Source organism: Oryctolagus cuniculus, chromosome 1 (assembly GCF_964237555.1).
Source record: "Oryctolagus cuniculus chromosome 1, mOryCun1.1, whole genome shotgun sequence".
NCBI classification, from domain to species: Eukaryota; Metazoa; Chordata; class Mammalia; order Lagomorpha; family Leporidae; genus Oryctolagus; species Oryctolagus cuniculus.
This window is the reverse complement of record NC_091432.1, coordinates 97,562,930-97,811,032: the sequence shown is the minus strand read 5'-3', so window position 1 is coordinate 97,811,032 and position 248,103 is coordinate 97,562,930. Positions and strand designations below refer to the sequence as shown.

At 38.3% G+C, this 248,103-nt stretch overlaps 5 protein-coding genes and 1 long non-coding RNA gene across 30 annotated transcripts in view; 3 read left to right on the top strand and 3 right to left on the bottom strand.

The window, feature by feature from the left end:
• Positions 1 to 4,826: 4,826 nt before the first annotated feature.
• On the bottom strand, positions 4,827 to 137,918 carry AASDHPPT (aminoadipate-semialdehyde dehydrogenase-phosphopantetheinyl transferase). 13 transcript variants are annotated; one of them, XR_011390389.1, is made up of 9 exons: positions 137,654 to 137,836; positions 135,793 to 136,018; positions 125,587 to 125,708; positions 124,823 to 124,984; positions 118,151 to 118,222; positions 115,728 to 115,878; positions 19,139 to 19,286; positions 12,834 to 12,971; positions 4,827 to 10,505 (listed from the first exon to the last, which is right to left on the bottom strand). XR_011390389.1 is itself a non-coding variant. In XM_070077628.1 (8 exons), the coding sequence occupies exons 1-7, from the start codon at positions 136,207 to 136,209 to the stop codon at positions 25,850 to 25,852; spliced, it is 840 nt and encodes a 279-aa protein (XP_069933729.1). In that variant the 5' UTR covers positions 136,210 to 136,924; the 3' UTR covers positions 19,144 to 19,286; positions 25,829 to 25,849. The 13 variants fall into 13 exon arrangements, 4 of the variants coding, with proteins under 4 accessions (XP_069933729.1, XP_069933703.1, XP_069933713.1 ...); XR_007909439.2 differs by lacking the exon at positions 19,139 to 19,286 and adding an exon at positions 109,744 to 110,611 and having other exon boundaries at positions 10,213 to 10,665; XR_011390388.1 differs by having other exon boundaries at positions 10,213 to 10,665.
• Positions 83,460 to 84,367, top strand: LOC100356339 (akirin-1). Its single transcript, XM_051820173.2, is given in 2 exon segments — positions 83,460 to 83,660; positions 83,663 to 84,367. Coding segments are annotated over 2 exon segments (573 nt in total). The 5' UTR covers positions 83,460 to 83,566; the 3' UTR covers positions 84,142 to 84,367.
• On the bottom strand, positions 127,928 to 133,974 carry LOC138850537 (uncharacterized). Its single transcript, XR_011390399.1, has 2 exons — positions 132,840 to 133,974; positions 127,928 to 131,944 (listed from the first exon to the last, which is right to left on the bottom strand). It is a non-coding gene; the product is annotated as an uncharacterized lncRNA (long non-coding RNA).
• A 185-nt stretch (positions 137,919 to 138,103) lies between the features above and the next one.
• Positions 138,104 to 162,694, top strand: KBTBD3 (kelch repeat and BTB domain containing 3). 3 transcript variants are annotated; one of them, XM_008261949.4, is made up of 4 exons: positions 138,104 to 138,242; positions 152,547 to 152,791; positions 153,591 to 153,701; positions 157,142 to 162,694. In XM_008261949.4, the coding sequence occupies exons 2-4, from the start codon at positions 152,559 to 152,561 to the stop codon at positions 158,742 to 158,744; spliced, it is 1,947 nt and encodes a 648-aa protein (XP_008260171.2). In that variant the 5' UTR covers positions 138,104 to 138,242; positions 152,547 to 152,558; the 3' UTR covers positions 158,745 to 162,694. The 3 variants fall into 3 exon arrangements, with proteins under 3 accessions (XP_008260171.2, XP_002708561.2, XP_069933699.1); XM_070077598.1 differs by having other exon boundaries at positions 138,200 to 138,242; positions 153,591 to 153,673; XM_002708515.5 differs by lacking the exon at positions 153,591 to 153,701.
• Positions 162,695 to 193,774: 31,080 nt separating this feature from the next.
• On the top strand, positions 193,775 to 206,679 carry MSANTD4 (Myb/SANT DNA binding domain containing 4 with coiled-coils). Of its 3 annotated transcripts, none has more exons than XM_008261977.4 (3): positions 193,775 to 194,004; positions 203,708 to 204,330; positions 204,515 to 206,679. In XM_008261977.4, exons 2-3 carry the CDS (start codon positions 203,869 to 203,871, stop codon positions 205,088 to 205,090), a joined length of 1,038 nt encoding a protein of 345 aa, XP_008260199.1. In that variant the 5' UTR covers positions 193,775 to 194,004; positions 203,708 to 203,868; the 3' UTR covers positions 205,091 to 206,679. The 3 variants fall into 3 exon arrangements, with proteins under 3 accessions (XP_008260199.1, XP_017199104.1, XP_017199105.1); XM_017343615.3 differs by having other exon boundaries at positions 193,775 to 194,056; XM_017343616.3 differs by having other exon boundaries at positions 193,983 to 194,347.
• A 13,848-nt stretch (positions 206,680 to 220,527) lies between these two features.
• Positions 220,528 to 248,103, bottom strand: part of GRIA4 (glutamate ionotropic receptor AMPA type subunit 4) — a 387,746-nt gene continuing 360,170 nt past the window's right edge. For 2 of the 9 annotated variants that reach the window (XM_017343621.3, XM_070077577.1), the window contains 3 exons: positions 237,446 to 237,560; positions 229,212 to 229,346; positions 220,528 to 223,215 (listed from right to left, as the gene is read on the bottom strand). In XM_017343621.3, coding sequence (XP_017199110.1) covers positions 223,051 to 223,215; positions 229,212 to 229,346; positions 237,446 to 237,560 — 415 coding nt within the window. In that variant the 3' untranslated portion in view covers positions 220,528 to 223,050. Of the gene's footprint in view, positions 223,216 to 229,098; positions 229,347 to 231,538; positions 231,654 to 237,444; positions 237,561 to 246,040 lie in introns of those variants that run through there. The other 7 variants (XM_070077585.1, XM_051819991.2, XM_070077581.1 and 4 more) reach the window with 7 other exon arrangements.

Sequence of the window (248,103 nt, the reverse complement as noted above, 5' to 3'; positions counted from 1 at the left end):
TGTATCTCTCTCTCACACACACACACACACACACGCACACACACTCTTTTGTAAATCCCAAAATCATTATAATCAGACTAGAGTTTATCTACTGATCTCTATGTTCCATTGCTTTTTTCCCAAGTCATGCAAAACATTTCCATTCTAGAGGATATTAAATTTACTTCTATATCCCCTTACCTCTATATCCCCCTAGTCCAAGATAGATCATTGGATCCAGAGTTTATCACACATCCTACTGTGTTGTTTTGCTTCCCTCAATTTGATGGCAGACGTTCAGAGTCCAGGGTCAATTACAGTTTCCTCTATGTTCTTCTCCTTGTTTCAAATCCATAGCAGAACATCAGAATCAAGAATTAAGCCATTTACTTCCATGTTCTTTTGGAAATCTTAAGTTCATTTTAGGTAAACAGACTCTGGAGTTTATAACACATCTATGTTTCTTTGTTTCTGCAGTGCCCATGCTAGATAATCAGAGTGCAGAATTTATTCCACTCACCTCTATATCTTTTGCTTCTCCAGAGTCATACTAGATCACTGAAAACTGTATTTGATCCCAATACCTCTATGATGCTTTGTGTCTCCCAAATTGATGATGGAATATATGAATCCAGAGTCAACCCCCTTATCACTATGTTCCTTTGCTTCATTTAATTGTAATGCAGATATTTGGATTCCAGAATGATTTAACATATTTATATGTTCTTTTCTAAATAAAAAATTCATTCTAGTTCATCAGACTCCAGTGCTTGTCCAATTATGTCAGTGTTGCCTTGTTTGTTTTTAATTTCTACAGTAGATCTGTGGACTCCTGAATTATACTACTTCTTTGTTTTCTTGTATATCTGAAGTACATTCTAGAATCTGGGCTCCAATATTTATCCCATCTATTATTATTTGTGTTTGATTTAAGGTCATGTAGATCTTCAGATTTCAGAATTAACTAACATATTTTAGTTCACCTGTAAATCACAAATTCATTATTGTAGGTAACTGATTTTCAATGTGTATTCCATTCTACTTTCCTTTGCTTATCACAAATTTATGCTAGATATATGTACTACAGATTTCATTCCACCTACCCTTATAGCCCTTTAAATTTCAATAGTCCAAGATAAACCATTGCTATCCAAAGTTTATTACAGATACCTGTTTGTTGTTTTGCTTCTCCAAATTCCATGGTAAATTATTGGACTATAGTATCAACTCCACTAACTTCAACATTTTTGTACTTTTTTCAGCACATGCTAGAAGGTCATATTCTAAAATTATCACACTTACATATGTGTTCTTATGTGAATTCCAAGTTAATTCTAGAAAATCAGACTCCAGAGGTTGTTCCATTAATCTCTGTTTCTTTGCTTCTCAGAAATATATTTCAGTTCCAGAGTGTATTAAACTTTCCTCCATATCCTTTTGCTTCTTCCTAGTTCAAGATAGATCATCCCATCCAGAGTTGATCACACATCCTTCTATGATACTCTGCTTCTCCCAATTTGACAATAGATTTTTTTTTATTTTTGACTCCAGGGTTGATCCCTCTAGCCACTATGTTCCTTTGTTCTTTTAAATTCACACTCTCGAATTATTGCATTTACCTCTATATTTCTCTTGTAAAATCCCAAGTTTGTTATAGGTAAATGGGCTCCAGAATTTATCATGTTTGCCTCTATTATTATTTTTCAAAATTCCATGCTAGATAATAAGAGACCAGAGTTTATTGTATACACTTACCTCTATGTCCTTTTTCCTACTACCTACTCCATGAAAGATCATCAGAATCCATACTTGATTCCAATTACCTCTATGTTGCTTTGCATCTCTCAAATTGGTTATAGAATGTAAGACTCCTGTGTTAATCCCACTTACCACAAGGTTCTTTTGCTTAAGTCCAGTGTTGACCTTTGGAATTCAGGATGATCCAACTTCTTACGTTCTTTCATAATTATTAGGTTCATACTAGGTCATACTGTAGTTCTCTTTCCACTTACATCAATATTTGTTTCACTTGGTTGGAGTCTAAGTTACAATGTCAGACACAAGAATTATCCAGATTATTTCTGTATTTTTGTAAACTCTAGTTTCATTTATGTAATTGGATTCCAGTGCTTTTCCCACTTTTGACTATTTGCTTGATTTAAGGCCATTCTACATCTCAGACTCCAAAATAATCATACCTACATTTGTGTTCCTCTGTAAATCATAATTTCATTCTAGGAAATCAAACATCTGTATATACTCCACTACCTCTGTTTCTTTGCTTCCCACAAGTTTATGCTACACACTTGGATTCCAGAGTTTATTCCATTTACCCCTATATCATAAAGTTATAACATAAAGTTATCACAGTCATCAAAATGGATTTGACAAAGGCATAAAAGTTTCACAAAACTATATTTGCATCAGTACTGATAAAAACAGGCATCTTTCTTTTTAAAATTTTAGCTTCTACATATAGTTACATTTATTTAGTTTTACTTTTGATACTTGTTCTTTGGGAATCTTGTCCAAGAAGTCATCGCCTACACCACTGTCTTGGAGTATTTCCCCTATGTTTTATTCTACCAACTTCATAGACTCAGGTCTTAAATTTAGGTCATTGATCTTTATTGAGTTGGTTTTTGTAGATGGTGAAAAGTATGGATCTACCATTCAACATGGATTAAAGATCTAAATCTATGCCACAACACCATCAAATTAATCAAGAACATTGGGGAAACCCTTTAAGACACTGGCACAGGCAAAAAATTCCTGGAAAAGACACCAAAGGCACAGGTAGTGAAAGCCAAAATGAACAAATGGAATTACCTCGAATCGAGAAGCCTCTGTACAGCAAAAGAAACAGCAGAGTGAAGAGGTAACCGACAGAATAGGAGAAATTATTTGCAAACTGCACAACCGATAAAGGATTAATAACCAGAATCTACAAAGAGATCAAGAGACTCCACAGTAACAAAACAACCCAGTTAAGAGTTGGGCCAAGGACTTTAACAGGCATTTTTCAAAAGAGGAAATCCAAATGGCCAACAGACACATGAAAAAATGTTCAGGATCACTAGCAATCAGGGAAATGCAAATCAAAACCACAATGAGTTAGAGTGGCCCTCATACAGAAGTCAACAAACAACAAATGCTGGAGAGGATGTTGTGAAAAGGACACCCTAACCACTGTTGGTGGAAGTGTGAAGTGGTAAAGCCACTATGAAAAACAGTATGGAGATACCTTAAAAAATCTGAATATAGGCCTACCATATGACCCAGCCATCCTACTCCTGGGAATTTACCCAAGGGAAATGAAATCAGTAAACAAAAGAGCTATCTGCACCTCTATGTTTATTGCAGCTCAATTCACAATAGCTAAGACATGGAAGCAACCTAAATGCCCATCAACCAAAGAATGGATTAAGAAATTGTGGAATATGTACACTATGGAATCCTACACGGCAATAAAAAAAAGAATGAAATCCAGTCATTTGCAACAAAATGGAGCAAGCTGGAAAACCCCATACTTAGTGAAATAACCCAGTCCCAAAGAGACAAATACCAAATGTTCTCCCGGATTTGGGAGAATTAATAGCACTCCTAAAATGAAAATTATAGAAGTGTAGGCTGGCGCCACAGCTCAATAGGCTAATCCTATGCCTGCGGCACCGGCACACCGGGTTCTAGTCCTAGTCGGGGCACTGGATTCTGTCCCAGTCGCTCCTGTTCCTGTCCAGCTCTCTGCTCTGGCCCGGAAGTGCAGTGGAGGATGGCCCAAGACCTTGGGCTCTACACCCACATGGGAGACCAGGAGAAGCACCTGGCTCCTGCCTTCAGATCAGCATGGTGTGCCAGTCGCAGCGCGCTGGCCACAGCAGCCATTGTGGGTGAACCAACGGAAAAGGAAGACCTTCCTCTCTGTCTCACTCTCTCTCTCACTGTCCACTCTGCCTGTCAAAAAAAAAAAAAGAAAGTTATACAAGTGCAATAGACACTTTTAGAATCAATGACTTGAATAGTCCTTGACCTGACTATTGAGGAACAGTTTATCATTGCTATGTTTTATTTTGTATATCTTTTTGTTTTATTTTGTTTTGTTTTCTGTTTTCTTTTTTCTTTTCTCTTCTTCATACTATACACTGAACTCTTTATGTAACATAGTTAATCATATGTATTTTATGTATTTGAAGTCAACTGGGAAAAGATCCCAGTCAAAAATAAGAGGGGGAATAAGAGAGGGAGGAGGTAGTCTATAACTGTAAAGCAGTATAGTTCTGCATACATTCCTATAGACTTACTTCTAAGAATACAGCCTAAAATCATGTCCTGGGACTCCAAACCCATAAAATTCAGTGGTATAAATGCCATCTTAACTGTTAAAATAATCATATTAAAAGTTCAAGTCAACATATAGATAGCTTTAAGTATAAAAGTGATCATATAAATAACATCAAGTGTCTGGTAGAATAATAGAATTAAAAAGGAAGGAAAAGGACCACTGCTGTGGTGTAGTGGGTAAAGCTGCTGCCTGCAGTGCCAGCATCCCATATGGGCGCTGGTTCAAGTCCCAGCTGCTCCACTTCTGATCCAGCGCTCTGCTATGGCCTGGAAAAGCTGTAGAAGATGGCCCAGTCTTTGGGCCCCTGCACCCGCATGGGAGACCCAGAAGAGGTTCCTGGCTACTGGCTTCAGATTGGCACATCTCCAGCTGCTGTGGCCAAATGGGGAGTGAAGCAACAGATGGAAGACCTCCCTCTCTCTCTCTCTCTCTCTCTCTCTCTCTGCTTCTCCTTCTCTCTGTGTAACTCTGACTTTCAAATAAATAAATAAATATTTAAAAAAAAAAAAAAAAGAAGGAAACTCCCATATGGGAAGCAGTCCACACAGCAGACTCCTAAAATGACATTTGCTATAAATAATACTCTGACCTCAGAATCAACCCTTAAGGCTTCCTGGTCTAGCTGAAATGACTGTGAGAGCATTTCAGGCAAGGAAACTCAAGAGTCTATGCAAAAAAAGTATCCTACACAGAGAATCTCTGTGAGACCTCAGTGGAAAGAAAGTGTCATCAAAGAAGGATATACTCTTCTCTGAAAGGAGGAGCGAACATCCACTTTTATGGCTGGGTCCAAATGCCAATGGAGTCTATGGTCACAAAAGGCTTCCATAGACTTGGCAGCCCATGGCAAGAGCCTTGGGTGATCACTGACATCATAAATAAGACTGTTAATTGTTAAAGGAACAGCAGAAGTCACCTTAGTCCCCATGTAGGACCTCCATCCCTAATGAGTTGTACTATGAGAATCAACTGCAAATTTTGTTCCCAAACTGTACTCTATATGTTTTGTGTGTGCGTTGAGTGCAAACTGTTGAAATCTATGCTCAACATGGAGTTGGTCCTCTGTATATAAAATCAAATTAAAAATGAACCATAATGAAGAAGGAGATAGGAGAGGGAGAGGGAGGTGAGATGGGAGTTGGTGGGGGAGGGTGGGTATGGGGGAAAGAACCACTATATCCCTAAAGTTGTATCTATGAAAAAAATGCATTCATTAAATAAAAACTTTAAAAAAGTATGGATCCAATTTCATTCTTCTCCATATATATGTATATGTATATGTATATGTATATGTGTGTGTGTGTGTATATATATATATATATCCAGTTTTTCCAGCACCATTTATTTAAGAGATTGTCCTTACTCTGCTGTATTGTCTTTGCACTTTTGTCAAAAATCATTTGGCTGAATGTATATTGATTAATTTCTGGGCTCTCTATTCTGTTCCATTGATTTATGTCTCAGTTTTTTGTCAGCATCACACTGTTTTTTATTTTTTTATTTTATTTTATTTAAGTTACAGAAGGCTTGAGTATTTCATATATACAGATTTAGGAACATAGTGATACATCCCATACTACCCTCTCTCCCATCCACACTCCAACCCTTACAATAGCTTTCAATTATGCTTTGAAGTCAGGTATTGTGATGCCTCAGGTTTTTCTTGTTCAGGATTACCTTGGCTATTCTGGATCTTTTCTGATTCAGTATGAATTTTAGCATTCTTTTTTTCTAATTCTATAAAGAATATCATTGGTATTTTGATAGGGATTGCTTTGAACCTGTATATTGCTTTATGTTCTACAGACGTTTTAATGATATTGATTCTTTAAATCCATGAGCAAGGAATATTCATTTTTTGTTTGATAATTGAGTTTCCTTACACTCATTATTTCAAATTCTGTCACTTCATAGATTTACTTCAGTTCAGGATCTAATTCTGGAGGATTGTGTTCTTTTGCAGGAATCAAGCTACCTTGCTTCTTCATGTCTCCTGTGTCTGAACACCAATGTAATGGTCCCTTCTTTTTTATGGAATAGATTTTATTGGAAAAAAGTTTATGGTTTAGCTGGAATGCAGGATATCACTTAATAGGTAGATATATCTCAGCCTCCAGAATTATTCTAACTTATTTTTATGTTATTTTATTAATCCTAGGTGATCATATTCCCTTGTTTAACTCACTAATGATTATTTTTTACTATGATTGATTGATGGCTAGGCTTGATCATTAAACTCCAGATTTGTCCCACTTATATTCTGGTTCTTCTGTAAACCCCATCTTCATTCTAGGTAATCAAACTATACTGTGTTTTCCAATGTCTCTATGTTCCTTTATTTTTCACAAGTTTATTCTAGATAGTAATACTCCAGAATTTATTGCAGTTACCAATATAACCTCTTGCTTCTCCCTAGTCCAAGAAAGATCATCAGCATCCTGATTTTACCACACATACCTCCATGTTGCTTTATTTCCCCAATTCAGTGATAGATTATTGGACTCTGGAGTCAAATCCAATTATCTCTATGTCCCTGTGCTTGTTTTAAGTCCAAGCTATAATTTCATACTCCAGAATTCTCACATGTGTATATGCTTTTTGTAAATCCCAAGTTCATTCTAGAAAATTGGATTCCAGAGTTTGTCCCACTATCTTTGTTCCTTTCCTTCTCACAAGTCCATGTTAAATATTTTGATTCAGGGTTTATTAAAATTACCTCCAAATACCCTTGCTTCTCCACAGTCCAAAAAAGATCACTGGCATCCAGAGTTTATCATGAATCTTTCTATATTGCTTTGTCTCTTCAAGTATGCTTATAGATTACTATTGGGGTCAATCCAAATTTCCTCTATGTTCTTTTTCTTGTTTCAATTCTTTAGTAAAATGTTGTAATTCAGAATTGTCCTACTTACCCTTATATTCTCTTGTAAATCTCATGTTTCTTTTAGGTAATAGGACTCCAGAGTTCATCCTACTTATATGGTGGGATTTATTGCTTTGTTTCTCAAAAGTCCATGATGGGTGATCAAAGTCCAATTTATTCTACTTACTTCTATATTATTTTGCTTGCCCCTGTTCTATGCTACATCATTGGAATCCATAGTTAATCCCATTTACCTCTATGTTGCTTTGCTTCTCTCACATTAATGATAGATTATAAGTTTCCAGAATCAATCTCACTTAACACTGTATTCTTGTTTTAAGACCTATGTAGATCTTTGGATTCCAGAATGATTGTGCGTATTTCTATATTCTTTTGTAAATTCAAGTTTCATTCAAGGTGACTGGATTCCAGTTATTAACCCACTCATGAATACTTTTTCTTTCATTCATTTAATGCCATGTTTGATCTTTGGACTTCAGAATTGAGCAACTTACATTTTTATTTTTCTGTAAATCCTAAGTTCATTCTAAGTAATCAAATATGTGTGTATTGCATTGTCTCTATGTTCCCTTGCTTCTCACAAGTTAATGCTAGATCATTGCACTCCATAGTTAATTCCACTTACCTCTGTAGCACCTTGCTTCTTGACAGTCCAAGATACATAATTGGAATCCAGAGTTTCTGACACTTAATTAATGCTGCTTTGCTTTTCTCTATTTGATGATAGATTATTGGATGTCAGAGTCAATTCCACTTACCTCCATATTATTGTGCTTTTTTCAGTCCAGATAGAACTTCAAAGTCCAGAATTTTCACAATTACATATATATTATTTTGTAAATCCCATGCTCTCTGGACTCTCGCATTTGTCCCACTCATCTCTGTGTTCCTTCACTTCTCATAATACCATGCTATATATTTTGACTTGAGTTTATATTAAACTTACCTCTACATTCATTTGCTTTCCTTAGTCCAAGATAAATATTCAGTATTCAGTTTATCACACATCCTTCTATGGAGCTTTGATTTTCCCAATTTGATGAGGGGTTACCAGACTCAAGGGATGAACTCACTATGTTCCTTTGGTTGCTTCAACTCCATAGAACATCAGAATCCAGAATTATACCATTTATCCTTATGATTTTTGTAAATCTCAAGATAGTTTCAGATAATCAGATTCCAATTTTGGAGTTTACTCCAGTTACCTCCTTGTTTCTTTGTTTCTCAAATATCCATAATAGATAATCAGAGGTTGAAGTGCATTTCCTTTATCTATATATCCATTTGCTTCTCCCTAGTCAATACTGGATCATCAGAATCCATAGCTGATCCCATTTACTTCTATGTTGCCTTAATAAAATGTAAATGGATTAAATTCACCAGTCAAAAGACTTACATTGAAAGAATCATTGATTTAAAAAAAATACCCAACTATACACTGCTTACAAGAAATTCACTGCACAAATAAAGATACACATAGACTAAAGTTGAAGGGCTGAAAATATATACCAGGAAAATGGAAACCAAAAATAAATAAGAATAGCTATACTCATATAAAATATTTTAAATCAAAAATTGTAAAAAAAAAAGACAAAGGACATTATATTTTGATAAAAGGATCAATTCAGCAAGAAAACATACAATTCCAAATATATTTGCACCCAATACAAGACCACCAAGATATATTCAGCAAATATTATTATATTTAAAAAGAGAGAGAGACTCCAGTACAATTATAGTCAGGGACTTCAACACTCCATTGTTATCAATGGACAGGTCATCCAGACAGAAAATCTACAAAGATAAATTACAGTTGAACCATACTATTAAGAAAATGGACCTAATGAAGATTTATTATTAATTTATTTAATAAGGATACGAGAAGTTGATTTAGCACATGAAGGATCTTCAGTCTCCAGAATTATCTCACTACATTTCTATCCTTCTTTAAATCCCACGTTGACTCTAGGTTATTGAACTTCAGTGTGTATTCCATCATCTCTATGTTCCTTTCCTTCTTGCAAGTTTATGCTAACATACTTCAACTCCAGAGTTTGTTCCCCTTATCTCTACATCCCCTTCTTCCTAGCCTAAGGAGGATCATTGACATGGGGATTTTATCACACATACCTCTACATTGCTTTGTTTCCCCCAATTCAATGATAGATTATTGGACTCCCAAGTCAATTCCACATACTCTATGTCCATGTGCCTAAATCCATTCTAGAACTTTATATTTCAGAATAAACATATATACATATATGTTCTTTTGTAAATCTCAAGTCCATTCTAGTTCATCAGATTCTAGTTTGTCCTTTGCTACTCACAGGCCCAACCTACATATTTTGACTCCACAGCATTTTAAACTTACCTCTAAATTCCACGGCTTCTCAAGATAAGTACAACCTCCAGAATTTATCACACAAGCTTCTTTGGTGCTTTGCTTCTCTCAATTTGATTATAGACTATCAGATTCAGGGTCGAACTCACTTTCCAACACATTCCTCTACTTATTTTAAATCCATAGTAGAAGCTCAGACTCCAGAATTATCATACTTATCTCTATGTACTTTGTAAATCCAGTTCATTTCAGGTAAGTGGACTCCAGAGTTTATTCCACTTACCTTTGTGTTTGTTTCTCAAATGCCCATGCCAGACAACTGGAGTCCAGAGTTTATTTTACTTAAACTCTATATCCCTTTTCTTCCCCCTAGACTGTGAAAGATCATCAGTTCCATACTTGATCCCATTTACCTCTACATTGCTTTCCTTCTCCCAAACTGATAATAGACTGTAAGACTCCAGAGTCAATTACACTTACCACTATGTTCCTTTGCTTAAGTTCAGTCATGATTTTTGAACTCCAGAATATTTTGACTTAATTCTATGTTCTTTTGTAAGCTTCTTGTTCATGTAGCTTATCATACTCCATTGCTTATCACACTTGTTTCTTTGCTTGTTTTGAATACTTTAGAACTTCAGCCTTCAGAATTGTCCCACTTATTCCTTTGTTCTTTTTCTATCTCAATTTCATTTTAGGTGATCAGACTCCAATGTTTACCTTGCTTATGACTACTTTTCTTTGCTTGTTTTAAGGCCATCCTGCATCTTAAGACCCCAGAATTATATCGCTTACATCTTTGTTTTTCTGTAAATTCCAAGTTCACTCTAGGTAGTTGAACATCAATGTGTGCTGCATTGTCTCCATGTTCCTTTACACTTCACAAGTCCACCCGAGATAACTGTGCAACCTCCAGAGTTTATTCTACTTACTTCTGTATCACTTTGCTTCTTTCTAGTCTGAAATAACGAATCACAATTCAGACTTTATCGTACATACCATATGTTGCTTTGCTTCTCCATATTCTGTGAGAGATTATCAGACTCCACTGTGTTCCAGCATGGGTACACTCAGATTCCTGCCCTTACTTCCAGTATTCTAGTTCTTTCAACTTCAGCCCTTAGCAACAAGTAAAGCTTTGATGATAGATAGATAGACAGACAGACAGACAGCAAGCAATAGGCTCTATTTTGTGCTCTAATTTTAAATGTCCCTTGTATTTTTGTCCATAAATACTGTCTGATCATTGTTTCCTGGGGAGCACTTTGGACTAACCAGTGATCTCACAAAAAAAGATTGATTGCTTTTTTGAGTGATGGTGACTAAATCTTGTCAGAAATAAATTATACCCAGACAAGTTGGATAAACACTAAGGAAACTGGCAAGTTTAGACTAGGAAAAGGAATCAATAACTTCTGGCCCTTTGGTCAAAATGGGAGTTTAAGGATATCAAAATACATTTCTAGCATCTGGAATATGCTCATATTCCAAAACATGCCTTTTCCTTTTCCCAATAATCAAAAGGATACCAAAAATAGTTCACTTTCATGTGTGAGGAAAACAAATACAACTCCCATCAATACATAAGATACAAGAATAGTCCATTATATTGTTGTCACAGTGCAGAAAGGACCTGGTAAACCTGAAGTATCAACTCCCCTAGGCATCTTAGCTATTATGTATGCATTTCAGAGAATAAAGAAGTGTCCTATTAAAATGCATAGCATAGTTTCTAGATATGTTACAATATCCATTTTATGTCACTAATAAACAGATACGGCCGGCGCCGTGGCTCACTAGGCTAATCCTCCGTCTGCGGCGCCGGCACACCAGGTTCTAGTCCCGGTCGGGGCACCGGATTCTGTCCCAGTTGCCCCTCTTGCAGGCCAGCTCTCTGCTGTGGCCAGGGAGTGCAGTGGAGGATGGCCCAAGTACTTGGGCCCTGCACCCCATGGGAGACCAGGATAAGTACCTGGCTCCTGCCATCGGATCAGCGCGGTGCGCAGGCCACAGCGTGCCGGCCACGGCGGCCATTGGAGGGTGAACCAACGGCAAAGGAAGACCTTTCTCTCTGTCTCTCTCTCTCTCACTGTCCACTCTGCCTGTCAAAAAAATAAAAAAAAATAAAAAAAAAAAAAAAAAAAAAAAAAAAAAAAAAACAGATACAACCTTTGTTTCCAGACATTCAGGCTCTAGAGTGTCACATACGACATCCCTGTAAAGAAGTCAGTGTCACTAGCAAAATGACATAGCACCTTCAGCCCCTGAATTTTGAAGACAAAATATACCTCAGTAGATTTACTGCTCAAAAATTAAGAAGCAATCCAGACTAATGCTAGCTTGGAGGAGGGCCCAGAGCAAGAGATGATGTAGACTGCTGTACAAGCTTCTCTCCCACTTATCTCTAACAACCCAGAGACATTAAAGACTGCTGACATGTCAGCAGCCCGCACCAGGAGACACTCTGTTGCCAGTGATGAGACCCATTGGTAGAATCTCAGTGAAAGCTCCCAGGGTTCTGAAATAAACATGGCCTAGAATTGGAGTCAGATCCAGTTAGAGACAAAGGATCTCACCATAGGACGACAGCAGAGAATACTCCAAGATGCTTCATGAAATGGGCATTGGATTATATTCCGCCCAGGAAGGAAGCTGTTCTGTGTCAGTCAAGTTTCAATGTAAGTAACAGATCCCTCTAGGTATTTTATTCAGGATAGAATTTACAAGAAATTAATCGTTCTAAAATCATTAAAAAATACTGGAATAATGAATTCCAGCTTATGCTTCCAAAAATAACTATTAGAACACTAAATAACTGATCGCTAAAGTAACAGCTTGCAAAGCTGCCATTTCTGCAGTTAAAATCAGGAATACCCAGTAGGAAGGAAGCTATGTATGTCTGAAGCAGACAGTATTCAGGAAATCTGTAACTTCCTTTCAATTTTGCTGTGAATATAAAACGTCTCTTTTTAAAAGTCTTAAAATACACTCAGTAGTAAAGGGCAATGCGCATCAGGGAGCCAAAATCAGAAAGCCCCCACTGCAGCAAGCACCACCACAAGTGCTTTATAACACCCAGATTCTAACGATCCAACATCATAATGCTCCTCATAGAGGAATTTATGTTGCCACCAAGTGGATATCTAGCACAAAACAGCAAAAAAAAGAGGGGGGGGGGGGGACAAAAGTTGGCCTTTGTCTAACTTCTTTCCAACCCTTAGGTTGCTGCATTTTGAAGTTAGTTGTAAAGGACGCTCAGATGAGTGGGGGATTTTTTTTTTTTTTACCTTTAGTGCTTCTGCAGGTCATGGAGTCACTCTCAAAGGAATGTGGAATACTCATAGTGTCTGAGTGAACAAATTGGCCAGAGCAACACTGCATAATCCAGGAAAACTGCTACATAGCAGATAAAATTTGAGCAGATCCTGAAGGTAAAATTAAAATGCATAAACAGATGGTTAGTACTTGGAGTAACCTATTCTTGCACTCTACCAACCCAAAACTGTGGCTTCAGGAAGAGTTCCCTCAGGTGTGGACTCCTCATCTGTAAAGCTCAGGATGCACCTAAATGGATTAAAGTAGCAGCCATTTAAGAATACACTACATTTCAGATGGAAATTGCACAGACTTATGCTAAGTATGTATGAACCTTTAGCCTCATTGACAAATGCGAATATTTTGTTTCATTGATAATCAGTATAATCCTTTTACTTTTATTATATATGCCTGCTTTTAAGGGTTTCATCCCCAGCCTGATTTTGTTATGTTTACCATTTCCCTGGGGGATATATTACTGATACACTTTCACGTGTCCTAAGAATTAAGTTATTATAATTGTAGTATGGCTCCTTCCCCCTTGGTGCACCTCAACACTTTGATATAATCACAGTTCCATTAACTCTCAAAAAGAGGCTATCTCCAGTGAAGTCAACAAGGAGGTCAAGACCTAGTGGGAAGTAAGGACACCACTAGCCCCTAATCTCAGAATAAAAAAGTAATCCAAATCTTCCTTTCCTGTTCCAAAAATTTAAGTTCACACATGCACACTTCAGCACATGCATCTACCTTTTAGTTTTGGGTCAGAAGTATTTCCTATCTCTGTCAGAATTGTCACATGCAGGAATCAAAGATCCACACTTGTCTGACTCCAGAAAAAAACTCTTTATTGCTAGTCTAGACTCCTACACTATTTGCTTTTTAGCATCAGCTTCTGCATGCTACCTCAAATTCTCTTCAAAATAGGTAAGATATTTGGAATGTGCTTCTCTCTCTCTCTCTTTCTCTATTTCTTTCTCTCTCTGTCTCTGCCTCTCTGTAACTCTGCCTTTCAAGTAAATAAATAAATCTTAAAAAAAAAAAAAACAGTTCTATGGCCTTGCTACAGTTAGAATAGGATTTGGCCTTCAAACAAGTGAATATATTTAAACCCCTAAGATATACATTAAAGTACTAGGAGGGTGGAAATTTAATCCTATGTAGTGTTTTTGTTTGGCAGATCCTCCTTCTAGTGGGAGGTCCTTAGGTCAGTGGGGATGTGCCCTTGGAAGGTGATCTCCAGGAGAAGCTTGGATATAGAAGCTGAGTTGGAACCAGCTGCTTGTTCTTCCTGCTCATAGTGTGCTCCTTCCTCTACTCAGGCTCCACCACTGCCAACCTCCAGCCTCATCAGAGACCATGCCAATGGGATTGCCCAGCCTTAGCCTTGAACCTCCAAACAATAAACTAAATAAACTTGTATAAAGTTAGTGGCCTTAGATATTTCATTGCTGTAATAATGAGAAACCGCTAATACAGGCCTTCAAAGTGCATGGTTGGGGCCGGCTCTGTGGCTTAGCAGGTAAAGCTACCACCTGCAGTGCCAGCATCCCATATGGGCACCAGTTCAAGACCTGGCTGCTCCACTTCCCATCCAGCTCTCTGCTATGGCCTGGGAAAGCAGTAGAAGATGGCCCAAGTCCTTGGACCCCTACACCCACATGGGAGACCCAGAACAAGCTCCTGGCTCCTTGGCTTTGGATCAGCAGAATTCTGAGCCGTTGTGGCCAACTGGGGAGTGATCCAGTTGATGGAAGATCTCTCTCTCTCTCTCTCTCTCTCTCTCTCTCTTTAACTCTGACTTTCAAATAAATAAATAAATCTTAAAAAAAAAAAAGTGTGTGGTCTTTCTTAAACACCACTTTGCACTTTCTCTCAGCCACAATCACTTTTTATTTCCTATTTGAGGAGCACATCAATGTGCTTAACATTAGTAGTTGGTCTCCATCAGTGCCCCCACAGGGTTCAAACAATATTATGCAGAGGTTTAATAAGGTAGTTATGCAACATTGTTCTTTCTGTGAGCTTCCTTTCTGACAATACATAAGCCATGCAGAAAGTAGATATGAAAATAACAATAAAAATAATACAATACAATGTAAAACTTAGGGATGAGGAACCAGAAATCAGAAGTAAAGGAATTATGTTAAAATATTGTATTTTTAAAGTACAGAAATCTGTACATAATATAGAAACCTTTTCCTCACCACTTTATTTATTTATTTGATAGGCAGAGTAGACAGTGAGAGAGAGAGACAGAGAGAAAGGTCTTCCTTTTGCCGTTGGTTCACCCTCCAATGGCTGCCATGGCCAGCGTGCTGCACCGGCGCACCGCGCTGATCCAATGGCAGGAGCCAGGTACTTCTCCTGGTCTCCCATGGGGTGCAGGGCCCAAGCACTTGGGACATCCTCCACTGCACCTCCTGGCCACAGCAGAGCGCTGGCCTGGAAGAGGGGCAACCGGGACAGAATCCGGCGCCCCAACCGGGACTAGAACCCAGTGTGCCATGTGCCGGCGCCGCAAGGCGGAGGATTAGCCTAGTGAGCCGCGACGCCGGCCAACCACTTTAAATATGTAAGTATCCTGGTTCTAAGACAATCAACATGTAAATAATAATGCTTCAGCAAAAATCAATGTAGCAACCACTTACAGAACAGAATTGCTTTTTTGGCAGTGAAATTCCTATTGAAATAATGTCGTTTTAACACAATGTGTTTCCTACCACTTCTATTTCTAAAAATATCTTATGGAATACAAGTGTCCTCAGAACTATTCATCCCCAGTGATGCCAATATTTAATGATAGGGCATAGCTACCCTAGATGTCAGTGCTTAAAAAGCACTGGGCTGATGATCAAGCTTTACCCAATACGAGCATACATCAAACGGTTAGTGAGAAACGGAATTAAAAGATAAGGTTTTTGATGCAAAATAGTTTTGAATATCATGAATACTTTTTTCATTATGAACATTTTTCATGAACCTCATATGCATCGATATTGATTTTTTGCACCAAAATAAGAATTTCGTTTTCCACAAATTGAGATACTGTTGTATGAGCTTTCAATCACTGAACTGAAATGTAAATATTTGTGTTTTCAAAATTTCAACTATATTAAGTTAAATGAATTTTTTTTATCTTTCATCTATATCTCTAAAACATGTAGAGAATGTTCACTTTTTGAAGCAAACTGTATTAAAGGGGCTCTTTATGTCATTTATGGCTCTCAACACAACTGATGGAGTAGGTACTATAATTTCCCCTTGCCCATTGCAATGCAATTTCCAGTGACAGGGTCCAGATTTTAATCAAATCTCTAAATTCCTAATTATCACAGTCCAAAACCCCAAAAATTTACTTAATATCAAAATATTGTCTATGAGAAATTTTAAACCTAGAAACAGGAAACTAAAATCAATATTACATAAATGAATGACGAGTCAAAAAAAACTTAAAGTATGCAGACAAGGCCCAGGAAAAATTATTTCTTTAAATTTCTGGACGATGATCTCATATTTTTTGATTCTATTTTTATGAAAATTATCTACATTATAAGTAGAGTGACTATGAACAGGTAATATGCTAGAGAAAGCAGCATTATTCTTTAAGCAAATTCAGGAAAGCAGATTTTTTTTAACTTTTATTTAATAAATATAAATTTCAAAAGTACAACTTTTGGATTATAGCAGCTTTTTTCCCCCATAACCTCCCTCCCACCCGCAACCATCCCACCTCCCACTCCCTCTCCCATCCCATTCATATCAAGATTCATTTTCAATTATCTTTATATACAGAAGATCTACTTAGTATTTACTAAGTAAAGATTTCAACAGTTTGCAACCACACAGACACACAAAGTATAGAGTACTGTTTTAGTAGTAGTTTTACCATTAATTTTCATACTACAACACATGAAGGACAGAGATCCTACATGGGGAGTAAGTGGGCAGTGACTCCTGTTGTGGATTTAACAATTGACACTCTTATTTACGGCATCAGTAATCACACGAGGCTCTTGTCAAGAGTTGCAAAGGCTATGGAAGACTCTTGAGTTCATCAACTCCGATCTTATTTAGACAAGGACATAATCAAAGTGGAAGTTCTCTCCTCCCTTCAGAGAAAGGTACCTTCTTCTTTGATGGCCTGTTCTTTCCGCTGGGATCTCTCTCACAGAGATATTTCATTTAGGTTTTGTTTTGTTTTGTTTTGTTTTGTTTTGTTTTGTTTTTGCCAGAGTGTCTTGGATTTCCATGCCCAAAACACTCTCATGGGCTTTTTAGCCAGATCTAAATGCCTTAAGGGCTGATTCTGAGGCCAGAGTGCTGTTTAGGAAATCTGCCATTTTATGAGTCTGCTGTGTATCCTGCTTCCCATGTTGGATCATTCTCTCCTTTTTAATTCTATCAGTTAGTATTAACAGACACTAGTCTTGCTTACGTGATCCCTTTGACAATCCTGTCATTATGATCAATTATGACTGAAATTAATCACTTTGACTAGTGAAATGGCATTGGGACATGCCACTTTGATAAGATTGAATTGGAATCCCCTGGCACGTTTCTAACTCTACCATTAGGGGTAAGTCTGAGTGAGCATGTGCCGCACTATACCTCTCCTCCCTCTCTTATTCCCATTCTTATATTTAACAGGGATTACTTTTCAGTTAAATTTAAATGCCTAAGAATAATTGTGTGTTAAAGAGTTCAACCAATGGTATAAAGTAGAACAAAAAATACTAAAAGGAATAAAATAGTAAGTTGAGGAAAGCAGATTTTTAGCACACATGCAAAAATATTTTTTCCTCAGTGATGATTAAATCACAGCACCACTTTTATCTTCCCACCAATATCCAAGAGAAGTAAAGTTCTTCAATTCCTCTTATCCACCTATACACAAACTTGGCCTTAGCTGTCAGTTTTCAAAGAATAGCAGACACCAAATGGAAGGGTTAAAAGATGAAAGATGCCTCATATACCAAGCTATGTCTATGAAACTGGCTTTATCTTCAAAGTCAATTGAAGGTGGTTGCCCAGAATGCTGTCCTGAACAGAAATCTGGGCTTACTTAGAGCTGAGTGAAGAATTATCAATGTCTGCCATGGGCCCATATAGGAAAGTAACTGCAGTCACATGTAGTGGGTGAATAGCAGCCCCTAAGAAGTTACATCAACATCCTAACCCCCAGAACCTATAAATAAATACTACTTTATTCAGTGAAAGTGCACAAAATATTTTACATGGAAAAAAAACTGATTAAATTAACAATTTTGAGGAGGAGATTATCTTCATGAATCCTAAACCTAATAACAAGTGTCTTGGGTCTGGCACTGCGGCGCAGTGGGTTAAAGTCCTGGCTTGTAACGCCAGTATCCCACATGGTCACTGGTTTGAGTCCCAGCTGCTCCATTTCCAATGCAGCTCTCTGCTATGGCCTGGGAAAGCAGTAGAGGATGGCACAAGTCCTTGGGCCCCTGAACGCACATGGGAGACCCAGAAAAAGCTCCTGGCTCCTGGCTTCGGATCGGTGCAGCTCCAGTTGTAGTGGCCATCTGGGGAGTGAACCAGTGAATTGAAGACCTCTCTCGCTCTCTGTCTCTACCTTCTCTGTAACTCTGACTTTCAAGTAAACAAATAAAATCTTTAGAATAAAAACAAAACAAAAGAAAAAAAAGTGTCTTTATAAGACAGGGGTGTTGTGGGTTTCTCTATGCACAAACCTTAAGTACAAAATGGCTGCTAATTTTTAACTGAGATTAGAGTAGACAAGAAAGAGAGGGAGGCTCAGGTCCAGGACTGGGCACATGCCTGAATATTCATTATAGAGTCAAATCTAAGCACAGAAACCAAAACATTAAATGTTCCCAAGCCAAAAGCCTAGAATAATTCTAGGGGACAGGATATCACAGTGATGGTGTGAACAGGCTCTGGATGTAGATGACTTAGATTTATATCCTACTTACCACAAACTTGACCTTGAGGAAATTGCTCAATCTCTTCATCTATCAGCTTCCTCATCTCTAAAATAAGACAAATACCTATTTCATAGGACTTTGTGAGAATTTACGGAGCTAATTCATATGAACCATTCAGAATGAATGACCCTTGGTTCTTAGCCCATAAATCTTAATCATCATTAGTATTATCACCAGGAGTGTTTAAAGAAGCATGAGACAGGAAACCAGTCAGGAGCTCAAATAATAAACACAAACCATTGATATAAATATGTTGTATGTGACTCCAGATTTCCTTTATTCCTATTTCCTTTATTTTTACCCACCTTGGCCTTAATGGGGAAATAACTTCTGAAAAGTTTGGCCAGCCATTGGAAAAGAATCTTGCACAGACTTTCCAAAAGAAACCGGTGGTTGCCTTCTCTCAACCTGAAGGTTGACTGTTTCTCTCTGAAGCTAACTCCATTTCCAGTCCTGTGGACAGAGAAGAGGAATGGGAGACACCTGTATGGATTCTCTGCCTCTTGGTACCAGACAGCCCTCAATGTTGCCAAGTCCTTGCAGAACTCAGCTATGTCTGTTATCTCAAAGTCCATAATGTGTTAAAATTTAAGAGCTATCAGTTTTGGGAAAGGCATTGTGCCACAGTGGGCTAAGGTGACATTTGGGACACCTGCATCTCATATTAGAGTTCCAGTTTGATTCCCAGCTACTCCACTTCCAATACAATTCTGTGCTAACAAACTTGAGAAGCAGTATATGACAGCTCAAATACTTGAGTTCCTTCCAGTCACAAAGAAGACAAGGAATGGAGTTCTTGGCTACTGGCCCCAACTTGGCCCAGCGCCAGCTGTTATGGTCACTTGGGGCAAAAAGCAATAGTGGAAAATTCTCTTTCTGTCTGTCTGTCTCTCTCTCTCTCCCATTCACATAAATAGATGAAATAAATACATCTTTTTAAAAAAATTCATATCTCCCTTTGAAAAAAAAAAAGAATTTTCAATTTCATTCCCCTGAAGGCAAAGATAAGGACATCCAGCCCAGGCAAGAATGAGATTTGCCCAAATTCCAAACCTAGTGGCAGCTACACATTCCCTAAAATACATAAAATTCCAAAGGGTTTCAGAAATGAGTGGGAGAATATTCTTCTCAAGGAGTCTGTCAACTTCCTTTCTCACTTTCATACATAACGGAAGGAAGGAAGTAGCCTCATCTCTATGCTCTGGTATTCACTAGCTAATAGCAAAGTTGCAGAAGAAATCAACCTTAGTGAAAATTGTTGCTAGGGTAAAAAATTCAGCAATTCTTATTTCTTTAAAGATTTATTTATTTATTTGAAAGGCATAGTTACAGAGGCAGAGGCAGAGGCAGAGAGAGAGAAAGAGAGATCTTCCATCTGCTGGTGCACTCCCCAGGTGGCCATAACAGCTGGAGCTGCACTGATCCGAAGCCAGGAGCCAGGATCTTCTTCCAGGTCTCCCATGTGGGTACAGGAGCCCAAGGACTTGTGCCATCCTCTACTGCTTTCCCAGGCCATAGCAGAGACCTTGATCAGAGGTAGAACAGCTGGGACTCAAACTGGCGCCCATATGGGATGCCGCCACTGCAGCAGCGGCTTTACCCACTATGCCACAACACCGGCCCCCTCTTTTTTTATATTTATTTATTTACTTGAGAGGTAGAGTTACAGACAGAGAGAGGGAGAGACAGAGAGAGAGATCTTCCATCTACTGGATCACTCCCTAGATGGTCACAATGGCTGGAGCTTTGACAATTCAAAGTCAAGAGCCAGGAGCTTCTTCTGGGTCTCCCACATGGGTGCAGTCTACTGCTTTCCCAGGCCATAGCAGGGAGCTGGATCAGAACAGGAGCAGCTGGGACTAGAAACAGCGCCCACATGGGATGCTGGCGCCACAAGTGGAGGTTTAGCCCACTACATCACAGCACTTGCCTCACCAAGTTCTTTTAAGTTACCCTGGTCTCACACTCACCAGATACTCAGACATGAATTATACTACTTCTGTATGATGCAGAATCAATGAATATAAATAGAAAAAAATCCTAGTATTATATTTTTGTGAAGAATTTCTAAGGAAGCATACATTTCTCAGTCACTTGGTTGAGTTGGTCTTCACAATAACTGTGAAGTGTATTACTGAGATCTATATGTAGAAGGAATAGAGGAGTCACAAAAAATTACTTAAAGTAGCACTGCAGTTATCACAGAAAAGGATTAAAATTAAAGATTTCCTCATTTTAGTCACTAAATCATTTTACTTTTCATGTTATTGTACTATCAGCTCTTCTTTCATATGTTGAACTTACTTCATGGTGTGCAAAAATTTCCAAGTCTAAAAGCCTCCCTGACTTATAGGCACCCTACTAAAAATGGTACTAAACTGACTACATGAATTACTATCCAGAGTTAAAATAAGATGCACAAGCTGGTCAGAATTCCTAAGAAGCTAGATTGAAAAATGCGGGTCTCTGAAATATTAGGGGCATAAATATGAAAAATCAAGGGAGCCGAGTTCTAGTCCACATTTATTGTACATGCATTATGGATCAGGCACATTGCTAGAAGTAGGATACAAGATGAAGGAGGCATGATTCCTGTCCTCAAGAAGTTGGAGGGAGACAGCACCATAGAAGATGAGCTCACTACATGCAGGAAATCAGAAATATGAAGAGGTGACCATGAGAACACAGAGGTAGAGTTCCTAAAAAAATGAGGAAATCATGGATGTCTACAGGAAAGAGGAAAAGATTGAACTATGGTTTTAAACTGATGGAGTTAGTCAGCTGACAAAAACAGAAAAAGATGGGTAAGAGAGTAGGGAATGGCCAAGAAAGTATACTCTTATTAACAAATATACAAAATAGCAAAATGGATGTGAGAAAGCATGAACAATTCTGTCATCAAATCATAAAATGCTCAGCAAGAATTGCTGCAAGACCTAAGAAGTAGATAGAGGTCATTGTCTTGGACAGCCATGTAGGCCATTAAAGATACAGAGTTTTATCCAAGGGGTAGTAGGCAATACAATTCAGGAAGTTCAAGAAGTCAAAGATATTGAGAATCAAAACAAGAAAATATTTAATATCCTATAGAATCATACAAGTGAGACTAGAAATATTTAGAAGTTAGTGAAATAATTTTAAATAATTAAGATCAATAACACAAAGTGTCATAGGAAAAGGACTCCAAATGATAGATAAATGAGACGGAATTATAGTATTTATCTTCATAGTAGGAAAATGTGTGCTAAAGTGCTAGTATAATTTGTCCCAATAAGAGCCATTTGAAGATTCTTCACGGCAAATACTTTTATAGTCACTTTTATATTTTATGATTAAGGATTCAAATTAGCAAGACCCTTTTAGCCCACCCCTTATGTTCATTAAGTCAAATATTCCCAATTAACTTAATAAGTCAATTCTGAGTAGTAAAATAGAAAAACATTAGTGTGAAAACATATTCGAAAGAGATTTTATCTGTTTTTTGCCATTACCAAATTGTGGTATTTTGTGAATGGCTAGGTGGAAAAAGACAAACTGTATAATCTAAATCATTGAGACAGTTATTAGTAGGGGTAACTAAGAAAAAACAACATTGTAAATAAAAAATTGGGGTTGGTGTGGTGGGGCAGCAGATAAAGCCACTGCATTTGAAGCCAGAATCCCATATAGGCACTGGTTCAAGTCTTTGCTGCTTCTGATCCAGCTTCCTGCTAATGGCCTGGGCAAAGGAACAGAAGATGGCCCAGGTGTTTGGGCCTCTGACACCCATGTGGGAGAATGGATGAAGCGCCTTCCTTTGGCCTGGCCCAGCCCTTACAATTGCAGTTATCTGGGGAGTGAATCAGCAGATGGAAACACTCTTTCTCTCTCTCTCTCTCTCTCTCTCACACACACACACACACACACACGTGTGCGGACTCTGCTTTTGAACTAAAAAATGAAAAACTTTTTAAAAATTTAGATGATCTTTCCAAAACCACAGATTCAAATCTCAAGAGTTCTACAATGAGAAACATTCACATACATAAGCCCCTTTGTTGTCCTAACTTTCCAATAGGTTCAGGGTAACTAACTGAAGGCTGAAAAAGAAGTCCTCAAAAGTTAAAGATGCTTTATCTCTCTAATAGCAGAGGGGAGTGCGCCCTCTGCTCTCCATTCTTTCTCTTGATTGTAGAGCTGCATCACTTATCTCTTGTTTTCATGATCTCTCTCCCTCTCACACACACACACACACAAACACAAATGCACACATATGCACACATAACACGTATCCTGTCATCTTTACAGAAGTTTCAGAATTTAAGTCTCCTGTGCCCTGTAAAATTCTGACTAAATTAATTTGTTATGCTCTTCTCTTATTAATCTGTATTTTGTTATAGGAATGGTGACAATGATTCATAGGATGAGTGAAGAAAGGTATCAGACCCTTCTCTTTCTCTCTCTCTGTAACTCTGACTTTCAAATAAGTAAGTAAATCTGTTTTGTTTTTTTTTTTTTTTTTTTTACAGGCAGAGTGGACAGTGAGAGAGAGAGAGAGACAGAGAGAAAGGTCTTCCTTTGCCGTTGGTTCACCCTCCAATGGCCACCACAGCCGGCGCGCTGCAGTCAGCGCACCGCGCTGATCTGAAGGCAGGAGCCAGGTGCTTCTCCTGGTCTCCCATGGGGTGCAGGGCCCAAGCACTTGGGCCATCCTCCACTGCACTCCCGGGCCACAGCAGAGAGCTGGCCTGGAAGAGGGGCAACCGGGACAGAATCCGGCGCCCCGACCGGGACTAGAACCCAGTGTGCCAGCGCCACTAGTCAGAGGTTTAGTCTATTGAGCCACGGTGCCAGCCATAAATCTGTTTTTAAAGAAAGAAAGAAAATAAAAACTCATTCCAATTCTAAGTGGGTAAACTTGGTCTTCCTCCTTTCTTAGCAGTTTAGTCCAATTCTGGCCTATTTCTCTTCCATGTCATTCAAGTCCACAGAGTTGGCATCTTGTTTTCCGCTTACTGAACACGTTAACAAAGTTAATTCTATGATTCGTCCATGAAATTCATTGTGAGGCATGCAGAGAGGCAGAAAGGATGAGCTTTAAAGTGAAATGGATCCTGTGCTCACTGTCCTCCTCCCTAAAATTCCCAATAGAAATGCAGAGAATGAAAAAGGCTTTGAGGCTACCTTCTGAGAAACCTATTTTTGGTGACAGCAGTGTAGTAATTCCTGCCACTGCAGGAGGCACTATTCCTGAGGCAATAATATTTTTTAAATAGTTTCAGTTTCTATTATTTTATACTTTAAAACAGGCGAAAAGAGAGAATGTCTTTAAAAATGATGAATATCCTTCCTATGAGAAGATTTCAAAAAATTCATGGAAAATGTATGCTAAGATAAAAAGATACAGGATTTCAAAAAACATTTCACCAAAATGAATTATATTTTAATTCCATTTTTCCATGTACTTTTGAAGCACTCTTGCATTTTATTTTTTAAAGATTTTATTTATTTATTTGAGAGGAAGAGATACAGACAGTGAGAGAGACAGAGAGAAAGTCTTCGTTCCGTTGGTTCACTCCCCAAATGGCCACAATGGCCAGAACCACTCCGATCCGAAGCCAGGAGCCAGGTGCTTCCTCCTGGTCTCCCTTGCGGGTCAGGGGCCCAAGCACTTGGGTCCTCTTCTACTGCTTTCCCAGGCCACAGCAGAGATCTGGATTGGAAGAGGAGCAGCTGGGACTCGACTGGCACCCAAATGGGATGCCGGTGCCACAGGCGGAGGATCAACCTACTGCGCCATGGCACCAGCCCCACTCTTGCATTTTAAAAGCTTCAGGTGGGTGTTTGGCACAGCAGTTAAGATGCCCACAACCATATTGGAGTGACAGGGTTCAAGTTCCTTATACACTTCTGTTTCCTGCTTTATGCTAATAATCCCTTAGGCAGAAGGTGATGACTCAAGGATCTGCCACATATGAGGGAGACCCAGATTAATTTTCCAACTCCTGGTTTCAACCTGGACCAGCTCTGGGAGTTATAGGCATTTGGGGAGTGAATCAACAGATGAAGGCTCTCCCTCTCTTCCTCTCTCTCTCTCTCTCTCATTCATGTGGCATGCTCTCTCCTGCTTTTGAAATTAAAAAAAAGAAACTGAAAACTTTTTAAAAATTTCCCAAACTACAGATTCTAATCTCAAGAGTTCTACAATGAGAAACATTCACATATGTAAGCCCCTTTATTGTACCAACTTCCAAATTATTCAGGGCAACTGATTGATGCAGAAAAAGAAGTCCTTGCAAGTTAAAGATGCCTTATCTCTCTAACAGCAGAGGGGAATGTGCACTCTGCTCTCTATCCTTTCTCTTGACTATAGAGCTGGGCCTCTAAACTGTGACACTGATCTCTTGTTTCCATGATATTTATGATGAGTGAAGAAAAGTACCACGCACTCTGCCCCTAAAGGAGGCAGCCTAGAATACTCTGTCAGTGCTACAGATAAGGCTGCTTGCCTCAGAAGAGGAAAATATAGTGCTTCTTTTTAAATAAGGACAGAAACAAAATTAAGCTAATAGCACAGGATTTAGTACATTCTAGAGATCTTTTCCACTTTTGAGTGGATTATTGGGAATGTTTGGAATGTCCTGCTAAGACTGATGAATGTAAAAAGTTAATTTCAGGGTACAGTTTTGTCTTAATAGTTTTAAAAAATAAACTATTTTTAGAAATTGAAAAAATACAATTAAATTATTAGAATTATCAAACTATAAATTTTATGCTTCAATGTATTAGTTATCTCTTGCTGTATAACAATATTACTAGAAATTTAGCATCTTAAAACAATACACATTTATTATATCAGTTTCTATGGGACAAGAGTCCAGGCATTGCTTAGTTGGGTCATCTACAGAGAGTGGTGGCCAGGACTTCTTTCTCATTTAGGTTATACAGGAGAAACATCCACTTCTGATTATACATGATTATTGGTAGTACTGCACAGTTCCTTGCAAGGTACCAACCTGAAGATTTCAGTTTCTTGTTCACCAGAGGCTGCTCTCATTTCCTTGCCACTTGGCTCTCTCCATAAGGAAGTAAACAAGAAACCTTGCTTCTTCAAAGTTGGCAAAGAGGAAAGGGTCTCCTGACAAGATGGAAGTTATAATCATTACTTAATTTTGTGCACGTAATCTCATACATTCCTTGCCCTTTGTTATACTAGTTAGAAGCAAGGTACAGACTTCTCCCACATTTGGGAGGTAAAGGGGGTAGGACTACATAAAGGTGTGAATACCTGAGGTGGGAATCACAGAATCTGTCCACCATTCAGCACTACAAAAAAAGAATATTGTCTAATACCAAATGTTAACATTGATCTTCAGGTAGTTGTTTGACTTCTGTACCTAAACACTCATCTCCTGCTAACAGGTGCTATACAGCTGCATTATAAGTGCTCCATTGGCAGGCAAGATTTCATTGCCTGTTGGTTCATTGACTGAAACTTTTGTTTGTAACCCACAACCCATTCCCATTCCATCTCCTATTTGTTCAATAAAGTGTCTGAAAACTCTTAGCTAAATGCATTTCTTCATTATCCTTATCTCCATTTAAGAATTGTGTCAAGTATTAAGGCACCTTGGAAATAAGTGGAAGAAAGTTGGTCTTTTATTTCAAATCAGAGAGTCTATATTTAGAGGGGCCAATAGCACTACTTCCATCACACGGCTAATTCCAACAATTCCTTAATCATATCTCCAGAGTCATTTCCAGGAGTAGAAAGTGGAAAAGCATTTGAATTTATTGCTTCAACTGGCCAGTGTAGAGACCTCCTTTAAGAATCATTTTAACAATATCTAGGTTCTTAGACCTGTTAGAGACTCTAAACTCAATTTCTTTTATTTTAAATTTATTTTTTATTTAGTAAATATAAATTTTCAAAGTACAGTTAATGGAATACAATGGCTCCCCCCCATAATTTCCCTCCCACTCACACCCCTCCCATCTCCAGCTCCCTCTCCCATTCCATTCACATCAAGATTCATTTTCAATTATATGTATATACAGAAGATCAATTCAGTATATATTAAATAAAGATTTCATCAGTTTGCACCCACAAAGAAACACAAAGTGTAAAATACCGTTTCAGTACTAGTTATAGCATTACTTCACATTGGACAACACATTAAGGACAGAGATCCTACATGGGGAGTAAGTACACAGTGACTCCTGTTGTTGACTTAACAATTTGACACTCTTTTTTATGGCATCAGTAATCTCCCTAGGCTCTTGTCATGAGTTGCCAAGGCTATGGAAGCCTTTTGAGTTCACCGGCTTGGATCTTATTCCAACAGGGTCATAGTCAAAGTGGAAGTTCTCTCCTCCCTTCAGAGAAAGGTACCTCCTTCTTTGATGGCCCCGTTCTTTCCACTGGGATCTCATTCGCAGATATCTTCCATTTAGGTCTTTTTTTTCCACAGGGTGTCTTGGCTTTCCATGCCTAAAATACTCTCATGGGCTCTCCAGCCATATCCGAATGTCTTAAGGGCTGATTCTGAGGCCAGAGTGCTATTTAGGACATCTGCCGTTCTATGAGTCTGCTGTGTATCCTGCTTCCCATGATGGATCGTTCTCTCCCTTTTTGATTCTATCAGCTAATATTAGCAGACACTAGACTTGAAACAGGGACTTGATCAGCTCTTGTCCTGACTGTTGATGTACAATGTAATACTTTATCCATTTTAGTATTTTCTCTTTCTTTTGTTAGAGTACTATTGGTTGAACTCTGTGATCAACACACAATTATTCTTAGGTGTTTAAATTTAACTGAAAAGTTATCCCTGTTAAATATAAGAGTGGGAATAAGAGAGGGAGGAGATGTACAATTTGGGACATGCTCAATCGGACTTGCCCCAAATGGTGGAGTTAGAATCATGCCAGGGGATCCCAATACAATCCCATCAAGGTGGCATGTACCAATGCCATCTTACTAGTCCAAGTGATCAATTTCAGTTCACAATTGATCACACTGATAAGTCTAAGAGTCTAAACTCAATTTCATAAAAAAAAATCTCTGGAATTACAGTGGTCACTCTAAGTAAAATATTATTTCAAGGGTTTTTTCTTTTTGCGAAAACACTGTATGTCAAATATTTTTCAACAGCATTGCTTGTTTTTAAGTGGCAAAAGTCACAGTATGCTTCTCCATTCAATTGTAAGCAAAACAATAGAAATAACATGAATAAATCCCATTTCCAAAGTGATATCTATATAGATTGGTTGATTCTAGCAAGAGGCTATATACAGCAAAAGAAATAGCTGGGTTTTCGTTTCCTGCATGCTCATTGTACGTGTTCTCTAGTCCATTTACATAAAAATTACTAGCAAGACATTTAAAGGATATTCGAAACAAACATTTGTCCTTGAAGTACTTCACATTATAAAGAAAAAACGATCTCAGCATAAAGAAGCAGAGAGGGAGAGATGAAGAGATAGAAATAATTGTTCAAATCATTCTGTTTACTAGCTTCCATTTCTTCCACTCATTTTCTTTCCTTTTTTCATTTCCTCAACTACTGTCAAGTATTACTTTGTATTCTCCATGTCACTATTTCTAAATTAGCTTTTAAAATTGCTTTTACCATGAGATAGAGCAGAATACACTTCCATCAAAAAATACTCACAATAAAGTAAAAGGAAGAATGAGAACACAGTTAAATTATGAGTTCCTTTTTGTTTATATATACAAATATATAATAAAGTATAATACATAAACATACAAATATATAACACATATAAATAAATGTGTTTATTTGGAGAGAAAGAGAGCTAGTACATATGCTTGAAGAGAGTTAAAATAGATCAAAATGCTGAAAAACACATAGCAAACCTTTAACATAGGGGTTATAGGGAAGCATGGAAATTGGGAAATAAGACATTCATTTGATGTAAGTTTTCTTGCTTTTTAAAAAATGTGTAGCCCTTTTACAAAGAAAAGATTAATAATTTGTTATTTAAAGTTATTACAAACTAATAATTTCAATTTTTTCTATTTGTACAATATCCAGTTTTCCCCAATGCTATCCAAATTTCGTTCTATTATTGATACACTAAAGGATTTTGATAAAGATTGAGTTTGGTAGTGATTGCTTTCCATTTATTACTATATAATATCTTTACTTCATAAAATGCTGTTGAAAATTTCAGAAAATGCACATGCCTTTCACTCAAAACTTGTCTCATTTTCTCTATCTTTCCAGGTGCTGCCTCCATAGACCCTCCTGGAGATCCAGCTCTCCTTTTAAGTACAAGGCCAATGCTTCTGCTGGGCATCGCACCAGCCTGCAACTCTCAGGTTATGACATTAGCTAGTAAATGTTTCCTCAGGGAAAACCAACATGTTGTTTAAAAAAAAAAAAAAAACAATTACAAAAAAAAAAAATCATGGCACAAATAGGAGCCCACAAAATAATTTCAAAAACAATGATAACCAGAATCACAAAACCTTGTGCTTGTATACTTTATACTTGTGATTTTTGTGCCCAATTTCCCTTTTGATTCTCACATTAACTCCATAACTTAAGAGAGGCAAGTACAGAGAGTCCCTGATTTTTGCTGGTTTGCATTTCACTGATCCATTCATACAACTCCAGTAAAATCCTTACACTTCATTTTTTTTCCTAATTTGCTTAATCATCAGTTTACCTGCAACCTCACAGTAAGCTCAGTGCTTTGCTGTCTAGAGAACAGAGCTGAAATAAGCATTTTTCATCTACTGGTAGGAAACACAGAAAAGATCAGGAGACTTGGAGCCAGGCAGGCTACTGATCTAATCTTGGCTCCTCCCTTCACCAACTCATGCAGCCTTGGTCAAATTACCTAACTAACCAAGCTTCATTTTTTCCCACAAATAGGCATCATAATTTCTGCTAAATTGGGCTGTTATGAGGTTCTTGTAAGAACGTAAAGCAGCACCCTTAAAGAAATCTCACTCAGCATTTAGAATGTGGCAAAACATCTTTCTGTTGGCCCCATCTGCTGGAGATAAAGAGTAAAGTTCTGTTTATAACTAGGAAAAGTACAGCACTTTGAAAATATAACTGTTCTGTGGTCTATCATCATTTACAGACATTCATAGCATCGAAAAGCAGGAACTATTAAACTCCCTGTGTTATGATGAGGGAAACAGAAAGACACAACTGAAAGTTGCACAATAAATGGCAACAGCACACAAAACCAAAACAGAAGATTGGTCAAATGAATGAATGTGTGGGTCAGAGAATCAGAGACCAAGAGATACACAGGAGGCAATGGCAGTCAGCTGGGTGTGAATTTCCAGGGTAGGCAGCATTGGGAAGAGAGAGATTCTAAGGTCCTCTTCAAAGAATATAATCCAGGCCAGTGCCACAGCTCACTTGACTAATCCTCCACCTGTGGTGCTGGCACCCCAGGTTCAAGACCTGGTCGGGGTGCCAGATTCTGTCCCGGCTGCTCCTCTTCCAGTCCAGCTTTCTGCTGTGGCCCTGGGAAGGCAATGGAGGATGGCCCAAGTGCTTGGGTCCCTGCACCCACATGGGACACCAGGAGGAGGCTCCTGGCTCCTGGCTTCAGATCAGCGTAGCTCCGGCCATGGCAGCCATTTGGGGGGTGAACCAACAGAAGGAAGACCTTTCTCTCTGTCTCTCTCTCTATCATTGTCTAACTCTATCTGTCAAATAAATCTATCTATCTATATATCTATATCTATATATCTATAGATAGATTTATTTGAAAGGTAGGGTTACACAGAGAGAGATTGGGAGAGACAGAGAGAGAGGTATTCCATTCTCGGGTTCACTCTCGAAATGGACACAATGGCTGGACTGGGCTAGTCTGAAGCCAGGAGCCAGGATCTTCTTCTGGATCTCCTATGTGGGTGCAGGGCCCCAAGGACTTGAGACATCTTCCACTGCCTTCCCAGGCACCTCAGAAGGGAGCTGGATTGGAACTGGATCAGCTGGGACTCAAACCAGCACCCATATTGGATGCTTACACTGCAGGAGGCGGCTTCACAAACTGCATCACAGCATCGGCCCCAGAACCCATAATTTCTGTATCTGCTCCATACCTACCCAAATGTTGACTCAGCTCAACACAAAACATAGTTGTGTATGGAAAACTATGCCATGCTAAAGGTTTGAAGTAATAATGTTAGTGCTTCTAGGTAAGCCACTTACACTGAATATTAGACATCTATGCCATTCAACAGCCTGACACCAGCAATTTCTCATTACAAGCTTTTCTCTAAAGACCTCCCCACCTTCCCAGCTCATTCCTTGGACCCTTTTCTCCCTTTAGTGACTATTACCTCTCAATTTCCTCAATTTATTTTATTAAAAATAGTCAGTTTTCCACCTCTTCAGCCCTAGACTTGCATTGACATAACTAAGCATTAATTATTAAGACCTTCTGAAGTAAAACTCCATCCATTCTGGGTAATACCATAAGAGCATAGGTAAACTGTCCATTATTTCTTTCTCCCCATACCCAAAAAGCCTCTATAAATAAAAGGCAGCAGTATAGATATATTTACATTCACTTGGAAACAGAACTGACTATTCCCCACAGTTCCTCCCCAAACTCAAATACAAACATAGAAGGCAGAAGTAGTTAGTTTATTTTGACTGTAAGTTGCATTTTTTTAATTCAATGGCTCAAAGAAACAATATACATTGAGGCTGACTACCTATGAACATTAAAGAAAGAGGTAAAAAATATTATCACAAAACTGAGGAAGTTTGAAGAAATGACAGTTGGGAAGCATGGTGAAGTGTTTAGGTTTGCATACATTGGATCTGAAGGCCTTTGTACTGAGTACACACACATTTTCAGTAGAAAGCTAGACATACAGGCTCAGAGCAGAGGGAAGAGGTCAGAATTGGAGCTTAGATGGCATAGAGATCAACATAAAAGGAATGACTTAAAGCCATGAGAAAAGCTGTGTTCTTCAAAGAGAAAGAAATGAAAAGAAATAAGTCAAGAACAAAGATTAAGCCTTAGGGCCATGCCTACAGTGAGCAGTTGGTAGGGGAGAGAAAAAACAATGACACAGAAGGAACATAAGCATAGTAGAGATTGGAAGAGAATCAAAAGAAAATCAGAACTATGTGCTACCACAGAAGGCACAGCAAGAAAGAACATCAAGTAAGAATGGTCAATAATATCAGAGGCTCTAGGTAGGTCAAGGATAATTATATCAAAAGGTCTGCAAAAAGCATGACTTTCTTACCACTGTAACTTGGCACTGTGTTGAAAGTAAATTTGGTTGCAAGACAGTAGTAGCAGCAATAGGAGCACTTAACATGTGACCAGAATTCTCATATATGAGATATTGTAGGCTCATTTAAAAAAATATTCTATTTATTTAAAAGGCAGAGAGGTAGCTATTTATTGAAGCATGTTGGTGTTGGGAACACAATAAATACTATAGTTTCTCTGTGGAGCTTTTGATAGTGTTCCTCTCCTCCTCATAAAGAGGAAACCAATATCACAAAATCTGTGCATATATATATATATGTGCACGCTTATGAGTGCACATGTGTGTGCATGGTGTTGATGCAATGTTTGATATGTTTTCTCTAAAGGAATTCAAAAGTCACTGAAATCTAGAGTGAAATCTGTCTTACACCATATTGTATACAAGATCAGCATTAGCAAGGTTATCAAGAACATTCAAACCACCTTTTACTCCATATGAGAGTAGCTCTTTAGAACAGTATGAAGGTTCCTCAGAAATCTGAAAATAGATCTACCTCATGACTCAGCCATCCCACTCCTGGGAATTTACCCAAATGAAATAAAATCAGCATATGAAAGAGGTATCTGCCCCTCTATGCTTATTGCAGCTCAACTCATAATAGTTAAGATATACGGAATCAACTCAGATACCCATCAACCAATGACTGGATACAGAAAACGTGGTATATACACACTACGGAATACTACTCAGATGTTAAAAAAGAATGAAGTCCTGTCTTTTGAAAAAAAAAAAAAAAAGATGCTATTGAAAACCTTTATACTTAGAGAAATAAGTCAGTTCCAAAAAGCCAAATACCATATGTTTCCCTGATCTCTGGTAAATAATGGATTACAACAAATGTAATGTAGATAAGCAAAATTGACAATTTGAGATTTTATTATTGTTTACAGCCCTTGTCTCTACTGTTGAGGAACAATTTTCTTTTCTCTTGCTCTTTGTTGAATTTTTTACTTAATGGAAGGTTAAGCTTATGATTATAAAATAAACTGAAGCTCTTTGACCTTCTTTCCTCACAGAATGCCACCCACATTGGAAACCTGGAAATAGATTCCAAGATGTCTTAGTAGGGAAAACATGTACGAATTTTGACCAGGGGAAGATAGCAGAAGAAAAGTAGAGGAAGTGTATTCCCAGTGGAGAGCTGGAGAGAAGTTTGTAATGAAAATTGTACAGAAGGAAGATGAACACCGTGGAGCAGCGTGGAAAGAGGAGACATGCAGCAGCAAGCTGGGACACCACACACAACTCTGGCAGCTGGGGGCTGGAGGAGACGCCAGCTTCTGAGACTGAGGAGGAAGGCCGCAGCAGCCCCTGCCACTGGAGATACTGCATGAGGGAGAAACTTGCGGACCACACTGACTATGAATCCAACACAAAGCCCTAGTGGAAGGCAGGGTAACCATTTAATGCAGCGAAGGAAAAGCACTTTTCTTTCCCCTCATCCTCCCAACAAGGGCACCAGGCTACCAGTGGGGAGAAGGAGCCATGTCAACACCAGTAGAGGCTGTAGCAGCTCTTGTGTGTGTGACAAGAGGATTCTACCAGAGAGGGAAATCTGTGTTTAAAACTGACTTTAAATCTGGCTGGAAGTGTTGAAAGGGGCTGGGCACCTACTTAGGACTGTGAAGTGCCCCCATCCTCTCAACCTATCACACGCTCTGGGGTTCAAATTGCCAAGGCAGAGTACTCACAGGCAGCTGGCTCTGGAAATGACTCTGCTCTCTCCATGGATGGTGCAGGCTTGAAGGGCTGAAAAGGAATGTTTTGAACCCTGTGACTGTGGGAGTCTTGCCCACTATGACTGTGGGAATTCTGTGATAGTGTGGGGTATAGCTGGATCTGCGTGCAATCACTGTGTCTGGCAGAGGCTCAGAGCTCCCTGATTGCCTTGGGTGAGTCATTGCAGAGGGTTCTGTGCTCACACAGAGGACTATGCAGAGCCTTTCCGTGGTTCACTCACCAGCATGGGTGACGGGTGTACCCATTGTGGGCTAACTGATCACCTTGGAAGAGAGGAGGCGAAGCTGTGATTACCCCAAGAGGGGAGATCACACCATCCCCACTGCTGACAATAGAGGAGATCTACCATGCCCAACTGTGTGTCCCCCTGGATTTTTGCTCCACAATGAGCACTGACCAGAGCTGCCTGGCTCCACCTATCACATGCCTCTGGGTATTCATTGAAGGAGTGTATACTCCACAAAGCCACAGAGGCACAGTTCAAAGACAAAACCCATCAATAAGGAAAACCAGTAAGTGTTTCCACAAATGCCTAAAAATAAGTGCAGAAATTCAGTAAGAACAAGGAAGACAACATGACGCCCCCAAAGGAACACAGCAATGCTTCAATATCAGAATATGAAAGTGAAGAGATTGATGAAATGCCTGAAAAGGAATTCAAAAGAACAATTATAGGATTACTCTGAAGCAATAAGAAGCAAATTCATAAGGTAAAGAAACCTATACATGACATGGATGAAAAATTTTCCCATGAGATAGAGATTTTGAAGAGAAATAAAACTAAAATATTAGAAGTAACGAGTACAATAAGTCAAATAAAAAAATAGAGAGGAAAGCCATAACAGACTTGGTAAGGCAGAAGAAAGAGTCTCTAGGTTCCAAGACAGTGGAATAGAGAGACAGTTTACTACTCTAGGCTAGTGGAAGACAGAAAAAAAAAAAGTGGAGAGAGTGCAATCTCAGCAAAGAGTTAGGGAGAAAACTGCAGTGGAAATTACACAGAAGGAAGATGGAAGCTATGGATCTATGTAGAGGGTGTGGGTGGGAAGCACATTCACAAACACAATACAGGACCCTAGCAGCTGAGAGCCTGAGTGCCAGCTTTGGAGAGTGAGGTGATATCAGAATGCAGCAGCCCATGCCACTGGATATACAGCTGTGGGAAGAGTGTGGCATGAGTCAGGCCTGGAGCCCTGTGGGTGACAGGGTACCTGCCAAACCTAGAGGGGAAAAAAAGGGCACATTCTCTCTCACCATCCCCCCAACCACCAGCTGAGAGAGGGCAGGTACCATTTGGATATACCTAACAGCTGCACCAGGTCTTATCCACACACCCAGCAATCTGCCAAAAGGAGATGCCTGAATCTGACTGGGAGGATTGACAAGGGGCTTGGCACCTACGTAGGAGGTGAAGGTGTGGTTACTCCCTTCTAATAAAAACCAAAAGGAGATCTACCACGCTCAACTTGGGTGTCACCCTGGATATTCACCCAACCCTAGAGCAGTGACAAGAGCTCCTTGACCATACCCAGCACACGCTTCTGAGTATTCACTGTAAGAGCAGCCACTCCACTAAGCCATAGAGGCATAGTCCAAAGATAAAAGCCATCAGAGGAACAAAAGAAACAAGTATCTCCACAAATGCCTAAAAATAAACACAGAAACTCAAGAAACAAGAATAAGGAAGACAACATGACACTCTCAAAGGAACACAACACTTCAATATTAGAATGAGAACATGTAGAGATTGATGAAATTCCTGAAACAGAATTCGAAGGATTAATCATTGTATTACTCAGAAGCAATCAAAAGTAAATCCACAGGTAAAGAAATCCATAGATGACATGAATGAAAATTTTTCCATGATTGAGATTTTAGAGAATTCAAACTGAAATACTAGAAATGAAGAATTCAATATGTCAAATAGAAATGCAGTTGGAAGCCTTAATAACAGAACTGGTGAGGCAATAAAAAAGAACATCTGTGCCAGAAGATGAATCTTTTTACACTCAGACCAAAAACAAAAAAAAAAAAAGAAAAATTTAAAAACAGTGCTGTAGATTTATGGGGTACTATCAAATCACCAAACACATGAGTCTTAGGAGTTCCTGAAGACATGGAAAGAGAGAATGGATTAGAAGGCCTATTTAGTGAAATAAGCACAGAAAAACTTCCCCAATGTGGAGAAAGAACGAGATGTTCAAGTCAAAGAAGTACACAGAACTCCTAATAAACATGGCTAGAAAAAAATCTACACCACAACACATTGTAATAAAACTCTACACAGTAAAACACAAGAAAAGATTCTAAAATGTGCATGAGAAAATGCCAGATTACTTACAGAGGATCTCCAATTAGACTCACAACTCTCATTTATGAATGAAGCTGAAATAAAGACCTTCCACAACAAACATAAATTCAAAGAATTTGTCACCACTCATTCAGCTTTACAAAAAATGTTTAAGAATGTGCTGCACACAGAAACACAAACACAAAAAACGATCATGATGAAGAATGTGAAGGCAGAAAATCCCCAAGTAAAAATACCAAAGAAATACATAGTAAACAACAGGAATATTTATAGAAAAATGGCAAGGCCGAGTCGTTACTTATCAATAGTCACCTTGAATGTAAACGGCAACTCTCTAGTTAAAAGACACAGACTGGGGGCTGGCACTGTGATGCACCAGGTTAAAGCCCTGGCCTGAAGTGCTGGCATCCCATATGGGTGCCACTTCTAGTCCCAGCTGCTCCTCTTCTGATCCAGCTCTCTTCTGTGGCCTGGGAAAGCAGTAGAAGATGATCCAAGTCCTTGGGCCCCTGCACCCATGTGAGAGACCTGGAAGAAGCTCCCGGCTCCTGGTTTCAGATCGGCACAGATCTGGCCATTGTGGCCATCTAGGGAGTGAACCAGAGGATGGAAGACCTCTCTCTCTCTCTGTCTCTACCTCTCTCTGTAACTCTTCCAAATAAATAAAAAATAAAAAAAGTCACAGACTGGCCTGAATGGATTAGAAAACAAAGACTCAGCTATTTGCTGCCTACAAGAAACATATATCACCAACAAAGACACATGCAGATTGAAAGTGAAAGGAAGGAAAAAGATATTCCATGCTAACAGAAACCAAAAGAGAGTTTATGTAGCCATCCTAATATCAGACAAAATAGACTTTAAACCAAACACTGTAAAGGAAACAAAGAAGGACACTATGTAATGATTAAGGGATCATTTCAACATGAAATGTGACTGACTATAATAAATGTATATGCACCCAATTACAGGGCAGCTGGCTATTTAAAAGAAATGTTAATTGGTCTAAGGGGAGTCATAGATACCAATACAATAGTAATAGGGGACTTCAACACCACAGGTTCCACAATGGACAGATCAACAAGACAGAAAAACCACAGAGAAACAACAGAGTTAATCAACAACTATGGACCAAAAGGACCTAACTGATATCTACAGAATTTTTAATCCCACAATTGCAAAATACACATTCTTGTCAACAGCACCTGGAACTTTCTATAGGTTAGACCACATGCTAGGTCATAAAGCAAGTCTCAGCAAATTCAAAAAAGTCTAAATCATCCCATGCATCTTCTCTGATCACAATGGAATGAAACTGGAAATCAGCAGCTCAAGAATCTCTAGAACATAAGCAAACACATGGAGACTGAACATGCTTGTGAATGAACAATGGGTCATATGATTACCTCAATAGATGCAGAGAAAGCGTTTGACAAAATACAGCATCTTTTTCATGAAGAAAACTTTAAGCAAATTGGGGAAAGAAGGAACATTTCTCAATAGAATCAAGGCAATTTATGACAAAGTCACAACTAACATCTTATTGAATGAGGAATTGATGGAAGCTTTCCAAGTAAGATCTGGAACCAGACAAGGATGTCCACTTTCACCACTGCTAGTAAATATAGTCCTGGAAGTTTCAACCAGAGCCATTAGGCAAGAAAATGAAATCAAAAGGATACAAATTGGAAAGGAGGAGTTAAAATTATCCCTGCTTGCAGATGACATTATTCTATATCTGGGGGAACCAAAACACTCCATTGCTACACTATTAGAACTCATAAAAGAGTTTGATTGAGTGGCAGGTTATAAAATTAACAAACAAAAATCAACAGCCTTTGTATACACAATGCCATGGCTGGGGAAGATCCAATATGGGTGCCAGTTCCAGATATGGCTGCTCCACTTCTGATCCAGCTCTCTGCTATGGCCTGGGAAAACAGAAGAAGATGGCCCAAATCCATGGGCCTCTGCACCCGTGTGGGAGACCTGGAAGAATCTCCTGGCTCCTGGCTTCAAATCAGGGCAGCTCTGGCTGTTGCAGCCAATTGGGGAGTGAACCAAAGGATGGAAGACCTCTCTCTCTCTCTCTCTCTCTCTCTCTCTCTCTTCCTCTACTTCTCTCTCTATGTAATGCTGACTTTCAAATAAATAAATAAACCTTAAAAAAAAAAGCCTGTCAATTCTATACAAGTGTAAGGAGATCTAATTATTATTAATTATCCATAGGCCGGCGCCACGGCTCACTAGGCTAATCCTTTGCCTGCGTAGCCGGCACTCTGGGTTCTAGTCCCGGTTGGGGCACTGGTTCTGCCCCGGTTGCTCCTCTTCCAGTCCAGCTCTCTGCTGTGGCCCGGGAAGGCAGCGGAGGATGGCCCAAGTGCTTGAGCCCTGCACTCACAAGGGAGACCAGGAGGAAGCACCTGGTTCCTGGCTTCGGATTGACGCAGCACCCCCACGGTAGCGGCCATCTGGGGGGTGAACCAACAGAAGGAAGACCCTTTCTCTCGGTCTCTCTCTCTCTCACTGTCTAACTCTGCCTGTCAAAAAAAATTAATTATCCACAAAAGCAAAAAAAAAATATGATTGATATAACCTAAACTTGATTAGCCTATGATTTTGCAATTCACTACATAAAAACTAATTTTGCTTTGGTGAAGTGATATTTCAAAGACATCAAATACAGCAACAGGTTTTTGTCTCATTTTGGCTGTTACCTGGTTGTTTTAGCAGTTACCTAATCTGAAAATAGGAATATTATATTCAGTGCTCCCTCCTCAGTCTCTGTCACTGGTATGGTACTTTAATGCACAGTGCCAGTGGGAGATAGTAACTAAGCACACTAGATGATGGTATAAAGTTAGCCTAGATTTAAACGTTTGGTGTAAAGAATTCATAATAATGGATAATGAAATTAAAATTCTAATATATCAGAAGAAGGCAAAGGTTTACCAGCTCAAACATATCTTTCTATAGTATAATACTACCTGAGAACTTGGTTTTCTATAATTTTTTGAAAGATGGAGAGAGAATGTTCCATCCACTGGTTCACTCCCAAAATGCCCCCAATAGCCAAGGCTGGGACAAGCTAAAGCCAAGAGTCAGAAATTCCATCCAAATCTCCTGCATGAGTGGTCAGAGGCCCAAGCATTTGAGCCATCATCTGCTGCCTCCCAGGAAGCACTAACAGGAAGCTAGATTGGAAGTGAAGGAGCCAGGACTTGAACCAACACTCCAGTATGGGATGCAGACTTCCCATGCATCAGTTTAACCTTCTGGAGCACAATGCCTACCCCTCATCCTACAAATATTTACAAAACCAAATCAATACTAAATGTTAGCAAATAAAATTACAACTGAAATCCTTGAGATTAAAGATTTTATATTCAAGAATAAAGACATAAAACTCAAAATTACAGTACATTTATTATGAATATCCCAAGGGATTGAAACAGAGGGACACTTCTACATCAGAGGAGAAAAACCATGCTTAATAGATCAAGGATGGTGTATCATAAAAGGTGATACTGGTACTAAAACCAATTCACAGAGCAACAGAACAGAAGAGAGCCCAGAAATTATTCAACATACATGTAGCCAACTGATTTTTGACAAAAGTGTTCACACCATACAGTGTAGTAAGAATAATCCTTCAACAAATGGTGCTGGAAAAACTGGATGTATATATGTAGAACAATGAAATTAGATCCATACCTCTCACACATACAAAAACCAACTCAAGATGTCTCCAAGACCTAAATTTAAGACTTGAGATTATGAAGTTTCTGGAATAAAACATAGGAGAAACACTCTAAGACATTGGTGTAGGGGGAAACTTCTTGGACAAGACCCTCAAAGCACAGGCTACAAAAGCAAAACTAAACAAATGGTACTATATTAAACTCAGAAGCTTTTGCACAGCAAAGGATCAATAGAATAAAGAGACATCCAATAGAATGTGAAAAATATTCACAAGCTACCTATCCAACAAAGAGGTTAATAATCCCAAATTTATGAGCAACTTAAAAAACTCAACAGCAAAAAATATAACCAATCCAATTGAGAAATGTGCAAAGGACTTCAATATATAGTTCTGAAAAGAATATATATAAATGGCCAGCAAATTTATGGGAAAAAGATGCTCAATATCACTAGCCATCAGGGAAATGCAAATCATAACCACAATGATATACCACGTCAATCCAGTTAAAATGCTTAAAATCCAAAACACAGAGAGTAACAAATGCTAGTGAGGATGAAGAGAAAAGGGAACACTTATGCACTGCTGGTGCAAATGTAAATTAGTGCAGCCATTGTAGAAAATAATATGGAGATTCCTTTCCACACCAGACTGCATATGCCATGTGATTGATCCATCAATCCCACTATTCTACTGGGTATATACACAAAAGGCTTGAAAACATTGTATCAGATACCTGTACCACCATGTTGCTTGTACTGCTCACAATACCCAAAATATGGAATCAACCAAGGTGTCCATCATCAGATGAATGGATAAAGAAAATAAGGTATGTACACACAATGGAATATTATTCCACCATTAAAAATGAAATTCTAATATTTACAGCAAAATGGATGCAACTGGAGGACATCATGTTGAGTGACATAAGCCAGACCCTGAAAGACAAATACTCCATATTCTCCCTTATATGTGAAAGCCAAAATTTAAAAAAAAACAAACAAAAGATAAAAAAATGTCTTTGTGTACCATTATTGCTGCAAATACAGTTTCGTCAAACTTTGTTTGATACCTTTGTGAAATTGATGGTTAAGAATATTATACTAATATTAGGGACCCAGCACTGTGGTGTAGAAGATAAATCCTCCAACTGCAATGCCAGAATCACATATGGGTGCTGGTTCCAGTCCCAGGTGTTCCACTCCCATCCAGTTCCCTGCTTATGTACCTGGGAAAGCACAAGAAGATAACCTAAGTGCTTGGACCCCTGTACTCACGTGGGAGACCCAGATGAAGCTCCTGGCTCCTACAGGCATTTGAGGAGTGAACCAGAAGATGGTTATACTACTATATATATATATTTAATATATATAATACTTAATATATATACTTAATGATCTGTGATTACTTTGAAATTTACTGTATATGGAGTTACTGTAGCCTCAGGAAAGGATCAGGGAAAAAATGCAGAGGAAACTCTTCCAGATCTAGTGGATGTGACTCGGAGGACCTAAGGGGAGAGCAAGGTCACCCACCATGTGGAAGCCAAGCCGCAGGAGCCACCGGACCCGCCGGACCCGCCGGACCCGCCGGACCCGCCGGAGCTGCAGAGTCTGCGCGCCAGCGCTGGAAGGGAAGGTAAGACAAAAACCTCTCGGTAACCTGAGACATTGGCGGGGAAAGGCAGAAAGAGCCTGCAGAGAACGAGGCCTGAAACCCCATTGGGGAAAGTTCACCAGGCTGGCTGGAGGAGAGAAAAAAATCGAATAAATAGGGGGAACCGGCATGGACATTTAGCCTCTCTCTCCACTCACCTTACAAAGCCGAACAAGACAAAGGGCAGGCGCCATTTTACAAGTAAAGTGGTGTGCGACATTTTGCATATGTAAAGCAGGTGCCCCTCATTAGCCAAGCAGAAAAACCTGACTCTGGTAAGAAAACGAATACCCACAGGGGCCAAATTTCATACATCAACTACTCTCAATTCCACTCAGCTGTGTGGAATTACGTACCAACTGAGTCAAAAAAAAAAAAAAAAGAGAGAGAGAGAGAGAGAGAGAGAGCGCAAGAGAACAATCAGGGTGAATCACCTTTGCCACACCTTTAACCCTGAAGAACCAGAGCTCTCTGGCCACACCCATCACAGCCTCTAAGGATCCATCAAAAGCAGACAATCCTCTTAATCTAGAGTCACATTACGACGAGAAAAAAAAAAAAAAAAAAAAAAACAAAGAATATCTCCAATATGCCAAATAAACGCAAAAGCTGACGTAACTAGAACAAGAAAGACACTATGACACCCCCAAATGAAATAGACACTCCAATTCAAGATTATGAAGATGATGAGATAGAAGAAATGCAAGAAGTGGATCTCAAAAAATTGATAAGAACATTAAGATCTTAAAAACAAATTCTCGAACTACAGAAATCCTTAATGGACAAGATAGAAAATCTCTCTCGTGAAAATGAAAAATTTTTTTTTTGAAAGGCAGAGTGGACAGTGAGAGAGAGAGACAGAGAGAAAGGTCTTCCTTTGCCGTTGGTTCACCCTCCAGTGGTCACCGCAGCCAGCCCCCTGCGGCAGACGCACTGGGCTGATCCGATGGCAGGAGCCAGGTGCTTATCCTGGTCTCCCATGGGGTGCAGGGCCCAAGTACTTGGGCCATCCTCCACTGCACTCCCGGGCCACAGCAGAGAGCTGGCCTGGAAGAGGGGCAACCGGGACAGAATCCAGTGCCCCGACCGGGACTAGAACCCGGTGTGCCAGCGCTGCAAGGTGGAGGATTAGCCTAGTAAGCCACGGAGCCAGCCAAAATGAAATATTAAGGAGGAATCAAAATGAAATGAAACAACTAGTAGAAAATGAAACTGTTATAGTGACGAGAAATCATAATGAAGTTAAGAATTCAATAGATCAAATGACAAACACATTAGAGAGCCTTAAAAACAGAATGGGTGAAGCAGAAGAGAGCATATCAGACTTAGAAGACAGAGCACAGGAAAATATACAATCAAACCAAAGAAAAGAAGAGGAAATTAGAAATCTAAAAAATATTGTTGGGAATCTTCAGGATACTATTAAAAAACCCAACATTCGAGTTCTAGGAGTTCCTGAAGGCATGGAGAGGGAGAAAGGATTAGAAGGCCTTTTTAGTGAGATATTAGCAGAAAATTTCCCAGGTTTGGAGAAAAACAGAGACATCCTAGTACAGGAAGCTCACAGAACCCCTAGTAAACATGACCAAAAGAGATCCTCACCACAACATGTTGTAATTAAACTCACCACAGTGAAACAGAAAGAAAAGATCCTAAAATGTGCAAGAGAGAAACGTCAGATTACTCTCAGAGGATCTGCAATTAGAATCACAGCTGACTTCTCATCAGAAACTCTACAAGCTAGGAGGGAATGGCGAGATATAGCCCAGGTACTAAGAGAGAAAAACTACCAGCCCAGAATATTATATCCTGCTAAGCTCTCATTTGTGAATGAAGGTGAAATAAAGACCTTTCACAACAAACAGAAATGGAAAGAATTTGTCGCCCCTCATCCAGCCCTGCAAAAGATGCTTAAAGATGTGTTACACATAGAAACACAGAAACACAGAAACACGGTCAACAATATGAAAGAAGGTAAATGAAGGAAATCTCACACCAAAAGACCACAGGAAGTTCAAAACATATATCAGAAAATATCTTTGGCAAATGGCAGGGCAAAGCTACTACATATCAATAGTCAGATTGAACATTAATGGCCTGAACTGTCCAGTTAAAAGACACTGATTGGATGATTCGGCAAAGGAACAAAACTCATTTATTTGCTGCTGACAAGAAACACATCTTTCCAATAAAGATGCATACAGACTGAAAGGGAAAGGCTGGAAAAAGATATACCATGCCAACAGAAAAGAAAAAAGAGCAAGTGTAGCCATCTTAATATCGGACAACATAAACTTTACCACAAAAACTGTTAGGAGAGACAAAGAGGGACACTATATAATGATTAAGGGATTAATTCAACAGAAAGATATGATTACCAATGTATATGCACCTATTACAGGGCACTGGTTTATTTAAAAGATTTGTTAAGGCACTTAAAGGGAGACTTAGACCCCAATACAATAGTACTGGGGGACTTCAATACCCCACTCTCAGAAATAGACAGATCAACAGGACAGAAGATCAACAAGGAGACAGTAGATTTAAATGACACTATAGCCCAAATGGATCTAACAGATATCTACAGAACTTTTCGTCCTACACAGAAAGCATTTACATTCTTCTCAGCAATGCATGGAACCTTCTCTAGGATTGACCACATACTAGGCCATAAAGCAGTCTCAGCAAATTCAAAAGAAATAGAATCATACCATGCAGCGTCTCAGACCATAAAGGAATGAAGTTGGAAATTAACAACTCAGGAATCCCTAGAGAGTATGCAAACATATGGAGACTAAACAACATGCTCCTGAATGAACACTGGGTCACAGAAGAAATTAAAAGAGAAATCAAAAATTTTCTAGAAGTAAATGAGGATAACAGCACAACATACCAAAACTTATGGGAATCAGCCAAAGTAATGTTAAGAGGAAAGTTTATATCAATAGGTGCCTACATCAAGAAATTGGAAAGGCACCAAATAGATGAGCTTTCACTGCATCTCAAGGATCTAGAAAATCTGCAGCAAACCAGACCCAAATCTAGTAGGAGAAGAGAAATAATTAAAATCAGTTAAGAAATCAACACGATTGAATCCAAAAAAACATTACAAAAAATCAGCCAAATGAGGAGCTGGTTTTTTTGAAAAAATAAACAAAAATAACACCCCATGGCCCAACTAACTAAAAAAAGAAGAGAAAAGACCCAAATCAATAAAATCAGAGATGAAAAAGGAAACCTAACAACAGACACCACAGAAATAAAAAGAATCATCAGAAATTACTACAAGGACCTGTATGCCAGCAAACAGGGAAACCTATCAGAAATGGATAGGTTCCTGGACACATGCAATCTACCAAAATTGAACCATGAAGATATAGAAAACCTCTATAGACCCATAACTGAAACAGAAATTAAAACAGTAATAAAGGCCCTCCCAACAAAGAAAAGCCCAGGACCAGATGGATTCACTGCTGAATTCTACCAGACATTTAAAGAAGAACTAACTCCAATTCTTCTCAAACTATTCAGAACAATTGAGGAAGAGGGAATCCTCCCAAATTCTTTCTATGAAGCCAGCATCACCTTAATTCCTAAGCCGGAAAAAGATGCAGCACTGAAAGAGAATTACAGACCAATATCCCTGATGAACATAGATGCAAAAATCCTCGATAAAATTCTGGCCAATAGAATGCAACAACACATGAGAAAGATCATCCACCCAGACCAAGTGGGATTTATCCCTGGTATGCAGGGATGGTTTAATGTGCGCAAGACAATCAATGTGATACACCACATTAACAGACTGCAGAAGAAAAACCATATGATTATCTCAATAGACGCAGAGAAAGCATTTGATAAAATACAACACCCTTTCATGATGAAAACTCTAAGCAAACTGCTTATAGAAGAAACATTCCTCAATACAATCAAAGCAATCTATGAAAAACCCACAGCCAACATCCTATTGAATGGGGAAAAGTTGGAAGCATTTCCACTGAGATCTGGCACCAGACAGGGATGCCCACTCTCACCACGGCTATTCAATATAGTTCTGGAGGTGCTAGCCAGAGCCATCAGGCAAGAAAAAGAAATTAAAGGGATACAAATTGGGAAGGAAGAACTCAAACTATCCCTCTTTGCAGATGATATGATTCTTTACTTAGAGGATCCAAAGAACTCTACTAAGAGACTATTGGAACTCATAGAAGAGTTTGGCAAAGTAGCAGGGTATAAAATCAATACACAAAAATCAACAGCCTTTGTATACACAAGCAAAGCAATGGATGAGGAAGAAATGCTAAGATCAATCGCATTCACAATAGCTACAAAAACAATATAATACCTTGGAATAAAATTAACCAAGGACATTAAAGATCTCTACGATGAAAATTACAAAACCTTAAAGAAAGAAATAGAAGAGGATACAAAAAATGGAAAAATCTTCCATGCTCATGGATTGGAAGAATCAATATCATCAAAATGTCCATTTCCCAAAAGGAATTGATAGATTCAATGCAATCCCAATCAAGATACCGAAGACCTTCTTCTCAGATCTGGAAACAATGATACTGAAATTCATATGGAGACACAAGAGACCTCGAATAGCTAAAGCAATCTTGGACAACAAAAACAAAGCCAGAGGCATCACAATACCAGATTTCAGGACATACTACAGGGCAGTTGTAATCAAAACAGCATGGTACTGGTACAGAAACAGATGGATAGACCAATGGAACAGAATTGAAACACCAGAAATCAACCCAAACATCTACAGCCAACTTATATTTGATCAAGGAGCTAAAACCAATCCCTGGAGCAAGGACAGTCTATTCAACAAATGGTGCTGGGAAAATTGGATTTCCACGTGCAGAATCATGAAGCAAGACCCCTACCTTTCACCTTACACAAAAATTCACTCAACATGGATTAGAGACTTAAATCTACGACCCAACACCATCAAATTACTAGAGAGCATTGGAAAAACCCTGCAAGATATAGGTACCAGCAAAGACTTCTTGGAAAATACCCCAGAAGCTCAGGCAGTCAAAGCCAAAATTAACTATTGGGAGTGCATCAAATTGAGAAGTTTCTGTACTGCAAAAGAAACAGTCAGGAAAGTGAAGAGGCAACTGACAGAATGGGAAAAATATTTGCAAACTATGCTACAGATAAAGGGTTAATAACCAGAATCTACAAAGAAATCAAGAAACTCCACTAAAACAAAACCAACAACCCAATTAAGAGATGGGCCAAGGACCTCAATAGACATTTTTCAAAAGAGGAAATCCAAATGGCCAACAGGCACATGAAAAAATGTTCAAGATCACTGGCAGTTAGGGAAATGCAAATCAAAACCACAATGAGGTTTCACCACCCTAGTTAGAATGGCTCACATTCAGAAATCTACCAACAACAGATGCTGGCGAGGATGTGGGGAAAAAGGGACACTAACCCACTGTTGGTGGGAATGCAAATTGGTTCAGCCACTATGGAAGTCAGTCTGAAGATTCCTCAGAAACCTGAATATAACCCTACCACTCAACCCAGCCATCCCACTCCTTGGAATTTACCCAAAGGAAATTAAATTGGCAAACAAAAAAGCTGGCTACACGTTAATGTTTATTGCAGCTCAATTCACAATAGCTAAGACCTGGAACCAACCTAAATGCCCATCAACAGTAGACTGGGTAAAGAAATTATGGGACATGTACTCTATAGAATACTATACAGCAGTCAAAAGCAATGAAACCCGGTCATTTGCAACAAGATGGAGGAATTTGGAAAACATCATGCTGAGTGAATTTAGCCAGTCCCAAAGGGACAAATATCATGTGTTCTCCCTTATCGGCGACATGTAACTGAGCAGCAAAGGGGAAACTTGTTGAAGTGAAATGGACACTATGAGTAACAGTGACTTGATCAGCTCTTGTCCTGTCGGTTGATGTACAATGTAATACTTTATCCATTTTAGTATTTTTTTGTTCTAGTACTATTGGTTGAACTCGGTAATTAACACACAATTATTCTTAGATATTTAAATTTTAACTGAAAAGTGATCCCTGTTAGGAATTTAGAAAGCATTATGCTGAGTGAAATAAGCTAGTCCCAAAAGGACAAATACCATATGTTCTCCCTGATCGGTGACAACTGAGCACCAAAAAAGAAACCTGTTAAAGTGAAATGAACACTATGAGAAATGGTGACTTGATCAGCCCTTGCCCTGACTGTTGATGAACAACTTAATATGTTATTCATCTTAGTATTTTTTTTTGTTTGTTCTACTTAATACTTTTGGTTGAATACTGTAATCAATACACAGTTATTCTCAAGTGTTGAAACTTAACTGAAAAGTGATCCCTGTTAAATCTAACAGTGGGAATAAGAGAGGGAAGAGATGTGCAATTCGGGACATGCTCAAGCTGACTTACCTCAAACGGTAGAGTTAGAAACATACCAGGGGATTCCAATTCAATCCCATCCAGGTGGCATGTACCAATGCCATCTCACTAGTCAAAGTGATCAGTTTCTGTTCACAATTGATCATAATGATAGGACTAAGAGCCAAAGGGAGCACACAAACAAAACTAGTGTCTGCAAATACTAGCTGATAGAATAAAAAAAGGAGAGAACGATCCAACATGGGAAGCGAGATACACAGCAGACCCATAGAATGGCAGATGTCCTAAACAGCACTCTGGCCTCAGAATTAGCCCTTAAGGCATTCGGATCTGGCTGAAAAGCCCATGAGAGTATTACAGGCGTGGAAAGCCAAAACACTCTGAGGAAAAAAAAAAAAAAAAAAAAAACACCTAAATGAAAGATCTCCGCGAGTGAGATCCCAGTGAAAAGAACAGGTCATCAAAGAAGGAGGTACCTTTCTCTGAAGGGAGGAGAGAACTTCCACTTTGACTATGACCTTGTCTAAATATGGTCAGAGTTGGTGCACTCAAAAGGCTTCTATAGCCTTGGCAACTCATGACAAGAGCCTAGGATGATTACTGATGCCATAAACAAGAGTGTCAATTTGTTAAGTCAACAACAGGAGTCACTGTGCACTTACTCCTCATGTAGGATCTCTGTCCTTAATGTGCTGTACATTGTGATTAAATGCTATAACTAGTACTCAAACAGTATTTTTCACTTTGTGTTTCTGTGTGGGTGCAAACTGTTGAAATCTTTACTTAATATATGCTAAACTGATCTTCTGTATATAAAGAGAATTGAGAATGAATCTTGATGTGAATGGAATGGGGGAGGGAGAGGGAAAGGGGAGGGTTGTTGGTGGGAGGGAAGTTATGGGGGGGAGCTGTACTTTGGAAATTTATATTCATTAAATAAAAGTTAAAAAAAAGAAATTTACTGTATATGGTTGAAATGGTACTTTTCAATTATTGTTCATAGCCATTGTCTATATTCCCATTAACTATGGTTTTCTTGCTTTTTACTTGTTAATCTTCTTATTCAGTTAAAATTAAGCCTTTTAACTGTAATGTAAATTAGAGATACGTTATCCCAAAAACAGAAAGAAAGAAAGAAAGAAAGAAAGAAAGAAAGAAAGAAAGAAAGAAAGAAGAAAGAAAGAAAGAAAGAAAGAAAGAAAGAAAGAAAGAAAGAAAGAAAGAAAGAAAGAAAGAAAGAAAGAAAGAAAGAAAAGGAGAAGGAAAGTGGTTGGGAGGGAGAAAAAGGGAGGGAAGGACAGAGGACTTAGAATTGTATCTACAAGTTGCATTGAAACTATTAAAAATAAAATAAAATAGGCCCTATAGCAGGAGTAGGTGAGTTAATCCTAGGTAAGTGAAATGGAGTGATACAGAAAAATGGTGGAGAAGTTGTTCAAAGCTGAGGACACAGAATAAATAAAAGATTTTTGTATTTAATAACAAATGGTGGAAATTACAATACAAAAGAAAAAGAAAATGGAAATAGCTTAGATGTTAGCTATAGGTTTCTGTTAGATGCTCTCTCCCAGGCTGTGGAAATTCCCTTATATTTCTATTCTAATTAGCATTATTATTATGAAGGAATATTGAATATTTTCAAAACAGATACCTTCATTACTTGATATAGTTGATCATATTATCTTTCTTGTTTAGATGGTTAATATGTTGGATTATATTAAATTATTTCCCTAATCCCCTATGATGAAAGTTAAACCATGAACTTCAGCCCCTTCTTTACTAATATAAGCATTTAAAGATAAGAATTTTTATAAAAACAATTTTAACTTCATCGCAGAAATTCTGATACATTTTCTTTTAATGATAAATAGAATTTTATTTATTTTTACTCTAATATATTCAAGTAATTTAAGCCTTTTATGTCTTTTCCATATACAACTAAAATCCATAGCTTTTTTTTTATTTGACTCAAGTTTTTTCTTTCTCTCTTTGTAGTTCATAGCCTGTGATAAGTAACAGTTTCTCAACAGTTTGTGCCTGTACTGCCCCATTTACCATGACAGGTTTCATTATAAAATATAAATGAGGATATAAAGTCTCTAGAAAGGATCATTGCATAATAGAATCAGATAAATTGCTAAGGGATCAGCTGTGCTGGTCTTTATACTAAAAAACTGAAGATCATCGAACACATTTCTTAGCACGGCAGGAGCCTTAAGTAAACATCGTTTTCTCTTTCAACTTGACCTCTCCTGATCAAGGAAGTGTCACATGCCTGTGATAGCAAAATTACTAACACCAGGATTTTGATATCTGTATTCCTCTTTTCTAACACTAACCCTGTAAAGTGCCAAGACATGATTTTAAATTAAAAAATGGAGCAGGTGATTTGTACAATGGTTAAGTCATCACTTAGTTCATTCCATATAGGAAAGACTTTGCTTGAGTCCCAGCCCTACTTCTGATCCACTTTCCTGGTAAAGCACACCCTGAGAGGCAGCAGGGGATGGCTAAGAACTTGGGTCCTTGCCACTCAAGGTGGGGATTGGTATTGATCGCCAGGCTTCTGGCTTCAGCCTGGCCTAATTCCAGCTGTTACAAGCATTTAGGGAGTCAACCAGCAGATGGAAGATTCTCTCTCTCTCTGCCTTTAAAATAATTTTTAAAAAACTTTAAAAAAACTTACTAGGATTTACCAATTCCAGCACTGATTCCAGCAGCACATTTGGATTTACAGTTATGTGCTACAGACTTCATGATACACTGAGCACTGACTGCATTTTACAGTTAACTATCCCAACTATGCAAATGAAGCTGTAACTAACATCTATAATTAGAAGGGATCTTGCTGTAAATCATTTGACATGAATAAGCATCCTCATTGCACTTCAGGAATGGCTTTTTAATTAACAAGGTCTAATAATTTTAAAGGCTTAATGGCCAATTATACTAAAATCAATGATAACACCAAGATGATTCATCATAATTTATTGTTTATTCTGAGATGTGATTTCTAATTATAATGAAGGCAGAATCATGATTGAGGTTCTACCCTTATCAATACACCATTTTCATTACAAAGTGAATCAACTCACTGCCTAATGCTATGCAATTTAACTGGTGTAGCAGAAAGTGGGAAAGAATTTACATTCATTAAATATCATTAATATCAGAATTTTTATATGTTACTAATCTAATATATATTTAAATAGCATTATTGAGACAGATATTATAATCCACATTTTAAAACTATGAGGATATGTTTAGTAGCTTCTCCAAAGTTACAAAGGTAAATGGAAAAAGTAGATTAAACTCAGATTTAAAAACCTTTAATATTTTTTTTATTTTTTATTTTTTTGACAGGCAGAGTGGACAGTGAGAGAGAGAGAGAGAAAGACAGAGAGAAAGGTCTTCCTTTGCCGTTGGTTCACCCTCCAATGGCCGCCATAGCCGGCGCGCTGTGGCCGGCGCACCGCACTGATCCAAAGCCAGGAGCCAGGTGCTTCTCCTGGTCTCCCAAGCAGGTGCAGGGCCCAAGGACCTGGGCCATCCTCCACTGCACTCCCGGGCCATAGCAGAGAGCTGGCCTGGAAGAGGGGCAACCGGGACAGAATCCGGCACCCCGACCAGGACTAGAACCCGGTGTCCCAGCGTCACAAGGCAGAGGATTAGCCTATTGAGCCATGGCGCTGGCCAAAATTTTTAATATATTTTACACGGTATCATTTTCTCTTTTTTGATAACATCATAAGTATATATTACTATTAATTCAGTGCCAAAAATGAGTATTTAAACTTCTATATCCATTCTTGAACCTTGATGACTAATTAATAAACACATATTTCCTATTTTTATTTGTATTAGAGGTGAGTTTATCTGTGAAAGACATTTATTTTGTTTTAAAAATTATGTTGTGGGCCTGCACTGTGGCAAAGCGGATAAAGCTTCCACCTGCAGTACTGGCATCCCACATGGGCACCAGTTCGAGTCCCCACTGCTTCACTTCCAATCCAGCTCTCTGCTATGGCTTGGGAAAGCAGTAGAAGATGGCCCAGGTCCTTGAGCCCCTGCACCTGCATGGGAGTCCTGGCTCCTGACTTTGGATTAGCCCGGCTCCAGCCACTGTGGCCATCTGGGGAGTGAACCAGCAGATGGAAGACCTCTCTCTCTCTGCCTCTGCCTCTCTGTAACTCTGCCTGTCAAATAAATAAATAAAAATATTTTTAAAAAGTAATTTCAAGTATTTCTGATATGCAAATAATTTATAAAGGAAAATATTTGTTAACATCTACCCATCTGCTTATATTACAATTACTACCTGTCTTCAGTGCACCCAGGAAACCTCTTCTGATCATTGTCTGAACAAGGGGCTCAATATGGCTTCCTTGAGGCCCACAGCACTCTTGCGATCCCCTGAAATCTCTGCATTCTTTTTACTCTTCCATTCACTACCAAGCCAGTTAGTTCATTAGCTTGCTCTATAGGCAAACAAAGATTTCGCAAACATAGAGATATGGTCCACAATGAACAACAGCATACCCTTTTGTTCTGCTTGAAACTCAAGAACAGAATTTACTTGCAGTTCTTAGCTTAGAATAGCCAATGCCTTTGTTGTTTCCTTTCCTTAAACACTCTCTTATCTCTTTCTTCACAATATTAGTTGAATGAACCAAATTATGAACAAGGGCCCACATTTCTTCTAGACATTTCACTTGGAAGGTTTGTATTATAAAACCAAACTTCCAGGTGGGGTGGTTTTGTGGCACACAGATAAAGCTGCTGCCTGCGTCAATATCCCCTACAGGTGCCAGTTTGAGTACTGGCTGCTCCACTTCTGATCCAGCTCCCTGATAGTACACCTGGGAAATGCACCTGGCCCACCCTGCCATCCATGTGGGAGACCTAGATGAAATTCCAGGCTCATGGACCAGCCCTAGTTGTTGCAGGCACTTGGGGAGTGAACTCTGCCTTTCAAATAAATAAATATTCAAAAGAAGAAAGCCAAATCCTTAGAATTCTCAATTGTTAGTAGTAATGACATAGCAGAATAAATATTCTATCTTCTGACATCTATCCCTCATCGTAATTTATCTTGCACAACATGATTGTCTTAGTAATAAACAAGTAAATAAAATCAGGCCGGCGCCGCAGCTCACTAGGCTAATCCTCCGCCTAGCGGCGCCGGCACACCGGGTTCTAGTCCCGGTTGGGGCGCCGGATTCTGTCCCGGCTGCCCCTCTTCCAGGCCAGCTCTCTGCTGTGGCCAGGGAGTGCAGTGGAGGATGGCCCAGGTGCTTGGGCCCTGCACCCCATGGGAGACCAGGAAAAGCACCTGGCTCCTGGCTCCTGCCATCGGATCAGCGCGGTGCGCCGGCCGCAGCGCGCCGGCCGCGGCGGCCATTGGAGGGTGAACCAACGGCAAAGGAAGACCTTTCTCTGTCTCTCTCTCTCTCGCTATCCACTCTGCCTGTCAAAAAAAAAAAAAAAGATAAAAAAAACAAGTAAATAAAATCTTCGTAGTTTATTTTGCCCCTCAGAGGAACTAAGATAATGTCAATAAAATCAGACCTGAGCCAGTGAGGCAATAAAGAAATGGCTGAGCAATAAACATTATAAGAAAACATTCACTTCCAAACACATTCACTTCCAAAATACAAACACAAAGTATCAATTGGGGAAATCTAATCTCTCTAGAGGACTAAAGGTCACCTAATGTGGGCTCTGTGAAAAGCCTCACATTTTATTTTAAGCTGACTTATCATCCTATCAAGTTAAAACTCCACAGTCCATGTACAAATGCAATCAGCTCACTTAAATTGTCTCAAAATATTTTAAAATGAAAATAATCATTCAGAAAGAAATTATAAAATGTGCTCTAGAAACGAAAATAGCAAGGCAAACTAAAAACACTAGTTCTAATATTTTCAACAAGTCTGAGTAGATCTAAAAAGAAAGCTGCCAAAGTCTCAAGAGAAAACAGCAACATTAACCATTTTGCCTAATAACTCCGGGGATAGTGGGGACTAATTACAAACTAGCCACTCCATATTTGTAGGAAATGAATACATGGTTGGTGTAATTAGAGGGCAGATAATTTAGGCATCCTCATTTAGAAGCTATTGCCTTCACTATTTAAAAATGTGCCAAAAAGCCATTTTAACCAAGTCACATATGTTGAAGGGTGGTAACTACCAGAAAATTTAGATCTTGGACCCTTTGTTCATAACAAGAAAGAGAAAAGATATGGGGATCCTGCCTCTCTCTCGACTTCACTCTTCAGAATTCCTTATCTAATTTCAACATACTATTGGTATAAATTAACAGACAAGCACTATGCTAGGCACTACAACAGATATAAAAGGAAAGACACTGGTTCTGTAATTTGCTTGCATGGATTTCATGGTTTCTAAGTGTGGGGGAGGGGAGTGAGAAGAAAAGGAAACCAACATTTATCTCTAGTAAGAAGCAGTACTGAATAGTAGTTAAAAATATTAGACCTTAATTCAGAACTCTTTGGGATCAAACCACAGGGCTGCCACTTACTAGCTCTGTGGTCTCAAGTAAATTAATTGTGCCACAGTTTCCTTGCCTATATGTTGCATGTAATAATAGCACTACTCAACTACCCAAGGTTTAATAAAAGCAATAAACACTGGAATCCCTCAATAATCAATTTTAACTGTTAGCATTAGATACTACATGCCTTATAACATATTAAGTTCTTTTCCATATATTCAATTTGACTTTCATGTCACTCATTATGTTACCTTACCATATAGACAGAAAAATTAACATGCAAAAAATTCAAATCATTACTGATTACTAAATAGTAAATGGTTATGTTCAGTTGGAATTCAGGTAATTGTAAAACTCATTCTCTCCTTCACATGTGCCTGCTGACTTATCAATACCTATAAAGCATTTTACTAGATACCATGTTTAATAAATTTTAAAAAGGCTACAGGAATACAATCACTAGTTCTATACTATACTAGTATGTGTGAGTGTGTGACTGGGTGTGCATGTGTATAGAAAGCCCAAGCAAGGCCCGGGAAAGCTGATGTTTCTGATCAAGTCTGAAGACCCAAGAATCAGAAACAGTGATGCAGGCTCAAGACCCAAGAAGAACCAATGTTCAGTGTTCAAGTCCAAAGATAGGAAAAGAACAATGCTGTTTGAGCTGTCAGGTGGCAGTTCCCTCTTAACTTTTTGTTCTATCTGGATTTTCAATTGACTGAATGAGGTCCATCCATGCCACTGAGGACAATCTGTTGTACTTCGTATACCAATTCAGATGTTTACCACATCCAGAAATACCATCCAACTCAAACCCAGAATAATGTTTGACCAAATATCTGGGCAATTTGTGGCGCAGCCAAGCTGACATGTAAAATTACCCATTACTTTCAAAAAAAATCCAATCGTGTGCTTTTACAACATGATTTAATAAATACTTCACCTTCTACTTAACACAGACCTAGTTAACTCATGTCCTAATTAACTATCCTGAAAGACTACAAATTGATTTGATCTTCTTTTGTCTACATTGATCTTGTTCCCCTCTTGTAATCAAAAATGCCATTTTAGGGTAATTATAACTTGCCATGCAAATACATTCAGAAAACTGAGTTTTCAAAGTTTTGTTACAGCAAGAAAAAATGTACAACACATCTTGCCATATAAGATCACTGATACAGCAGAACATTCTAGGTTCATTACAGGACAGGACTGATGCCCACACTCAGATTTACTCCTATATCTGGCAATTGATTCAGATTTTGTACCACTTGTCTACTCCTCCATTCCACAATCGTCCCACCTGTAGACCCTAAAGACCACAAAGTCTGACATGCCCTGCTCCAGAATTCATTCACTTATTTGTTCAATATATATTTGTGTCTTCAGTGTGTATGACACTGTTCCAGTCTGTGGGGAGGCAGCAGTGAATAAAACAAAGTCCATGTTTGTGTGGAGATTTACTTTCTAGTGGGAAAAGAGATGCAATAAAACAATAAGATATATAATGATAGGAAATGCTATGGAGGAAAAACAATAGAGTAAAAAGTATAATGCATGTCATTTAGAAAAAGCTGCAATTTTAAACAGGATGATAAGGAAAATACTACCAAAAAGATACTATTTGAGCAATGATTTAAAAGAGATAAAGGGGTATGTTATGTGATACCCAAGGGAGGAATGTTCTAAGCAAACCTAACAAAAACCCTGAGGCTAGAAGATACATAATTGTATATGAGGAATAGCAATTAAGGCAGGAGTCCGATACATAAAAAGAAAGGTGTAGGAGATGAGGTCACTGCAGAAATAAGTAACCTTATTAGTAGGACCAGACTGTGTACTAAGTGGTAAAGCAAATTAATAACTCTGGTTTTTACCTGAATGAATCTGAAGACATTTGATGGTTCAGAGAAGAAACTACTATAATCTTACTTAAGTTTTGAAAGAACAAGAAGAAAGTACAGAAAATGTAAAATAAGATGGAAGAAAGTGTGTCCTACTGTGTCCGCAATAACAATAATTTAAACGGATCAAATTCATCAATTCACAGAGTCTCAGATTATAAAAAAATAGAAAATAGCTAATAGTACATTACAAGAAACTCTGTTGAGACAAAATGGCTTAGACATTTTAAAGACTGGGTATAAAACAATTTTCTTTGACAGGCAGAGTTAGACAGTGAGAGAGAGAGAGAGACAGAGAGATAGGTCTTCCTTTTTCTGTTGGTTCACCCCGAAAATGGTTGCCACAGCCCGCATGCTGTGCCGCTCCGAAGCCAGGAGCCAGGTGCCAGGTGCTTATCCTGGTCTCCCATGCGGGTGCAGGGCCCAAGCACTTGGGCCATCCTCCACTGCCCTCCCGGGCCACAGCAGAGAGCTGGACTGGAAGAGGAGCAACTTGGACAGAATCTGGCTCCCCAACGGGGACTAGAACCCCGGGGTGCCGGCGCCACAGGCGGAGGATTAGCCAAGTGAGCCGCGGCACTAGCCTAAAACAATTTCTTCAAACTATCAGGGAAATATTCCTTAAGAATCAGAACAAAGCAATATTAATATCTCACAAAATGTAAGGAAGGCCAAAAAATGGGACAAAGGAATATTGTATACTGATAAAAATGAATAGAGCAAGATGATAGATCCCTATTGACATCACTGCACGGAAGAAGGGAGCATCAAAATATTTTAGGCAGTAACTGACACAGCTACCAAAGAAATAAAAATTAATAAAAGTAATTAGAGATTTTAATACAGCAACCCTAGAAACTGATAGAAGAGACAAAAACAGATAGCAAGAATTTTAACATTATTATAAATACACTAATGTAAATACGCACACAGAAGGGAAAAATATCTATATTTAACAAAACAAAGCACTCAGAACATTTGTAAGAGTAGACCATATGCCAAAATAGAAAAGAACCAACAATAAAGTAAAAAATGTGAATATTATGTAGGCTATCTACATTAGCCATAATACAATAAAATTTGAAAACAAACAAGAGTTAAAAATGTATATTTAGAAAAGATAAATGCATATTTCTAAAAAAGATGGCATATAATAATGTTTTATTTTAGTGATTATGAAAATAATATTTAGAGGATATAGCTAAAAAGAGTAAGACTGTGTTATCCCAAAGAATCAATTTTCACCCTTTTGGAGGTGATATCACCCCTGTCGAGAATGCATGCCCTAGACCTATTTTCTAATTTGCAGGAATTGCGGGATACACAGGGACAAATTAAGGTAAACCACAGGGATGTAATCAGGAAAGCCAGAAAAAAAAATTTTTTTAATGGAAGTACAATAAGAACACATTTTAAAATATTTACCTAAAGGGAAGAAAACATAACAAGGTGGATAGGACAGGGATAGGAGCCAAATTGATCTTAAAACATCTTGTTATGTAGAATGTTTTTGCAAGTTTTAGTTCTTGTAATTAGAAAAAATAAATTTTAAAAAACTAATCCTGGGACCAGTGCTGTGGCATAGTGGGCTAAGCCTCTGCCTGTGGTGCCGGCATCCCATATGGGCGCCAGTTCAAGTCCTGGCTGCTCTCCTTCTGAGCCAGCTCTCTGCTTTCGAGGATGCATGAGCAAGAAACTGGATAGGAAGCAGAGGAGCTGGTACTTGAACCAGCACTTTGATATGAGATACAAGTGTCCCAACTGGTGATTTACCTGCTGCACTACAATGTCCACCCTTGTTTTGTTTTTTCTTTAAATATACTAGAGTACTTGTAAATACTTGTGGACAAATGGAATTAAAACATAAGAGTATTTTGGAGCAAAAATTTTTTGAAATTCATCCTTTTTTTTTTAATTCTTCATTAACTTATTGAAGACACTATGTTGTTGAAATTTTTCATTATAAAGAGTTCTTTTTGCTTTTAATGACTAAGCATTCAACTCAAGAAAGTGGGTAAAGAACAATGGAGCAAATTCCCTCTCCCCAAAATGATAAAGACAATAATAAAGGTGAAGGCAAAAGATTAGTAAAATTAAATGCCAGTTCTTTGAAAAAGATTTATGGGGGCCAGCGCTGTGGTGCAGTAGGTTAATGCCCTAGCCTAAAGCACCAACATCCCATGTGGGTGCCAGTTTAAGACCCGGATCCAAAACCCGGCTGCTCTATTTCTGATCCAGCTCTCTGCTATGGCCTGGGAATGCAGTGGAAGATGGCCCAACCCTTGGGCCCCTGCACCCACGTGGGAGACACAGAGGAAGCTCCTGGCTCCTGGCTTCAGATCGGGCAGTTCCGGCCCTTGCGGCAAATTAGGGAGTGAGCCAGCGGATAGAAGACCTCTCTCTGCCTCCCCTCTCTCTGTGTAACTCTTAACTTTCAAGTAAATGAATAAATCTTTAAAAAAAAAAAAAAGAAAAGAAAAAATTTATGAAAGCAAACAGACACATAATAAGATTAAGGAAGAGAAAAAGGAGAAAATATCCATATAAATCAAATTAAATATGAATAAAGAAAAATAACCAAAGAGAGAGCAAAGATTTTAAAACTAGTAAGAGTAATACAAACAATACACACTAACAGATTTGAAAATAAGGTGAAATGGAAAAATTCCTAGAAATGCATAAAATGCAAAAATTGTTCCAAAGAAAGGGAGACCCTCAGTAGTATTAGAATATCAAAGTATTAAATAGCATTAAAGAAACTGAAACGATAGACAATTACTTCCAAAAATAATACACAGATTATCTTAGCTTTACAGATATAGTCTACCAATTTTCCGATACATAATTCTTTACTAACTTAAATAAAGTATTTTAGAAAAACAGAAAATGTACACTAGATCCTATTAAGCTTGTGTAATCTTCATTACAATGCTAGATAAGTACACTTCAAGAAATACAATTATAGTTTCATTTCATTAATACATGTAAAGGAAAAGGCACAAAGATTAAATTATTAGCTTAATTAAATTCAAAAGTGCCACTAAAACTGGTGCAGCCACTGTGGAACACAGTCAGACACTTCAGAAATCTGAATATAGACCTACCATATGATCCAGCCATCCCACTCCTGAGAATTTACCCAAACTAAAAGAAATCAGTATATGAAAGAGTTATCTGTACCCTATGCTCATTGCAGCACAGTTTACAATAGCTAAGAGATGGAGGCAAACCAGATGTCCATAAACTGTTTACTGGAAAAAGAAATTATGGTGTATATATACACGAGGGAGTTTTATTTAGCTGTTAAAAAAAATGAAATCCTGTCTTTCGCAACAAGATGAATGCAACGGGAAATCATTAAACTTAGTGAAATAAGTCAGTCAGAAAAGACAGATATCATATGGGTTCCCTGATCTGACGTAACTAATGTAATGTATTGCAGTGAAATGGACATTTTGAGATTCGATGATTGTTTACAGCCGTTGTTTCTCCTGTTGAAGAATAGTGTGTTTTTTTTTCTCATAATATTTGTTGAACTCTTATATTGTGTGTAGAGTTAACTTTATAATCATTAAGTAAACTGAAAGTAGATCTTTGAAAAATTACAAGTGGAAATGGGAAAGGGAGGATGAAGGGTTGGAGCATGGGTGATAGGAAGGGAAGGGTGGGAAGTATCATTGTGTTCCTAAATCTGTATATATGAAATACATGAAACTTACATGCAGACTGAGAGTAAAAGGTTGGAAAAAGATATTCCATGCCAACAGAAACCAAAAAAAAAAAAAAGCAGGTGTAGCCATATTAATATCAGACAAGATAAACTTTAACACAAAAACTGTTAAAAGAGACAAAGAGGGGCACTATATAATGATTAAGGGAACAATTCAACAGGAAGATGTAACTATTATAAATGTATATGCACCTAATTACAGGGCACCGGTTTATTTAAAAGATTTGTTAAGGGACTTAAATGGAGACTTAGACTCCAATACAATAGTATTGGGGGACTTCAATACTCCACTCTCAGAAATAGACAGATCATCCGGACATAAGATCAACAAGGAAACAGCAGATTTAATCGACACTATTACCCAAATGGATCTAACAGATATCTACAGAACTTTCAACCCTACATCTACAGACTTCACATTCTTCTCAGCAGTGCATGGAACCTTCTCTAGGATTGATCACATACTAGGCCATAAAGCAAGTCTCAGCAAATTCAAAAGAATTGGAATCATACCACGCAGCTTCTCAGACCATAAAGGAATGAAGCTGGAAATTAACAACTCAGGAATCCCTAGAGAGTATGCAAACATATGGAGACTAAACAACATGCACCTGAATGAACACTGGGTCATAGAAGAAATCAAAAGAGAAATCAGAAACTATCTGGAAGTAAATAAGGATAACAACAACACAACATATTAAAACTTATGGGATACAGCAAAAGCAGTGTTAAGAGGAAAGTTTATAGAGATAGATGCCTACATCAAGAAATTGGAAAGGCACCAAATAAATGAGCTTTCAATGCATCTCAAAGCTCTAGAAAATCCGCAGCAAACCAGACCCAAATCTAGTAGGAGAAGAGAAATAATTAAAATCAGTTAAGAAATTAACAGATTTGGATCCAAAAAAAATTACAAAAGATCAGCCAAACAAGAGCTGTTTCTTTGAAAAAATAAACAAAATTGACATCCCATTGGCCCAACTAACTAAAAAAAGAAAAAAAAAAAGACCCAAATCAATAAAATCAGAGATGAAAAAGGGAATGTAACAACAGATACCACAGAAATAAAAAGAATCATCAGAAATTACTACAAGGACCTGTATGCCAGCAAACAGGGAAACCTATCAGAAATGGATAGATTCCTGGACACATGCAAACTACCTAAATTGAACCATGAAGACACAGAAAACCTAAGCAGACCCATAACTGAGACAGAAATTGAATCAGTAATAAAGTCCCGCCAACAAAGAAAAGCCCAGGACAGATGGATTTACTGTTGAATTCTACCAGACATTTTTGAAGAACTCCAATTCTTCTCAAACTATTCAGAACAATTGAAAAAGAGGGAATCCTCCCAAATTCTTTCTATGAAGCCAGCATCACCTTAATTCCTATGCTGGAAAAAGATGCAGCATTGAAAGAAAATTGCAGGGGGCGGAGCCAAGATGGCGGAATAGTGAGGGCGCGTACCGATAGTCCAAAAAAATTTAGTTTAATTAAAGGGGAGTTACGGTAGCCTCAGAAAAAAGAACCAGGAAAATATTGCAGAGGAAACTCTTCTGGATCGAATGGTTGTGAGTCGGAGGGCCTACTGGGAGAACAAGGTCGCCCACCGCGCAGAAGCCGAGCCGCGGGAGCCTCGGGTGTCGCGGAAGCCACAGGGTCTGCGCACCAGTGCAGGAAGGGGAGTGCATGTCACACAGACAACAGCGGGGAGAGTTGGGACGTCCAGGGCTCCGAGTCCACACATCGGCGCTGGAAGGGGAGGTGAGCTCAATAACCCAAGACATTGGCGGGGAAACGGGGGTCAGAATCTAGAGGGGGGCCGGAAAGTGCAGCAAACTCACTACCGGAAAGAAGGAAAAAAAAAAAAAGCTTGGGGATTTCTCTTTCCCCTAACCTTGCAAAGGTTGCCAGGCTGCAAGGCTTGAAGAATTCGCAAGAGACAAAGAGCAGGCCCCCTCTCTGGATTTACATATCAACAGGGGAGAGCTAAGGAACTGAGTCACTACAATTCAGTAGCCTAGGCAACCCAGTGGGAGTCCAGAGGAGCCTACACAGACTCTTTGGGTAGAAGCCAGAGACTGGAAGCTAAATACCATCAATTCTGCACAATACCGTGCGGTATTACTTACCCCCTGAATAAATAAAATAAATAAATAAATAAATAAATAAATAAAAAGAGAGAGATTTACCACGCATAACCTGAGGGTGTCACCTTTGCACACCCTTAACCAGGAAGAACCAAGCAGAGCTCTCAGGCTGCACCCATCTCAAGCCTCCAAGGCTCCTCCAACAGCAGGCAGTCCAATTAACACGGACATAGTATAACATAAAAAAAAAATAAAAAAAAAACGCACAGTGACGAAAGAAGAATTAACTATGCCAAGCAACAAACACAGAAATCGAGGGAACAAGATCAACGATGACACTATGATGCCTCCAAATAAACAAAACACCCCAAACCAAGATTATGAAGATGATGAGATAGAAGAAATGCAAGATACGGATTTCAAAAAATTTATGATAGGAACATTTAGAAGTTTTCAAAAGAAAATCCTTGAACTACAGAAATCCTTATTGGACAGGATTGAAAATCTCTCTCGTGAAAATGAAATTTTAAGGAAGAATCAAAATGAAACTCAGAAACTAGTAGAACAGGAAAGTGTGATAGTGAAGAGAAATCAAAATGAAATGAAGAGCTCAATAGATCAAATGACAAACACATTAGAAAGCCTTAAACACAGAATGGGTGAAGCAGAAGAGAGAATATCGGACTTAGAAGATAGAGCACAGGAAAACATACAGTCAAACCAAAGAAAAGAAGAGGAAATTAGAAATCTAAAAAATATTGTTGGGAATCTACAGGATACTATTAAAAAAACAAACATTCGAGTTCTAGGAGTTCCTGAAGGCATGGAGAGAGAGAAAGGATTAGAAGGCCTTTTTAGTGAGATACTAGCAGAGAACTTTCCAGGTTTGGAGAAGGACAGAGACATCCTAGTACAGGAAGCTCATAGAACCCCCAATAAACATGACCAAAAGAGATCCTCACCACGACACGTGGTAATTAAACGCACCACAGTGAAACATAAAGAAAAGATCCTAAAATGTGCAAGAGAGAAACGTCAGATTACTCTCAGAGGATCTCCAATCAGACTCACAGCAGACTTCTCATCAGAAACACTACAGGCTAGGAGGGAATGGCGAGACATAGCACAGGTGCTAAGAGAGAAAAATTGCCAGCCCAGAATATTATATCCTGCCAAGCTCTCATTTGTGAATGAAGGTGAAATAAAGACTTTTCATAGCAAACAGAAATTGAAAGACTTTGTGGCCACTCGTCTGGCCCTGCAAAAGATACTTAAAGATGTGCTACACTCAGAAACACAGAAACACGGCCATCAATATGAAAGAAGGGAAAGGAAGAACACTTACAAGTAAAAGAGCATGGGAAGCTCAAAGCATATACTAGAAAATATTTCCGGGAAAATGGCAGGGCAAAGTCACAATGTATCAATAGTCACATTGAACATTAATGGTCTGAATTCTTCAGTTAAAATACACAATTGGCAGACTGGCTCAAAGAACACAACCCAACTATTTGTTGCCTACAAGAAACACATCTCTCTAACAAAGAGGCATGCAGACTGAAAGTGAAAGGTTGGAAAAAGATATTCCATGCCAACAGAAACCAAAAAAAAGCAGGTGTAGCCATATTAATATCAGACAAAATAAACTTTAATACAAAAACTGTTAAGAGAGACAAAGAGGGACACTATATAATGATTAAGGGAACAATTCAACAGGAAGATGTAACTATTATAAATGTATATGCACCTAATTACAGGGCACCGGTTTATTTAAAAGATTTGTTAAGGGACTTAAATGGAGACTTAGACTCCAATACAATAGTATTGGGGGACTTCAATACTCCACTCTTAGAAATAGACAGATCATCCGGACTTAAGATCAACAAGGAAACAGCAGATTTAATCGACACTATTACCCAAATGGATCTAACAGATATCTACAGAACTTTCAACCCTACATCTACAGACTTCACATTCTTCTCAGCAGTGCATGGAACCTTCTCTAGGATTGATCACATACTAGGCCATAAAGCAAGTCTCAGCAAATTTAAAAGAATTAGAATCATACCATGCAGCTTCTCAGACGACAGTGGAATGAAGCTGGAAATTAGCAACTCAGGAAACCCCAGAAAGTATGCAAACACATGGAGACTGAACAACATGCTCCTGAATGAACACTGGGTCATTCAAGAAATCAAAAGAGAAATCAAAAATTTTCTGGAAGTAAATGAAGACAACAACACAACATATCAAAACTTATGGGATACAGCAAAAGCAGTATTGAGAGGCAAATTTATAGCAATAGGTGCCTATATCAAGAAATTGGAAAGGTACCAAATAAATGAGCTTTCAGTGCATCTCAAGGACCTAGAAAATCCGCAGCAAACCAAACCCAAATCTAGTAGGAGAAGAGAAATAATTAAAACCAGAGAAGGAATTAACAGGATTGAATCCAAAAAAAAAAAAAACAAAAAAAAAAAAAAAAAACAAAAAAAAAACACTACAAAAAATCAGCCAAGAGAGAAGCTGGTTTTTTGAAAAAATAAACAAAATTGACACCCCATTGGCCCAACTAACTAAAAAAAGAAGAGAAAAGACCCAAATCAATAAAATCAGAGATGAAAAAGGAAACGTAACAACAGACACCACAGAAATAAAAAGAATCATCAGAAATTACTACAAGGACCTGTATGCCAGCAAACAGGAAAATCTATCAGAAATGGATAGGTTCCTGGACACATGCAATCTACCAAAATTGAACCAGGAAGATATAGAAAACCTAAATAGACCCATAACTGAAACAGAAATTGAATCAGTAATAAAGGCCCTCCCAACAAAGAAAAGCCCAGGACCAGATGGATTCACTGCTGAATTCTACCAGACATTTAAAGAAGAACTAATCCCATTTCTTCTCAAACTATTCAGAACAATCGAAAAAGAGGGAATCCTCCCAAATTCTTTCTATGAAGCCAGCATCACCTTAATTCCTAAGCCAGAGAAAGATGCAGCACTGAAAGAAAATTATAGACCAATATCCCTGATGAACATAGATGGAAAAATCCTCAATAAAATTCTGGCCAATAGAGTACAACAACACATCAGAAAGATCATCCACCCAGACCAAGTGGGATTCATCCCTGGTATGCAGGGATGGTTCAACATTCGCAAATCACTCAATGTGATTCACCACATTAACAGACTGCAAAAGAAAAAAAATATGATTATCTCAATAGATGCAGAGAAAACATTTGATAAAATTCAACACCCTTTCATGATGAAAACTCTAAGCAAATTGGGTATAGAAGGAACATTCCTCAATATAATCAAAGCAATTTATAAAAAACCCACAGCCAGCATCCTATAGAATGGGGAAAAGTTGGAAGCATTTCCACTGAGATCTGGTACCAGACAGGGATGCCCACTCTCACCACTGCTATTTAACACAGTTCTGGAAGTTTTAGCCAGAGCCATAAGAAAAGAAAAAGAAATCAAAGGAATACAAATTGAGAAGGAAGAAGTCAAACTATCCCTCTTTGCAGACGATATGATTCTGTACTTAGAGGATCCAAAGAACTCTACTAAGAGACTATTGGAACTCATAGAAGAGTTTGGCAAAGTGGCAGGATATAAAATCAATGCACAAATATCAACAGCCTTTGTATACACAAGCAATGCCATGACTGAGAAAGAACTGCTAAGATCAATCCCATTCACAATAGCTACAAAAACAATCAAATACCTTGGAATAAACTTAACCAAGGACGTTAAAGATCTCTACGAATAGAATTACAAAACCTTAAAGAAAGAAATAGAAGAGGATACCAAAAAATGGAAAAACCTTCCATGCTCATGGATTGGAAGAATCAACATCATCAAAATGTCCATTCTCCCAAAAGCAATTTATAGATTCAATGCAATCCCAATCAAGATACCAAAGACATTCTTCGCAGATCTAGAAAAAATGATGCTGAAATTCATATGGAGGCACAAGAGACCTCGAATAGCTAAAGCAATCTTGGACAACAAAAACAAAGCCAGAGGCATCACAATACCAGATTTCAGGACATACTACAGGGCAGTTGTAATCAAAACAGCATGGTACTGGTACAGAAACAGATGGATAGACCAATGGAACAGAATAGAAACACCAGAAATCAATCCAAACATCTACAGCCAACTTATATTTGATCAAGGATCTAAAACTAATTCCTGTAGCAAGGACAGTCTATTCAATAAATGGTGCTGGGAAAACTGGATTTCCACGTGCAGAAGCATGAAGCAAGACCCCTACCTTACACCTTACACAAAAATCCACTCAACGTGGATTAAAGACCTAAATCTACGTCCTGACACCATTAAGTTATTAGAGAACATTGGAGAAACCCTTCAAGATATTGGCACAGGCAAAGAGTTTCTGGAAAAGACCCGGGAGGCACAGACAGTCAAAGCCAAAATCAACTATTGGGATTGCATCAAATTGAGAAGTTTCTGTACTGCAAAAGAAACAGTCAGGAGAGTGAAGAGACAACCGACAGAATGGGAAAAAATATTTGCAAACTATGCAACAGATAAAGGGTTAATAACCAGAATCTACAAAGAGATCAAGAAACTCCAAAAAAAAAAAAAAACCAACAACCCACTTAAGAGATGGGCCAAGGACTTCAATAGACATTTTTCAAAAGAGGAAATCCAAATGGCCAACAGGCACATGAAAAAATGTTCAAGGTCACTAGCCAACAGGGAAATGCAAATCAAAACCACAATGAGGTTTCACCTCACCCCGGTTAGAATGGCTCACATACAGAAATCTACCAACAACAGATGCTGGCGAGGATGTGGGGAAAAAGGGACACTAACCCACTGTTGGTGGGAAAGCAAACTGGTCAAGCCACTATGGAAATCAGTCTGGAGATTCCTCAGAAACCTGAATATAACCCTACCGTTCGACCCAGCCATCCCACTCCTTGGGATTTACCCAAAGGAGTTTAAATTGATAAACAAAAAAGCGGTCTGCACCCTAATGTTTATTGCAGCACAATTCACAATAGCCAAGACCTGGAACCAACCTAAATGCCCATCAATGGTAGACTGGATAAAGAAATTATGGGATATGTACTCTATAGAATACTATACCGCAGTAAGAAACAACGAAATCCAGTCATTTGCAACAAAATGGAGGAATCTGGAACACATCATGCTGAGTGAAGTAAGCCAGTCCCAAAGGGACAAATACCATATGTTCTCCCTGATCGGTGACAACTGACTGAACACCAAAAAGGAAACCTCCTGAAGTGAAATCGACACTATGAGAAATGGTGACTTGATCAGCATAGCCCTGACTGCTAATGGACAACTTAATACATTATCCCTCATAGTATTTTTTTTTGTCTGTTCTACTTAATATGACTGGTTTAATTCTGTAATTATCACACAGTTATTCTTAAGTGTTGAAAATTAACTGAAATGTGATCCCTGTTAAACATAAGAGTGGGAATAAGAGAGGGAAGAGATGTATAATTTGGGGCATGCTCGGGCTGACTTGCCCGAATTGGTAGAGTTGGAAACATACCAGGGGATTCCAATTTAATCCCATCAAGGTGGCATGTGCCAATGCCATCTCACTATCCCAAGTGATCAATTTCAGTTCACAATTGATCATAATGAAAGGACTAAGAGTCAAAGGGAGCACATAAACAAGTCTAGTATCTGCTAACACCAACCGATAGAATAAATAAAGGGGAGAGTGATCCAACATGAGAAGTGAGATACTCAGCAGACTCATAGAATGGCGGATGTCCTAAATAGCACTCTGGCCTCAGAATCAGCCCTAAAGGCACTCGGATCTGGCTGAAAAGCCCATGAGAGTATTTCAGGCATGGAAAGCCAAGACACTCTGGCAAAAAGATCTCTGTGAGTGAGATCCCAGTGGAAAGAACAGGTCTTCAAAGAGGGAGGTGCCTTTCTCTGAAGGGAGGAGAGAACCTCCACTTTGACTATGACCGTGTCTAAACAAGATAAGAGTCGGAGAACTCAAAGGGCTTCCATAGCCTTGGAAACTCATGACTGGTGCATAGGGAGATTACTGATGCCATAAACAGGAGTGTCAATTTGTAAAGTCAACAACAGGAGTCACTGTGCACTTACTCCTCATGTAGGATCTCTGTCCTTAACGTGCTGTACACTGAGGCTTAATGCTATAACGAGTACTCAAACAGTATATTTCACTTTGTGTTTCTATGGGGGTGCAAACGATTGAAATCTTTACTTAATGTACACTAAACTGATCTTCTGTAAAAAAAAAAAAAAAGAAAGAAATTATCAATTCCCAACTTGACTCTCACTGGGATTAAACATGACAATAGGTCTGATCTGATTTCATCATCATTTAAAAAAATCATCTATTATTTTTCACTTTATGTTTCTGTGTGGGAGCAAACTGTTGAAATCCTTACTTAAGGTATACTAAGCTGATCTTCTGTATATTAAGATAATCGAAAATGAATCTTGATGTGAATGGAAGGGGAGAGGGAGTGGGAAAGGGGAGGGTAGTGGGTGGGAGGGACGGTATGGGGGGGGAAGCCATTGTAACACATGAGTCGTACTTTGGAAATTTATATTCATTAAATAAAAGATAAAAAAAAAAAAACACAGCCAGCATCCTATTGAATGGGGAAAAGTTGGAAGCATTTCCACTGAGATCTGGTACCAGACAGGGATGCCCACTCTCACCACTGCTATTTAACATAGTTCTGGAAGTTTTATCCAGAGCCATAAGACAAGAAAAAGAAATCAAAGGAATACAAATTGAGAAGGAAGAAGTCAAACTATCCCTCTTTGCAGACGTTATGATTCTTTACTTAGAGGATCCAAAGAACTCTACTAAGAGACTATTAGAACTCATAGAAGATTTTGGCAAAGTGGCAGGATATAAAATCAATGCACAAAAATAAATAGCCTTTGTATACACAAGCAATGCCATGACTGAGAAAGAACTACTAAGATCAATCCCATTCACAATAGCTACAAAAACAATCAAATACCTTGGAATAAAATTAACCAAGGACGTTAAAGATCTCTACGAATAGAATTACAAAATCTTAAAGAAAGAAATAGAAGAGGATACCAAGAAATGGAAAAATCTTCCATGCTCATGGATTGGAAGAATCAATATCATCAAAATGTCCATTCTCCCAAAAGGAAATGATAGATTCAATGCAATACCAATGAAGATACCGAAGACATTCTTCGCAGATCTAGAAAAAATGATGCTGAAATTCATATGGAGGCACAAGAGACCTCGAATAGCTAAAGCAATCTTGGACAACAAAAACAAAGCCAGAGGCATCACAATACCAGATTTCAGGACATACCACAGGGCAGTTGTAATCAAAACAGCATGGTACTGGTACAGAAACAGATGGATAGACCAATGGAACAGAATAGAAACACCAGAAATCAATCCAAACATCTACAGCCAACTTATATTTGACCAAGGATCTAAAACCAATTTCTGGAGCAAGAACAGTCTATTCAATAAATGGTGCTGGGAAAACTGGATTTCCACGTGCAGAAGCATGAAGCAAGACCCCTACCTTACACCTTACACAAAAATCCACTCAACATGGATTAAAGACCTAAATCTACGACCTGACACCATCAAGTTATTAGAGAACATTGGAGAAACCCTTCAAGATATTGGCACAGGCAAAGAGTTTCTGGAAAAGACCCGGGAGGCACAGACAGTCAAAGCCAAAATCAACTATTGGGATTGCATCAAATTGAGAAGTTTCTGTACTGCAAAAGAAACAGTCAGGAGAGTGAAGAGACAACCGACAGAATGGGAAAAAATATTTGCAAACTATGCAACAGATAAAGGGTTAATAACCAGAATCTACAAAGAGATCAAGAAACTCCAAAAAAAAAAAAAAAAAAAAAAAAAAACAAACAAACAACCCACGTAAGAGATGGGCCAAGGACCTCAATAGACATTTTTCAAAAGAGGAAATCCAAATGGCCAACAGGCACATGAAAATGTTCAAGGTCACTAGCCAACAGGGAAATGCAAATCAAAACCACAATGAGGTTTCACCTCACCCCGGTTAGAATGGCTCACATACAGAAATCTACCAACAACAGATGCTGGCGAGGATGTGGGGAAAAAGGGACACTAACCCACTGTTGGTGGGAATGCAAACTGGTCAAGCCACTATGGAAGTCAGTCTGGAGATTCCTCAGAAACCTGAATATAACCCTACTGTTCGACCCAGCCATCCCACTCCTTGGGATTTACCCAAAGGAGTTTAAATTGGCAAACAAAAATGCAGTCTGCACCCTAATGTTTATCGCAGCACAATTCACAATAGCCAAGACCTGGAACCAACCTAAATGCCCATCAACGGTAGACTGGATAAAGACATTACGGGATATGTATTCTTTTTTTTTTTACTTTTATTTAATGAATATAAATTTCCAAAGTACAGCTTATGGATTGCAATGGCTTCCCCCCCATAATGTCCCTCCAACCCGCAACCCTCCCCTTTCACATTCCCTCTCCCCATCCATTCACTTGAGGATTCATTTTCAATTCTCTTTATATACAGAAGATCACTTTAGCACACATTAAGTAAAGATTTCAACAGTTTGCTCCCACACAGAAACATAAAGTGAAAAATAATAGATGATTTTTTAAATGATGATGAAATCAGATCAGACCTATTGTCATGTTTAATCCCAGTGAGAGTCAAGTTGGGAATTGATAATTTCTTCTTCTTTTTTTTTTTAACAGAAGATCAGTTTAGTATACATTAAGTAAAGATTTCAACAGTTTACACCCCCATAGAAACACAAAGTGAAATATACTGTTTGAGTACTCATTATAGCATTAAGCCTCAGTGTACAGCACATTAAGGACAGAGATCCTACATGAGGAGTAAGTGCACAGTGACTCCTGTTGTTGACTTTACAAATTGACACTCCTGTTTATGGCATCAGTAATCTCCCTATGCACCAGTCATGAGTTTCCAAGGCTATGGAAGCCCTTTGAGTTCTCCGACTCTTATCTTGTTTAGACACGGTCATAGTCAAAGTGGAGGTTCTCTCCTCCCTTCAGAGAAAGGTACCTCCTTCTTTGAAGACCTGTTCTTTCCACTGGGATCTCACTCACAGAGATCTTACATGTAGGGTTTGTTTTTTTGGTTTTTTTGGTTTTTTTGGGTTTTTTTTGGTTTTGTTTTTTTTGTTTTTTTTTGTTTTTTTTGTTTTTTTTGTTTTTTGCCAGAGTGTCTTGGCTTTCCATGCCTGAAATACTCTCATGGGCTTTTCAGCCAGATCAGAATGTCTTTAGGGCTGATTCTGAGGCCAGAGTGCTGTTTAGGACATCCACCATTCTATGAGTCTGCTGAGTATCTCGCTTCCCATGTTGGATCACTCTCCCCTTTATTTATTCTATCGGTTAGTGTTAGCAGGTACTAGACTTGCTTATGTGCTCCCTTTGACTCTTAGTCCTTTCATTATGATCAATTGTGAACTGAAATTGATCACTTGGACTAGTGAGATGGCATTGGTACATGCCACCTTGATGGGATTAAATTGGAATCCCCTGTTTCTAACACTACCATCTGGGGCAAGTCAGCTTGAGCATGTCCCAAATTGTACATCTCTTCCCTCTCTTATCCCCACTCTTATGTTTAACAGGGATCACATTTCAGTTAAATTTCAACACTTAAGAATAACTGTGTATTAATTACAGAATTAAACCAGTCATATTAAGTAGAACAGACAAAAAAAACTACGAAGAGGGATAATGTATTACGTTGTTCATTAACAGTCAGGGCTATGCTGATCAAGTCACCGTTTCTCATAGTGTCCATTTCACTTCAGGGGGTTTCCTTTCTGGTGTTCAGTCAGTTGTCACCGATCAGCGCGAACATATGGTATTTGTCCCTTTGGGACTGGCTTATTTCACTCAGCATGATGTGTTCCAGATTCCTCCATTTTGTTGCAAATGACTGGATTTCATTGTTTCTTACTGCGGTATAGTATTCTATAGAGTACATATCCCATAATTTCTTTATCCAGTCTATCGTTGATGGGCATTTAGGTTGGTTCCAGGTCTTGGCTATTGTGAATTGTGCTGCAATAAACATTAGGGTGCAGACTGCATTTTTGTTTGCCAATTTAAACTCCTTTGGGTAAATCCCAAGGAGTGGGATGGCTGGGTAAAACGGTAGGGTTATATTCAGGTTTCTGAGGAATCTCCAGACTGACTTCCATAGTGGCTTGACCAGTTTGCATTCCCACCAACAGTGGGTTAGTGTCCCTTTTTCCCCACATCCTCGCCAGCATCTGTTGTTGGTAGATTTCTGTATGTGAGCCATTCTAACCGGGGTGAGGTGAAACCTCATTGTGGTTTTGATTTGCATTTCCCTGATTGCTAGTGACCTTGAACATTTTTTCATGTGCCTGTTGGCCATTTGGATTTCCTCTTTTGAAAAATGTCTATTGAGGTCCTTGGCCCATCTCTTAAGTGGGTTGTTTGTTTTGTTTGTTTGTTTGTTTTTTTTTTTGGAGTTTCTTGATCTCTTTGTAGATTCTGGTTATTAACCCTTTATCTGTTGCATAGTTTGCAAATATTTTTTCCCATTCTGTCGGTTGTCTCTTCACTCTCCTGACTGTTTCTTTTGCAGTACAGAAACTTCTCAATTTGATGCAATCCCAATAGTTGATTTTGGCTTTGACTGTCTGTGCCTCCCAGGTCTTTTCCAGAAACTCTTTGCCTGTGCCAATATCTTGAAGGGTTTCTCCAATGTTCTCTAATAACTTGATGGTGTCAGGTCGTAGATTTAGGTCTTTAATCCATGTTGAGTGGGTTTTTGTGTAAGGTGTAAGGTAGGGGTCTTGCTTCATGCTTCTGCACGTGGAAATCCAGTTTTCCCAGCACCATTTATTGAATAGACTGTTCTTGCTCCAGAAATTGGTTTTAGATCCTTGGTCAAATATAAGTTGGCTGTAGATGTTTGGGTTGATTTCTGGTGTTTCAATTCTGTTCCATTGGTCTATCCATCTGTTTCTGTACCAGTACCATGCTGTTTTGATTACAACTGCCCTGTAGTATGTCCTGAAATTTGGTATTGTGATGCCTCTGGCTTTGTTTTTGTTGTACAAGATTGCTTTAGCTATTCGAGGTCTCTTGTGCCTCCATATGAATTTCAGCACCATTTTTTCCAGATCTTTGAAAAAGGTCTTCGGTATCTTCATTGGGATTGCATTGAATCTATCAATTCCTTTTGGGAAATGGACATTTTGATGATATTGATTCTTCCAATCCATGAGCATGGAAGATTTTTCCATTTCTTGGTATCCTCTTCTATTTCTTTCTTTAAGGTTTTGTAATTTTCATCGTAGAGACCTTGAACGTCCTTGGTTAATTTTATTACAAGGTATTTGATTGTTTTTGTAGCTATTGTGAATGGGATTGATCTTAGTAGTTCTTTCTCAGTCATGGCATTTTCTGTGTATACAAAGGCTGTTGATTTTTGTGTATTGATTTTATACCCTGCTACTTTGCCAAAATCTTCTATGAGTTCCAATAGTCTCTTAGTAGAGTTCTTTGGGTCCCCTAAATAAAGAATCATATCATCTGCAAAGAGGGATAGTTTGACTTCTTCCTTCCCAATTTGTATCCCTTTAATTTCTTTTTCTTGCCTAATAGCTCTGGCTAGAACCTCCAGAACTATATTGAATAGAAGTGGTGAGAGTGGGCATCCCTGTCTGGTACCAGATCTCAGTGGAAATGCTTCCAACTTTTCCCCATTCAATAGGATGTTGGCTGTGGGTTTTTCATAGATTGTTTTGATTGTATTGAGGAATGTTCCTTCCAAACCCAGTTTGCTTAGAGTTTTCATCATGAATGGGTGTTGTATTTTATCAAATGCTTTCTCGGCATCTATTGAGATAATCATATGGTTTTTCTTCTGAAGTCTGTTAATGTGGTGTATCACATTGATTGCTTTGCGCACATTAAATCATCCCTGCATACCAGGGATAAATCCCACTTGGTCTGGGTGGATGATCTTTCTCATGTGTTGTTGCATTCTATTGGCCAGAATTTTATTGAGGATTTCTGCATCTATGTTCATCTTGGATATTGGTCTGTAATTCTCTTTCAATGCTGCATCTTTTTCCAGCTTAGGAATTAAGGTGATGCTGGCTTCATAAAAAGAATTTGGGAGGATTCCCTCTTTTTCAATTGTTCTGAATAGTTTGAGAAGAATTGGAGTTAGTTCTTCAAAAATGTCTGGTAGAATTCAGCAGTGAATCCATCTGGTCCTGGGCTTTTCTTTGTTGGGAGGGCCTTTATTACTGATTCAATTTCTGTCTCAGTTATGGGTCTGTTTAGCTTTTCGATGTCTTCCTGGTTCAATTTAGGTAGGTTGCATGTGTCCAGGAATCTACCCATTTCTGATAGGTTTCCCTGTTTGCTGGCATACAGGTCCTTGTAGTAATTTCTGATGATTCTTTTTATTTCTGTGGTGTCTGTTGTTACGTTTCCTTTTTCATCTCTGATTTTATTGATTTGGGTCTTTTCTCTTCTTTTTTTAGTTAGTTGGGCCAATGGGGTGTCAATTTTGTTTATTTTTTCAAAAAACCAGCTCCTCGTTTGGCTGATTTTTTGGAATGTTTTTTTTTTTTATTCAATCCTGTTAATTCCTTCTCTGATTTTAATTATTTCTCTTCTCCTACTAGATTTGGGTCTGGTTTGCTGTAGGTTTTCTAGATACTTGAGGTGAATTGAAAGCTCATCTATTTGGTGCCTTTCCAATTTCTTGATGTAGGCACCTATTGATAAAAACTTTCCTCTTAACACTGCCTTTGCTGCATCCTATAAGTTTTGGTATGTTGTGCTGTTATCCTCATTTACTTCCAGAAAATTTTTGATTTCTCTTTTAATTTCTTCTATGACCCATTGTTCAGTCAGGAGCATGTTGTTCAATCTCCATGTGTTTGCAAATGCTCTAGGGATTCCTGAGTTTCTAATTTCCAACTTCATTCCTTTATGGTCTGAGAAGCTGCATGGTATGATTCTAATTCTTTTGAATTGCTGAGACTTGCTTTATGGCCTAGTATGTGGTCAATCCTAGAGAAGGTTCCATGTACTGCTGAGAAGAATGTAAAATCTTAGCTTTAGGATTGAAAGTTCTGTATATATCTATTAGATACATTTGGGCTATAGTGTCATTTAAATCTACTGTATCCTTGTTGATCTTCTGTCCTGCTGATCAGTCCATTTCTGAGAGTGGAGTATTGAAGTCCCCCAGTACTATTGTATTGGGGTCTAAGTCTCCCTTTAAGTCACTTAATAAATCTTTTAGATAAACCAGTGCTCTGTAGTTAGGTGCATATACATTGATAATTGTCATATCTTCTTGTTGTACTGATCCCTTAATCATTATATAGTGTCCCTCTTTGTCACTCTTAACAGCTTTTGTGGTAAAGTTTATGTTGTCCGATATTAAGATGGCTACGCCCGCTCTTTTTTCATTTCTGTTGGCATGGTATATCTTTTTCCAGCCTTTCATTTTCAGTCTGTATGGATCTTTGTTGGAAAGATGCGTTTCTTGTAAGCAGCAAATAGATGGGTTTTGTTACTTAACCCAATCAGCCAATTGGTGTCTTTTAACTGGACAATTCAGGCCATTCATGTTCAATGTGACTAATGATAAGTGGTAACTTTGCCCTGCCATTTGCCAAAGATAAGTTCTAATATATGCTTTGAATTCCCTGTGATCTTTTGCTGTGAGGTTTCCTTCCTTTACCTTCTTTCATATTGATGACCGTGTTTCTGTGTTTCTGTGTGTAACACATCTTTAAGCATCTTTTGCAGGGCTGGACGAGTGGAAACAAATTCTTTCAATTTCTGTTTGCTATGAAAAGTCTTTATTTCACCTTCATTCACAAATGATAGCTTTGCAGGATATGTATTCTTTAGAATACTATACCACAGTAAGAAACAATGAAATCCAGTCATTTGCAACAAAATGGAGGAATTTGGAACATATCCTGCTGAGTGAAATAAGCCAGTCCCAAAGGACAAATACCATATGTTCGCACTGATCGGTGACAACTGACTGAACACCAAAAAGGAAACCTCCTGAAGTGAAATGGACACTATGAAAAACTGTGACTTGATCAGCATAGCCCTGACTGTTAATGAACAACTTAATACATTATCCCTCTTCGTAGTTTTTTTTGTCTGTTCTACTTAATATGACTGGTTTAATTCTGTAATTAATACACAGTTATTCTTAAGTGTTGAAATTTAACTGAAATGTGATCCCTGTTAAACATAAGAGTGGGGATAAGAGAGGGAAGAGATGTACAATTTGGGACATGCTCAAGCTGACTTGCCCCAGATGGTAGAGTTAGAGACATACCAGGGGATTCCAATTCAATCCCATCAAGGTGGCATGTACCAATGCCATCTCACTATTCCAAGTGATCAATTTCAGTTCACAATTGATCATAATGAAAGGACTAAGAGTCAAAGGGAGCACATAAACAAGTCTAGTACCTGCTAACACTAACCAACAGAATAAATAAAGGGGAGAGTGATCCAACATGGGAAGCAGGATACACAGCAGACTCATAGAATGGCAGATGTCCTAAATAGCACTCTGGCCTCAGAATCAGCCCTAAAGGCACTCGGATCTGGCTGAAAAGCCCATGAGAGTATTTCAGGCATGGAAAGCCAAGACACTCTGGCAAAAAGATCTCTGTGAGTGAGATCCCAGTGGAAAGAACAGGTCTTCAATGAAGGAGGTACCTTTCTCTGAAGGGAGGAGAGAACTTCCACTTTGACATGGCCTTGTCTAAATATGATCAGAGTCAGTGAATTCAGGGGGGCTTCCATAGCCTTGGCAGCTCATGACAAGAGCCTAGGGTGATTACTGATGCCATAAACAAGAGTGTCAATTTGTAAAGTCAACAACAGGAGTCACTGTGCACTTACTCCTCATGTAGGATCTCTGTCCTTAATGTGCTGTACATTGAGATTTAATGCTATAACGAGTACTCAAACAATATATTTCACTTTGTGTTTCTATGGGGGTGCAAACTGTTGAAATCTTTACTTAATGCATACTAAACTGATCTTCTGTAAAAAAAAAAAAAAAAAAAGAAAGAAATTATCAATTCCCAACTTGACTCTCACTGGGATTAAACATGACAATAGGTCTGATCTGATTTCATCATCATTTAAAAAAATCATCTATTATTTTTCACTTTATGTTTCTGTGTAGGAGCAAACTGTTGAAATGTTTACTTAATGTATACTAAGCTGATCTTCTGTATATTAAGATAATTGAAAATGAATCTTGATGTGAATGGAAGGGGAGAGGGAGTGGGAAAGGGGAGGGTTGTGGGTGGGAGGGACGGTATGGGGGGGAAGCCATTGTAATCCATAAGTCGTACTTTGGAAATTTATATTCATTAAATAAAAGTTAAAAAAAAAAGAAAGAAAATTGCAGACCAATATCCCGGATGAACTTAGACAAAAAAATCCTCAATAAAATTCTGGCTAATAGAATGCAACAACATATCAGAAAGATGACCCACTCAGACCAAGTGGGATTTATCCCAGGTATGCAGGGTTGGTTCAGTGCTCACAACTCAATCAATGTGATACATCACATTAACATCTCCAGATGAAAAACATTTGATTACCTCAATAGATGCAGAAAAAGCATTCGATAAAATTCAACACCCTTTCATGATGAAAACACTAAGAAAATTCGGTATAGAAGGAACATTCCTCAATACAATCAAGCAATTTATGAAAAACCCACGGCCAGCATCCTATTGAATGGGGGAAAAGTTGGAAGCATTTCCACTGAGATCTGGTACCAGACAGGGATGCCCACTCTCACCACTTCTATTCAATATAGTTCTGGAGGTTCTAGCCAGAGCCATCAGGCAAGAAAAAGAAATTAAAGGGATACAAATTGGGAAGGAAGAACTCAAACTATCCCTCCTTGCAGATGATATGGTTCTTTATTTAGGGGATCCAAAGAACTCTACTAAGAGACTATTGGAACTCAAAGAAGAGTTTGGCAAAGTAGCAGGATATAAAATCAATGCACAAATATCAACAGCCTTTGTATATACAGGCAATGCAATGGATGAGGAAGAAATGCAAAGATAAATCCCATTCACAATAGCTACAAAAACAATCAAATACCTTGGAATAAAATTAACCAAAGATGTTAAAGATCTCTACGATGAGAATTACAAAACCTTAAAGAAAGAAATAGAAGAGGATACCAAGAAATGGAAAAATCTTCCATGCTCATGGATTGGAAGAATCAACATCATCAAAATGTCCATTTCCCAAAAGGAATTGATAGATTCAATGCTATCCCAATCAAGATACCGAAGACATTCTTCGCAGATCTAGAAAAAATGATGCTGAAATTCATATGGAGGCACAAGAGACCTCGCATAGCTAAAGCAATCTTGGACAACAAAAACAAAGCCAGAGGCATCACAATACCAGATTTCAGGACATACTACAGGGCAGTTGTAATCAAAACAGCATGGTACTGGTACAGAAACAGATGGATAGACCAATGGAACAGAATTGAAACACCAGAAATCAACCCAAACATCTGCAGCTAACTGATAATTGATCAAGGATCTAAAACCAATTCCTGTAGTAAGGACAGTCTATTCAACAAATGGTGCTGGGAAAACTGGATTTCCACGTGCAGAAGCATGAAGCAAGACCCCTACCTTGCACCTTGCACAAAGATCCACTCAACATGGATTAAAGATCGGAATCTACAACCCGACACCATCAAGTTATTAGAGAACATTGGAGAAACCCTTCAAGATATTGGCACAGGCAAAGAGTTTCTGGAAAAGACCCGGGAGGCACAGGCAGTCAAAGCCAAAATCAACTATTGGGATTGCATCAAATTGAGAAGTTTCTGTACTGCAAAAGAAACAGTCAGGAAAGTGAAGAGGCTACCGACCGCCAGAATGGGAAAAAATATTTGCAAACTATGCAACCGATAAAGGATTAATAACCAGAATGTACAAAGAGATCAAGAAACTCCACAACAACAAAACAAACAACCCACTTAAGAGATGGGCCAAGGACCTCAATAGACATTTTTCAAAAGAGGAAATTCAAATGGCCAACAGACACATGAAAAAATGTTCAGGATCACTAGCAGTTAGGGAAATGCAAATCAAAACCACAATGAGGTTTCACCTCACCCCAGTTAGAATGGCTCACATGCAGAAACCTACCAACAACAGATGCTGGAGAGGATGTGGGGAAAAAGGGACACTAACCCACTGTTGGTGGGAATGCAAACTGGTCAAGCACTGGAGATTCCTCCTAAACCCGAATATAACCCTACCATACAACCCAGCCATCCCACTCCTTGGAATCTACCCAAAGGAAATTAAATTGGCAAATAAAACAGCTGTCTGCACCTTAATGTTTATTGCAGCTCAATTCACAATAGCTAAGACCTGGAACCAACCTAAATGCCCATCAACAGTAGACTGGGTAAAGAAATTATGGGACATGTACTCTATAGAATACTATACAACAGCAACAAACTATGAAATCCAGTAGTCATTTGCAACAAAATGGAGGAATCTGGAAAACATCATGCTGATTGAAATAAGCCAGTCCCAAAGAGACAAATATATATTCTCCTTGATCAGTGACAACTAACCAAGCAACAAAAAGGAAACCTGATGAAGTGAAATGGACACTATGAGAAACAGTGATTTGATCAGCCTTTGTCCAGACTGTCGATGAACAACTTAATATTATACCTTTTAATATTTTTTTGTTCTTCTTAATACCATTGGTTGAACTCTGTAATTAACACACAATTATTCTTAAGTGTTTAAATTTAACTGAAAAGCGATCCCCATTAAATATAAGAGTGGGAATAAGAGAGGGAGGAGATGTACATTTCAGCACATGCTCAATCGGACTTGCCCCAAACGCTAGAGTTAGAAATGTGCCAGGGGATTCTAATTCAATCCCATCAAGGTGGCATGCACTAATGCCATCTCACTAGTCAAAGTGATCAATTTCAGTTCACAATTGATCATAATGAAAGGATTAAGAGTCAAAGAGATTACATAAACATGACTAATGTCTGCTAATACTAACTAAAATAATTAAAAAGGAGAGAACGGTCCAAAATAGGAAGCGGAATACACAGCAGACTCACAGATTGGCAAATACCCTAAACAGCACTCTGGCCTCAGAATGAGCCCTTAAGGCATTCGCATCTGGCTGAAGAGCCCATGAAAGTATTTTAGGCATGGAAAGCCAAGACACTCTTGCAAAAAGAAAAAAAAAAAAAAAGAGGACCTAAATGAAAGACCTCTGTGAGTGAGATCCCAGTGGAAAGAACAGGTCATCAAAGAAGGAGGTACCTTTCTCTGAAGGGAGGAGAGAACTTCCACTTTGACTATGACCTTGTCTAAATAAGATCGAAGTCGGTGAACTCAAAAGGCTTCCATAGCCTTGGCAACTCATGACAAGAGCCTAGGGAGATTACTGACTCCATAAACAAGAGTGTCGATTTGTTAAGTCAACAACAGGAGTCACTGTGCACTTACTCCCCATGTAGGATCTCTGTCCTTAATGTGTTGTACAATGTAAATTAAAGCTATAGCTAGTACTGAAAGAGTACTTTTACACTTTATGTTTCTATGTGGGTGCAAACTGTTGAAATCTTTACTTAATATATACTAAATTGATCTTCTGTAAATAAAGAGAATTGAAAATGAATCTTGATGTGAATGGGATGGGAGAGGGAGTGGGAGATGGGAGGATTGTGGGCTGGAGGGAAGTTATGGGGTGGGGGGGAAGCCACTGTAATCCATAAGCTGTACTTTGGAAATTTATATTTATTAAATAAAAGTTAAAAAAAAAAGAAAAAAGAAAAAAGAAGTTAAAAAAAAAAACACTTTGGTGAGATTAGTATACTTGCCAAAGACCACATTTGCAATCAGATCTTTTCAATGACAAAATCAAGTAGTGATTGTTTCATATTCCACACAGATTCTGTTATGAGAACTAAGCAACTTTATCATTTTTTCTGAATACATGAGCCATCAAGATGCAACGTTGTAGTGGTGTCATTTTGCCTTGAGTAGGGGCCAGTGCTCATGATTATCTCACATTTGTGTGTCTATGTTTTCACTAGAGCCCTAGATGAAAATCAGCTCACACAAAGTATAATTTGGGTTGAGTAAAGCAGATCTGAATTTTGAAGATATATACACAAACTCAGTGTGACCAAGAGCTTTCTGAGATGTGGTACACTGATTTCAGTAAGAGAAAGACGAATGCAATTGCTCACAAGTGGCCATAAAATCCACTGCAATTTACCGAAGAATAAATTGATGACTGTTTATTATGATCTTAAACTTCTGCAGAAGAGTAATATGACTTTCCCGTCATTGCTGCTAACTGAGGACAGATGACAGTCAAGGTCAGAATATCAAGTGTGAAAATCTATAGAAGAGTGCCAAGAAATCTTGCTATACATAACTTTTCCCAGACTTGCAGGCCAAAACTGGCAGAGCTAGTCTAGAGGGCTGAATAGAGCAGATGCTGATGACAGATACATATGAGAAACTGATCCCAGCAACATGATTTTTGATTTAGCCATCTGCATAAGCACCAGGAATACTTGGGTTGATCCTACTCGCAAATATCATGTTTGCGAACAGGACAGTATTTCGGATCCTATTTAATAGTGAAAAGAAGCAGACTTTTTAAAGTCACCAAAATTCTGAAAAATGTACAGAATAGTGAGGTTAGAATTTTTAGAAACAACCAAGAATCTAAGGGAAAGGTCTTTCTACTTAAGAAACCACATAAGATTCCAGTTCCAACAGATAAGATCTTCGACAATACCCTGGTGAGACCTAAAGACTCCCTGACTACTCTAAAATTGTTACCTTTACCACTCTCTAAAACATCTGCATGTCCTTATTTATGTTCTTTATTTTAAATTTTATTTAGTAAATATAAATTTGCAAAGTACAGTTTATGGATTACAAAGGCTTCCCCCACCCCCATAACTTCCTTCCCACCCACAACCCTCCCATCTCCCCACTCCCTCTCCCATTCCATTCACATTCACATATTTTCAATTCTAGGTGTGGCCAAGGAACTATGTTCTAGTCAGGGACACATGTAACGAAGCACTGTAAGAAACTTCTGGCAATTCTCCTTAAAAGGGAGAGGTCAGGTCATTCTTTGCTTCTTCCATTCTACTAGCACATATTATAGCTGGGACTATAGTATACTATAAAAGTCATTTTGGTTCATGAAGATAAAGACTACATCTTAGGATAGAGGATCACAAGAGCTGGTTTATGCCCACATAACGTGGATTCTATGCCACATCTCCTATATTGTTCAATACGGGAGAGAAATATTTTAAAAATATAATTTAGTCATTATTGATTTGGAGTTTTCATATATACAACTAAACTTTGGGGAAAATGGTACAAGAACATTACTAACATTTCAAGCCCACAGATCTAATAAATGATAAATCCAGGATTCAAACTTGCTCTAAATTAGATACAATATAGTGACAAAGTCCAGGCACTCTAGAAAATAATACAGTAAAAAAACACATATTTTAGTCTTGATTCTCCAGGAAACAGACTCTCATTTGGAAGTTTGATATTTGAAAAGAATAAAATAAATTTCTTGTGGAATGCTCTTAGGAACTGATCATCCACCAGAACTGGGACAGGGAAATGTTGAACTGAACCTCAGTTGATCTCATGTGGAGCTTATTGGATAAAGAATTATGGTATATTATGGAGTACTATTCAGCTATTTAAAAAAATGAAATACTGACTTTTGGAACAAAATGGATGTAACTTGAAACCAATATACTTAGTGAAATAAGCCAGTCCCAAAAAAACAGATATCATATGTTTTCCTTGATCTGAGGTAATTACTAGAGTACATGAAATGCAATGTATTGGAGTGAAATAGACATTTTGAGATTCGATTTTTTTTTATGTCTTCCATTGAGGAACAGTGTTTAGTTTTTGTGTTTTCTCTTCATCCTATTTGTTGAACTCTTTTCCTTAGTGTAGTGTTAACTTTATGATCATTAATAAACTGTAAATAGATCTTTGCAAAAAGTAATGAGAGGGAGGAGGAGGAAAGGTTGGAGTGTGGGTGCAAGGGAGGGTAGTGGGGGAAGTGACGCTACGCTCTTAAATCTGTATATAAGAAATACACGAAACTTGTATTGGAGCCGGCTGGGCTTGCGAGCCCCGCTGAGGAGCCAGAGGTTGGGCAGTAGTTACCTCCGCGTCGGCGCCAGGCCGTTCTGGCCCCCTCAGCGGCATGGCGTGCGGAGCGACGCTGACGCGGCCCACGGAGTTCGAGGTGGCGCTGCTGAGCCCCAGTTCCCCGAAGCGGCGGCGCTGCGCCCCTCTGCCGGCCCCACTCCGGGCCTCAGGCCCCCGGACGCTGAGCCGCCGCCGTTTCACACGCAGACCCCACCGCCGACTCTGCAGCAGCCCGCCCCGCCCGGCAGCGAGCGGCGCCTTCCAACACCGGAGCAAATTTTTCAGAACATAAAACAAGAATATAGTCGTTACCAGAGGTGGAGACATTTAGAAGTTGTTCTTAATCAGAGTGAAGTTTGTACTTCAGAGAGTCAGCCTCACTCCTCAGCACTCACAGCACCTAGTTCTCCAGGTTCTTCCTGGATGAAGAAGGACCAGCCCACCTTTACCCTCCGACAAGTTGGAATAATATGTGAGCGTCTTTTAAAAGACTATGAAGACAAAATTCGGCAGGAATATGAGCAAATCCTCAATACCAAACTAGCAGAACAATATGAATCTTTTGTGAAATTCACACATGATCAGATTATGCGACGATACGGGACAAGGTCAACAAGCTATGTGTCCTGAAGCTTTTTTGCGTATCTGGGTACCAGGTTTGACCTCAAAAGATGGCTGCTGTGCACTTTTTGCAACTGGTTTGATAGCACATTTCAGCTCCAACTTTGCATCCTGAGAACACTTAAATGTTTTCTGCAGGTCCATTTTATACAACTTGAAAGACCTAAAACTTTCTGGTTGCCACAGCATATCTTTCTTTTCTGCTCATCCAATAAACAGCTGTGCCCTACTGTGATAGATTTTCCAAACAAAATACCTGGAGCAGCAGTTTAGCAAAATATGCCTTCAGTGGCACTCAACAAATGGAGTTTCCCCAAGCACAGCTCTGTAAGAAGTGTGTGCGAGAGTGTGTGTGTATGTGTGTGTATTTTAAGTTATTATTTGTATTGTGCAAACTTTTTTAACCTTGGGGATTCTGGCTGTGAATTCATGCACGACAATTATGGTTAAAAACATTGGCTTGGTCTACAGATCATCATTAATGTTTTGTGACCATATAAGTTCTAACAGTGGATTGTTTATGTGTAGGTATTATTGTTAAACACCGGGACTGTTTCCAGGCACAGAGTATGAATCATAATTTAGGATGGACATTAGATGTGATGATGATGGTAGAATGGAGAATCTGCAGTCCTAGATCTGCAAATGCGTGGTGAGAAATTAGAACAAACTGGAGATGGCGTTTGACACATGGATTCTGCCTAGCTCTGTTAGAAAAATACTTTGACTCCAAGACTTAAAATACCCAATGGAGTCTGCGCTCACCTCATTCACACACAGAGCTCCCTGGACCCGCCCCTCTAAAGGGAAAAGACCTCCCTGGAGCGGGAGCATAACATGGGTGAGCACAGGGCAGGGCCAGCACCGGGCCCCAGCAGAACTGCTACTGGGGAGGAGCCACTTCACCTTTGTATCAGTTCTTAAAGGTAGAATTCGGCTCCTTGGATCAGGTTCCCCAGATTCTTAGGAGGTGTCCATGTTCAACTGCTTGAGCTTTGTTTGGCAACCCCCTGCCCGACGTTGCTCACAGGCTGTTCACCTTGTTTCCAAGGCTGAGGAACAGAGAGTAGCCTCTGTTTTGAGGAGGTGGAAGTTAAGTATACATTTATTTTTTACTGTGACTTGTTCAGGACCACATTTTACAAAATGCCTTGTTTTCATTATTATTGTTTCTGGAAAAGAAAGTTTTATTAAAATTGTTTTAGTTTGAATATAGAATAGCTTTTTTTAATTAGGGTTTATTTTGAAATTTTTTAGTTTAATTCAGATGTATGCCAGTACCTTCCAAAGTAGGTCATATTCAGAGACAGTTGTTCTGATCAGATGGCTTAGATAAATTTCTGGAATAGTCACACTCAAAGATTACTTATTAATGAATGTCTTTGACTTAAATCTAACCAAAAACTGCAACCTTATTCTTTGTACATTTTCATTATATAGTGTTAACAAGCTTAGTTGCAAACAAATAAAATACTTAAGCTATTTGTAAAAAAAAAAAAAAAGAAATACATGAAACTTGTGTAACTTAAATAATTTTTTTTTAAAAAATGGAGACTTCAAGGATGCCCCACTAAGACAAAATCAGGACTCATGACATCCCAAAACTTCTGCAAGAAAATAGTTTGCTGTTAATGAAATGTGAAAAAAAGAAAGCAATTTTTTTTGACCGAGTTAGACAGTGAGAGACAGACAGAGAGAAAGGTCTTCCTTCCGTTGGTTTACCCCACAAATGGCTGCTATGGCCGAAGCTATGCTGCTCCGAAGCCAGGAGCCAAGTGCTTCTTCTTGGTCTCCCATGTGGGTGCAGGGGCCCAAGCACTTTGGCCATTCTCCACTGCACTCCCGGGCCACAGCAGAGAGCTGGACTGGAAGAAGGGCATCTGGGAGTAGAACCCGGCACCCATATGGGATGCCGGCGCCACAGGCGGAGGATTAACCAAGTGAGCCATGGCACTGGCCCCAAAAGCAATTGTTTATTGATAAATATGAGGGAACCTCAAAAAGTTTATGGAAACTATATATTGTGAAAAAAATTATGTATGATTTTCAAATTTTTATATCAAAACAACTTACTTATCTTTTAATTTCATTTTACAATGAACTTTTTGAAGCCCCCTTGTATGTTACCTTTTTGTTATTTATGTAACAGGGAAAAAATTAAAATAGAACAAAACAAAAACAAACAAACAAAAAGGACAGCTTAGCTCAATTCAGTGGCACTTGTTTCTATGTAGTAGTTATAAGTGCAGGCTCTGGAATGATATCCTGGCTCTGACATTTATAGCCTATATTACTTGTCCAAATTACTGGATAGCTTTCTACCTAATTTTTCATCTAGAAAAATCATTAAATGGATATTCTTCACAGGAAATTTAAAGATTAAGTTAGCTCATATATCTGGTTTTTAGTATACTGCCTAGCATAAATAAGCTATCAATAAGTTTCTATCATCATCATCCTTATTGATGTTTGTGATTCACACAAACTTGTGTCATGTTGACATATCTGCATAGTTTTGCATACTGTGGTATGTGCAGTTCTTATCATTGAGTTATTTAATATTAATGTCAGTCAACTGCATTTTCATTCTTGATAATTCAGATTACTTTTATTTAAATACCCAAGTGAAACTCCTTCTTTTTTAACCCTGAAAATCCCTCAGTAGTTGTACTGCTTTAACAGAATTTTCCCATCTGTGGCCTCCTCCTTATCCTTCCACATCCCTTTCCCACAATTTTCAGAGTTAATGAAACAGATTCGGCAGTCATTGAAATCCCTGGACACTGAAAGAGCTTTGTCCTAATATATAGTGATTGCTCAGACACACAAGTAAAATGGCAGCACTTAAGCCAATCCGACTTGCTTCCCTCCAAACACAACTCACTGCTGCTAGGTCTGTTGTCAGCATAATGAGGGTGGATTGGGTAAGAGGGAAAAAAGGTGTCTTAACCTATTTTTCTTGCAATAATGAAATACCAAAACACAGTAGATTAAAAAAAATAAGATTCTAGTATTCCACAGGGCAGGGGCAACTACAGTTAACAAAAATGTACTACATACTATATAAAGAACTGAAAGAACAGGCATTCAGTGTACTAGTTAAAATGCCATATCCCATATCAGAGTACATGGGTTCAATTCCTGGCTCCAGTTCCTGATTCTAGCTCCCTAGTAATGCAGTGAAGACATAGGTAATTGGGTACCTGACACTCCCATGGGAGACTTCAATTGAGTTCCTGGTTCCTCCTGGCTTTGACATTTGAGTAGTAAACCAATAGATGGGAGTGCTCTCTTTCTTGTTCTTACCAGCCACTCTCTCCCTGATTCTGCCCCTCAAATATTTTTTAAAATGTTACCTGTCTTTTGCAACAAAATGGATGCAACTAGAAACCATTATATTTAGTGAAATAAGCCAGTCCCAAAAAGATAAATACCATATGTTTTCCTTGATCTGTTGGAAATAATAGAGTACCAAAAATATAATGTATAAGAGTAAAATTGATTCAATGATTTCTTACAGCCCTTGTCTTAATTGTTGAGGAATGGTGTTTATTTTTTTCTTCTTCTTACTATTTGTTGTACTCTTTACTTAGTGTAGGCTTAATCTTATGAGTATAAAGTAAACCAAAAGTAGACCTCTGTAAAAATTGAAGAGAGGGTATAGGAGAAGAAGGAGGAAGAAGGGTGGGAGCATGGGTGGGAAGGAGAGTAGGGTGGTATAAGAAAAAAGAGTGCAGATTGGTGCCTCCTCACATGGGCACCAAATATAAGGAAAAGAATGCAGAAAAGAGAAAGGAGACAGAATACAAACTCACAGCCAGACCGAAATTATTCAGAGAAAATAAACTCACAGAGGTCGACCAACTGCCAGCACGTACTCAGACTGAACACATGGCAGAGGGCCCAGACCCCAGCAGGCTGGGCCTTTTTATATCTTATGTGGGCTAGGGGTGGGGGCAGGGGACAGGAGGCCAAGGTGAGCTTCTCCATGCTGGTTCTTCAAGTTTGGCCCACTGGTTTCCAAACCTGGGGAAGAATGCAGGGGGTGGAGTGGGGAACAATATAGGGGGCGAGACAGAACTGGTCTCTTGAAAGAAGGCAGGGGTAACAAGAACCTAAAATGGCTGAGGTTTATGTCCTGTTCCATCAGGTGGGAAATATCACTATGTTCCTAAATCTGTATATATGAAATTTGTATACCTTAAATAAAATGTTACTCTAAAAAATAAAGTATGTGCTTGATAGTTAAAACATACACACAAGAACTGGAAGAGAGAAACTGACAGTCTCCAAACATAAAGAAGAAGAAATAGAAAAAACAGTTTCCGATTTGATCAGTTTACACTGTATACATGTGTTGAAATATTGCAGTGTACCCCATAAAAACAAACAAGTGCTACATGTATATAAATTTTTAAAATAAAACTATGTATTAAAAATACCTTGGGCTGGATAATTATAAAGAATAGTTAATTTGGCTCATGGTTCTAGAATGTGAGAAGTCCAAAAGCAGGGTGCCAGCAGTATCTTCCTGCTGCATCATACCATAGCAGAAGGCACACATGGTGAAACAGACCAAGCGTGCTATTTCAAGTCTTTCTTCCTCTTCTCATAAAACCATTAATGCCGTCATGGGGCTCCCACTCTCATGACCTCACCAAATCCTAATTACTTCCCCTCTGCCTCCTCTCCAAATACCATTAAAATCTGAATTTGAAGATTAAGTTTCCAACAAATGAATTTCTGGGGGACACACTGAAACCCTAGTAGAAGATTAGAGTCTTCTTCCTAAATACAATTTTCTCTTTTCCCTTGCTTCCACTTAAAGTTAGGATTGCCCTGAAAAGGCTAAGCAGGACCAGAGAAATATCTATAAAAAAGGTGTGAAAATTCATGTGATTAAGAGAGGGGCCAGCGCTGTAGCATAGTGGGTAAAGCCACAGCCTGCAGTGTCAGCATCTCGTATGGGTGCTGGTTCAAGTTCCGGCTGCTCCACTTCCCATCTAGCTCTCTGCTGTGGCCTGGAAAAGCAATAGAAGACAGCCCAAGTCCTTGGGCCCCTGCATCCACATGGGAGATCTGGAAGAAACTCCTGCCTCCTGGCTTCGGATCGGCCATCTGGGAAGTGAACCAGCGGATGGAAGACTCTCTCTCTCTCTCTGCCTCTGCCTCTCTGCCTTTCAAATAAATAAATAAATCTTTAAGAAAAGAAAGAGAGAGAGAGAACTGAGGCTCACAAGTTGTCCAGTCAAGCACCCCTTATCTGGAGATCTATTTAATGATACAGGGAGAAGGCTCTCACCTTCCTCCACAGGCTATATCAAGGGGGCGTGACCACCCAGACCTCACACAGACTAACTTCCAGGTATGTAGGACTCCAAATTTCCCTTTCCAAGTGAACCAAAGCTACTTCCAGGAACTGTTCAATTTCTTCACTATATCCAGGGTAACTATTTTTGAAGAGTGGACAGAGTTTGGATCTCTTAACCAAATTGCCCACCATGTGAATGTAAAGCTCCTTGTGGTACATGACAGAACCATAGGTATGCAAAGAATTTTGCAGGTGAAAGGCCTTACCAAGATCTGGGGCTAGGTTGCCCATTAAGCCACATCCCTGTATAGAAATCTGAAGAACCAAGGCATCTAAATTCAAACTTGGCTTTCACCTACCGTAAAGATAGAGAAACAAGTTATCAAGATAGATTATATTTTAACATTTTGTTGGCTTGGTTAATAACATGAATATTTATGTTTTGAGTTTCCCTTTGTACTTTTGTGCCACAGGATGCTCTCATGAGTATTTGCCTGGATCACCCTAAACAGTCTACACTACTTAGAAAACCAGAGGTAGCCTAATAAAAGATAGGTGACCTAATGGGATTTGTTTGTGAACAAGGACAAATTTATCCAAACAATACTGAAACAGATAGGGATAGGTACCTAAAAACTCTCAGATGATTCAAATACCTTTATTATTCAGTACCTAGCACAATGATTTACAAGTATTTGTCAAATGAAAAGTGAAGTAATGAATGAATTCTAACTTTTCCAAAGGCTCAGACAACTTGAGAAACTTGCATATAGCCTTCAAGTTGGCAGCAGCATTACTGCTAATATGGACAGGTGTCCTTGTGCATGAGAAGCAATGAAACTGATGAACAATAGCAATAGCTTTGAAATTTGCATAAAATGCAATGCATATAAAGAATTATATTCTGATTTTTAACAACACATTGAGGTATTCACATGTGTAAACCAAGGGAATAATGTCACTTATGCAAAGCTCCTTGATTACATATTCAAATATGTACACAATTTTATTTGAATGTGTAATCCTATGTGAATGGGAACATTCAAATAAACTCATTTGGTCCATTTATTTAGATCTCTTATGGCTCATTCTAGTAAAATGTAGGCACTTTCTCCATTTTTTTCAAAACTATTAACTAGAAGAAACATAATTTGAAGTGCTTAGTTAAAATAGTACTAAGAGTGGTAAGTTCTTTCTTTCTGGTTCTGTTACACTGAACTATAATGCATAGAAACATAAATCCTCACAAAATGAATATACATTGTGTTTGACCCCAATAACATTCTACTGAATAAAATGTCCTGGTGTGTAGCAATAATTTTTTATGAATAAAAGGGAAAAAATGGGTCCATTAGAACTAAAGGGAAAAAAGACACTTTCTGCCTCCCTTCCTGCTTCATTATTGTGATTGCAGGATTGGATGTGAGAAAATGGAAAGTAAACCTTTATCATTATATGAATATTCAGTAGGGGGGGGGAAGATTTCCAATAAATTGAAAAAAACGCTTTTATTTTTTGGAGTTTGTTGGTTTTTCTAACCCTTGTTACAGTGTTCCAGAGCCACTAATAGGGGAGTGACATAATTGGAGCTGTTTCCAAAAGGCAAATCTGAGAGCAGTGTAAAAAAACGGGGAGGGAAAACTGTGAGGGAGGTTTTCAGTCCTGGCATGGTCTCGGAGTGATGAGGGCTTGGCTTGCAACTGTGGCAGCTTTCGGGAGAGTTGGAGTTGTTGTCAGATGGTATGGATGATAGAGGCGGGATCAGGATTGGCAATCAAGCAGAGGCTGCAATACCTGATCTCTCTCTCTCTCTCACTCAAAACATAGACCTTTATTCAACACTCTAAGGGACTTTACCACACATGGTATCTTCCAGAAACCAAAAATCCTCACGATCTTTCTCTTGGCTCCTCCTCAGTTTATGGTTATGTTAAAATCTCCTCTTTCCTAGTAAACATTCTTTAATACTGTTTCTCTGGTAAAGTCTGGGTCTCTTTCTTGTCTCACACATGTTTAACCACAATCTTTCTTTCCTGGCTCATTGTTACAGAAGGGACACATCTGACTTAGGTGAGAAGGATGAAAGGATTATAAACATCTCCCTGACTGCATTTTAGACTTCCTTTGTCTTCTCTCTGGCCTTTTTCAAATATGAAGACGAGGCATAAGTTATTATTTGGGAGGTATATTTACCTCTGTGGCTAGAGAGGAGCCAGCACGGGGATAGAGAACCAACTTGAGCTAGTTCAAGTCCCACCCAGCTCATTAGAGAAAAAGAGAAATAAAGAATTTGAGCCAAGACTTTCTCAAAAACAAAGTATGAGGGGTCAGTGTCATGGTATAGCAGGTAAAGTCACTGCCTACAATGCCAGCATCCCATATGGGTGCTGGTTCAAAACTCAGCTGCCCTATTTCTTTTTTTTTAACATTTATTTTTATTTATTTGAAAAAGTTACAGAGAGAGGTAGAGACAGAGAGAGAGGTCTTCCACCCGCTGGTTCACTCCCCAGATGGCCACAACTGCTGGAGCTAGGCTGATCCGAAGCCAGGAGCCAGGAGCTTCTTCCAGGTCTCCCATGTGGGTGCAGGGGCTCAAGGATCCTCTACTGCCTGGATCAGAAGATACTGAGCTGGATTGGAAGAAGAGCAGCAGGGACTAGAATCAGTGCCCATATGGGATGTCGACGCTTCAGGCCAGGGCTTTAACCCACTGCACCACAGCGCCAGCCCCTGCTCCACTTCTGATCCGGCTCCCTGCTAGTGTGCCTGGGAGAGCAGAGGATGGCCCAAGTGGTCCCTGGCTTCGGCCAGGAAGTTGAAGCCATCTGGGGAGTGAACCAGCAAATGGAAGATCTCTCTTTCTCTGTCTTTCCCTCTTTCTCTAACTCTGCCTTTCAAATAAAATAAAATAAATCTTTAAAAAAAGGTGGGGGGGGGGGAGGTATGTTTGGCTGCAGCAACTCTTTGTTGTGTTTCTGAGTAAACTCGGCCTGAGAAGGCTGGGCCATTCTTAACATCTGGTGTAACTGGAAGGACTGAGCACCAACAGTTAGGAAATTTCATCACTTCCTGTCTCTGCTGATGCAATCTAGCTTCCAATTCTGTTAATTTTACAGAAACAACTCTGGAACATTGGCCTTCTGTCCTTCAATTCCTGTGGACTATCTGCTTTCTGGCTTTCTGGGCGGCTCCAAGGCACTCTTGCTTCTTTGCTTTCTGGGTTATATCTGGTTCCCTCCATCTTTTTCACTGCCCCTGTGTAGCCAGGACCTCAACCTCTTCCTCCTCACTCTTGTCCAAGCCTTTGCCTCTGTTCTGCATAATTTCTCCACTGAAAATCTTAATTCATTATAATTTCAACACCCACATCTACCAGATGAATCTTGAATCTCTAGCTCTAGTTCCAAAGTCTCACCTAAACTCCAGCCTCACATTACAAACTGTCTGCTAGGAATCTTCTGATATTTTGTGACTTTTCCAAATGAATGCACCCAAAGTGAAACTTAAAAGCCTCCCTCCCAAACCTATTATACAAAACCATGCTTCCAGACACTCATACTCAAAGTCTAATTGTTATTCATTCATTCACTGGAAAACAAAAACACTAACTGATCACCTGTCACAAACTAGGCACTATGACAGCACTGAGACAGTTGCTGTGCATATATGCACACATGACAATCACCCTTAACTCCTTTTTTTATTATTCCACCCATTGCCAAGTTCTAACAACTGTATCTTGATAGTAACTTTCAAATCTATCCCTTCCTATGTATTCTGGCTTCTACTATTCAAATCAGACATTTGTGATTGCTTAAATAGGACACTGCTATAGTCGCCTAATGAACTGCCTTCCCTTAATATATCCCTCCTTTCTAATGAATTTTACAATCTCCTTCCAGGTTAATTCTCTGAAAGCATCTTTCAGTGATCAGAAGCCAACACAGAGAGTTAGAAAGACAACTCCATTTCAACTAAATGTGTGCCCACTAACAAACCACTTTAGAGTATATAGTTTGTATTTTGAGCTTTCTGGTTTTGCTTTAAAAAAAAAAAAAAGATTTATTTACCTATTTGAAAGGCAGAACAACAAGACAAAGGGAGAGACAATGACAGTGAATTTTCATCTACTGGTTCACCACCCAAATATCTGCAACAGCTGAGGTTGTACTAGACTGAATCCAGAAGCCAAGAATTCCCTCTGGGTCTCCCACATGGTTGGCACAAACTCATGCAATTCAGACATTATCTGCTGCTTCTCGGGTACATTAGCAAAAAATTGGATGGGAAGGAGAGGTAAGAACTCAATCCCAGGCACTCCATATGTGGGATGCCAGAGCCCAAGTGAGGGCCTTGCCCACTGTGTCCCAATGCCTACCCATGAACTTCCTTTCTATCCTAGTATTGCGGTATGTTATTTTAAGTAACACCTATCATTAAGGTAACAAACTTGAACTTTATAGGTAATTGGCACTTGTTCTTCCATTTTGGGTTACTTATTCACTTAATCATTAGTCAAATATTTGGACGAAGTTTCACATTAGATATTTGTTAGCATTGTTACCAGCTTTGCTTATCATGGCATAACTGCTTTGAATTATCAAATAAGTACTTCATTCAGTAAGAGCTTTGTCTCTTAAACCTCTTACCAACCTAAAGCCAAAGCTGCTTTTACTTCCACAATCTTTCCCTCTCCTGCCATAGAAGGGACTAAAGTCTCCCATCCTAGGAGCATGCTCAGCTTCTTTTCCTTTGCAGAGGGACTTAATTCAAGAATAATCATTTAGACTGCTAAGATTTAGTTTTATCTTTGTATACTGAGGCTGGGCATTGCATACATGGGATTTCGTTTTGATGTATGCAACTTCAGATAAAAAGTTGCAACTACATTTGTTATTATAAGCAAAGAATCAAGCATAGGAGTTTTGAATTGGTTCTCAGAGAGTTCCTGCATACAGAGATGGTAAATGTTAGGAGAGCTTTACAAAAATGTTGTCAACCAACCAATTAAGTATAATACAAATTATATGGAATAAAAATACACTTTGCCATATATAACTTTAAAGAATTTTAATACTTTGTTTTGGGCTTTCAATGCTCAAGACTAAATAAATAGTTGGAAGTTTGAGCACTAATGTGTTACCAATTCCTCCCTATATTATTTGTTGCTACAAGTAGAAAATGCATAAAGCTGAGCTGAATGCATTGTCTGTGTTAGAATTAATCTCTGGGCAAGCAGATGGTTCTTTTTTTTTTTTATAAATGGCTTTTTTAGTTTCATAGAATTTATGTGAATTTTTCTCATGTCTGAGGGCAGCTTCATTAAGATTTATGAGCCGTGTAAATAATTCTAAAGGTTTTTATCAAGCCTCAGAGTTACCCTTCGAAATATCCAATTCTAGGTTTTGGGAAAATGATAGATAACTTGGTCACTTCCGTGTGACCTAATAATGACAGGCTGGATCTGTCAACGTATAAGCACATCATCCTTTTTAAACATCAAGTAATTTTTAGCTTACCTAACTGCAGATGACAAGGACATTGAAGAATGAAGCATCTATATTAGTAACTCCACTAAATCCCTCTTTTTTGACTCATGAAGTCAAAGCTTGTGAAATTTTTTGAATAACAACACCCTTATTAGTGGTCAAAGCAATCATAATCCACTGCTCAAAAGCCTCTCAATGGCTCCTCATCATCCACACAATAAAATTCAAGTCCCTATAGCCTAATAAACTATGGATGGCCAGTACCCTATGATCAGTCATATCTCACATGTCCTTCTTGCAGGTATGTTGTAAACCTTAGATGCTAATTATTATTCCACGTAATCCATCCATACCCACAGCCAGCCAGGGATCCAAGTTGTTTTATATTTCTATATCTTTGCTGCTGCTTCATTCTGCCTGGAATCTCTTCTTCCTATTAGCCCAAGATACTACCTACATTTTCAAGAATTAGATTAAGTATCAACTCCCTCAGGCAGCCTCCTTAGGAATTTCTTTATATCCATCAAGAGTTGACCTCTTTCTTTCTCTCTGTCTTTCAAATAAACAAATGAATTAATTACAAAAAAGAGCTGACCTATTATTTTATGTCCCATAATACACTTCATATGTTCTTAATAGATAGGACTGACAACACTTTATAATATTGATTTATTTATACATCTATCATTCACTAAAAGATTACAAACTCCTTGAGTACAAGGATATTTTATTCAGCTTTATACACTTTGTCATTAAAACACAGCTAGGCAGGCCGGTGCCACAGCTCACTAGGCTAATCCTCTGCCTGCGGCGCCGGCACCCTGGGTTCTAGTCCTGGTTGGGGCACCGGATTCTGTCCCAGTTGCTCCTCTTCCAGTCCAGCTTTCTGTTGTGACCTGGGAAGGCAGTGGAGGATGTCCCAGGTCCTTGGGCCCTGCACCTGCATGGGAGACCAGGAGGAAGCACCTGGCTCCTGGCTTTGGATCGGAGCAGCACCGGCCATAGCGGCCATTTGGGGGGTGAACCAACGGAAGGAAGACCTTTCTCTCTGTCTCTCTCTCACTGTCTAACTCTGCCTGTCCAAAAAACACACACACACACACAAAAAAAAAAAACCCCACTAGGCAGACATTAGACAAATGGTGAGTGAATAAACAAAATATTTGAATAATTGAATAAATTTTTTTCTCTACTAAAATTACAAACTAAGGGTGGATGTTTACCCTAGCAGCTAAGATACAGGTGGACACAGGTTAAGACCGGAATACCTGGTTCTGCTTCCTGACTTCAGCTTCCTGCTAATGCAGACCCTGGGAGGCAGAGGAGATGGCTCAAGTAATTGGGCTCCTGCAATCTGCATAGGAGACCTGGATGAATTTCTGGCTCCTGGCTTTGGTCTATCCCAGTCATGTCCATAGCGAGCATTTGGGGAGGCACATGAAAAAATGTTCAAGATCACTAGCAATCAGGAAAATGCAAATCAAAACTACAATGAGGTTTCACCTCACCCCGGTTAGAATGGCTCACATGCAGAAATCTACCAACAACAGATGCTGGCGAGGATGTGGGGAAATAGGGACACTAACCCACTGTTGGTGGGAATGCAAACTCGTAAAGCCACTGTGGAAGTCAGTCTGGAGATTCCTCAGAAACCTGAATATAACCCTACCACTCAACCCAGCCATCCCACTCCTTGGAATTTACCCAAAGGAAATTAAATTGGCAAATAAAACAGCTGTCTGCACCTTAATGTTTATTGCAGCTCAATTCACAATAGCTAAGACCTGGAATCAACCTAAATGCCCATCAACAGTAGACTGGATAAAGAAATTATGGGACATGTACTCTATAGAATACTATACAGCAGTGAAAAAAAATGAAATCTGGTCATTTGCAACAAAATGGAGGAATCTGGAAAACATCATGCTGATTGAAATAAGCCAGTCCCAAAGGGACAAATATCATATATTCTCCCGAGCACCAAAACGGAAAACTTAAAGTGAAATGGAGACTATGAGAAAAAGTGACTTGATCAGCCCTTGCCCTGACCGTTGATGAACAACTTAATACTTGTTTGTTCTACTTAATACTATTGGTTGAATTCTGTAATTAATACAGTTATTCTTAAGTGTTGAAATTTAACTGAAAAGTGATCCCTGTTAAATATAAGAGTGGGAATAAGAGAGGGAAGAGATGCACAATTTGGGACATGCTCAATCGGACTTGCCCCAAACAGTAGAGTTAGAAACTTGCCAGGGGATTCCAATTCAATCCCATCAAGGTGGCATGTGGCATGTTCCAATGCCATCTCACTAGTCCAACTGATCAACTTCTGTTCCCAATTGATCATAATGATAGGACTAAGAGTCAAAGTGATCACATAAACAAGACTAGTATCTGCAATTACTAACCGATAGAATAATAAAAAAAAAAAAGGGATAGAACAATCCAACATGGGAAGCGGGATGCGCGGCAGACTTATAGAATGGCAGATGTCCTAAACAGCACTCTGGCCTCAGAATCAGCCCTTAAGGCATTGGATATGGCTGAAGGGCCCATGAGAGTATTTCAGTCATGGAAAGCCAAGACACTCTGGCAAAAAAAAAAAAAAAAAAAAAAAAAAAAAAAACCCTAAATGAAAGATCTCTGCAAGTGAGATCCCAGTGGAAAGAACGAAAGAACGGGCCATCAAATAAGGAGGTACCTTTCTCTGTAGGGAGGAGAGAACTTCCACTTTGACTATGACCTTGTCTAAATATGATCAGAGTTGGCGAACTCAAAAGGCTTCCATAGCCTTGGCAACTCATGACAAGAGCCTAGGGAGATTACTGACGCCATAAACAAGAGTGTCAACTGTTAAGTCAACAATAGAAGTCACTGTGCACTTACTCCCCATGTAGGATCTCTGTCCTTAATGTGCTGTACATTGTGATTAAATGCTATAACTAGTACTCAAATGGTATTTTTTACTTTGTGTTTCTGTGTGGGTGCAAACTGTTGAAATCTTTATTTAATATATACTAAATTTATCTTCTGTAAATAAAGAGAATAGAAAATGAATCTTGATGTGAATGGAGGGGAGAGGGAGCGGGAGAGGGGAGGGTTACGGGGGGCAGGGAATTTATGGGGGGGAGCCATTGCAATCCATAAGCTGTACTTTGGAAATTTATATTCATTAAATAAAACTTAAAAAAAGAAAAATCTATTGCACAGATGAAAGAGGGTGATCTTAGATAGCAGTATAAACAGTTCCTCTCCAGTAGGAGGAAGGAAAGCAGTCTGTGGGCACAGACGCAGCAAGGCAGGTAGATGTGGTGGAGGGAGCATTCGGAAATTCTCCTTGAAGATTCTGCTTTTTCAGTAGAGCAGGAACTAAGGGAATCAGCAGACCCAGATCAAGAATGCTTGGGGAATTTCTAGAAGGAAAAGTATGAAGTTGGGGTGAGTGGACTAGCATGATGTTGTATGATCACAACAAATTTAATATTAGTGGTAATGAATTTAAATGAGATCAATCAGCAGGAAGGGCAAGTACAAAAAAAGTAGAGAGTGAATGGATTTGGGGATGTGGAGAGCAGTGAGGAGCAATAAACAGCTAAAGAGTACCACAGAATAAAGTTGGGAAATGAAATCTGGAGGTAGTATGTGACTGCAGTATTGTAAGCCATTAGGATTTTATATTTGCCTCTATAGGATAAAAGAGAGCTAACCTTCTTCAAAGGCAAGGCAAAGGCATAATTTAGTTGGTTTTCCAGTAAGTTAACTCTAGCAGATACAAATAGGGAATACTTAAAAGTTTACTAGTGAATATATGGACTTCATATTACAAAGACTCCTTATAACCAGAACATATAGTTCACTGTATAATGCTAAGCTGGCATAGAAAATATTTCCTTAGAGAATGCTGTTGAAAAACCTGAACCTGTCATGAGTCCCTGTTAAATATCTAAGCTAAGTGGCTTTCTTCACTTTCCTAGGTGCTTCATAAACATGTGCTCTGAAACAAACCAATTGTTCCTGTTCTGTCGTGAGGCCAGTAAACATGACATAAGTGAACCAAGGACATAAAAGATTGATTGATCTGTAAAATGTAAAATAACTGTTTTGGGAATATTTTCTATTTGATAACAATAAAATTAAACTTATATTGACTCATAAAATCCCAAATTTATTCTGAGAAATACCATTTTTAATGATAATTCTCTAAATATAAATGTGATTAAACTCCTGGGAGAGGTCAACAATTTTTCCTTTTTCAATTTAATGATGACTTATGTTGAAAGGATGTCAGTTTTACAAAAAGCAATGTCGCTGGCGCCGCAGCTCAATAGGCTAATCCTCCGCCTTGCGGCACACCAGATTCTAGTCCCGATCGGGGCGTCAGATTCTGTCTCAGTTGCCCCTCTTCCAGGCCAGCTCTCTGCTGTGGCCAGGGAGTGCAGTGGAGGATGGCCCAAGTGCTTGGGCCCTGCACCCCATGGGAGACCAGGAGAAGCACCTGGCTCCTGCCTTCAGATCAGTGCGGTGTGCTGGCCGCAGTGCACCAGCCGTGGCGGCCATTGGAGGGTGAACCAATGGCAAAAGGAAGACCTTTCTCTCTGCCTCTCTCTCACTGTCCACTCTACCTGTCCAAATAAATAAATAAATAAAGCAATGTCAACATATGTATTTGATATCTGAACCATGCTTTATGTGAAAACAAATACAAAAAACTTCATGGAAAACTTGAACAATTTTTAATTCCATTTTTTTCCATGAACTTTTTGAAGTCCTCTCATAAACTAAAGTTATATCATTGCCTCCAAATCACATATCATTTTCCTTTGGAATCCCAGAAACTCTTTTCTCCATAAAGATTATCCTCAAAAATGGTCTATATTTATCTTTTTTCTTTCTTCATATTGAAACTATAGCAGCTGACTTTTTCAGTCTAGCTTGACTATAAGATGATTTTATTTGTTCAAGATCATTTAACTCAATCCTGAATATCCAAATAAAGGCAATAAATCTCATTTATTCTTTGATTGTTAAATAGGTACCTAGCAAAGAAAAAAATAGGCTCATCTCTTCCATGTTACTAAAAGATCAACTGCACTCATTCATATATGGAGGGGTTCCTAAGGAAACAACAGGAATATATGCTTAAAGATTCAGACTACTTCTTTGTTTCAATTATCATTCATTGCAAATGTTTCACTAGCTACAGGTCCATTCTAGACTTATTTTAAATCCATCAACATCAAATTTCAAATGCTTTATTTAGTCTTTAGCTCATTCACAGTGTGTATTTGCTTTCAATAAACTTAAATCAATCTGGATTAAAAAAAAGCTCAGTGTCTTATTTTAAGAAGCTTACATATCTACCAAGAAATAGAAAAACTATAAACTGTCTCCCTATTATATATAGTGTAAGAGTCAGTGACAATATCATCTCTGTACTTCTACCTCCTCACACCAATTTAAAAACCACCATTAGAGACAAGCATGAAACACACTGAGTAAAGCCACCACCTGCAACACCAGCATTTCATATGGGCACTGGTTGTCGGCCTGGCCCAGGACTGGCCAGGGTAGCTGTTTGGGGAGTGAACTGGAGGGTGGAAGATTTCTATTTCTATTTCTCTTTCTCTCTCTCTCCTCTGCTTTTCAAAGAAATAAAGTGAAATGAAAAACAAACGCCACCATTAAATGGCCCTTGTCCACCACCCATAAACTCAAGAACAGTGGCTCAGAAATGCCAAAAGAGAGTCCAAGTCCAACATTTCCAAGTAATCACACTGTGACCTGTAGTATTTCCATCCAAGTATCAAAATGAAAAGTACTGACTGTTTTCCTGTCAACATAAAGATTTCACATCCAGTGGAATAAAGTTTTTAAATACATCATATATACTTTAAAGCAAAGCTCATTGTAAAGTATAAAATCTATAAAGAAAAAATTTAATTCCTATTTTAATTGTGTGTTAAATAGCTACACCTGAAGAAAGAATGATATCCACCTAACTATAAATAACTGGTTGCAAAGCCTACCATGCTTTTCACCAATAACGTGCTGGCATTTCATCAAGAACATATGTTAAATTTTCCTAACAAAAGCAATGACCTTATCCTCTGCATTTTAGAATAAAATTATAAGGTCACTGCCTTGATATTATGAATTCAGTATATAATTCTGACACCCCAATAAGGAAACAAACTTAATATTTTTAGTTAGCTAAATTTTTCAAAGGAAGAATAAATTTAGATGATCATCAAGGATGACGGAAATTGCAGCAATAAAATAATAGTTTATAAAGACCTAAATTCAATCTATGAGTATAATTATTCAGACTCTAAACTTAAGGCTAGTTTTTGAAATGTGAGAACTGCTTCGAGGGCAGCCTTGCTTACAATATAAAAGTTAGAATTGTGGTGTTCCACCATTCATCGTAATGACAGTAAAGAATAGAAGAAAGTGAGATTTTTGAGCCCATGCAATCTGAATTAAAATCAGAATGTCACTATTCACTGGTACTCTGACCTCAGAAAAATTATCTAATCTCTTTGGGCCTCAGACTGTATGTTTTTGAAATGGGAGTAATTGGACTTACATTATAGGGCAGCTATGATGCTTCAATTGAGAATATAAATCAAGGGTTAAAACAATGCCAGCAACTTAAGCATCTAGAGGTGGAAGGAAAGACAGACACTATACAAAGAAATAAATAAATACAGGGGCCAGCATTGTGTAATAAAGCTGCCACCTGCAACACAGGAATCCTAAATGGTCACTGGTTTGAGTCCCAGCAGCTCCACTTCTGATCCAGCTCCCTGCTAATGCACCTGGGAAAGCAGCAGATGACCCAAGTGCTTAGGCCCCTGCAACTTACCTGCAACTCATGTGAGACTGAGAAATTCCTGACTCCTGGCTTCAGCCTGGCCCATCCCAGGCCACTGCAGCCATTTGGGGAGTGAAACAGTGGATAGAAGATCTCTCTCCCTCTCTCTCTCTATAACTCTGCCTTTCCAATAAATAAAATAAATCTTAAAGAAAAAAGAGCTGGCACCGCGGCTCACTAGGCTAATCCTCCGCCTTGCGGTGCCAGCACACCGGGTTCTAGTCCCGGTCGGGGCGCTGGATTCTGTCCCGGTTGCCCCTCTTCCAGGCCAGCTCTCTGCTGTGGCCCGGGAGTGCAGTGGAGGATGGCCCAAGTGCTTGAGCCCTGCACCCCATGGGACACCAGGATAAGTACCTGGCTCCTGCCATCGGATCAGCATGGTGCGCCGGCCGCAGCACGCCGGCCATGGCAGCCATTGGAGGGTGAACCAACGGCAAAGGAAGACCTTTCTCTCTCTCTCTCTCTCTCTCTCACTGTCCACTCTGCCTGTCAAAAAATTAAAAAAAAAAAAAAGCAATATATGAGGGATTTTCAGAAAGTTCATGAGAAATGGAATTAATTTTTTTTAGAACTTCATGCATTGTTTTTTTCATAATATGCATTTTGCACATACTTTTTTGGAGACCCTTCAAATATTTATAAGTTAAGAGCAAAGAAGGAAATTTGTTAAGTCTTTTTTTTTTTTTTTTTTTTTTTGACAGGTAGAGAGAGAGAAAGGTCTTCCTTCCGTTGGTTCACTCCCCAAATGGCCACCACGGCCGGCACTGCGCCGATCTGAAGCCAGGAGCCAGGTGCTTCTTCCTGGTCTCCCATGTGGGTGCAGGGCCCAAGCACTTGGGCCATCCTCCACTTCCCTCCGGGCCACAGCAGAGAGCTAGACTGGAAAAGAAGCAACCAGGACTAGAACCCGGTGTCCTTATGGGATGCCAGCACCACAGGCGGAGGATTAACCAAGTGAGCCACGGCGCCAGCCCTGGAAATTTGTTAGTCTTATGTTGAACAAACAATGGAGGTGAGGGTGCAGTGAACAGAAATAAGCCATATGAGTAAGTAATTAAATAAGTAATATTGGGAGCAACATGTTATGGGGTGAATTATGATCCTCAAAATTCATATGTTAAAGTCCTAATTCCTATTATATCAGAATGTAACTGTATTTGGAAATAAGGTAATTAAGGATTTTCTTTAAAGATTTATTTATTTTACTGGAAAGTCAGAGTTACACAGAGAAGGAGAGGCAGAGAGAGAGAGAGAGGTCTTCCATCCAATGGTTCACTCCCCAATTGGCTGCAACGGCTGGAGCTGCGCCAATCCCCAGCCAGGAGCCAGAGCTTGTTCCTGGTCTCCCACAAGGGTGCAGGGGCCCAAGGGCTAGGGCCATCTTCTACTGCTATCCCAGGCCACAGCAGAGAGCTGGATCGGAAGTGGAGCAGCCGGGACACAAAGTGGCGCCCATATGGGATACTGGCCCTGCAGGTGGCAGCTTTACCCACTACGCCACAGTGCCGGCCCCAGTAACTAAGGATTAACCATGGTTAAATGAAGTGATTAGGATGCATCTTAATCCAATATGCTTGTGTTACTATAAGAAGAGATGAGGGCAGAGGTAGACATAAAGGGCAGACAATGGGAGGACACAGGGAGAAGATGGCTATCTATAAGGCAATGAGAGAAGATTCACAAACTTGTATATATCTTTCTTGACCTTTTACTTTAAGCATTTAGAACTGTGAGCAAATAAATTTTTGTTGTTTAAGCCTCCTAGTCTATAGCACTTTTTTATGACAGCCTTAGACAATAAATAAAAACCCAAATATTCACTCATTCAACAAATAGTTGTCTTTCTATAAACTAGGCACTGTTCAGAATCTGGAGAAATAGCAGTAAACAATGTAGTTTAAATTTCTGTCCCCCATGGAGCTTACAGTCTGGCAGGGACTGTGGCAGGGGCAGGTAATAACCAAAAAAGAAAAATACATGGCAAGTTAGTCAGTGGTCAAGTGCCAGAAAGAAAACTAAAGCAGAAAGGGAGATCAGAAGTAAGGAAGGACGAGAGGGGGCAATGTGTGATATTAGAGTATCCAGGCTAGAAGTCACTGAGGAAAGTGGTATTTGAGAAAACATCTGATGGAAGTTCGGGAGTTAAGCCATGTGGCTCTCTGGGAGGACATTCTGGAGGGAAAGGAGGAATGTGACTGGCATAGTTAACATGAGAAGATAGTAGGATATTACATCAGTGAGGTAACAGGGGCCAGACCAATCAGGCCCTTTTGATTACTAGTGACTGGTTTTCACTGTGAATGAAATGGCTGCCATGGAGAGGATAGACTGAAATGGGGGAAAGAATGAAAGCCCTGAATCTACTTGGGAAGCCATGGTAATCATCCAGATGAGTCAGTGGTGGCTTGGACTGGAGTGGCAGCAGTGGAGGTGGTGAGAAGTGGTCAATCTCAGGATGAGGTTTGACAGAAATGACAGATTTGCTTAAGTTGTGTGTTATGTGCAAGAAAGAAATGTATGTGGAATGTGAGAGAAAAAAGGAAGATTTCAATAACTCAAGTCTGACTCACTGGAAAGATGAAGATCCACATACTGAGACAGAGGAAGACAAACGGACAGCCAATCCCAGGAAAACAAGAATGGGGGAATAAATATTAAGAACACAGGTTTCATATTATGTGTGAATTAGTTGTAGATAATAAGTGGCCATAATGAGAAGGCAGTCAAGATAATGAGTCTGGACACCAGTAAGAGGTCTGAAGAAGTATGGAAAGACGTTACATACTTAGGAGGTATCTGCATTTGGATTTTGAAGCCTAAGGCTGAGTGTGATCACCAAGGGACCGGGTATGGGCAGAAAACTGATGAGTTGTCAGGACCAAGATTTGGGGAGTCCTACAGTGAGGGAAGATAAGGGAGAACCAACATGGAGACTGGAAAATAAGCAGTGCCCAAAGGGGTGGGGAGACATTCCAGACTAAAGAAGGAAAAACCAAGTAACATACAATGCTCTTGAAGCCAGAAAATAATTTTCAGGCAAAATAACCATCTGTAAAAGGCTGCTACATTAGTCAATATGGTCAGTTGAGAACTGACCATTGGCTTTAGCAATGTGAAATTCATAAATGAAATAAGAACCATTTATTTTGAGAAATAGGTGAGGTGTGACCCTAAACAGAATTATAATTAAGAGAGAATAAGAGTTGAGAGTCACTGAATATCTACATACAAAGCCATAATACTAAAGAGAAATGGGGTGGTAGCAGATGGGAATTAATTAAACACTTTAAGAGGGGAGAAAGAAACTAAGTTTTCATGCTGAAGAGAATGATCCAGTTCAGAGGAAATAATGGTGATACAGGGGGTGGTGTGCTGGAGCCCCACTTTTGAGTAGAGAATGAAGATAGGTGATTCCATGGATCATCCACAGCAATGAGATATGAATTGTGGGTACAGATGGTGGGTAATGGATAATGTGATGCTTCTGAGAATTTCTGATGACTTCAATTTGGTTAAGCACAAAGTAATGTCATCAGCAGAGAATAAATAAATGTCTGGGCATTGAGAGGACAAAGTATGAAATAGATAAGATCAGAAGAATGAATTTTACAGTAGATATACTATTGATAATCCACTTGTGACCGATTATCATGAATTTAAAGTTAAGATCAAATAGCATTTTTTTATAGTCATGTTCAGTTTTGCAGGTGCAGGCACAAAAAAAGGGAAGACAATTAGATTGCTTAGCAAAAGAGTAAGAAATGAAGGTTGTATGCAAGAAAAATATTTTAACGTTCCATCACAGAACTTAAGCTGAACTACAAAGAAAGGGAGGATATGAAGGATGAATTAAAGAATCCAGTGAGATTGGAAGATTACTGGAGTTCATGTAGTAGAAACGAGCTAAAAAATAAAAACTGGGGGAGCCGGTGCTGTGGCATAGCAGGTAAAGCCACCGCCTGCAATGCCAGCATCCCATATGGTCACTGGTTCAAGTCCCAGCTGCTCCACTTCCAATCCCGCTATCTGCTATGGCCTGGGACAGCAGTAAAAGATGTCCCAAGTCCTTGGGCTCCTGAACATGTGTGGAAGACCTGGAAAAATCTCCTGGCTCCTGGCTTTGGATCAGCCTCCCTAACTCTCCTTTTCTCTCTGTGTAACTCTGACTTCCAAATAAATAAATAAATCTTTAAAAAAAAAAAAAAAACTGGGAAATAGCATGAGACTGGGATGTTTGAAATGAGATTATAGAGGAGTGTAGTGATTAAAAAAAAAAAAAAAAACTAAAAATTGTCCATGAAACAGAGTAATATGAGTAAACTGAGGTAATATGAAGAATAAAATTGGAGGAGAGAAGACCAAGGAACAGACAGGCTAGAACACTGGGCTAATCATCTACCACCAAATTTAATGTGATGAGATTATACCAAGGCATTTGGGCACGTGTCTCTGGGATGAGAGATGACTGCAATGGGCAACCAAATGAATGAACTAAGTAGGAGAGGGAGAGTAGTCTGAAGGCGTCACCAAAATACAAGAAGAGCCCCATGCCATCTCCACATTTGTTGTACCACATCTCAGAGGACTAGAGGGGACAGGTTATCTCCAGAGAACCAGGTTTCAGTCAACAGGTAGGTGAAAGGAAAGGCAAAGAAGGTTGAGGATACAGAGTCTAGCTAATACTGTTCCTGCACTCCTGAGGCATAGTAAAAGGGTTTCACCAGATGGGGAGGGTTGGGAGATGGAATCACATATGGAACAAACCTAGAGGTTGAGGGATGGCCTGAGAATTGTGGGCTCCTATGACTGACATGGCAGGCATGGCAAAAGGGGGCTTCAGTCTGTTCAGTGAGGAAAACAGAAACCACCCTTCTTACTTCAAATGAAAGGAATTCTTTTAATTAAGCTTTTTGGAAATAACTGTAGTCACATACAGCTGTAAAAAGTAGAAACCATTCTTAGCTAGTCTCCCCCAGTAACATCTCACCAAAAAAAGTAACATCTTCCAAAACTATAGTACAGTATCAGACCCAGTAATTTGATAGATACAACTAAAATACATATCAGCATTACCATTGCCACCAAGATCCCTCACGTTACCCTTCTAGTTACACATACCTCCCTCCCCACCACCGCCACCTTCTTAACTCTGGGGGTCACTAATCTCTCCATTTCTTCTTTTAAAGAAGGTTATACAAGTTGACTAATAAAGAAAAGTATCTTTTGGGAATTGGCTTTTTTCACCCAGCATAACTCTTAGGATATTTATCTAATCCGTCGTGTTTACCAATAGTTCATTCCTTTTATCTACTGTGTAGTATTGCATGGTTTGTACATACCAGTTTGTATAACCATTTAGCTACTGAATGACATATTGCAGTAAGCTGAATAATGTAACCCCTGGGACATTTGTATAGCAAAAGAGCTGGCAGATGTTACTTAGTTATGGTTCTAGAGATGGGAGGAGGGCCTGGATTATCTGGGTAAGCCCTATAAGCAAGCAAAAGCATCCTTCTAAGTGACAAGCACAGGAGACTGGACACACACAAAAGAGGACACAAGCCAAGGAATGAAGGCAGCCACTAAGCTGGAAGATGCAAGGAGCAGTTTCCTCCTTAAAGTAACCAGAGGGAGTACAGCTCTGATGACACCATGTTCTCTGCCTGGTAAAACAAACTTTGGATTTCTGTCGTTCAGAACTGTGAGAATAAATCTCTCTTCTTTTATGCCACGAAGTTTGTGATAATTTGTTGCTAACAGCCACAAGAAACTAATACAAATGGTCAGGGGTTTTAGTTGTATTCAACAGAAGGAATAGGAGGAAAGACGTCTATTCCATCTTTCCGGAAAGGAATTTAATACAGGTAATTAGGTGTAAAACAAAACAAATTCAAAGTGAATTAAAGTTAGGTCATCTTACTTCTAGCTTTCAATGAATGATAAAAATTGTTCTTTTCACATTCACGTAAGTTCTATTCTCTGTATTAAACTCTATTCCTGGTACTTTCGTAGTGGCTTCGATTTCCTAACAGAATCCTCAAATTGGCAGCCTTAGAAGCTTTGTGGTAAGTGGATTACAGTGACGTACCAGAAAAGGCTATTTTGCCCCCCAAAATTCAAAAGCTCATCAAGGACCATACTGTGATGTTTACTGTAAGATGATGCAATTTTTCTTTTACTTTAGAGGGGATAATCCTTTATTCCCAAACCACTGGCCCTATAGAAAGTCCAGCAACATGAACTTTTATAGTATTTCTCTTCTATTTTTAAAAAATATTTATTTGAAAGGCAGAGTTACAGAGAGGAAGGGAGAGAGGGAGAAAGAAAAAGAGAGAGAGATGGATCTTCCATCTACAGTTCACTCCCCCAAATGGCTGCAATGGCCAGGACTGCATCAGGCAGAAGCTAGGATCCAGGAACTCCATTCCCATCTCCCACATGGTGGCATGGGCCCAGGCACTTTGGACATTTTCTACTGTCTTCTGAAGCACATTAGCAGAGAGCTGGACTGGAAGAGGAGCAACTAGGACTCGAACTGGTGCTCCATACAGGATGCTGATGTTGCAGGAGGTAGCTTAACCCACTGTGCCAAAATGCCCGTCTTCTATTCTTTGGCATGCATGGATCTTTCGACCAAGGTCACCAGAAAATGGAATGTCATCAGTACAATGGATTAACAACCCTCTTGATTACAGGGTGATAGAAAAGATGACAGTTATAAAACACTACTACTCCACAATTATGAAGATACATTGTTTACTGCTTCTGAGTTCCTTTGCTGACAATTTAAAAGAGCACTTGCTAAGTCAGTAGTTTTCATTTATGATGCCATGGGTTATACTGACTCACTCTAGTAGTAATATCCAAAACTAGACTCTGATTAAATTGCAATCTACATTTTAAAAAACTAACGTTTTTACCAGAACCAAATCATCACTTTTACATCTCTCAAGCCTCCAATTTTAATGTCTTCAAGTGCTGCAGGGATGCAGTTTAATTCCTTAGCTGTAGGCTAGGTTGAGCAGTTCTATGAGATTCCACTTGGTCCTTCATACCATAATTTTCATCTCGCTGGACAAGGAGCTAATGTAGCCCATCCAGTTTAGGAAGTTAGTTTTGTAAGTATTTATTCCAGATTTTATAATGGGAGAAGTAACCACATTAAGAAATTGATTTGGGCCAAGACTCCATCTATCCCTGATGTCTAGTTTCCACTCTGACAAAGCAAAACAATGGCAAAGTTGGTCTCTAGTTATCAGCATCAATTAAGAACAAGTATCTAGGCTGGTGCCACGGCTCACTAGGCTAATCCTCCGCCTTGCAGTGCCGGCACACCGGGTTCTAATCCCAGTCGGGGCGCTGGATTCTGTCCCGGTTGCCCCTCTTCCAGGCCAGCTCTCTGCTGTGGCCAGGGAGTGCAGTGGAGGATGGCCCAAGTGCTTGGGCCCTGCACCCCATGGAGACCAGGAGAAGCACCTGGCTCTTGCCATCGGATCAGCGCGGTGCGCCAGCCGCAGCACGCCGGCCGCGGCGGCCATTGGAGGGTGAACCAACGGCAAAGGAAGACCTTTCTCTCTGTCTCTCACTGTCCACTCTGTCAAAAAAAAAAAAAAAAAAAGAGAGTATTCTTATCCATTGGTTTACGGCCCAAATACCAGCAATAGCCAGGGTTAAGCTGGAGTGGAAACTAAAAACTCAATTTAGGTCTCTCATATGGGTGGTACAGACCCAACTACCTGAATTATCACCTGTTGCCTCCCAGGGTCCACATTAACAGAATTTGGAGTCAAGAGCCAGAGGCAAGAACTGAAACTAGGCACTGTGATGTTGAGACATGGTGTCTTAACTGTAAGGCTACCTATTTCCTCACCAACTTTTTGAAAGCTTCTCATATGCATGGATTTTAAAACATTTTCTATCAAAATACAACTTACCTTTTAACTCCATTTTCCACAAATTCTTTGAAGTTTCTTCCTATTTCCAAACCACTGCATGGCAGGAAGAATAAGTAAAAAATCATCCTGCTCTACTTCCCTCCCAACCAAGTCTTCAAAATGGCCCTTCTGTTTGTAGAACCCTACTGAGGAAAAGGGAGCCTGATCACCATAGTGTCCAGAAATCAGCTTCCTGTGTTATGACCAGGATGAAAGTCTCTAGTGGACTTGCAGGGGAAAAGAACAATCATCAGTAGACTTCTTATTCATGTAATTCTGGAAAAAAGCATAGAAAGGGCTTTACTGGTTGCTAAGCACCAACAGAAATCACAGGGGCCTGTCAGGACCGTCAAAGTTATGTGCTTTAGCTTGCCTAGTGCAGAAGGCTTTTTGGCCAGCAAAAAAGTGGCCCTGCACATAGCACACAGGCACAGTCCTGAAGGTGATTTGCAAAGGAGTTTGACAATACTGCTTAAGTACTCAATAAATGACACTTTTCTTCAAATGATATTTCTTTTCCAATTTTTTCATAGAAAAATTACCCTATAAACAAAGAAGAGTGACTCTATACGTGTAAGCAGGAAAATCACTCTTCAGCCCCAAACTTGTTTTAGTTAAAATATGGGCAAGCTTGCATTTTATTTACTGCATCTATGTGGCTTTCCTCCTAAAGATTCTTTCAAAAAAATTAGGTAAAATGAATGCCAGTAGGTGCCCAATTGCTATTTTGTGATGGAAAAAGAACAATTCATTGTTTATCCATAAAAAGTATGTACTTTCCTTTGAGAAGCTTGGACTTAAATAGTTCAATTATTCTGACACTGCTGCCACTTTTAACACCAAGAGATTCCATCTTAACGCTTCAATCCTAATAGCAAAATACATAAACACAAAACACTATGCATTAATTACAGATGCACACACAAAATACTAAGAGCATAATACTACAAATATGATAGAGATTATTACTGAAAGAATAAGTTTAAAGAAGTGGTGCCTAAGAAATGGGGAGTCTTAGCTGTACATGTTTTATTAAGTAAGTAAGTAAGAGAGAGAGAGAGAGAGAAAGAAACAAACAAAAAAACAAATTGAAGCAAATATGACAAGATGGAAACATGTAAAACCTGGGTGTTTTATACACATGGCATGATTTCATTTGGAATTAACAAAAGTTACAAATAAAGATTCCTGGATCCCACAATCCCTGTCCAGTATTGTTGGATGCTAAGTATTTACTAGCACACTATTATATAAAGTGTAGCATAGCAGTTGAGTTTAGGATTTGGATCTAGGTTGCCTAGGATCAAATAATAAACTCCACAATTCAATGGATATACAATCTTTAGTAAGTTGTTCAATACCTCAATACCTTATTTTTTCCATCAGTAAAATGAGGATGAAAGAACCTACTCCATAAGGTGATAAGAATTAAATAACCTGATACACATGAAGTGCTTCAGATGGAAGCTAGTTCTTATAATATAAATACTGAAAAACCTATGAAGCAACCACTTAACATTAACTGGTAACTAAACATATGACCAGACATTTGTCAATCCCAAATTCACAAATACTATTGGCATATTTGTTTTCTCCATAAAAATAAAAGCCATCATTAGTTTTCATCACATCTTAATGAAGAGTATTAGCAGTTAGAATTTATCAAAGAAACGTGTGTGTGTGTATGTCTGTGTATAAAAATCAGATGGCAATAGTTTAACCAGTGACAGGCTACTGAGTTACTCAAACCTAATTCATCGGTTTCGGATACTAAATACTGAGAATTATATAGTGAAAAATTAAATGAAAATATATTCAAATGTATTCTATTTGATTTCTGAATCTGCTATATCAAGGGATATACACAAATATCCATTTTTTAGAGCAATCCACCAGCGTTCCAATGTAGAAAACTTAATATGACCAACAAAGCCACACACTAGGCAGTATGGTACAATGTGAAGAATCTTTTTTTTTTTTTTTTTTACAGGCAGAGTGGACAGTGAGAGAGAGAGACAGAGAGAAAGGTCTTCCTTTGCCGTTGGTTCACCCTCCCATGGCCGCCACAGCCAGCGCGCTGTGGCCGGCGCACCGCACTAATCCGATGGCAAGAGCCAGGTACTTATCCTGGTCTCCCATGGGGTGCAGGGCCCAAGCACTTGGGCCATCCTCCACTGCACTCCCTGGCCACAGCAGAGAGCTGGCCTGGAAGAGGGGCAACCGGGACAGAATCCGGCGCCCTGACCAGGACTAGAACCCGGTGTGCCGGCACCACAAGGCGGAGGATTAGCTTAGTGAGCCATGGCGCCGGCCTGAAGAATCATTTTAAATCCAGCAGATATGGATATGGAAAGTACTGCTCCAGGCTCAGCATTGACAACACCAAATACGTAAAATGCAGACAAAAATATAGAGTTAACAAAGAGGGTGCTGTGTGCAAGAGGGTAAGGGGGTGATTGATGGACTAACATATAGTTACCACTTTGTGTAAGGGGACTGTCCCTTCCTTTCATAAAACTGGGGGATGTCTCTCTGTCTCTACCTCACTCTGTAACTCTGTCTTTCAAATAAATACAATAAATCTCAAAAAAAAAAAAAAAAAGGAAAAAAGAAAAAAGAAAAAAGAAAAGTTGGGGGATGTTGAGAGCAAATATCTCCCATGTCTCCTTTCTCAGGAAGCTACTGGAAGACATGCTGCACATAAATGAGAGAGTAAATCTAAGAAAGATATAAGATAAAGGAGGTGGGGAAATAGGGAATCCAACAAAAGGGAAAGGCAAGCAATCCGCAGGATGATGGCAATGGAGCTCCAGGATGACAGCTGAGTGCTAGCTTGTAGCACACAGCAACTGCGGACTGAACAGAGCACACTACTCTAGGAGCCGTTTTCTCCAGATGAATGACATTAACAGGATTGCTAGTATGTCTGAACACACAGAAGATACTCAAGAAAATAAGAATGTACTAAAGGGTAAGAATAATACATCACAGGCCGGCGCCACGGCTCACTAAGCTAATCCTCCACCTTGCGGCGCCGGCACACCAGGTTCTAGTCCCGGTCGGGACGCCGGATTCTGTCCCGGTTGCCCCTCTTCCAGGCCAGCTCTCTGCTGTGGCCCAGGAGTGCAGTGGAGGATGGCCCAAGTGCTTGGGCCCTGCACCCCATGGGAGACCAGGATAAGTACTTGGCTCCTGCCATCAGATCAGCGTGGTGCGCCAGCCACAGCGCGCCGGCCACGGCGGCCATGGGAGGGTGAACCAACGGCAAAGGAAGACCTTTCTCTCTGTCTCTCTCTCACTGTCCACTCTGCCTGTCAAAAATAAATAAATAAATAAATAAAAATTTTAAAAAAAAGAATAATACATCACTCAGCTGTGAACAGTGGTTACATCTTAAAAATGTAAATACATTATCACAGGCAATAATGGAAACCCTCAATTAATATATAAGTGAACAGAATAGAACAGAACAGAAAGGGGAATAACAGAATACATTGTGTTAAGAAGCGGGGCCAGTGTTGTGGCAAAGCAGGAAAAGCCACTGATTGTGATGCAGACATTCCGCATGGCCACCAGTTAGTGTCCTGGCTGATCAACTTCCAATCCAGCTCCCAGTAATGTGCCTGGGAAAAGCAATGGAAGATGGCACAAGCCCTTGGGTAACTGCTATCCACATGGGAGACCCAGACGAAGCTCCTGGCTTCTGGCTTAGGACTGGCCCAGCCCTAGCCATTAGAGCCATCTAGGGAGTAAACCAGATGGAAGATCCCCCTCCCTGATATATATATATATATATATACATATATATATATATATATATATATATATAAAACATATCCCTCTCTATTAATCTTTCAAATAAATAAATATTAAAAAAGGAAGTTTTGTATTAAGAATCAAAGAAACAACTCCTAATAAATGCAATTAAGCACATTATTTGAAGATATGATAATACATAGCAAAAAATATCTGCTAAAAGATATTGAAAGTGCTTGTCCTGGGGACAGAAAATGAGGGGAGAGATGTCAAAGCAATATTTTAGTTCAGGAAAAAAAAAAAACTTTATAGGTCTACTTTACTTTGAAAACTTTTAAGTATGTGGGGCTTTGAGAAAAATAAAAAAACCTCAAAATCTAGCACAGTATCTGCCTCATAAACACTCCAAAATAAATGTTAAATCATTTTATTAGTACAATGACAAGACAAATTGTTTTTCATATCACCAAGACATTCATGCTAGGAATAACAATACTGCCTCTCTCATAAATGCTACTTGGTATTTTCTAAATACATACTTACTATGCTTGAAATAAGGAGGCATGCTTAATAAAATTAAAAAATTATAAAACATTCCAGTTTTTTACTAAGCAAAGTATACCTAATTTTATATAATTTACACACAAATTTTAATGTTAGTAATACAAAAATGAAATTATTTTACTTCTTGATATTTAACAACAAGACTTCAATCTCCAAGACATGCACTACAACAATTTAGTAGGTGTTGTCATCAATATGATGGTCTTGGCATCTTATATATTATGTTCCCACTTTAAATTAAGTCCTATTAACTAAAACAAATAGACAAACAAAAACAAAGGCAATGAATAGAAGGCTCATAAAAAAGAAATACAGTAAATAACAATGATATACCAACCTTATTTGTAATGAAAATACAAATTTAAAAAATGACATACCATTTTTTAGTTGTAGTGGCAAAGACTAAACACAGTGGAAAAAAATAATACCTATAGCTGACCAGGAATACATAAGTGGGGAATAGTCACTAACATACTACTATCTGGAGGTGTAAATTGCACAATCTTTTAAAGAGCAATACGGCAATACTTACCAAGCTCTAAAAATATTTAAGCACTTTGAGCCAATTATTCCACTTCTAAAAACTTTCTTAAGGACATAATTAAGCAAGTACCTCAAAATGTAAGATATTTACTGCATCACTGCTAACAGTAATAAATCACAACAACCAAATGTCTAACACAGAGGAAACTGAGTACATTGCACCACATCTTTCTTTTGGCAGGCAATGGACTTTGCCATTTCTGCCAAACCTGCCATAGCTTCTTCGTTTACAACAGTCTACTTTTAACAGAGTCAAAATGTTAAACATTGGCTTTCTCTGTGACTTGATGTGAGTCAGTGGAAACTGGGGGAAGTTTTCTAGGGGCTTTTGGAAGAAGTCTTCCTAAATGACAAACAAATGGGGGAAAATGGTATGTCCTGACTTCTAGATGCAGATTTATGAAGATTTAAACCAGGAAATTAAATAGCAGCTCTTGTGATTGGGAGAGGAATGAGACCAAGGTAAAAACCAATAAACTGAGGCCAAGTCAAAAAAAAAAAAAAAAAAAGAAAAAGAAAACAAAAAACCCACATCCTTAATGACAATTTTTTGAATTGTGTGTTACATGAAATAATAATGCCAGTACATTTGTTACCTCTCCCCAAAGCACCCTGATATCAGTTGTACAAGTGAATACTTTAGAATCACTTTAAGTCATGTCACAGAGGTAAACTCAGGAACAGTTTTTGTACAGTGAAAACTAAATTATAAATCAGCATGTTCTCATTTTTTAAAAAATTTTTTAAAAAGTTAATATGGATTCATTTGCCAAGAAAAAGGTCTGGAATATACTCAAGGTCTAAGAGCAGTTATATCTAAATGATAGAATTTAAATGTTTCCTTTTTGCAAATTTGTATTTTCCATTTTTTCTATATTGAGTACAAATCACTTTTAGATTCTATTTCTAGCAATTCAACCTAATTTTAGAAAAGAGATAAATATATATTTTAGTGAGCTACTGGAACTGAAGTTTGCTTTTTAAGAAAAAAAATTTTCAATTTTCCTTAAGACCATTTTCTGCAATAAAATTTGCTACTAACAGGCATCTTTTTTTCTGTGAATATGGAAAATTATACTTTTTGTTTCCCTTTGTTAGGAAATTATATCATGACTTTGTACCATTTCGTATTGGAATTTCTTCTGTGAAACAAAAACAGTCCCAAAATGAAGGATCTTCAGGTGTCATAGGAACAGCAGATGATATTAAATCATTAAAGGTGAGAATAGTAAACTGCCTCTGGCTTGGTTTAGAATCATCTAGAGATGGAACCTAAAAGGGGAAAAAAATTACCCAATTATTATAACTGTGTATCACACTCATAAATTTTAAATTATGAAATTAAGACAGACAGAAAAACACTTCAATAGTATTAAATTACAACATAGTGGGATTTCTGGAATACTGTTTTTACTTCTCATGTAAGATTTACCAATGTAACAAATAAAAATAAATGAAAGAGAAAACCTGTGGTATTTATATAACATGTAGATATACTGGGCCTCAAGTCCAGAAAAGTTAGAATCAGTAGAAAGAATTTCAAAGAGATCCCAAATCCTGTAATTTTAACTAGAGATGAGGTATTTTGATAGAGGTGTCCCATAGTGGCTCAATTCTAAGAAATACCAGAGTGGATCCATCTAAAGGGTCAATCTGAAAAAACTGCCATGACTATACAGAGATGGAACACATTTCTTTAGGAAATTATTAAACATTAAATTTAACTGTATCTTCTACTCTGAAATAGAGCCCTTATTCATGACTCAAGAGCATAGATCTTAACATTCTATACATTGTAGTACAGAATGAACATTCCTGATCTGAAAATCTGAAACATGTAATACTACAAATTCCAAAATTTTTTGAGTGTGGACATGATGACACAGCAAATATCCCACACCTGATCTCATGTGACATGTCTTATTCAAAAAACAGACACAACAAAAATGATGCAGAAAATTACCTTCAGGCCACGTAAATAAGATGTGTATGGAACATAAACGAAGTCAGTGATTAGACCTGGGTCCAATCGCCAAGATACCTCATTATGCATATGCAAACATTTCAAAATTTTTTAAAACTCAAAACCTGAAACACTTCTGGTCCAAAGTACTTCAGATAAGGGATACTGAATCTGTATAGAAGTACTTAAGTTTTATACAGTACTATAACTAGGTGTACTACTTATTTAATATAATATATGTCTCATGGTTTTGCTGTAGTATGGTTATCTCAATTCTATATTTGGGGAAATTAAAGTTCAGGAATATCAAATGATTCAATTTGCTTACACAACACAGGGTAAATGGCAGACCTGTACCTGACACCTAGTCTTCCCACTATGACAATGCTGCCTAAATAGATTCTAGCCAGGAAAATAAAGTAGTACTACTGAATGGCCAAATGTTTAGAAAACTATAAACCGCCTCAAAAAATATAAGGTATTTGTAATGAGTTTAAAGCTAAGACCCAAGAACAGGTAAACTGGGTCAGAACATCTTCATAAAAGATACTAATTTTAATATGCCATCCCTTTTTAAAAAACAAAATCTATGAAGAATTTTAATACTTGAACTAATCATTCTATTTTTTTGAGAACTAATACTGCAATACACATTGATCAAGCCATATATTTTTTTTTTTTTTTGACAGGCAGAGTGGACAGTGAGAGAGAGAGAGACAGAGAGAAAGGTCTTCCTTTGCCGTTGGTTCACCCTCCAATGGCCGCCACAGCCAGCGCACTGCGGCCGGCGCACTGCGCTGATCTGATGGCAGGAGCCAGGTACTTATCCTGGTCTCCCATGGGGTGCAGGGCCCAAGCACTTGGGCCATCCTCCACTGCACTCCCGGGCCATAGCAGAGAGCTGGCCTGGAAGAGGGGCAACCGGGACAGAATCTGGAGCCCTGACCAGGACTAGAACCCGGTGTGCCAGCGCCACAAGGCGGAGGATTAGCCTAGTGAGCCGCAGCGCCAGCCTCAAGCCACATTCTAAATGCAGCTGTATTCTTCAATCACTTCCAAACAATCCCAACTACTATGCAGACTGAGAGTTTTTTGACCCTAAATTGTTTGACTACTACACAGATGTGATCAAACTGAGACTGATGTTATGCTATATTATGACACAAGGTCTCTCACATTTGAAATTGTAAGTATAAAGATTGAGGGCATTCAATAATGCAGGGTAATTCATTATTCCCCAACCTTAAACTTGGTACCCTTACAGTCAGCATAGCCCCAATTCACCAGGTAATAAATTATTGTTAAAATGACTGAGTGATTGCCTTTTATGTCTATTGAAAATATGAGTACTCTAACAGTATTATCAAATTATCCTGTATAATAATTAACTGTATATGAATATAAAGATGCACTAACATAGGAGTTTTTATGAAATCTCAGATAAAGACTTGATAAACACTTCTTTATCTACACTCTTAAAATATATAAACTTCTAGCCTGATATAAGGCAAATGACTGTTTTTATCAATAGAGAATACTGATTTATGCTTTTCAGAATACAGAGAAATCTTAAAATCTTACATCTTGATGTCTAGATCCATCGGGTTTCCTAAGAGCTACTGCAACAAAATGATGTTCATCTATTTTGCTTTCCTGAAAAATAAAAGTAAATATGTAAATTTCAATATAGCTTTGTTTACATTTTCTAAATCTTCTCTCTCCATACACATGCATACACACATATACTCCCCCTCAGGAGCCAAGTAATGAGCAAGAGGCAGTCAAGTACTGCATCCAGTTGTCGTGTCCGATCAGCCTGTCTTTTATGCCATAGTAACTCGCTGTCCTTCACTGGTGTTGTTAATTTTGTACATGCTGAAAACATCTATTTATTAAAAAATAAAATAAAAACAACTTGTAATATTGTTTGTAGTATTTACTGAACTATATACTATAGACTATGGAAAATCAAGTAGAATCATGATAGACTTAATAAACATGCAATTTTCTATTTGATCCTGTGTGTGAGAGAAAGAGGATTGAGGCTTTAAAATATAATACATACAGGGCCAGCGCTGTGGCACAGTGGGCTAAACCCTGACCTGCAGTGCTGGCATCCCATATGGGTGCCGGTTCAAGACCCAGCTGCTCCACTTCCAATCCAGCTCTCTGCTATGGCCTGGGAAAACAGTAGAAGATGTCCCAAGTCATTGGGCCTCTGCACCAGCGTGGGAGACCCAGAAGAAGCTCCTGGCTCCTGGTTTCAGATTGGTGCAGCTCCAGCCGTTGCAGCCATCTGGGGAGTGAACTAGCAGATGAAGACCTCTCTCTGTCTCTACCTCTCTCTGTAACTCTGTCTTTCAAATAAATAAAGTATATTTATATATTTTATATATATAAAATACATACTGAGGCAGTTACCAGAGAAAATTATGAGCAACATTTTAAAAAGAATTTTAATTGAAAAGCCATTTTTCTGAGGCATTCTTCCAAAAAACACCAACTGAAACAGTTAACCTCAACAATCATAAATAGAACTTTGAGATCTTTCATATCTTATCCTTTCCTTCATATTTTCACATTTTAGGATATCCATATTACAAAAACTAAAATTCAGTAAGAATTAATTTAAGACAATATAAAGAGGAAAAGACGTAAGACTCAGAGTCACAAGATCTAATAAGACTAAACTTACCTTTTTAAAAAAAATTTTTTTTTATTTTATTTGAAAGGCAGAGTCACAGAGAGACAGAGAGACAGAGAGAGAGAGAGAGAGAGAGATCTTCCATCATTGGTCTATTCCCCAAATGGCTGCAATGGTGGGGGCCAGGCCAGGTCAAAGCCAGGAGCAAGGGGCCTGGAGGGTCTCCCATATAACGCAGGGGCTCAAGTCCTTGGACCATCCTCCATTGCTTTCTCGGGCACATTAAAAGGGAGCTTAATCAGAAGTGGAGCAGTGGATGGGAAGTGGAGCAGCCGGGACTCAAACCAGTGGCCATACAGGATGCCAGCACTGAAGGCAACAGCTCAACCTGCTATGCCACAACGCCAGCCCTGACTAAACTTATCTTCAAACACACAATAAACTTGAATGCATGGACCTAAAAATATCTGAAGTAATTTTTCAGAAATTTAGCATACAATTCCTATACACATGGAATATTTCAAGAAGTAAAAATAATCTTTACATATAATTATATGTTAAGGACATCAACGAATACTACTCATGGATATACTATTTTGAGCATTTCTTAACAGTCTAAAATACTAACAGATACTGTCACTTCCTACCCTGCTCCTAAAGAAAAATATTTTCCCATAAATCAAACACCAAGCTCACAATATTTATTACATTATTATAAACAAGATTATTTTTTGATTCAGGGTCTTCTATTCTCTATACTGAATACATTGATAACATTATGAACACAGAATTATTTTGACTATAATTATTTTTGGAAAATCACTCGGATCAGCAGTTCTGTAGTATCTGTATCAAAAAGTACCAGAAGTAATCACCCAATGGTCAGTTTTCATTCAGCCTTTTGACTAGTATGCCAGATGCCCAGTTCAATCAATCTGTTAATCTTGGAACAAGCCAAAATTCAATGAGATTCATTTCAAAGTAAAGTTTCATCATGTCTACTCAGACCTTACCAGCAAATTTAAATATGAAATTTGACACAGTGAAACTAGAAAAGCTATTTTACAACTGATGAATCAGTTATCAAACTGTGCCATATACTTTGCTATTAAGTGCTGAACCATTGGATGGAAGATTGCTCTGTCTCTTCCTCTCTATAATGCTGCCTTTCAAATAAATAAAAATCTTAAAAGTTTCAGGATTTAGTCCTTTGTTTGCCATACTATCCCAGAAGGAGTCATAAACTATTTACCTTACACTATGACAACTTCATTCTGTTCATAAGGCTCTCAGATTCCATTTCATAGATACACATTCTTCTTTATGTTATCAAAGACACTAAACATTTTTTTTAAAATCTTCATTTTCTTAATAATTTTCATATTCTTTCTTTAGCGTCTTTAGCTCTTTCTTCTCTTGGGATACAGATTTTCTCTATGGCTTATGATGACACTGTTCTTTGTTTTGTTTGAATAAGATAGTATCCTTAACCTCTGCATCATTTTACTAGGGGGCCAGTAGAAATTTCTTTCCAGATCCAGACCTAGAATTAAGGTTGTTATTTACAGTCTCAACCATGTTTCTGAGAAAGATACTGCCCTTTTCATCTCCTTCCATTCCTCACTGTTTTCTATTTTCATTCACATAGATTTTAATTTTTTCATATTTTTTAAAGATTTATTTATTTATTTGAAAGAGTTACACAGAGTAGGAGAGGCAGCAAGAGGAAAGTCTTCCATCCGCTGGTTCACTCCCCAATTGGCTGCAACAGCCGGAGTTGCACCAATCCAAAGCCAACAGCCAGGAGCTTCTTCCAGGGCTCCTGCATGGGTGCAGGCGCCCAATGGGCCATTTTGTACTGCTTTCCCAGGCCATAGCAGAGAGCTGGATTGGAAGAGGAGCAGCTGGGACTAGAACCGCCACCCATATGGGATGTCAGCACTGCAGGCATTACCACTGCACCACAGCGCTGACCCCTCACACAGATTTTCACACATGGCACACTGAACAGAATAAAAAAAACTGTTACACTGAGTCAAAAACTTAGTTGTCTTCAATAGCTTCCTTCAAATATGTCCAGATAGATTTCCTTTCTAGTTCCTGAATAAGAACCTAGGGAAATCCTATAACTATTCAGTCACTTTCAGCTATCAAATCCCATTTCAATCCTAAAACTAATGCACTTTCTCCTCTTTGGCATTATCCTCCTCTTCCATTCTTCCTCTTCTTCTCTGGTTTCCTTAAGTTAGGTAGCAGAGAAGGAGATTGGAAGAAACAGGCAAAGTAATAAACAGTGATATTTTAATCCAGATTCAGGAGCCCTGGTCCCTGTGAGGTATCCAAATGCTACCTTATCTCATGGGGTGAATATCTGTGGAATTTTTGGAGAGCCACTTCTAGTTCTTCAGTTCTGTATCATTCCCTGGAGCTAACAGTATACTTAATAACTGACTTCTTGGTCTCAGTAATAAACACACAGTAGAATCTCCAATGCCTCTTTTTGTGGTTGGGGGATTCCTTTCAGCTGGGATCCTTTGTAGATACTTTAAGCCCAGTGGCTATCAGGTTATAGAGCAGGGGCTGGCAATGTTCAGACCACAGCCACATACTGCTCACAAAATTATACAGTCCAGTCCTGCCAAGGCAACCGCAGGTAGGCTTCAAAATTTAATAAACTAATAGAAGATTAATTTTTAAGTTGGCAATTTTGTATGGCCCATGAGTGATGTTATAAATACCCAAATAGCCCTTGGCCCTGTTCTAGAGCATCTGTTTAGGCCACATGAACTCAGACACCTTCATCACCCAAAGAAGAGCTGATCGGTCTGCTGACTCTTACCTCCTTATCTGCATACTCCAGCCATTATCCTGCCCTCAAATTCCTTTGGATGAAAAGTGTGTATCTTCACACATATGCAGACACACCAAATAGTTCATGGAAAATGCATATTATGAAAACCCTATGCATGAATTACAAAATATTTTGCTCTGAAATAAACGTATCTTTCTATTCCATTTCCACAAACTTTATGAAGTACCCTTCTACCTCTAAATTCCTGGATACACAAAGTACATTTTCCTACAAACTCTCTTAATGTTCTCTACTGTATTTCAGAGGCCACAGAGACTACTAGTGTGTCATCTTACCAAGCTCACATTTCTGTCCCTATACACAAACATACTTCTCTATAAATAGGTTGGCTTGAATCTTGGTCACTACTTTTGCTACACTAGTAACTTAAACTAGCTTAAACAAAACAAAGAAAGGCTATGATCTGAAAAGTAATTCTTGCTAAAGTCAGAAATTTGGTGTTAAAAGAGTTTAACGTTCCTCTAAATCAAAAACTTAACTGCCTTCCACTGCTTCTTACTATACTCCAGAGTGTTTCCAAACAGCTTTTTTTATGTCTACGTAAATGTGTTTTCTAGCTGCAAAGATTATTTTTTACTGAATTTCAGAATATAAGCATTATGCCCATAAAAACATATCTAAGAGCTTTTTTCAGGTCAACAAAAATTACTATTAAGTATAATTAAGACTGCAGTAAAAGGTTAGCTATAGCTTGCTTCTCAATTTTCTGATTTTTTTTCAGTTACAAATTTTGAGGAAATGAGCATGCTGCTAAATAGAAAAAAATGTATAGTAAATGCTTTTTAACTAGCATGTCTGAACATAAAAGATTCCATGTAAGTGAACTTTCATATGGCTCAAGCTTGCCCCATTAAGAAAACGTAAGTTACTAATTTGGTTATATTTTGAAAATCTGTATTATCTTTTCAAATATAGGATCCTAAGTAAAATTCACTATCATTGTCAGAATTAGCAGTTTCTGACAAAGCTCTTCCTCAAAATACCTTCCGCCTTTGGATCCTATTATTTCCCAATGTATCATTTTGGTCACTGTCGCTCAGTCGCCTCCATATTCTCCTTTTAGATGTTAGTATTCTGAAGTCTCTGTCCTAGGCCTTTATCTCGTCTAACTTAAGTAATCTCATGACTTCAATCTGATCTTCTCCATGGATCCAATTTATGGCTGCTCCTTAGGTACTCTTAGTTTCAACTTCAAATCCCATGGCTTTAGCAACCATGGGCATGTTAATGATAATAATTTTTCAACCCAATCCCTCCATTCTGTACACCAATTTGATATCTACATTTAGGTATTTCTGAGGCATCTCAAACTTAACAATCTTTTCACTTTCTAGTACCATAAATCTCAATAGATCACCCTGCAAGTCAGAGAACTGCTCATAATATCTTTAAACCTCTATTTCCTTAATCTCCACATTCCAGCATAAACAGGACTTAGTCTTCTTAAAATACAAATTTAACTTTAATCACTCCCTATTTAACACTTTTTAAATCATCCTGAGAAAATTAATAAATACTTCCTCTTTTATGCAGCATCTCTAACTCCTTACTCTGAGAACTGCCTTCTTTGTACACCATTCTGGTGATTATAGCAGAAACAGAATTACAGCACATTCACAATGGCCACTTCACTTTCACTGGCTACAGTAATTGGTCTGGATATAACACCTAACACAAGCAAGGTCAGGGAGACTCCTCCCCCAAGTTTGTGGGCTCAAAACAGAAAGGAGTTCAGCAGGTTTTCTTGGGTTTTTTAGACTGCTACATACAAGAGTAGTAGTACGCAGCAGTATTTCCTGCCATAAAGTCCAGAGAAACTAAGAAAACTGTATGTAAGATGACAAACGAGAGTGGGGAAAAACAACCTGGGTGTTTTTAAAATGCTAGTTAAGATGCCCATGTCACATATCAAAGAATGTTTAATATCCAGTTCTGGATCCTGTGTCCAGCTTCCTTCCACTGCAGATCCTGAGAGGCAGTAGCATTGAGTTTTCAACTCCTGGCTTTGGCCTGGCCCAGGTCCAGCTGCTGCAAGCATTTGCGGAGTGAATCAGCAAATTGGAGCTGGCTCTGAGTTCTCTGATAGAAGGTGAGTGAATCAGCAATTGGAGTTCTCTCTGTCAGGGTCTCTCTCTGAATCTCTCACAGATAGATAAACAAACAGATATAGAGACAGAGACAGACGAATGAGTGAGGGAAATGAAACAGACATATAGCGAGCCAAAAGTAAATGAAGAGCTCTGAGTACCTTGTTACCCAATTCTAGTTCACTCCAAAGTTCACTGATGAATCAATCACCTTATTAGCTTATGTCTTTTTAATTTAAGTGAGTTTGTGTTAGGTTTCTCTCACTAGTAATCAGGAATTGCTAGTAACAGAAACCAAATAAAGAAAGAGATCAAAATCTGTAATCCAACCTGTAAGGACCTTCATGAACCTCTCAATTTCCCTTGTTACAGTTCAACCAAAATGGCCACCTTTGGGCTATTTCTACACAAAAAAAGCTCTATTTCAGAGCCTGTTTTCTATTCCAGTTCTCCTTAACTCACAATGATTCATCTTTTCAATATGAGCTAAAATGTAACATGCTCTTAAAAGTATCCTTGATTTCACCTTTAGTGAGCCAGAATTGTAGTCTAGTTGTATCAATTTAATGATAAGCTCCCCCAAAATTAATCTCACATACATGCATAATATGTGCAAATTCTTGTTCTATTAATTCTAATAAACATCTTACCTCAAATGCCCACTCTTTTTCTTCTTCACCATCTAGGAACAAACGTGTTTCTTTATAAACTTGGCCTATATCCAAGTTTAAAGGAGATATTTCAAATTCAAGCCGCTGTAATTCAAATCCTAGTCCAACACCAATGGCTTTTATGTAGCTTTCTTTCAATGCCTAAAATAGACAAGACATTTTTCTCTTATTCATAAAGTAAAATTGTAACAGAATCTATAGGTTCAATACCTGCATTTTTAACTCCTTTATTACATTATGGTTATGTTTTTTGTTTTTTCTTTACTTTTAACATAGCAAAGAGACAAACCATCCACATGACTATTAAGAGACAAATAATTTGAGCTCTCTGTGCCTCCATTCCCTCAGGTATAACTTGCAACAATAATAGCCCCTTTCTTATGGTAATTATGAGAATTAACTAATTTATGAAGAGCTTGAAATGATATCTTCTGGCATATAATAGGTATTACTTAAGTTAAATAAGGTTCATGTGTATGAATTCCTTTAAGACAAAAATATTTCTTATAAATGGTGACAAATGAAGCATTTTTGCTTTAGTTTTAAGAATAGGTGCCTTATAACTGAACATTACAGATCATCTTTTTCTTAAAATGTCACCATCATGTAATACTGTATGCATAAAAATCCTAAGGTTCTTATGTAATCACCCATTTACTTCAAGCACTATACGCACTATTGCGAACTCATTCTTAGTGAAGATAATAGAATACATAAAAAACAGAATTATATAGAAATTATACCCAATTCCTATAAAACATATCCAGCTGAGTCCATTCATCCTTAAAGCTTCTGATGGTTTCCCATTCCTTGTTGGTAAACTTCCTTTTCATAATATGAAAGAATTCTGGAATTGAACCGCGACCTGTTAATTGAGGAAATGAAAAATTAAAGCGCTGTGGCGTAGTAGGTAAAGCCATTGCCTGTGGTGCCAACATCCCATATGGGCATTGGTTTGAGTCCCAGCTGCTCCACTTCCCATCCAGCTCTCTGCCATGGCCTGGGAAATCAGTAGAAGATGGCCTAAAGTGTTTAGGCCCTGCACCTGGTGTGGAAGCCCTGGAAGAAGCTCCTGCCTCCTGGCTTTGGATCAGCCCAGCTCTAGCCATTGCAGCTACCTGGGGAGTGAACCAGCAGATGGAAGATAACCCCCTACCCCTCTCTCTGCCTCTGCCTCTCTGTAGATGCCTTTCAAATAAATAAATCTTTAAAAAAAAAAAAACAAAACAAAACAACAAATCAATTGTTCTAACAGAGAAAAAGTCACCCTAACACTGAAACTATTAAAAACTCTAGGGGCTGGCACTGTGGCATAGTGAGTAAAAGCTGCCACCCACAGCGCCAGCATCCCATAAGCACACTAGTTCAAGTTCTAGCTGCTCCACTTCTGATCCAGCTCTCTGCTATGGCCTGGAAAAGCAGTAGAAGATGGCCCAAGTCCTTGGGCCCCTGTACCCACAAGGGAGACCCAGAAGAGGCTCCTGGTTCCTGGCTTTGGAGAGGCGCAGCTCTGGCCATTGTGGCCAATTGGAGAGTGAGCTAGCAGATAGAAGACCTCTCTCTCTCTCTCTGCTTCTCCTCCTCTCTCTCTATAAATCTGACATTCAAATAAATAAATAAATCTTAAAAAAAAAAAAAAATGAAAGAGAAAGCCATAAGCTAAACTCACTTTTGAATATAGTCACAATAATCTTAAATACTAAATCAAAGTAACTGGAAATTAAAATAGCATACAATGAAAAACAGGGGTCAGACCAGAAACAGAAGGGTAGTTTAATATAAATCAGAGAAATTCTATGAATTATTAAACAATTAAGTAGAAAAAAAAACATAGCTGTATTAAGAGATATTGCAAAGAATTCTCATTAGCAGTCATATCTGTTGTGAATTCCAAATAGCTAAAAGGAAACTTCTTACACATAATACTTATCAGAAATCCACAACAAGCACTCCTAAATAGTGTTGCACTACTTTAGGGTTTACATTTTTACTATGCTATGAGTCTAACAGAGAAAAAAAGCATAATTCTTTCACTGCAGTTTTGTGGAAATTGGTAGAAAGCTAAAAAAATTTGTTTACGTGGTTACTGTGACTGTATATGTTGATTTCCTCTAATGTAACTTTTTAAAAAATAAGCTTACTTCTTTTTATATATTTGAGAAGCAGAGAGATATCCCCATCCACCATTTCACTCCCCAAGCGCCTGCAATGGAGATGGAATCTGGAAGCCAGTTCAATCCAGTTTTACCATTTGGGAAGGGACTCAACAACTCAGCCCTCCTGCTGCATCCCAGGGTGCACACCAGCTGGAAGTTATATTCAGTAGCAGAGGTGGGAATCACGTAGCTCATTACATACAGCTAAAAAAGTGTCTGATACAACAGTATTTTCATGTACATCTTATCTAATCCACAAAATAAGCATTTTGTCAGCAACAAAACATTTGTTTGTGAATACTCAGTCAAAGCACAACAGTGCCACACTGTGGCATGATGGTGAAAATACAGCAGGTGAATATTACATTAAGTCCATAGTTTACCTAGGAAATTAGAATATAAATCAGTAGAACAGAAAAATTTGTTGCTCCAACTATCTGTAGGTAATACAATTATTGGATACATAAGGTGGAAAATCTTCCTAATAATACGCATCACGTCTAATACTTTCTCCTATTTAAGCATACAATTTAACACTGAAAAACTTACACACATATACAAAATACAAAAACTACTGAAAAGCATACAGAATGATCAGCCAAGTTTAGAGAAACTTGACTGTTCATCTTACAGCTTAATTTTTAAGTAAAGCAGTGTTAGACATTAACAAAATAATCTATAATATCAATTAGCCAAGCCCACGTAGCAACTAAAAACATTTATATCCAACATAATGGTAACCTACAACAAAACATTTATAGCCAATATTCTGAGCTACTAAGCAGGCCTGTGGAAAAAAATCTTACTAATACCAGACCCTCATAGCCCACCTGCATCTCTCTCTAAAACAAAGTCACCAATGTGATTATATAGAATAGCACCTCAGTTAAAATTTAGTATTCTTTTCAAAGAAGATGGAGGGTTTTTGTCTTTTTTTTTTTTTTTTTGCTGGGGTTGGGGAGGCTCAGGAGGTTCCGGGGAGACAGAACTAAGTAATGTCTGTGTGCTTGCCGACAAGTATCCAGACAGCTTTAGCTAATAAATCATACTATAGTAAATCATATTGGGAAGTCCAAATTTAATTTTCTAAGTACTTGATTACAAACAGCCAGATTACATATAGTCTCGCTTCTATGGGAGGTAACAGTCTTCTAATATTTGAGTTAATTCCACCTAATAATGCCTAACTTATCAGCTATCAATGTATCAAGATATAAACCCCATATAAACAAAAATGTCTGAGCTGCCAAAATATTTCACAAACTACAAGCTCAAATCCTCTTCCATGTGACTGATAAAGGTTATCTGGAAGTGGTCAGCATTTAACACTAGATTGAAATATGACACTAGAAAAAACATTAGATTCAAATATGACAACTGAATCTTGAGATTTACCACCTATGCAGCACTGAATTTCAGTTGCTCTTACTGGGCATATTAAAATGTATGTACATCAACATGTACGGGCATTAATAGACATAAGCAATAAACAGGCCAATACAGCTGGAACTACTTGGATAGGAATGCTATCCATCAAAGATGCCCTCACAGAGCAAGGAAGAGGGCCAAGAGAGAGGTGCTGTTCCAGAGGTATCAGAGGACACAATCTGCCCCTGCTGGGTTTTGAACTTCTTTGGGAACCATGACCCCTTATTCCCTTCCATCTTCTCCCTTTTGGAACAGAAATGCCTATCCTCAGCTTCTACCACCATCAGATGACATTACTGCAAAACATTAATGGAAAATGTAGGGGCCGATGCTGTGGCACAGTAGGCTAAGCTTCCGTGTGCAGCACCGGCATTCCATATGGGTGCCATGTCTGGGCTGCCCCTTCTTCCGATCCAGCTCTCTGCTGATAGCCTGGGAAACTAGTGGAAGATGGTCCAAATGCTTGGGCCCCTGCACCCACATGGGAGATCCAGAAGAAGCTCCTGGCTCCTGGCTTCAGATCAGCTCAGCTCCAGCTGTTGTGGCAATCTGGAAAGTGAACCAGCAGATGGATGACCTTTCTTTCTGTCTCTCCCTCTCTCCGTCTGTAACTCTACCTCTCAAATAAATAAATAAATCTTAAAAAAAAAAAAAAAAGAAAATGTAACTAAGAAACTATGTATTTCAAAATTTCTTTACAACAAAATAAATATAATCCCACTGTTTCACGAACTCTTTGAAGTACCCTTGCATTTCAGATGATGACCTGTTTTCTGGTTTCACCAGAGATGGAGAGGAATTTTGCCCCAAGGCAGACCATACTGATTTAAAATATTCACATGAGATTTGCAACTTTTTGAGATGGTATTTAGATGAGATTTTAGATACAGAGGTAAATGTGGAATAAGTAAAGAGTCAGGGATACTGAATTGGGATCAAGTTAGTTTATATGTGGGATGGACTATAGTAAATTTTGGGAGAAGGGGCAGAAGATTCATTATATACTAGGTTAAAGAGTATCTTCCAAAATTCATGTCCATCCAGAACCTCATAATATGACATCATAGAGTCCACAGATGTAATCAAGGTCTTTAAGAGGCATCACAGACAGATGCAGGCAGGGAAGAAGGCCATGTGAAGGGAGAGGTAGAAAATGGACTAATGCAGCTACAAGCCAACAATTGCTAGTAACCACCAGAATCTAGGAAGAGGCAAGAAGAAATCTTTCTTGAAATCTTCAGAGAAAGCACAACAACCCTGCACAAACCCTAAATGACTTCTATTTCAAATATCAGAGAATACATTTCTGTTGTTTTAAGACATGGAGACATGCCTTGGAAACTAACACATATTTAAATTATGTATTAAGTGGACACATTCACACACTCTTTAAAAGCTTCAGAGGAGGCCAGTGCTGTGGATTAGCTCGCTGCTATGGCCTGGGAAAGCAGTAGAAGATGGCCCAACTCCTTGGGCCCCTGCATCCACATGGGAGACCCAGAAGAAGCTCCTGCCTCTTGACTTTGGATCAGCGCAGCTCCAGCCAATGTGGCCATTTGGGGAGTGAAGCAGCAGATGGAAGACCTCTATTTCTCTTTCTCTCTCTTTCTCTCTCTCCTTGACTCTGCCTTTCAAATAAATAAATAAATAAATCTTTACAAAAAAAAAAAAAAAAAACTTTAGTGCTTGGGCCAGTGATGCAGCACAGCAGGTTAAGCTGCAGTCTGCAGTACAAGCATTCCATGTGGGTGCCAGTTCGAGTCCCAGTTGCTCCACTTCCAATCTAGCTCACTACTGACACACCTGGCAAAGCAGTGGAGGATGGCCCAAGTGCTTGGGCTTCTTCATCTACCTGGGAGACCCAGTGGAAGCTCCTGGCTCCTGGCTTCAGCCTGGTCCAGAGCCCCAGCCACTGAAGCCATTATGTTGGATATAAATGTTTTTAGTTGCTACATGGGCTTGGTTAATTGATATTATAGATTATTTTGTTAATGTCTAACACTGCTTTACTTAAGTAAACCAGCAGATGGAAGAGCTCTCTCTCTCTGTCTCTCTTCCTCTCTCTCTGTAACCCTGGCTTTCAAATAAGTAAATAAATCCTTAAAAAATTTAAATAAATAAAAAAACAGCTTTAGTACTAATGTTCCAAGAGTCAAGTGGTCAAATGCTGATTCTATCACTTGTTAGTTAAGTTACCCATTTAACATTTAACATTATCTAGGGACAAACTGGGGAGACTGAAGTATAAACATGTAAAATACCTGAGATCAGTACAGCTTTTCACTATAATATGTACTTATATTTTTACTTTTCAACAATTTTAAGAAGTTTTCTTAAAAGAAATTAAGGAGACCAATACCCTGAACTCCTTTCTATCACATGTGTATGAGTTCCTGCTATGTGCTAGACTACTCTGCTGTGTAGGAGGTATACTGTGTAAAAAGCACAAGAAAGAATGGTTCCTAAAGAAATCTAATGAGAAGAGAAAATAAGTAACAAATAATTAAGTTATAATTACAAATGAAAAAGGCCATGAAGAAAAAGCAGATTAGGTGGTCCTGTCGAACTACTGGCTACTAACTCATCCTTCAAATTTCACGGAGTAAAGCAAAGAGTAGGGAGAACAAGCAAAAGAATCCGCTTCTGTGCAATGGCCTTGAACATGAAAATTCTCACTGGAGTCAAAGTAATAAAAGAATAGTGTGGACAGAAAACTGTGAGCAAAAAGAGTAACTACAAGCTGTAGACAGATATGAGAATGGTGACAAGATGAAGACAAGACAACAGAGCCATGTTAAAGAGGCTGATTTTTCTTCTATAATGCAATGAGAATCAACTTCTGAGTTAATAAAACTCCCACAGGTCTTTCAAAAAACTACTCCACTCCACATGAAAAATGTACTTACTGGGTGAGAATACAAGAGAAAAGGGAGAACCAATTACCAAACTATTGTGTAACAGGACAGGAGACATGGTGTGGTGGAAGGAGATAAGAAACAGGCTCTATCACCTTCCTGGCTACCATATATGAATACTTAATTTATACCCTTTGCACAGAACTTATACTTTCTATGTGATGACCATTTTAGACAGCAATTCCTATGAATACTTAATTTATACCTACTGCACAGAACTTATACTTTCTATGTGATGACCATTTTAGACAGCAATTCCACAATACAATCATTTCAAATTATTTAAGTTAAAATCATTAATGTATCCCATTGTTAATACTATATCTGGCAAAGTTTTTGATAAAAGATGTAAACACAGAGGTAGGTGTCTGACCCAGCAGCTAATATCCTACATGATACACACTCATCCCACATTGGAGCACCTGGCTTTCCCACCTCCTTTGCTTTACATCCACTTCCTGCTCATGTGCACCCTGAGAGGCAGCAGGTAATGGCTGCTCCCAAGTGGGAGATCTGGTTGAGTTCTGGAGTACTGGCTTCAGCCTAATCCAGTTCTGGCTGCTGCAGGTATTTGGGTGGTGAACCAGTGGACAGATCTCTCTCTGCATTTCAAATAAAATGAAAATAAAATTTTTTAAATTAAAAAAATGTAAACAGAAAACCATAGGGAAAGACCATTACTATTTTCCCAATTTTAGAATATAATTCATACACTACATCTTGGCTACCTTATTTTGCTTTATTTTGTACATATGGCAACAAAACTGAACAATTCATTGAATTATTCCTTCTTTACAACTGCAAGTGCCTTTAATGGTAGATAAGACTCAGAAAACAAAAAGAAAAAAAAAGAATTCCCAACTGAGGTTGGCAACTTAGGACAATGACCAAGCAAACTCATTATGCTCATGTTGAGAAATGTACTGTACTGGTAGCAGACCAATACCTTATTCTTGAAATTGGGTTAATTCTATTGAGACTACATCAGTTCTCATGGGAGTGAGTCAAGTCTCATGGATTAGTCATGGCAAAGTGAATTGTTAATAAAAATCTCCCCTCTGTCTTTCTCTTGCACATGTGCCTCTCCTCTCCACCTACCCACTGCCTCACCATGCATTAGGCACATGAGGCCCTCACTAAATGCTGAGCAGGCTCCAGTGCCCTGCTCTAGACCTTCAGAACTGTGAGCTAAATAAATGTTTTTATAAATTACTCAGCCTTAGATATTTTGTTACACAAACAGAAAACAAACTGCAAATAGTGGCGTTAATGGCAACAGTCTATCAATACACTAATGATGCAAACCTCCCCCTTACCGGCCCACTCCCAAGCTCTGCCTGGACAGTTGACAATAACAATGCTCAGTAAAAAGTGCAGTTCTTTCCTAGCTGCTATCCTAAGTTTTCCTTTCTGCCACTTCGCAAGACACTTAAAAATATCCCTAGTTCAATTTTCTCATTTATTTGGATAAGTAGAACAATTCAAATGTACTCTCACCAAGAAATCATGCCGTTTGTATTCATACTTCAGAAATCAGAGGCACGATAACACTAGTAACAGCTAGAAAATATGTCTTCCTCTTAATGTTGCTGGGCACAGCAATAGTTTCTTGGCAATGAAGCAGTCAAAGAAAAAGAAATGGGGGCTGGCATTGTGATGTAACAGGTAAAGCCACTGCCCATGACACTAGCGTCCCATATGGGTGTGGGTTGTATCCTGGTTGTTCCACTTCAGATCCAGCTCCTTGCTAATGAACTGGGAAAAAGCAGTGGAAGATGACCCAGGTGTTTGGGCCCCTGCCATCAGTGAGAGAGACTCAAAGGAAGCTCCTGGCTCCTAGCTTTGGCCTGACCCAGCCCTGGCCCAGACCCAGCAGCTGCAGCCATCTGGGGAGTGAATCAGCAGATAGAATATATATCATTCTCTCTGTAACTCTTTCAAATAAATAAACAAGAAACAGAGAGAGAGAGAAAGGCCTGGATGGTGTCATTGGTCAAATGCGATAGATCAAAAAAGGTGGTAAGTGGGGATGAAAGGTCTAAGAAAACATGTAATAGGAAACTAAGTCTTCAATTATTTGCTTAACTATTTTCCCATCATTTCTTAAAAGCTTCAATTAGTAGTTACTTGTTCATGTACTATTGACCATAAGGCGACAATGCCCACCAAGTCAACTGGTAATAAAATCAGTTTCTGAGAGACATCAGTTTCAGGTAGATAGCAACCAACTGGGCTAACCTTACTACATAGTAGTGTTGATTGCAGTCTAAAGAATAATGGCCTTTCTGCTATTTTCTAATTTTAGGAAAAGTTCATGTAGAACAGCAAAAAGCTGTAAAAACACATGGGCTCATTCCCATGCTCACTCCGAGTCCTCTGTCATCAGTGGTTCTTTCAGACCCTGCTGAATACCAGAACCTTTCCTTAAAACATGCAAATGCAAAGTTCAGGAGGTCAAAAAAATAAAAGTATTAAAGTTTATCAATGCAGTCAGGGTTAAGTACCTGTGACAATATTTCTGAAATCTCCTGCTGAGCAAACTTGAGTGAGCTGTAATGGAAAGGTTTATGAACATCCAGACACTTCACATATTCTGAAGCCTATACTACAGCAGCGCAGTATTCATTCAACACTCTTTTTTTTTTTTTTTTTTTGACAGGCAGAGTGGACAGTGAGAGAGAGAGAGACAGAGAGAGAAAGGTCTTCCTTTGCCGTTGGTTCACCCTCCAATGGCCGCCGCTGCAGCCGGCGCACCGCGCTGATCCGATGGCAGGAGCCAGGATCCAGGTGCTTTTCCTGGTCTCCCATGGGGTGCAGGGCCCAAGCACCTGGGCCATCCTCCACTGCACTCCCTGGCCTAGCAGAGAGCTGGCCTGGAAGAGGGGCAACCGGGACAGAATCCGGCGCCCCGACCGGGACTAGAACCCGGTGTGCCGGCGCCGCAAGGTGGAGGATTAGCCTATTGAGCCACGGCGCCAGCCTCATTCAACACTCTTTAAGTACCATTATGTACCAGGCACCGGGATCAAACCCTGATGAGGTTAACACAAATCCTGCTCTCACGTGGCTTATAATGACCAAGGAAAAGACAATGAATAATTTTAAGTTGCAATAATTAGAATAAAGGAAACATATTTTACAAGTGCCAACAATAAAGGAACCTAGAGTGAAATTTCATAAAAGGTTCCATAAAGTAAGGCTGAGGTGAAGTCAAACCAGTAAATAAATTAAGAATTATCTCTATAGAAATGGGGTTGGGTATGAAATTAACACAAGCCTTCCAGATAGAATCACATAAGCAAAGATCCTGTGGAGGCCAGGTGAAGATTAGTAAGTTGTACTGTGAAAGCAGGAGCAGTTCTCCTACCAGTTGCTTTTTTCTGTCTATTATCTTTTGGTAAAAATAATAGCATATTCATTATAGGGCAGTTCGGCAGAATTAAAACAGAAAATGTTAGTAAAGTACTTAATAAAAATGCCATGACATATATACTACATGCTCACTAAAAGTTAGTGACTATGATAATTATAGGATAATTAACAGAACTGTACTTAGTGTGTAATATTAAAATAGTCTTTGGTAAACTCAATTCTACAATAAACATTAGCAGTTCCCAAAGCCACAAGTATTAAATTTCTAAGGCAATATATATACAACTTAAATATTTTGGTGAGGCTTGCTCTTCAGCTTATAAAAATGTGCTAAATCAAGCTGTATTTAGATATAGTACAAATACATGTATCTCTAATAACTACAATGTGGGGCCAGTGCTATTGGGCAGTAGGCTAAGCCACCACCTGCAGTGCCAGTAACCTTTAAGGGTGCTGATTCAAATACCAGCTGTTGCACTTCTGATCCTCCGCCCTGGAAAGCAGCAAAAGATAGCCCACGTGCCTGGGCCCCTGCATTCATCTGGGAGACCTGGATGAAATTTTTGGCTCCTGGCTTTGGCCTGGCCCAGCGCTGATGTTGTAGCCATTTGGAGAGTGAACCAGCAGATGGAAGATCCCTCTCTCTGTCTCTCCCTCTCTTTCTGTAACTCTGCCTTTCAAATAAATAAATAAATCTTAAAAAAAAAAACTACAATGTATCTTACCATTGACAGTTGTTAAATAAACAAACAACTTACATATAAACTGTGGTAAATGCTTAAATGAAGGTATAAATCCAGATGCCATTCAAAAAGAAAATCCTTATATTTCACTTTAGGAAAAGCATTATATGAATCCCAAGTAATGGATACCTATCATTTATGTGGAAGTCTGCTAAATATTCAATGAAATATACCCCTTTCAGATATATAGTCTCTTACATACATTGCCTGGAGTATTAAGCAAAGCCACCTAAATTTAAATAGCTAGAATTTCTTTCCTAACCTGAGATTAATCAATGGATAAGAACTGAGAAATTAAGACAGTAAACTTCTGTACTACAAAAATGCAACATTACCTGGAAAACTAGTCTTCATTATATCGACTCCAACTTGTAGTTCAGGTTCAGCAGCAAGCACCGCAAAGTCCCCTTGATGAGAGATGTTAAAGTTGAAATTGGGGTAAGGATTCAATGAGTCCTTTGCAAGAACTGGTTTTCCTTTTGCAGTTCTTTGCAAACGAATATTATTCCAAGGGATATTCAATTTCTCTGCAACTAATTTCCTTATCATCAGACGACCAGCCTGGTAAGTACACAAAACATTTAGTTTGTATTGATGTATATTAAAGATACGGGTATGTGGTCTATAATTAACAAAACATATTTTTGGTGTTTCTAAAAGTTTAAGAAGTACATAACCATTAAATACACTGCATTAAGATTTAAGTAATGCTTAAGTAGACATAACATTAGAGACTTAGCACTCACCTCCATGCACGCATCCTTCCAGTTGTTTCTCTAAGTATTTAAACACATGTACATCTGCCTAAATTTTCACTAACTCTCTCTAAAGAAACACAGTTATGAAGTGTTACCATATGTGGTAGTCCATCATGTATTAGCTTTTTAATTTATAAAGTATGAGTATTATCCCATGCACTTTTCTCTGTAGCACAATATTTCATAATACAGCCATGTGCCACATAACTTTCAGTCAATGACACGATTATCACCTTGTGATATCATAGCACTCTATAATGTTTGTACAAGTGACACATTTCTCAGACCACATCTCTGTCACTAAGTGACCTGTAACTGCTCTGAGGTACAATAAAGGTACTGACTACTTCTGTTACTGGACATTAGGCTGACTCTATACTTACAGGCCTACTGTACATATATCTGTACATATGTACCAATGATTTTTCTAGATCCTATGTACCACAATGATCACTCAGAACAACTGACAACACACACTCTTGTTCCATTCTCCCACCATTAATTATGAAATTACTATGAATACACGAAAGACTCCAAAGGCATGACAGAAAATACATTCTTTAAAATATAAAATATCATTATACATAAAATATAAATAAAATGTAAAATAGAGTTAGACTTTAAAATTAATTAAACAAACTCTGACAAACTATTAAAAAGTCTAAAGAACAGTCACCAACATACTTCCAAAATTATCAACTGGGCCCACATTTCAAACGGAAAGTTGTTTCAATATGGGAACACTTTCAAGAAAAGAACTGTCTTTGAAGTGATGGTAACTGGCAGTTGTTTCTAACTGCACTACGTGGCATTTATTTTGAAATCCAGTTTTCCATTTGTTGCACAAAAATATCTAACTAACATTTATCGATCCACTTAAGATACTATTTTCCAAGCTTTCCGGTCAGGAAAGTGAGCCTAGGACCGTATCCTCCCTGGGTCTCCATGGGTGAAAGCAGAGGCTGGCTTCGTGTTTCCCAGTCCCGTGGTGTACAATGCAATGAACAGTCATACGCTTTCTGGGGCCTACCACGTGCAAGGTGCCTTTGGACTGAGGTGGGATATTTAACAGGCAGACTAAGCCTGGGCTATGAACCCAATTAAAAAGAATCTGAGCGTTCTGGACATTTTATAAACTAAAAATATAAAATAGTATGAAAAACACAACTACTTGGCAATCCTTCTCTACAGTTAGGTTCTGGTTCTGTGGCGTCTCGAATTTTGAATTAGAGCGGAGGAGCGCACTTTACAGCAGATGGAGGCCTCAAAGGCGGCTACAAAGACCGAGGAGAATAGGCCGCGAGCACGCCGGGCCAGGGCCGGCCACTCCTGGTCCCGAGTACGGCGAGGACACCAGGCCAGGAGGTCTCCACAACCCGGCCCACCTCCCACCCCAACAGCTGCTTCCTGGGCTCTAAATACCAAAGACCAGTAGTACCATGGCTGCCTTAGCGTCCCGGGCAAAGACGAACTGGCCAATGCGCTCCTTCTCCTCAGGCTGGATCGACCGCACCGCCAGCAGCCATTCGGCTCGACTCGGCAGCCAGGTGCCACAGGAAAAGGCCCAGCGGACGCCCTCCATGGATGGCACCAAGCACAGCCGCTTGGCGGGGAAAACCATACACTAGGACCGGCCCTCGCCGCCACCTCCGGCCTGATGGCGCGGACGCTAACACGGCTCCACCCCCTTCTTCCCGGCGTCTGGCGCAGGGGGCGTGGCGCCGCTCTACGTAGACGGCACGTTGCCCATCCGGAGCACTCCCGGCCCCAACCCGGGCTCGGCCGCTTCCTGTCAGAGAAAGTGGCTGGGGACCAGGATGGAAATCCGCCTCTGCGCTCTGCGGCATCTGTGGCGTCACGTGGGCGTGGCTTCGGCTAGAAGAAGGGAGGGACCACGGCCGCGAGCCTGACAGTTAACGCCACTCACACTTGGGGAAGCGCTAACGGGACAGCGGTGCAAGCCAATCGCAGCCAGTTCTCTGGAGGCAGGGAGTCTGGGGTGGAGACTTCAGAGACTGCAGTTGCAGGTGGGTGAGCTCCGGGGTCTGAGGGAGGAGTGGGGTGGCAGCGCCTTAGTAGTTGGGGATGAGCTTGGCTTATGTGACAGAAAAGCGGACCCCCTTGGCTTCAGCTGCTTTTGTTGCTCCTTCGTGTCTGGGTCCAGGGGGAGGTCTCCGCGGCTAGAAGGAGACTGCCGCGGTGGCCCCTGGAGTTGTGCAGTGCTGCGGCCTTGAATCGACTCCTTTCCTCCCTCCCCCCCCCCCCACCATGTTCCCACCCGCCGTCCCCATCAGCCCAAGACCCACCCTGACCCAGGCCACTCTCTGCCTCTAGAAGCTGCCCACCCTGATACCTGCCCTAGCACAGGGCTCCGTCCCCAAGTTCGAGGCTGCCAGCGAGCAGCTAAGCTGATGCTGACCGTCTTCGGGGCGTTGGAGAGACCCAGGTGCTGCTTTGCGGTCTCCAAACCTGGGTTAGAGCCTTAGAATCTCTCTAAAACGAGATTCTGTTGTTGGGGCATCACTGTTCCCATCATAGCACACTGGTCCTTGCTCTGACAGCTACAGAACCGGGTAAATAACCAGCGGCTTTTCAGACTTGGTGCCTTTGCAGTTTCTCAGACTTTACGAGTGGTCGTAGTGATGTATGTCTCTGTGTGTATAGCTCTGTGTACACTTCTGGTGACTGTTCTGTGGGAGCCCGCGGGACCAACGTCCCCTGCAGGTTTTGGTCTATGGGAAAGTGTCTCTGCAGTGAAAGTAGTCAAATGCCTAACTTGGTATTAGATTAAGTGCCAGAAAGTGAGATTCAGCCGACTCCCGACTTCCTTTGGCTGCCAGGAACTATCAGGAAAAGGTCGACAAGAGTAACCAACACAATTGTCAGTTATGTCTGTCTTAAGAAGGGTTCTGTTATATTTTTCTCTGTATATTTTTCCATGAACTTTTCCTGTTATTCCCCTTGGAATCTTTGCAATTTGATGGGACTTTGAAAACACATACATACACCCTCCAAGGACAGCAAAATGAATTACTTGATATGTCAATTTAGCTAATACTTATACAAGCCTAGGTAAGGTACCATATTTAAGATCTACTTAACCACCTGCAGGGAGCTTACAATCTCCAAGGCAAGTGAAGGATACACATAAAAAACCTACAATAAAGCAAAATATAAAGATAATATAAAGTTAAAAGGTACTCTACTACATACATGGATCAGCAATAATCATTCAGTTTTCCATTTTTAACTATGTAAGCATTGTATCATAACTTTTTCTTTCCTTTTAGAATGTTCTTTTTTCTAATTTTGGTGTATTTTGTGTTTCTAAAACATACCTAGGTATATTATCTTAAAACTGTTCTCTGTGGTGGTTATTATTACTGATGGAAAAACTGAGCTCAGAAACAGAATTTGTATATTTATGTAAATGCAGGTTAAGGAATTTCTATTCCATTCTTTTACCATTGAGCTGGACATCAGCGCTAAGGGGCCTAGTATTCAGGCAGATAGTGTAGTGGTTACTTTTACTTGTTTGGTCTGCCTAGAATATTCTATCCTTCCACCATCATATTTATTATTTCTCTGTATCAGGCTCAAATGTCGTACCAACAGAATTTTCCTGCCCACTCAATCTAACATAGCTCACTCTGACTGCTCCCCACCCTCAGCCCCAAACCTGGGACACTAATGAGTACTCTATATAGGTTGATTTAATCCCTTTCCATATTTACTTTTTAAAATCTTACTTGTCCTTCAAGGCTTAGCTTAAACCTTATCTTCTCTTAAGGGCTATTCCAGAGCACTTTGTTAACAATATTGTTTCTACAATTCACTGGGCCATTATCCTAGTACTGCCTTATGATAGCTTATCATACTGAATTATATACTTATCTTGTATATGATTACCTTGCAAATTAGAATGTATACTACTTGAGAAGGAATTTCATATAGACCTTAACTGTTCCAAACATTATGAATAAATGCTACAAAATTACTTTTATGATAGATTTTATTCTCACCACAGTAATACTGATTTTTATATTTTGTCTGTCTTTTTATCCTTACTTTTTTACAAGAATTATAAATATGTAATTAATGACTTCCTACCTATATACAATAAGCCAAAAATTTTCTTAAAATATTTTTATTACATTGTCCAGGGGGAGAAAAGTAACATTAGAGAGGCTTACCCAGTTAGTGAGTGATGGTGTTCTTTCTTGATTCTAATCCGGGGATTCTTGCCAGGACTCTAAGAGACTTGTTTTCTATTTCTAGTTTTTTGTGACTTTGAGTAAATCACATTACCTCTCCTAAGTATTAATTTAATGCAAAACTATGAAGTCATCTCTAGGAATAAGTGATTTTTATGTAGTATTTACTAGCTCTTCATTGGGTCACAAATTTTATTCTATCTCTAACCTTTTTTTTCCAAGACTTCATAAATAGCTCCATAATTCTCCTAGCAACTGATGATTCTTCTCCTTCACTCCCTATATCCAACCCATCCCCAAATCATGTTGGTTCTATTTATAAAATACAGCTAAATTTATCTATTCTTTTCATCACCATTGTTAACACTGACATCTAAATCCTCATCTGAAATAAATAGTTTCCTAGCCTGCACAAAAAAGAGAAGCATTGCCTTCCAATATCTGTCCTCCATGCTGTAAGCACAACCTATCTTCAGAGCTAAATCTGGAAATCCATTCTCCTAATCACTATGATAATATTGCCTCCTAATTAGACTGAGAGGAAGAGCCCAGCAAGATAGGGACTTGAAGAGTGGTGTGGCACAGAAACTAAGAGCTGAGTGTTTCAAGAATGAGGAGCTAGTTAGCTGTGAATATTCCTGAGAGGTAAAACAAGATGAGGAAAGAGAAGCGAACATTTTGACTTCCAGATAGCAATGCGAAAATATTGACAATTTTATAGGATATAAAATTTAATAGGATAAAAGAACTTCATAAACAGACATGATGCTACCACAGAGTGTTCTTTAAAGTTTTTCTGGGCTATGAAGTAGAAATGGGATCACAAGGTCAAAGGAGAGGTTTTTGTTTAAACGTGTATGGTGATGGGAAATGTCCAGGAGAGTAGGTAAAATTATTAATGTGGGAAGGGAGGGGTAGTGGTGTACAAACCGGTCTGCATGTGTTTATCACTCTAAAATGCACTTCAGAGTGGAGGACCTGGTCTGTGTTGTTTTCAGCTGTGTCCTAGTATCTGGAACAATGTCTGCTAGCTCATAAACTTTTTTTTAACATTGGCTGAATAAAAAAATAAATTCTACTCTTACCTTCTTCTAGTACATTCCTCCTATATCTGATAGAAATACTTTTCTAAAAAATCAGAACATGTCAGTGTTCAATTTAAAGTCATCAGTGGATCCTGTTACACTTAGAATAAAATCCCAGTTCTTTGTGACCTTAGAATCCTACATGAGTTAGCACCTTTGGCAGCCTTGTCTCCTGACACTTGCTCTCATGAATTACACTGCAGCCACAATGGCTGTCTTTAATTTCCTAACTGAAGGACTCCTTTCTCACTTTAGGACTTCATACAATAGACTTTTAAAAGTTCATGAAAATTTTGTGAATTTTTTATTTTTTAATTTTTAATTACTTTTTAACATATTTAATGTGTTTTATAGATACAGTTCAAAGAACAAAATGATATTCCCTTCCTCCCTCCCTTCCTCTCTCCTTCCTAACCTCCATCCTCCTCCCTTTCTTCTGTTTTTTTTTTAGTTTCTGAAATAGCATATTTTAAATTTATATTACAATAAAAAGGCTTAATATTTTGCCAAATAAAAAGTTTAACAAGTAAAAAGCAAAAAGATCCTAATTTAAGGAGACTGTAGACAATGGCTATAACCAATAATTGAATGGAACTCCACTTTTTTCCATGAACTTTTTGAAGCCCTGTTGTACATGATTGTGCTCGCCAACCCCACTCTCCATCATTCATGTCTCAAATGTCAACTCAGAAAGTCTTTCCCAAATGTAATAAATAGCAGGAAGGGCTCTGAAGCCACATACCTGGGCTCATATCCTGGCTCCTGGCTTACTTGCTGTGTGGCCTTAGAAACTTACATTCTGGAAACCTCATTTTCCCTTTCTATAACTTATGGATAATAATAGTCTCTGCTTTATACAGTTGTTTGGAAGAGTAAAAGAGTATCCAAAGCATGTAGGACAGAATCTGGCACATAGACAGTACTATATAAGTGTTCACTAATAACTATTATTATTACCTGAAGTTGAGCACCTCCCACTGTTCAATTTCATTTCCATTCACCAGTCCTATTTATAGCAACTTGTAATTTTATCAGTTATTGTCAGTCTTCCTCACTAGATGCTAAACCCAAAAAGATCAGGAATTATGTTTGCTTGTTATTCTCCATGTTATCTCTAGAGCCAAATTCAGGGCCTGTCGTATAGTTAGCACACATAATACATTTATTGAATAGGTCAGAAGTTATGCTGTATATTGAAATGTCACTGTCCAAACTCCTAATCCCAGAAAACCCAATGAAATCAGTGCCCAGATCAGTCAAAGCATAGCTTTAGTTTACTATTCTACTTCTGGCAAGTCATATATTATTTTCTTTGCCTTATTTTATACCAAAGGCTTTATTCTCATACTTTTATTAATTCAATAATTTATATCAAGTTTTAATGGAAGATATTTTTTAAAAAGAGAGAATAGTTATAGAAATTGATTCAGTGTTTTGGATAGAAAGATGCTTCATTGTAACTTACATGTGATCTGATGAAATACTATTTTATGTACTACTAGGAAAGAAAAAAATGCCAATTTATGGGACAATTTTTTTTTTTAAGAATTATTTATTTGGAGTCAATGCCATGGCTCAATAGGCTAATCCTTTACCTGCGGCGCCTGCACACCGGGTTCTATTCCCGATCGGGGCACCAGATTCTGTCCTGGTTGCTCCTCTTCCAGTCCAGCTCTCTGCTGTGGCCCAGGAGTGCAGTGGAAGATGGCCCAAGTCCTTGGGCCCTGCACCCACATGGGAGACCAGGAGAAGCACCTGGCTCCTAGCTTCGGTTCAGCGCGGTGGGCTGGCCGCAGCATGCCGGCTGCAGCGGCCATTGTGGGGGTGAACCAACGGAAAAGGAAGCTTTTTCTCTCTCCCTCTCTCTCTCTCTCACTGTCTACTCTGCCTGTCAAAAAAAAAAAAAAAAAAGAATTATTATATTTGAAAGGCAGAGTTACAGAGAGGAAGAGGCAGAGAGACGTAGATATTTTCCATCCATTGGCTTACTCCCCAAATTGCTGCATCATCCAGAGCTGGGCTGATCTGAAGCCAGGAGCCTGGAGCTTCTTCCGGGTCTCTGATGTGGGTGCAAGGGCCCAAGGATGTGGGCCATCTTCTGCTAGTTTCCCAGGCATATTAACAGGGAGTTGGATCAAAAGTGAAGCATCTGGGACTAGAACCGGTACCCACATGGGATGCCAGCACTGCAGGTGGTAGCTTTACGTACTACGTCACTACACTGGCCTCAGTACAACACTTTTTCATTGCGATTTTTCATTTTTAAGAAACAATCATATAGCACCCTTGTACACATATAATAGGAAAAATGTAAGTTAAATTAATTGACTGACATGCTCCTAAGTGTCTTCCTTTTTCCATTGGTTCACACCCCAAATGGCTCTTTTGGCCAGTGCTGCGCTGATCTGAAGTCAGGAGCCAGGTGCTTCCTCCTGGTCCCCCATGCAGGTGCAGGGCCAAAGCACTTGCACCAGCCTCCACTGTACTCCCAGGCCACAGCAGAGAGCTGGACTGGAAGAGGGGCAACTGGGACTGAATCCGGTGCCCCGACCGGGACTAGAACCTGGGGTGCCGGCACCGCAGGCGGAGGATTAGCCTAGTGAGCCGCGCACCGGCCCTGATATATGATTTCTTAAGCAAGTGTCCATTATGATCTCCAGGGTTTTCTTCCAAGATATTTTGCAAAATTAATACACATCTACTGACAAATTTGTCATGACTGCTACCCACCCAAATTTATTATAATATGTCTGTCAATTTCAGGTATGTGTGCAAAAATTTGTCCTAACACCCATGGAATATCATAATCAAATTTGAAGAGTATTTGGAAAAATATGATTGCCTTACAAATGCTTTTCCAGGAACTGAGAATTGTTTAACAATACTGGTTTTAATTGTTACTATTTATATATCACTTGATAATATTAATTTAATGTTCATAATATCATTAAATATCGTAATAGTTCAGTGAGATAATTGTGTTCATCCTATAGATGAGGAAGCCAAAACTTCCAAATGCTGAAGTAGGAGTCACTAGTGAATGATGGGCTAGTTAGGATCCTCTTGCTTTGTTATTTGCAAAATGTACTTATACAAAGAGAGCTTTTTTCAAACCAAATATAAGAAATGGAAAATTTCAGCTTAATTGTCATTCTGTATAGAGTACACATTAGAGTATACATGTCAAGTTTTATTTTTTAATTACTTTTTTTAAAAGTTTTATTTATTTATTTGAAAGTCAGAGTTACACAGAGAGAGGAGAGGCAGAGAGAGAGAGAGAGAGAGAGAGAAAGGGATGGATGGAGAGGTCTTCCATCCTCTGGTTCACTCCCCAATTGGCCACAGCTGCTGGATCTGTGCAGATCCGAAGGCAGGAGCCAGGAACTTCTTCTGGGTCTCCCATGTGGGTGCAGAGGCCCAAGGACTTGGGCCATCTTCTACTGCTTACCCAGGCCATAGCAGAGAGCTTGATCGGAAGTGGAGCAGCCAGGTCTTGAACCGGCACCCATATGGGATGCTGGCACTTCAGGCTGGGGTTTTAACCTGCTGAGCCATAGCACTGGCCCCAATTATATACTTTTTGTTTGGTTGGTTGGTTGGTTTTGTTTGTTTGTTTGTTTTTTATTTGACAGATAGAGTTAGTGAGAGAGAGAGACAGACAGAAAGGTCTTCCTTCCATTGGTTCACCCCCAAAATGGCTGCTACGGCCAGTGCTTCACCGATCCGAAGCCAGGAGCCAAGTGCTTCCTCCTGGTCTCCCATGCGGGTGCAGAGGCCCAAGCACTTGGGCCATCCTCCACTGCCCTCCGGTGCCACAGCAGAGAACTGGACTGGAAGAAGAGCAACTGGGACTAGAACCCAGTGCCCATATGGGATGCCGGTGCCACAGGTGGAGGATTAACCAAGTGAGCCATGGTGCCGGCCCCAGTATTTGTTTTTAATGATAATACAATTAATTAAGGGTTTTGGTTGGGTTTTCTGAAATTGTTTTTCTCCATACCAATATCATTATGCATAAATATAGTTTTATCATCTTAAATCTTTGATTTGGGTACCTATTTGCTCTTTTTTTCTCTTCTCTACTTTTTAATTTTTTATTTATTTGAGCAGTAGAGAGTTAGAGACACAGACAGAGCTCCCGTTCTTTGGTATTCTTCACTCCCCAGATGTCTACAACAGCTAAGATAGTACCAAGCAGAAACCAGGAACCAGGAACTCAATTTGGGTCTCCCACATGGATTTCTGGGGTCCTAGTACTTGAACCATCACCTGCTGTCTTCCTGGGTGCTCATTAGCAGTAAGTAGAACTGAGAGTGGAGCAGGGACTGCATCCCAGGCACTCTAATATGAAATGCAGGCATCCTGGCCAGCAGATTTACCCAGTAGTTCAAGCACTCATTCTACTTATTTTTAAATGCTGAGGAATCATTTAAAACAAAAATAGAAAGATGTTTTCATTATATTTCCTAAGCATTTTGAGCAAGAGCAAACTAGAATATCAAAATAGTTTTTAAATTAAATTGACCTTTTCATTTTTATTTGGATACAATTTATATATATATATATGTACATATATATATATACAGTTGTATATATATATATATGTATACACACACACACATACACACACACACATATATATATATACAGTTGCAAAGATAGTATACAGTTCTCATGTAGCTTTGCCCATTTTCCCAATGGCAATGGTCATGTCCTATATAATTATTATCACTTTGGTAGTGTAGATTTTTGGTATGTTGGTACATGTGATTATGTAGTCCCACGTCATTTTCTCACACATGTGGATTCCTATAGCTCTCACCAACATCAAGATACAGTTCGCTATAGATCACTATAAATGTCTCTCTTGTTCATACCCACTGCCCTTCTCGCATCCTCCACCATCCTCAATCCCTAGAAACCACTAACCTGTTTTGCATGTCTATAATTTTGGCATTTCAAGAATGTTATATATGTTATTATGTGGGACCATATAACATGTAACTCAGTTGGCTGTTTTTAACTCATCACAATGCCATTGAAATTCCTCTAGGTCGTTATGTGTATTAATAGTATATTCCATATTAAAGGTGAGTAGTGTTTCATGGATGTGCCACAGTCACCTATTGAGAAACATTTGGGTTGTTTTCAGTTTTTGACCATACAAATGAAGCTGTTGTGGAACAGCATGTACAAGATTTTGTGCATATTTAAGTTTTCATTTCTCTAGAATAAATGCCCAGGAGTATGATTATTGGATAATGTACTAGCATATTCATTTTTAAGAAATTGCCTCGACAGGCATTTGATGCAGGATTTAAAATGCCATTTGGATGTCCAAACCCCATATCTGAGTGCCCATATCTGTTGTCCTGGCAACTTCAATTCAGATCTAGCTTCCTGCCAATGCACACCCTGGGAAGCAGTTTGTGATGGCTCAAGCACTTGGGTCCCTGCCACCCATGCTGGAGCCATGGGTAGGTTTCCTAGCTCCCTTTAGGGTCTGGCCCAACCCTGCCTGTTGTGGGCATTTGGAAAGTGAACCAACATATTGAAGCTCTTTCTCTTCTGCCTTTCTGTCTCTCTGCCCCTCTCTCAGTTTTTCAATTAAATTAAAATTTATAAACTGCCCAACTATTTCCACCAGCTATATATGGGTGATCCAATATCTCTGCAGCCTTTCAAGCCTTTGATATTACTATTTTTTTTTAATTTTAGCTACTCTTATAGGTGAGTAGTGATATTTCTTTGTGATCTTAATTTGTTTTGGTCCTAATAATTGCATCTTTTCTTCTGAGTTTCCCACATGGATAGCAGGGACCCAGGCCTGCTCTTCCCAAGCCATTCTCAGGGAGCTGGATAGGAAGTGAGGCAACTGGGACATGAACCAGCACCCATTTGGGATGTCAGTGTTATAGGTGGCAGCTTTACCTGCTATGCCACACCACTGTCCACCTTTTACCCATTTTTAAATGAGATTGTTTTGTTTTTATACTGGTGAGTTTTGAGAGTTCTCTGCATGTTCTACATTTATGCAACTTGTTTTACAGATATGTTGTCTTGGGTTGTAGCTTATCTGTTCATCCTCTTAACAAGATTTTTCACCGAAGAAAAAAATTTAATCCTGATGAAACCCATCATATTGTTTTTCTTTTATGAATTCTGCTTTTGATGTCATGTCTAAGAGCTCATTGACTAATAGTGATCATGATAACAAAGATTTTCTCTTGGATTTTCTTCTAAACATTTATATTTTATGTTTTTCATTTAAATTTGTGATCCATTTGAGTTAACTTTGGTCGGATGTATATTTAGATCAAGGTTTATTGTTTTGTCTGTGTATATCTATTTCCTTCAGCACTGCTTTTTGAAAAGATTTTTTTCCTCAGTTGAATTACATTTGCACCTTTGTCAAAAGTGATTGGCTATACTTGTGTGAGGGTATATCTCCATTCCCCATATTCTATTCCACTGATGTATGTGTCCATCCTTTTGCTGATATCACAGTTTTGATTACTGTAGCTGATAAATCTTAAAGTGAATAGATTAACTATGCCCATAGTATTATTTTTTTCAAAATTGTGTTATATTTTCTAGTTTCTTTACCACTCCATCTAATTTTTATAATAACCTCATCTGTATCTACCAAAAAAAAAAAAAAAAAAAAAAAACTCTTGCTGGGATTTTGATAGGAGTTATATTATACCTGTATATCAACATGAGAGTAAGTGACTTCTTTACTATGATGAATTGTCCCTTTCACAGACGTGGCATGTCTAGCCATTTGTTTAGGTCTTTTTTATTTTTTTGTTGGTATTTTGTAGTTCTCATTATATAAGTCCTATTCATGTTTTGATTTATCCTATTTCCTTGCTGCCTTTTTTTAAGCTGTTGTATTACAATTTGCTTCCATGTGTTCATTGCTATAGAAATACCATTGATTTTTGTGCTTTGCTCTTCTGTCATATAAACTCTCATTCTGCGAGTTTTTTTGGTAGATTTCTTGGGATTTTCTTATAAACTACCTTGACATCTGCAAATAGAGACAGTTTTGTTTCTTCTTTTCCCCTATATATGCCTTTTATTGAATTGTCTTGCTTTAGTGTACTGGCTGAGCTTCTAGTACCATGAAGAAAGGATATCTGGGGCAGGCCCATTTGATACAGTGGTTAAGTTACTCTTTGGAAAGTCCGTATCCCATATCCAAGTGCCTTGTCTGAGTCCTGGCTTCTCCACTTCAGCTACCTGTTAATGCACATCCCAGAAGGCAGCAGATGATAGCTCAAGCACTTGGGACTCTGTCACCCACATGGGAGACCTGGAAGCAGTTTTCGCCTGGCCCAGCCCTGGCAAACTGGGGCACTGGGGAGTGAACTAGCACCTGAGAGATCTCTATCTTTCTCTCTCCAACTCAAAGAAAACGAAAAATAATTTTTTAAAAAAGAAATGAACATCCTTGGTTATTTTCTTTATTTTCTTTCTCATAATAATATAATAATGATAATCCTTTATCATTTAATATAATGTTGGCCACAGGTTTTTTCCTGCATACTCTTTACCAACTTAGGGGAGAACTTCTCCCTCTAGTCCTTTGTTGCTAGAAGTTTTTCATAGGGATGCTTCTTGCATTCTGTCAATTTTTTTCTGTGTCAATTAATATGACCCTGTAATTTTTATTCTTCAGCTTGCTAATATATATGATTCATATTCTAACGTTGAACAAGCTTTACATTTTGGATAAACTTACTTGGTTACAGTGTATAATTCCTTTTATATATTACTTAATTCCTTTTGGTAATTTTTAAAAGAATTTTTACATCTATATTCATGAGAGCTTTTTATTTGTGGCTGTAGAATTTGTTGTTGTTGTTTTAGTTTATTTGAGAGTTTTGGCTTTATCTAGAGCACCACAGTAATACTGGCTTCATCACATTATAGCCTACAATGTGTGGAATTCTAGACTTTCTATTGCACCTTTACAAATACAAGTGAGTGAAAAGCACTATTTTTTGGTGGTGTTCAGCTTTCCTGGTCTTGTGAGTAAAGAACAAGTTTTTTTTCGTGGGTTTCGTTATGTGTGTGCCCACCAGTGCTTCAGGATTGCCTGCTTCTTCAGTTTCTAGTCTCTATCAGGTAAAAAGAAAACCCTAGGAACTAACCAGAGTCATTTGTTCTGCATGTCCCAGGGTCGTTCAAAGGAGTCTGCTTTGTTTTCTCTTTTTTTTTTTTTATGGAGGTTATATTTATAAAAATTGAAAACTGTGGACCAGTACCTTGTACATCCTACCATTTACATTCAATAAATATTAACTAGTATTGCCATATATATCTTTTTTTGTTAAGGACGATCTTAAAGGATAAGTATTTGACATTGTGCTTAAGATACTATTTGGGACACTCAAATCCCACTTCAGAATGCTGGGTCTCAGCTCCAGTTCTACTCCAGATTCCAGATCCTGCTAATGTACACTCTGGAAAACAGCTGAATGCCATGAGTTATTTAGGTCCCTGCTGTCTCCCACGAGAGACCAAGGTTGAGTTCCCAGATTTCAGCTTCAGCCTGGTCCAGTCCTGGCTATTACAAACATTTAGAGAGTGAACCAGAGAATGGTAGATCTCTATTTGTCTGTCTGCTTCTTTCTCTACCTCTCTCTTCCTTTCAAATAAAATAAAATTAACATTTTTAAAAAGATCTTAAATTGTCATGGTAACTTTGGGCCCATACATTTATGATTGGATCTTATGAGCACTAAATTTACTTTTTGGGCTTTTATTTGATATTAAAATTGAGTGTTAAAATTGTATTAAAAAGAACATGGACTTTGAGTGAAACAAGCATATGTCTATTAGTTCTGTGTTCCTAGGCAGATTATTGAATCTGAACCTCCAATTGCTATATTGGAAAAAGTCATTAGTAATACTAATCATAAAGGATTATTATAAGCATTGAATGAGATCTCTACAAAATACTTACTATTAATCCTGATACCTCTGGCTTCTTATATTATTAAACAGCTATAAAAGTTTAGAATTTCTACCCATTTGTTAGCCTATGTTTACTTGTTGACAGAAATGGGAGTTTAACTTTATACCATTGTTCTCCAATTTATTGGTTTAAAGTAAAAAAAAAAAGCTTTGTGATATGAATATATATACTGAATTAATTTCTTGAACTTTATTTGAGGCAGAGAGACAGATCCACAGATAATGCCACATCTGCTGGTTCACTCTCAAATGCCTGAAACAGCCAGGACTAGGTCAGAGTGGCAACTGGGAGCTCAGAATCCAACCCAGGTCTCCCACGTGGGTGGCAGTAGCCCAATTACATGAACCAATACTCCCAGACTCTGCATTATTGGCAGAGGCAGGCATCAAATCCACACATTCCTGTATGGGACACAAGTATCTTAAATAGCATCTGAACTATTAATCCAAATGCCTGCCCTGCACATACCAACATTAGATGTTGTAAGAATTTCCCACTTTTCTCCTCAGTGTCTTAATATGCTCAAGATTTTTCCTAAAACAAAGCATGATGTTTCCCACGTCTACATGCTCTTTAATCCCCCCACCTTGCTGAACTTCTTAAAATAATTTATTCAAATTGTGCCCACTGTGTTGTCTTTAATTTATAATCCATTCTCTCCCCACTGTAACAATAAATCATCAGTGACTTCTTTTCATCCATTACCTTACCTAATCTTTCAATACGGTGTAATAAAAAAAAAAAAACTATATTGTTCATCTAACCAGTCAGACCTTCAGATTACTTCAGCCACAGCTGTCATCTGACTATGGCATATGAAAGCCCCCAAGCAGGAACCGTTAGCAAAACTCTTAAGCCACTAAGTTTTGGCATGATGTCAAGGCAATAAAAAGCAGAACAGAAATGGACTAGGCAATTAATGTTCCCTATTAGCCCTAAATCCCAGTCATCTTTTCTGTTTCCCACTTCTTTGCTTTGGGTGTTGCAACTTTTATGTCTGTAGCTGAAATTTGCAGTTAGAGAAATTCATAATTATCTGGTGATTAACCATCTTGAATTCCTAACTTCATATTTAAAAAGCTTTTCTTAATAAAGTTATTGGGCCGGCGCAACAGCTCACTAGGCTAATCCTCCACCTTGCGGCGCCGGCACACCGGGTTCTAGTCCCGGTCGGGGCGCCGGATTCTGTCCCGGTTGCCCCTCTTCCAGTCCAGCTCTCTGCTGTGGCCAGGGAGTGCAGTGGAGGATGGCCCAAGTACTTGGGCCCTGCACCCCATGGGAGACCAGGAGAAGCACCTGGCTCCTGCCATCGGATCAGCGCGGTGCACTGGCCACAGTGCGCCGGCCGCGGCGGCCATTGGAGGGTGAACCAACGGCAAAGGAAGACCTTTCTCTCTGTCTCTCTCTCTCACTATCCACTCTGCCTGTCAAAAAAATAAAAATAAAAAAATAAAGTTATTGGCTTTTCTCCTTCCTGCATTCAAATAGGCCGAGTTGGACCAGTGCTTGCCACTTTCTTCCTGGCTAATGGCCATGACTACCTAATACAACATAACAATGATCTTTTTCACCTAATTATTTTTAAAAGTATAATTTTGGAAAACATATAGTCTATGATTCTAGTTCAACATATTAACAGCTGTTTTGCTACCAAAAGAAAATTGATTATAGGAGAATGGGTGATTTGGGAATTTGTTCAAATAATAACTAGAAATATTACTTCTTATGTGAGACAGTAAGATCAGTTTTGTAGTGAGATCTTTTATGAGCAATGTATTTGTACAACTTATAGTTTGTGATTCAACACTATTATGTAGCCTTGAGTGTTAGACCTTAATAATATGATTTTTATTCTAATGAGCTAAACATTCATGTAAATTAAAGAGATTTATTATTAAATGTAATGCAAGCAAATCTTTAGAACAAGATTTACTATATTATGATTGTTCTTCATATTTTTGTAAAATTGTCACTAACAGGGCAAATTCTGGAGTTTAAGTTTTTCATTAGGTCTCTACTATTTGGTGATGTTTTTTTCCCCTCTAGTTCTAAGAACAGATGAAACTGGCTATGGATAATTCATATGATTTCAACCAGCGAACCTCATGCAATGGAATTCCATCTGAGAAGAAAAACAACTTACTTGTGTCAGAAGATCATGGCCAGAAAATTTTAAGTGTACTACAGAATTTTAGAGAACAAAATATCTTTTATGATTTCAAAATAATCATGAAGGATGAAATAATTCCTTGTCATCGTTGTGTGTTAGCAGCATGCAGTGACTTTTTCAGGTACTTTACCTTGTCTGTGCCTCATATTTTATAATATGTTTTATAAGTACACACAATTTGCCCCCACAGCAGTATGACAGTAATTTTTAGTTCTTAAAGAAAAATCAATTGGAACCAGCAATAGCAACTTTGAAGCAGCATAATTTTTTAAAAGATTTATTTTATTTATTAGATAGAGAGGGAGAGGATGAGGGAAAGGGAGAGGGAGAGGGAGAGCAAGAGAATCTTCCATCCACTGGTTGACTCCCCAAATGGCCGCAATGGCTGGAGCTGAGCCAATCTGACGTCAGGAGCCAGGAGCTTCCTCTAGTTTTCCCACTTGGGTGCAGGGGCCCAAGAACTTGGGCCATCTTCTGCTGGGAAGCAGCATAATTTAAAACTGCACTTTTAAAGGCATGAGTCTCCCTAGACAATCATTTCCCAAAGTTCCATGGAACATTAGTCCTTTGAAATATTCTAGAGGAAAAATTGCTTTTGATCAGTGATTAGCTTTGCTGAAGGTGGGGTGTGGTGTCTGTACACTATATCATTTTAGAAAAAGAAGAACAAGTTGGACAAAATGCAAAAAAGAGTTTCAAAGAAAATAAGGTGGAGAGAAAATAAATTTCAGTTTGGTACTGTACCTATTTAATATCCAAGGAGGAGGAACTCTAACCCAGATAATTTTTAAATTTCTCTCTTCTTTGACAAAGATATGTGTATGGTAAGGTAAATTTCTATAGCTAAAAATATTTCTTTAGAGCATTCAACTGTTCTGATGCTAAAGAACTTTCTTAATATAATTTAATTTCCCTTGTAGATCACCCTATAGGAAATGCTCTAGTGATGACACTGCAAGAATCCACCATGATCCAGCAAGTTTCAGATCCTACAAATTTAAAGGTCAAACACAAGACCTAATAATGCTATGGTAATTATACCAAGCTGATACCATCTTGTGAGCATGCTTGATCAGTAGACAGACAAGCCTACCTTCATGTCTCACAGGCCTTCAGTCCCCATAGTCATACTGCAATGGACCTAAATCCTAATTGCAGTATTTTGCATTATATTCAATATTGGAAGCAATTTTACATTGAAGGAAACTTGTTTTGAATCTCTAGTAATAAACTTGATAAAAACAGATAAATTCAAGTTAATTTATACTGGTTTTAATCCATAATTTAACCTCTATTGTTCTACCAAGATCTAATTATAACTTACCTTTGTTGACAATAGAATATTTCTTATACATTGGATTTCAATAAACCAACATTTGTTGATATTTACTACCTACTCAAAACCTGCCTCTGTAGGATTTCTTACATTGAATTTAGGAGCATTTGCTCAGTGTTGTACCGCAGTTTACTGGTGATACTTCAGCTACAACAGTCTTGAACTAGTTGTTTGCCTAATGAAACTATTCTTTTGTTGTCAGATAGTCTTATTCTCCTTTGAAATCCCTCTGGATCTTAAGTGTTTTTATACTCTGCCACTATCATATTCTACTTGTATCATACTTCCTCTTTTCTAAACTGATTTTTCTTCCATGTAAATCTTTCCTTCTCCTTTACCCTTCATGTCACCTCTTCTTCACAGCAAGCTATGCAATCTAATGTTTAAGGACTTGGTCTCTTAAGGTATATTCTCTAAATCTAAACACAACTCTACCATTTATTAGATATATGACCTTAGGTAAGTTACTTTACCTCTTTAGGCTACAGTTTCCTTGTCTATTAAAAAAAAAAGGCTAATAAATAAAGAACCTAACTCATAGGTCATTATGAAGGGCAAATGAAATAATTTATAAGTAATGATTAGCACAGTGCCCACTACATTTAATTAATATTAGCTACTATGAATATTAATAGTATTTCCTAATATAGCAAAAATGGAAATAAATAAATAGCTGGATTTTGCTATAATGTTTTCATGCTGAGAAGAGGTTCATGTGGCAGTTGGATTTGTAGTCTTCTTGTTAAAGTTATTTTTAATTAATTGTATGTGTACATAGTTTTTGCCCATAGTAATTTGTTCAGCATAATCCTAGTTTTTTATTGGTCTGCTTTTAATTTTTAAAATTATTGTTAAAACAATGTTATTTTCTACTTGTTTTAAAGAAAAAATGGCATATCCTTTATTATCAATAGTAGTTTAGGGCCGGCGCCGCGGCTCACTAGGCTAATCCTCCGCCTAGCGGCGCCGGCACACCGGGTTCTAGTCCTGGTCAGGGCGCGGGATTCTGTCCCGGTTGCCCCTCTTCCAGGCCAGCCCTCTGCTGTGGCCAGGGAGTGCAGTGGAGGATGGCCCAGGTGCTTGGGCCCTGCACCCCATGGGAGACCAGGAAAAGCACCTGGCTCCTGGCTCCTGCCATCGGATCAGCGCGGTGCGCCAGCCGCAGCGCGCTGGCCGCGGCGGCCATTGGAGGGTGAACCAACGGCAAAGGAAGACCTTTCTCTCTGTTTCTCTCTCTCACTGTCCACTCTGCCTGTCAAAAAAAAATAAAATAAAATAAAATAAAAAAAATAGTAGTTTAGCAAATGAGTACACAGTTCACATAAAAGATATATAAATGTGGTTAGAATTTGACAAATTACATTCTTTTATGATAACTTCACTAATTTATAATATCAAATTCAGTCATTGGATAACTGGAAGGAAAATGTAAAATAAAATGTTAGAAAAGTACACAATGCATGATAAATATCCATTACTTTGTTATTTGGACAATGAAAATTATGATGGCTATATATAATCAGTCACTGGAGATAAAACTTAAAAGATATCAAATGTATTAACTGCTTTATTATAAGATAAATTTAAAATAGATACTAACTGGATACTTTAAAGATGAAGTATAGAAATATGAACTTATATGTGCCTTCTAAAAATGTGGAAACTAATGATAAACTAAAAATACATAAATCTGATAGAAAACATTTGTTTTCTTGAAATAATAACACTAACAGCTAACACTTTATATTAGTTCACTTATTTGTTCCTTCCAACAATCCACTGAGATACTACCAGTATCCCCATTTTCAGGTGAAGAAGTTGAAGCACAATAAAACATTTCCCCAGGGTCACACAATTAATAACTGGCAGAGGCTAGATTCCTACCCAGCTTGTCAGTTCTAAAAAAACATACTCTTAATATTATGCAAAACTAACTGTAGATGCATTAATAATCTAATTGCCATCACAGGTTAATATTTTAAAATTGATATACATAACTGAAAATCCCTGCATAAGGTATCAAGTGTAATAATTTTCATAACTACATTTGTTTTATATTAAAAAGTACTGAATAGCTGTGGGAAGGCACCTTATCATTCTTTTCTTGTGAAAGTATTTTTTATTCAATCAGCACCTCATTATTCAGGTGATCTGTGCTGCTATAATCAATCTGGTTACCTTCTGGAGGAAACTCTGTTAGGTAAAAATTTTTCCCCCCAGAGTACTTGGGCACCTGGTGACCTTACTTACAAAGATGTCCTGAACAAATACTGGCATAAATATAAACCATTATTAACCAGAACCAACAGTAAAATACATTTTAGCCCATGCCCACACATTTTCCAGATAATCTATATTGTTGTTTACACTGAGCCAACGAAACTCCCTGTTGTTTAGATTCTTTTAACTTTACTATGTGGGGATAAAATAGAACTTATTATGAAGAATTTTGAACTAATTTCATTCAAAATTGAGGGTATATCGCTGTCTTCAAGGGCTGTTACTTATTTTTTGCCACTTGGCCTTGGTGTAATATACTGCTACGCTATGGTTTCATGAAATTATATTCCCTTCTCCCCAAGATGCTGGATGAAAGGTGGTTTTTTTCAGATGTGTGTCTTATGTGGTAGATTCATTGGAAACATCTGGCATCTCACTGTGCTCCATCTTTCATATTGCATTAGTGTCAAATCTAACATAAATTTGGAAAACATCTTAAATCCTAAACCCCAAAGCATTATATTTTGCATAATTTTAGCAGCATAGTTTATACTAATTAACCCATAAAGAAATTCTGCCATTAGAGAAATCTTTCCCTAGTTTTATGGATAATATGTAAGAACAGATTAGTATATAAAATGTTTATTTTATAGTTTTATATTGAACTAGTTGCTATACCTCAACTATAATATGTATATATATTTATTTTTAATATGGAAGTTATCTATTGGCAGTAAATAATATGGTATATTATTATACACATTAGGATAATTTATTAGAATGCTATTAAAATACAATTTTATGAATATGTTTTTAAATTAAGGGTAAAGGAAACTGCTTGAGGGTACTATTGAAAATAATTATGGAATAAAATATTCCTGTTTACTTGTTCTTTTGTGTTCTTTATTTTTACAGGGCTATGTTTGAAGTAAACATGAAAGAAAGAGATGACGGAAGTGTTACCATTACTAACTTATCCTCCAAAGCAGTGAAAGCATTTCTTGATTATGCCTATACTGGAAAAACAAAAATAACGGATGATAATGTGGAAATGTTCTTCCAGTTGTCATCATTTCTTCAAGTTTCCTTCCTATCCAAAGCTTGCAGTGACTTTTTAATAAAAAGTATTAATCTTGTCAATTGTTTACAGTTATTATCTATATCAGATAGCTATGGCTCTACTCGTCTGTTTAATCATGCATTGTACTTTGTACAACATCACTTTTCTTTATTATTTAAATCCAGTGATTTCTTAGAGATGAATTTTGGAGTACTGCAAAAATGTCTGGAATCAGATGAATTAAATGTTCCTGAAGAAGAAACTGTACTGAAGGTTGTCCTTAGCTGGACTAAGCATAACTTAGAATCAAGGCAAAAACATCTGCCTCATTTGATTAAAAAAGTAAGATTACACCAGTTATCTGAGGAGACACTTCAAGACTGTCTGCTCAATGAAGAGTGTTTGCTCAAAAGCACAAACTGTTTTGACATAATCACGGATGCAATTAAGTGTGTGCAAGGTTCTAGTGGCCTTTTTCCTGATGCTCGACCATCCACAACTGAAAAATACATATTCATTCATAAAACTGAGGAGAATGGAGAAAATCAATATACGTTTTGCTATAATATTAAAACTGATTCATGGAAAATACTGCCACAATCACACCTGATTGATTTGCCAGGATCTAGTCTGTCTAGTTATGGAGAGAAAATATTCTTGACAGGTGGTTGCAAAGGGAAGTGTTGTAGAAAGGTTCGACTTCACATTGCTGAATCCTATCATGATGCCACCGATCAGACTTGGTGCTACTGTCCAGTCAAAAATGATTTCTTTTTGGTATCAACTATGAAAACACCAAGAACAATGCATACATCAGTTATGGCTCTCAATAGATTATTTGTCATAGGTGGAAAGACTAGAGGTTCTCAGGACATTAAAAGTCTCTTAGATGTTGAATCTTATAACCCTCTTTCCAAAGAATGGATATCTGTTAGCCCATTACCCAGAGGCATATACTATCCAGAAGCAAGTGCATGCCAAAATGTGATTTATGTTCTTGGATCAGAAGTAGAGATTACAGATGCATTTAACCCATCACTAGATTGCTTCTTTAAATATAATGCTATAACTGATCAGTGGTCTGAACTAGTAGCAGAGTTTGGGCAGTTTTTTCATGCAACATTAATTAAAGCTGTCCCAGTAAACTGCACACTATATATATGTGACCTTTCCACCTATAAGGTTTATAGTTTTTGTCCAGATACTTGTGTTTGGAAGGGTGAGGGGTCTTTTGAATGTGCAGGCTTTAATGCAGGTGCAATTGGAATTGAAGATAAAATTTATATATTAGGCGGTGATTATGCACCAGATGAAATCACAGATGAAGTGCAGGTCTACCACAGCAGCAGGTCTGAGTGGGAAGAAGTTTCACCAATGCCAAGAGCCTTAACTGAATTTTACTGCCAAGTGATTCAGTTTAATAAATACAGGGATCCGTGGTTTTCTAATCATTTCTAATACTAGTATGTTAGAATGTGCTTAGTCATTCTAAAGTTATTCCAGTTCTAGTAACCTACAGTAAATTTGTTTACCATAGAATTGGTAAAAAGGTCTTTACAGCTTAATAAAGTGTTCCTGCTATTAGAAAATCACTATGTATGTTTATTGTATATGAATAAACAGTTCCCAGAAACTTTAAAATATGAAGTACATTTTACCAAAAACTATATTGAATTTAATTTAGCCTTGGAGAATCCAGAATATTTAGTGTTTCAATGTGTAAGTAAAAGTCATTCATCAGCTTTCGACACTTTGCTTTTTAACATACTTTATCCATGAAAGACTAATAAAAACAAATCAATATTTCACATATTCTGTATAGATGGGGGAAATCTTGGAATAAAAATGTGTATGCTCTATATTATATGAAGTGAAAAATCAATTAGAAATAGGTGAGAATCCTACCTTGTTACTACAGGGGAAGAGTTGCTGAATTCATTTCTTTTATGATCATTACTTTATCATTTTGGGGTAAGAAATTTTTCTAAAATGCAATATATGTATTTCCTTAGTCTTCTAAACAGCACAGTAAATGTAATTTAGTTTTTTTTTATGATGCAACTCTTCATTAAGAGCATAATGTACCATGTTATAATGCCCTAATGCCAGTGGCATTTACTTAATGTTTGTAAAATTGCTGATTCTATTAGTTTTTACTATCAGTTAGTTTCAATTTCTAGCAGAATTATCTCCTAGTTTCTGGCTCAGGCTTAATAAGTTAATATTCTAGATTTAATGAGTAGTTCTAAATTAAACCCGGCCTGAGTTTTATTGTTACATAAGTATAAACCATTGAGTGTACTACATTTTTGAATTCTGGGATGTAAACCTAAAGTACATATTCTGTTTCCTTGCCAGGTTCCAGTATAATTGAGGATGTAGAAAAATTTGACCTTTAGATAGGTAGACCATTATCAGTATATTTCTTAAACTTTGTCCAAATTGAGCTACAACAAAAAATTTCTAGGATTTATAGTGCCACATCAATGTTCTATGGTGATATATCCCAATTATAAACATCATATTAGTTCACTACTTCAGTTAAATTACAGTGAGTTACCTTCTAAATTAAAGAGAAAATGACTGGGCTTTTAGTATTGACAGTATTCACACCTCGCATTTGTTTAGATGTTTAGCCTTTAACCCAAACAATGAAAGAACATGGATTATCCTTGTTCTCAGCTAGATGATCCTGCCTGGCAAGAGAGTATGTTTCTTTAATAAGTTTAAAATATGTAGATGTTTTAAGACCCCTGATTTATATCTCAGGTAATACATACGTGGTGGTTCTCTAGAACCAAAATTAGCTTCCTATAATCCCTAACAAATGTTAATCTACAATAAATGTATTTATTCTTAAGTATGTTCCTAAGTGGAAATATGAGGGGTCTTCACAAAGTTCATGAAAAATGCATGTTATTAAACATCTATGCATGGGTTTCAAAATGTTTTGCACCAAAGCAAATTTACCTTTTAATTCCATTTTCCATGAACTTTTGGAAGTACCCTCATGCATCTCCATGAAGATCCTTTTATTTTACTATATAATATATGCAATCATAAGTTTCAATTTTTCAAAATTAAATAGAATATGAGAGTACATTTTCATGCATTCCAAATTCAGAGATCATATCTAACCAAATGACAGTAGCATGAAGATTATTGTGTAGAATTGATGGACTTCCTATACAAGCACATGAATTGACTCTGTCCTTCCCTCTGTGTGTTGTGTATTTAAAAAGAAAGTTCTTTAGAGGCTCTTACGTGTGAATATTACTTTGGAGGCAAATGAGAGAATGAACATAACACAGGGAGTGATATACATGTGGATTTACTGAACTGTTAAGTATATATAGGATATATTTAAAATAAATATCATTTTAATCACTGGCTCTAGGAATTGCTCATCTGTTCCAAAAACAGAACTAAAGCAAACTCGAATCCCTCCCTGATACTGTTTCATCTTGATTTCCTCCATTATTCTCATTGATTATTGATTTATGATAGTATTTCTATAAATGTCTAGCTATCAAGGCCTGGGTGGCTCCTTCTGCAGCTGATTAAATATAAAGCAGAGGTTTTCTGCCTTAGTTCCTACAATTCCTGTACTTGCTACTTAATGATTTTCACATATTGTCATTCCTTTACATCTGCATCTTTGTGTGCTTCACCTGTTACTACTACAAGAAAACAATTCAGTCTAATCAGAAAACCCCAAACTCTTCCCTTTTTTACTGTTTTTTGTTTGTTTGTTTGTTTGTTTTTATTTCCTGTTACAGCAGCAGTCTGTGCTGGGCTTGGTTCCATTAACTAATCACTCTAATTCTGCATCTTTTTGTAAAGGTGGTACTTTCATTTAATCTGTCTGCCTTACTGAGAAATAGTATCATCTTCAGAATCCTCAAGGAACCCAACAACACAGACCAAAAGAGGCTATCTCCTCTGATCTTGCCCATTATGTGGCTTCACTGTTTAATCCCACCCATCATTCTGGTCTCACACGCCATTCCGGATTTCTGACTTGAAAATCTCAGGGATCCCTCAACTCCATTCTCAGTGCCTCCAGAAGGAGCTCCTTTCCTGTCTGTAAGATTAGGTAAGAGAAAATAACCTCCTAGGCCTCTTAGTCTTTTTTTGTTGAAGTCTGTTTTCATTTCATTAAATCCTTCAACCAATGCTATAATGTAAGAAACAAAATAATTGTGTTCATTATTCAGATTGCTGTCTTTCCTGTGGAAAAATTGTTTAACATTTCTAAGTCCATTATTATCATTTTTCTTCATTACATGTGGATTATGAATGCAAAAATATTTTAATATTGTAATGTCTTCTAATATTGAAAGTAGTTGTATATGGCATTAGTAAATATAGAAAATGATTAAACTTATGAAATCAATTCAAAGTTAATGGACATTCCTTGAGTGACCCAAAAACGAGTTAGATTGTGAAGCACCTTTTGTTCATCTAAAGCCTTTGAGACTGAGTAGTATGAAGAATATATGTGTAATCAAAATTAACTATATTCCCATAATACTCAGCTCTGGTAGTGGGTGAGAAAGAAATCTTTATCACAGCAATATTCATTACATGTTACCTTGAGAGTTAGAATATTATTTGACAGTGACCATATACTGTAATATGATTCCATTTTCCCCATATACAAAGATAAGCAATTGACTTAAGTGTTCAGTGTTCATGGCTTAAAGGCATGCCTTTGAAAATCAGAGTCAAGCACAGAAGGACATATCTGTTTACACTTTGGTATTTGGTAGCAATAAATGCTTTAATGATTAAATATATAAATATATATACAATGCATGTTACTTAAAATCATTTTTAGTGTTCTGGAAACTCATGTGTAGAATTAAAGTATAAGTCTCAAAAATTTCTTCTGAGGGACAGACAGCTCCAGAGGACAACCTAGAAACAAGGGCTGGAATTTATAGAAAGCAGAGTTTTATTTAGTTTAAGAAACAACTTTACCACACTTTATAAAGTCATGCTTTAAAATAAGATGACTTATCAAAGACTGGCATGTGGCAGAGTATTATTAACATAATAATTTCCCTCACTTGATGCAAAACCAAAGATTTTTACATTCTATTTACAAAGTTTAATCTCAACCATTTTCTGGTATACTGCTAATTGCTTCCTCCAACTTATTTAGAATTTTAGGCATTCTAAGTAACTCAATTTCAATGATTCTGAATATTCAGAATTTCTAAACAGGACTTGAGTTTTGAAACTACATAATAGGAGCATTTTCATTCAAAGGAATTTCTTTATTCACTCAGGAAAAGTTTTAAATGGTGCTGACATTCCAAATGAGCTGCTAATTGGCCTTTTTCCTTCTGTTTGCCCTAAGTACATGTTTGTTTTTTAGTAAATAAAATCCAAAATATCTAAAATTTTGTCCTGAATGATTGTTCTTATTCCCTTGCAAATGTCATTATATAGCCAAATGTATAGATTTTAATTAAGTATTATTTAATTTGAAGAATATATCTTCAAAGTTTAGGTGTGGTTTATTTTGTTTGAATTTCTGAGAGAGAGCCAGACAAAGAGCTTTTTGCGCTTCCATTTGCTGTTTTGCTTCCCAAATGCCTGGAAGCTGGGAACACAATCCAGGTCTCCCATAAGAGGGGCAGGAACCAAACTACTTGAGTGATTCTGGCTACATCCCAGGATCTGTATTAGCAGGAAGCTAAAGTTAGGAGCCAGAGGCAGGAATCAAACCCAGGCATTTTATGTGGGATGTGGGCTTCTTAGACTCTAGGCTAAATGCCTTCCTTTAGATGTATTTACAAATGACATTTGATGACACTATGATATTTGACCAAATTTAATATCAAAATAGTTTAGTCACAAGATGTTATGCACTTATCAAAAATAATTTCTAAATCCTACACTCATATGCAAATTCAAAAACATTGGAATCTAATGCAGCTTCCAACCTAGTATAGAAAGTCCCTCTAGATTCTAATACATAAACTTGACAAATGATATATTTTTCTTTCTATTTTGGGAAAAAAATGGTTACTCTCTCCATTTTTTGACAGTTCTATGAGAAAGTTCTTTACAGTGAGGACAATTCTGCCTCCCTGTAATAACTTCCAGTCCTGGATGCTAGGTTACTATCTGTACATGCCAGATGTCTCATTTTCCTTCATGTTCAAATGCTTCGCATTTTAACATCTTCCACAAGGGCTGGAGTTACACTCTTTCTCCTTGTACAGTTCCTTCACAGAATTTCAGTTCTATCATTTTGGGGGGCATTGAGCCTGATCAGCATTGCAATCTGTATCATTTATGACTCTTGCTTCATTATCCATTCCCAGTGTACCTGGTAACTTAACCAGACATCTCATTCCACCACCTAGCACTCTAGCTTTCATAAATCCCACTCAGGGTAGAGTTCTCTGTGTCTTCCTCCTCTTCCCTCCCCTATCAACATAATCATAAACATTATTTTGCATGTAAAAGCATAATTGTAATAAGTTGTTCATTGGGTATGTTTTTCAGAATTCTATTTTTGTGCTCCAAAAAGTTACAGAAGATAGAAACAAACCTTGGTAGTAAATGGGAGTGAAATCAGACATGACCCCCTAAAAATTATACAAAAATGTGGCCCTTTAAAATCCCCCAGAAGTGCTATCTGGGGTGCCACATATGCTACCGGAATTTGGGGTGCCATACGATTTCACCATATGCTTATTAATAAATCCCCAATATTAATAAGCCTGAGAGGGTTGTTGCCTAATATTTAGAGAAGAATTCTAAATACCGGCACAGATAAACAAGACAGCATGATACATTTTAGGCTTTATTTAGTGCGAGAGGTATTTAGGAAAGTGAAGGCTTTAGTTCAGGTTGGAGAGAGGGGAAAGTCTGGAAACTAGGGTAGCATCCATACCACTCAGAGAGCAGGCCAAAGCCATGTGCAGCAAGCACCTTGAGCTGCCATCCGCCACTTATCACCGGCAGCAAAGCAGAGAGCAGTTTAGGACGCTCCTTGCCTTTTTATATATTTTCCACAGGGGAGTGGCTTGTGGGCAGGTGGGCGCTCAGGTATGGTCAGGTAGAGCCTGATGTCACATGGGGGCATGGTGAGGGTATCAGATAGGATGTGAGGTCACACAGGGGCGTGGCAAAGGCGTGGTCTTCCAGCTCACAAACCTGATCATTTTTAGCCTACTTCAGGAGGACAATTTTCTCACATATCAATAGACCAGACTAATGGTAATAATAAACTAAATTTAAAGATTCATCTGAATCCAGTTGTTAAGAGCATGATATTTTCATTTTTTAAAAAGGGCCATAGTTAAATAACTCTATGAGTCAGGCAGTTTTGTTCATTTCACCAACTTTGACAACATGCCTAATCATAAAGATCTAATGAGGGCAACAAGTTATGTTATTAGTCTCAAGGGTAATAAGCTTGTTGAAATGACTTAAAGTTTAGTCTTCTGTTAATGAGTATCACTTTGTATGAATATTTCTTTACATGTCTGTCTTCTTCATTTAACAGAAAGTACATATGGTAAGGATCTATATTCATGATTTCTAGATGCAGCAATTATCACAGTGTCTGTCATCTACTTAAGATCCCATAAACTGATATTCAGCTGAGCAAATATGTGAAGCAAAAGATAGATATTATAGTTGTATTGTTATTGAATGGGTTTAAGTTTAATACATCTGTACTTTTGGCAAACTTTTCATGTACAAAGGAAATTATTTTGTTAGAATTTTATAATTTAGAATGCTACCATATTGTATGTTAGTTATCTGTTAAAATACATGTTAATTATTTTTGCAATATTTTATGTCTTGCTTATAGTCAAAGACTGAGAAAATTGCTTTTGATTGTTTATACAACTAACTTCAGGGGGTTTAATTTGGTATATGAAAAAGTTAATCAGAAACATTTTTGAGAGTGAAGTTGCATTGTACAGTGTATTGTCCACTTTTGGAGAGCATGTACAGTAGATTGGTTGCTTACTGAAAGTAAAATTGTAGATTTGAAATAACTTATTCATCCAATTTTTAAGTGCTTTAGAATCATTTATTTTCAGAAGTTTAATGATAATATTTGTGGGGTTTTTTAAAGCAATAATGGATACAATTATGACTGCAAGTTTCATTATTACACATGCAGCCCTCATTTCTCCTATAAGAGTCTAATTCCTTCAGTGAAGTTCTTCCCACCTGGAAGAGGGAGGAGAGGGCTCTATGTCCTATTAACATAGGAAACTTAACTTCACTTCTCCATTTAAGGAATGTGGATTTTTGCCATATGCTATGAAAAGTCAAATCAGCATTTTTGCAGGTCCATAGTAACCAATTAACATGTAGTAAAACATTTCAATCTGTAAAATAATTAATTTATTAAAATGTATCAGAAAAATATATATTGTCTGTATTTCTTGTTATTAGAAATAAAAGCAATAGAGAGAGATGGATTTCAAGACTCTTGTTTTCTTGCCTCTTCCTTCTCAGATGTCTTGCATTCCTGAGTGACTCTGTTGGATCTCAGAACCACTGAGGGTATGATGGTAGAGGTGGGGAGATTCCCAGAAGGGGATTCTGTAGCTGGAACATATCCAGCAATAAAGCCCTTACACTGGACAGCCTGTTCTGAAAGGAATAGAGTAACAGCCACAGTCTTCAGGGGAGTCACAAGTGTGGAGAAACGTCCCATAACTAAGCTAAGAAAGAACAGTCCATGGCCATGACCCACAGATGATAGCAGCAGAAGCTAACCAAAGGCCCAGAGCCAGGAACTGGGCAACCCGCTTCACCAGGCACACTTCCTACCATTTATACCCAGATGCTTCATGGTGTAATCTAATCAATATAAAATACTGAACTACCAAAGGCACCCAAAGTCTGAGAAACAAAGCAGTACTATGAAAGATCCTTTTTAGTGTTTGCTTTGGACAGATGCCCTCTTTGTTCCAGGCCTTGTAATTTCTCCACTTTCTCTATTTTATTTATTTATTTATTTTTATTTTTATTTTGACAGGCAGAGTTAGACAGTGAGAGAGAGAGAGACAGAGAGAAAGGTCTTCCTTTTTCCTTTGGTTCACCCCCCAAGTGGCCGCTATGGCTGCCGCTGCGCGGATCCAAAGACAGGAGCCAGGTGCTTCTCCTGGTCTCCCATGCAGGTGCAGGGCCCAAGCACTTGGGCCATCCTCCACTGCACTCCCGGGCCACAGCAGAGAGCTGGACTGGAACAGGAGCAACCAGGACAGAACCGGCGCCCCAACCAGGACTAGAACCCTGAGTGCCAGCGCCACGGGCAGAGGATTAGCCTAGTGAGCCATGACGCTGGCCTCTCCACTTTCTTGACAGGACTCTTTTCTGCTATATATTTTTGTTTTCCTATGTGATGAGCTGTGGTTTACTTACTAAATGACCTAGAGTCCCAAGTCCTTCTTCCAGACAATGGGCCAGGCTGAACCAGAGCTCCATTTTAGAAACCCTATCCTTGAAAAATTAACTATGCCTCCATCTCATACGACTGCACAAAGCCAATTGTCTTCTCTGAAATTCTGAAGATCGCTGATGCTCACTCATTAGTCCTGGACCAGATTTTATTGCTCCAGAATTCCTTCTTTATTACCTCCTATTTTCCTATGTGCCTCTGGTTTTCTGCAGTTGCCTTCAAACATTGACCCATTCTCTTCTTTTTAATGCCCCTGCACAGAAACCTTTAATACAGTGTATTAAAATCCTAAAGGTATCAATAGGGAAATGACCTGTCATCTGGTCACTGGGAATGCTTCCAGGAAATCAGAGGTCTCCTCTCTTAGTCAACATTTTTAATACTCACAGACCCAACCAAGTGACACTTGCCTGTTAAGTCTTCAAGCAGGATGTATACTCACCAATCTGATATATGGAAGTTCTTTGCATAAATTCTGAGCCCCCCTGGACTAGCCACTTTCCTCCTACTACAGAAGGAAAAAGAAACTCCTCAGTGACAAATTTCAATGTCCATTCCTTTAGAAAATAAACTGTGAAAAACCTTTAAAAGAGGAGTTTGTCTCCTTTCTAATCACTGAGTTATGTAACACTACACTACAGTCTCTTACACATTGAAAACTTGTTACAAAATGTATTGTGTCAAAAACTGTTTATAGCAATTTAGCCAGTATACAAATATTAACTGATTTATATGTATACCTATTTTTCAGAGCAAGGAACCCTAAAAAAAGACTCTTTCGCCTATAGATCTAAAAAGAGGAAGCCTAAAAAAAGACTCTTTCCACCACAGATCTAAAAAGTTTCAAAATGTTTATTAAATGTTTTCAGGTGTTTCAAGCATAAAAATCATGGAATTTTGAATTAATTTGGCACTAGATCAATCTATATACTAAACACTAATTATTTAAAACTGTAGATTTAATTATTAGACATTTTATAAAACTCATGTTTCTGCAATAAAGTAGCTTTTTTTTTTTAAGATTTTTATTTATTTATTTGAGAGGTAGAGTTACAGACAGTGAAAGGGAGAGACAGAGAGAAGTCTTCCACCCTCTGGCTCACTCCCCAGATGGCAGCAGAGCTGTGCCAATCCAAAGCCAGAAGCCAGGTGCTTCTTCTGGGTCTCCCACATGGGTGCAGGGGCCCAAGCATTTGGGCCATCTTCTACTGCTTTGCCAGGCCATAGTAGAGAGCTGGACTGGAAGAGGAGCAACTGGGACTAGAACCGGTGCCCATATGGGATGCCAGTGCCGCAGGTAGAGGATTAACCTATTGTGCCACCGGGCCAATCCCAAGTAGCTTTATACTTATTAAATTTTGTAATTTAAAAAATATAATTTATAAAGCTTAATAAGCCTAAAACCTAAGATAGCCAAGTTAATAATGTTCATGAAAAACTTGAGAAATCTGTCAGAGCTATCAAAATAAAATCTAGGCATAAAAATTAAAGAGATCATCCTATTATTTGTGGTGCTAGATTCTGCTGTACCTGATAAATATTTTTACATTGCTTCTAAGTTCAAGGCTAGTTTAACTTGATTTTACTCTGGTGGTAATTAGTAAATCTTCCACAGGAAGTTAATTACCCTTCCTTAACCCAGCCAAAATGTGTGCTGTAAAATGAGTTTAAAATTTTTAATCAAGAAAAGCCTATCCCTGTGGGCTTTTCAGATTTTAAAATCCAATTAGCTTTAATGATTTTCCTTTTAGAGATTAACCACCCTTTTATGTGGTGAAACATTAATTGGAATTCAAACTATTTATAACTCTTTTTTAAACAAATCGTTTAATGATTCAATATTTTTTTGTTTCTTTTACAAACAGTATTCACGTTGAATGTATTCCTAAAGGAGTAAAATATTACCACAATATTCTTCCATTCAAATACAGTTCACATTTCTCTTAGAAGCGCAAATTAATATATACTCTTGTTTCTAAGATTTTTAGGAAAAAATTATTCAATGGTTAAAAATAAAACACCTACTTGTTTATCAGTGAAATATTGAAAGTCTAACCAATATTTTTAAGAGAGACTGTTAATCATGAGTGTACCATGTCAAGCGGTGGTCCTCAAATGATTCAAAAATAAAATAATCATCTGAAGAGTGCGTCAGTTAAAAGTGCCAAATCTAGGACCCCGCCAGTGGAGGCTTTGACTTAATTTTAAACTTCAGGGCTGGGAAGGAAGCTGTGGAATGCATTGGGGTGGAGTTTGAGAACCCACCTCTTAGGTCAGACAGACTGTGTCTGAATCTCAGTTTTACAATGGAAAATGGTTTAGAGGCTTGAGTGAGTTAATTAAACATTCTCTGTTCATTTATTTGTCAGTAAAATTGGACTAAGAGTTGTACCTTCCACAGAAATTATAAGAATTAAATAACGTATGTGATGTGTTTGACACGGTGCACAGCAAATAGGAAATGTTCAACAAATATCTCTCTCCTTCTCTTTTCCCTTGTTTGATGCTTGGACACCATTGTCCTCCAACTTTTCCAAATGCTGCCAAAGCCTCTAGTTTCACAATAAAATAAAACTTTAAATCTGAATAGTACTCACATCTGCCTTGGCAGAGGAACCTGATGTGACAAAGCAAAACTTGGTCTAATGCTCAGCTTACTTTTTTTTTTTTTTATCTTTTATTTAATGAATATAAATTTCCAAAGTACGACTCATGTGTTACAATGGCTTCCCCCCCCATACCGTCCCTCCCACCCACAACCCTCCCCTTTCCCACTCCCTCTCCCCTTCCATTCACATCAAGATTCATTTTCGATTATCTTAATATACAGAAGATCAGCTTAGTATACCTTAAGTAAGTATTTCAACAGTTTGCTCCCACACAGAAACATAAAGTGAAAAATAATAGATGATTTTTTTTAAATGATGATGAAATCAGATCAGACCTATTGTCATGTTTAATCCCAGTGAGAGTCAAGTTGGGAATTGATAATTTCTTTCTTTCTTTTTTTTTTTTTTTTACAGAAGATCAGTTTAGTGTACATTAAGTAAAGATTTCAATCGTTTGCACCCCCATAGAAACACAAAGTGAAATATACTGTTTGAGTACTCGTTATAGCATTAAGCCTCAGTGTACAGCACGTTAAGGACAGAGATCCTACATGAGGAGTAAGTGCACAGTGACTCCTGTTGTTGACTTTACAAATTGGCACTCCTGTTTATGGCATCAGTAATCTCCCTATGCACCAGTCATGAGTTTCCAAGGCTATGGAAGCCCCTTGAGTTCTCCGACTCTTATCTTGTTTAGACACGGTCATAGTCAAAGTGGAGGTTCTCTCCTCCCTTCAGAGAAAGGCACCTCCCTCTTTGAAGACCTGTTCTTTCCACTGGGATCTCACTCGCAGAGATCTTTTTGCCAGAGTGTCTTGGCTTTCCATGCCTGAAATACTCTCATGGGCTTTTCAGCCAGATCCGAGTGCCTTTAGGGCTGATTCTGAGGCCAGAGTTCAGCTTACTTTTTAGCTCTAAACACTCCCTTGTAGGCTCAACTGCGAGTTTATAATTTGTTAATTTATTCATTCAATGAGCATTTCTTGATCTCTGAGTCTCATAATATAGCAATGAGACTATATTAGGTTGGGGGTATAGTGGCAAGAAAACCAGATGTATTCCCTGTTCTCTTGGAATCACTGAGCATTCTGCTACTTCTGTCACCCTCTTGATTTTGCCTGGTTTCTGTTGCTAACACTTTCAAATTGGCCTCATTTTTTTCCATGCTCATATCTGCTCTGCTTACATGAGGATCCCTTGTGCTCCTTAACCCACAGCTCTCAAACTCCACAAAGACACATATGACTAAAGCCAGATGAGGATTGAAGCCCAACTTGCCTACTCTCCTGTGATCAAAGGAATCCAACAACCAGTTCACAGAGCTCCAGAGTGTTCTAAAATGGGTAGGTGATCTTAGCAATCTACAGGGAATTTCAAATCTACTGAATAATTTATTTTCACAACCTGCAATGCAGAAGAATTTATACATTTTCAAATGAATGAAATTCAAGAAGTTTCTTCTCAGCAATCTTTCCTACAATGATATGTGCATTCAACCCTACATAGTGTTTTATTGTCAAAGCCTTATATATTATATTAAACAGAGAACTACTTTAACATAGTGTCGCCTGATATATTGAATGAGAATACCATTTCTCATGTGTTTCCCCTTCATAAATACTCATCAAAATAATACAAACTTGAGAGAACATGCAGAGGTCAGCTTATTGATATTAAGAAATACTAAATGAGGATTGTTAGTCATGTAAAAGTTACTTTTGCACAGTGATTCCTTTCATTTATAATTTAAGAGCCTTCTTTGATCCTGAGAATATAACAAGGGAGTGAAGAACACAGATACAAATAGTACAAATTCCAGGTGACCAGGAATATAAAAGGATTTTATACAATGCAGAGACAGGACCTCAGTAGAGAGGGGACAGTTGAAGGAAAACTACCAGCAATTCTATAAAAGGAGTTATATCAATAGGTGCTGTAGACGAGAACTTACCAGCCCTTCCCAGCTCAGCCGACACCTATAGCCAAAAGTGTTTTATTCTTACATATGGCCAGGGATTATAGAATCTATGTCATTGGGACAGATTTGTGGGAATAGGAGGTATCTAGATTTAAAGGGTACGTTGAATCCAAAGAAGAAACACTCAAACCAGTGGCTGGGGCCCATTCTTACAAACTTTCATTCTCATAGTGATCTTTCTTTGAGCAGAAATAAGAAGGCTGCACATAAAGATCCTGATGCTTAATAGCAGAAATGTGCTTGATTTCTGACACCTGCTATGCTAGCCGCTTAATTTCTTAAATTGGGGAAGGGTGCAGTTAATTATCTGTAGAATACAATATCACAGTTTTAATGGACACATTATCTGTAAAATAGCAATATTATAGTTTGAATGGATACAAAGCAGCTATAGTTACCTGGGAAAAACCAGTTACCTGCTTCAGACAGGCGTCATAGGATGACAGTCACTATGTATATATCAATTACCTACTATTGCTTAACAAACTGCCTCAAATTTAGTGACTTAAAGAAATCTTATTGCTCTTTTTTTTTTTTTTACAGGTAGAGTTAGACAGTGAGAGAGAAAGACAGAGAGAAAGGTCTTCCTTCTGTTGGTTCACCCCCCAAATGGCTGCTAGGGCCAGCGCTGCACCCATCCAAAGCCAGAAGCCAGGTGCTTCTTCCTGGTCTCCCACATGGGTGCAGGGGCCCAACCACCTGGCCCATTCTCCACTGCCATCCCAGGCCACAGCAGGGAGCTGGACTGGAAGAGGAGCAGCAGGGACTAGAACCCGGCACCCATATGGGATGCCGGCGCCGCAGGCGGAGGATTAGCCAAGTGAGCCGTGGCGCCGGCCATTGCTCATGATTCTATAGGTCAGATTTGAGCAGGGCTCAGCAGGGACAGCTTTTCTTTGTTTCTCTTGCTATTGGCTATAGAGAATTAACAAAGAAAAAAGTCAGTCATTGGGTGTTTTCACGCTGAAAGTTAGTTGGGACACCTTAGTTTTCAACATGGCCTCTCTTCATGTGGCCTCCTTCTATGGATTCACTTACAATATGATAAGTACTAGCCATATCTCACTATTTACACTGAAAATTGCATTAGGGGCCAGCACTTATTAATGTCCTGGCCTGAAGCACCGGCATCCCAATTGGACGCTGATTCGAGACCTGGCTGCTCCTCTTCCGATCTAGCTCTCTGCTGTGGCCTGCGAAAGCAGTAGAAGATGCCCCAAGTCCCTGGGCCCCTGCACCCACATGAGAAACCTGGAAGAAGCACCTGGCTCCTGGCTTCAGATCAGCACAGCTCTGGCTGTTGTGGTCAATTGAGAAGTGAACCATCGGATAGAAGACCTCTCTCTCTCTCTCTCTCTCTCTCTCTCTCTCTGCCTCTCCTCTCTCTGTGTAACTCTGACTTTAAAATAAATAAATAAATCTAAAAAAAAGAAAGAAAATTGCATTAAACAAAATTAAATAAAGGTTGAGCTTTAGTCACAAGTAATATTTCAAGTACTCAATAACCACATACAGCTAGTGGCTAAGACACTGGACAATGTAGTATCATAGCAAGAAAAATTTGTTCTAGAAAGCACTGTCCTAGGACCTTTCTCTTTAGCAGGATAGTGTGGACTTCTTTCCATGGTGTCTGGCTTTTCCTCTGAGTGAAAACAAAACTACAGTCTCCAGCCCTGGCCTTGTAAGTCCCAGAAACCATTTCTATTGCATTCTATAGGTCAAAGCAGTTCACAAAAGATCACAGATTTCAAGGAATGGGAGATAGACTGCAAATCAAGTAGCAAAGCCATAGAGTAAAAAGTGCAGAAACAGAGAGGGACGATTCATGGGGTGCCCTTTTTTAAAAGATTTATTTATTTATTTGAAAGGGAAAGAGAGAGAGAGACAGCTCTTCCATCCACTTCTTCCATCCACTGGTTCACTCCCCAAATAGCCATAATAGTGGGAACTGGGCTGATCTGAAGCCAAGGGCCAGGAGCTTCTTCTGGGCCTCCCACATGGGTGCAGGGGTCCAAGTACATGGGCCATCTTTCTCAGGCACATTAACAGGGAGCTGGATCTGAAGTGGAGCAGCTACAACTTGAACTGGCACATGTACGGGATGCCAGAGCCACAAGTCACAGCTTTACCCACTATGCCACAGTGCGGGTCCGTGGGGTGCCATTTTTAACAACCTACCACCGTATCAAGTTAAACTGTGACATCATGGTAGGAAGTAAATCTCTAGAGGGCTGACTCACACTTCAAAAATTGATCTCTTTTCACCTTTATTTTTCTTTACGCTCTATCTTGCATTCTATGCATGATCCTTGTTTAGCAGCCACATTCTATCATGACATGTGCCTCCATATCCTGTCTCCTTGTCTCATCAGAGTTAAATCCTATTGCCAAACATTTTGATCATTGCATGTTTACATGAAGTCCATTGTCCCTCTCTTGCTTTGTAATACATAGTTAGCAAAATGAAAATTAAATGGGGCTGGAGCTGTAGTGTAGGGGGTAAAGCTGTCGGCTGCAGTGCCAGCAACCCATATAGGTGCTGGTTCGATTGGCTGCTCCACTTCTAATCTAGCTCTCTGCTATGGCCTGGGAAAGCAGTAGAACATGGCCCAAGTCCTTGGGCCCCTGCATCCACATGGGAGACCCGGAAAAAGCTCCTGGTCACTGGTTTCAGATCAGTGCAGCTCTGGCTGTTGTAGTCAACTGGGGAGTGAACCAGCAGATGGAAGACTTCTCTCTCTGCCTTTCCTTCTCTCACTGTGTAACTCTCTGACTTTCAAGTAAATAAATAAATCTTTAAAAAATTTTGAAAAGATCTGATGAGAACTTCTATAAATTCCCACCACCAACCGCATCTATACACCTATCAGCATCTTTATCAATGCACTCTGCCCTCACATTTTTTACAATAAATGAACTGTGCTTGTGTCCACTCCAAGTGTGAATACATCACATTCCCCTTCAGTAAAGCAATTCTTTCCTATTGTTTCCTTAATCATCTATAGCCCCATTTTTGTGGCTCATTCCCTTCAGCACACAAATATGTTTAACTCTATACATCCTCCAGAATCACCCCATTTCTCAGCATGTATCCATTTCTTATCTTTTTTTTTTTCTCTCAGGCTTTTGCCAATAATTTCACCAAACATTCTTTTGTCAAAACCACCAGTATCCTTTTGGTACTTCATTCCCTCTCCCTCAAGATGATTTCCTCATGTGGCTTCCAGAAGTCAACCACTTCTGTGTTTTCTTCTGCTTTACTCCTTCTCAATCTCTCGTGCTGGTTCCTTCTCTTTTCCCAAACTCCTAATAGAGTGAGGCAAGATCCAGTTCTTAGACTCCTTATCTTGTCTATTTATACTATCATGGTCATCTTATTCAACCTCAAGGACCTACATGCCATTTATTAGTTGATATCTCCCAAATATGTAGTTCTTTTTTTTTAAAGGAGTTTTATTGATTTTAAAGGCAGGATGACAGAAAGAGGGTCAAGACAGAGAGAGAACGAGATCTTCCTTCTGCTTTTCATTCCTCAAGTGGCCACAGTGACCAGGGCTGAGCCAGGCCAAAGTCAGGAGTCTAGAACTCCATCCAAGTTCCCTACGTGGGTGGAAGGGGCACAAGTACTTTGCCCATCTGCTGCTGTCTTCCCAGGAACATTAGCAGGGAGATGAATCAGAAGTGGAGCAACCAGGATTCAAACTGGTGCTCAAATGTGGTATGCCAACATTGCAGGCTGCAACTTAACCCTCTGCACAACAATGCCAGCCCCACAAACAGCTAATCCATACTTTGAAGCTTATATTCCAAAATTCCTATGTGCTATCTCTAGTTGAATATGTAAGATATCAAAAGCTTAAAATTGCTAGGGCTAATCTCCTAGTATGCTGTCTTACAACCCAAACACCACTAAACAGTATCTTTGTCTTTCTGGTTTCTTAGGCCAAAAAAAATCTGTTGGCACCCTGAACTTTTTCTGCTCATCAGTCCTATTTCCATCACTCAGGAATATCTGTAGGTTTCCCACTCATAAAACGATCAGAATCATCACTTCCTCTGCCCTCACCTTGAACATCACCCTCTCTTATGAGGATTATTGTCAGAGCTTCTTGACTATCCTCCCTGCTTCCACACTTGTGACACTTCTATAGTCTTATTAACACAATAGCCACAGTGTATAGGTCAGATCATGCCACTCTTCTGCTCAAAACCTTCCAATAGCTACAAATTTCTCTAAGAACAAAAAGTCACTGAACCCATTTTCCTTTTCTGTCTCTGATCTCCTCTCTTACCACCCTCCCCCTCTCTCAGTCAGCACAGGCAGTCCCTCCAAAGGGTTTTAGCACTGGCTATTGCCTTTGCTTGAAATGCTCTTCCCCCAGTTTTCCACACTGATATATTTCCTCCTGCCTGTCCACAAAGCTCAGCTTAGATGTCACCTTCTCAGTGAGTCTTACCTGATCATCCTGTTTAAACCTGCAACCATCCCTGTAGCTCTGGAACCCCCAAACCACACATTCTTCTCTTTATCCCATAGCACGATTCATGTTCTATCACATATACCATATAATCATATCTTATGTCTCTTGCTCAAAATCAGGCAGGGACCTTTGTCTATTTTATTTCACTGATCTACCTCAAGTATCTAGTACTTAGAATATCAAAGGACCCCTAATATATATTTGCTGAATAACTAATGAAAGAACTTTTAGAAATCTGTATATTTTATCTGTATTAGTATCAGGATCCATGCCAAAACCAATATAAACGCATTTTAAAGCAATTTGATAGCCAATATTTACTGTTCCAGATGATGAAATTATCTTTTGTCTGGTAATCTGAAAATAAATCATGTCTTATTTAATGCAAATTCCAGACCAGACTATCAAACTGTCAACTAAAATTAGCTTTCATTTATTTCACTAATTACCCTTTTTCTCCTCAACTAGCCTTCCCTCCTTATGTGCTACATAAACTAATTGCTGATAATATACCAGTCCATAATGGTTTAAAGTAGGAAACTTAATGAGGAAAATGGTGATAACAAAAATTTTATTTTCAAAATTTTCTTTAAAGGAGTGCTTCTGTCCTGTACTTTCATTGTCCTAAATTTACAAATATTTGTGAAATTTAAAACTCAATTTTGCAATGTAAAATTATTTTTATGTGAACAAGTCATTATTCCTTTACTCTTTATTCCTATCAGTAGGAATTTGGTATAGGAAGCCAGAGGGCTCTAACCCTAAGCCATTTTACCATCTTAGTGATTCCATTTCTTTTTCTGAAAAATACAAATAATGTTAGTGTCTTCATTATTAGGTCAATGTGAGAATTCAATGTGTTAACATATACAGAATCCTTTGGATAGTGCCAGGCTCATATTAGCATTACAGAAGTGTTCATGGTTTGTTTTGTTTTGTTTTGTTTTACAGGCAGAGTGGACAGTGAGAGAGAGAGAGAGAGAGAAAGGTCTTCCTTTGCCATTGGTTCACCCTCCAATGGCCGCGCACACACAGACACATTCGCTTTTAATATACTGTTTTTAACACAGGATGTATATTTAAATGTATAGAGAATACTGTGAAGTACAGTTTTATAAGAGTACCTTTACTCAGTGATCTAGCAAGTTTTAGATTTAATATTAAAAATTAATGTTTGTATTATACATGATGCCTCTTTCCTTATTTCATCCAAAGATTTCTAAGATTTCTGAGAAGAAAAACTGCTCCGACTAAAATTGCAGAGGTCTCAAAATACTTAATAGAGCACAGTCTATCCTGTGGATGCTTAATGAATGTTTAATGCTAATATTTCAAAAACAGTATTTACTGTTTTGTTCTTGCATCTTTTGGTAAAGGAAATTGCATTTTTGACTATCTTCTTTTAAGCATCAGAGGCTGGGTCCAAATGGTATTTGCAAGGTTAAATCTATTTAAAACCAAGGACTCATTTAGCCTTTCCTCTGAACATTTTATCCCTTGACGATTAAATGCATTCATTAAAAACAACATAGATTTGTAGCTCTGCTGTTTCATAGCTTAATGGATTTTTGTTTGATTACTGTATTGATTTAATTTTAAAGATGCAAATATATGTGGCCTACTTGCTGAAATGTTTTTTCTTAAATGGAATAAAATTCAAGGTACTCTTTTTTTTACAGCCCCCCCGCCCCTTTTTCATCCTTATTCCTTTAACAGCATTAGAATTGCAAATCAAAGAAGGAACATATTTTACCTAGGCTGAATTGGCATGGTCATATGACATTCTCAAAGCAAGTCTCGCCACAGAGATGAACTCTGACTTGATGTCAGAGGTAACTTCATACAGACCAGCAGGTACAGAAGGAGGGATTGTCAGTAGAAAATCATTTACAGATAGTCCAGATCTTTAGATTGGGTATCTCAAGAGGTTTTGAGAGAGTGATTACACCTAATGATAAGTCCAACATTAAGAAAGCTAAGAGAGGCCGGTGCTGTGGCGTAGCAGGCAAAGCCGCTGCCTGCAGTGCTGGCATCCCATATGGGCACCGGTTCTAGTTCCGGCTGCTCCACTTCCGATCCAGCTCTCTGATGTGGCCTTGGGCCCCTTCCCCCGCGTGAGAGACCTGGAAGAAGCTTCTGGCTCCTGGCTTCAGATGGGTGCAGCTCTGGCTGTTGCGGCCAATTGGAGAGTAAACCAGCAGGTGGAAGACCTCTCTCTCTGCCCCTCCTTCTCTCTCTGTGTAACTCTGACTTTCACATAAATAAATAAATCTTTAAAAAATAAAATAAAAAGAAAGAAAACTAAGAAACTCAGAGCCAGGGCCAATATTGTGGCAAACCAGGTAAAGCCACCTCCTACAAAGTTGGCACCCCATATCGCACCAATTTGTGTCCTGGCTATTTCACTTCCAATCCAATTCTCTGATAATGTATCTGGGAAAGCAGCGGAGGATGGTCCAAGTCCTTGGGTCCCTGCATCCACATGGGAGCTCCAAAAGAAGCTCCTGGTTCCTGGCTTCCATCTGACCCAGCCCTGGCTGTTGTGGCCATTTGGGGAGGGAACCAGTGGATGGAAGAGTTCTCTGTGTCTCCCTCTCTATAACTCTACCTTTCAAATAAATAAAGTAAGTGCTTAAAAAAAAGCCACCCCTTCTGGAGCTTCTGGTGAAGAGAGGGTCTGCCTCTGACCCAATAGGAGCAATAACAGGTTTGGGATTAAGGCTGACAATATTGATGATAGAAGTGACAAAGCTGATATTAGCTGCCCAGGCAGCAAGGTAGCCAGTCCTGCCTCTAAGATAGATACTGAAGTGTAAATTCCAATTATAATTCTGAGACATAAAGAAAATTAATAGGTACTTCATATGCATTTATATTTAACCATAACTATAATAATCTAGATGTAACAATCTCCATATTATGACTTAACATAATAGTAAACTGAAATTTAGATGATTATATACCTTGCTCAAGTAAGGACTATTTTTTTGAAACCACATTGCCTCTCTATGAATTTTTTTATTAACCAGATTATTAACTTGACTGGAATACTCAATTCCAAGAAACCAGTTGGTAACAGCACAGTTTTGCAACTTCATTTGGTCAGTATTTCCTATTTTATTAATGGAAGAAATACACAGTCTTTGTGCACCATTATAAGGTTATTATTGCCAGGGATTATAATTGAAAAATGAGCCCTTTATTCATTAACTAGAATGCCTCAAATTTTGAGAGTGATTGAACTACATTATCGACCCACTCTGCACATTAAGAGTCTCTCAGCTGATAGTAAATTAAAATATGCTGGCTCAGTAGAAATAAAAACAAACATCCAGTATAATTTTACTGCTCTTTTTATTTCTCCTTTGCTTTTCTATTACGTAGAGAAGCAGAATTGATTTTTATTTCCTCTTCCAAATTACCTTACTCAAGAAACAATGAACCATGGAATTCCTTTAAGTATTTGTGATTTGTTCAAATGATTGGAAAATCATCTTGATAATTTAAAAAGGTAATGATTCTTTGCAATCATATGGGATTTAAATGCAAAATATATTTGGAATAAAAATGTCAGCAATTTCTTAAAAGATTATTAGGAAACCATAATTTGGTGATTTCTATGTTTAATAAAAGACATTCTACCCCAATTTGAAATCTGCCTCAGAGTCTTTAAAGGAATATAGCCCTAATCTCAACAACAAGAATGAAAAGAACTAATTAACACATATGATTATAGGCATGCATTTTTTAAGATTTATTTATTTATTTGAAAGGCGAGCCACAGAGAGGCAAAGGCAGAGAGAGAGAGAAAGTCTTCCATCCACTGGTTCACTCTCCACAATGGCCAGAGCTTCCTCTGAGTCTCCCACACAGGTGGGAGACTTGGACCACCCTCCACTGCTTTCTCAGGCCATAGTAGAGGGCTGGATCAGAAGTGGAGCATGCCCATATGAGATGCCGGCACTGCAGGCGGCAGCCTTACCCTCTACACCACAGAGCTGGCCTGGTCATGCATATTAATATCTAAAATGTATCCATCTGGGACCAGCATCCTGACATAGCAGGTTAAGTTACTGCCTGCAGCAGACATCCCACATGAGTGCTGCTTCCAGTCCTGGTTGCTCCACTTCCAATCTAGCACCTAGGAAAGCAGTGGAAGATGGCCTAACTGCATGGGAGACTCAGAAGCAGCTCCTGGTTCCTGGCTCCTGGCATCTGCCTGGCCCAGCTCTGCAGGTTGCGGGCATTTGGGGAGTGAGCCAGCAGATGGAAGACCTTTCTCTGTCTCTCCCTATCTCTCTTTTTGTCACTCTGCCTTTCAAATAAACAAAAGTCTTTTTAAAAATGTATATATCTGATTAAGTTTCTAATTCAGCTATGACTGAATTTTGGACTGTTTTTTGTAATCAAATTGAATTGTGCAGAGAAATGGACAGAACATACTTTTGACATACCCTCTGTTGTGAATCCTTGTGTCACTGTGATCCTGACAGATCTCCTAGTCTTCCAGCCTACCCCCTCTCAGATCTGCTACTCTTTCTACTGCTCCTTCACCATTTCCCACACAGACCCCTCCTCCTGAAACTCTTCCTGTAATATCCCTGAGAATTTTGCTTGTTTTTTCTGCTTGCCAGGTAGTTTCCACTGTCCTGTCTACTCTTCTGATCAACTCTCAATGATTGTTCAAGATACTATAACCTACCTTGTTGCCAAAGAGACAAGAACTCATCATTCATTAGAATGTATCCCAGCCTGAAGACAAGGCAATGCCACTATCCTCCTTTGGCTTCTCCCATAAGCAAACTATAGCTTAAAATTCCAGATAAAAGGGATAGGCAGGAGATACACAGCTGAGCTGCTGACATGAAGACAACAAAAGAAATTACCTGGTAAGGTCTCACAAGTCATAAATGATATGTTCATAGGAAAAGAACAAAAAAAATAGGAAGCAAGATAATGGATTCTGGAGGAAGAGGGTGATAAGATAGGCCCTATGCAGTGGCACCGCAGGTGAAAGCCACAGCATGCAGCCTTGCCGTCCCATATGGGTGACAGTTGAAGTCCCATCTGCTCCACTTCTGATCCAGCTCCCTGCTAATGTGCCTGGGAAAGCAGCATAGGATGGTCCAAGTGCTTGGGCACCTGTACCATATAGGAGACCTGGAAGAAGCTCCTGGCTCCTGGTCCCTGGCTTCAACCTGGCCTAGCCTTAGTCACTGCTGCCACAATCACTCTCTCTCTCTGCCTCTGCTTCTCCCTTCCTGTCACTCTGCCTTTCAAATAAAATAAATCTCAAAAAAAAAAAAATGATAGGACCTATGCTACAAAATTAACATTTTGGTAGTGGAAGAGGAGATAAGATTGGAACAGAGAGATTATCTGGGGGGATCATGTATTATAGCCAAAAAATACTGAGAAGCAAACACAGGTGATGGGATGGAAAAGTCTTAATAAAGCACACATACTCTCTGAAGAAGGAAAATAAAGATTGATTCCATATAGGGGTAAAGGAGATGCCATACAACCAGTCATATCAGAATGTTGATCCTTGTTTTCATTTTATTTATGGAAAAACTCTAAATGGATTAGTTTATGTCAAATCAAATGACCTTAATATCCTTGCTTCCTGGCAGAAGTAGTGCCTCATGCTTTTGAAAAGTGCTTTGAAATAACAATTATTATTTTAGTCAGTGATGCTGCAAAACCATTTTGTTCTCTATGTAAAACAAAAAATGCTCAGATTTCTTTATGGCATAATTTAAAATAATGTCCGAAGTCCACTTGCATCAATGGAAACAAGTGTAATCAAATGGCCAAGGGAGAGTGCTAAGTGATGTGGGTTTAGCAATTGACCTCAGCAGCACACTGTTACATTTCGGCAATTAACTACAAAGCAAGGCTTGGATTTCTGCGTTTGTGCATAATTTCTTCTTCTTTTTGTATTTTTCAAACTGCTTGAAGTTAAACCTTTTAATTTTGGAGTTTTTTTTTGGTAATCATTGTTGCTTTGTTTTCTAAGACACCTTACTATAATTTTATGTATTTACATTTGTTATGGTTTTTAGGAAGGAAAAGACACAGTAAATACATTTGAATTAAATAATAATAAAAATATTTCTACTTAGAGATGCATTTGTTCTAAAACCCTGGCATTCCTACATAGAGTAAGCTATAAAACCTTTAAAAATTCTCTCAGAATAGAGCAGAAATAGACACCATGTGAATAAGCAGTAGCTTATACAGGGAGCGAATCTGGCAAGAATCTGAATTAGAAGTCAATTTCAAGATAAGTTCAAGACAAATGTAGGACTTACACATTTGCAAGTCAATGATATAGGTCATAGGGTGTAAACTCCATAAAAACCAGGGACTTGTTTGTTTACAGGGTAGGCCTTCAATAAATTTTGTTGAATAAATAAATGTGGTAACCAAAATAAATAAACAACAGGTTAATCATAGTAGACTTCATTAACAGAAGTGTAAAATTTAGAATAAGAAAAATGATGGTTTGGTTATTCTGCCATGAGATTACATTGATGATATTACTTTCATATCTAGAATACCACATACTACATTTTATCCTTCATTTAATCATTTTCAACTATTTGAAAGGCAGAACAACAGGGACAAATTGGGAGGGAGAGACAGAGACAAACCAAAAGATCTTCTTTCCGCCTGTTCACTCCCAAAATGCCCAAGACAGACCAATCTGGGCTAGGCTGGAACCAGAAGTCCAGAACTCCATCCGGTTTCCCACGTAGGTGGCAAGGGCCCAAGCAACTGAGTCATCATTTGCTGCCTCCCAGGATGTGTTAACAAGAAGCTGGGGTCAGCATTGTGCTACTGCCACTTGTAAGGCCAGCATCCCATATGGGCGCTGGTTTGTGTCCTGGCTGCTGCACTTCCAATCCAACTCCCTATTAATGCATCTGGGACAGCAGCCAAAGATGGCCCAAGTGTTTGAGCCCCTGTACCCACATGGGAGACCTGGAAGAAGCTCCAGCCTACTGGCTTTGGCCTGGCCCAGCGCTTGCCCATTGCAGCCATTTGGAGAGTGGACTAGAGGACAGATCATGCTCTCTCTTTCTCTCTCTGGCTCTCTCCCCCTCTCTCTGTAACTCTGCCTCTCAAATAAATAAATACAGTTTTAGAAAAGAAAAAAATAAATAAAAACCAGGAAGTTGGCTCAGCAGTGGAACAGCAAGAATTGGCACTTCCATATAGGATATGTGCAGTTTAACCCAAAGTGCCCTCCCCATATACTTCATTTTAAAAAAGAACACTAGAAGGACCATTGTGAAGAGCATTGAAGTCCTATTATGAGGATAATTTTTAAAAAGTGAGAAAATTTAGGTATAAAAGTTAGTGGTGCTGGGGAGATAGGATTCACATACTCAATTATTTGAGCTAGATCACCTATTAAAACCCTTCCACTCCTGTGACTCAGTGGTTCCTGACTTAATCTTTGAGACGTCTGTTGTCAGTTTTCTGTGGAGTTTTTGGAAAAATAAAGCATATAAATCACACCAAAATCACATTATATTTACCTGGAAGCGTAACTCTAAAATGAAGATTAGATTTAACAACTGTTACGTATATGAAGTGGGATAATGGTATTAGTTTCCCTTATCTTCTAGAGGTACATTTGAAGTATTTATAGATGAAATGAAAAGTGAAAGTTCAGAACAAATTGTCCCAAGGAAAATAATCAATTTATAATGATTCACACATAATGAATGGGACCATCACTGGGGAATCATTCTTTTTTTATTTTTTGATTATTTTTTTCCACTTCTCTTCTACTCTTTCTTATAGCTTTTCATGTTATTACACAAAGAAGGCTTACAAGAGAATTATTATGCACTACTTTTTAATATTTATTTATTTACTTGAAAGGCAGAGTTACAGAGAGGCAGAGGCAGAGAGAGAGAGAGAGAGAGAGAGGTCTTCCATCCACTGGTTCACTCCCCAAATGGCTACAATGGCTGGAACTGCACCGATCCAAAGCCAGGAATCAGGACCTTCTTCTGGGTTTCCTGTGTGGGTGCAGGGGCCCAAAGACTTGGGCCATCTACTGCTTTTTCAGGCCATATCAGAGAGCTGGATCAGAAGTGGAGCAGCCGGGACTTGAACCAGCGCTCATATGGGATGATGGCTCTGCAGGCAGTGGCTTTACCTGCTATGCCACAGTGCTGGCCCCCTTATGCACTATTCTTAAAATTTGGTCTCCTACTTGCCTTAGAGCTATTCTAAAACCAATGGCTAATTCTTTATTCCTAAGGATCTATTTAAAATATTTTAATTTTCAGATAGATTAGGGATAAGTTTGAGTCATCTACTAAACGAGTTCTTCAGGGTTAGTAAAATGTCATGCTCATGAACTCAAACTAGAACATCATGAGTTCACTCAGAATCTGATTGCACAAAACGCTTGACTACACAGCAAAGTTTCTCCATGCATCTGCTTGTGAAGATCACTGAAATTCCCAAAGTTTTTCAAAGGTGAAATTGTTATTATTGAATCATCTGTGTTAGTTTAACCTGGTGTGGTTTTAGATTACTGTTAACTTATTAATATATTTGTAAAATTTTAATTTTTGCTTTTTTTGTCAGTTAGTTTTAGCCTCTCAATAGTTTTTGGTATCTCTTTAATACTACTGGAGTTCTTTTGCTCACTCAAAAGTAAAGGTAAACATAGTGTGAGAGCTAAAAGCTATTAACTCAATTTTCTTTTTACAGATGTATTTATTTATTTATTAGAAAGTCAGATTTACAGAGAGAGAGGGAGAGACAGAGAGAGAGACAGACCTTCCATTCATTAGTTCACTCCCCAAATGGCCACAATGTCTAGGGCTTGGGCCACACTGAAGCCAGGAGCTTCATTCAGGTCTACCACGTGGGTGCAGGGGCCCAAGCACTTGAGCCATCTTCTACTGCTTTCCCCAGGCCATTAGTAGGAAGCTGTATGAGAAGTGGAGCAGCCAGGACTCAAACTGGAGCCCATATGGGATGCCTGATTGCAGGCAGCAGCTTTACTCACTATGCCACAACACCGGACCCTTTAACCCAAAGTATATGTGCCAAATCAAAAGTATTTCAGAACCGTGCTCTTTGTAAGCTCATTTCCCTATGTAGCTGTTGAAGTTGCATCAGTATCCTATTGCTGCTGCAACAAATGAACACAAACTTGGTGGTTTAAAATAATACAAATTTTTTTGTCTTATACTTCTGAAGGTCAGAATTCCAAAACTTGAATCCCTGTGTTAAAATTAGTTTGCTTAGTATTTCCAGCTTCTATAGACTGGCTTTGTTTCTTGGCTTACTAAGCTTTTTTCAAATCCAGCAATGGCTCGTTGAGCCTTATCATGTTGACATCACTCTGACACTCACTTTTCTTACACCTCTTTTACTGAAAAGTATCCTTATCATCAAATGGAACCCTCTATTGAATAATTGAAGATTATTGAAGATTCTTAATCACATATGCAAAGTCTGTTCTGCAATGTAAGGTAACATGGTCATACATTTTTGGAAACATTAGCATCATTGAGGGAATTTTATCTCACTTATTACAATATAATCACATTACTGGTGCCATAGGAATATTTACTTTTGCCAGAGCAATGATTCTTTATGGATAGAGATAAGCTCCTGAAACCCTGAATTATAAATGGAAGTTAATTTTGAGTAATTTAAATAATTATGAAAGGAGTTTAGAATTATGAAAATATTACAGAATCCACACTGTGGCGTAGCAGGTAAAGAGGCCATCTGCAGCGCACCACACTGATCCGCAGCCAGAAGCCAGGCGCTTCTCCTGGTCTTCCATGCGGGTGCAGGGCCCAAGCACTTGGGCCATCCTCCACTGCCTTCCCGGGCCACAGCAGAGAGCTGGACTGGAAGAGGAGTGACCAGGACAGAATCTGGCGCCCCTACCGGGACTAGAACCTGGTGTGCCGGCGCCGCAGGCGGAGTATTAGCCTAGTGAGCCGCGGCGCCGGCCAGAATAAATGCATCTTAATCTCCCAAAATCCTCCTCCCAAATGAACTGAAAATACTTGCCATTTCTAATGTAAACTGTGTTTTTTAAAAAGTGATCCATTAGGCATTGCTGCCAATTTACACATTACCTTGAATTTGACATTTCAGTTACCTGTCAAGAGTCTCCAACTAAAACAAAGGATTTTTTAATGGAAGCTCATTAATTCAGCTAATATTAATTATGACTTATGATGTGCCAGTTATTTTCAAAGCTGAAAGTGAGCACTTGCACTATCCTCTCTAGGTTTTATTTGGGGGGATAATTATATGAAGAGAAAGAGATAGGTACAAAATAATGTCACTAGTAAGCTGTGTGGTAGGGATGGTCTTGATGGGTTACATCATGAGAAGTTTTGTCAGTGAGGAAAGGAGACAATCAGAGGGACCAAAATAAACTATTTCCTGCTTTAATGATTTTGTTAAGGGCCAGCACAGTTGCCTGGCAGGCATGAATCCTCAAGCGAGACTGCTTAAGGAGAACTTTCCCATTTCAATATGGCAGAATTCCTTATTTTCAGAATCTCAGAGAAAATGGCTTGAAATAGTGTGAAATGACAATACAGACATGCCTGAGACTACCTGATTCAATTTCCCTGACTGTAAGTAAGAAGAATAGTTATTGGAACAGAAACGAGAATTTCTATTTCCCTTATACCTGTGTGTGTGTGTGTGTGTGTACTACGAGTTTCTTATTAAATGATGGACAGTGAAACAAATTGCTTTCATCTCCTGAAGGGTTTCTTTCTTTCTTAAATGATTTTGAACTTTTTCTTACATTTGAGTACCCATACAGATAAGCACATTGGAAAAACTGAGCAGAATGGAATAGTAAACATACTTAGTAAAGCAACTGACTATCACTATGGCAACGTTGAGTGTGTGTGACATTTAGTCTTTCCATTCTTTCCATTATTCTCTGTTGCTATAGTAATGAAAACCTGGATTCTGACACCATTTCTAAATTCTATTAAAGTAAAACCTTTGTAATCCTCCAAGAAGGATGGAGGGATGTATTCTTAATGTACAAAATGTAGTGAGCACTAAGACACAAAGGATATAAAACATGCCTTGCTGCACCTCAAACTGAAAAACATGCCTAAAAAGTAGAAAAATAGAGAGAGAAAAATTCAGAAAGAACAATTGTAATTTCTTTGTCGTTGAAAAATTCAACCTTTTAAGTACATATAAAAATTGCTATGTGACATTTTAAATTTAACATCCAACACTAATATATAAAGAAGAGAATCATTTTTGTTTCTTTTAGAATAAAATAACTGCAGCTAAAAGCCAAAAAATGTTTAAAAATTACTTTGCTTTTAAAGGACTTTCAAATTTATGACTAGGAAGTTAATGTTTTTACATTATTATTAAATCATTATATGAAATGGTAGGAACATATTTCAGCTTCACATTTTTTATTGATGAAGAACAACCACATAGATATTAGAAAGTATAGTCAGGGAGAGAGTAATGAGAAAGTAGTGTAGGGGCTGGTGCTGTGGCATAGTAGGCTAAGCCTCCGCCTGTGGCGCTGGCATACTGTATGAGCACTGGTTTGTTCCCCAGCTGCTCCTCTTCTGATCCAGTTCTCTGCTGATGGCTTGGCAAAGGAGTAGAGGATGACCCAAGTCCTTGGGCCCCTGCACCCATGTGGGAGACCCGGAAGAAGTTCCCAGATCCTAGTTTCAGATCAGCGCAGCTCTGCCCTTTGTAGCCATTTGGGGAGTGAACCAGTGGATGGAAGACTTTTCTCTCTCTCCATCTCTCCCTGTCTGTAACTGTGCCTCTCAAATAAATAAATAAATAAATAAATCTTAAAAATAGAGACAGTAGTTTAGAAGAATAAAGGGAAATTAAAAAGAAAAGTTAGCAATAATGCAGTAGAGATAGGGGTAGTATAAGAAGAAAGAATAAAAAAATATGGGCTGGCACCGTGGCTCACTTGGCTAATCCTCTGCCTGCAGCACCGGCATCCCATATGGGCGACGGGTTTTAGTCCCAGTTGCTCCTCTTCCAGTCCAGCTCTCTGCTGTGGCCCGGGAAGGCAGTGGAGGATGGCCCAATTATTGGGGGCCTGCACCTGCATGGGAGACCAGAAGGAAGCACCTGGCTCCTGGCTTTGGGTCAGCACAGTGCCAGCCATAGCGGCCATTTGGGGGGTGAACCAGCGGAGGGAAGACCTTTCTCTGTGTGTGTGTGTCTCTCTCTCTTTCACTGTCTAACTCTGTCAAATAAATAAAAAAGAAAAAAAAATGAAAAACTAGGAAGAAGGCTCTGAAAGAACGAATGAAAAATCCTGAGAGGGATGTTTTGGTGCTATATGCTTTATTAACATATTATCAATTTTTTTTTAAATTAGGTAGCTTTAAAAATTTTGAAGTAGCTGGGGGCCAGCGCCATGGCTCACTTGGTTAATCCTCTGCCTGAGGCACCGGCATCCCATATGGGCTCCAGGTTCTAGTCCCGGGTGCTCCTCTTCCAGTCCAGCTCTCTGCTGTGGCCCAGGTGCTTGGGCCCCTGCACCCACATGGGAGGCCAGGAGGAAGCACCTGGCTCTTGGCTTCAGATCGGCATAGTTCCGGCCGTGGTAGCCATTTGGGGTTGAACCAACAGAAGGAAGACCTTTCTCTCTCTCTCTCTCTCACTGTCTAACTCTATCTGTCAAATAAATAAATAATTTTTTGAAGTAGTTAAGTAAAAAAAAGATGAGATTTCCTGGTAAAATCAGGATCTCATTTACATTTGTGGTTTTTTTATTATATATTGATCATAATCTCTTTTATTCCCAACAGATATATAATATGGCTAGGAAAAAATATAGAACTTTACCTAAAAACAACAGAGGCTATGATGTCTACGTGTCCATGGAAATTGGTAAAGAAGTGAAGTAAAAGCAATAGGTTACATGGGATAAAAACAGTTTTCAATGAGCTGCTAAATAATGATGACTAAAGCTACTGTATAAAGCAACTACATGATCATTGTTTATTCCACAGCCTAAAATATAAATTTATACAAGATCTGTAGTAGGTACTGTAGAAAAAATAAAGACAACTAACAAAAGCCCTGCCTTCAAAAGTTATCAACACAGTCCAAAAAATGCTAGGAAAGAGATAGTGGATTGTGAGGATAGTTTTGTTGTCTTCCAACCATAACCTTTCAAACCTTTTGGCCAACATATTTAAAGCAACCTTCCTGAAGGAATGGATTGCATCCATTTTGAGAGATGGTACATAATGACATTCTTTAAAGAATTATCTAATTATTTGAAAGGCAAAGTAACAAAGATAAAGGGAGAAACAAAGAGAGATATCTTCCATCTGCTAGTCCACTTCCCAAATGCATTTACTATATTACCCTAATCTAGTTACAGGAAATATTATAATTTCCACTTAAAATCAACATAAAAATTATCAATGAGATTTATTATAAATAAATCTTGAAATCCTCTGCATACGTTATATTTATAGTACATCTCAATTCAAGCACTATTTTTTAAAAAAATCAGAAATATTTTATCTGTATTTAGATTACAAAATATTTACAGTACAATATTGCTTTGTTACATAACCCAGCAATCCCAAAAAACAAGAAGCCATTATATCAGAGATTCTTTTTCCACAATGTTCATTGCTGCATTAGTTACAATAACTAAGACATGGAATCAATGAAGGTGTCCCTTACCAAATTCATGGATAAAGAAAATATGGTGTATACATACAATGGAATATTATTGAGCCCTAAACAAGAATGAAATCTTGTCTTTTGCAACCAAATGTATGGAAGTGGAGAACATCATGTTAAGAAAATAGCCATCTCACTGTCCACTCTGCCTGTCAAAAAAAAAAAAAAAAGAAAGAAAGAAAGAAAGAAAATAGCTAAAGAATAAATCTTTAAAAAGGGGGGAGCAGCACTGTAGCGCAGCAGGTTAAAGCCCTGGCCTGAAGTGCCGGCATCCCATATGGGTGCCAGTTTTAGTCCCGGCTGCTCCTCTTCTGATCCAGCTCTCTGTTGTGGCCTGAGAAAGCACTGGGAGACCCAGAGGAAGCTCCTGGCTCCTGGCTTCAGATCAGTGCAACTCCGGCCTTTGTGGCCATCTGGGGAGTGAACCAGCAGATGGAAGACCTCTCTCTCTGTCTTTACCTCTCTCTGTAACTCTGTCTTTCAAATAAATAAAATAAATCTTTAAAAAAGAAAAAGAAAGTAGCCAAACACAGAAAAACAAATACTACATGTTCTCATATGTAGATACTAAAAATAATCTGAACATAGAATAGTGATTACTAGAGGTTGGGAGTGGGGGTAAGAATACAGGGAGTTTGGATAGCTAGTATCAAATCAGAGTTTAGCTAGAAGGAGTAAGTTCCTGGTGTTCCATACATCATGAGTGACTGTAGTTCAGAATAACTTATCTATTTTATGAGCTAGTGGAGAAGAAGATCTCCAGGGTTCAAATCACAAAGTAATGTTGATTATCTTGGTTTGGTCAGTACACATTGTGAATGTGTACTTTTTTAATGATTTACTTATTTGAAAGATAAAGTTACAGAGACAGATGTTCCATCCACTGGTTCACTCCCCAAATGGCCACAATTGCTGGAGCTGGGCTCATCCAAAGCCAGGACCCAGGAGCTTCTTTCAGATCTCCCACATGGGTGCAGGGACCCAAGTACTTGAGACTTGAACTGGCATGTATGTGGGATGCCAAAGCCACAGGCAGCAGCTTTACCTGCTATGCCACAGTGCAGTCCCCTTGTATACATGTACTGAAATGTTACACTGTGACCTATAAATATGTGCAATTATTAATAAAAACATTTTGAATTTATAGTTTAGGGGCCGGTGCTTTGGGATAGCAGGTAAAGCCGCCGCCTGAAGCATCGGCATCCCATATGGGTGCCAGTTCAAGTCTTGGGTGCTCCACTTCTGATCCAGCTCTCTGCTATGGCCTGGGAAAGCAGTAGAAGATGGCCCATGTCCTTGGGCCCCTACACCTGCATGGGAGACCCAGAAGAAGCTCCTGGCTCCTGACTTCAGATCAGCGCAGCTCCGGCCATTGCAGCCAACTGGATGCAACCAGTGGATGGAAGACCTCTGTCTCTCTGACTCTCCTCTCTCTGTTTAACTCTTTCAAATAAATAAATAAATCTTTAAAAATAAATAAATAAATTTACAGTTCAAAAAGTACATTTATATAACACAAGTTTTCCAAAATACTTAGAAGTTACTTAGTAACCCAGTCAAGTGTCAGTTTTTCAATTTTAAGTAAAATTAAATACTATTAGAGTTCAGTTATATAGTTGTACAAGCCACGCTTGAAGTACTCATCTGGTCATCACAGTTGAACAGTACAGTTCTAGAATAAGTGCATGAGTACCTCTGGGTCAAACCTCTAGTCTGAAATTAATATTACCAAAGTTCAAATCAGTGAACAGAATACCAGATTGGTAACGGGGAACTAATACTATTTGGCATTTTGGATTACCCTCAATCTTTACCTTGTTGGTCCATATCCACTTAGATAAGATACAGCTGAGAAGAACCAGAGCAAGTATTTGGAAAAGATCCTGCAATAATCAAGGAGACTAAGGTTAAACAGAGGAAGCTTAGAGTTAGACATAATAGCACTAATTTTTTAGTACTGACTCATTCTAGACTTTATCCTTATTACTTAAGTAACAGATTCAATGGTGGACAGACTCAGAGATGGGACAAAGAAAAAGTGATTATAATTGGGACAGATAATTCTCTTACTTTCTTACCATACACAACTAAAAATATCATCTACTAACAAATCGTAAAATAATAAAATACAAATTCTCTATTTTTTCCAAAACAACAAGGTTTCTTTTGTTCTACTTAAGCAAAAGTGTAGACATGCTTTATAAGTACAATTCTGTAAAATTATATCAATCATTACATTTCAAAGCATATATTTCATAAAAAGTTGCTATTTTATGAGAGGAACTTCCTCCGGGAATACCTAGCAAGGATTTATCATTTACTGAGAATATTCTGTCACCACCTAATTTTTGAGTGTGTATTATATTCTAACACTGTACTGGGCAAAGAAATTACAACAGTTAACAAGGAAAATCTCACCCACATGGAACATGTAAGAGCTGTTAGAGAAATGATGGAGGTTTTGATAGGAGCTTATTAGAGTAGGATTTCCAGGGGGCCGGCATCGTGGCACAATAGATTAATCCTCTGCCTGCCGTGCCAGCATCCCATATTGGCGCCAGTTCTAGTCATGGCTGCTCCTCTTCCCATCCAGCTCTTTGCTGAAGCCTGGGAAGGCAGTGGAGGATGGCTCAAGTGCTTTGGCCCCTGCACCCACATGGGAGACCAGGAAGAAGCTCCTGGCTCGTGGCTTGGGATTGGCGCAGCTCCGGCCATTGTGGCCAGCTGGGGAATGAACCAACAGAGGGAAGACCTTTCTCCCTCCCTCTCTCTCTCTCTCTCTCTCTCTGTAATTCTACCTCTCAAATAAATAAATATCTAAAAAAGGAAGAGTAGGATTGCCAGGTTTAACAAATATTGCATAGGACATATTCATACTGAAAGTTATTTGTTGTTTATCTGAACTTCAGATTTAACTCAGAGTCCTGTCTTTTATCTGGCTCTGGAGAGAAAATTTGGAAGCAGAGTACTTCCTTCAGAGAGCAAGTCTAAAAGGAATCTTGGACATCAGGGAAAAGGTAGGGAGAAATCTTTCTGGGTGGGAAAACAGCAATGCAAACTGCATGCCCAAGGCCAATGTAGAGCCCAGGAACTGAAAGATGCAAAGGAATTAGGGTAAAGAAGAAGGAAGGGCAGTGACGTGGAGATGAAGTCTGAGGGAAAGCAGAGGCCTTGTCTTTCAAGGTGTCCTAAGCCTCCTGAGGACTTTGTTTTTATTATTATTATTATTATTATTAGACAGGTAGAGTTATACACAGTGAGAGAGAGAGAGACAGAGAGAAAGGTCTTCCTTCCGATGGTTCACCCCCAAAATGGCCGCTATGGCCAGTGTGCTGCGCTGATCCGAAGTCAGGGGCCAGGTGCTTCCTCCTGGTCTCCCATGCAGGTGCAGGGCCCCTGCACCTGGGCCATCCTCCGCTGCACTCCCGGGCCACAGCAGACGACTGGACTGGAAGAGGAGCAACAGAGGGGACTAGAACCTGGCGCCCATGTGGGATGCCAGTGCCGCAGGCGGAGGATTAATTTAGTGAGCCACCGGCGCCGGCCCGGACTTTGTTCTTTATCACTAGATTCCACTGAACTTTCAACAATGTATTTTTGGTTCTAGTGTGAAGAACCAGCTACAGTTGGTCACACAGGATACTGGGAAACAAAGTTAGGAGATGACTGGTGTAATTCATGGGGGAGAAGGGAGAGGCCTGAGCAGAGGCAGTGGAAAGATCCATTAGCAACGCCTGAACAGGAGATGGCAAAGAGGGTAACACAGGACTAAGATTCACGAAAACCAAGAAAAGCACATATCTAGGGAAACACTGAAGAAACGGCCAGTAAATCTAACGGCTTTTTTCTTTTCTTTTTTTGAGGAGTTGTTTAATAAGAAGTGACTCCTAGATGTGGTCATAAGGAAGTCACCGGTGACCTTTGGCAAGGACAATCTCAGAAGAACGGTTGGGGCCAAACGAGGTCGCAGTTGGTTGAGCAGCAAGTGATGCTAGCCTAGGGAGCGGCTGGAGCAACACGAGCCTCCCACTGACTCTCTGCCTTTACAGGTGAGGGTCAAGGACAGGCGAAGAGTAGGAGATGGAGCTGCCAGTGCCCCAATCAGGCGGAAAAGCGCAGCAAGCTCATCGCCAGGGGCCAATCTTTTCCTAAAGCGCACCTGACTGACAGAGCCGCGCGCCAAAGACTAGCGCACAGCGACAGGCGAATCGCGAGGGGGGCGGCATCCAGGGCACTAACCCGGAACCGGTTTGGGACTCGATTCCCATTGTGAGGCCAGGCCTGGGGCGGGCTCCCAGCCAGAATGGCAATGCCATTTGGCCCAATGCATAAGCCGCATCAAGTGAGCGGCAGCTACTTGAGCCAATGCGTGACAGCAGAGGGGGCGGGCAAAGTTAGTGGGCGGGGAATCGTTGAAGCATCTTTTTTTCTAACCCCCCTTAGGGGCGATCTTGCGGAGGTGCCGCCGGGGCTGCAGGTGAGCGGATCTGTGTGGGAGGAAGCCGCCAGAAGCGACGGGTCTGCGGACGGTGGGTGCTCTCGCAGCGGGGAAGGTCCCGGCGAGGTTAGCGGCAGGTGGCTCGCGTCACCGCTGCGGGCTTTGGCGCTGGCTTTGCGGCGTAGCGGGACTACGTCTCTCGGGAGAAGTACCACAGGCGACTGTCGCCTGACTGGGGAGGTGACGAGGCCCCACGCCGCTGAAACAACACTGTGGAAGTTTCTGGGCACTTAGGACTCTCGTTAAATATCCCGAGAGCGGAATCTCTCCCCAGTTTGCCCCGACTTTCCCCACAGCACCCTCTTCGCTGGGAACGAGTCAGGTGCGCGCCCGTGGCCTCCCGGGAATCTCGTCTTTGCTGCTTCCATGGGAGTGGGCGACGCGAGGGAAGCGGCGGGGAGGGCGTGAAAGGTGCTTTGGTAACTGGCAGCCCTTCGTAAACTTTAGTTATTTGCCTGCCGCAAGTTTTCGAGTAGCCTATTTGGCAGGGAAGTGAATTTCCTGTGGGAATGTGGGGGAGGGGCAACTTCACTTTAAAGAAGGTGGGGCGGGGGGAGTTGGCAGATTTGTGAAAACTTTTCTCTCCGAGCTACTTTAAATCCCCACCCCCCTTTCCGCCCCAATTTACTGCCTGATTTTTCTCAGCTGGCTTAATTTTAGTAACCCATGGGGTATCGAGGAACTTTGTTCTCAGATGTTAGTCCTTGTAAAAAACCGCAGGCTTATACGCTATTGGCAGTAAATCTTCACAAAGGATTCTGAAAGGAGACCACATATCTTTCCTATTTCCAACTGGTGCAGAACGTTTTTGAGATGGGATTTAAGGAAAATGGCTGTTTTCTTTGATTGGGTATGGATGGTGTCTAAGGTGTAGGTATTTCAGTTATTAATTACCTCCTGTAAAGACAGGGACAGCAAGCAGTATAAAAAGGATAGCATATGACATCTACATTTCATGAGGGGCTGTATCCCCAGCACCAAGACTAGTGCTTGGTACATTGTAGAAGTTCAGTAAATATTGTTTTGAAACAATTATTGGGGAATGAACAGCATAGGTACACTGGTATATATGACATGGTTGCATAGGTAACAAAATATAGAGGAAGCAGAGAAAGGCAACATTCTTGGAAACATAGCTCTTCTCTGTGTAAGCATAGCTACCAAATTTTGGTAATTCAAGATGCATTGGCTCTGGGGCTTTCTTGCACTTAATCAAAAAATGTCAAGTTTTCAGTCCAAGGTTTTCACATAAATAAGCCAAGATCTCTTAAGATGGACCTCCGTCTCATTTTCATTGAGGTTAAAAATGCTGAAGTGCATATAGATCAGTTAGGGACAAAGGGATAATACTTTGTAAGGTAGAGGTATGGAGTTGTTGGAGGAAAAATGGGTTTTGCCAACAGCAAAAACAACTTCCAGACTTGACAAACATATCGACTCAGTGGTAGATTTTAAAGGACCACTGTTTCTGCCATGTACCAATAAATTTACAACCCTCTAATTAGTAAATTGATCTCAGATTCCAAGAATGTCAAGATCTGATGGTGGTATCTACATAAGTTAGGATTATCTGACAACTTCAAGTATTTTTATTATATGCTTATATTTTGTTTATATACTAGAGTTTATATTGTAATAGTGCCTCCATATGAAAGAGTAACCTGCTTGAATTTCAAAAATGTGTAAACTGTCACAGATACTTGTTTCTTTCAGCACATTTTCACAAAGTATAGCTAATAATTCCTATTTTTCAGCTTTAATTCTTAACGCTTCTTCCCTTTATTTCTGTCCCTCATTAGTTTACTTGTTTTATTTTTTTTTTAAAGATTTATTTATTTATTTGAAAGAGTAACACAGACGGAAGGAGAGGCAGGAAGACAGAGAGGTCTTCCATCTGCTAGTTCACTCCCCAATTGGCTGCAACGACCGGAACTGTACCAATCTGAAACCAGGAGCTTCTTCTGGGTCTCCCATACCAGTAGACTTGTGCCATTTTCTACTGCTTTCCCAAACCATAGTAGAGACCTGGGTTGGAAGTGGAGCAGCCTGGACTTTAACCGGTGCCCATATGGGATGCCAGCACTGTGGGCAGAGGTTTTACCAGCCATGCCACAGTGTCGATCCCTCAAAGTTTACTTGTTTTATAAAATGAATATCAAATGCTAATTTCTTTCCCAAACCTCCCTTGATCCCATCAAGGATTTCTCCTTCTGAAGACTCAGGATACATTGTTAATACTTCTTTCTTGTTCTTTTTAATATATTTACATTATTCATTCAGTAAAAACTTGCTATGTTCAGGTACTGTGGTAGGGAATGGATAATAACTGACATTAGTGTGAGCTTACTATTATCTTAGGCATTATAAGCTTCTTAATTGGATTATCTTGATGATTCAGTCATCATGAGTATTATTTTTATTTCCATTTACAGATGAGGAAGTAAGTTTAAAAAGTTAAGTAATTTACTTGATCATTGAGCTAGCAAGTGGTGGAAATGGCATATAAGCCTAGGTGGTCTGATCTTAGTTTACAGAGTCCATTACAATTTTTTCATGTACTTTATTTAAAAAAATGCATCTACTAGATATTAATTATTTAATACCAGAAGTAATGTATTCACCTTCGATCCCTTATTGTTTCTAATGTAAAAATAAACCATTGTTATACAGCCTAATAGTGGAAGCATATAGCAAAGACACTGGACTTAACAGTAGACATTTAAGCCTAATGCTGAAGGCCGAATAGGCATTGGCCAGATGAAAGTGCAGATACCATCAGATTTGGGGAAATGGACTAGAAGAATACATGTGTGATAGTCCTAAGGCAGAAATCATGACAGAGCTAAGTTGTCCAATAGAGTAGCCAGTAACCACATGTTGCTGTTGAGCACTTGAAATACAACTAGTCAAAATAGAGGTGTAAAATGTAAAGTATAATATATTCACCAGGGCTGGCGCCACAGCTCACTTGGCTAATCCTTCGCCTGCAGCGCCGGCACCCTGGGTTCTAGTCCCGGTTGGGGTGCCGGATTCTGTCCTGGTGGCTCCTCTTCCATTCCAGCTCTGCTGTGGCCCAGGAAAGCAGAGGAGGATGGCCCAAGTGCTTGGGCCCTGCACCCTCATGGGAGACCAGGAGGAAGCACCTGGCTCCTGGCTTAGAATTGGCATAGCCCGCCGGCAGTTGCGGCCATTTGAGGGTGAACCAACGGAAGGAAGACCTTTCTCTCTGTCTCTCTCTTTCTCACTAACTCTGCCTGTCCAAAAAAAAAAAAAAAAAAATCCACCAGATTTTGGAGACCATATATAAAATAAAAATGTGAAATATGTCCTTAATGTTTATATTGATTACACATTAAAATTAGAACATTTTGAGTACATTGAGTTCATTTTTACTTATTTTGCTTTACTTTTTGAATGGGGCTACTACAGGATTTAAAATTACATGCACAATTCTCATACTCCTATTTCTCTTGAATGGTGCTAATCTAGAATTTTGAGAAATTATAGAATAACTAGTAATGTTTGCACAGAGAAAAGGTAGAGTGGTGAAGTGGTGAAGTAAGTTGGAGGTTAGTGTCAAAGATGATGGATCAACTGGAAAAGGTAGATATATAGGAATATATATAGGAGTCTACAGTAGGACATATAATAGAAAGAACAGGGAGAATAAACTTCTTAAGTACAATAGAAAGTCTGTGAAATGTTTTTAAGCACTCATTACATACGAAGGTACTTTAATAGAAAATGGAATTAGATAAGCTTAGAGCAGAATGTTGGCCTAGTGGTTAAGCTACTGGTTGGGATACCAAATCCCGTATTAGAATTCTTTAATTTGATTTTTGGCTTTGCTTCTGATTCTGGCTTCTTTCTAATACTCACTGTGGGAGAGAGCAAGTGATGACTCAAATAATTGGGAGACCTGGATTGAATTGCTGACTTTGGCCTATCTTAACTCCAGTTATTGCTGGTATTTGGGCAGTGAACCAGTAGATGGTAGTCCTTTCTCTTCCCCTCTCTCCATCTCTCTCACTTCCCCTCTCGGTCTCCCCTTCTTCTCTATCCCCTCCTCTGCTACTCAATTCTTCCCCCTTCTCTCCCTCCTTTCCTTCCTTTCACATTTTTTTAAGAAGATAAGTTTATTTTGGTGCAAAATATTTTGAAATCCATGCAGATTTTTCATAATGCATTTCCAAGAACTTTTTGAAGTACCCTTGTGAAAAAAGCAATCTTAATAGTTGTTACTGATAGATATTCCTAATTCAATCCTAATTCTTTCTAATAAAGATTAGATGTTCAATAACATCATACTCTCCAGAGAGGAGTCCATTTCTTCTGGTTTTTTGTTTGTTTTGTTTTGCTCTGTGTATGTGTTTTAAGATTTATTTACTTGAGAGGCAGAGTTACAGAGAGAGAGGTAGAGACAGAGAAATCTTCCAACTGCTGATTCATTTCCCAGATGGCCACAGCGTTACCCACTATGCCATAGTGCTGGTCCCTCCATGTTTTTTTTTTTTTTTTTTTAAGATTTATTTATTTATTTGAAAGAGTTACAGAGAGAAGGAGAGGCAGAGAGAGAGGCTCTCCATCCGCTGGTTCACTCCCCAGATGGCCGCAACCGTTGGAGCTGTGCTGATCTGAAGCCAGTAGCCGGGACCTTCTGGGTCTACCACATGGGTGCAGGGGCCTAAGGATTTGGGCCATCTTCCACTGCTTTCCCAGGCCATAGCAGAGAGCTGGATCGGAAGTGGAGCAGCCGGGTCTAGAACTGGCGCCCCTATGGGATGCCAGCACTGTAGGTGACGGCTTAACCCACTACACCACAACATCAGCCCCCGCTCCCCCAATCTTTTTAAGTCTAAATTGACTTAAGCTTGAATTTCTTTGATGGATTTCCAACAAATAGGAGTGAGAATTGGTCCTACAATCAGGCATATTTTTCTTGCATCTGAAATATCAATTTGTTGGGCATATTTTCCCCAAGTTCAACTACTTTTATTTGTACTATAAATTTTTTGTGGCAGATAGATGTTTTCTTAATGATCTCTGAAAGAAAATTTCTTAGCAGCTACAGTAGTTGCACTCTTTGTGCCTTTCTAAACACATTTGAGTAAGTAGACTTAAAGCATTGATTTTCCAACACAGTGACTCTCACTCCTGGCTTCAACTGAGTATTATCTGAAGAGCTTCTTAATCTCCCATTGCCTGGCCCTATTGCAAGGTTGCTTTAATTGGCCAGAGATTGGGACTAGTTATAGATTTTTCTTTAATCTCCTTAGGTGATTTCAATGCACTTTAAATCAGTACTATCTGATAGGTTATCCCCTAGATACATGTGCTATTGCGTTCCTGAAATGTAGACAGTACAAAATGAGATGTGTTGTAGCCGTAAAAATATACACTGGATTTTATAGATTTGGTGGAAAAACAGTAATGGAAAAATCAATCATTAATAATGTCTGTATTGATTTCATACAGTGGCACTTCAAAAAGTTTATAGAGAAATGGAATTAAAAGTTAAGTTTATTTTGTATAAGACTTTGGAAACTCATGCATTGTTTGTATGCATTTTCCACAGTTTCCCAATATCCCCAATGTGCATGCATTTCAAAATTTTTTCACACCAAAATAAACATCTGTTTTAATTTCATATTTCACAAATTTACGAAGTTCTGTCATATTACAATACTATTGAATATATAAAGTAAAATATAATTTGTGAAAATTCAATCGGTTTTGTTTTTACTGTGGATACTAGGAAATTTTAAATTATACATATAGGTACATTATATTTTCATTGGACAGTGCTGATCATCTCCACCTTGTTACAAACACCAGTAATATCAGCATCATCTGGGAGTTTGTCAGAAATGTAGAATCTCTGGTCTCACCCAGACTTGCTGAATCAGAATCTGTATTTAACAGGATCTCCAGGTGATTCCTCTACACGTTAGCTTGAGAGACTTTATGATAACATCTTCAGAATATTTTAATTTCATAATTTTTCATTGCAGAAGTGGGTATATTTGTATATTCACAATTTCCTGTTTCTTCATTTGTATTTTAAAATAAGTTACCCATATGGCTTTTCTGTTTTCAGTTGTCTTCATTTTTATAATTTTATCTCTGTTAATAGTTTCAAGTCACTGCTTTTTAAATTAATATGTGGGTGGTATTAGTATCTATGTAAGGCATGTAATATGTTTGTTAATACTTACATGCTATTATAAACATGATTGTTTTGGAAGAAATCCCACAAGTTTGTTCCTATTAGTTATGTTGACGGTAGAATGAGATTTTTACTTCATTTTGTACCTTTATTCGGGTTATTTAAATATGTTTGTATAGCTTTTTTTTAACTCAATAGATGGGAATAGTGAATTTATATGACTTAAAAAACTGTATTTCCCAAGCCGACACTATAGCATAGCAGGTAAAGTCACTGCTGCAACCGTGGTCTCCCATGCGGGTGCTGGTTAGACTCCCGTCGGCTTCATTTCCAATCCAGATCCCTACTAATGGCCTGGGAACGCTGCAGAAGGTGGCCCAAGTGGTTGGACCCCTGCTACCCACGTGGGAGACCCCAGTGAAGCTCCTGACTCCTGGCTTTGGTCTGGCCCAACTCTGGCTGCCGTTGCAGCCATTTGGAGAGTGAACTAGTGGATGGAAGATGAATCTCTCTTTTTCTCTCCCTCTCTCTGTCTCTCTCTCTCTCTCTTACTCTGCCTTTCAAATAAATAAAATAAATATTTAAAAAACATATTATTTCCTGTAATAAAAATCTCTCATGAGTAGATTTTTAATGTAATGTTAATCACCTTGAAGTGAAATAAAGCAAATGTGCTATGGGCTAATAGATAGCCACATGGTCTAGGCAGAAATGTCTTGTGTCTAAGCTTCCTATACCTAGTGATTGGTGGTAGACAGTAATAAGCTTGTCAAACATAGCATATTTTGGGTCTGGGTTTATTCCTAACTTGAGTGTATAGGTTACATGCCAAGACCTGCACATTTCCTTTCACACTTTTGTTGGCTGCCTTAATTTTGATATCTAAACAGGGATGATGATATGCAGTGATATAGCCATACTCTAATATGACATTTATTGCATATGTGTCATTGTTTAACTTATATAGTTATTTATCCAGTCTCCTGTTGATGAATATTTGTATTTTTACCATGCTTTTATGTTAAAAATATGATAATGGTTTTTAAGTGATTCAAAAAGTTATCTTTTTCACATTGTAGATACTTAATTTGATATGAAATTTGGTGTAACGTTAGTTTTCTGTTCTGTTTTTAGGGACATTTAACCTGCTTGTTCCATTTTTAAAAATTTTCTTTGATAACCTGCTTTTATGATTACTGTTGGTAGATTCTGCCTAAAAAACAGTATTGCCTATTTTCATAAAAACTTTTTATTAATATAAAGAGAACAGATTTTATACATTCTGTAAGTACAGTTCCAAGAACACAACCACAATTCCCTCCCCTGCTCTACTCCAACCCCCTTCCATCCTCTCCTGGCTTCATCAATTTTTGCAAAGACATAATTTTAATCCAGTGTACATTCACAGGTTTAATTTCCCACTAATCATAATATTTACCAAGTAAAAGTAGGCAGACCAGAGTACCACAGGAGTATAAACAAGGGCCAAAAATGAGTCATATTTGAAAATGGCCATTTTATTTCTATCCATTTTTTGTGTTGTATATTAACTGTCACATATCAGAGAGAATATATGTTATTTGTCTTTTGAGACTGGCTTATTTCACTAAGCATAATGGTTTCCAGTTGCATCCATTCTATTGCAAAAGATAGGATTTCATTGTTTCTTCTAGCTGAGTAGTAGTCCATAGTTTAAACACACCACATTTTCTTTATCCAGTTATCATTTCATGGACATCTTGGTTGATTCCATATCTTAGCTATTGTGAATTGAGCTGCAACTAACATGGGGGTAAAAATAACTTTCATATGCTGATTTCAATTCATTTGGTAAATTCCCAGGAGTGGGGTGGCTGGGTCATAGGGGCAGATGTATTTTCAGATTTTTCTCTAGTAATTTGATTGTATCAGAATGTAAAGTTGGGTTCATTTTGAGTTGATTTTTATATGAGGTGTAAGATAGCGTTCTTATTTCATACTTCTGCATTTGTAGATCCAGTTTTCCCATCACCAATTGTTGAAGTCTGTCCTTTTTCCAGGGAGTGATTTCAGCTCATTTGTCAAAAGATTAGTTCATCGTAGATGCGTGAATTAATTTCTTGGGTGTCTCTTCCATTGGTCTATATATCTGTTTTTCTGCCAGCTCCAGACTATTTTGATTAAAACTGTCATGTACTATGTCTTGAAGTCTGATACTGTGATGCCTCCAGCTTTGTTTCTGTGGTTTAAGATTGATTTAGCTATTCATGATCACTTGTGTTTCCATATAAATTTTAGCATTATTTTTTTGTAGCTCTGAAGAGAATGTCCTTGGTATTTTGATTAGGATCACTTCAAATCTAAATTGCTTCTGGTGGGATTGATAATTTGATAATATTAATTCTTCCAATCCATGAACATGAAAGATTCTTTTTTTTTTTTTTTTTTGGTGTCTCCTATTTATCTCTTAATGGTTTGTTGTAGAGATCTTCCACAACCTTGGTTATATTTATTCCAATGTATTTAAGGTTTTTTTGTAGCTATTGTAAATGGGACTGATCTTATAAGTTCTTTCGCAGCCATGGCATTGTCTGTGTATGTAAAGGCTGTTGATTTTTGTGTGTTGATTTTTTATCCTTCAAATTTACCAAACTCTTTTCTGAGTTACAGTAGTCTCTTAGTGGAATCCTTTGGTTCCCTTGTAAATAGAATCATGTCATCTGTAAAAAGGGACAATTTGGCTTCCTCCTTTCCAATTTGTATCCCTTTGATTTCTTTTTCTTACCTAATGGCTCTGGATAAAATTTCAGGACTATATTGAATAGCAATGGTGAAAGTGGGCATCCTTGTTTGGATCTGGATCTTAGTGGAAATACTTCCAGCTTTTCACTATTCAATATGATGCTGGCTGTGTGTTAGTCATATATTGCCTTGATTATATTGAGGAATGTTCATACCCAATTTGCTGAAGATTCTCTTCATGAAAAAATGTTGTATTTTATCAGAGTTGAGCCAATCCAAAGTCAGGAACCAGGAGCTTCTTCTGGGTCTCCCATGCGGGTGCAGGGACCCAAGCCCTTGGACCATCTTCCACTGCTTTACCAGGTCATCGCACGGAGCTGGATAGGAAGAGGAGCAGTTGGGACATGAATGGGCACCCATATGGGATTCAGGCACTGCAGGAACAGCTTTGGCGCGCTACATCACAGCACCAGCCCCGGTGCCAATAATCTGTCTGATTGTGTGCATCTAAAACATCACCAAAAATGTGTCCATCCCACATCTTTTTGTTTCCAATCACTCAGGTGAAAAACAGAATCTATCATTTGCTGCTGAAATGGAGGTCAGAGAAAACAAAGTTCAAAACAGTAGAAGATGAACTCTAAAAAACTGTGCTGGCAGACAAGAGAAGTAGACAATTTTGAGCAATATTTAGAGCATTTTACATTTCTTTTCAAAATTATATAGCTTATTGGGTTGGCACATGTTACAAAAGTTGCAGGCCAATTGATTGATTTTACTTTTTTTCCCCTTTAGGAAGTAGCCACCCTGCCTCTGCTGCTAGATGATCGGAAAGTTCAGTGATTTGGACTAAGTGCCAACAAGGGATTTTCTGTCATTGGTTTTTGTGCTTGCGGCATTCCTCAGATTCTTTTCACGTCCACGTGTACTGTAAAAACTACATTCAGGTTTTAAACATGAAGCAATTGAAAAGGAAAAGGAAAAGCAATTTTAGCGTTCAAGAAACTCAGACACTTTTGAAAGAAATTACCAAAAGGAAAGAAGTCATTTTTTCTAAGCAGCTCAACACAACAATTAACGTGATGAAGCGAATGGCCTGGGAGGAGATTGCACAGTGTGTGAATGCTGTAGGAGAAGGAGAACAGAGGACAGGGACGGAAGTGAAAAGAAGGTACCTGGACTGGCGTGCGCTTATGAAGAGAAAGAGGATGAAGGCAAACATTAAGCTGGTTGGGTCAGGGTTTCCCCTTCCCACCTCCGATTTAGATGACTCTCTTACTGAGGACATTGATGAAAAGATTGCCTTCCGAAATGATGCAAATTTTGACTGGCAAAATGTGGCAGATTTCAGAGATGCAGGTGGATCCTTAACAGAGGTCAAAGTGGAAGAGGAAGAACGGGATCCCCAGAGTCCTGAAGTAAGTATTAACCTGTGAGCCTCTTTATGTTTTTTAGTTATAATCCAGGAGTGGTTAAATTCTCAGACTTTCTTTCTTGCTTCCATACAAGGTCATTCCATTTGTTTTCTCTTTATGTCATTAATATTTTTCTTCCCATCTGAAAACAACCTTGAGTTTAAATCGCTTTACTCTTTTCTCTCAGTTTGAAATTGAGGAGGAAGAGGAAATGTTGTCTTCTGTCATACCAGAGTCCAGGAGGGAAAATGAACTTCCTGATTTCCCCCACATTGATGAGTTTTTTACCCTGAACTCGACACCATCTAGACCTGCATATGATGAACCCCATTTGCTTGTAAACATAGAGAAACAGAAACTAGAACTGGAAAAACGACGACTGGATATTGAGGCTGAACGACTGCAGGTGGAAAAGGAACGCCTGCAGATTGAAAAGGAGAGGCTGCGGCATTTAGACATGGAGCACGAGCGGCTTCAGCTGGAGAAGGAGCGGCTGCAGATCGAAAGAGAGAAGCTGCGGTTGCAGATAGTCAATTCGGAGAAGCCATCTTTGGAAAATGAACTTGGCCAAGGGGAAAAGTCCGTACTTCAACCACAGGACATTGAAACAGAGAAATTGAAACTTGAGCGAGAACGCTTGCAACTGGAAAAGGATAGGCTGCAATTTTTGAAGTTTGAATCAGAGAAGCTGCAGATTGAGAAGGAGCGCTTACAAGTAGAGAAAGAGAGACTTCGGATTCAGAAGGAGGGACATTTACAGTGACCTTCTCAGGTCTCCTTTAGCAAATATTTCTAAATTGTAGGTTTTTCTCATACCAGGAGATAGAAAGATGGTTACTGGATTACCTGTTCTCCCCCCACTCCCTGTGTCTAATGTCAGTGTTTTCCATAGGAAAAAGATAATTATACGTGGGTAACTGTATGCTTCTGTAGTATATTATATATTAAAAAAAAAAAAACCCTTTTGTGCCCCAGCATAAACAGTATAGCAGAAACTTACTGTGCTAGACTCTAAGTTAGGAATATTATAGTATTTGTGCACCCAGAGTTTACAATTATATCTATGTAAATTCTATCCCAGTGGTTCTCAACCAGGAGTGATTTGGGCCCCCAGAAAATGTTTGGAAATGTCAGGAGACATTTCTGGTTTTTAAAACTGGGGTAGAGGCAGGTTGATACTGGCATCTAGTGTGAAGAGGCCAGTGAAGTTCCTAAACGTCTTGTACACAGCACGTCTCCCTCACAGGAAAGAATTTCCCAACCCAAGATGTCATTAGTGCCAAATTTGAGAAACACTGTCCTTAGCCTAACTGCACCTCTATAGCTATGTTTTATAGTTTTAGAATATTAAAATTTCAGATATATATGTGGGTAGGTATTTAAATGGCTAGAAACTTTAAACTACGAAACACTGTAGTGTACTGAATATGGAAAGTGGTGAAAATTATAGATATTTTATTCCCATGTTTTCATCTTTAAACAGCTTTCTGAGGTTCAGAAAACGGTGTAGGGAACATCCAAAACTGCCTAAAATGATTCACTTTGAGAACCAGTTTGTTCATCTAGCTATGGATGATTTAGAAGCAGTATACGATTTTGAAGCTTTAGTTCCCTGTCTTTTTTGAATCCATTGTCTTAGTTTTAATACAAAAATTGTTATTTCAACCATGTAAGTGAGTCACTGAAGCTAGTGAAAGTGACACCAGTATAAAAATTGTACCAGTAGCCCATGAACTCAAACCTGAGTGAGTGAGTTACTTTTAAAATAAATAATAGCAGCTATTTTGGACTTTGGGGTGGGTCCGTATGTCCTCTGCATCAAATGATAATGATGTTAAAATGATCATCTCTGTAGCTGTGTTATGGATTGTTGGAAGCACTTAGCACACACAGTCTGACATGGAGTAATACATGAGAGTATTATCTTGTTATTCTTGTATTTTCTTTTTGCCCCCCCCCCCCCCCTCGAGGAACAAAGTTTGTATCTTAAGTTGCTTTGGTGTTTATTCTGAAACCAAGGGCTTGCCTCACCTGGTGATTTGCCTCTTGTTCCCTGTTCTCAGCAATGCGGGTGATTCTGATGCATCCTCCAATTGACAGTGGCTGCACAAGACCATTTTCTGTTTTCTGATTTACAGGACTGATATGTAGCTTTAATAAATCTCTTCTCTTGAAAGATATTACTTTGATTCTACAGTGGTTCCTTTTTAATTTAAGAATGGCCTAAAATCACGTGTTGACATTTGAGTATACGTATGCAAGGGAAAAAATACACTTCTGCTTATTTACCCTGATGTTGAAATAGTGTTATTTTTCTATAACTGCAATAAATGCTTCTTCTGTAGAAATAAATTTGCCTGTCTGAAAGTTTATTTCATGTGATGCTCATTGTACTAAGTGTAGAGATTAACAAACCTGAGTCCTGTTTTGGTAAGTGGGGCAGGGGCTTAACATTTGTACTAGTATTCAGCTATGCATTAATACATTATTTTATTTATTCTTCGACATAATTCTTTTTTTTAAACAAAGTATATTCTTTTTATGCATTTTTTTTAAAAATATTTGAAAGGTAGAGTTATATATAGAGAGAAGAGACATAGAGAAAGGTCTTCCATCCACTGCTTCACTCCCCAGAGAGCTGCAACAGCTGGACCTGAGCCAGTTTGGAGCCAGGAGCTTCTTCCAAGGCTCCATGTGTGCAGGGGCCCAAGCACTTATGCTATTTTCGACTGCTTTCTCAGGCTATAAGTAGAGAGCTGGATTGGAAGAGGAGCAGCTGACACAAACTGTCATGGATATGGGATGCCAGTGCTGCAGGTGGGGGTTTATTCTAAGCCACAGCACTGGCCCCATCAATATAACTTGAGCTAAGCCATGTTATCCCCACCTTTTATAAGAAAGGAAACGGTGCCTCATCAATTTAATTAACTACCTGAAAAATACCACCCAAACATCAGCATTACCTGAAAAATACCACCCAAACATTAGCATAAGTGCTCAAAGGAGAAGTTGTAGTGGAAATTGATAGGTATAATTTTTTTTTTTTTTTGACTGAGTTAAGACAGAGAGAAAGGTCTTCCTTTTTCCATTGGTTCATCCCCCAAGTGGCCACTATGGCTGGCATGTTGCGGCTGGTGAGCTGCACCAATCCGAAGCCAGGAGCCAGGTGCTTCCTCCTGGTCTCCCATGCAGGTGCAGGGCCCAAGAACCTGGGCCATCCTCCACTGAACTCCTGGGCCACAGCAGAGAACTGGACTGGAAGAGGAGCAACCAGGACAGAACTGGCACCCCAACGGGGACTAGAACCCGGGATGCCTGCACCGCAGGCAGAGGATTAGCCTAGTGAGCTGCGGCGCCGGCTGATAGGTATAATTTTAAGTATTCTAGCTTTGCTATTTGCTGCTTGTCCGTCATTGAACTTGCCCTTCCACTTGAGTTCCTCACTTGTTAAATGGGATATTGGTACTTGCTATGCTAGTGCTCTCTAATTTGTTTTGTTTGGTGTCTTTAAAGAAAACGATGGTTATAAAGTATGTAAACTGTAAAATGTTACTTAATGCAATGTGATATTAGTGTCAGGTTTTAATTTCCTAGGCAAAGCATGAAAATAACCAATAATTAATTTTCTATAGAGCACTCTAAATTTCCTGGAAGAAACTAAAGAAAACAAGCCAAAAAAGAAGCATAATGTCTACTAGGGCTTTGGCTAAAGTGCCCTGGATTTCTCACACCTGTCCAGGGCAATAGGTTAGGTTGGTTCACTACTCTAAAAAACCACGTTGCTGCATTTCTGAGGTGGTAGGTTTCCTCAAATGAGTCATGTTAGCCATTGCTGTACGTAGAATAATCCCTCCAAAATTGGCTGGAATCCGCTGTTTACTGTGCCCATGCTTTTAAAAGAAATTAGGCTGCGCTTGATGGAACAGTTTTGATCTTGACTAGGTTCTTATGGTCTATCTGCTGGCTGGCAAGTTTGCGTAGCCTCTGAGGCTTATTTGGATATCAAGTGGATGAGCAGCAGGGCTGAACTTCCTCATGATACTTAAATCCTAGCCAGGCTGGGCAGTGTTTGACCTAATGTGGATGGCAGGACTCCAAGAGGTGCTCAAGCTGTCTTGAGGTCTGATCTTAACTGGTAATTATCACACTTTAGTACTGTGTGGCCCCAAACCAATCACCGGATAAAACCAGAGTGAAGGAGCCAGGGTAATAAAATCAACTTTTTGGTAGTAGGCGTTTTGAAGTTGTGTAATATAGGTATATAGGACAGCTTAGGAATTACAGCTGCTTTTATAATCTCTCTACCATGCCTCCATTCTGGTTGGACTGGGATACTCCTGATACTGGTCCTATTTGGTTTAACATTTGTCCAACACAAAAATGCCCTGACAGAATGCTGAATTACATAGTCACCTACTTCATGGAGAACACCTCCCCTTCTCTTTTGTAAAGCTGATTGAGAAGGAAGCCTCATAAATTTTCAGAAAAAAATAATACTCTCAGCCTTTTTCTTCTATATCAAATACCTTGTAATCAAAGAGTTCCTACTTTGCTGCTTTGTCTATTTTATATTACTTTCTTTCTCTTTGTTTTTCTGCCTCTTTGCCATCTGTATCTTATCCTATCTCTGTTCTTTGTTTTTTTGTTTTTAATCAAAATTATTTTACTGTGGTTTTTTTTTTTTTTTTAAGATTTTATTTATTTATTTGAGAGGTAGAGTTACAGACAGAGTTAATTCCCCAAATGGCCGCAACGGCTGGAACTGAACCAAACAAAAGTCAGGAGCCAGAACTTCTTCCAGGTCTCCCACGTGGATGCAGGGGCCCAAGCTCTTGGGCCATTCTACACTGCTTTCCCAGGCCATAGTAGAGAGCTGGATCAGAAGAGAAGCAGCCGGGACTAGAACCAGCGCCCATAGGGGATACCGGTGCTGCAGGCGGAGAATTAATCTGCACCACAGTGTCAACCCCTTACTGTGGTGTTCTTCATTTGCTTTAACGTTTTCCCAAAAGTACATTTAATTTTTAAAAATATTAATTTTAGGGAAGGGGAGCCTTCATTGTGGCACAGAAGATTAAGCCTCCCCCTGTGATGCTGGCATCCCAGATCAGAGTGTCAGTTCATGTCCCAGCTGCTCTGCTTCCCACCCAGCTTCCTGCTAATACACATAGGAAGACGATGGCCCAAGTACTTGGGCCCCCTGCCACCCATGTGGGAAACCTGCCTGTTACTGCCATTTGAGGAGTGAACTAGCAGATGAAAAATAATCCCTCTCTACCTCCTCTCTGTTGCTCTTTCAAATAAATCATTAAAAACACTTCTAGTACAGATTTTTTCCTCTGTTCTGTGCAGATATTTCACAGCCACCTGAAACTTAGTGCATCTAACAAACAATATTCCCAAATTTAGGAAAATAACTCACTTTTGTACCATAAAGGAAGAAATCTCCATTGTCTTGTTAATAAGTTTATTACTAATTCTTAGCATGGTTCCTAGCATGGAGGAGGTTATTTAATATTTTTAGCTGATCCATCTAAGAAGACACTGTAGTTTTTTTTTTTTTTTAATTTTTGACAGGCAGAGTGGACAGTGAGAGAGAGAGAGACAGAGAGAAAGGTCTTCCTTTGCCGTTGGTTCATCCTTCAGTGGCCGCCACGGCCGGCGCGCTGTGGCCGGTGCACCACGCTGATCCGATGGCAGGAGCCAGGTACTTCTCCTGGTCTCCCATGGGGTGCAGGGCCCAAGCACTTGGGCCATCCTCCACTGTACTCCCTGGCCACAGCAGAGAGCTGGCCTGGAAGAGGGGCACCGGGACAGAACCGGCACCCCGACCGGGACTAGAACCCGGTGTGCCGGCACCGCAAGGCGGAGGATTAGCCTAGTGAGCTGCGGCACCGGCCTGACACTGTAGTTTTTAATTTAATGCACTTCTGTTATTGAGAGTGTATTTAAACCATGGAGTTGGGGCTGGAGCTTTGGCGTAGCAGGTAAAGCCACCACGTGTAGTGCCAGCATCCCATATGGGCAGTGGTTCAAGTCCTGGCTGCTCCACTTCTGATCTAGCTTTCTGCTGTGGCCTGGGAAAGCAGTAGAAGATGGCCCAAGTCCTTGGGCCCCTGTACCCACATGGGAGACCCAAAAGAAGCTCCTGGCTCCTGGCTTTGGATCAGCGCAGCTCTGGCTGTTGCAGCCATCTGGGGAGTGAACCAGTGGATGGAAGACCTCTCTCTCTGCTTCTACCTCTCTGTAATTCCACCATTCAAATAAATAAATCCTCTAAAAAAATAAGTAAATAAACCATGGAGAAAGGACTCAGAACCCAGTGTCACAATTTTTTAAAAATTTTTTGCTTGTTTACTTGAGAGAGTTACAGAAAGAGGGAGAAAGAGAGGTCCTCTATCCTCTGGTTTACTCCCCAAAGGGCCACAAAGTCCAGAGCTTGGCCTATCTAAAGCCAGGAGCCTTATCTGGGTCTCCCATGTGGGTGCAGAGGCCCAAGCATCTGGAGCATCCTACACCACTTTTCCAGTGCACAGCAGAGAATTGGATAGGAAGAGGAGCATCCGGGACTCGAACCAGTGCCCATATAGGATGCCAGTGCTGCAGGGAGAGTGAAATGGCCTGGTGCTAGTTACATAATCTCTGTGTTTCAGTTTTCTCATCTGGGGTTATTATGGACACCAATCCAGTTATCACATGTAGGTACCTAATTCATTATTTTTAATGATTATATAATTGAATTTATTGATATTTATTAGAGAATTAAACTTTCTCTATTGCTAGGCATTTAGGAGTAGGAAAAGGAAGATTTCTATTTTAAGATAGAGCTAGTATAAAACAAACATCGAAATAAGTAAAGTTATTTATACAAAGTTAAGCTTGTATCTATAGTCCTGAAAATACAAACAGTATGTCAAAGTCCTAGAAGTAGTATTGAGGGATCATTTTAAATTTTAATTGATACTGCCAAGTGTTTGAAATTTATTCTCACTCTTGCTATATTGGCAGTCTTATATTTTTGTCACATTTTGTTGTATTTGCATCCTTTAATTATTAGACTAAGCACATTTTTGTGTTAATTGTCCAGCAAAATTATTTCTCATTTGAATTTGATTTTTTAATTGGAAGATTTTATATTTAAATTCTGTTTATTTATATAAATTATTTATATACTAGAGATTCCACCCAAAATGGCTGAAGCTGAGCTGAGAGACAAGGCTGGGAGCTGGGAATGCTATTCTGGTCTCCACATAGGTGGCAGGAATTCATCATCACTGCCCCCAGGGACTGCGTTAAAGGGAAGCTGCAGTCAGAAGGTGGAATCAGGTATTGAATCCTGGACACTGCATATGGGATTTGGGGTTTTAACTGACATCTTAATCACTAGGCTAACTGCCTACCCCTGTATTAGGTAAATTAACTGTTTTTAAGGTGTTATATTTCCTTCTCTGATAATTTTCTATGGATTTTTTTTACCACAAAAATTGTTTATAAGTTCAGATAGTTATGTAGTTATTACTGTTTGTCTTATGGATTGGAGGTTTCCTTAGAGTGATCTTGCTTCATTTCCAACCTAGACTTCCCTCCTGATTTCTCAACTTGGTTATCTAAGTGCCCATTAATCTCCATTGCCCTATTTAGTCAACAGGGCTTATATAATAGTTATTTAATTAGTAAAGTGGCAGAATTATGTTTGTGTTTTAGGAGAATCACTCTGGGATTCATGTAGAGAATGGACTAGAGGGGATATAACTGAGACAAAAAGCAAGAAGATATAAGAGACAGTGGTAGTTACAACAGTGATAAAGTAGGAGTCTCTGAACTAAATCATAGTATATATTAAAAGTATGGGACAGAGTAAGTAATGACAGAGACACAAGGAATTTAAGATGTTGATTCATATGAGAATGATTACAAAAAGCGGTTCTGGAATGACTCAATTTGGAGGCTTAGATGTAACAGGGATATAGAGTGACGGATAAGAAGTTTGGCATGTTGTAATTGGGAAGTCAAAAGATAACCATTAAAAATATGGGATGAGAATGGAAGATAGCTCTTTGTTCATAATGTATAGTTGAATGTAGATCTCTAAATGACAGAAAAGAAGGGGACAAAAAAACTCAACAACCTAGATAATAGATAATATCAACATGTAATGTTTGGAAAACTTGGAATATAAAATAGATTGAGAAAGAGCAAACAAGATTAGAGTAAAATAGTGATAATATCCATACCATCTGTGATGACATCAGTTTTTTTAGCTTTGTGTTGAAAATATTTCTTTCATATGCCTATTAGATGTTTATGGTAACTTTGGAAGGAACATTTTGTTGAAGTTATAGAGCCTAACAGGGTTTATTTATATATTGTCTTTGGAAGGAACATTTTGTTGAAGTTATAGAGCCTAACAGGGTTTATTTATATATTGTTTTTGTAGGCTTACTGCATGGCAGATTGTTTTTTCCTTCTAAAAACCTTTTATTTAAGGTATATAAACTTCATACATTTCATAAATACAACTTTAGGAGCATAGTTATTCTTCCCAACCTACCCACAATCCCACCCTTCTTCCTCCTCCCTCTCCTATTCCCATTCCTATTTTTTATTAAGATCTATTTTCAATTAACTTTTTTTGAAAAAAAAAAAAAGATTTATTTATTTGAAAGAGTTACACAGAGAGAGAAGGAGGGGCAGAGAAAAAGTGGTCTTACATCCAATGGTTCACTCCCCAGTTGGCTGCAATGGACAGAACTGTGCTGAACTGAAGCCAGGAGTCAGGAGCTTCTTCCAGGTCTTCCATGTGGGCTCAGGGACCTTAGGACTTGGACCATCTTCCACTGTTTCCCCAGGCCATAGCAGAGGGATAGATTGGAAGTGGAACAGCCAGGACTTGAACCAGTGCCCATATGGGAAGCTGGCACTGCAGGCGGTAGTTTCACTCACTATGCCACAATGCCAGCCCCTTCAATTAACTTTATACACATGTGTTTAATAATGTTAAGTAAAGAGTTCAACAAATAGTGTAAAAAAAAAACAAAAAAAAACTGTTCCTCAACAGTCAAGACAAGGGCTATCCAAAGTCATCGATATCAAAGTGACGATTTCACTTCCATAGATTAGCTTTTAGGTGCTCTATTAGTTACCACTGATCAGTGAAAACATATGATGTTTGTCCTTTTGGGGATGACTTATATCACTAAATATGTTTTCCAGTTGCATCCATTTTGTTGCAGACATCAGGACGACTTCTTTTTTTTTTTCAGCGATGTGTAGTATTCCATGGCGTACATATGCCATAATTTCTTTAGCCAGTCTTCTGTTGATGGACATACAGGTTGATTCCATAAATTAGCTATTGTGAATTGATCTGCAATAAACATGAGGGTACAGATAACTCTTTCATATGCTGATTTTATTTCCCTTGGGTAAATTCCCAGGAGTGGGATGGCTGGATCATATGGTAGGTCTTTATTAAGATTTCTAAGTTATCTCCATACTGCCTTCCACAGTGGCTTGCACCAGTTTACATTCCCACCAACAGGGGTTTGGGGTACGTTTTTCCTCCATATCCTTTCCAGCATTTGTTGTTTGTTGATTTCTGTATGAGGGCTACTCTAACTAGGGTGAGGTGAAACTTCATTGTGTTTTTAATTTGCATTTCACTGATGACCAGTGATCCTGAGCATTTTTTCATGTGTCTGTTGCCCATTTGGATTTCCTCTTTTGAAAAATGCCTATTTAAGTCCTTTGCCCATTTCTTAACTGGATGTTTGTTTTGTTGTGGAGTTTCTTAAATTCTTTATATATTCTGGATATTAATCCTTTTTCAGTTGCTTAGTTTGCAAATAATTTCTCCCTTTCTGTTGGTTTCCTCTTCGCTTTGTTAAGTGTTTCTTTTGCAGTGCAGAAGCTTCTCAATTTGATGTGATCCCATTTGTCAATTTTGACTTTGATTGTCTGTGCCTCTAGGGTCTTTTCCAAGAACTCTTTGCCTATGTCAATGTCTTACAGGGGTTTCCCAATGTTTTCTAAAAATTTGATGATATTGGGTCATAGATTTAGATATTTGATCCATTTTGAGTGGGGTCTTGCTTCATATTTGTCCATGTAGAGATCCAGTTTTCCCAGCACCATTTGTTGAAGAGACTGTCCTTGCTCCAGGGATTGATTTTTGCTCCTTTGTCAAACATAAGTTGGTTGAAGATGTGTTGATTGATTTCTGAACTTGCTATTCTGTTCCATTTGTCTACAAGTCCGTTTTTGTGCCAGTACCAGGTTGTTTTATAATAACTGCCCTGTAGTATGTCTTGAAATCTGGTATTTTGATGCCTCCAGCTTTGGTTTTGTTTTATATATATTGCTTTAGCTATTTGGGGTCTCTTGTGTTTCCATATAAATTTTAGCAGTGTTTTTTTTTTTTTTTTTTTTTTTTCCTAGCTCTGAAGAAAATGTTTTTGGTATTTTGTTTGGGATTGCATTTTGGTAGGATCACCAGTTTGATGATACTGATTCTTCCAATCCATGGACATGGAAGATTTTTCCATTTTTTAATATCACCTTCCATTTTTTTCTTTAGTGTTTTGTAATTTTCATTGTAGAGATCTTTGACATCCTTGGTTAAATTTATTCCAAGGCATTTAATTCTTTTTTGGAGCTACTGTGAATGGAACTATTCTTTTGTTTTAACTTTTATTTAGTAAATATAAATTTCCAAAGTACAGTTTATGGATTACAATGGCTCCCCACCCATAACTTCCCTCCCACTCGCACCCCTCCCATCTCCCGCTCCCTCTCCCATTCCATTCACATCAAGAATCATTTTCAATTTTCTTTATATACAGAAGATCGATTTAGTATATATTAAGTAAATATTTCATCAGTTTGCACCCACACAGAAACACAAAGTGAAAAATACTGTTTCAGTACTAGTTATAGCATTACTTCATATTGGACAACACATTAAGGACAGATCCCACATGAGAAGTAAGTACATAGTGACTCCTGTTGTTGACTTAACAATTTGACACTCTTGTTTATGGCATCAGTAATCACCCTAGGCTCTAGTCATGAGTTGCCAAGGCTGTGGAAGCCTTTTGAGTTCGCTGACTTAGATCTTATTCAGACAAGGTCATAGTCAAAGTGGAAGTTCTCTCCTCCCTTCAGAGAAAGGTACCTCCTTCTTTGATGGCCACGTGGAACTAATCTTAGAACTTCTTTTTCAGCAATGGCATTGTTTGTGTATACAAAGGCTATTGATTTTTCTGTGTTGATTTTATATCCTGCCACTTTACCAAACTCTTTTATGAGTTCCAATAGTCTCTTGGTGGAGTCTTTTGGATCACTTATGTATTTGGAATCATGTCATTTGCAAACAGGAATAGTATGATTTCCTGCTTTCAAATTTGTATCCTTTTGATTTCTTTTTCTTGCTTAATGGCTCTGTCTAAAACGTCTAGGAATATATTAAATGGCAATGGTGAGTGTGGATATCCTTATCTGGTTCTGGTTCTTAGGGAGAATGCTTCCAGCTTTTCTTCATTCAGTAGGATGCTGGCCATGGGTTTGTCATAAATTGCCTTGATTGTGTTGAGGAATGTTCCTTCTCTACCCAGCTTGCTTAAGGTTTTCATCATGAAAGAATGTTGTATTTTATCAAATGCTTTCTCTGCATTTATTGAGATAACCATATGATTTTTGTTCTTCAGTATGTTAATGTGATTTATCACATTGATTGATTTGCAAATGTTGAACCAGACCTGCCTACTGGGATAAATCCCACTTGATGTGGGTAAATGATCTTTCTGATGTGTTGTTGGATTCTATTAGCTAATATTTTATTGAGGATTTTTTAATCTGTGTTCATCAGGGATGTTGGTCTATAGTTCTTTTTCTCTGTTTCATCTTTCTCTGTTGTATCTTTGTTGCAAGGAATAAAATGATATAGGCTACATAGAAGCCTTCATAGAAGGAGTTTGGGAGGATTCCCTCCTTTTCTATTGTTTTGAATAGCTTAAGTTGGAATTAGCTCTTCTTTAAATGTCTGGTAGAATTCAGCAGTGAAGCCATCTGGTCCTGGGCTTTTCTTTGTTGGGAAGGTCTTTATTACTGATTCAGTTATTGGTCTGTTTAGGTTTTACATATCTTCATGGCTCAATTTTGATAGATTCTATGTATCTAGGAATCTATCCATTTCTTCTAGGTTTCCCAGTTTGTTGGCATACAGATGTTTGTAGTAATTCCTGATTATTGTTTTTATTTCTGTGGTATCAGTTGTTACATTTCCTTTTTCATTTGCTTATTTGAGGGGTAGAGAGAAAGAGAGAGAGAGAATATGAGAGAATAATACACCATCTACTGTTTCATTCCTCAAATACCTGGAGCCAGGGACTGACTTTAGGGACTCATCTACTTGAGTTACCACTGCTGCACCAAGGGGCTGCATTAGACCTAACAAAGCATTTAAAAAATGGATTAAAGGCCTCTCTTTTATGTGACTAAGGTACAAAAAGAAGGAGAGAAGTGGTCATCATGTGTAAGATGAGCAGGTGAATGACCACAACATCAACTACAAGTCCACTGGGGTGGGTAAGTTCAGTAACAGAGGCAAAGGCTGATTGGAAGTCAAGGAACTACATGGAGAGGGGCTCAATGAAGCATCTCAGTTGACCTGAATATTACTCAGGATAATGATATAACTTGGGGTACACAAGAAGAATAAACCAAATGACAAAAACCATTGATGAATGGAGAGCAAAGACAAAAGTCAGCAGACAACATGGGCAAGTAGGTGGTCCCTTTTAACTGGTGGTTAATAACATCCACTTCAAAGAGGAGAGTTTTTTTTATGCCCGAAAGCAGAAGTATAATGGTGAGGGTTGCCATTCCTTTTTCTTCTAGAGAAGTGATATATAGAGTGATGGTATCAGATTGTGCAGTGCTCTGGGGGGAATTGATGATGTTGGGATTTTTCTTACTTTGCATTGAGATAATGGTGGCAAGTTCAGAAAGAGAGGAAGTCATGGGAAGATGAATGGGGAGAAGGATAAAAAGTGTGGCAGAGAATGGGAGGGGGCAGAATGTGGGAAAACACACGGAGTATTGGGATGTTTTAATATGATGAGGAGTGACACAGATGTATACTTACTGAATTGAGCCTAGAGGTTGCAAACAATTGTCAAGGTAAAGTGTCCCTATTTCAGCATAGATCTGAGCCCCAGTGATTCTGTAGCCACATATTCTGATAATTATCTTGGGAGCTTGATAATGCTGGCAGACTTTTTGCTTTGAAACAGAGTGGGAAGTACGATTTTGAAAAAAATCTCAGGGGGACTGGTGCTGTGGCACAGTGGGTTAAAGCCCTGGCCTGAGGCACCGGCATCCCATATAGGCGCAGGTTCTGGTCCTGTCTGCTCCTCTTCTGATCCAGCTCTCTGCTATGGCCTGGGATAGCAGTGGAAATGGCCAAGTCGTTGGGCCCCTGCACCTGTGTGGGAGACCTGGAAGAAGCTCCTGGCTCCTGGCTTCAGATCGGTTCAGCTCTGGCCATTCTGGCCATCTAGGGAGGGAACCAGTGGATGGAAGACTTTTCTTTCTCTCTGTCTCTACCTCTCTCTGTAACTCTGTCTTTCAAATAAAAAAAATCAATCTTAAAAAAAAAATCTCAGATCAGATTAACTAAGTCCTTTTTTTAGAAGTTTGAGGCAGCACCAACCATTTTAGGTGGACAAAAGATTTTATAGTTCTCTAGATTGGGCCAGCTATAGGCTAAATTGTTCCAAATCCCTTTCTTGTTGAAAAAAAATTTTGAAATTTATGCTGGGAAATTAACTCCAAGGAGCTGGCAGATGTTTCTATATAGACAATAATCCCTAACTTCTTAATATCCACTCAAACATGAGATTTAGGATTTTCTCATTGATTCCCTCCTTCAGGTCAACCACGATGCCAGTATGTATGAAGTAAAAATCTTAAACTGCAGGTGCACAGGTCATGGGAGGAATACACCAAATGTTAAACATCTATGGGCTAGTGTTGTAACATAGCAGTAAGCCTACACTAGTGATGCCAGTGTCCCATACTGAAATCAAGTCCTGGCTACTATAATTCCCATCCAGCTTCCTGCTAATGTACCTGAGAAGGCAGCAGAAGATGCCCCCACGTATGTGCCCTCCACTACCCATATGGGAGACCAGGATGGAGTTCCTCCTTCTTGGCTTTGGCCTGGTCCAGATCTAGCTCTTCTGGCCATTTGGGGAGTAAATGAGTGGAGGGAAGATTCCCTGTCTCTGTCTCTTCCTCTCTCTTCTCCTCTTCCCTTCAAATAATTTTTAAATTGTGTATTAAAAATTATAAATCTACTAGTGTAAAAATCATATATCAAATACTGCTGTTCTTCTAAGTTCTTTTGGCCATACAATAGGAACCTATTAGACTTCCTACTAGTCTCCTGCTGTCTTAATATCTCCTTTCTCCATCTGTTATTTTTCTTCATTCCTCTGCCCACTCTCCACCCCACTCCCGTCACAAAAAAATAAATAAATAAAATCAAAGAGAAGTAAAAAAGCAGGTTTTTATTATTTCACAGAATGTATTTTACATCTTTGTTGTTATGTGGGATACTGTTTCTGGATCTCTTGTTCATCATAATTTATTTAAATTTCTTTTAAAGAACTAGCTGCTCAGAAAATATGTGAATTCACCACCAATTACATATTACATTTGTATTTGGTTGTCCAAGTGCTAAGAGCCTTGGCCTGCTAGACTGAAACTAAAGACTCCTTGTGAATGTGTCTGAAAGGACATACTTTTCAGAAAATATCATGTTAATAATAAAGTTAAACACAGATAAATCTGTGCATTTTCAATTTGTCTTTTCACAGACTCTCCTGGATGTCACTTATTGTTTACTTCTTATTCCTATTAGCACTTCATTGATGTTGCAAATGGGGATATTTTGTCTACTGGGAAAATTCTTTGAATATTGTTTTCACTGATAGTGACTTACTATATAAAGCGGTGTTTATGGATAACCACAACTGTGTGCTGTGCTTCAGGTGATGGAATGACTTCATAGTTGTGAGTGAGGAGTCCAAGAAGCACATAGAGAAGCATGAGGCAGTCTGAAACAAGTGCAGTAATGGTGGAATTATTGGCATTTTCAGAGGGTGGTTACTAAACTGAATGTAGCTAAGTGGTTCTCCTGAAGATTTGTTAGACTTTTCTAATGGACTAATTGTATACCTTTAACCTGCCGATACAGCTTCAAATTTATCTTCGCCTGATATGTGTAGGATCATTAAGTGTTAATCTTGGTTGTTTGGTAACTCAGCTCTTCAACTTGGTGAAACCAAATGTTTTTATTTAAGTGCTTTTTAACTTAAGTATGTTTTAAAAATAATGTTTCCTGGGGCCAGCACTGTGGCGTCGTAGGCTGCACATCTGCCTGTGGCACTGGCATCCCATATGGGTGCTGTTCCTGTCCCAACTGCTCCTCTTCCGATCCATCTCTCTGCTATGGCCTGGGAAAGCAGTGAAAGATGGCCCAAGAGCTTGGGCCCCTGCACCCATGTGGGAGACCCAGAAGAAGCTCCTGGCTCCTGGCTTTGGATCAGTCTAGCTCCAGCTGTTGTGACCTTTTGGAGGAGTAAACCAGCGAATGGAAGACCTTTCTCTCTGTCTCTCCCTCTCTTTGTAATTCTACCTCTCAAATAAAAGAAATAAATCTTTAAAAAAATCATGTTTGCAAGTTTTATAGCATTCACTAAGACTGGAATCCAGAGAGGTATCCCTTTGTATTGTACCTATGTCATATTTATAATTTTGTTTATGGCAAAATTATTTTTAGGATAAGATATATACCCTCCACCCCACTTTATATTGTAACTTTGCCATGCGACTTCTGAAGGTTATACCTGGGCAAAAAAAAAATCCTGTATGAGATTATTTAGTTTTCATAAAGCAATTTTTCTGGTCAAAGTATTCCACAGCTAAGTACACTTCTATCTGATCAGAAAACTTACCAGATCATCCTTTTTGGTTTCTTTTTAGCCACTCCTTCTACTGTCATAAACTACACCATGACATCATCAACCTTCAGTCTTCATTCAGATGCATTATATATTTAGCACATACTCTAGGAATTGTCAATGAGGAAAAATGTTGTCTTTCTGCTTTCAAATTAAATTAATTCAATTCAATTCATTCATTCAACAAATATTTATTAAGCACCTACAATATGCCAGGCACTGTGCTGGGTGCTGGGGATACAACTGTGAACAAGATAGACACAGTCCCTGCCCTCATGGAGCTTACAGTCTAGTAGTTTTACAGACAAGTACACAGGCAATTACAATGCAGTATGGTAAGTGCCGTGATGGTAAAGAAACATTAAGAATGGCACCTAACTCAGTTTCATGGGCAGGGGCTTGTGAATAGTCATGGAAATCTTTCCAGGGCAAGTAAAATTTGAATTGCATACTGAAGGATGAGTACAAGTTAGCTGGGTAGGAGGAGGCAGGAAAGAGTTATAGACTGAGGAAATAGTACACGCAGTGCTCTGTGTGCTGCCTTAGAAGTTCTTTGCTGGTGGGAGAAGTTGAGGATGCATGAGAAGTCCCAGAAGAGACAGTAAGGGCCAGATCATGAGGAACTCATTTGCTCTGCTCACGAGCTTAGAATTTTTCCTGAGGGAAGAGTGTGTGTGTTTGTGTGATTAGACTTACACTTTTTAAGATTGCTCTTAATATAGCACAGCGATTGAATGGGAAATGGGGATCTCCAGAATTGAAGGAAGGGGATTAATCTTTCACCTTTTTCAAGTTTATCTTCCACGATGTTATACTCTATGCTCTCACCTGCCCATCCAGTTGCATATGTTCCTTAAATGAGCTATTGACGTACACAGCTTTGGGCTACTATTCACCCATAAAGCTCTTAAAACCTACTCTGCCTAATAGAACTCAACTCAACTAAAACTCAACTCATCCTTCAAGCTCAGAGTTTTGAAATCATCCTAACTTGTGCTTTCTGCCAAGATCCCTAAGTACATGATTTTTATCCAAATTAGAGTACAGTCATGCATTGCTTAACAATGGGGATATGTTCTGAGAAATGGGACATTAGGCGATTTCATCATCGTGCAAATATCTTACTTATACAAATTATGATGGCTACAATGTCATCAGGTGATATAATCTTATGAGACCACCATTGTATATATGGTCCATTTTCAACCAAAGCATTGTTATGCAGTGTATGACTATACTTATTATTTCAAGTGAACCAAACCTTCTTTTGAACCATGTTAATTTAACTCACACATAAGAAAATTTTCATAAATAAACATAGATATAATTTTCTTCACAATTTCTATTTGAAAACAAGAACTAATTCTTTGTTTAATATCTACCCCAAACTATTATTAGTGCCATCAAAAGATTTAAATGGAACAATAGGAATGAGGGGAGAAGCCCAAGAAACATGTAATTTTATGCAGCAAAATACAGTCAAGTAAATTTCAACACACAATTACAGACTATGTTGCTGTTAGGACAATGATTCATTTCCCGACTCAAAAACTCCATCTTTGACAAATTAATCTGCTAATGAGTCAAAGATCTGTAAAAGATGGGTAGCTTAGTAGGCAAAAATAATAAGGGCTAGCTACATTTTCCAATATGGTCCACCACTTGACTTCTACAATCCCTCATATATTCTTGTAATTTCTCAAATAACTTTTATAAGAAAGAAAATCTTTAAGCTCTGTAGATATTGTAAGAACATTTGTTGTTTTATTCTTTTTGGTGGGTACAAAAACCACAATGTTATACACAGAACAAGATTATAAATAATATCAATAGCATGAGTGACCCGTAGTCTCTTTTGATTCTACATTGCAGACCGATGATTTAACATCAACATTTTCTTCATTTTGTTTTTGTTCTTGGTAGTGAGACAAATGCAGTATGTGAACCCACTCCTGTGACAGAGTTAAGGTCACAGCAAACAAGAAGATGACCAACAACGTTTATAAAAAAAAAAGTATCTAAAGATTATTACAGTGATGGCATTTATATCAATTATTGCAATGTATTGTTCCCTAAGATGGTTAGAAAAAAATCGTGTTGTCCTCTACTGAATTTACGTCAGTTAAAAAGCAAGCATGTTTCAGTATTTGTTTTCTCCAAAGTGTAAATACTTCCTTTAAATTTTTTTTCACAGGATTTACATGTTTGTTTATTATTTTCTTATCACAGTTTAGTGACTTGTTTTCTCAGCTGGAAATTCTTCCATTGGTTATATGGGTGTTCTGGAAACACAGGTTAGCGTGTTCATTGACTTCTATAACTATTTTATCCCTCTCAGTGAAGACCAAGGCCTTTCGGAGCAAAACTTCACAGTTTAATGAGCTAACTCTCAAGTCTGATTAGTTTTTAAGTCCACTCCAGTGAAATTTGTTGCTGTTAATGACACCCATCCCAACTCCCCCCCTCCCCGAAGAAACCTAGGTTGTGAGTTTTCCTGATATAAAATCTGAGTTTGGGATTTCGAGCTGAGCTCATGCACACATTGCTGCTGCTGATGTCCAGCGCGTTAGGGCGTACTTCCCGCTCTCAGCCAAAGGATCAGGGGAGCCAAGACTTGCGCTTGGCGTGTCCCTCGGGGCTGTGTTTCCATCAGTCACCAACACAGTTTAATTAAGGCACTCAATTATTTTTTTGGTTTTTATGGTAGGTCCGATGCAATGACAGCCAATCCTGAACTTTGTCTAATTGCAGTTCCCGCATGTACAGCCTTGGGGCAGTCGGGCGTCAAGACGCGGCCGTTTTCTCCCACACTTCCAGTGATGGATAATCTGGCTTTGTTTCTTATGGCTTCAGAAAAGGTCAACTGGGTGGCATGGAAAGGAAACAGAAAGAAGGCGGAGTGTTACAATATTTCTGTTTCTTGAGCTAGATCTGACAGGACAAACACCAAAATATCAATATTTAGACATCTGCATTTTTTCCAGATTATTTTGATCATATGAAAACTGTGTAAGCTCAGCTACCTGAAGAGTGAATCAGTCTAGAGTTTGTGGTGCTGCCGGTTAAGAACTAACCCTAAAATCATAAAACTAGGTTTTCTTTAGCAAATCTGGGCAGGAAACAGCTTTCAACTCTCTGCACTCTATATCCTAGTACTTTTTGTCAAGCTTAAAAGCTTCGCTATGACACCGTTGTTATGGTGTAGTCAGCTAAGCCGCCTCTATGTCGCTGGTATTTTACATCAGCCTGCTGTTTGGAGTCAGGGCTGCTCCCAGCTAAAGGCCTGGGAAGGCAGTGGAAGACGGACCAAGTGATTTGACCCCTTACTACCCACATAGGAAGAGACTAGGATGGAGTTCCTGGCTCCCAGCTACAGCCTGGCTCAGCCCTGGCTGTTGCAACCATTTGGGTAGTGAAGCAGTGGATGGATGATTCTCTCTCCCTCTCTCTTTCTGTCACTCTTCCTTTTAAATAAATAAATAAATAAACAAATCTCTTTTTTAAAGGCTTCTTTTTGTTTGACAACATTCTAAAATTGTATTTTCTTATTAGAATGTCTTCTTTACAGTGCAAAGATTAGACTACTAAAATTGGAATAAATTGCCTAACTACATATAAAAGTACTTAGGGCATCTTCCTGTTTTCATAACACAGACCTGTCACAGACACTTTCATTCATTCATACCAGTCATAGACATGACCCAGAACAGCACAATTAGTGACACATAGTTTGCTCTCTGCCTGTACTGGAAGCTAAAGCTCATATTTTAAGAATTGTGCTTAAACAGGATGCACTGGAAGGAGACATGTTGCAATATAACTATTGAATTGTTATCACTGGGGAATTTTCCATATTGAGGTTATGGGGTCAGGTTTCTGAAATCCTCATCAAATTCCTGTTCTCTTAGATATTAGGTAGCAGATACAGAGAGGAGAAACAGGCAGTCTTATTGGTAAGTCTAATTCTCATTCATTCACTACTTTTAAGTTCTTTCTAGGAGCTGAATTCTAATGTTAAGAGGAAAACAAAGCAAAGGGGTTATTTTCCAAGTTTGCTATGATTAGATTATAACTCTGTCACAACTCAGAATGTATCTTAACTCCCTGATGTGATTTAAGTTCATTTAAATTTTTAGGAAATTCCATCCCTGGATTACTCTGCCCTGGAACATAAGTATTAAAATAATTATACCTTAAATAATGAAATAAAAATAGGTTAAAATGCTAGAGTAAAAAAATGCTAAAGAGGTTGAGAGATCAGTTATATTGATAATTTCAGAAAGTTGAAGTCAAATTGCTAGTAATGACATATCTATGATAAAAACCAAAGTCAATCTCAGAGTTCTGTTTTAGTGAACAGTCTCAAAAATTAATACTTATCTCCATTGTCATTATACAGTTCACATAGAAACATTAATAGCTTTTATATTTAGAAATAAAGGAAATACAATGAGAACTTTAGGGAAAAGTAACACTTCTGTTATTTTCTATTAGTCCATAGAAATAAAAATATTTTTGGCTTTTACTTGGCACAAAATAGTAAATAATGGTGGAGTGGATGAATGTTCATGTATGCAAAAATACCCTTTTTCTACCTTGTATATGAAATTGATAGGATAGAATTCCAAATGAAACATTTCAAAACTTGCAGAACTGTACGGTAAAGGGGTGAATTTTACAGTTTGCAAATTGTACCTTGAAAATTCTGAATGAATATATGGGACACTGTTTTAAACTGAACAGAAACTGAATTTCAGTATACCATTGAGAAAGTAGAAATGAAACAATTCAAGTAGGAGATCCGAAAGGATCCCTCAGTTAAGGATCTCACATATTGCAGGATCTTACCAGGGAACTAGGAAATGAACATGGGTACAAGATTCTTGTTCTCTGAATAATGATAACCTCCTGGGTTATCATTATAGGAGGTTATCTTATTAGAGATGAGTATTTTCCACTCAAAATTTGAATGAACATGCTTTTGGGTATGTTGTATAAAATGGCACATCAGCACAGCAGCACTGTCTGTATCAAGAAAATCGAACTCTGAAGTGTTTCAACAATCATAGGCCAAGATTTGGTGTCAGATTTGCTGACAACCTTCTAGTATGATTTTATTTTCCAATGTTAAATGTTTCAGAGGGACTTCTGTGTGTCAGAATCCTTCAGTGAGTACTTAGCTATTTGGAATATTTTAGTTACAGCATTTGCATTTTTCATGAGCTTCGTGAGAAAGCAATTTGGGGACAGTTTAGATTAGTTAGATTAAGTCAAATGTTGAGGAAACCAAGAAAAACTGAATACTCATGAGTCTAATCCAAGTCACTCCATTAGTCCATCCTGAGACTTAAGAAATTCTGGGGTCCCAGGACGACCAGGGCTTGTCTAATAGAGGTCTTAGGGAAGATGGCTCTGGAGAACTCATAGCCATATATCCATCACTAAATTTAATGAAGCCAAGACTAAAGTGTGGATATGTGTCTACAAATTCCCTTTTAGTATTTACTATTAAGTAAAATAGATAATTATTTCTTGTCTACTTAGTTTTGTATTCCCTTTTGAATACTATAGTAAGATTAAAGGCATAGTGATTTTTTTAAAAAAAAAAAAGCATCTTCAGAGGCTGCACTATAAAATTTATTTTTATTTCTTCTCTTGACTGCCTTGTGAGGAAAGGAAAACTTCCATTGCTTGAAAAAGTTCATGTACTCTCAACCATCTCTCCTCTTTTATAAACTAATGTAACTGATTGTATTAGTGAACACATCTTTGACAGTTCCCTATTTCTCTTTAAATTTATTTGAGCATTCTTATATCCTGTATTTACATATCCTGCTTCTTCCATAAACTGTTATTTCCATTTATCTTTTGTGAACCTATTGAGCCTGTCAAACTGGAAAGCTGTCTTACAAGTTTATGTAAAGTCTGGGTTTGGTTGAACTACTCTGGCTAATGGCTGTTAACCTCAACTGCATATGTTGCTTTGAAAAATGATCACTTTTAAGTAGATCTTCTTCCATTGTAGAAGGTATCAGGTTTTTGGGGGGATTATGGGAAAATATTATCCAAATTACCAATCAATCTATTGGTAAAATTATGGCCAACAGAGTTTTTGAAAGGAAGAAGGCACTTAATTTTAGAGTAAAACAAAAGCTACTTACACTCAAGTCGTCTCTACTGGTGCAAACCATTCCTTTACACTGAATGCCACTATCTTTTAAAAAGTCAAATGCACATGAACACATTCTTTTTTTTAAAAAAAACTTACTGTCTTAAAACCTCAAATATATTCTAAAAGCAATGTGATGAAATTCAATACTAAGTTCTGATTCAGAAAGCAATACTACATATAATTTGTATATACACAACCTAAGAATTTATATTTCTTTTAAACAATCCCCCTAAACTTTGTAATGAACTATTATTTATGAGTTTTTCTAAATTTTTAAAATATTCCTTGGGGCTAATGCTGTGGCGCAGTGGGTTAGGGCCCTGGCATGAAGCAGTGGCATTCAATAGGGATGCCAGTTCTAGTCCCAGCTGCTCCTCTTCTGACCCAGTTCTCTGCTATGGCCTGGGATTGCAGTGGAAGATAACTCAAGTCCTTGGGCCCCTGCACCTGCATGGGAGACCCAGAAGAAGCTCCTGGCTCCTGGCTCCGGATTGGCACAGCTCCTGCCATTTCAGCCATCTGGGGAGTGAACCAGCAGATGGAGGACCTCTCTCTGTGTTTCTACCTCTCTCTGTAACTCTGTCTTTCAAATAAATAAAAATAAATCTTTAAAACAATAAAATAAAATATTCCTTCTTTTCTCTGCTTTCCTTGGATTTTCCTGATGGTTGGAATACTTTTGTTATGCCAAACAAAAGTCAGTTTTAATAAATCACTGAAAACAAAATATTTTATGAGTATTTTGTACAAATCATCTCAGAAGGCAGTTCAAATAACTGGCTCTAAATAATGCTCAAATACTTTCTCAGCTTGGGAAACTCTTCCACTCTGTACATACCAAGATGAAAGCATTGCCCTAATGGCTAAGATATCTTGACATCATCAGCCAGTTTGCTGTTTTGCTATTAGGAGTCAAGCTTAAAATGTATTGGGGCTGATGCTGTGGCAAAACACGTAAAGCTGCCACGTACAGTGCTGGCATCCCATATAGGGGCCGGTTAGAATCCCGACTGCTCCACTTCCCATCCAGCTCTCTGCTATGATCTGCGAAAGCAGTAGAAGATTGGGCTCCTGCACCTGTGTGGGAGACCCAAAGGAAGCTGCTAGCCCCTGGCTTCGGATCAACCAAGCACACGTCATTGCAGCCATTTGGGGAGTGAACCAGTGGATGGGAGACATCTCTCTCTCTCTCTCTGCCTCTTGTAACTCTGCCTTTCAAAAATATATTTAAAAAATTGCATTGATCTGAGTAAATTGAAATTTTAGTTCTTAATTATTTTTCAAAAAATTGGGGAAGAATCATTTTGGGATTCCTTATGTGCAGTTTTTCCCATCATTCATTTGTAGATTATGGGTGACAGCAGTTAGATGTTGATTTTTTAAAAAAAGGGTGGCTTTTGTGTTTTAAGATCATAACAATTACTTCAATAACTTTTATATAAATAAACAACAAAATCAAGCATGTTTACTTGGCATAACCTCCATTGTATATCTGATTAAAGTTAAATTTGCTTTTGACTCACAGATAAATCAAGTACTGAATGTTTCTTGGAGGTTCAAAGACTCATTTATCATTGGATCACAATGAGCAGCCTGTTCAGTAGGTTATTATATATAATTTTAGAAAATGGGTTTTAAAGACATGATTTTAGGAAGAGCAATAACAAGTCCATTTAGATCTTATTTTTCTATCATTAGAACAAAGAAATGGACATTTTAGTTCTTTAAAAAATGATCTCCATCTACTATATTTCACTGAATGCTAATTATTTTTCTTGACATGAGAGGATATGAGTAAGTGGGTCTGATGAGACTTATTTAAAATAAATTGAAATTAAAAAGTCATAACTCAGTGTGATTTTTATCTTTTACTGCATCCCCCTATAGCATATGTATACTGTATTGCTGATATCTTTGATGGAGAAACTGCTGTACTGCCTAAAATGACTACTCACTTGAGTGACACTGCAAACATAAAAGTTGAATTTCATCTAATCAATGTGAATTGTAGTCAAAATTCACATGGTCACTGTTCCTAAAGGTTAGACTCAAGGACTACTGTCATCTGAACAAACACTTGGATGATTAATGTAAAGCAAATTAGATTCAGTTAATATTCATTGAGCATATATTATGTGTCTTGGAGATCCTACGTATACTTGTGTCTTAGAAAACAATATGACCATAAAAATTAGGAAGTTGTCTAGCTTTTTGTGCTTATTAACATGTACCCCAACATTAAGCTATTACAGAGATTTGCCTGGTTTGTACACAAGGAAGCCCAGAACTAATTTCCAATTGTTTCCAAATTTCAAGAAGAATATACTGAAATCATTTAGTAGATCAATTCTGGTTTTTGTCTTTCTGACCCTTGCAATGCAGATATCTATTGGTAACATAAAGGTTCAAACAGTACATCTGCAGCCAAAGAAAATCGAACCACTTTGCACTGAAGTTTCCAAAAATATAAAGCTCTAATTATGAAGCAAGCAATACCACCACTGGACAGACAGGTCACAACACTGCGTTCACAGGATGCATCCCCCACTCACTGCCGTAGGCCCTAAGTCCTACCCCTAAATTTTAATACTTTCGGTTCCATATACGTTGTAACCTTCTCTATAGGTTGCTAAATTCTGGGTATTCTGCGAGGAAGTTGGGTTAAAAGTCTGTGCACTCTTTGCCACCTTCATTCTCTTCGCTTCTGCCCTGGACTTGTAACAGAACTCTATCAAAGCCACCAGCATTGCCAAGCCCAAGCCGCCAACCAGAATGTAGAAGACGCCTGCTACGTTGCTCAGGCTCAAGGCACTCGTCTTGTCCTGGGGGGGATAAAGATACTTCAGTTAACTGTGGAAATGTCACATCCAAAAGGTAAAAGAACATATGAAATCCAAACAGCCAATTCAAGTAAATGCTTAATTTAAACGGAAATTATTTATAAATCACTGATGTAGGTTTATAGATTAAACATAAAGCTTATAGCTCTCAGAAGTGAAATTATGATGATTACCAATAAACTGTATATAATTACATTAAGTAAAATTTGTAACATTTTATTATTGCTAAAAATGCAATAAAAACCACTACTCTTAGCCATATTTAAGCATTTAAATATTTACATAGGGTGACAGTAGTGGGCTTATTAGTAAATTGGAGGAGGACATATTTAAATTGAATTGCATAGGAAAGGGGACCTCTTTTGGCTTTTCTTCCTTTAAAACATACTTTTAATATTGGCAATTTCTCTTGAATAGCTATAGCTGCACATTTCCTACTTAAGGAATTAAGAATCTTAAGCTACTAGTTTCACATTTTGTTTATCATTACTTTACCAAATATAAGCAAATAATGTGCTAGGATACACATCATTTATTCTTTTAGTTATACCTGTATGGGAAATCTCATAAAAAATGTCACTTTTTCATATTATATACTGTTTAGGAATATTACGTGCTTAGCATTCAGGTAATTTTTACTTTTTAGATAACTTCTAAAAATAAACATATTACCATGGTCAATTGAGAAGTTATGTATGGACAAATTTATAATTACTTTGATTCAAAACTATAATTCCACTTCCACTTAAAAATGTTTAATCAGTTAATACTTTAGACATACTACTCTCAAGAGTTTTAGTACACATAATAATTCCAGCAGTAATCACGACTATGGATGGAAGATACTGCAATTACAAGAATAATTCAGAATTTTTCATAAATTATAAACATTTATAACTTTATACCAAAAAAACATTTTTATAGATGATCTGATACAGGTTTGGTGGCCATCATCTTCTTAGAGAAGTTTTGTGCAAAATGTGAGTCAGACTGCTGCATAGTTTGATTACAACAGTGTTTAAATCAACAGATGCAGTATAATCACTGTTCGCTCAGTCATGATAGTTGATGGGGCCAGAAGTTTTAGGGTGACTTCATCTTTAAATAAACACTCATCAGTTTTTATGTTTCTTTGACTTTGTATCGGGTTTTGATACAACTATATTTGTCTTTTTTTTTTTTTTTCCTGGCCAAGTTTGCCTCATTCCACTCTGGTTCAAAGTTAGACAGAAATGATTAAAATGCAGAGAAAAGCCTGAAAAGCGATCAGTTAACCTGTGTCTTTAAACTAATTGTGCACTTAGATTTAAATCAGTCACTGGTTTAATGTCAGAATAACCAATAATTTGTTTTATTTCTAGAAGAAGATATAGGGAGAAAAAGGTACTATCAAATATGGTTTTCAGGTATTGTTCCTATATGCTATTAACCTATGTAGGTATTTAGATTCACTGATAAACTTGTTACTGTTTTTTCTTTAGGGAAAAGAAAACTTACATTACTTTCCTTTGTGTCCAACAGAATTAGGCCTACAGATTCCATCATTGTTCTAAAAACAATTCATGGATAGGAGATCTTAGAAATAACATTATTTTTCATAAACACTGTTATTAAAATAGTTTCAGTTGGGAGAAGAGAACTAGAAAGTTCACTCCGTTTATCTGTCAGCACAGAAATATAACAGGGCCTCTTCAAACTAAAGTGGAATGATTGGCAGGAGAGTGACAAAAAACTGAACTTCAGAAAAAGCATTTATGTCATATTTAGGTCCTTTTTCTGGATGACTATAATCAATTTCCCATTTCTTGTTTTAAGAATGCCTCAGTTCTTGAAATAATAGATCTCATGGTCTTTGACCGAAAAAAAAAAAAACAAAAACTTAACCAAGAAAATTACTTTAATTAGTGGTACGTAAGTTTGAGGGTAATAGAAGGAATTTTATTATTTTATATATTTTTGCAGTTAATTTAAATCTATTTAAAAGTCTTAATATTGGGGAGCAGGTTGCAGTCCCTGTGATTGAAATTTATGATGTTGACTTCTAATTAATTAGGCAGTGGCTGAGAGCATAGAAAAACGTTCAGTTTTCATGATTATTTCCAAATATTTTTGACAATCGCTCCCGTTTACTGCTTTGTGAACACAAGAGGAGGCCCCGAACTGCAGCGACTGACCTTGCTTCCAGAGTCCTTGGGTCCACATTCACCTTTATCGTACCACCATTTGTTTTTCAGCTTGTCTAAGACGCCTGCCTCACTGAGTTTCAAAACGGCAAGGTTTACAGGAGTTCTTCACGTGGAAAATAACATAAATAACATTATATATGTTATTTTATGTTATTCAAGTAAAACTACATTAGAATCGCATGGCAAAGTGACAGAGCAGAGGCCACAGTAGGTGCTATGTCTTGTACTGTAGGCCCAGGTTTAGAATCAGACATAAAACTGGGGCCTGCTCCATCGCTTTAGGTAACAGGCACATACTGCTAGGGAGGATTTTTAAATAAAATGTATGCAATTACTGTGAATCCAAAACTATTGGCCTGGGCTGGGTTTCTTGAGCATTCTCAATTTTCCCCCACATAAATGTGTGAGTCATTCAAATTACACAAACTTCTTTATTTCCCTCTTTCAAAATTCATGGAAGTGGCTGCAGGTTGATAGACTTAAACAGAAGCTGACAGAACTGATTTCATCTCCAGCATGCATTTTTATTCAGTTAATGGGATTTCACTTCATCATATAAAAGAATGTCTATAGTATCCCTAATTAACTGACTCCTTAACCTCTGTCAACCAAGACCTAATTGAAAGACAAGGTGAGTCCGGTTTGACAGCCCAAGGGTGCCTCATGCAAGCGAAGTTCTTCATAAGACAAATGTAGAAATAATTATTTTAAAGTAAAGTCCATGCTGATAATATCACCAGAAGCAATTTCATCTATCTGGAGTCTACCGTATTAATATACTTGGAGTAAAAGGTGAAGTGATTATAATTACTCTACAAATTCTTACCAACAAGTAAATGATACATTAGGGGTAACTGTGATTTTTCTGAATAGACAAATGGCTCTACTACAAAGTCCCTCCTTTAATTTTGATCGTTATTTACTCCAGTATTGAATATTGTATAAGGAATCTCATGAAGGAAGATGTCAGTTATCTTTTAGCCTCAGTATTTTGAGAACACTAAGAATTTGTCCTGTTTTTATTCCCACTGTTAATTGCAAAGCTAGAAGGACGGATGGCAAGCAGTAACATCTAGGTTCTTTAGCTATTTTTGCTTTTATGGTCAGTGAGTTTTTTGCTAGAGACTTGTGTTTCTCTGGATCTTTCTAAGTACCACCGTTATTTATTCTAATTATATTGCCTCTGCCTCACTTCTTTCAGAAAATGTAGAATGCATTTGGGGAATCACAGCCTGTGTCTATTTAATTACAAAGGGATTTATCGCATATATCTAGCTATACAATTAGGTAATGTATTAATAATGAGAGTGATAATATTACCTAACATTTACGGAGAACTTACTAGTTACCAGGCACCATTAAAAGCATTTTACATATTTGCTACCTTTACTCTAACTTTACAAACAAAATCAAGGCACAGAGAGCTTAATCCATGTGGTTAAACAGCTAGTCAGAAGAGGAATTAAGATTTTTGATAGTCTGACTTTGCAGCCTAAGCAATGAAAAATATAACAGAAGATTCAAGAAATGGGGTTTCTGGTTAACTGAATTCCCTTGATAACAGTTAAACTAATACCATTTTTCCACACTGATGGCATTTGAAAACAATATCTAACATGTTTTTATTTTTGCTTATATGACTTCTGAAAACAATTTAAATTTGGGATCAATGTTATAAAATTTAATTTGGCTTAGATTCATAGATCTATAAGAAGTAATAGGCATTGTCATGATTATTAAAATATTTTGTGTATTAAAAACCTAAATGAGCCATGATTCAACACTTTCTATTAAAAGCTGAGATTGAGGGTGGAATGAGTGGTTAATTATGGTAATTAGACAGCACAGTCTGTATAGGTTTTACCTTCCTTACCACCTACTCCAGCCTGAATTTTTGAAGTGATTGTTACAAAACCACACCTGGAGATGGGTTGGTGAAAGGTGAACCCCTTGATAGCGCAATCCACAGCTCATTCATCTTTGTCAAATAGTATTTGCCAAATAGTATTTAACTGAGAGTAGATGCTCCAAAAATTGTGATGTTTAAATTATTTTCAATCAACCCAGAGCAAGCTACTGAACTGACGCTGGTGAGTTCCCAGGCTAGCTTACAAAGACTTTAACAACTGCGGAGGTAAATTGTATTAGCCTGTATCCTGCTTTTGAATGGGGTGGGCTGGGAGGTGAGAACTTAAGAGCTGAAAGGACAAGGATGACTGAAGTTTCTTCTAGAAAAAAACAGTTGAAGGAAAACGGAGTTAAATGAAGACTGCCTTTGTTTTAAATCTTTTTCTTAAGGTAATACTCTGTCACTCTCTCTGGCTTCTTTTCCTCTTCTGCCCTCCACACCGGGGGCCTGGTTTTAGAGAGTAAGTTGAAACTGGCATTTAGAAAATAAAATATTATTAATCATACTTAATGTTCAATGATGGAGTGTCTAGCATTGGACAGAGAATTCTTTCCTGGGAGAGTCCCTTCCAAGGCTGAGCGTCCCTTAGTGGTTTTTGTTTATCACACTTTTTCTTTTCTACTTTTTTTTTTTGCTTATGAATGCACATTTTTCATATTACTCCCTTTATTTTTACATGGTTTTTCATGACTTTGGTGAAGAGAAGTAAGTCATTTGTAACTATAAGACATATTAAAGTGAGGAATGGCCTGTATTCTTCACTGTCAAGTTAAAAACCAGGAAATTATGGAATCATATATTATCTGGCAATCACACCTACAATATGATCTTATATGAATACAGCATATGCCTCCATAAATGTCCATATTTTAATATACATAGAGAATAACAAACTACATAGAAAATATTGATAATTTTTTAGACTATTTTTTGAATTCTGGATGTTTGATGGCTATAGCCATTGCCACAATTTCCAACAGGAACTAAGATTAAACAACTCATATAAAAATTGACATAAATTTGTGCATGATTTGTCTTTAGACTAAACCATATTACATTACTCAAAGATGAAAATACATTTTAGATATTACAGTTGGTATTTTTAAATTGGGTCATTGTCAACTAGCACATTTCTGTATTTTACTTACATGAATGAGTATGAATTTCTTCACTATTTTAAAAAACACATTGCAGTAATGTCAATGTTATTAAAGAAGTGAGTTTTCAAGCAAATTAATTTATACAGCATCAATTGTGCCTTTACTCTTAAACTTATTGAAATGTAGGACTCTTATCCTCATATTTTTGTTGTTTTACATTTCAGTGTGAAGCCTCTTGGGCCAAATCCTGCCTGATGAGAACATCCTACTGCTGGGAGTGGCTGTCAGATGAGGATTCTGATGTGGAAGTAGAGTGGCTCTGGAAGCTGTCATGGGGAATCTAAATAGTCTGGTTGTTGCTTATATGGAATCATAAGCTCCTTAAAGGAAAGAATAGTGGATAAATATCTTTTTCTCCACAGGTACTTGCACATTGCCTAGATAAAGCCAAAGTTTACTTAAATTTGCTGGAAGGAGATGTCAACTCCAGTTACAGACCCGTGACTGACAGGTTTTTGTCTTCTCACAGTAATCTTTGCACGTGTGGTGCAAGTTTCCATTTTTCCTCCTTCACTGGATGAATCACTGTTGGGGAAGTTAGTGTCCTCCGACCAAGACTCCATATTCCAAATTAGAGAAGCTAGGCACTCAGCCCGCTGGTGCTGAGTTCACTGTGTACTTTCCCTCTACTCTAAAATCAGCAGCATTTGTCTCTTCTGTTTTGGCTTTATGCATACCAAAGGCTTTGGAGCTGCCCGCATTCTTCAATTCAGTATTTTCCTCCTTATTCTACCTCTTTTGAGGTCGATCAGGCCAAATGAGGTAAGTATAAGGAGAAAATCAGTCATCTGAAGAAGGTACAAAATGAAAAATGAAAAAGCAACAACCGCCTCCTGGTAATTTACTTTGATGTCAGTTGGGTCAGGCTGTTTAAAATATGACCTTTTATTACAAATCCAGAGTAGGGCATTATTAACATTTAGATTACAACAACCTATTCTCTTGGTGATGAACCTTACATCAACATACAACCTACTGGTTTTTTGTTTTTTGTTTTTCCTGAGGGAAAACAGAACAAACGATTATTTCACATGGGGAAACATTTTACATCAATCTTTAATTATATTTTGGAAAACTACTTGTCAAAATTTGAAATAATGTTTTAATTTTATAGTTCACATTTGATGAAAACTAATGTACAATATACCTAAAAATTAAACAGCTTGCTTTTGGTAACCTTAATGTTAGATCCTCATTTATTCTTTTGGACAACAAATATTTAATGAATGTCCATCAAGTTCCAAACAATGTGTTGGATACAAGCTGATTAAATCTGACTGAATTATCTAATCCTTCCTTTAAATAAATAAAATGATTTTTATTATATAAATTATTTCCAGTATACATATATTTCTGTTTTGTTTGCTTCTTTTTATCTGGAAGAAGCCTATAATGTACACTAAAATAGGATTTCATTATTTTATTTGTAGGAAGTTTTATTTGTAAATCACTGTTCTACTTCTCATATTTGATATGAAAATAAAATTCAAACAAAATTTTTCTAATGAAATAAATATCTTTTGCTATAATGGGACATTTCTAATTTCTAATTTGCATTGGGGAATGCTAGATTATGTAAACTTGGATAATTTTATACATTTGCTTACACATTTATATAAACTATCAGAAAATTCTAAAAGTTGAGGCTCCAAAAGATAGAAGTTGGTACTCCCTAACATGGCACCCTAGAATGGAGGTGAAGTTCCTATGAGTAGTCTTCGAGGAAAAGTTCATGGAAACTGTGTATTCTCTTTCAATTCCATTTTACATAAACTTTTTTGAAGTCCTCTCAAATTTCCTTTTCCTGTAAAAGGGCTGCTTATTCGATAGGAATACGCATGTGAGCTCCATTTCCAAGACTTTTAAACTGGGGTTGGAGCAAGCTGGTGGCAGCTGTTCTGACCTGTGTAGGGAGAGTGGCTAAGTGAGAGCATTTTTAGTCCAATCAACAACCTGCAACTAAGCAGGATTTCTCTTTGGGGACAATTTTCTAAATCTGAAAACAAAGCAAGAGTGTATACTTTAAATTTTTATCATTCTTACATAGAAACTGAAGTTAACAATCAGAATTTTCCTGTCAGTGGATTTTTATTAATGAAGTCTGCAAACAATGATATGCAACAGTATGGATTCTTGGGTGCTAATTACTACATTCTACTAATTGAATACATTCTTAGCAATTGCATAAAAGCATTATTTTGTGAAGCTGGAAATAAGACACAGATGAAATGAAGAAAAAACTGAGTTGCTCTTGTTTTCGCAGCCTTCTCATTTCATTATTTGATTCATTTATGGAGGGCAAAAGATATCTAGGTTAAAAGATTATCTTTGATTTGTTGTTTAATAGAAACCTGATAGTTTTCAATGGAGAAAACGTTCGGGCAGACATTCTAAATAGGTCTTGACATTGCTAGGTTGTTGCTGCTTCTTAAGAATGTTTGGTAGAAGTTCTGGCCATTATGGTAAAAAAAAAATAAAATAAAATAAAAACAAAAAAACAAGACAGACTTACCCTCTCTGTCTCTCTCTGGTCTAAATTTCTCATCCAGAAATTTGCACCCCTTTCAGCTTTCCGAGAAATAGAGGTTCACAGCCTCTTCAAAGCAGAGATTTTCACTGGCTGTTTTCATTAGAATTGTTACCGTGGCATCAAATTGTTAACAGTTGCAAATATTTTTGCTTTGACAGTAATTGCATACTTAAGTTTGTGAAGGGACTGAATTAGCAATTTAACTGGTAGTAGTAGAACCAAATCTGAAGTCTCCCAGCAGATGCACCTATTACTTTACATACTGTTTACCCGCTTTTGGTGACATTGAGGCTAACCTTGGAGTCACCTCCCCCGCTGCCACATTCTCCTTTGTCGTACCACCATTTGTTTTTCAATTTGTCCAAGAGGCCTTGTTCATTCAGTTTTAAAACTGCGAGGTTAACAGCATTTCTTGAAACGATAAAACATATTTTGTAAGAAACTGTACAGCTGTTAAGATGTTAGAAGGAATGAGGACTTAAGCTCGTTTATAAGCTTCTCCCAGACGCTAAATAAACCTCTCATTTTGCCATCCTGCAGTCTCTTCCACCGGAGTCCAAACCAAGGGCAATTGTAACTAATTTCAAATGTATTAAACATGCGGCATTTGGTGCTGTTCATTTTCACACTCTGTTTATTGTCACATAACTTATCACCAACCAGTCACACAGATTTTTTTTTTTTTGCAAAGCAGTAATAAACTTGAATTTCCGAGTAACTGAGAAAGAATTGTGTTTTGAATTTCTTTGTCTCTAAGAATGTCAAAGAACCCAAAGAGAACAAAATGAAAATTCACTTCCATAAGGAAAAACAAAATGGCATAAAAAAACCCAACAAATCATCCACTAATTTTTGTGGACTGATTCCCTGCTAATCAAGAGTATAGCTTGATTGTTACTTCCTTTATTATTTGTGTGGGTTTCCTTTGTTCATTTAGTTAGTCTTGAAATCTGTGATTACCAGGTTGGTTCATTCTCATGTGCTGAAAGATATAGGATAGTAAAGAGATAGTAGCAGCTCCTACAGATAAGTTCCTACATCTAAATTTTGTGTTGATTCTTACAGGCATTGGATGCTATTTAGAAATTAGGAATGCATATCCAATTTGATTATCTAAATTAAGTCATTAAACCCCAGGAAGTCATGCTGCATGTGATGCAGACTGCAAGTACTCTAGATTAGATTTTCTCCATGTTATCTCTATAGGGGAAAAGGAGCAGCATATTCTAATTACTTTCTAAGAGGATTTAAAAAATGTCATGGACTTTTGCTTCCCATATATTTGATTTCTTCCCTGCTTTCAAGTTAGTTTTTCAACAACTCACTAATTTTTTCAAGAGGTTTTTCCAGCAGTTAATGAAGCTTCTGTTAAATCTAAGGAGTGGTTTATAAATTGAGGGAATTTGGGTACAGTTTGTGGTATGCTCTTTGAGAAACACTGAGTTCGCTGATTTCTTAATGCCAAAGGAATTATAGATAAACTGAAGCAAAATAGCCATATTAAAACAGTATGATTTGCAAGGGAAATGTCACTTAGCTAACAAAAAGCGTTACCTAATTTACCACTAAGTTGTGGTTTACAGTAGTTATTCTCTTAAAATGTGCTCATATTTTAAGTAAACAGTTTTCTTTTCCACAATTGTTATGGTCTGATCCACTTGGAGCGTAAACACTTCTTTTAAGTAGACCCACACTTTGAGAGAATTAACTTTTTTATGAGTTACTTTTAATTAAATAGCTAGCTTTTTCCACATTCCCTAGTAAGTGCCACATCAGTGGTGTAAAAGTTAATATTTTCCTAAAGGGAACAATATTAGGTTGTCAGCTTTTATCACCAAAAGGACCAGACTAGAAAACAGAAACAAATAAAACCTCAGTGAATATAAAGAAATTTAAGCATTCTGTCGAAAGAAATGAATTATTTAATTTTGTTTCAACAATAAACTAAATAAATTTAGCTTTTAATGAACTAAAACTGACTACTAAAATTTTCTATTTTGGAGAAAATTATTTTTATAATTCACTTTATTTTAGCTTCAAGATTTCATAGTGTTTTTTTTTTTAACAAGTGGTATACCAATTATTTTATATGTTGGTTTAGACCATTCCTTTGATAAAACCAAAACCATTTCATGAGAGGGTTATTTAACAGGGTTTCGAGTATTAGCCATACCCAGACAGTTTCACAGCACAATAGAAAACAAAAAAAGCAAAATAAAGGTATGGATAAGGAAAAAAAGCTTTATGTTGAGAAAACTGAATCAAGCTTTCTACAAAATTATTCTAAGACATTGTCTTACTAATATCATCTAATAGGCCATGTAAAAACAGTTTAGTTTCACACTGCTATCCATATATGTGTCTCTCTAGGTATTTGTCTTATATTATGCGTCTGGTCAATAGATAAATCACTGCCCAGTTCACAATCCACATGTCTTCCAGAAGCTTGTTCCTCCATAAAGACCACTTAATAGCATCATAATGAAACATAGAAGACATTTTGTGATTGATACTTGAAGTGAAGTCTTTAGTATTTCAAGATTTCTTTGCATGTTAAAAATGCTTGTTATTTTTTACAATTGTCTGACAATTCCTTATATAGTACGTGTAAGTCCAAAGCCTCCTCAGACTGCAATTCAAGTGCAGCATAAACCACTTATCTAATGACCATTTGGTCATGTGTTCTATTTTACAGAGTGAATTATTTTTATGTGGTATTATTAATAAGAATTGCAAAATATCCTTAAAATATATGTATACTACTAGGTTAAAATATTTTTTATCCAATCATAAAGAAAAAGAAACCTGAAGGAGTGATATTAACAGAGCTAAGCAAATCATAAGTCAGGGCAATAGGGGACTTGGGAAGCAGATTCTTGATGGAGCGCATTTTATTATTGCATTGGAATCCCCTTCACATATTTCAGACATTGACTTCATAAGCAATGTAAGAAACTGATATTGATTGTAAGGAATATTCTCACCCTGATTAAGCATTAGGGGAGATAAGCAGTGATCTCCCAAGCAGATAAGAGAGAAAAGAAAAATGTTGTGGGCCACTTTTTACATTAATTATTCCGCTCATTGCATTAAATGAAGTTTCTAAAAAGTAAAGTCAACTGAAATGAACTCTTTTTCCATTAAAAAATCAAAGGGGAGAGGAAACAACAGTGAGTGATCATATTCTTGCTGGCTGTGTAAAGAACATTGGAGAACCCAGATGTGTTGACAATGGACTCTGACAGACTGCAATACTACCCAGGAAACATACTTATTTGCCCTTGCCTCTCATGCCTTTGGGGAACACCAGCCAAGAAAAACCTCCTTCCAAAGAGTTGTTTTCCTAGCGGTGAGATGAGGGGGAACTTGATTCAGGGCTAAAACCTAAATGTTCACCTGGTAAAATTCTAGGACCTCTGGAAGCTTCCAGGGATATTTACTCCCAGAATTTCCTTCAATCAAGTTTAATATGAAGAAAATAAATACTTCATTGCATTAGCACACAGCACCCATGTTTACTAACAAAACTCTTGTTGAAGTGCCACATAAAACAAAAGTTCTAGAGACTAACATATGTAAACTTTTTTCATTTATTAATTGTGGGTAAGCTAACTTAGAGAAAAGTAAATTTTTCTTATAAAAAGCATGTTTAATACAGGCTGAACCATTTAGCTCTTATCCCCTAACCTTGCATACATAATTTATCATCTACTTCTATAAATTTGGATATGCTTTTGTGCTTTACTTTATGTCTTACTTGTTATATTTAGTGCTAAACCATATTTCTTGTAGTCTAATTTCTCTGTTGTTAAGATATTGTTATAAATGATGTCTATCTAAGTAAGTGGGTCAAATTTTAAAAGCTTAAGTTCAGTAAAGTTTTGTATTTTTATGATTTCCTAGATTTGTGGATGTTATAAAGGACTAATGATACAAACCTTTAGATTTAGTCAACATCTGCACACAGGATATGCAGGGCAAGTATAGTTTGCAGAAAGAATTTGCAATGTTGTTTTTAGTTTGATTAAAACAAATTATATCCCATTGCACTTAACTGGATGAATATTATATGTCAGTAGTGTATGAAGCAATACAATGTATTGCTTAACTGCTGAGTAATGGGGCTAGTGCATTACTATCCTCATAAAAAAGTATCCATTAGTTATATACACTTGAAAAATTCTACTCAGTTGTAAGCTTGTGCTGTCTTTATTGGGATATTCTTCACACCATGCTCCTTATAAAAATGTATATGCATATGTAAATATATTTTATATGTGAATATATAATATCTAAATATATGTGCATATATATAAAATGTGTAAAATATGTATCAGGTGTAAAATGTCCAGAATATTTACCTGAATAGGTGGATTTTTTAATTGTCCTCAATAAATACTATTTTCTAAAAACATAAAAAATTGTGTGAACTAAGACTAAATTGTGTAAAGAAACAAGAAAATTCCTTTAAAATTAGCAAAAACCTTGACAGGTAATTTATACTTTTGATGTTAAATACTTTGGATGTTAAATGAAAAAAATAAATAATATGCACATTCATTTGGATCTTGATCTGAGAATAAGCTATGTATATTTAATATAAATGAATATAAAACATAATAAGTCACTATGGGGAGATTATGAATAATTTGGGTTCCATTTTGTTCTTTATATTCCCCCATCAATTCAAGATTCCCTATAATGTACAATGATACTTTGCTAATTAGCAACAGATGAAAAATCTTTCTCAATTATTGTATAATATAAATATCTTATAGAGTTGCTAATTCAGGGAGCCAGATATGTGGCACAGTAGGTTCAGCCACCACCTGCAATGCCAGAATCCCATATGGGCAATGGTTGGTGTCCCAGCTGCTCTGCTTCTGATCCAACTCCATGTTAGTGTGCCTGGGAAAGCAGCAAAAGATGGCCCAAGTATTTGGGTCCCTGCCTCCCACATGGGAGACCTAGAGGAAGTTCCAGACTTTGTCCTGGCCCAGTCCTGGCTGTTGCGGCCATTTGAGGAGTGAACCAACTGATGGTAGATCTCTCTCTCTTTATGACTCTGCCTTTCACATAAATAAATAAATCTTTAAACAATTGTTTATTAAATCCAAAATATATATTCTACGTTGGATGAAATACAATTTGAGGAAGAGGCAGAATCTAGAAGTTATTCTTAGGGATCAGAGAGACATCATTGTTTCTGATTATTTGGATTGCTTTGGTCCATTTGGTTTTGTCCTCTGGTCACAGGCTGGAGAACATGTGCTGTATTTGGCTCCTACACAGGTTCTGTCTTACTTGAGGGAACAGGTCAGGCAGAGAAGCATGAGTAACGCATCAATTAGAAGGTCTAACTCATCAGATAGAACTTGCAGGAAGTTTATAGAACTCTCAGTGATCTAGAGAGGAAACTTACTGTTTCACACATATTTACATAGATAAGGTGAGTCTTTTTCCCAGATTGCATTAAATAAATGTGACTATGAATAGTCTTGAGTCCTCTTAAATGGTACATTTTTAAAGAAAAGTTTGTATATAGCTTTGTGCTTTTTAAAAAGGATTCCATTGCTGGCAACTATGTTGTTTTTCAAACAAGTATTAGAGACCTTAAGAAAAGTCATTTTTGGATTTTTTGCAAGAATAGAAAAATATTATTTTTTAATCTTCCACAATACTACATATTTACTATATCATTTTCTTAGAATCAAGCAAATTCCAGATTGGAAAATTCATTTGCTTTAAACTTTATGTCATCCTAATAAATAATACTTTCATGAAAAATAAGAAATAACTCTCATTCCATTATTCAGTGATAGCTGCATTTTCAGTATTGTCACAAGAGTTGCATGCATGAAAGTTTGTTCCACCTAAGATGAGATAGGTAGAGAGGAACAAATATCATAGGGATTTGCTTTTTGTAATTTAGTTAATGTCTTCCAGATAATGGTGAATAGAGCACATTAGCAAAAGGAAACAAGAATTTACAACAAACTCCAGAACTTTGTGTAAAGCCAATTAATAATCTGCTGAGAAAAATACTTATTTTATCAATCAGAAAAAATATGAAAAGTAAATAAAAATCAATAGGCTGTCAAATTATAAAGAGTTCAGAGCTGAGTTTGTCTGATCCTAAAGAAAGACATTTGCATTCATGGTTCTACCTTCTATCTGCTATTTAGGCCTGGAAGAGTAACCAGTTCTCAGCATTATCAATGCTCCACTAAGTTTTCAATTTAACTTGTAGCCATGCTATTACTTTTCTTTCTAAATTATTCCTTCCAGTAGACAAGCACAAGGCTCTTTTTGCTCCATTGGATTTGAGCACTCATTTCCAGTGGCAGAATTTGGGCTAAATTGCTCTCTCTCTTTATATATGTAAAAGTTTTTGGAAAAGGTATTAAGTTTTCACTCCATTTTGCTAATGCAATTGTAAGATTTGCATAAAATGGCACTGGTGATCGATAACAATATCAAACTTCGAAGGGAAAAATTTTCTGTAAGTGGAAAGAAATTCAGATACAGCTTGATTCATAATGAGAATCTGAAAACCCCTTTGATGGATTTAGTGTCTGCTTCAGGATTTGGATGGCATGCCTGCTATTAAGTTAGTATGGAGGTCTGCATTTCATATCTCAAGTGAGCAAGGAGAACTGAATAAATTCACTATGTACTGGACTAGCTTCCACTAATTGTCTCTAAGCTGCATCTTCTTTGGAAATTCCATGACAAATTCCTATTTGCGAACTGGGTCTGAGGAATGTGATTATTTGAAGAAGTATTGTAATTTTCCTGAGGATATCTGCCAATAATTGTTAAAGCATGGAAAATGTAATTATATTTTAATGTTAAGTGTTTTTTAGGTAATACAAATACTTCAGGCAATTTGGTTTTATTATTTTATCAATTTTAGATCATAGACAAGAATTTTCTAACCTGTTTTGGATAATAGACCTCTTTTAGAATCCAATAAAAATTACAGTTACTTTTTCAGGAGAAAGGCACAAATACACAAAATTACAGATTGGCATATAATTTCTGGGGATTCTTAGACCTTAGAGGGGCAAACGTGAATATGAATTAAAAAAAATTTGTTCTAGATTCTACATTTATTTTAAAATTAATTACTGATTATTTTAAGTATATTCATTAAAGGTAAGAGAAATGAAAACATTTCTGAAGGCATGATGGCTCCAGAATTTTCATAGAGAACTCTTAAGACTGCGAATTGGTGAGAAGAGACTTCCAAGATACCAGCTTCAATGTGTGATCATTCTGCAAACACATCCTGTGTAAAACCTTTTAGAAGACCATGTAAAATCAATAAAGAATTTATCTACATAGTCAAAAGATACTTTTAATTATTATTATATAATACTATGTTGGGGAAATATCAATTATTCATATTAAATAAATTATTTAATTTATATGTGGTGACCTTTTGGGGTCCTGTTTTCAAATGTATGAGGTGAAATTCCTGCTCCAAGCCACCTCCTTCTTGTTGTCACTATCTCTGATCAAGTCATATAAAAGTTAGCCTTGTTTCAAGATGAGACCACAGCTACCTAGAATGTGAAGTTCTTTAGTTTATGTGGTATCTCTGAATGTTAGTCATTTTTCAAGTTATTATTCTCAAGTATAATTTCAATAATATAGGAACTGGTTGCCATCATGCTCCCAGCCTGGAATTGTGCAACAATGCTGGGCCTGTCAAGCAGGTGCCTTGGCTGGACCATCAGGCACTTGGTGGACTCAGCCCCATCCCTGACTGGATTCCTGCATCATCTAGACCATGATGCTTATTCTCCTTCTACCAGTTCCAGAATTCTAAGCCATTCCACGGATCATGTTTACTTTTCCATCATGTTAGCTTCTAAAGATGTTTACCGATTGCTTTAAAAGTAAAGCATCCTAGAATGTTTCAGTGAAAACGTGGGTTAGAAATCACCTTAAATCTTCTCCTTTTCCAGATGTGGTCACTGGGCCTAATGAAAGTTAGGTGACTTGTCCATCAAGCCCAGCTGGCAGCAGGTCTTCTGCCTTCTGGTCCAGTGCTCTTTCCCATAGTGCTATAATACACTTTACTTCCTTTCAGTCCCTTTCCTGAGTAGTTAAAAGTGTTATTCATCTCTCCTATGTTGTTTTTCCCAAGAAGTTTGTCAAGTCTGGCAGGGATTATCCCTCATTAAGCTTTGTGAACCCTCTCACTCATGTATTACCTGTTTAAGTCAGTTGGCAACTTCTATTCTCTCATGCTAAATACCCCTTGAGTTGAGATAAAATTTGAAAGACAGGTGATCTTGTTAACTGAATGGATAGTTTCCAAATATCCAAGAATGAAGTGCAGTAGATAGTTTTCTTCAAAAAGCAATATCAATAATGTATATGCTGTCTTGATTTACCTAGATGATGATATTTATTTTCTCTCAAGGTGACGGATTTCTACTTTAATATACATGGAATTCTTAATGATTTTAGCTTTAATATTTTAAGGTATATGATCTTGAATCCCCAACAAGAGCATCACAAGAAAGTTCCAGAATAGCATATCAGAAACTTTTACATAGAAATAATAAAACTTTGAAAACAAATTATAAAATAACAAGACTCGGCCGGCGCCACGGCTCACTAGGCTAATCCTCCGCCTTGTGGCGCCGGCACACCGGGTTCTAGTCCCGGTCGGGGCGCCGGATTCTGTCCCGGTTGCCCCTCTTCCAGGCCAGCTCTCTGCTGTGGCCAGGGAGTGCAGTGGAGGATGGCCCAAGTCCTTGGGCCCTGCACCCCATAGGAGACCAGGAGAAGCACCTGGCTCCTGCCTTTGGATCAGTGCGGTGCGCAGGCTGCAGCACGCCGGCCGCGGTGGCCACTGGAGGGTGAACAAACGGCAAAGGAAGACCTTTCTCTCTGTCTCTCTCTCTCACTGTCCACTCTGCCTGTCAAAAAATAAAATAAAATAAAAATAAAAATAATAATGCTTAAAAAAAAAACAAGACTCAACCACAAAAACTCAATCTCATCCTTGAATTTTCCTTTCCTTTAACAAATTACCCATAAATAACTTTTCTGAATAATGTCTCCCAAGTTTATATTTTCGTTTCTATTCTACTGGCATCACATCAGTTAAAGTTTTTATCTCCAGAAGACAGAGTCACTGGCTATCACCCTGTTCTTTGCTACTCAGAGTAACCTTGCTTCTTGCTGGTTTATAGCGCATGGCAGGAGCCTTCTTGATTCACGACTGCCTCTGAGACATCATTCTAACTTTTCAGACATTCAAGGCTGAAATCACATCAACTCACTTTGCACTTCTAAAAGTGAAATTTCATTATGTTTTATTGTGGTAGACATCATGTCAAGATGTTAATATTCTCTGTGAACTCTGTTAAAATTCTCACTGGGGACTACTCTGCATTTTGTGAAAGAAGAAAGTAAGGCCTCAAGTTGCCAGGCCAGTGAATGGCAAAGGTGGATCTGCAGTTAGACCTGAGTTAGACCTGCAGCTGGGCTCAGTTAGACCTGAGTCGGTCTACCACTGATGTCTATTCAGCACCAAAGATACTTTATTCACAACTGACTGCAAACTCATGATAGAAAATTCACTTGGAGTTCCTTTTTTCACCTCATCTTGGCCTTAGTAAATTTCTTATTTTCCAGTAATCATTCACTGATTTATTCATTCAAATAATATTTATAAACCTGATAAACTCAAACCTTCTTAATGAGGTCTTTCCCAGATTCTCCAAATCCTATTTATCTCCTGCTTTTGCAAGTATAACATCTCCTATCTGAAGCACTCATATTTGCTTTGAGTTATTTGACACTTTACAAAGTTATCTGTATATAGCTTTTTTCCCATCTTGGAAGTTATCAACTATGTCTTATGAATGATAATTTTTATTATTCTCAGTCCTAACACAGGGAGAGAAATATAGTTGCTATGTGGTAACCACATGTAGTATTGATATCACAGTGAATTAGTTTGAGGTGCTATTTTGTAAGCAATGCTTTCTAGTGAAAAAAATAGCATGCTTTAGCTATGAACCTAACAGAAATGCCATGGTGTGCATTTTAAAACAAAATAAAACTAATAGTTCAAAAATATTAAATGTTGGTAAGAAGGATATAAAATATTGATACTGGATATCTTTATGAATAATGACAGGCAAAATTAGGTTCATTGTATGAATAATATAATCTCAGAAGGTATTTCCATGAGATCATAAGTGGTTAAAATAAAGGGGTCACCAATTCTCTTTGTATAGCCAGACAAGGAAAGAACACTAAATGAAAAAAAAAAGTTCAACTTTGTTGTTAATATCAAGGAAAATATATTCCAAACTAAACTTAAAGATGAAAATCCCAGACAATTAGGTTTTTATAGGTCAATTTTAAACAAATTAAATTTAACAAATAAGACTTATTGCCTTTAGATATATTACTTCTGTTATTGAATTTGTAATTCAGCTCAATTAGAAAGTATAAATCACATTTATTATCATCACATACTAAATGCCAACTCTATGGTTTAATTTGATTTATTTACCATATATTTTAATAGGCATTCAACTGATTTGATAGGTTTAGTTAAACTTCATACACAAATATTTTAGATTTGCTATCAAGTGCTTGAGAGTAAAAAAAAAATCACAGCTTCAAATTTCTTCTCGTATTTAAGGTTTCAGGTTCTTTAGTAGTAGGCCAATATTTGCATGTTACTTTTATGATCTTATTTCACCTATCTTATCTTTTAGCATGCATTTTGGTTAGGTAGAAGAACAGTACAAATAGAAAAAGGAACTTAATTGATAAAAAAAAATAGTGCTTCTTATAGAAGCAGGGATAATAAACTAATAGTGCTTATAGAAATATAGATTACAAGCTCCATCAAAGTTCAAGACTACATGGGGAGCTCATAACCAGGAGACCACGCGGCTTTTCTGTTATCCTGAAA

Bases quoted from the DNA above. Each gene is read 5' to 3' on its own strand.
- AASDHPPT (XM_070077602.1), bottom strand. From the start codon at position 137,836: ATGGTTTTCCCCGCCAAGCGGCTGTGCTTGGTGCCATCCATGGAGGGC. The intron at 136,019-137,653 runs GTACTACTGGTC...TGTACTTACCAG, and splicing joins GGGACGCTAAGGCAGCCATG to GCTGGTCGTCTGATGATAAG. The intron at 118,223-124,822 runs GTAAGATGTTTA...TTTATTTTTCAG, and splicing joins AAAAAGAGTGGGCATTTGAG to GAAAGCAAAATAGATGAACA.
- KBTBD3 (XM_008261949.4), top strand. From the start codon at position 152,559: ATGAAACTGGCTATGGATAATTCATATGATTTCAACCAGCGAACCTCA. The intron at 152,792-153,590 runs GTACTTTACCTT...TTTCCCTTGTAG, and splicing joins GCATGCAGTGACTTTTTCAG to ATCACCCTATAGGAAATGCT. The intron at 153,702-157,141 runs GTAATTATACCA...TTATTTTTACAG, and splicing joins CAAGACCTAATAATGCTATG to GGCTATGTTTGAAGTAAACA.
- MSANTD4 (XM_008261977.4), top strand. From the start codon at position 203,869: ATGAAGCAATTGAAAAGGAAAAGGAAAAGCAATTTTAGCGTTCAAGAA. The intron at 204,331-204,514 runs GTAAGTATTAAC...CTTTTCTCTCAG, and splicing joins GGGATCCCCAGAGTCCTGAA to TTTGAAATTGAGGAGGAAGA.